The sequence below is a fragment of the Oryctolagus cuniculus genome, chromosome 15 (genome assembly GCF_051225735.1).
Source record: "Oryctolagus cuniculus isolate XC-2025 breed Fujian yellow rabbit chromosome 15, ASM5122573v1, whole genome shotgun sequence".
Classification (NCBI taxonomy): Eukaryota; Metazoa; Chordata; class Mammalia; order Lagomorpha; family Leporidae; genus Oryctolagus; species Oryctolagus cuniculus.
The window spans coordinates 19,974,450-20,262,807 of NC_142881.1; the positions used below are offsets into that span (position 1 = coordinate 19,974,450).

Here is a 288,358-nt window from a genome sequence, read left to right on the forward strand (position 1 = left end):
AAATCTTTGCCCACATCCTTAATTATTTCCTGAGGATACATTCCCAGAAGGGGATAGCTGGGTATATGCTAGCACATCTTAAAGTCATAGAAAGGTTTTGTCAGACGGTCCTCAGTTCATTTGGTCCCCTTGGCCATGAATGAAAATGCCCCTTTCCCTCCCCAGCCACCAGCACACACACAGGGTTTCCACTGTTTGGATGATGTTTGAATTTTCAAGGAGCTGACAATTGGTTCCTGAAGAGCTTGTAGTTACCGCTTAAGGTTTAGGCTTAACCTTAAGCTTACGTGTCCCATGGCAGTCTGTACTTTAGACATGGGTGCCTAAGAAGGTGGGTGTGGTGACCCCTTTAATGGGCCACTCCACTCAGATATCAGGGACTCAGATATTGGGTGCCCCTAATTACCACCACCATAGTGGAAGGCAGTGTGCAGGGAGCCCTCCACCGCCGGTGGCACTGGGCAAGGAGTAACCCTGAGTGGTACCAGCCCACCCAGCATCCCCTGGACAATTTCCAGTCTACTCCTCCGCGGAAGAGGCCTCACCTCACCATCTCCCATCTAACGGGGCCTTCCTGGGCCATACAGCAAGGGGGCTCTCAATCCACATCACGGGGTCTCTGGGTAGACTGCCTTGGAGCCACGTCTGGAGGAAAGGCACTGGTCCCAAAGCCAGACAGCTGAGGGCCTTGGAGCCCAGCGCTCCTACGGGAGCAGCAGAGGACAGGGAGCAGCACCTCTTTCTTCTCTGTTTATCTGTTTGGGCAGCAGGAAGAAGGGAAGTCTGTTCCGTATCTCTTCCAACGTAACAGGATTGAGAGATTGGCTGATGAGAGAGACAGCTTTGAGTCCTTGGCCATGCTTGTCTCGCATTGGTCATCACTGCTCCCGTGTGCCAAGTGCCAGCCACTCTGGGCTGGGCACTGGTCACTTAGTGGGCAGTACCTCAGTTAATCTGCACAGGGATTTTAGTAGCATCCCCATCTTACTGATGTAGATTAAGGCACATAAAAGTCATGAGATTGCTCAAGTCCCACGGCGGCTGCCTGGGGGAGCTGGGAATCGTGGCCTGTGGTCACACCCTCCAGCCCCTGTCCTGAGCCACTTACCCAGTGACGACTGCAGCCAGCAGTCACCAGGCAGGGAGCTGGTGCTGGGCATTGCACAGAGACTTTGAGAGGCTGAGTCCCACCTCCTGCTCTCCCACTAGTGGGGTGGAGACTGCAGTCCCTAGTTCACAGATGAGCAAACCAAAGTCCAGAGAGCCCTGACCATAATGGCTCACTGCTCGTCCAGCAGCCGGCCACGGCCCTGACGCCCGACTCAGCAGCTGCGCACAGGACCCCCGGCCAGCAACGCCCCTCCCTGCACTGCCTGGCTTATCTCCTAATGAAGCATTTTGCCAGGGCAAGTGGGTTTTTGTCCTCAAAAACAGAACTCCTCTTTCCTACAGAAGAAAGCAATTTCCTCCATGTCAAACTTGCCAATATCTTTTCATTGTTGTTTCCTGGAGCAGAGGCCTGGATGACACCATCAACAATGTGGTCTGTCGCAGCGCCCCTGGCTCTCCCACCCTCTCCAGCCTTCTGAGGGCTTCGGCCTTATCTTCAGGTACAGCATTCTCAGTTTTCAAAGCCATCAGACTTTCTTTATTTGCAGAGAAGGGAAGCTGTTAGGCCCTGGCTAGCTTTGGGCTGCCAGGGCCAAGCCAGGGGCTGGCACAAACGTCACCTTCCCCAGGACAGACTTTCAGGACCAGCAGTGGCCTTGGGGTCACAGGGTCCTCTTTTAATCTAAAAGAAAAAAAAACCTACATTTTTTTTGGTAAAAATACTTGCAATGATTTAGAAATAGAGTAAAAAGTATAATTTTTATTCATTGTATCACACACTTCCACTAGTTACTACAATCCTTCCAGATTTTTCTTCATGTGTTTGCATTCATTAGTGCAAACACAGACATATGGAATTTTGTAATGTATACTTTTCTTACACATACACACAAAATACTATATATATATACACACACATATGTATGTATGTAGTTGTTTGGCTTTTTTTCTACATAAAAATAGACCTTTACGCTCCTTCCATTCTTTTGAGCAGGTACAGGGCATTCAACAGAATCATATGCTTTGCCCCCTCTTGTTTTATTTATTAAAATGATTATTTTGCCTTGGAAAAGGGCACATACACACATGAAAAAATCTGGAGTGTGGGGGGTTAGTGTGTCTGTGTTGTCTAGTGATGCATTTCCGGTGTCTAAAACAGTGACTGTCACTGACCAACAGTGACTCAATAAGCAAAGGACAGCACCCTCCTGCTGCTGGAGTCCCACCACGTGGCCGCCTGCTTTCCTGTGTGCCTTTCCAGAGATCTTCTGTGCACACACATGCGTATCCATGGGGACTGTCTATGATTTAAATACAGCCCGGGGTTGGTACTGTGGCATAGCGGGTAAAGCCACTGCCTGCAGTGCCAGCATCCCATATGGGATGTTTGAGTCCTGGTTGTTCCACTTCTGATCCAGCTCTCTGCTATGGCCTGGGATAGCAGTAGAAGATGGCCTAAGTGCTCGGGCCCCTGCATCCACGTGGGTGACCCAGAGGAAGCTCCTAGATCCTGGCTTCAGATCAGCACAGCTCTGGCCATTGTGGCCATCTGGGGAGTAAACCAGCAGACAGAAGACTCCCTCCCCACCGCCCCGACCTCTGCCTCTCTGTAACTCTGCCTTTCAAATAAGTAAATAAATATTTAAAAATAAATAAGTAAACACAGCCCATCCCCATCTACCTCCTTTCTTCTTTCTTCCATCCTCAGGAAGTTTGCCAGGGGACTGAGATTTAAGGGAGCAGATAACAGCCCACGTGAGGTTCCTTCTGCTGGTCACCCCACAGCAGAGAGGACAGTGACCAGTGTGTAACCTGGGGACCTGTGTATACTGTGGGGGTACCAGCTGAGTCAGGAGGAGCTACAGACTTGTCTGAGGAGGCTGACACAACTGCCCAGGACTGGGAAGGAGGGTCTCAAGAGAGCAGGTGGATCGAGAGATGGAGGGACAAGCCGAATGGGGAGAAGACGTGGAGACCCCGAGGATGTGCTTTCTAGAAGTCTGGTGCAGAACAGAGAAGGAAGATGGCGTCGAAGAAAGCGTTTTCTTATTTGCTTGTTGGCTGATTTAGTTTTGTTTTATGCTGGTGAAGCTTATGTGCAGTCTTTGACTTGGGGACAGGTAGTGGATGGAGGGGAGTGTCTGAAGAATTCAAAGACTGAGCTGTACATGCAATTTGTCAATTCAGAAATGTGTGCCGGGGGCCCACAGCCAGAGAACCTTCCTTATTTCCTGTCATTTGCCCAAAACTTCCAACTCCACAAATCAAAATCTACCCGTGAGTATTTTGAAAGAATGGTCATCCAGCATCACTTTGATGGCAAATTTGTGCTATGACTTTGTATCTTTCTGTATTCCCTTCTTCAACAAGCGGGAGCTCTGGGTGCCTCTGGTTCTGTCTCAGCCTGATGACGGCGTTACTTTGGGAAACCACCTGTGACATCGTCCACCGCAGTGGGAGGTGCCCTGGAGCTGGACATGGAGAAGTAGGTTCAACACATGGTCACACGGTGTGACCTTGGGCAAGTCGCTTATTCTTGGAGCCTGGATTTCTCTACGGTGACACAGGAGCAAGTATAGTCCTGGGTGCTTACTTCATGGTGTCGTTAAGAGAGACTCAGCTGAGAGAGTATCCAGAAAGGGTTCTCTGATTGGCAAAGCACAGACAACTCTAGGGGCACTAGTATTAGTTTTTCATGCCCAGACACTGATTGTGTTATTTTTCCTGAGGACCACACTATGCCACCTGTAAGCGGGGGAGCGAGCTTCAGACAGGCAGGTCTGACCATGGAAGGAGTGGGGGGAGAAAGCCATGGCAGTTGATCCTCCTCCCTTCCCCAGAAGGCCCCTGACTGACCACCCTCTGCCTTCAGGGGGCTTATAGCCCAGTGCAGGAGAACAGAAGTACAATGACAACTGCCAGTGGTGTGGCAAGCACTGCAGGCATCAGCCCAGGGACAGGAGCGAGCAGCCCCCTCCCAAACCTGATGGTCAGGGCTGGTTTCTAGGGAGGTAACCACAAGGCCACGTTCACATGAGCCAACAAGTAGGTGGGCGAAGAAAGGGGAAAGCACACTCCGGGTGGCAGTAATAGCACATGCAGAGGCAGGGGGCGGTTTTTTAGTAGCATGGTAAGTTCAGGGGCCTTGGATGGACCACATGCACAAGACCGTGGCTAGTTCACACTTTTGTCTTAAGGGCTTTCCAAAGCTGGAGGCACAGCACCTCCATTTGTTCCTGTCCAGCCTAAGGTTGCATCCCTGCCTGGAGAATAGCTCCACACAGTGACGGAACCCAAGGAGCTCCAGCCCTTGGCTGGTCCAACTTGACTCTTTCTCCAGAAAAGGCGTGGGCTGCAGCTTCATCTCCTGGAACACATCTGCCTTGTGAACAGCCAGCCTGCCATGAAAGAGTAGCTCACTGAAGGCAATTTTGTTATTAAGGGGAAAAAGAGCCTCTGTCCCTCCTCCCCTCTCAACTCTCTGACATGAGTCCGTGTCATTAGTTGCGCGCTTCGGCAGTTTTATTATGGAAATGACATATTGAAATACAAATTGGGACGCGTACAGTGTAATTACCAATACTGCATATTCATTTCCTCCCTTTGTTACTGGTGAGCCCCCATCCAGCGCTCTCACCAGCCAGTCACGGGTGTGATCCTGTGAGCAGTTGCTTCTGTGTCTTTTCTTCTGAGGGCCAGGCGGGGCGGGGGGGGGGGGGGGAATGAAGCCAGAGGAAGTACCTGCCTTCCCCAGAAGGGCTATTTTTGTGACAATGCTGAGCTGACACGGCAGTCCTGGGTCCAAGGGCTTCCCAGTTCTTCCCAGACAAACAGCTCTCTGACCGAGCCAGACACGGGAAGTCCCAGCCAGGGGACCTTTCTGAAAAATTAAACGCAGCCAAACTAGCCTTTCCCGTGGCGTCCTTTCCCTCTGCCATCCTGCAGAGCCCCATCCGTTAGCACCTCCTCCCCTGCCAGAGGGGCGCAGGCAGCCATGCAGGTCTGTGTGCCCCATCTCCTCCTGCTCCAGAGCCACACTGCAGAAACATCTCACTGTGAGGCATGAGCAGCCAAGAGAGTGGGTCGTAGATTCTAATCTTGCCTCTGCCACCAAGCACTGTTGTCCCTTTGGGCATGTTGGCTTAACTAACCCCTCTGGACCTCAATATACCCATCTGCAAAGTGGAACTACGAGTGGTTTGGACCTCATAGAGGTGTTCTGAGGATTAAATGTATGCAGAAGAAAAATACTGTTCCTCTCTTTGGGCAGGAGTGACAGTGGCCAGTTCTGAACACAGGCCCTGAGAGAGCTTATCCACCTCTGCTCTCTCTTGGGCTACTGCTGGTACCAGGAGAACAAGCTTGGGCAGCCTGCTGAACAATAAGAGGCTCGGGCAGGCAGAACTGAGTCAGCCTTGTTGTCCCAGCTGAGGCCTAGACTTGTAAGAAAGCCCAGCCAAGATCAACAAGCCAACCCAGAGATGACCCACAGCTGACCACGGAAGGCTGTGTGAGGACCAGAAAGACCAACAAGTTCAACAAGTCATCCATGGACTTGGGAGCTAAATACACGTGTATTATTTTAAGCCACTGCCTTTTGGGGTGGTTTGTCACGCAGCAATAGCTAACTGACACACACAGTAAGCTGTTACTGTATTTCCTCCCTGCCATAGAACCTCCTATCTCTATCTCTACCCATTACTCAACCAGAGTCCCAGGGACAGAGTTCAAACACTCACAGAGGCATGGCTTCAGTAGTTTCTGTTTCATTACATGGGATTGATTATCTATCATGCAAGGTTGTAGTAAAGACTGAATGAAATCATGAATGGGGAAGAGTCTGGTGCCCAGCCAGAAATTCTCTTCTCTTTCCATAGAGAATGAGTGTCTTACCCATGACATTGCATTCCATATGTAATAATTGAAATAATGCTTCCGCATGTGACTAGGTTGACCTGTTAATCTCGGTCACCTGATGCTCTATAGAGAAGCCATTAAGTCATGGCTCCCATTCAAATGAGCAAAGGAAATGTTCTCTCATAGCCACCGATGATAACCCAAACACTAAGAGAGAACTCCCGGTATTTGCTTTGTATTTATGAAGCGCTTTCACAGTAACTGTGGAGTTCCAAAGTCTTAACATCGCTGCCCTGTATAGCCTCCAAGGAAATCACTGATGTCAAGTGGTTTGCCCTTTGATGTACAACTAGTGAGTGGGGGGAGGGGCTGGGGGCACTCCAGGTGCCCATGCTGCCTCCATTATACCACTGTTGTAGCACCGAGGTCCTGGAGGACCCCTATTAAGAGGGCATAAACTTCCCTGTATATTGAATGTATATAGTTTAAAATGAAATTTTCCCAATGTCCTGGAAACACAAGTCAGATCTGACCTTGGCTTAGTATCCAAGTCTTAGACTTTCTCAGTCCAGGAGCCTTTAGCCGGGAAGAGGAACCACCCTTGTCTTCCATGCTCACTCTAGGCAATATGAGGACCCACAATATCCTCCACGAGTACCAGCCACATCATGTGGGCAGCCAGCCTACTGCACAGAGGCACCTGCCCCAAACGTCCCAGATGGCGCATCCTGGTAGCCAAATCTCTGCAGGATTATTCCTGAGCAATGATCACCAATCCCTGTCTAGACAGACAGCTCCTACAATGTCAGCGCACACATGCGTAGAACCCTCATGGTGGGAAGAGCAGCGGGTGGAGGACTCTGTGAAGCTGCAGTGCAGTCCTTGCCTTCCAAGGGTTCAAAGTCCAAGTGGGAGTGCACGTTTGGTCTAGTGGCTAAGATGCCCGTGTCTCATATTGTCGTGCCTGGGTTCAAGTCTTGGCTTTGGTTCCTCATTCCAGCTTCCTGCTAATGTGGAGGTAGCAGGGATGGCTGAAGTACTTAGGTCCCTGCTACCCACGTGGGAGACCTGGATGAGTTCCTGACTACCTCTGGCTTTGGCCCCAGCCAGGGGTCACTGCAGGCATTTGGGGAGTGAACCAGTGGGTAGTAGCTCTCCGTCTGTCCATCCATTTCTCTCTCTCTCTCTCAAAATAAAAATAATAAAAAAAAATTTACTGGATCCCAGGAAATGCCCTTCTAGGGAAGCCATCCTGGGAAATTGGTCAAAAGTTGAAAACTGATTTGTCTAAAGATACAAAAAGCAACACTGATCCAATGTGATGAAAATCTAAATTGTTCAAATGCCCTACCAAAGACGATGGGTGAAGCACACTTCACTTTATCAAAGTGATGGAAGGGGCCTGGCGCTATGGCACAGCAGGTAAGGCCACCGCCTGCAGTGCTGGCATCCCATATGGGCGCTGGTTTGAGTCCCGGCTGCTCTACTTCTGATCCAGCTCTCTGCTATGGCCTGGGGAAGCAGAAGATGGCCCAAATCCTTGGGCCCCTACACCTGTGTGGGAGACTGGGCAGAGGCTCCTGGCTCCTGGCTTTGGATTGGCGCAGCTCCAGCCCATTTGGCCAACTGGTGAGCAAACCAGCAGATGGAAGACCTCTCTCTCTCTCTTTGCCTCTCCTTCTCTCTGTGTGTACCTCTGACTTTCAAATAAATAAATAAATCTTCTTAAAAAAAAAGTGATGGAATATTATTTTGCCATTAAGAAGGGTCATAATGAAGTTTAAGTAGATCCATGGAAAACTGCAGATGAAATAATTTGAGATAAATGAGAATTAAAACGGTTTCCAAGCCTTGATTAGACCTGTGTAAAATTTTATATGCACAGGGATAATGACTGTAGGTAGACACAATAACATAAAAACAGCTTTTGTTTTAAGGAATATAGCAATACTGTAATTTTCTTTTTTAAAGATTTACTTATTTATTTGAAAGTCGGAGTTACAGAGAAGCAGAGTCAGAAAGATAGAGAGGTCTTCCGTCCTCTGGTTCACTCCCCAGATGACTACCAGGGCCAGAACTGCGCCGATCCGAAGCCAGGAGCCCGGAGCTTCTTCCAGGTCTCTCACACAGGTGCAGGGGCCCAAGGACTTGGGCCATCTTCTACTGCTTTCCCAAGCCATAGCAGAGAGCTGGATTGGAAACGGAACAGCTGGGACTTGAACCGGCACCCATATGGGATGCCAGCATGACAGGCTGCGGCTTTACCTGCTGTGCCACACCACCAGCCCTGTATAATTTTCCGATGTTTGCTTAATATGCAGTGAAAAATCAAGGGGGCAACAAGAGACACACACACCATCTGGCTTTCAAAATAACTAAGCAAAACACCAAGAGTACAAATCAGAAGGTCAGCGTGCAGGGGTGGAATGGATCTGGAAAAGTTGTGATTATTCAAGAGCTGGCCTCCGAGAGGCTTGATGAGAGATCCACACTGAGCTGGAACTCCTGGGTCGTCTCTGGGGACCCCAGAAGCACAAAGCTACTCCAACAGAAAGCACATCAGCACCTACGATCAAACTTCAGACTGAGAACCAGCACGCTGGGGAGACCGTTAGGAGAGACCTCTGGAGCCTGCATCACAGCAGATCTAGGACGTTCAGCAACCACAGGATAAGACTGGTCCCCACACTGTGTTCACATTTTTTTTTCTTTGTTGTTTCACAATATAAACACCAAACACCATGAACCAGTGAGAAAGAACGAGGAGGAGCACTGAGAAGCTGAGCTGTGTATTAAACTCAATGTGCAGAAGCTAGGTTGCCGGCACTGTGGCTCAATAGGCTAATCCTCTGCCTGCGGCGCCGGCACACCGGGTTCTAGTCCCAGTCGGGGCGCCGGATTCTGTCCCAGTTGTCCCTCTTCCAGGCCAGCTCTCTGCTGTGGCCCGGGAGGGCAGTGGAGGATGGCCCAGGTCCTTGGGCCCTGCACCCACATGGGAGACCAGGAGGAAGCACCTGGCTCCTGGCTTCGGATCAGCATGGTGTGCCAGCCGCAGCAGCCGTTGGGGGTTGAACCAATGGCAAAGGAAGATCTTTCTCTCTGTCTCTCTCTCTCACTGTCCACTCTGCCTGTCAAAAATAAATAATAATAATAATAATAATAAAGAAGCCAGGTTGTAGTCTCAGGAAGCTTAGTGAGGGAGGCCAAGGGAGGCCCAAGGGAGGCCAGTGCACCTGTCTTATCTAAGCACCTTCTCTACCCAGTACTCCGGGTGTTAACCGCACAGGCTGGAACTCAACCTCTCTGTTCTCAAACCTGAGTGTGCACGTACTTTGAGTGTTTGATAAATATGCAGATATCAAGACTCCCCCCAACCCCCGCCTTGGTTCTTCCTCAGATGATGAACCACTTGTCAGGTAATTCCAGGGCCTGTGTCCTAGAACCGTACTTTGAGAAGCATTGAGATCAGAGTTTGATTTCTTTCAAAATGGGACCCCTAAGCCAGCCCCTCCTACTCCATGTGCCCCTTGATGGGGTCACTTTCACTTTTTTTTTTTTTTGAGAGGCAGAGAGATAAAGATAAAGACACACACACACAAAATTTCCCTTCCACCGGTTCACTCCCCGAGTGCCCACAATGCCAGAGCTGGGCCAGGTGGAGGCCAAGAGCCAGAAACTTAATCCACATCCACTGTGTGGGTGGTGGGAACCCAACTGCTTGAGCATTAACCTGCTGTCTCCCAATGTATATTAGGAGAAAACTGGAGTCAGGAGTGGAGCCGAGACTTGAACCCAGGCACCTGACATGGGATACTGAGGGTCTTAACCAGCTTCTTAACTACTCCACCAAGTGCCCGCCCCCACATTCACGTGTTGAAGGAGAAGCAGGAGCCAGGAGGGAGAGAATGGGCCTGGACACTGAGGAGGGGTGGGCAGAGCCCCTCCCATGTGAGAAAGCCAAGGACTTCCTACCTACCTTACAGAGAGCGTCACAAAAAAGTTAATAAAATAATGAAAAACGTGCGGGGCAGTAGCACCTCTTTTGTGGGAGCCAGGACAGAGCAGGGAGTGACTAACACCTAGGTCTGCGTGGGGGTGGGGGTGGGCGGGGCACACAGAGTGATTGGGGGGGCAGGCGATGACTTCATGCTCACAGCCGGTGGAGGCCCGGATCTCAGGATGGCTGGGCACGTCCCACGAGGCCATCTCACTTGGAAAGGACAGGTGGGGTTTCCGCCTCCCGGGTGCGGAAAGGTAGGATTCATGCTCTGTGACCTGGGGTGAGTCACCTCCTTTCTGGTTCCTCATCTATGGGAACAGGGCTGGGCTCCCATGGGACACTGCCGTCCTGCCAGGCTCAGAGCCTTGAGGAGGCTTCCAGAACCTCAGGCTGGAGTGGCTGGGTCAGAAAGGAAAGGCCAGACCTGCTCTCCCAGAGGGACCTTGGCCTTGCAAGGAGGAGGCAGAGCCAGGGCAGACCCGCCCCCCTGAGCGAGCTGCAATGACCCCACCCAGGAAGCGGACTGGCAGGAGGCTGCGATTTATTCCTGGCTTCGCCTTTGGAGTCCTGATCTCCCATCTCTGCTAGAAAGCTTACAGCTCCTCGGTGTGGGACACCGAAGTATTCTTTGTTAGCAGATTTAAAAAAAAAATGTTTTCAGCCACTGATGGCTCCAGCAGCCCACAGTGGTTACACAATAAATGGGCCGGGGAGGAAGGCAGGGAGGCAGGATCCTCTCCGGGAAGGCCTGGGAGGACCACACACCAGGCTGAATTTCCCGTAGCCCAGATGCAAACAGAAGGAAAATCCACCTTGGGCTGTTTCAAAGCCTGGCTCAAGGCTGTGACAGTTTCCAGGTCACCAGGAAACTACTTTTTTCTTTCTACTCCTTCTTTCTTCTCCTCCTCTTTTTTTCTTTTTAAAAACCTTTATTTATTTATTTGGAAGGCAGTTACAGAGAGAGAGAGAGAGAATTTTCATCTAGTGGCTCATTCCCCAAATAACCCTAATGGCCGGAGCTGGGCTGATCCGAAGGCAGGAGCCAGGAGCTTCTTCCAGGTCTCCCACATGGGTACAAGGGCCCAAGCACTTGGGCCATCCTCCATTGTTTTCCAAGGCGCATTAGCAGGGAGCTGGATTGGAAGTGGAGAAACGAACTCAAACCAGTGCTCACGTGGGATGCTGGCTTCGCAGGTGGCAGCTTTACCCACTATGCCACAGCGTCAGCCCCACCAGGAAGCTTCTTATTCCACAAGGCCACTGCCACTCCTGCCCCAAGCACAGGCTTGCATGTAGGCCCGAAGCATCCTACCACACGTCGGGAGAAAAGGACCATCTCTTTCCTGGGGTGGCAGCCATGGACAGAGCCTGGGGTCACAAAGGGGTCAAGGGCAGACCAGGGCCAGCACCAGGGCCATCCCTTCAACTGCATCCCACAAGCTGCTGCTCTGGGTTGGGGATGTGGCTGGCAGAGTGCAAGCCCTTGAGCCAGAATCGTTTTACCTGGCTCCATGGACAAGTAGCTGCTTCAGGGTCCCCAGCCAGCCCGTCGGCTCTCAGGAACCCCATGGGAGGCTTGGACACCCCGAATGGTAGAGGGAATATTTCACAGCGATGGAAACAGGAGGCTGCCTGTGGCTGGTGAGACCGCAGCAGAGCAGAACAAAAGAATCCTCCCAGCTGTGTGGTCCCCACACAACTCAAGTGGCCCGAGCAATTACTCTAAGTGACAGTGGCGGGCCTGCTGGACACTTCCATATGCATTATCTGAAGTCTTGGTCAAGGTGACCAGAGCAGGTGGGTACTGAGGTTACTCCTTTGTGGGCCAGCAGAGGCTCAGGAGGTGAAGAGGTTGAGGCAAGATGAGCACCACGAAGTGTGGCTGCAGGGCCTGACCTCAGCTGCTACATCAAGAGTCAGTTCTCAGAACTGCCACACCTGCCGTCTCCTCTATCCCAGTGTAGTTCCAGCCGCTGCAGCCACGTGGGGAGTGAACCGGCGGACAGATCTCTCTCTCTCCCTGTCTCTCTCTGCCTCTGCCTCTCTGTAACTCTGCCTTTCAAACAAAAAAATAAATCTTAAAAAAAAAAAAAAAAAACGTGGGGGGTGGGGCGAGCACCTGGCCCAGTAGTTAAGCAGATTCTACTTCAGGAAATCTGGGTTTAATTCCTGACAGCACAGGCCCCGGGAGGCTGCATAATGGCCCCAGTAAAATCAGGTCCCTGCCATCCATGTGGGAGACCTGGATTGAGGTCTGGGCTCCTGACTTTGGCCTGGCCCTGCCCTGGCTATTGCAGGCATTCAGGGGGTGAACATCTCAAATAAATAAAATTGTTAAAAAATGTGAAGTGCCAGGGGCTTGTGGCACCAGGGCAGTCTGAAGGAGAGAGCTCTGTCTCCTCCTCTTCCCGGGAGGTTGCTGCTCAGCCTCTAGGATTCTCACATTCGAGGGGAAGCAAAGGCCCCGTGGCGAGGGGGAAGTAAGTGAGGTGTAGCATTGGCCTCAGCCACTGGCAGCACGGTCCCAGAAAAGAGATTAGGAAGTGGGGCTCCCGGGGCAGAAAGAGGATCCACGGGTGCGGATGCCAGAGAGGCAGCTGTCAGCTCAGGACGAGAAAGGCTGTGGGTCCTTTCTGGTTCCGGTTGCTGTTATTCTCATGGGGGTCCTGCCCAAGCATTACACTGGGCATTTTCATCTACACTGGCTTAAGTCCACCTCCTGCCCACCTAGGAAGTAGATTCTCACCATTAATGACTGTCCCTGCGTCACAGCTGAGAATTAAGCCCCGTGCAGCCGAGTGATCAGGTGAATGTGGCCGAGCTAGCACCTGGGAGAGCTGAGGCGCCTACCCGCGTATGGGTGCGAAGCGCACACCCTGACCATTAACTCCATCTTTCTGCAACCCTGGGAGGCAGTGGTGAGTTCCCCATCCCCAGAGGTATTCAAGGGCTGCTGTGATTTCTCTGGCCATAGAGATCATCCAAGATGCTCCCTGGCATTTAGCGCCCTGGAACCATGGCCCCTGTCTGTTCACAGCAGGTGCCATGCGTGCCGGGAAGCCTGGCTTGCAGAAGTCCTGCTCTGAGAGGCAGCTGGGCCCCATGCTGCTTCAGGGCTCTCAGCTCGTGTGTGGCCTGAGATTTGGAGAATCTATTTTTAGGCAGGTCCTTCCTGAGCCACTGCGTCAGACTTTCTGGCACCTTCCAACGGCTCCAGGGCACCTGAGCTGTCTTTGGAGCCGCGCTGATGCCCCAGAGATACCTGGAGCAGCGCTGGGAGGAGCCAAGCCAGGTTTGAGAAGTGAAAGGGGAGAGGGGAGGGGGTGCTTTCCTTTCTAGCTCGGGGTGGGGAGTGGGTTTTGGTGAGTGTGTCCCTGAGCCGGCCCTTGGTGTGACCCTTCTTGGGGAGAGGTTAGCCCTTAGCAGAAAGTGTGGACGGAGGAAGGGAGGGTTCCAGGGATCATTTTCCTGCCTGCCTGGGACGGCTGTGGGAGATGTTACCGGAAGTCCCATCTCCTAGGAACCTGAGGACCAAAATCAAGCTACTGAGCCTTTTCTGGTGTTTGCTTTGTGCCAGAAACCATACTGAACACCCCAGATGCCTTTTTAACCTTCAGTTAAAAGGTTTGTGAACTGAGTACCACGATGAGTTAACAGGCTCAGGGAGAAGTCATTCTTGCCCAGCCCCACACGAACTGGCAGAGAATTTTTACTTGTCTATTTTATTTGACAGGTAGAGAGACAGATACTGACAGACAGACATCTCCCATCTGCTGGCTCACTCCCCAAATGCCCACAACAGCCAAGGCTGGGCCAGGCTGAAGCTGGGAGCTAGGAACTCGGTCTGGGTCTCTCATCTGGGTGGCAGGGACCCAGTGGCTGGAGCCATCACCTGCTGCCTCCCAGGATGTGCACTGGTGGGAAGCTGGAACTGGGAACAGAGTCAGAACTTGAACCCAGATGCTCCTATGTGGGATGCTGACCTCCTAAGCAGCATCCTAACCACTGTGCCAAATGCCTGCTCCTGGCAGAGCTCTCACTGGTGAAAATATAGGTGTCACTACCCCACCGTGCTGCCCCTCAGGTCCCAGGAAAATGTCAATGTTTCTTAACCTCCTTTTTGATTGCTGATTTTTGAAGATGTGTCAAAAGCCATAGTTAATGATCAGTATAATATTTAAAGTCCCAGGTGTTACCTGCACTGATTCATTTAAGGCCGGTAGCAACCATATAAGGTACGTATTTCTGTTATCTCCAGTTCACAGAGCCTCACAACAGTGGAGAAACTGTGTCGACGGCTGTACACTGGCATGGCCAGGCTTCAAACCTGGTGAATTTGACTCCACAGTCGACACCATTACCCACCATTATATACTGCCTTGTCTAGAGGGGGGTGGAGCTCACGTACGTGCAAACACACATATAACTGTGTGCACAACTACGCGTTCAACTTCAGGGTAAGTCTCCTTGTGTTTGGGGTAATTTAATTCCTCTTGGGAGGTCAGCTCTATGTTAACAACACTTACGGATTTTTTTTTTTTTTTTGACAGGCAGAGTGGACAGTGAGAGAGAGAGAGACAGAGAGAAAGGTCTTCCTTTACCGTTGGTTCACCCCCCAATGGCTGTGATCCGAAGCCAGGAGCCAAGTGCTTCTCCTGGTTTCCCATGCCGGTGCAGGGCCCAAGCACTTGGGCCATCCTCCACTGCCCTCCCGGGCCACAGCAGAGAGCTGGACTGGAAAAGGAGCAACAGGGACAGAATCTGCGCCCCAACCGGGACTAGAACCTGGGGAGCCGGCGCCGCAGGCGGAGGATTAGCCTAGTGAGCCGCGGTGCCCGGATTTTTTTTTTTTAAGTCAAACTCGAAGATTCGGCTTCTCATGTCCAGGAGACAAGGCACTCCAAGAGGAGAGACCTAAACCTGGGGCCTTTGGCCAGGCTTCTCCAGGGCCAACTTCCTCCTTCACCAGTTCCAGGTCCTGTGATCTATCCCAGGCTGGAGTGAGGGTCAGGTCTCAGCACGTCGACCTTTCACACACCTGACCCCTTTCCCAGAGACTGTGGGGCCCACAGCTGCTCCGCTGGGAGCTCACGAGCCAGGATGGGGCAGGTGAAGGGAGTTCTACAACTTGATCATGGCTTCTAAAATTTTGCTTCCCATCAGAGGCACCTGTTCCAAAGCAGATTCCTGGGCCCCACCCTCGGGGATTCTGAGTACACCTGAGGCGGAGCCTACGCACTGGTGTTTTGAAAAGGGTCACAGGAGTCCCCAGTAATGTGGCCCATTGACCAACGGGAGGTCAGAGTCCACGTGACCATCCTGCAGATGGTTGTACTAACTCTTGGGTTAGTTGTACTCCTTGTGTCAGGGCAATGGCACCGGGACAGAACCCCAGAGTGGAGGGAGCACCCCGGGTTTGAGTGTTGAGCAGGGAGGTGGGGAGGAGGCGTCTTTGGCCTCCCTGACTGAGCAGGCTGGCCAGCCTCTCTTGGACGGCGGCAGGTCCGCCCTCTCCTTCTAGCTGCTGGCCTCTCCGGAGCCTCTGCTCTGAGCCGTGAGAGCTGCTGACGGAGACAAGGCTGCATCTGCTAGGACGAGGCCCTGGCCTGGCCTCCGGGGACCCGCAGTCTAGCTGAGAAGGTGGACAAGTCAGCTGAGAGATGTCGGCGCAGCAGAGGCATTTGGAACCCGGGAATGAGGAAGCGAGGGCACAGCCCGGAGGTGGGAAGACGGAATACAGGGAGGGAGGACTGCAGGTGAGAGGCTGTGCCTCCCGCTGGGTGGGGCTCAGAGGCCCCGTAGGGGAAGTGGAAGTCGGGGGACTGGCCGACCTGGTTTCCTCTGGATGAAGGGGTTGCCCAGCGTGGGGCCCTCTCTGTGTAGGACAAAGTCCTGGGCAAACCCTGCAGGGAAGGCAGGTCAGGGTCACCTGCAGCAGGCCCCGTGCGCGCTCCCAGGGCACAGAAGGGCCCCCCCTAAAGACCTGACACTTAACCTCTCTCTACTGGGGGTGACAGAACACTGGCAAGTCTAGGCAGAGAGCCCTGGGCACCACCCTGAATTCGCAAAACTCAGCTCCCAGTCCCCGAAGGTCCCTTTGAAAGACACACACTGCTGGACCAGATCACCTCCAGGTCCAGAACGGACAAAGGGCGGATGTGTGGCAGCGGCTGAGTCGGGACTTGGGACCCACATCCTTTATCACAGTGCCCGGTTTGCGTTCCAGCTTTTCTGCCTCTGACACAGCCGAGGTACCCCTTCCCTCTGACCTTTCCTGCTCCTCAGTTTAGGAAACAGCACCGGGGAAACCCAACAAGGGCTTGAATGGCAGGGATTGACGTTGCAGGCATCTTGTCTACCATCGTGCCTTGGCGTGGTGTTAGTGCTGGCCCTACTCTCACCTAATTGGCACTTCACAAACTCTCTTCCCTAGATGACTTTTGTTCCAAGAGGTGTTTTCCTCCACAGGGCTTCTGTGGTCAAAGACAACTGGGAAGTGATCCGTGCCCTAACCACAGGCGACACGTTAAAGCACAGGGAACGTTTCCAGGGGTCTCCGAGGGTCTGCAGTGCAGGACCTGGTTAACTCGGTTGTTTGGTTTGGTTTGGTTTCATGGGGGGGACACAGAGCCACTTTTGGGAGAAAGCCACTCACTGCCTCCTAGGGATGCACGTGTTTGTTCCCAGTCTCTTCTGTGATCCTCACCCTGTCCCCTGCAGGCCGGGAAGGCGGGCCTTCCATGGGAGGACTGTCAGAACAGACCGTCCACCTGCTTGTCTGATCTCCCACATCAAACTGGGACCAGAGCCAGGCCTCCTGCCTCTCCATCAGGAGCCAGGGGGCAGCACCACAGCTCCGAAGAGCCCCCAACCTGTGGGGCTGAGGAAACACCTGCTTGGTGAGCCCAATTCAGGGATGATGGCAAGGCGCTGCGTGTCCCAGGAGTTCACAGCTCAGCCGCTCAGAAAGCAGCTGGGCCTTGTCATCCTCCTCCCTCCACGCCCGAGCACAGGTTCAGTGGTGCACACAGCGATTCTGCAGGGGAAGGATCTGCCACCTGCTTCCAGCTCCTGTTGAGGCTCAGGTCAAACTTGACCGTGGAACCCAAGTCCAGATTTGCGAAACAACTCTGCTGGTTCACTTTATTTTGGGGGGATATGCCACGTATTTCCCTGGATGCAAAAGAGAAACAGGTACAATAAAGCATTTCTCTCCTATCTCAGATGACAACACCCCCAATTCCTCCCTGGAGTAGTCCAATTGCATGAATTTCTAACATCTGTGTGTGTGCAAGGAAAGGTATGCATGTCCTCTGCACACACACGTGTGCGTGTGTACCCACATGTTGAGCACAAATGAACGTACTCTGCACACTGTCTGTACCTTACCGTCATTCAGTCATTTAATTTATTTGAGATACAGAGAGCCTTCTCACCTGCAATAGCCTGTCCTGGGTCGGGCTGAAGTCAGGAGCCTGGAACTTAATCAGGTCTCTCACCTGGATGGCAGGGACTCAAGTATTTGAGCCATCACCTTTTTCTTCCTAGGGTGCCCCTTGGCAGGAAGTGGAGCTGGGACTTGAACCAAGGCACTGATATTGGATGCGGGCGTCTCAACCATGGCGTCAAACACTTCTCCCTGCACCTTACTTTCTGATTTCAAACTGGCCCTTGTTAGCACTTCCTTAATTTGTTTCCACTCCTCGACATGTTATGACTGTTTATGGATGCTCCCCAGTGACGGACATGGATTGCTTCTAGTGCTTTCCTGTAGGAGTAGTGCTGCAGTGGAGAACCATGGTCCAGTCATTGTGCACAAACATGAATGTGCGTGTTGGATAAAGTCCTGGAAGTAGAATTGCTGAGTCAAGATACAGGCCCTTCTGCAGTTGGGAATGGGGCTCCAATCTAGCAGGATGGAATCCCGGGAAGACACAAGGGGTTTCCCTTTCTCATTGAGTGTTTCATTCCAGCCAGTTTCATACATCAACTCTGGACTCAGGAAACACGGGGTCCAGGTTTTCTCTGTTAAGTCAGCTGTGTGACCTTAGGTTAAGTCACAGGCCTCCGCTCTTTCACTTCCTGTATAAAATCAGTGTGCTGGAGCACACGACACAGAGGCCAGCTCCTTATTCTTTGTGACTCTGATGTGTGCTCTTGGTCAGTTTTCCAGCAGTGGGCAAGGGCACCTCTGAACGCCTCTTACTCCCTGTTTTGTCCCCATGCTGAAGACCTGTCTCACTGCTGAAAGGCTGGTCAGGATTAGGTCCCTGGGCTTGTTCTGCGGGGGCAGTCATCTGAGCTGTGTGGCTTGCCCCTATTATCTCCTTCTACAAAAACAGACTCTCCATGTGGGCTGGGATGTGCAGGTCTCCATTACTGCTGTACCTCAGTGTCCAGGGCAGCACTGTCCAATAAAAATAGAATGTCCTAAAGCAACAGTGAGATCCCTCAATGCAACTGTTAGAATGGCAAAAATCCAGAACATTTGCATGCTAGCCAGGACGTGAAGCCACAGGAACACTCTGTCGTGGCTGCTGGGAATGCAAAATGGTGTAGCCACTTTGGAAGACAGGCTGGCAGACTCTAAAGGAAGAAAACATTCCTTTGCCATATGATCTAGCAATAGCCTTTCTTGGTACTTGCCCAAATGCCTTGAAAGCTTATGTCCACACCAAAACCTGCATGTAGATATTTACAGCAGCTTTATTTGTATCATCTAGACATGGAAGCAATCAAGATGTCCTTTAGTAGGCGACTGGAAAAATAAACTAGAGTACATCCAGACAGTGGAGTAGTACTTGGCACTAAAAAGAAATGAGCTATCAAGTCATGAAAAGATAGAGAGCAGGGGCTGGCACTGTGGCGCAGGTTAACACCCTGGCCTGAAGCACCAACATCCCATATAGGCACGGGTTCGAGACCCAACTGCTCCACTTTTGATCCAACTCTCTGCTATGGCCTGGGAAAGCAGTAGAAGATGGCCCAAGTGCCTGGGCTCCTGCATCCATGTGGGAGACCCAGAAGAAGCTCCTGGCTCCTGGCTTCAGATTGGCGCAGCTCAGGCCGTTGTGGCCAGTTGGGGAGTGAACCAGCAGGTGGAAGACCTCTCTCTCTCTCTCTCTCTCTGACTTTCAAATAAATAAATAAATCTTAAAAAAAAAAAAAAGATAGGGAGGAATCTTCAATGCATATTATTAAGTGAAAGAAACCAATGTGAAAAGGTCACATGCTGTATGATTCCAATTGTGGAACGTTCTGGAAAAGACAAAAGTTTGGAGATAGTGAAAAGATCAATTGTTGCCAGATAAGGAGGTGTGAACAGGCAGAGCTTGGGAGATTTTTTTGAGGTGGTGATAGTCCAGTGGAGTACCCATGTCATCAACAGAGCGTGCACAACGCAGAGAGTGAGCCTTCGTCATCACGGGCACCAGCTGCAGCCAGTACACCACTCTGAGGGCGAAGGCGGCTGTGGAGAGTGGGGAGGCTGTGCACGTGTGGGGGCAGAGTGTGCAGAAACTCTGTGAGCCTAAAACTGCTCTAAAAGATAGTCCTTTTAAGAAACACAACTTAATAAATATGAGTCACCATTTTTTTCCAATAAAAATTGGGATATAAATATTGCATATACATTTTAAGTGTCTAATTCAATGTTCTTTTAGTATATTCCAAAGGTTATACAGCCATCACCATTACTTAATTATCTGACACATTCACTCCAAAAAGCAGCAGCTACCCATGCACAGAGTCACCTTCCATTCTCCCCTTGCCTCAGTGCTCCAGTGACTGCTAATCTACTTTCTGTCCTATAGCTTTGCCTCTTCCCAGCATTCCCTGCACTGTCATCTGTCAGTGTCCAAGGGGGTTGGTTCCAGGACCTGCTGAGGATACTCATGTCTGCAGATGCTCAAGTCCCTTACACGAAGTGGCATAGCGTTTGTGTACAGGCTATGCACAGTCTTCTGTATACATTAAGTCATCTCTAGACTACTTACAATACCTAGTACAACGTAAATGCTATGTAAGTAGCTGTTACACTGTATTGTTCAGGGAGTAATGACAAAAATCTACATGTTCACTACAAATTCAGTTTTCTTCTGAATATTTTAAGTATTCCTAAATATTTTATTCTTTTTGATACTATTGAAAGTGAAAATGTTCTCTAAATTTCATTTCTGGACTTTTCATTACAGAGGATTTTGTATGTATCTCTTGTTATTAGCTCTAATTATTAGTTCATTTATCAGCTCTAATATCCATTTTTGGGGGTCGAGTTCTTAGAATTTTCTTTGTAAAAGATTATTTGTTGGGGTGGCGCTGTGGCGCAGCAGGTTAAAGCCCTGATGTGCAGCACCGACATTCCATATGGGCACCAGTTCCTATCCTGGCTGCTCCGTTTCCAGTCCAGCTCCCTGCTAATGCACCTGGGAAAGCAGTGGCGGGTGGCCCAAGTCCTTGGGCCTCTGCACCCACGTGAGAGACCTGGAAGAAGCTCCTGGCTCCTGGCTTCAAATCAGCTCAGCTTCAGCTGTTGAGGCCATCTGGAGAGTGAACCAGCAGATGGAAAACCTCTCTCTCTCTGTGTCTCTACCTTTCTCTGTAACTGTCTTTCAAATAAATAAAATAAACCTTTTATTTTTTAAAAGATCGTCCATTAACAGAAATCGTTTTACTTTTTCCTTCCCAATCTGGATGTCTTTTATTTCATTCTCTTGCTTCCTTTCCCTGGACAGAAGCTCCAGCACGATGTTGACCAGTGAGACAGGAACAGGCAACCTTGTCTTGTTTGTGATCCTGGGGAAACTTTCAGTCTTTGCCCATTAGTTATGATGTTAGCTGTGCACTATGTAATTCTAAAATGTCTAGTAGCCACGTTAAAAAAGGGAAAAGACAAAATTACTATTAGCAACATTTCACATGGCCACATTTTAGTGTAATTATTATAAAAATTATTAATATTTTACTTTGCATATAAAACCTTTGAAACCTAGTGTGTTTGTTGTACTTTCAGCATATCTCAATTCAGAGTAGCTAAAACTTCAAGTGCTACTTGCAGCCACATTGGACAGCACAGATGTAGAATATGCCTGGCTCGAAGCAATAACTAATATTTACTGAACACTTACCATGAGCCAAGCACTCTTGTAAACTTTTTCATGTACAAGGGTACTTCAAAAAGTTCCTGGAAAATGTATGTGATGTATAAACTATGCATGGATTTAAAAAATATTTTTGTATCAAAGTAGACTTCTCTTTTAATTCCATTTTCTTGAAATACCTTTGTATTGATTGAAAGACCAATTAAGTAAAAGATCAGATCCTCTTTACCACACTGAATGAGGAAAGGAAGACACAGAAAAGTTGTATTACTTGTACAAAATTGCCCAGCAAGCAAACAGCAGAGCTGGGAGTCAGACTCCAGACCCTGAATTGTTTTTTTTTTTTTTAATAAACAGATTTATTGAGGTCTAAATCACATACTACACAATTCATCCAGTGAAGGTGTACGATTAGATAGTTTTTAGTATATTCGAAGAGTTTGGCAACCATAATCCCAATCAACATTTTATCATCCCATAAAAAAGTCCACACTCATTAACAGTCGATGCCCATTTCTCCTAACCTAATCCCTCAGCCCTGGGAATCACCCATCTACTTCCTGTTTCTGTAGATTTACCTGTTCTTCACATTTCACTTAAAAGTAGAATCATATATGTGGCCCTCTGTGCCAGCTTCTTTGTTTAGCACAATGTTTTCAAAATTCACGCGTGTTGTATTACATATCCACCCTTTATTTCCCTTCATTGCCAAATGATATTCCACTGTATGGTTAGACCACGTTTTGTTTATCCACTCAGCTGATGGCGATTTGCATTGTGTCCACTTCTGGGGTGTTATGAACGATGCTCCTCTGACTGTTCGTGAGCATGTTTTTGTGCGGATGTATGTTTTCATTTCTCTTGGGTGTAACCTAGGAGTGGCGCTGCTAGAGCCCACAGTCATCTATGGTTAATACTGTGAGGATGCAGTGGACCGTATTCCAAAGTGGCTGCACCATGTCGTGCTCCCACCAGCAGCCTACGGCAAGTCCAGTTTGCCCTTATCACTGGCAACACTTCATAATATCTATCTTTTTGTTTAGAGCCAACCTAGAGGGTGTGAACTGGCCCAGAGCTTCAACTTTGAACCCTTAAGATTGAATATTTTTGGAATGAATGAAAGTAAATCCGTCTTACCATTGTTAGTTTCATGTTTCGAAGAATGGAACAATGTGGTTCAAACCTTGCTAACAGGAAGCTTTTACAGAAATGAAGTGTTTTCCTCCAAAATAGTAAGCTCTTGGCTCTATCTGGGTCACCTGTTGAGTGTTTTTTGTTTGTTTGTTTTTAATTTTTATTTAATAAATATAAATTTCCAAAGTACAGCTTTTGGATTATAGCAGCTTCCCCCTCCCCCCATAACCTCCCTCCCACCCGCAACAATCCCATCTCCCACTCCTTCTCCCATCCCATTCACATCAAAATTCATTTTCAATTATCTTTATATACAGAAGATCAACTTGATATATACTAAGTAAAGATTTCAACAGTTCGCACCCACAAAGAAACACAAGGTGTAAAGTACTGTTTGAGTACTAGTTATACCGTTAATTCTCATAGTACAACACATTAAGAACAGAGATCCTACATGGGGTGCACAGTGACTCCTCTTGTTAATTTAACAATTGACAATCTTATTGATGACGTCAGTAATCACCCGGGGCGCTTGTCATGGCTGCCAAGGCTATGGATGCCTCTTGAGTTCGACAACTCTGATCTTATTTAGACAAGGTCATAGTCAAAGTGGAAGTTCTCTCCTCCCTTCAGAGAAAGGCACCTCTTTCTTTGATAACCCGTTCTTTCTGCTGGGATCTCACTTACAGAGATCTTTTATTCAGTTTTTTTTTTTTTTTTCCCCAGAGTGTCTTGGCTTTCCATGCCTGAAATACTCTCGTGGGCTCTTCATCCAGTTCCGAATGCCTTAAGTGCTGATTCTGAGGCCAGAGTGCTACTTAGGACATCTGCCATTCTATGAGTCTGCAGTGTATCCCGCTTTCCATGTTGGATTGTTCTCTCCTTTTTAATTCTATCAGTTAGTATTAGCAGACACTAGTCTTGTTTATTTGATCCCTTTGACTCTTAATCCTATCAGTATGATCAATTATGAACTGAAACTGATCACTTTGACTAGTGAGATGGCATTGGTACATGCTACCTTGATAGGATTGAATTGGAATCCCCTGGCACATTTCTAACTCCACCATTTGGGGCAAGTCTGATTGAGCATGTCCCAAATTGTACATCTCCTCCCTCTCTTATATTTAACAGGGATCACTTTTCAGTTAAATTTTTTTATTTTTATTTTTTATTTATTTATTTTTTTGACAGGCAGAGTGGACAGTGAGAGAGAGAGACAGAGAGAAAGGTCTTCCTTTGCCGTTGGTTCACCCTCCAATGGCCGCCGCGGCCGGTGTGCTGCAGCCAGCGCACCGCGCTGATCCGATGGCAGGAGCCAGGTACTTGTCCTGGTCTCCCATGGGGTGCAGGGCCCAAGTACTTGGGCCATCCTCCACTGCACTCCCTGGCCACAGCAGAGAGCTGGCCTGGAAGAGGGGCAACCAGGACAGAATCTGGCGCCCCAACTGGGACTAGAACCCAGTGTGCTGGGGCCGCAAGGTGGAGGATTAGCCTAGTGAGCCGCGCCGCCGGCCTCTTTTCAGTTAAATTTAAACACCTAAGAATAATTGTGTGTTAATTACAGAGTTCAACCAATAGTATTAAGTAGAACAAAAAAATACTTAAAGGAATAAAATAGTAAGTTGTTCCTCAACAGTCAGGACAAGGGCTGATCAAGTCACTGTTTCTCATAGTGTCCATTTCACTTCAATAGGTTCCCTTTTTGGTGCTCAGTTAGTTGTCACCAATCGGGGAGAACATATGATATTTGTCCCTTTGGGACTGGCTTAATTCACTCAGCATGATGTTTTCCAGATTCCTCCATTTTGTTGCAAATGATTGGATTTCTTTTTTTTTTCTTTTCTTTTCTTTTTTCTTTTTTTTTTTTTTTTTTTTTACTGCTGTATAGTATTCTATAGAGTACATATCCTATAATTTCTTTATCCTGTCTTCTGTTGATGGGCATTTAGGTTGATTCCAGGTCTTGGCTATTGTGAATTGAGCTGCAATAAACATTGAGGTGCAGATAGCTCTTTTATTTGCCAATTTAATTTCCTTTGGGTAAATTCCAAGGAGTGGGATGGCTGGGTTGTATGGTAGGGTTATATTCAGGTTTCTGAGGAATCTCCAAACTGACTTCCATAGTGGCTTTACCAGTTTGCATTCCCATCAGCAGTGGATTAGTGTGCCTTTTTCCCCACATCCTTGCCAGCATCTGTTGTTGGTAGATTTCTGTATGTGAGTCATTCTAACCCAGGTGAGGTGAAACCTCATTGTGATTTTGATTTGCATTTCCCTGATTGAGATCCTGAACAGTTTTTCATGTGTCTGTTGGCCATTTGGATTTTGCAAAATGTCTATTTAGGTCCTTGGCCCATCTCTTAAGTGGGTTGTTTGTTTTGTGGTCTGTTGAGTGTTTTAAAATGCAGATTCTGGGGGCAGGTGTTTGGCCAAACAGTTAGAAGGCCCTGTGCCATTTCAGAGCACTTGAGTTCTGTCCCTGATGCTGATTCCAGCTTCCTGCTAATGCAAACCCTGGGAGGCTACAGTGATGACTCGAGCGGTTGGGTTCCTGCCATCCGCGTGGATGAACACATGGATTGAATTCCTGGATCCTGGCTGAGTAGTGAACTAGTGGATGGATGCTGTGTCTCAAATAAATTGAAGAGCGAGCAAGCAAATCCTTACAAGATCAGATTTTAGAAAGACTGGTTTGTGGGGAGGGCAACAGCAAGATCTGGCTGAGTTTTGGGAGCCAGGGTGCTGCTCAGTGCTAGGATTCCTCGGGCCAGGGGAAAGAAGAAACTTAGCAAGCAAGGCTCATCCAGAGCCTGCTCCTACTGTTGTACTCCATTTTTGCAAGCAACATTTCAGTTTCCAAAATGCCATCCTATGAGAAAGGTCCTGTTAATTATCCCTTCTTTATAGATGAGAAAACAGTCTCAGAGGATTGCCTCCCCCAGGTCCTGTGGCTCAGCGGGATCGGGCTCCGCGCTCGGTCTCTGACTCTCCTGCGCTCTTGTCCCTTCTCGGCCATTGGCCGTTGTCTCCAGCTTGAGGCAGTCTCCATAGCAGGGGTGCAGGGCGCAGGTTCGAATGTTCGACAGGAGGCTGCAGCAGGCTGCTTGGCGGGGTGTGTGGAGTGGCGCTGGGTGACACGCCAGGGAGGCGGAGGCCAGGGGTCACCCGGAGGAAAGGGAAGTGCTTCTTGGTGGCAGGGACTTTGGGCCATTTCTAAGCCCGCATCTGGTTGCGCGGCTGCCTCCAGAGCCTCCTCTCACTTGGGCCACTCTGACAGCCTCGATGCTACCTCCCACGCGTGTCTTATTTCCCCCAGGGTGCTCGCCCTCCCTCGGAGAGACCAGAAACGGCAAATATTTCTTAGCCCTGAAGAAGGGGCTGCCAGGTGCTTCGCCTCATTCAGATGCATTTGCAGGCGACGAAACCGAGGTTCAGAGACACTGAGCAACTTGGCTAAGAGCCCACAGCACGGCACAAGGCTCTGAGAGGCAGTCTGGGTTTTGGTTTGAAGCCCGGCTCCCCTCGCCCTGGTGCTGGGAGGCGGAGCCTTCGACAGGTGACCAGGTCACGTGCGCAGAGCCCTCCCGCCCGGGATTCTGGAAGAGGCCCCGGGCGGGGCCAGCAAAATGGTGGCCTTCGCAAGCCGGCCGGGGCGTCCAGCGTCTGGAAGTGTGGGGAGTGAGCGTCTGCTGACAGGTCACCGGTGCGTGGTATTTTGCTGCTGCAGCAGGAATGGATTAGGACACTCCCAGACTGGTGCCTTTTCCTTAAACCAGCCAGTCTTTATTTTTAAGATTTATTTCAAGGGAAGACTTCGCACCCCCCCCACACACACACACATGCACACACACACACACACACACACAGCTTGATCTTCATCTGCTGGGCCACCTTCTGGAGCTTTCTGAGGCGCATGCTCACGGAGCTGGGTCAGCAGCAGGGCAGCCATGCCTGGAACCTGCCATGCGATGTCCGGGTGCAGGCAAGGCACGGGCGCCATCACCCTCCCTGTCCTGGTGCCCAGGAGCGTGCCCTGAGGTGCTGCGGGGAGCGAGCTGCCTGCCCCAGAGGCGGGTTGTGCTTTACCCACGGTCACGGTCGGCGGCCACACTCTCAGCCTCACAAGCCGCCTACAGGAGCTGGCCCATCACGGAGGCACACAAGCGGCCCGGAAACCATCAAAGGCTGTGGCTGGGAAACCCTGCTTCCTGCTTCGGGTCTCAATTCCACACCACCATCACCACCACGACCACTAAGAGTAAAACCCAGCCCAGCCCACGCCCGCCCTAAAGCCACCGTCCTCGTGGTTTGTCTCCCGGCTTCCCCTGAGTCTCCGGGGCGGCTCCACTCCGCAGGCTTCGCCGGGGTCGCGACCCCGAGAGCAGAGGGGAGGCCCCGTGTGGACAAGAAAGGCGCGGGGCTGGGCACCGAGGGACCCCGTCCTGCCTTGCCGCCGCACTTTGCTGGGGAGCTGGGGGGTTCCCAGCCGCCCGCGCCCCGCATTGTGGCTGCCCCTGTGAGCTCCTGTCCACACCCCGTGCAGGGGCTGCGGGCCCACGTGGACCACAGCCCGGGCTCCGGTTCTGACGAGGTGTCCTCTCTCCCCGGTGGCTGTGGGGTGTGGAAGGCACAGACTCCGGAACTACGCTGCCCGCTCCGGGGCTGGCCCGGCGCCCAGGGCACGGGGTCTCCGGGGAGGCGGATGTGGCATGCCCTTTGCCTTTCCCTGGTTATCTCCCGGGAATCAAAGGCCAAGGGTTCACTTCTCTGGTTCTGCCTCCTCTTGTTTCTGCCATCCCCACCCTCTCCAGGAGGTCTCCCCGGAGCCCCTAGGGAAGACGTAACCATGTCTGCATGGTCTTGGCTAGATTGCCACCGTGGAGGGGCAGGGTGAGCTCAGCACCCTGTTAGAGAGCTAACACACAACTAAGCCACGTTTCCTATGTGGGAACAACAGGAAATGCACCATCTCCCCATACTCCCCACAAGGAGAAAGCGTCTCTATGACGTCCCGGCTGGGACTTGTAACATGTTGGTGATCTTTTAATTTTCCTATTGGCACAGGTGTACACACAAGCACACACACACGCACAGAATGGGATCAAATATACTCTTTTTTTCCCTCTACTCAACAATCTTAAAACATTTTCAAATCAGTATTTTGCTGAAAATCAGGGCAGAGAATTCCACCTATTGTACCACATTTTTTTCAGTCTCCTATGATTGCACATTTAAACTACAATCAGTTTCTTTTAAAAAAAAAAACAGTTTTAGTGAGATATAATTCACATGCCCTACAATTCACCCTTTGAAACGGTCCCATTCAGTGGTTTTTAATAAATGCAGAGTTCTGAAACGTCTACTATGATCTAATTGTAGAACAAGTTCACTAACTCCAACAGAAACCCTACACAGGGCCGGTACCCCAGCCCTGGCAGCTTCTCATCACTGTTTATGGGTCTCTCCATGCGCTAATGCATGCCAGCCCTTCATTTCCTTGCTGGGGCTGAGTAATATTCCATGGCATGTGTGTGTCACGTTGTTTATACATTCATCGGCTGATGGACGCTTCTTGACTGTTATGAATACTTCAGCTATGAATATTTCCATGAGAATTTTTCTTTGGATATATGTCTTCATTTCTCTTGGGTGTACGTTAAGGAGTGGAACTGCTTTATCACACAGTAACTGTGTATAACTTTTTGAGGAACTGCCCCTTCCAAACTGGTTGAACCATCTTGCATTTCCATAGCAATGTATGAAGACAGAGTTCTCCCCATCCTTGTCAAGACTGGTTATAGTCCACCAATTAGTTTCTTTTTTTAAAAAAGATTTATTTATTTATTTATTTGAAAGAGTTACACAGAGAGAGGAGAGGCAGAGAGAGAGAGAGACAGAGAGAGACAGGGAGAGACAGAGAGAGAGAGGTCTTCCATCCACTGGTTCACTCCTCAATTGGCCACAATGGCTGGAGCTGCACCGACCTAAAGCCAGGAGCCAGGAGCTTCCTCCTGGACTCCCATGCAGATGCAGGGGCCCAAGGACTTGGGCCATCCTCCACTGCCTTCCCGGGCCACAGCAGAGAGCTGGATCAGAAGTAGAGCAGCCAGGACTCAAACTGGCACCCATATGGGATGCCAACACTCAGGCCAGGGCGTTAACCTGCTGTACCAAAGTGCCGCCCCCCCCCCCCAATCAGTTTCTAACTCCATTCAATGCCCAAACCCATCCCTTGAATACAGGAATTGCTGAGTCCATGTTTGTTGGACTGATCATACACTCACCCTAAACAGAAACTGTGTGTTCCTCTGAAATTCATTTCCAAACTCTGTCCTAGGAGAGGGGGAAGGCTTTCTGAAGGAGGCGGCTTGGGTGCAGGGCACGACTGCAGTGGAGGAGCATGATCAGTCTAGGTTTGAAATCTCACCCCTTGAGACTTGGTTTTATCATGTGTATCTGCTGCATGAGACTATGCATATAAAATGCTTAGCTTTCCATGCCTAAAATACTCTCATGGGCTCTTCAGCCATATCCGAATGCCTTAAGGGCTGATTCTGAGGCCAGAGTGCTATTTAGGACATCTGCCATTCTATGAGTCTACTGTGTATCCTGCTTCCCATGATGGATTGTTCTCTCCCTTTTTGATTCTATCAGCTAGTATTAGCAGACACTAGACTTGTTTGTGTGATCCCTTTGACTCTTATACCTATCAGTGTGATCAATTGTGAACTGAAATTGATCACTTGGACTAGTGAGATGGCAGTGGTACATGCCACCTTGATGGGATTGTATTGGGATCCCCTGGCATGATTCTAACTCCACCATTTGGGGCAAGTCCGATTGAGCATGTCCCAGATTGTACATTTCCTCCCTCTCTTATTCTCACTCTTATATTTAACAGGGATCACTTTTCAGTTAAAATTTAAACACCTAAGAATAATTGTGTGTTAATCACAGAGTTCAACCGATAGTACTAGAACAAAACAAAGAGAAAATACTAAAATGGATAAAAAAAAAGAAGACCTAAATGGAAGATCTCTGCGAGTGAGATCCCAGTGGAAAGAATGGGGCCATCAAAGAAGGAGGTACCTTTCTCTGAAGGGAGGAGAGAACTTCCACTTTGACTATGACCCTGTCGAATAAGATCGAAGTTGGCGAACTCAAAAGGCTTCCATAGCCTTGGCAACTCATGACTAGAGCCTAGGGAGATTACTGACACCATAAATAAGAGTGTCACATTGTTAAGTCAACAACAGGAGTCACTGTGTACTTACTTCTCATGTGGGATCTGTCCTTAGTGTGTTGTCCAATGTGAAGTAATGCTATAACTAGTACTGAAACAGTATTTTACACTTTGTGTTTCTGTGTGGGTGCAAACTGATGAAATCTTTACTTAATATATACTGAATTGATCTTCTGTATATAAAGATAATTGAAAATGAATCTTGATGTGAATGGAATGGGAGAGGGAGCGGGAGATGGGAGGGGTGTAAGTGGGAGGGAAATTATGGGGAGGGGGGGAAGCCATTGTAATCCATTAACTGTACTTTGAAAATTTATATTTACTAAATAAAAAATAAATAAAAATAAAATGCTTAGCACCAGGTGTCCCTCTGCTCCATGGGAGTGGGAGCTGGCTCTCTGAAGAGCTGGCTAAGGACATGTCAAGCTGAGCAAAGAGTACATGCCCCGGTGTGAAAGTGAGCAGCTGGAGTGAGGTGACCGGGAAAGCCCGGGGGCCCAAGGGACCAGATCACCAACGGAGCCTGCCTTGCAGAGGAAATGGGGTTTCATGTGTTATAAGTCATAGGCAACGAGGCAGGGAGTGACCAGACCAGGCTGGGCGTAGTGAAGAGCTCCCTCTCCAGCGACGTGAGGCTGGGCTGAAGGGGAGAGAGCAGTGAGGGGCAGTGAGTTCATTGTTCACATGAATTCAGGTGGCCTCGACGTGCTTAGACTCGGAAGGTTTCGGAGGTAGTACGCCTCCCTGAGCACCTGCCAGGAGGGAGGGCGGCCCCCAGCCCACCCCGTTACATCCTCATGTGAGGAAGGACCCCCTTTCCTAATCACAGATGGGAAAACAGATGCTGGAAGAAAGTGAACTGCCCCGAGTCAGAAACGGCAGCGGTGAGATTCGCAACTGCGCCTGCCTACCCTTCTCCGTCTCTCTGGGCCGGCCCTGCCCACACAGGGCAGCCTGGACAGGCGGAGCAGGCACAAGACGCTGCCTTTTCAGGGCGAGCAGCAGCTGGAACTCAGATGGGTCGGGCTGAGGCCCTGGAGGCCTCTGAAGAGCCAAGGCCGAGGGTGCAGGTGAGCGGATTTGTCCAGCGGAGCTGGGCTGGCTGTGGCCTTCTGTCTTTCTCAGGGTGCAGAAGCCTTGGGAGCAAAAATGAGTGAGTGGAGATCAACATCCAGCTGTCTCCTGTTGGGGGGTCTGGCAGCTCCCACCCTCCACCCGCGCTCTACTCCCTCCTGTGCTACAGGAGCTCAGTCCTGGGCAGGGGTGGCCTGCACTGCAGGGCTGGTGGCCCAGAGTGAGCTGGGGCCTCTCCCTGCACGCTGCCATCAACAGGGCCCTTGCAGGGAAAATGAGCCCTCAGTGTGGAGCTGTCCCAGGGCCCCCCTCATAGGAGCTGCGTGAGATGCTACAAGATCCCCTCGTCCCTGTGTTGGGAGCTTGGGACGCTCCTCCTGGGGCCAGAGGAGCTGGCCGCCATCTCCCCCAAGGCCCTTCCTCCCTTGGCCCCCTTCATGTGCACATTAGCCTTTGTGCACCAGGCCCAGCTCACTTGGCTCAAAGTAAGCAGAGGCCCAGATGGGGACATGGCAGGGAGCCATCTGGTCTTCTCCCAAGCCCCTCCACCCCCAGCCCGCCCGATGCCTCAGCCTGCCTTACCCCTACCAGCCCCCTTCTTCACTGCCCCAGGTCTTTATCCGTGTTTACTGTCAATTAAGTGGCCTCAATACCCTGTGCGCGCAGAAAGCCAGCCAGCCGAGTGCGGTAATCCCTCGCCCCCTCCCACGTCTCTTTTCCTCTGGGCTGGGGCAGTGGGATGAGGGAGAAGGGCAGTCTGCGGGCCCCCCTTCAGCTGAATGTGACCGTGACTGCCATAGCTGGGCACCTGCGCTGGAGATCGGGGGCGAGAGGGATGGGTTGAGCAGGTGTCTGTGAGTGAGAGGTGGGTGGGGAGGGCACAGGCCTGGGGTGTGGCTGTCACGGGACGCACGTTCTTGTCTGACCTGGGTAAGCTTTCCAGCTGGGAGTGTTCTAGGCCACCAGCAGGTGTGTCTCGGGACTCCTCCCTGAGTGAGCACGAGGCTCAGCCACGTGTCTCTGGCCACCTGGAGGCCTCTGGTGAGGTAGGAGGAAGAGGGAGAGGAAGAATGAAACTGGAAGAGAAAGGAGACAGAGAGTGCCCTGGTGGCGGGGACAGTGGGGGAGGGGCCCAGGAGGAGCCTCGGGCACCCTGCAGTGACAGTATCTGGAGGCCTGGGGCGGGCCAGCTCTGGTGCCCAGGCACGTGACCAATGCTTGCTTCCCCCTCAACATCGGCTCCACGAGGAAGACACACGCAGGCCTGCCCTATAGCCCAGCGTGCTGAGCTCCAGGAAGCACATCGCCTGCAGCCCCTCAGCTGGGCCACCGTGGCAGAGGCACAAAGTTCACCTGCTGTCTTCCGGCCACAAGGTCTCTGCCCCGCCACACTCCCATGCTCCGGAGTAGGAGGTGCCAGCCCCTACCAGGGTCAGAGTACCCCGAATCCAGCGCCTTCTCCTTGGGCTGGGCTCTGGCTTCGTGCAGGACCCACAGGGCCTGGTTTCCGGCACCCGATCTGTTCTGGAAAAGCCTGGCTCGCTGCAGGCGTCAATGTGCGCCACCTCCCCGTCGGCTTCCCAGAGCCCCGGCCCGGCCTCCGAACTCAGGAAGGGGGCAGGGCAGAGCAGAAGGGCCAAGGCTTGCGGGCCCGTTCTCGGGAGAGACAGAGTGGCCCCCAGGGCTCAGAGTCCGACCCGGCCTTTGAATCCTGAGCTCCACTTGCTAATTACTGGCTCGGGCAAATTGTGTAGCTTCCACGTGCACTCAGCTTCTCACTCATTACACTGCCTGGGTGGTCACGGCGCCTCCTCCTGGGACATGGAAGGGGCGTGACAGTCCGGGGAAGCTCCTGCTGCACCTGCCTTCATGTGCCGGGTGCACCTGAAGACTGGCAGAGCTGATCAGCCCACCATTAGGCTGGCCCCTGCCAGGGCCCACGCTGCACCCTCGTGGGGTCTTGGGGCCACATGGCCGCCAGGCAGTGGGGCATTAGGCAGGGCTTTTGTTTTTCATCTGTATGTGACATGGACTGGCACTGACTCGCAGCTGCCCTCCAGGCCAGATGTGGAGTCACTGTGCTTTGTTCATCCATGTTGGAGGTCCCGGAGCCTTCCAAGGGAGGGATTGGCGCCAGCTGACAAGGAAAGGGACCGTTCCACTCTAACTGGGGGCCTTAAAGCCCAAACGGAATTCTGAGGGGGATTTGGACAGACAGCAGTAGCTTCCGGGCTCACTCCCTCCCAGTTCCTCCCTCTGTCCCGTCGGCTGCTGTGATCCACCCCACACAGGCTCTGCTCAGAGGACAGTTGGCCCCACACACTCGCTGCTCCAGCCAAGGGGAGCCCGGGCCACGGTCCGTCTCCTCCAGTGACTGCTTGGTTCCCCTGCCTGCTGATAACCCCCTAGTACGGGTGATTCCTTCCCTCAGGGGGCTGCCCACATGGGGGAGGGGTGGAGGACCTAGCTGGGTGGGGTGGGAACCCCAGTAGGCTGCATGCACAAAGGCCACACCCAGCAAGGAGCGCTGCTGTTAACCAGATCTGCAATTTGGTGATCAGTTGATGCTCAAGGGCGCCATGGCTCCCCCACTTCAAATATTTCATCACCACAGACTTTCAACTGCGGCTGGGCCACTTCCTCAGCGGAATTCCTCTGCCCACCTATGTCGGGACGGTTGTCATGCCCTTGTAGAGGGGGCCTCGGTTCGCAGCTCAGTTGACCTGTGTCTCCCTTCAGCTCTGGCTCCAACGATAACACTAAATTCCTCCAGCCCAAGACAAAATTCTCTGTGCGGGGGAGTGTGCCCTGGTGGCTGAGACCACCAGTGGAGCAGAATTCCAGCGGTTCTTCGCGTGCCAGCTCTCAGCAGGAAGGACAGTGTTGACCAGAGTCTGCATCAGAACACCTTGTTTCCCGAGAGGGATGGACTGGCCAATGCTCAGAGGGGATGGGGGTCGGGAAGGTGCAACTCACACTTTTTCCACAGCCCCCGGCTGCTCAAACGGTCACCTGTGAGAGCCGGCGCTGCCCTTGATCAGGCTGTCTCCTAGAGGGGAGAAGCCAGGCCAGAGCTACCCACAGAGGAAAGCACGCAGGTGACGACCAACCTCAGGGAGAGCCACGTGGGGAGAAGTGTAGATCTGGAAGGGGACGGCAGCGTTGGGCGGGCGCGTGCTGGCCTTATCAGGCCTCCACAGTCCAGCATGGCACCAGGGCAGAGCCGTGTCCTATCTCCTCCCTGCTGGGCTTGGCCCAGTCCCCACACGACCGAGGGCCTTGCCCTCACACACCCCTGTGCTCAGTGTCACTCTACTCCATTGACCCCACTGGCCTCCCTGCCACAGCCATCTGTAATGGCAAGAGGGGCTGGCAGGCTGTCAAAAGCCGGGAGTAGGAGGAGGTGTGTGTGGCACCGCCCCGCCCAGCAAATACCCCTGGCAATGGTGGAAGGCAGGGGAGGCGTGGCTGAAGGAGGATTCATTGCTGTTGGTCCCAGCGCATTTAGGAACAAAGTAAACACCTCTGGCGGAATTCACTCAACTTCGGGGTATCGGTCGCATTTCTCCCTGGCAGCAAAAGGGCCAGGGCTTCAGTAGGTCAAGGAAGCAAACACCTGGGGATGCTCTCCTGTTTCCCCGGCGGAGGGCAGTGGCACAGCTGTGACCTCAGGCTGACATGTGCCTGACATTGTGACCTTGGGCAAGCTCCACCTCCTCTTACTGTCTCAGCTTCCTCGCCTGCAAAACCAGGCTCTTCGAGAGCTTGGGTCAGACGGTGCTCAGTAAATGCTCCGTCCTTCTAAGACCCACCTGCCCTGCCCAGCATCGCTCTTGTCTTTACCTTCTTGTCTGCCTGACTTGAGGTTAACTAATTCCGATGATTATTTATCATACCCCGTCGTGGTTCTAAATTATGACCTGACATTCCCCTCTTTGTGAGGTTGAACCCAATGTCCCTCCCCTTGAATAGTTTGAGTGACTTAATTTAAAAAAATTTTTTTATTTTGTTTATTTGAGAAGCAGAGTTACAGAGAGAGGGAGAGGGAGAGAGAAAGAGAGAGAGAGAAGTCTTCCATCTGCTGGTTCACTCCCCAAATGGCCACAACAGCCAGAGCTGAGCCAACTCTGAAGCCAGGAGCCAGGTGCTTCTTCCAAGTCTCCCACATGGGTGCAGGGGTCCAAGCACTTGGACCATCTTCCACTGGTTTCCCAGGCCATAGCAGAGAGCTGGATTGGAAGAGGAGCATCCAGGACTCGAACAGGTGCCCATATGGGATGCTGGAGGCGGAGGCAGAGGCGGAGGCTTAGCCCAAGCCCGCTACACCACAGCACTGGCCCCGTGACTCACTTCTAAGGAAGAGAATGAGGTGGAAGGGAAGTGTGGGATTCCTGAGGCGAGGTCGTAAGAGGCTCTGGGTTTCTACTTTGTCCTCAGCCTGCTTGCTCATCAGGACGCTGAGCAGCCTGCGGAGGGGCCCACGTGGGGAGCACCCGAGGTCTCCTGTCAGCGGCCAGCACCACCTTGCCAGTCACCCGTGAGGTCCTTCAGCCCGCAAGCCGCCCATGACTGTGGCCATGGCTGACGTCTGAACTGCAGCTCCCGCAGGGCTCCAAGTCAGAAGGCTCCGGAATTTCTGACCCAAAGAAGCTGTGAGCTATTTTAAGTGTACATTGTTGTCCTACGCGTCTATATTTTGGAGGGATTTGTTACACAGCGATCAATAACACCAAAACTTTTCAAACTGCATATGGGTGAAGCTATAACTAAGTGGGAAGATGATTTGGAGCAACATTGGAAAGATAAGAGTTGAGTAATGAAGTGGACATTGGGAAGAGACTAAAAAAAATCTGGCTGAAGGCCAAAGCTAGCCAGGGCAGATATGGAAACGGTGTGTCATGCTAAGGCCATCATTTTTGGGGTGTATGTGGGGACTCTGGGTGAGAATAGATGTTTGACATGTGGGCCTTTAGATAAATGGCACCACTCAGCTGGTGGCTGGCCACTGGCAGACGCTGTACCTCTGGTAGGTTATGATGAGCATGTATGAAATGTGCAGACAGCAGGTTTGTTTGTTTGTTTGTTTATTTATTTATTTATTTATTTTGACAGGCAGAGTGGACAGTGAGAGAGAGAGAGACAGAGAGAAAGGTCTTCCTTTTGCTGTTGGTTCACCCTCCAATGGCCGCTGCGGCTGGCGCACCATGCTGATCTGATGGCAGAAGCCAGGTACTTATCCTGGTCTCCCATGGGGTGCAGGGCCCAAGTACTGGGGCCATCCTCCACTGCACTCCTGGGCCACAGCAGAGAGCTGGCCTGGAAGAGGGGCAACCGGGACAGAATCCGGCGCCCCGACCGGGACTAGAACCCGGTGTGCCGGTGCCGCAGGCGGAGGATTAGCCTAGTGAGCCACGGCGCTGGCCAGACAGCAGGTTTATAATCATGTACCTCTGACCGCTTTCAGGGACTTTTGGGATCTAATATATAATATATATACACACACACAGATTTGTACACACAGACTGCATTTAAGCTTTTAAAATAGATTACAAACAAAAAATAAAAAAGGAGTCAGATAAAAGTAGCATATATACCAGGGTCACAGTGAAAAGTCTAGATGAAGACAAAACAGGTAGAAAGATTTTGGTGAAGTCTCCATCCCACCCACCTCAAATCGCCCCCTCCCCACACAGGCCAGGTCGCTGTCCTAGGGACAACCCCGTGTGACTGATTCTTCATTTAGACTTTCAGGGATATTACAAGCAAATAACAAACTGTCTTGCCCCCCTTTTGTTACGCAAAGGGCATGCGTTGTTATCCAGTGTTGGTTGTTATGAAATATCGATGTGACAGAAATGCTTCCCCTAATTATCACCATTTTTGTTTTTTCTGAGTTTCTAATATGTGATTGTTCAACATTAGGAAATTTGATTCAAGAAATAAAATAAAAACCATGTGTGCTGGTTCGAGTCCTGGCTGCTCCACTTCTGATCCAGCTCCCTGATAACAGCAGCAGAAGATGGCCCCAGTGTTTGGGCCCCTGGCAACCACGTAAGAGACCCGGATTGAGCCACAGTTGTTGCACCCATGGGGAGTGAACCAGTGGATGGAAGATTCTCTCTCTCGCTCCGTTTCAAATAAATAATTTTTTTTAAAAAAGAGTTTAACCTAAAAATATGTTTTAAAAAAGCATAAAAATAATTTTTAGTGGGGCTGGCACTGTGACACAGTGGGTTAACGCCCTGGCCTGAAGTGCTGGCATCCCATATGAGCACCGGTTTGAGACCCGGCTGCTCCACTTTCAATCTATCTCTCTGCTATGGCTTGGGAAAGCAGTAGAAGACGGCCCAAGTCCTTGGGCCCCTGCACCCATGTGGGAGACTCCAAAGAAGCTCCAGGCTCTTGGCTTCGGATCAATACAGCTCCAGCCATTGTGGCCAATTAGGGAGTAAACCATCGGATGGAAGACTCTCTCTTTCTCTTTCTCTCTCTCTCTCTCTCTCTCCTCTCTCTCTGCATCTCCTCTCTCTCTGTGCAACTCGGACTTTCAAATAAATAAATATATCTTAGAAATAATTTTTAGTAAAAAAAGTACTTAGTGCTTAGTAAATCTAGCTGTTATACACATCTTTTATCCATGGAATTATAACATGCCATCTGCTATGAGTGACAGCAGTCTTTAGTTAAATGAACAGTTGGTGAATTTATAATGAACAGTACATGAATTCAAAAATGTTACTGTTGATCACGATTTAGTAACCATATCACTGTTTTTAAAACTTTTTTTAAACTTATTTTCATTTTATTTGAAAGGGAGAGAAGACTTTTCCATCTTTTTTTTTTCTCCAAATGCCCACAGCAGCTGGGGCTGGGTCACACCACAGCCAGGAGAACTGGAACTGAACCCCCGTCTCTCCTGGGCGGCAAGGAGGCAAGCACTGGAGTCATCACCCGCTTGCCGCCATTCAGGGTGTGCGTTGGCAGGAAGTTGCAATCTGAAGTGGAGGTAGGCCTGAACCTCACTCTGCTATGGGATGCGGGCATCCCAAATAGTGTCTGCTTTTTTTTTTTTTAAGATGTATTTATTTATTTGCAAGGCGGAGTTACAGAGGCAGAGGCGGGAAAAGATAGAGACACAGAGAGAGACAGAGGTCTTCCATCCACTGGTTCACTCCCCAAATGGCTGCAATGGCCGGAGCTGCGCTGATCTGAAGCCAGGAGCCTGGAGCTTCTTCTGGGTCTCCCACGTGGGTGCAGGGCCCCAAGCACTTGGGTCATCTTCTACTGCTTTCCCAGGCCACAGGAGAGAGCTGGCTCGGAAGTGGAGCTCTGAGACTCGAACTGGCGCCCATATTGGATGTCGGCCCTGCAGGCGTTGGCTTTACCCGCTACACCACGGCGCTGTTTGCCCTCCACTCCGCCACCCCAAGTAGTGTCTTAAGCACTACACCAAATACTTGCCCCCATATCACTGGTTTTGCTAGCATCTCTGTAGTAGGGTTTGCAAGACCAGTGCCATCTCCTATCCTTTGTACATCCCCAAAGCTGTCCTTGGTTTCCTAACTGAAACTAATTTGTGTTTTTGCTCAGGAAATCCCTCTCTGCTGTGGATTAGTGAATACTGCTGGACTGCCCAGGCGATTCGCCTGAGAGTAAACTCTTCCTTATTCCTCACCTAGAAGTCCGTTGAGCTGTGACAGAGACGGGTTGGGGAAGGCTTTGCGAGAAGGCTGCATTCAGTAAATAATCTGGCACAGCAGTGAGAGCGCTGGAGTTCACATTCTGGATCTGTCACATGTTCTGGGTGGTGAAATGAGACATGATTTCTCTCAGTCTCTAAACCTGTTTCCCTTCGGTGGAAATCACCCTCTGGTGTAAGACTGCGGATTAAATGAGATAATATAACCACAATATGGAGTAGGCATTGCTTGCTCCATGTAGCATTTTCACCCCGAACCACTTCCTCACCTGCACTGTCTTCTCGCTGTGCACCTGATACCATCATACCATCATGTCATCCACATGCCCAGTGTCCGTGATGAGCAACAGAAGTGCAGAACCTCTTATTGGCCAATGTGGTGACGGACAAAGGGATGAAGGAGGTACAGTCCTTGCCGTTTCACAGCTCACAGTCCTGTAGGACAGACACAGCAACACAATCAATAAGAGCTTCAGACGAGCCAAGATCAGCGTGACTCGGGAGTGCTACGGGCGCTTGGTAAAGAAGTGTTTTGCGAAAGGCGACATCCTCCGTCAGTGGGGCCAGGCGGAGAAGGGGCCTGGAGAGCTGGGGAGGCAGCCTGCTGGGGAGTCAGGTTAGGGCGGGTGGTGTGAAAGAGGCCTTGCTCGCTGTGGGTAGGGCCAGGCCCTCTGTGGATGGCTGCAGGAGTGGAGGGGTGGATGACTCCCACAGCAACCTCCTGGGCCCTCCAGATGGTGCAGACAGACCCGAGCTCCTACAGGGACGGCCCCAAGGAAGCGCTTCTCTCACGTGGTTGGCTGCAGGGGTGAGCTGAGAGGTTCTTATCTGGACAAGTGTGGTGAGACAAATGAGAGGCCTCTGACAGCGACAAGAGGCTACTCCCCAAACCACAGGGTTACGGAGTTCAACCCACACGGAATCAAAGCTGTTCTGCTGGTCCAGAATCATAGCACATCTCTTGGAGGGGGAGGACACACGGACCACTCTGATTCTCCCCTACCCAGCAACAGTGACACCAGTAAGAGTCCACAGCTGTCACTGAAGGGAAACATTTCTATGGTGGAACTGTGCCTCCAAATATGGAAAGACAGTTCCCAAGGAGCACAGGGCCATCTGCACCGCTAGTGTTGGTAGCACCTGCCCTTGTTCATTAGTGTTTGCTGGTCCACCTAGGTAGGTTCTGGTGTGAATGGTCCACTCCTCGGCCGGCTGCACCCACGCACAGCTGTGTCTCGTTAGCACAGGAGGCTGCTTCCCTGGTGCGGAGCCAAGCCAGGCCCCTCCCTGGTCTCCACAGGGCTCCTCTGCAACAGCTGGGCCTCTTGACCGGCCCACCTGGCTGTCATCTGCACAGCCAGTCCCGACGAGGCAGGCGGAATCAGGAGGAACGGAGGGAGCTCCAGTGTCTGGCTCTGGAAGTCATTCAGCATCAAGCCCAGCCTGTCACTAGGCCAGCAGGGGCCTTGTCTTGGCTCTGAGCACTGCCTGGTTCCTGGGATCCGGGCATTATCAGATACCTCAGCTTTGGTGCCAGGATCCCCGCCTGTCATTTTCCGGACATCTGAGTTCCTGTCTTGAAGAAGTGCTAAGTGGACTTCTTAAGCCTCAGGTCCTGCCCTGATCTTGCCACTGCTCTTGAAGCTAGGCCGGTGGCTCAGACACCTCCTACATGCCTGTAGCACTCTGCTTTCCTGCTGCAGATTCCTGATGGAGACTTTGGCTTCCCTGGTGCAGGCCACTTACCAGACTGAGCTTTGGGTTGATTGCCACATCCTCCAGGTCCCACGTTTTATCTGCCGGGCTGGGCTTCCCAACTTCTTCAGCTCAAGCCTTCTCCTGAACACCTGACTTTGCTCAGTGAGTGGGAAGGATTCCAGAACTCGCCCCACCCAGTCTGCCCTGTTCTGCAGTTAATTGAGCCATGCTCAGCCTGACTCTGGCAAGTATATGTGCATGCTCTCTTGCTCAATATTAACCTAAAGATCAAAACAGAGACACAGGGCCATACCTACATACAAAATCATTTCATCTACCTGGTTGTAAAATATGTAACTATTTAAAAGATATTTCAAAAACAAGACATCTCACCACACAATATATATATATATATATATATTTTTTTTTTGGACCGGCAGAGTGGATAGTGAGAGAGAGAGAGAGAGACAGAGAGAAAGGTCTTCCTTTTGCCGTTGGTTCACCCTCCAATGGCCGCCGCAGCCGGCGCGCTGCTGCTGGCACATCGCGCTGATCCGAAGCTAGGAGCCAGGTGCTTTTTCCTGGTCTCCCATGCGGGTGCAGGGCCCAAGCACTTGGGCTATCCTCCACTGCACTCCCGGGCCACAGCAGAGAGCTGGCCTGGAAGAGGGGCAAGCGGGACTAGAACCCGGTGTGCCGGCGCCGCAAGTCAGAGGATTAGGCTTATTGAGCCACGGCGCTGGCCATACACAATATATTTTAAGCTAAGTAATTTAACAGGCTTCATATCCTAGGGTGCCCCAAGCCCTTGCCCTTCAAAAATATCACTAGATAATATCTGGGATACACTCTTGGGTGTCTTAGTTTCAAATGACTTTTATTTCAGTTGAAACAACTGAAGCCAACAGTTCCAAAACAGAAACCAGGTAGAAGTAATATTTAATCTTAACTCGTTAGTCCAGTAAACACCTTTGGAAGGGTTTGCCCGTGCCTGCCAACAAGTTGACTGTATCTACATGTTCTCTCATAAAACCAAGGAGGTCATCTGTCCCGAAGTGCCCAAGTCTATCGGAGCAGTCACCACTGAAACCCAACCCGTAAGGCATTACTCAACAGGAAAGGGGTGAGCTACCGAGTGCAGCTACTTCCTCCAGCGCTCCTGCTCGGTGAGAAGCCTCAGAACCTGCCGCTTTGGGAAAACAACTCTTAGACGAGAGCCTGTGCGCAGACCAAAATGCTTTCCCTTTAAGGACGGACAGAGAAGAGTCGCAAAGCATTACCGCAGCCCCAGGTCCATGATGCCATGATCACTACCTTAAAAAAAAAAAAAAAAAAAAAAAAAAAAACAGAAAGGATAATTTAAGTCAAGAGGTCAGAGGGAAATTCACCGAAAAGTTGACCTCTCCACTCCTGCAATGTATAATTGCACCACTTCCCCAGTCCCATCCCACTGTTAGGATATCTGTTACTGGTTTGTGAAAGTCAAGTGTTTTTTTTTTTTTTGTTGAAAATTTCAAGTCTAAAATATCAACCTGAAGGGACACGGGTGTAAGGAATCCAATTATTCAACTCCGAAGTGTTCTTCAGGGCTCACCTGTCTACTAGCTTTTTGAGAGGCAGAATCTAATGGAAATTGACAAACCTAAGGAAGAAACTTGTCTGTCAGCCCCTTTGTCTGGTGCCCCAGGTTTGCATCACACATGGATTCTTATTTGCCATTTCAAAATCACTTCAACAAATCTAGAGTGATTTCTCAGAAATTTAATACTCTTTAGTGCAATCTAAATGAGATTAATAAAATCTATGGTATTAATTTTAGGCATGGAGTTTGGCAAGGAACTAGCATTGTGCCTAGTGACAGGCATTATCTAGGACTGAGAACAAGGGATTTTCCTGCCATCACAAGCAAGGTCTAAAGTGACTCAGGAGAATGACAATACCTAAAAGTAGTTTGTGAGGAAATAAAATCTAGAAACAAAATCCAGCCTAATAATCTTCACAATAGCTTTTGTATTAAGACCGACCTGATCAGAAATTATGTAGGTCTCAAAGATAATTGTGGACTGGAGCTACATCCACCTATACTATTCTGCTAGATAAGATGAATATTTTTGCTACAGACAGAATATTCAACTGTGCCAGGGTGGGCACTGTGGTTCAGTGGGTTGGTCTGGCCATTTGGGACAATCACATCTCACATGTGAATGCTGGTCTGAGTCTCAGCTCCCCCCCTTCTAACCCAGCTTCCTATTAATGTGTCTGGGAGGCAGCAGATGATGGCCCAAGTACTTGGGTCCCTGCCAGTCACATGGGAGTCCTAGATGGAGTTCTTAGCTCTTGGCTTTGAGAAGTAAACCAGCAGATGGAAGATCTCCCTTCTTCTTTTTCCCTCTTTCAAATAAATAAATGCAATAAATCTTTAAATAAAATGTGCCAGTTTGTCATTTAAGGTACACATGCTATTTAAACTATTATAGGTTCTAACAGTAAGGCAATCAGCATCCTAACTTGGAAGTTAATACTCAAAACTCTCAGAGTATCTAACAACTTGAACTTTTAGGAAAAAAAGTATGATAAATAAATACAGGCTTGGTCTTGCAAAGTATTTTTCAACTAGTCCCAAAACAAACTTTGAAATATCAGTTTGCAGGAGACTTTAGCTGACTCTGTATTTTTCTGTTCCTGTTGTGATAGGTTTCCAAGGGTGACTGTTGTCTAGCAGAAAAGCATGAAATGCAGATTTTGAATACCTTTGCTCAAATCCTAGCTTAGCCCTCATGAGCTGTATGACATCAGACAAGCACAACCTTCCTCAATGACTGACTCTTTAAGTCAGAACAAGATAACTGGGCTGTAAGTAATGAATGAAATAATCTTGCATCTACGAACTTTTCTCAGCTTTACATGGGACCTAGGAATGCATAATCAGAATAAAGTTCTAAATCCAAGTTTGAAAATATTTTTAAGTTCCCTCAATTAACTAAAACTGAATTTGGACCCAGTATTGCCCCCTAATGGTCATCTCTTAGAAATGAAACTCTTAACAATACAGCTAAATTTGCAAACTTATTTTTCCTATTAAAAGTTCCCCAAAAGGCTTATTCTTGCTTTTATCTCTAGTAACTATACATTTGGTTTTTCTCAGAGACGATCTCCATATTTATTTAAATAAAACTGTAATTTCATGTAGTACACTTGCGGTCTTTAAAGCTACTTTCATGAGGACGGGCAGTGTGGTGTATGTAGGTTAGGCTGCCGCTTGGTTGGCCTGCAGTGCATAGTGGGGTCTTCTGCTTTTTTTTTTTTTTTTTTTTTTTTTGACAGGCAGAGTGGACAGTGAGAGAGAGAGAGAGAGAAAGAGAAAGGTCTTCCTTTGCCGTTGGTTCACCCCCCAGTGGCCGCTGCGGCCAACACACCGCGCTGATCTGAAGCCAGGAGCCAGGTGCTTCTCCGGGTCTCCCATGCGGGTGCAGGACCCAAGTACTTGGACCATCCTCCACTGCACTCCCGGGCCACAGCAGAGAGCTGGTCTGGAAGAGGAGCAACCGGGACAGAATCCGGCGCCCCGACTGGGACTAGAACCCGGTGTGCCGGCGCCTAGTGAACCTAGTTAGTCAAGGCGCCGGCCTCCTCTGCTTCCAATCCAGCTTCCTGTTAACGCCTCCTAGGGGGCAGCAGATGATACTTCAAGTGCTTGGGCCTCTGCCATCCCTGTGGGATGAAAGACCTGTCACTCTGGTTTTCCAGTAAATACACAAAACATTTAAAACAAAACTTGCCTTAGAATGTCTCTCCTGCTTCCAATATTGCAAATCAAAAAGAAACAAAGATAAAGGGTTTCTTTCCAAGTCTTTGGTACATCTTCAGCGAAGGTATCAATATCCTGGTTTTTCTCAAGGTTCAAGAACTTGTTCTTTCATCCTAAAAGATGCAATTCCCACAGGCCATCCTATCCACTTCTCAGGTATTTATCAATCTCTTCATTCCTTGGAGTTTTTGTTAGGGAAAAGGTCTTCCAAATCAAGTCAACAATTTATCAAAATTTACCTGTAACAAAATATGTGTTCATCATTGCTGGACTTGTCCAAACAAAGGGGATTGCCTCTCCCTGAAAAACCACAAAAATGTACACTAGAGCCACAGAGAGATCGGCACACAGATGGCATCAGTAATTTAGAAATCTGAGTCTCTAAGGGTGAAATAGGAACACCTCCTTTTCATCTTCTTTCAAGCCTTATTTTAACCATCTGCAAAATGGGGATAATATCAACTACTTTGTGGGATGCTGGAAGGCCCTGTCGAGTTAAATCAGCATCTCTTTGGCACATACAACATATATAAAAAATACAGGTATCATAAATTATTCCCTCAATGAAAAAGTTGCCAATTATTGAAATAAGCAATATAGTGTCACTTGTAGGCATGCAAACTCCTCTGACAGTCACTTTCTACCAGTTTCTTTTCAGTGGGTTTTGTGTAGACCTCACAGTTGTCATGGGTGACAATCTTTATTAGTGCAATGGGACCTGATAGAACACTACAGTTAAGAACAATCTGGTGAAGAGAATGGTAAACAAGGGAATGTCTTCTTTTCCAGGTTTTGGGTATTTCACAACAGACATGGTGTCTACAGACGCCATGAAAAAGGAAGCTGGGTGCAGGGACAGGAAATGTAGTGGATTGTTAGGTCTATTCCACCCTCTAGTGGCCAAAAAGAAGATTGTTCTTTTTAAAATCCCAGTTTGGCCAACACTGCAACTTAGATGTGTGATACATCATCCTTAAGTTTAAAAAATAACCAGATATATTTTCTGCCTATGCTAAAAACTAAAGGAAATCAGTGCTTTCAGAATTTAATGCATTTAGTTCTTGGTTCTCTATGCCCTGATGAATGAAAACACTTACTCAATAGAGGCAAAGCTTCTATTTTTCAAGCTATTATTTACTGTAGAGAGAGAACTGAGGATAATTGCCTTTGTTGCTTTATGGAAGGGAATTTTGAAATGAACATCTTTCTAAAACAGCCATATCTCACCACGCAGTTATTTACAAGCCAAGGTAATAATTAAATATGCCCAAAACTATAGATCTATTCTCTATCCAAGCCCCTCATTTTTCTAATGGGTAATTATAGTAAAGGCTTCGATTAACCAGAACCCTCAATTAACATGACTTTCCCTCTTGAACTCTACAAAGTGAAAAAAATTTCAAGAACTTATTTATGTGAGGGACTTAGTTTGAAAATCTATTATGAGTTATTCTTTATTAAGCAGAAAAATATCCCTGAATAAAAATTACATTCTCACCATGACTATCAAGATGTAGAAAATACACATATAATTGGACGAAGACTGGAAGGTAAATAAAAGTGTAAATGTGGTGAAACTGCAAGCTATTTTCTATTTTTTTTTACTGTAACACATTGTAATTTGTATAATAATTTAAAACATCAGAGGGAAGTAATGTACAAACTCAGTATAAAACTTGCAACATCTCTTCTTCTACCTGCATAGATTTGAATACAATTCAGATTATCAGAATCCTAACACCATCATACCTTTTTTTTGGACAGGCAGAGCTGGACAGTGAGAGAGACAGAAAGAGACAGAGAGAAAGGTCTTCCTTTTCCGTTGGTTCACCCCCCAAATGGCCACTACAGTTGCGGCCCGCGCACCACGCTGATCTGAAGCCAGGAGCCAGGTGCTTCCTCCTGGTCTCCCATGGGGTGTAGGGCCCAAGCACTTGGGCCATCCTCCACTGCACTCCCGGGCCACAGCAGAGAGCTGGCCTGGAAGAGGGGCAACTGGGACAGAATCTGGCGCCCCAACCGGGACTAGAACCCGGTGTGCCGGCGCCACAGGTGGAGGATTAGCCATATTGAGCCACGGCGCTGGCCAACACCATCATATCTTACCAAGACAAAAAATACACCTTAGGAAATACTTCCTCCAATATGAGTTGGTACAAGAAAGTTTGCACACATAGCATTAATTTTCATCTAATCTTTAAATATATTTCTCACGACATTCCTTATGCAGAAGCATCAATCTTACTTATTCAAAGTTTCACTGATGTGTAAAATTCAGCTAACATGCTAAGCAACGACTCCTGAAAGGAAACATCATGATCCCAAATCCATATATTTAAAATACTGTTTATTTGTGATTTAACATTAATTAGCATTACATCTAAGAGCAATATCAGATAACATTTATACATTTTTCCACAGGACACAGGTTCACTGGCTCATTCATTATGCCAAAGCAGTAAATAGAGGCATCAGCGAAAGGTGCAATAGTTTTACTGTTGTGTTTAAAAAATATTTATGCACATGGCATTCATTTAGATATATATATATTTAAAAAGTTATGGAAAAGCATAGTTCACAGGTTACTGTTTCTACATACATTGTAATACAACATAAATGATGTAGAACATTTTTAAAAAATTGCTCAGAGTTAAGCAACTGAAAGTTTCCACTAAGAGAACAAAACACTGATCCAGTAGTGAGTGAGATCCAGAAAGACACTTCCAGGCTCCATCTCAGCTCTGTGTCACTGTACACACACAGTCTGACAGAACCAGCCCCAGCACGCACTGCAATCAATGTAATCCTCTGCATGCCAACTCACCCTCCAAAACCGCTTTGGGTTATTTTTACCCACTGACCATTTTGGATCACTGATTTCACATTGATTTGTGACATCACTTGGGTGAGAGGGGGCAAAACTATATTAAGCTTAGGTTTAAGTTTGTATGTACATTAAGAAGTAAGTTAACCAAAAGACTAAAAATTTCTTAAAAAAATCAACTAGTGGTAGTTTTCTCACTGGTGGGATTAGACGTCTTCTAGTGCTTCCCTCTAGGGATACACAAGTTACAAGGCTCTGACCTTTTTACAACACAAATATTAACCCAGAAAGACATTGATTTTGGCAGAACAGCAGAATTTCAGAAATTTGAGACATGTTTCCAACAAATCACACTCTACGTCCTAGCAGAAATGTGAGTCATTATCAAGCTAACAGTTTTCCCGTGTCCCACTGTTTGTTCCCTTAATTTTTCACTTTCCCTTTCACTCTTTTCATTTGGCTATCATATGAGATTTTCTTTGTTCATTAGCAATACTAACAGAAAAATACATTATAAGGTTCAAATAAGAATCTAGATATATCTTTATATGCTCTAATCCCCTTCTGATACCAAGTCCCTGGATTCTTGAATTATATTTAAGTATGCTCAGTACCAAGCAGCCTCAAATATGCTCTACTATTAAATGATTGGCTATTATGCTTATGACACTTTTATACTGAATGGTATACAAACATTTCAACATATAAAAATTGTTTTTGCCAGAGTTAAACTAAATAATCCATGTTATGTGTACAAAATCCCCTTTGTTGAAAAATAAGGGGCTTTCTAAACTAATACAAAAGGAAGTTCTCAAAAATTAGTTTACTAAAATGACTTTTTTTTGGCAAACAAAGTTACTTCAGGTGAGGAAATTTTATACTATGAATAAAATTCCAAATGAATCTTTTCTTAAAACCTTAAAAAGAAATTATGTGCCAGTGTATACTAATGCTATATAGATTCTTGTCTTACAAGCTTTTAAAACATTCTGTTAATGCCCATTGAAACAATGGGAACCCAAAAGACATAGTCCACAATCATGATAAAAAAATTATAACCTGAATGCCAAGTGAGCAGGTGTTGAGAAAGAAAAATTCTCATTTGTTCACTGGCAATTTCCTTCTGACTCATACTATTGAGAAAGCCTGAAGTAATTCAGACAGATATCTGTGATGAACTGATAATACTTCATAAGGGCAGATCTAATTAAAACTACAATTGTTTAAAAATTCAAGGCCATTTTGGACATATAAAATGAGATGAATTTTAAAACTATTGTCATAATGTTTTTCTTTAAGTAAAATCTTTTTCCAGTTCATTAAGTCCAGTTTGCTACATACCCCCAGTCTGATCTACCACTGCATATTAATGATCAACTTAAACGTGGTATTTAAATGTGCAATGTCACATTGTAATAATAATAATAATTATAGAAAAACTCCACTCAGGCTTCGATTTTTTCCTTTTTTTTGTTCTTTTTCAGGAAAGAAGGAGTGCGGAATTTCTTCTTTTTCTTGGACGGTGACTTTGAAGGTGAGCCATCAGGTGAGAGGACTTCTTCAATTTTTTCTGGAGACTTAATGGTAATTTCGATGTTTTCTATGGTCGTGCTTGTAGTTAATCGGCTCACTTGCTGAGCAAGCTCGTCTTCAACTTCATGCACGTCATCCTTGCCATTTACTACCATGACCGGCACTTCCATGGACATGAAGCTCTTGGAAAATAGCTCATGGTTTTCTACAAAAGGGGAGGGTTACAGGTTATTTTATATAACTAACATTTCTGCTTCATTTTACAAAACTGGAATGTTTCAGCTATGTGTGAAGGCATTACTTTTATTTCAGTAAAGATAGATCATTACTTTAATGGACTATGGATTTATTAGCATGAAGCTAATTTTCTTATAAGATATAAAGAGGAAGGGAAAGAAGTCATTAAACCAAAAAGTGAAAACTTGATGATTCCAGGTTCATGACATATCATTGCAAATCAAGTCAGAATGAATGAGGAAGACAACGTGTACTTTTCTTTGGCTTTGGAGTTATTTAGCAATGAAAATGGAAAAGGATTTCATGTACTGATTGGAAAACATGACTAATCAATTTTAATTCCACAAATTCTTAGGAATTATGGGTTGCCAAAATCCACATTAAGGTATAGCAATATAAATGTTGAACAAATGTAGCACCTTATTTAAAGAATATAAAATTATTGACAGATTTCAGTAAAACCAATGGCAAACTTACTGCGATAGAACGTTCAATTTCCTTACATGAAAGTAAATGACAAGGGGGATGGGGGAGAGGGAGTGGAGAGCAGACTCTCAAAACTAACCCAGTGAATGCTTTGGGAAATCACAATGAATACCTTCTAATTTTTCAGGGACATTTTGCGGTGATTGAGTTTGAGACTGAATTTGTGAAACAGATGAAGCGTCATCTGAGAGTAAATCCTGCTCAGCATCTGTTGGATAAGAGTTTAGTTAAAAGCCATGCAAAACAAAACAAAGCAGCCTAAGATTTCAGGGAGATTAGTCCAAATATCAATTGCCTGCAAATGTAAAGATGAGAAATTCTTCCGCAATGAGCTGAGCATGCTACTAGTTATCCCTTTATTCATTAAGGGGATTAATGGGTTAACGTTTCTGGCTGCAAACAGTAATTTTACATACAGGGTTACAAAGGAAGCACAGCCACTGGCAGCCCAGGCAAATAATATAGACGCATTTAGCTTCTGCTAGTGTTGGAAAACCGAAATACACCAAGCAGCCAGATGAAAGGAACCATGAAGCTTTGCCAATGACGCTGCGTTAATGAGGCTGAATGCTTCACTGAATTGTTGACAATATTCAATTAGTGATTCCTGTCACAGCAGTATTAGTGAGCCAATTCAAAGGTCAAATGAATGTGGAAGAAACTATTTACAAAGTTATACGTCAAAGGCAATGGTACTAGAGTGCAATGCTTGTTACCTGGCATCTTTAGGCTTTCAAAAAATAAAGAGATTAAAGAGGGACATTTTACAAAATACAAAAGACACAAAAGCTTCCAACCTTATGTTAGAATAAACAATTCAATAATACCATTTAGAATGTTTAGTGTGACTATATTAATGAGTCCAGTTCATCCCTCTTGTGACAAAGGCACTACCACCCTGATAAAAACTCTTACTTGGATGATTGAAATGTTGTCAGTTCTTTCTGCATGATTTATGATATTTAATATGAACAAAAATTCTTTAACTTGTTGGCTTTAAGTAAAAAATCTCAATTCTGTGTTATGGATGCTCTTAATCTTTTGTGTCATACACTTTCTTTCTTTCTTTCTTTTTTTTTTTTTTTTGACAGGCAGAATGGACAGTGAGAGATAGAGCCAGAGAGAAAGGTCTTCCTTTTCCGTGGGTTCACCCTCCAATGGCCGCTGTGGCTGGTACACCACGCTGATCTGAAGCCAGGAGCTATGTGCTTCTCCTGTCTCCCATGCGGGTGCAGGGCCCAAGGACTTGGACCATCCTCCACTGTACTCCCGGGCCATAGCAGAGAGCTGGACTGGAAGAAGAGCAACCGGGACAGAATCTGGCACCCTGACCAGGACTAGAACCTGGGGTGCTGGCACCACAGGCGGAGGATTAGCCTATTGAGCTGTGGCGCTGGCCCATGTCATACACTTTCTATCTCCACCCTGAACCCCTCTTCCCCAAATGTGTATCATATACAATGAGAGATGTGTTTTCCAGGTGGCTCATGGATGATCTGAAGCTTTTCCAAGACTCAAGACTAAGAACCCTTGTTAAAAAGAAGAATCTCTAGAGAAGAAAGGAGCTAGTATTCAATTGGTTAGGATGCTTTCATCAGCAATTCTTAAATACAATCCCCCCAAATTACTAAGGTTCATAAATTTCATTACAGTATTTGTGTGCTTAAGGGAAGTCACATAAAAATTCTAGCATTTTATTTAAAACAAATTTATTTATTTGAAAGGCACACACAGATACACAAACACACACACAGATCTTCCATCTACTGGTTCACCCCCAAAAACATCTGCAATAGCCAGGCCTGGGTCAGGTCAGAGCCAGGAGTCTAGAACTCAATCTGGGTCTCCCACATGGGTATCAGTAACCCATATTCTTGCACCATTATCTGCTGCCTCTCAGACTGTGCATTGGCAGGAAGCCAAAATTGGGAACAAAGCCAGGACTCAAACCCAGGTATTCCAGGCATCCTAAGCAGCATCTCAACTGCTGTGCCAAATGCCCACCCCAGCAGTGTATTTTAAATTTCGATTTTGCAATGATAATATTGGTACCTTGAGACACCCAGAACAAGATTTTACAAAACAGTAAAACCACATACTCATGAATCTATAATTATTTCAAAACAGAAGGTTTGTAAAGTCATCTACTCTGAAATAGTTAAATCTATTAGTATATCTACATCTATTTGGGCTAGTAGTTTTTTCTCATCTAAGAACTTCACTTTATACCTTTTATTATAAAATAGCTAACATTCATTCTGATCTCTGAGGAAGAACAGCTTTCTCGCTATGTTAAGATACATGGTTGGCAGATATTTAGCCTAGTGCTTAAGCTACTGGTTGCTATGCTCACAGCCCACCTTGGAGTGCCTGTGTGTGATTCCCAGCTCTGGCTCTGGATTGAGTTCCTGGCTCCCAGTTTCATTCCCCAACCCTGCAACCACTGTAGGAACCTGGGGTGTAAAAAACGGGATGGGAACCTTCTTTCTGTCTGTGTCACTCTCTCAAATAAATAAATTTGTTTTTAAAAAATAAGAAACTTACTATACTTCTAAAAAAAACCAAAAGTATATGGCTTGTGGCAGTTCTATGCATTTTAGCCCTACCTATACTCAGTATAGAACTGACAGATGACCTAGAACAACGGAGCATGAAACAAATATTTAAAAAAAAAAAAAAAAAAAAAAAAAAACAGGCCAGCGCCGCGGCTCACTAGGCTAATCCTCCACCTTGCGGCACCGGCACACTGGGTTCTAGTCCCGGTCGGGGCACCGGATTCTGTCCCGGTTGCCCCTCTTCCAAGCCAGCTCTCTGCTGTGGCCAGGGAGTGCAGTGGAGGATGGCCCAAGTGCTTGGGTCCTGCACCTGCATGGGAGACCAGGATAAGTACCTGGCTCCTGCCTTCGAATCAGCGTGGTGCGCCGGCCGCGGCGGCCATTGGAGGGTGAACCAACAGCAAAGGAAGACCTTTCTCTCTGTCTCTCTCTCTCTCTCACTGTCCACTCTGCATGTCAAAAATAAATAAATTAATTAATTAATTAAAAAAAAAAAAAAAAAAAACAAAAACATTGACTGCCTGCTATCACCTCCCAAATGGCCACAGTGATGGAGGATGGGTGAAGTCGAAGCCCAGAGCTTGGAACTCCTACACAAAACTCTGCATCATTGTGGTTATCCTAGGCCTAATACAAAAATTCACTAACCTTCCAGGCCTTGTTGTTTACGTTCTACTGTCTTCTTATACTCTTCAAGTTCTCCTTCTGTGAGATGACTGAATGGGTTAGGAGGAGCTGGTGGGCCTTGATCATCATCTTCAAACTGCATGGTCTTGCAGTGAAAAAAACAATTCATTACTGTGAATTTGTATCCATCTACACACGCATATAACACATGCAAAAACCATACATAAGTATGATGACTGTGATTCTCTACAACAATCACAAGAAATGACAAGCTAGCATGGCTTGATGAAAATATTCTTACCAAATTATTTCAGCTGGACTGCAGATCCAATGGACTGAAACTACCAGTGATGTTTCCTTAATAAGCCCATTTAGGTGAACTTTAGTAATTTTTAAAAAATAAAACTAAATCAAGCTCTAATAAGCTTTACATAACTAAGAAATATCTTGAAAAACCAAGAATTGCATCATTTCAAAAACACTTTAAAAAAGACTTAGAAAATGAAACTGTATCTAAAGAACTTCTTTAAATGTTATGTTATGGAAACAGACTTGTAGCTATCTTCTCCATGGAAGAAATTCACCTAGAAGTTTGAATCCATGCATTTATTTCTGATCCCTTCCCAAACCCTACTAATGTAATAGTAAAGAAACAGAAAAAAAATTATATACTTTTAAGGACAAAAGAAGGGAGGAGACAGCAGAGGATAAGAAATGTTAACACATTTTTGGAAGCGGGAAAGCAGGTGGAAGAGTGGATGGCAGAGCTGACAATGGTGAAGACGTAGTCCTGCAAAGGATGCAGTTGGGAAGCACGCTCACTGCCTAATGGAAGTCTGGTAAGACTTGAAAATCACAGGCATCAGGCACCATCTAAGTGCTGGAGAGGAAGAGTTGAAAATGCAAAACGGAGGTAATTTTTAACTCTCTTAGTGATAAAGTAATGGCACTTCTTATAACCAATAACAGATTCAATAAAATAACTGTGGTCTAAAACTGATAAACTATAAAATAGTAGAATCTTTTTTTTTTTTTTAATTTTTGGACAGGCAGAGTGGACAGTGAGAGAGAGAGACAGAGAGAAAGGTCTTCCTTTTGCCGTTGGTTCACCCTCCAATGGCCGCCGCAGCTGGCGCGCTGCGGCCGGCGCACCACGCTGATCCGATGGCAGGAGCCAGGTACTTATCCTGGTCTCCCATGGGGTGCAGGACCCAAGTACTTGGGCCATCCTCCACTGCACTCCCTGGCCACAGCAGAGAGCTGGCCTGGAAGAGGGGCAACCGGGACAGAATCCGGTGCCCCGACCGGGACTAGAACCCGGTGTGCCGGCGCCGCAAGGTGGAGGATTAGCCTAGTGAGCCGCGGCACCGGCAAAATAGAATCTTTAGAAACACAAAAGTATGTGCTATAAGTGATGAAAGGAACAGAAAAGTTCTTACCCTTGGAAATTGAGAACTGAGGGTAGAGTATTTGACTCTTTAATTTGAGCTTATATTAACCTTAGTAAAAATACTCAAACTGAAAGAGCAAAGAAACTGATGTGATAGATTAGAAACAAATGTCATACTGCTTCAAACTTACAGAAGGAGGCTTATCCACAACAATTCCAGCAAGCAACTGAGACTGTGGTCCTGCTGTTTTCAAGTCATATCGGTTTTGTTCTCTGATCTGAATTGAAACACAGTAACAGTGATTCTTGGAGGCAACAACAGAGATGATCTTTGCTTTCTTTTTCTAAAAACTTACTATTTAGACCACTCCAGAGTAACAGTCTCTTCAATTCCCCCCTCTTTCATCCTCCTAAAGCTCACTTTAATCTCCTTTCTTCTTTGTCTTATATCGTTAGAGAACTGCATCCCCCCCCACCCCCCCACCCCGGAACACTTTAAGGAAGGTCTATGTTGAATACTTCTCCATGGAACCTGTGCACCAATAGCCAGCACAAGGGGAGAAACATCCAATATAAGCTAAAATGATAATGAATTATATGTCAAATTCTTCTGCATTCAAACTTTCAAGTCTGATATTAATCAGATTCAATTACAAGTGATTTAAACATAAAACAGAGTTAAAATGTTCTCCATGCCTAAAAGACCATGTCTTACCTTATTTCTCTTTTCTAGTACTTCATTTGGGTTTGTGTTTAAAGGAACAAACTGGTTTGGATCTTCGATTTTGATAGGAGTTCCACTACTAACTTTAGAGGAGTCCTCTGCTTTCATCCACTGAAAGGATACAAAATTTTCAGGAATGAAGCTTTGTATTAAGGAAGTATTAGTAGGTACTTGATAATTGTTTACACACTCAAGGAAGAATATACTGTCAATCTTTTAAAGACTTTCACTAAGCTGTATCTTAGTGGTCAATTAGTTTAGATTTCATACTAGTTAGAAAGTCTCACAATCAGCATTCACTTTTTAAAAAACACAAATGCTGTTACTATTCACTTGAATATTTGGTTATTCTGCTGGTTAAGCTTTCTCTTCTTGGCAATTGAAAATATGATGCTAAAACTATTTCAAGCACAGGCATAATGTATGATCTCACATTAACTCACATTCAGAGCTCTGTCTACAGCACTGAAGTTTCATGAGATGATGATATGGCCAAGAAATCACCAAAACCTCCTTCAAGGAATCTCTTAAGATTTAGTTTTCCAGATTCTGTTTTTTATTTTTGGCTAAGCCCTCAATCACTATTTTATAATAGGGATAATACAGTGGTACATAGCACAGTAGTATCCCAAGGTTGGAAAGACTTTATAACTTGTAATTATGATTTATCCCACATTATAATCCTTCAAGAAGGCTACTATTTATACTGAATTTATGATAGGATGAATGAACTTTGAGTACCTGGAGAACAAATTACCAAATTTGAAGCAAAATTCTGAAAAAGATAAAATAATCCAGTTCTCCACTTATATCTTGCCTAATGGCAGCCATATACACTAATTCATGCCATTTTGGCACAATTAAGTGTTGGAATTTTTATAGGTTTAATTAAATGGTGAAATGTATAAACTACAAATTTGGGATCATGTAGTGGGTAAGAACTAGACTTAAATTAGACTGTCTGCATTCAGATTCAGATTTCACCATTAAAAATGATTATGTTCACCAACAGAGAAAAATAGCACTCGTTTCATATTTGGAGAATTAAATCAGATAATTCATGTATGCATTCAGAACAGTGCCTTGCACAAAGTTAATATCTGTTAAATGATGGTGATATTTTTAACATTCTACCCTGCTAATAATTTTGATACAGAACATTTAATGCATGAGTAACTAGACAAAATATTTAGTAGAGACAAACTATGTAAAAGAGTGGCATACCGTGATTTTGGTCCTGGGACTGGTCTCCCCATTCCGAGACTCCTCAGGCACATTCACTTTCATGTAAGTATTTGGAGAGTTCAGCCATCTTGTTTTCTCACGCTGCTGTCTCTGTGCCATGTATTTGAGAGGAGAGAGTGGTACTGTATCATCTTCAAAGGAGAAAGCAGTCACAGTTGCTGGGATCTCCACATCACTCTTGTGCCTAGGCTTTTCTCGAACGAGAGGGTGTCTGTAAGCATAGCCTGTTCTGTACCCCTGAGGCAAGGAAAAAACTACAGTTGAAGCAATCAAAGATATACCAACACAGCATTTCAATTAAAATTCTTTAAACAATGATTCAAACAGGCTCCTCTGTTAAAAAACAAATAATGTGAAAACATCCTTTGAAACCCCATATTACCTCTAGTAATAAAGTGAAATTAAGCAAATATCATGATCTGGTTAAAACTGATTCCAGCTGACACTGCTATTTGCACTCACACAACTGTTCCCAACAAAGGTAATTTCTAAACTGTTTCTGCTGACCAGAAATATTTTCTGCCTATAAAATGGTTTTGGGGGAATCAAATCCCAGGGCTCACTTAAGACTCTGTTCCTGAGTCAGAAGGCAATCTGCCTTCTGACACCTTATGGAACATGATAAATATCTTAAGATGACATCTGATAAAGGGCTAATATTCAAAAATGTAAAAGGAGCTCAAACTGATAAATACCAAGAAAAGAAATAATCTGATTAAAAAAGAAGCAAAGGATCTCAATAGACATTTCATAAAAGACACACAGATGGTCAACAGGAACATGAAAAAATGCTCAGCATCACTCGTCAGAGAAATGCAAATTGACACCACAATGCGATACCACCTCACACCTGTTAGAATGTCTGTTAAAATGGTGAGTAATAAATATTGCAGAGGATGTGGAGAAAAGGGAATCCTTGTACACTGTTCATGGGAATGTAAATTAATACAGCCATTATGGGGAACAGATGAAGGTTCCTCAAAAAACTAAAAATACATCTACCATATGATCCAGCAACCCCACTACTAGGTATATATCCAAAGGAAGTGAAATCAGTATGTCAGAGAGATTATCCGTACTCCTGTGTTCACGGAAGTGTTAGTCAAAATGGCCAAGAAATGTAACCAACCTAAGTGTATTTCAATGGATGAATGGATAAGTAAAAAATGTGCTGCACATGTGCACTACACATGCACCATGGAATATTATTCAGCCTTAAAAAAGAAGAAAAACTGTCATGTTCAACAACATGGATGAACCTGGAAGACATACATGAAATAAACCAGGCAGAGAAAGACAAATACTTCATGATCTCACTCGTACGTGGGATCTAAAAAAGTTAACCTCATAGAGGCAGACAGTAAAACAGTTGTTAAGAGGGGCTCGGGGTGGGAGTGAGAAGATAATGGTCAAAGTATGCAAAATTTTAGTTGAATAGGAGGAGTAAGTTCAAGTGTTAGTAAAATAATAAGTACAATATAATGACTACGGTTATGGAACTGGAAGTAGTGGCTCAAACTGGAAGACAGACTCAATGTTCACTATCATGTTTACTTTGTCACGTACCAAGTTGTCCAGAGTCCTCATCAGCCCCTCAAACTCCACCTCGCCAACCTTCCACTTTTGATGGGAACCCATATTCACACCACCTCCTCCAGATGCTGCTACAGCGTAAGTGAAAGGTTTGTACTTCTGAAGATCCAGTACAAGGAGATTGTCTACTCCACCTGCCCCGGCTAATGCCTGCACCTGTAGTCAATGGTAAAATACACAGAGAGCCAAAACTATACAGACAGTAATGAGTATTTTACTTTCAAAAAGGTGCAATAATTCCATTTTGGCAAATATCCATAATACTTGTTCAGTTTATCAACTATGAACACAAGGCAACAGTGTTGTGCAGGTAGCAGCTGAATATCTTTTTATTTTTTTTTAAAGATTTATCTATCTTTTTTAGAGGCAGAGTTACAGACTGAGAGAGGGGGGCAGAGGGAGAGGGAGAGGGAGAGGGAGAGGGGAGGGGAGGGGAGGGGAGGGGAGGGGAGGGAAGGGAAGGGAAGAGGAGAGAGAGAGAGAGAGAGAGAGAGAAAGAAAGAGAGAGAATCTCCCATCCACTGGTTCACTCCCCAGATAGTCACAATGGCCAAAGCTGGGCTGATTCGAAGCCAGGAGCCCGGAGTTTCCTCCAGATCTCTAACACGGGTGCAGAGGACCAAGCACTTAGGTCATCTTCCACTGCTTTCCCAGGCCATCAGCAGGGAGCTGGATGGAAGTGGAGGAGCTGGGACACGATCTGGTGCCCAAATGGGATGCTGGCACCGCAGGCAGAGGCTTAACCTTCTATGCCACAGCGCCGGCCCCAGTATCTTTTCTATCTATCCGGAAAGGGTACTTTTAGGGGTTCTGTAGTTCCTTGATGGCAAACACATTTACAGTCATATATTTTAACATCCACCAAGCAGCTGAATTCTCTTGCCAAATTTAAAAATTATTTTCTTGAAGTTTTCCCATGATTATTCAGTTAATACTATGGCTGAAAATTATAACTTTAATGGATTACAGACACTATACTTTGGATTTTAGCATATTTATGCAGAGTTGTCAAGTCATTATCTCAAATTAATTGAGCTTTTCGTAGCTTAATTTGAGAAGAGAGAGGACCGTTAAAGGCTAAGACAAAGTCGAAAGAACATTTTTCCCCCTTTCTTGTAGCCTTTCTGATACATTAAGATATCATTTGCTTCAAGAGAATATGCTTGATTTTCTTTAATAGGAAAACTAGGGTCTTTGAATACATTCAACTTCTCTGAAGTAAAAAGTGGTTAATAAATAAACTATTGTGATAATTCTAATATGGAATCGTTGGAAACTGCATGAATTCATAAAATGTCTGGCCCTAGTCTTACAAAAGCAGCCACAACACATCTGATTCATGATGATTTGTGGCCACCTCTGTTTCTCAATTAGCATCACCATTAAAGGGTCAACACAGACAAGTGTACAGTGGTACTATCTTAAAATGTAGGTTTCAGACAGAAATCATGTTTATGAGATAGTTCAATTCTATGTGGGTGTGAATTTTAATTTCTTCTCTCCCTATTTTCATTTCGAGATTTTTTTTTAAAGATTTATTCATTTATTTCAAAGGCAGAGTTACAGAGAGGCAGAGGCAGAAGCAGAGGCAGAGAGAGAGAGAGAGAGAGAGAAAGAGAGAGAGAGGTCTTCCATCCGATGGTTCACTCCCTAATTGGCCACAATGACTGGAGCTGTGCTGATCTGAAGCCAGGAGTCAGGAGCTTCTTCTGGGTCTCCCAAGTGGGTGCAGGGGCCCAAGGACTTGGGCCATCTTCCACTGCTTTCCCAGGCCATAGCAGAGAGCTGGATCAGAAGTGGAGCAGCTGGGACTTGAACTGGTGCTCATATGGGGTGCCGGCAGTGCAGGTGGCAGCTTTATCCGCTACGCCACAGTGTCGGCCCAAGCTAAGTTGACAACCTTTTTTATACTTAAGTAGGGCAGGATTTCTCATAAAACAAAAAATCACTAACCAATAGGGCTTCAGAAATAAACACAAAATCCAACAAAACAAGCAAATAAGGAAACAATAGAAGGTGGGGGAGAATAATTTTCCTACCTGAATCTCACAGGCTATCTGTACATTAAAAATATAATGAAAAGCTTCTTCAACTGTTTCTCCAAGTGCTACCACACCATGATTTCTGAGTACCAGCACCTAAAATAGAATTCCCAGAGCAATCACTTTAAATAACTAGCATAGCTCACACTGTTTTCATCAACAGCAGCAGTAACAAAAATAGCTCCTTACATAGAAACTCTACTACAAACCTTACAACTTGGTCCCAGAACTTTCTGCAGTTGAATTCTCTCCTCTTGATCATCAAGTGACCCTTGGTAGTCGTAATAGGCAACATCTCCCAGGATAAGGGACTCTTGAGAAATTGGAAGGATCCCACACTTCATGGAGGATACCTATTTGGGTCCATACCAAGATCACATATTTAGTTACTAACTACATTTTCATAGGAACCTGATTCTTTAGGTCCATTTAGGTTTAGATCTGATTCAAGAAGTACTGGGCCTATTCACTATGTTTATACTTAACTCACTTCCTGCTTTAGTTATTTGCTTCTTCCAGAAAAGAAAAAAAAAAATAAAAAAGTTCTTAGGGATACAACTCAATTTAAATGCTGTGCCAAATATTATGTAAGAAGTGTTGTTTAAAAAAAAAGCAGCACTGTTTCTAAAAACTCAAAATGACACATTCATTAAACAGATTAGTTTTAAAGTCACTGTTGGCTTTGGCCCCTCCTTGACTTACAGCTGCTGTTGCAAGGGTATGGATGTGTATCACACACTTAACATCAGGACGTGTTGAATAGATTGCAGCATGGGGGCTGAATCCTGGATGGTCAATTTTCAAATTAGTACTTCCCTGGTCAACCACTTCTCCAATTATATTCACTTTTACCTGGAAAAATCGCAAAGACATTTAATGGGTAATGTGTCAGTTTCTCTGTTTCACAAGCTAAACAAGAGAGTGACAAACTTTTTTTTTTTTAAGTCAGAGTTACACAGGGAGAGGAGAGAGGGAGAGGAGAGAGGGAGAGGGAGAGGGAGAGGGAGAGGGGGAGGGGGAGGGGGGAGGGGGAGAGGGGGAGGGAGAGGGAGAGGAGGGAGAGGGAGAGGGAGGTCTTCCATCCGATGGTTCATTCCCCAACTGGCCGCAACACGGCTGAGCTGTGCCGAACCAAAGCCTGGAGCCAGGAGCCTCTTCCGGGTCTCCCACGTGGGTATAGGGGCCCAAGGACTTCTGCTTTCCCAGGCCATAGCAGAGAGCTGGATCAGAAGTGGAGCAGCCAGGTCTTGAATCGGCGCCCATATGGGATGCTGGCGCTTCAGGCCAGGGTGTTAACCCACTGTGCCACAGCACCAGCCTCAAGTGGCAAACTTTTTTATAAAGGTCAGATAGCAAATACTTTGGATTTTGCATTCTTCTGTTAAAACTATTTAACTGTCACTGCAGTGTGAAAGCTGCCATAAACAATTTGTGAGAGAAAGGGTTCTGTTCACATAAAACTTTATTCAACCCGGATGTCTATTGACTGATGACTAGATTAAAAAAAATGAATAGTACTCAGCCACAGAAAAGAATGAAATCCTGACATTTGCAACAAAATGGATTAGCAGGAGCTCATTATGCTAAGTGAAACAAGCCAGACCCAAGAAGACAAATATCACGTTTTCTATTTACTTGTTGTAGTTAATATATAGAGGATAAAAACTGTGTTGATGCCAGATCATTTGGCATATAGTTATAAATATTGCTTCAATGAATCATACTTTCATTTCCTATGTTAAAAAGAATAAACAGAGGAGGGAATAGTGAAGACTCTTGGGGTATTAGAAATGTTTTATTCTTAATTTCATGTGGATTATGAGAGTCATCAGATGACAAAAAACTCATTGATCTATACATGTAAGTGTATTTCTTGGTGTGTATACTGTATTTTAATAAAACGTTTTTAAAAAACTTTATTTATAAAACAGGTGTTGTGGTACCGTAGGTTAAGCCTCCTCCTGAAGCGCCAGTGTCCCCTTACAAAAGCCAGTTTGAGCACTTGGCTGCTCCACTTCTGATCCAACTCTTGGATAATGGCCTGGGAAAGCAGCCCAATTGCTTGGGCCTCTGCACCCATGTGGGAGACCTGTAAAAGCTCTGGGCTCCTGGAAGAAGCTCCAGCTCTGGCCACCATGGCCATTTGGGGAGTGAACCAATGGATGGAAGATCGACCTGTAAGAAGCTCTGGGCTCCTGGAAGAAGCTCCAGCTCTGGCCACCATGGCCATTTGGGGAGTGAACCAATGGATGGAAGATCTCTTGGTCTCTGTCTCTTCCCCTCTCTGTAACTCTACCTTTTGAAGAAAATAAATAAATCTTTTAAAGAATAATCAATAAAATGAAATAGTCCTCAACAAAACAATATTTAGCAAAAAGGACAATTTCCAAGAAACCAAGTAACTTAGGCTACTCACTGGAAGTTTGGACAAGTCTAGAAGAAAATTTCCATTTGCTAACACTGCAGTACCCAGTACCTGCTATTCTAAAGCTGATGGCAGTGGTTAAGAGTATAATCCTATATGGGTGCTGGTTTGAGTCCTGGCCACTCCAGTTCTGATCCAGCTCCCTGCTTAATGTGCCTGGGAAAGCAGCGGAGGCTGGCCAAGTTCTTGGGTCCCTGCACCCACGTCAGAGACCTGGAAAAGGCTCCTGGCTTCTTGTTTCGGTCTGACCCAGTCCTGGATATTTCAGCCATTTGGGGCTGTAAATCAGTGGACAGAAGACCTCTTTCTCTCTTGTCTCTCCCTCTCTGTCACTCTGCCTTTCAAAAAATTAAAATGGATCTTAAAAAAAAAAAAAAAGAGTACAATTGTGGAAAAAACAAAATGTCAGAGGGTCAGATCTTATACTAACACCAATTTTAGCAGATGTAAATCTAGCACCAAAAACATTTTTTTTCCTAAAAAGAAAAACCCAAATTTCAGAGTGTAAAGAGTAGGAAAAAATTAGAAAAATTCCCTTCAAAATAATAGGTTAACTGAAAGATCAATTAATTTAACAATTAATTTAACAACCTTTAACAATCTGATCTGATTTCATCATCATTTAAAAAATCATCTATTATTTTTCACTTTATGTTTGTGTGGGAGCAAACTGTTGAAATCTTTACTTAATGTATGTTAAACTGATCTTCTGTATATAAAGAGAATCGAAAATGAATCCTCATGTGAATGGAAGGGGAGAGGGAGTGGGAAAGGGGAGGGATGCGGGTGGGAGAGACGATATGGGGGGGAAGCCATTGTAATCCATAAGCCGTACTTTGGAAATTTATATTCATTAAATAAAAGTTAAAAAAAAAAGAATCCTAAAATATTAAAAAAATTACGCAATTTCTCAAACTCTTTACTGATCAACAGTAAATATTTCTCCATCTACAACTGTCCATGTCTGTGCTAAAAGTTAAAAACTGTTAAAAAAATAAATAAAAACCACAAAGAAGTTTAGAAAAAATAACATTAAGAATGAAAGTTATACCAAATTGGAGGCTGTGGCTTCAGAAAAAGATAGGCCTCTGGGAATTATTATAATGTGGTCTTGTTCCTTACTTATTCTTACCTGAAAAAAAGAAAAAACAATGGGGAGTTACCATGAAGTATTCATATTTTGTAGTATAAAAATAACTAGGTATTTATTTTCCATGAAAAGTTGTAAGAGATCTGGGGAAAAAAACCAACAAGGAAAGTGAAAGATCTGCAACATGAAATTCTCCCTCAGCCCTCAAGTACTTGCTAACGAATTCTGACCTTAGTTTCTCATTTACTGGACTTATCTAAAGTGTTACTCTGAGGTACTAAGGTGGCAGCACACTCATGAAAAACAAATGCCAACATTATTGCAACAGCCCAATGTAGTAATGATTATAACCTTAGTTTACAACATTCAAATTAAAGAAAAATGGGCAATGAGAAGAGAACAGAATCTCTTCCTATAAAGCAATTAAAAGTAGAGATGGAAGGCGAAACTGAGGAAAGGCCGGGGGAAAGGAAGACTACACCATCAACTATGCCATTTCCAACAAAGGATATTTTAATACTTTTTGCTGTCAAATATCATCTTTCTTCCAAGCATGGCAAAATGAAAACAAGTTGATGTGAACTGGAAAATACATTTAAATAACAGAAATGAGAGACGCAACTCTCCTGGCCCTATTTTCCTTGCCCCTGATGCTTAATTCTACAGATGTTCAGATCCGATTAACACAGAGGGACAATTCTGTCATAGAGTTTCTTTCTGGAGAGATTCTACAACTCTACTGAATTAGAGGAGCAAAACAGTTAATAAAATCAAAACAAAGTTGAGAGATTTATAGCCTCTCTCTTGGAGATAATTTAGTGTTGGATTATGATCTAGCATGCTAAATTCAGAGGATGAAATAGGAAAACTGGACTTCCAAATAAAGATGAGAAGAGACCAGATGGAACTGTTAAAAAGGAATTTAAAGCTAAACAACTCACAGAAATATAGGTGTTTGCCAGGTGTGCCCATCCAAACAAATCTGCAAGTCTATACAGGCTGGCAAGTTTACAACGAGTCAGTTTCTCTCCCTTCACATAGGAGGATGTATCTGCACCAGGAAGATCATTGATAGGTGTGACCATGCCAAGACCTAAAAAAGGAAAAAACGTAGAGAGAAATTCAGGTCAAGCAATCTCTTATCTGGAAACTTGTTGCCAGGAAGTAGCCTGTGCTGCATCTGGGAAAGTCCCAGCCTTGAAAAAAAATCATCTGAAAAATATCAGTACATACAATGTTTTATTACTGACTCTCTTTCAGAGAAGTCTACTGAGTGTGATTAAATGTTGAGGTTATTGCTAATGCTATGATGAAAAGATCTAAAGAGTAAGCTACTTTTCTAATAAATGTTTTTACCTTTAATCAAACACATAAAAAAATTTAAGATTTAAAAGAATGCATAAATATAATATGGCTTCTGCTCTCTGCCCTCTCGAAAGTCTCTAAGGACCCAGTTGCCAAGTTGAAATGTTACCAAGCTCAACTTCTACTTGGTCTTCACTCTCCTTGACTTCTTTATAGCTTGACATCATTTACCATCACCTCTTTCCTAGGATCCTTCTCCAGGCTCATGTAATACTATCCTGGATCTCTGGTTCCCTTTCCACCTGCTTTTCTCGTTCATCAAGTTTTCTTTTCCTTCCTTCCCCCAACTGAGGCTTTCCCAAAGCTCAGTCCTCCCTGATGTTCACTTGGTTTACTTTGTACCCCTGAAAATATCCTATACTCCCAGGCCTTCCCACCGCAATTTCTGTACAGATGACACTTCAGTTGTTATCGCTGACCAAGTCGTTCTCCCTCCCTTCAGCTCGCTATTTCTAACTGCTTGCAACACAATAAAAACTAAAAGGGTCTCAAAGTGATTTTCTCTCTTGAATTTTCTTTACCTTCTCTCTTCTCTTTATTCTTCTCCTAATATTGACGATACTTGCATTACAATTCCTGCAGGCTCAAACCCTAAGTAACATTTACCTCTTGACCTTTCCTGGTCCACCAAATGCTGTTTGTCACCATGTCCCATCACTCTTTTCTTCACAAGGTCATTTTGTACTTCAGTTCAAGCCTTAACTTCCATGTGGATCTCTTTTCCTTTTCTTTTTTTTAAAAGATTTTATTTATTTTATTTTATTTGAGAGGTAGAGTTATAGACAGTGAGAGGGAGAGACAGAGAGAAAGATCTTCCTTCTGTAAGTTCACTCTCCAAATGGCTGCAATGGCTGGAGCTGTGGCAATTCGAAGCTAGAAGCCAGGCACTTCTTCCCAGTCTTCCATGTGGGTGCAGGGGCCCAAGGACTTGGGCCATTTTCCATTGCTTTCCCTGGCCATAGCAGAGAGCTGGATTCGAAGTGGAGCAGCTGGGACTAGAACCAGTGCCCCTATGGGATGCCGGCACTGCAGGAAGAGGATTAACCTACTGTGCCATGGTGCCAGCCACTCTTCCTTCTTGCTCCTGCCTGTACCCTTCTCTTTGTAAATCCTTTCTGTATATAGCTATCAGACCAAGTTTCTGGAAGCACGGTTTTAAAAATGAGTCCAGTGTGAACATTCAAAGAGAAGCCCCAAATCAATATTTTAATGTGAGATCTTCTAATTTTGAAATGCTGTGTGGGGCTGGTGCTGTGGTATAGCAGGTAAAAGCTGCCACTTGCAGTGCTGGCATCCCATATGGGCGCCTGTTCGACTTGGGCCCCCGCACCCGCGTGGGAGACCCAGAAGAAGCTACCGGCTCCTGGCTTCGGATCAGCTCAGCTCTGGTCTTTGTGGCCATCTGGGGAGTGAACCAGTGGATGGAAGACCCCTTTCCTCTGTTTCCACCCCCCCGTCTGTAGCTCTGCCTTTCAAATAAATCTTTAAAAAAAAAAAATGCTGTGAACTAATTCAAAGACATTTTTAAAAAGAACCTTTTAACAATACATAAACCATACAAAATAGTACAATTTCTGACAAAGTTTTAGAGTCAGTCTTTAACTTGTTTCCTATTCTATCCCTATCCTTCCACTTTCCTTCCTTCCTTCCTTCCTTCCTTCATTCCTTCCTTCCTCTCTCTCTCTCTCGATTTATTTATTGTATTCCAAAGGAAGAGTTATAGAGAGGCAGAGAGAGAGAGAGAGAGAGAGAGAGAGAGAGAGAGAGAGAGAGAGGTCTTCCATCTGTTGGTTTACTCCCCAGATAGCTGCAAGGCCAATCTGAAGCCAGGAGCTGGGAGCCTTCTCCAGTCTCCCAAGTGGGTGCAGGGGCCCAAGACTTGGGCCATCCTCTGCTGCTTTCCCAGCCATAGCAGAGAGCTGGATTAGAAGTGGAGCATATGGGAATCAAACCGGTGCCATATGGGATGCGGCACTGCAGGCAGTGGCTCTACCTGCTGTGCCATAGCACCGGCCTCCAATTCTCACTTTTCAAAACACATTTTAAGACACCCCAGGCAAACTGGTCAATTTCTGCTTACTGACCTTTGAAAGCCAGGATGGCTTTTTTGCTGCCTCTCAGATAAATAATTAAAAAAGTATATTAAAAAAATAAAGAAACAGTGGTCTGAAACTTGGTTTTTGAGCAAACAAGTAGGAATCTGGTAGCTAAATCTCCAAATGACCACAACGGCTGAGGCTGAAGCTGGGAACTCAATCCAGGTCTCCCACAGGGAGGCAGGAACCCAATTACTTGAGCTATCACAGCTGCTCTGCATGGTCTGCAACAGTAGGAAGCTGAAGTCTGGAAGCTGAGCTGGGAATGGAACTATGCACCTGATGTTGGGATTCAGGTATTCTAACCAATGTCCTAGCCTACCTATTATCTTTATTTTTCTTTCCTGAAGAAACAAAACTCATTCTATCTTTACTTAATGTATACTAAACTGATCTTCTGTAAAAAAAAAAAAAAAAAGAAGAAGAAGAAGAAGAAGAAGAAATTATCAATTCCCAACTTGACTCTCACTGGGATTAAACATGACAATAGGTCTGATCTGATTTCATCATCATTTAAAAAAAAATCATCTATTATTTTTCACTTTATGTTTCTGTGTGGGAGCAAACTGTTGAAATACTTACTTAAGGTATGCTAAACTGATCTTCTGTATATAAAGAGAATCGAAAATGAATCCTCATGTGAATGGAAGGGGAGAGGGAGTGGGAAAGGGGAGGGTTGCGGGTGGGAGGGACGTTATGGGGGGGAAGCCATTGTAATCCATAAGCCGTACTTTGGAAATTTATATTCATTAAATAAAAGTTAAAAAAAATAAATTAAAAAAAAAACCACAAAAAACAAACAAACAAAAAAAACTCATTCTCCCCTTTTTTAGCTGGTACTTGTATCTGGCCCTTATTACCTCGATCTGAAATGCTTTCTCAGTATCTTCATACAGTCCACTTCCATTCAGATTTCAGTTTAAATGTCATCTTCTCAGAAGTTTTCTCTGATCACCTAACCTGAAGTAGCCACCTGGTCACTATCACATCATCATATTGTAAATCTTGCTATAGCATACCAAATTATCATTTTATTTATTTTTATCTCCATGACAAAAGGAATGTTTTCTGTCTTCTTTATCACTGTATCCTTGACTCTAAAAGGGTGCTTGTCCTGTAACAGATGCTCAGCAGTACAGTACAAGAGAACCAAAGGAGCTCACTCTTTGAATTTTTCTTCTGGTAAAATGTCTTCTCCCAAGTTAAAAAACTTTGATTTTGAAATTCATCCTCGGGACTGGCGCTGTGGCACAGTGGGTTAATTCTCTGCCTCTGGCGCCAGTAACCTGTATGGGCGCCGGTTCTAGTCCTGGCTGCTCCTCTTCCAATCCAGTTCTCTGCTGTGTCTTGGGAAAGCGGTGGAAGATGGCCCCCGTCCTTGGGCCCCTGTACCCACATGGGAGACCTGGAAGAGGCTCCTGGCTTTGGATTAACGCAGCTCTGGCCGTTGCGGCCATCTGGGGAGTGGACCGGTGGATGGAAGACCTTTTTCTCTGTCTCTGCCTCTCTCTGTAAATCTGACTTTTAAATAAATACATCTTTAAAAAAAAAGAAATTCATCCTTCTTTCTCTCTATAAACACATTGAAACTGTTACTAAGTCCCTCTACTCCTCCTTGGTTAAGTCTTTCTCACTGTCCTCTTCTTTTTTGTACCCATAACCACTACTCTAATTCAGGGACTTATACCTCATACTGGGAGTCGTCCAAAGATTCTTTAACTGATCTTTCTGACTTTAATTCTTTCTCCCTTTGGGACACTCACTGAAATTATCACTTATCAACACTTTCTTCACGGAGTTTTTTTCACTACCCATACTGATAAGCTCTCCTCTGTCTAACAGTGACGGCTCTCTTCATTTAGACCCAACTTCTCACCCTGGGTTCCTACCAAGATTCTCAACTAATGTGGTAATAAAATGATCCACCTGGAGTCTCTCAAACACACTCCCACCTTGTATACTTCCACGTTCATGTCTCTTCTTATGCTATTCCCTCTATTTGGAAAACACCTGAATTCACTGAAATCCTAATTATAAATCTCTAACAAATATATAAATAAATAAAAGTAGAGAATGAGGAAAGAAGGGACAACAAAAGAAATGAAAAACTGAATGGGTCCAGGGCTGTGGTACAGAGGGTTAAAGTCCCAGCATCCCAGCTCTCTGCTGTGGCCTGGGAAAGCAGTGGAGGACGGCCCAAGTGCTTGGGTCCCTGCACCTATGTGGGAGATTCGGAAGAAGTGCCTGGCTCCTGGCTTCGGATCGGCTCAGCTCTGGCCATAGCAGCCATCTGGGGAGTTAACCAGTGGATGGAAGACATCTCTCTGTGTGCCTCTCTATAACTCTGCTTTTCAAATAAATAAAATAAATCTTTAAAAAAAGAAAAACAGAGAACAAGTCCCTTACCTTACCCCTTCAGCCTGACCACAAGTAGTCCTGGTCAGTTTTCTCTGGCACTCTTATGCACCTGCCTTGCAGTGATTTCTGTATATATCTCACAACTGAGATATAAAGTACTGGAACTTAAGAACTTAGGATTCTTGGTATCCTCGCAGTGTTCAGCTCACAAACTGGTGCTATCACTAAAGAGATGTTAAATGAATAAAACATCTAACTCTTTCTCTTATACCAAGTTGTAATTGTTCTACCCTTTAAAGCCTGGTTAGTTCAGGACTTTCTTCTTCTTCAATAAAACCTTCTATTACAGCTAATAATCAGTTCCATATCAGAGCTCAAAGCAGGATGACTTCTAAAAGGACATTAGACAGTATTTTATGAGCTGCTTTGTAATTTCTCCCTCTTAAGTTGTAATATTAGTATTTTGTGCATCCCCAGTATGTCGTCAACTAACATACACATTTAACTAGGGTGGGGACCACATCTTACACTTCTTTGTAATCATTACAAAATCTAGGGAATGCCTGGTTGAAAAGAAAAATTAAGAAATTCTAATAATGTATTACTCTAAGTATTAAATGTTATAAACTTAAGGATTCAATTTGAGCATAATGTGTTTCTAAAGAGACACAGTGTTCCAAAGCAGAGATAGAACTATAACTTTAAAAATTCTCTGGAACTGACATACTGAGAGGAGGTGAAGAGAAGCCAGAGAGAGAGTTGGTCATGATGTAATCTGCAATCTGCTGTAATGCCAGTAATCCAGTTGGGTTGTGGCCTTTCTTCATCTGTTCTTGAATAAGGCATTCCAGATCTTCCCGAAAGGCCTGTAATACACAAAAATAACCACTGAGCATATCCACCTCATTTGGAACAGAATACCCAAATGTCACTCACCCTGATACAATCATCCTTTCCCACACCCTTCATTTGCATAGTTTTTATGTCCACTAGAGAGAGGTATTCCATCTGCTGGTTCATTCTCCAAATGGCAACGGACAGAGTGGTGCTGATCCAAAGCCAGGAGCTTCCTCCAGGTCTCCCACACAGGTGCAGGGGCTGAACGACTTGGGCCATTTTCCACTTCTTTCCCAGGTTATAGCAGAGAGCTAGACTGGAAGTGGAGCAGCTGGGACACAAACCAGCGCCTATATGGGATGCCAGCACTGCAGACTGGGGCTTTAACCCACTGCACCACAGTGCCAGCCCCTCTGTCCACTATTTAAAAGCAAATATAAAAGACAATAATAAAAGCACCAGAAGCAGCAGCAAGAAGCTTGCTTTTAGGGGAGAAAAAAATCATAAGTATAGTTATCTCAAAGCAAACGAGATATTACAATATCCACATTTGACAGGTAAAGATAAAACAACTCCGTCATTAACATGCCATGAGCATCACATGTGAACTACTTTAAAAAGAGAATCATATACTAAGCAGGGAGGGCCACGGGAGGGAGGGAGGTCGGGGGGAAGCCACAACAATACAAAAGATGCATTTTATATTCTACTTAAAACTATTGGTTGAACTCTGTAATTAATACACAATTACTCTTAGGTGTTTAATCAATGCTATAACTAGTACTCAAATAGTATTTTACACTTTGTGTTTCTGTGTGGGAGCAAAATGTGGAAATCTTTACTTAACATACGCTAAATTGATCTTCTGTATATAAAGATAATTGAACATTAATCGTGATGTGAAGGGGAAGGGAAGAGGGAGTGAGAGAGGGGAGCGTTGTGGATGGGAGGGAAGATACGGGGGGGAGGAGGCTATTGTGGTCCACAAGCTGTACTTTGGAAATTTATGCTCATTAAATAAAAAAAAAATAAAATAAAAAAAAAGAGAATCATTCCTTGTTTAACAGTCTCAACCCAGTATCAACTGAAGAATGGATAAAGAAATTATGGTATATGCACACTATTGAATACTACTTAGCAGTTAAAAAAAAAGAAATTCTGTCTTTTCCAACAAAATGGAAGCAACTGGAAACCATTATAGTTAGTGGAATAATCCAGTCCCCAAGACAGATACCAAGTTTCCCTGATCTGTGGTAACTAATAGAGTACTAAAATGTAATGTATTGGACTGAAATTGACATTCTGAGATTCAATAATTATTTATAGCCCTTGTTTCTACTGTTGAGGAGCAGTGTTGTTTTTGTTTTCCATACTATTTGTTGAACTCTTTACTTGGTGTGGGGTTGATCTTATGAGTATAAAGTAAACTGAAAATAGATGTTTGTAAAAATTAAGAGCGGGAACAGGAGGAGGAAGGGTGGGAGCATAGGCAAGTGGGAGGGAAGGGCGGAAACTATCATTATGCTCCTTTTTTTTTTTTTTTTTTGGACAGGCAGAGTGGACAGTGAGAGAGAGAGACAGAGAGAAAGATCTTCCTTTTGCTGTTGGTTTACCCTCCAATGACCGCTGCGGCCAGCACGCTGTGGCCGGCGCACCGCGCTGATCCGATGGCAGGAGCCAGGTACTTATCCTGGTCTCCCATGCAGGTGCAGGACCCAAGCACTTGGGCCATCCTCCACTGCACTCCCTGGCCACAGCAGAGAGCTGGCCTGGAAGGGGGGCAATCGGGACAGAATCCGGCGCCCCGACCGGGACTAGAACCTGGTGTGCCGGTGCCACAAGGCGGAGGATTAGCCTAGTGAGCTGCGGCGCTGGCTGCTAAATTTGTATATATGAAATACATGAAATTTATATACCTTAAATAAAACTTTAAAAAAAGAAAGAGATGGCTTTTTAAAAAAAGATTTATTTTATTTTTATTTATTTGAAAGAGTTACAGAGGGAGGTAGAGACGGAGAGAAGTCTTCTATCCACTGGTTTATTCCCCACATGGCTGCAACAGCCGGAGCTGAGCTGATTCAAAGCCAGAAGCTAGGAGCTTCTTCTGGATCCCCCACATAGGTGCAGGGGCCCAAGGATTTGGGCTACCCTCCACTGCTTTCCCAGGTGCATTAGCAGAGAGCTGGATCGGAAGTGGAACAGCTGGGATTCCCAACCAGCACCCACATGGGATGCCAGCACTGCAGGCCGAGGCTTTAACCCCCTGCAACACAGCGCTGGCCCTAGGAAATGGGTTCTAACAGCTGCAATTTTATGAGCTCAACCATGGGGCATCATGGGAAATTATGAGCCTGACACAGGAAGAGGATCATCTTCTCTCACATATCATCTGGGTCAACAATGAACCTGTAGCTCCTGTTAGACAGTGTTAAAACTGGTTTTCATCACTTCATGTGGCAGGGAAGTACAGAGGCAGTGGTGGGCTGAATAGACTTTAGGGTTTCTGTCTCACACATACAGGCACAGATACATGTACAGACACCACATCATGAATATGGAGGCCACTGATCAATTCTTTTGGACTGCATAAACCAGTAAAGTTCTTGGGATAATTCCTGGGAAAGCAGAAATTTCAAGAAGAAGATGCTACATTTTCTGCTAATAAGGCAGGTTAGTGAGTAAAAAACAAAAAAAACAAAACAAAACAACTGTGACCATAGTTGAATTGTGAGTTCTTGGCCCATTGCCATGTGTCCAGGAACATGCTATAGTTCATACAAAAATAAATGAGGATATCTGGAAGATTGTTTTTCTTTTCAGGCTTAAACATGGTGAAAAATACTCATGTTACTCATCGGTATTAAAGCATCCATCTGTCTTAAGTACAACTTACAACCATTTTGTATTCATAGGGTCTTGGATATTAATGGAATTTTCTGATAAATATAATATGTCTTTGTAGGGAATATTTTTTAGGATTTAATTATTTAATGAACTGATGTCAATGGAATTATATTTTTTTCAAATATTTTTAATTGTATTACTGATGTATATTTAACAAGCCTTAAATTTTAAAAGAAAAAAAAAAAAACATTGAACTTAGGTCAAAATAGTGTGGTACTCCAGGATCTTCATTATCTGCTACTGTGTAATCTTTTGGCTCCCTCCCTCCCCCCCCCCCCCCCCCGAAGTCACTGCCTCATAACTGCTCTGGCCTACCAGGTTCACCAGCAATCTTTGGTAACAACTTGTACTGCTTTGTCATTGCTCACTCCATTTCACCTAAGGGAAATAGTGGCTCCCACTGTTGTTCTTCCTAATGAATTCTTATCCTTTGCTTAACTCATCTTAAATACCACCTTTACTCTTTAGTCCCTTCTTGTTCCCCAGGAAAGAGGGATCTTCATGTTTCTTCTCTTCTGTACCCCACTTATTTGCCTACACTACACTTCAAATATCGATGATTGTGATTATTTATTTTTCCTACTATACTGCACCATAATTTATGATGGTTGTGAATTTCAATGTCTTTAGTTTTTTTCTTAGGTTTTTCCTTGCCTAATTAATAAAATAGTATGTTTCCTCTCATTTCCCTAAATATAAATAAAGAGCTGAACCTCAATCTTGACTGATTTAATGATTCTAAAGATCTATTTCTTAGGTTACTGGCTACAAGATAGTCTATTAGTTTATCATTGAATGAGAAATTCCTCATGTGTAATTATCCCTGTCCATCATCTATTGGGAGAAATGTTTTTAAAATAAGAAATTTACCTATTAAGTGTTACTTTTTTTTAAAAAAGTCATTTAATTGTCATTTAACTCTTAGAATCAAACAAAACCCTATTTAAAAATTTAGCTTGTTCTCACAGCATTATATTTTGGACAGCTCCCTCATCAAGCATCCAGAAAGTATGGTATGAAATTAGGTGAAAAAATGCTTGCTATAGAGAGGGTGCCTTTTTTTTTTTTTTTTTTTTTTTTTGGACAGGCAGAGTTGGACAGTGAGAGAGAGAGAGAGAGAGAGAGAGAGAGAAAGGTCTTCCTTTTCTGTTGGTTCACCCCTCAAATGGCTGCCACGGCCGGCAAGCTGCGCCGATCTGAAGGCAGGAGCCAGGTACTTCCTCCTGGTCTCCCACGCGAATGCAGGCACCCAAGCACTTGGGCCATCCTCCACTGCCTTCCCGGGCCACAGCAGAGAGCTGGACTGGGAGAGGAGCAACTGGGACAGAATCCGGCACCCCAACAGGGATTAGAACCTGGGGTGCCGGCCGCCGCAGGCGGAGAATTAGCCAAGTGAGCTGCAGCGCTGGCTGGAGAGGGTGTTTTAAAAGCCTTATCTGAACTTTGTACTCTTTTATTTTATATGTACCTTATCAATGTTACACGAGTGAGGCTATAAACTGAGTTCATGAGGTACAGACAAAAACTTTTAAAAACTTAGATTGAGACACCTGTGATTCATGTAGCCAAGAGTATGCTTTAGCACACACATATTCATGTACATCATAAACCAAAATAGAATTAACTTGGAATATCAGCTTAAGGTTTGTAACAGATCAGAACTTTCAAGTCAAAGTGCAACAGATGGAACATTTTTTTTAATCACAGAAAATACCAATTTGATAGAAGAAATGGACCTGATACAATCATTTTAGTTAATGCTAAAAATAAATCATTAGAGGCTGGCATTGTGGCATAGTACTTGCAACTACCACTTGTGATGCCAGCATCCCATATGGATTTGAGTGCCAGTTGCTCCACTTCCCATTCAGCTTCCTGCTAATTGCCTGGGAAAGCAGCAGAGGAAGGCCCAAGTGCTTGGGCTCCTGCCACCCATGTGGAAGATCCTAACCAAGCTCTTGGCTTTGAACTGGTCCAGTGCTGGCTGTTGTGGCCATTTGGATAGTGAACCACAGAATCAAAAATCTCTCCCATTTCCACTCTGTAACTCTGACTTCCAAAATAAATTAATCTTTTTAAAAATTAAATTTAAAAATCAGTAAACAATTTGCATAAGCTGATTTATCAGTAACATCTAACCTAGAAAACTCAGGAAACAGAATACTGATAAATATCAGAGAGATGAAATATTCACATCTGGATGTTCTGCCTAGTAATAATTACTAGGAAAAGAAAATAGTGGCAAAAAAGACAAAAAAAAAATCGCATAAAACACAAAAACACGATTACAGACTTGCAGCTCCCAAGGTACCCTGCAATTATGTTACTAGATCTCTTGTGAAGAGGGATTAGGAGCACAACAAACTTACTTAGAAATTCTCCATTAAGAAATGTATTCATTTGGAAATAGATTATCACTGGCCCTGTTGAAAGGAGAAAAAAACAAACCGAATTTTCTTCTGCATTATCTTTCTCCTGTATCTGAGTCTTAATATGAAGCTAAATTAGGTTAGAATGCTAGCTTTTTTTGAAGCTGACAATAAAAATGTTAACAAGTAAAGAATATTTGTATTTAAAAAAAAATTTATATGTTTATTTGAAGGACTGAGTTAAAGAGAGAGGGACAGACATGTTAAGCAATCAAGTTCAGTAGAAGCTTGTTGGATAACATTCAAGTGTTTAATGACTCAAAAGCCTATCCATGCATTCAGAATTTACTTGATATTATCAACTATGATCAATGTACTGGTTTTTCAACTTACATGATTCTCTAACTTTGAAGAAGCCATTGCTTGTGACATCGGCATCCAATATGGGCTCCGGATCCTGTCGTGGCTGCTCCACTTCTAATCTAGCTCCCTGCTAATGTGTCTGAGAAAGCAACAGAGAATGGCTCAAATCCTTGGGCCCCTACACCCATGTGGGAGACTTGGAAAAAGCTCCTGGTTTTGGCCTGGTCTAGAGCCTATTGTTGCAGTCATTCGGGGAGTGAACCAGCAGATGGAAGATGGATGTCTCCCTGTCTCTCTGTCCCTCTCTCTCTCTCTCTCTGTATGTGTGCCTCTCTCTGTTTTTGTAACTCTGCCTTTCAAATAAATAAATCAACCTTTTTAAAAAAAGACTGATTTACTTATTTGAAAGGGAGAGTTACAGAGAGAGGAGAGGCGGGGGAGGTGGGGAGGAGAGGTCTTTCATCCACTGGTTCACTCCCCAACTGGTCAAAAAGCCGGAGCTGTGCGAATCCAAAGCCAGGAGCCAGGAGCCAGGTGCTTCTTCTGGGTCTCTCACGTGGGTGCAGGGGCCCAAGGACTTGGACCATCTTCTACTGCTTTCCTAGGCCATAACAGAGAGCTAGATTGGAAGTGGAGCAGCCGGGACTTGAACTGGCACTCATATGGGATGCTGGCACTGCAGGTGGAGGCTTTACCTGCTATGCCACAGCACTGGCCCCATAAATAAAACCTCGTTGTTTTTTTTTTTTTTTCTTTTTTGACAGGCAGAGTGGACAGTGAGAGAGAGAGACAGGTCTTCCTTTCGCCGTTGGTTTACCCTCTAATGGCCGCCGCGGCTAGCACACTGTGGCCGGCGCACCGCGCTGATCCAATGGCAGGAGCCAGGTACTTATCCTGGTCTCCCATGGGGTGCAGGGCCCAAGGACTTGGGCCATCCTCCACTACACTCCCGGGCCACAGCAGAGAGCTGGCCTGGAAGAGGGGCAACCGGAACAGAATCCGGCGCCCCGACTGGGACTAGAACCCAGTGTGCCAGCGCCACAAGGCGGAGGATTAGCCTAGTGCTGGCCACCTCAATTGTTTTCTTAAATCAAGGCATAAGGAGCTATTTTTGACAGCCAATTTACATTTGCAACAAAATGTCTTGTGATTAGAAACCGTTCTTGAGTTGGGCTGAATTAACGTGAGCAACAGAATTTGAAGATGAATAAAGTAAAAAATATATGTATGGAATTTTTTGTTATTGGATGCTGTAACTAGTATAACTATTTATAGATTAAGTGTGCTTTAAATTGTGACCTCACCATTTAACTAAGCTGTAAAACCTACAGTAGGTTATTTAATATTTCTAAATTTCAGTTGATTCATGTGTAAATTAGAGAATTAATATTTCTTTGAGATGCTTTGAGGATTAATGATTTTCATAATATATAATTGGTAACTGGCACACAGTAAGAGCTTACAAAAAACTATTATGTTTTCTTTTTATTAGTTTCTCTCCTGATCTCCTTTCCTTTCCAAATGAACTGAGAATTTTAAATAGAAAACTTATAAATTTTGATCTACAAACAAGAATTAATAATATCTTTGATTCTGACTTTAACAGGTTGTAGATTTTATCTAACAGAGTTAGAAACAAGGTTTTACTTTGTCTCACAGGAGACCCACAAAAATGTTAAAAGAATTTTAGTAGCAGAAACACTGCAAGCTTGAACTAAAAGGAACACACACAGTATGGAGGGCAAAGAGGCCTAGGAGAGGTGGGGAAGGAAGTTTGGCACAGTGGTTAAAATGCTGCTTGGGACATCCATAGCCTGTATCATAGAGTGCCTGGGCTCGGATTCTGGTTCCACTTTTTTTTTTTTTTTTTTTTTTTTGGACAGGCAGAGTGGACAGTGAGAGAGAGAGACAGAGAGAAAGGTCTTCCTTTGCCGTTGGTTCACCCTCCAATGGCCGCTGCAGCCAGCGCACCGCGCTGATCCGAAGCCAGGAGCCAGGTACTTCTCCTGGTCTCCCATGGGGTGCAGGGCCCAAGTACTTGGGCCATCCTCCACTGCACTCCCTGGCCACAGCAGAGAGCTGGCTTGGAAGAGGGGCAACCGGGACAGAATCCGGCACCCCGACCGGGACTAGAACCCGGTGTGCCGGTGCCGCAAGGCGGAGGATTAGCCTAGTGAGCCACGGCGCCGGCCTCTGGTTCTACTTTTTCAAACTTCCTGCTAATGTACAACCTGGCAAGTAGCAAATGACCAGTCTTCCACCCAGGTGGAAGACCCAGAATGAGTTCCAGGCTGGCTTTGGCCTGTACCAGCTTTGGCTATTGTGTGCATTTTGGATGTGAACCAGCAAATGGAAGGTCACTGCCTGTCTCTCTCTGCCATAATTAAGTAATAATAAATAATTATATTTAAAATGGTCTTTGGGCCCCAAAAAGAAGGATCCAAAACACAGAGAAGCATAAGCAACCTTTAGGGAAAAGGAAAAGTGATTTAGACCTTGGAATGAAGAACGTAGAGTCAAGAGCCATAGGGACATACTCAAGCAATAGGACTGAGTAATCATTAAGGAACTTCCAAACATTAGGCCAGATTTCACAATTGCTTTGGATCAGTCACTCCTTTGAATTCTCCAATTTTTTGTTTTCAAATAGGAATGCCAGTAACATTTATATTTTGCCTGTCCCACAACGGGAAATTTGGGACAGAAAACTTGTCCCTTCAGTTCACAGTATATTGAGCGAAACTATATTTGAGGAGCTGGATTTAAGAAATGATACTCTGAGGAGGATTATTTGCATGTAGACAAAATCGAGATAGTGAGATTCTGGATATAAACTAATGTTGTAATAGATGAGACTTCTAAGGGCATGTTAGGAGAGGGTGAATGTATTTTGTTTATGGGAGTAATGTGGTACTTTTAAAATAAACTCAGACCAGAAAATGTATAATTTTCTTCTCAAAAGGTGGAGCCTGAGGCAGGTATTTGGTACAGCTGTTAAGATGACGCCTGGAGTCCTATGTTCTGTTTTGGAGATTCTGAGTTCAAGTCCTTGCTCCACTTCCCATTCTGGCTTCCTGATAATGCATACCCTGTGAGGCAGTGGGTAATGGCCCAGCTACTTGGATCCCTGCCACCCATACTGGAGACCCAATTAGAGTTCAGGCTCTGGGCTTCCACCTGGCCCAGTATGTGCTGTTGCGGACATTTGGAGAGTGAACCAGTGGATGAAAAATATCTCTCTCAAATAAACAGAAAAAATGTTTTAAAAGGGGAGATATCAATCCCTCTCTACAGACTGATTTAGTGACTGACTTCTAATAAGTCAGTGGTGTAAAGTCTGAGATTAGGTCATTAAAAACATTACAAGCTGCTCTCTCTGTGCCCAGGGAAACCGCACACTAGAAACCTTAGTGAAAGGCCCATGTGACAAGGAACTGTGGTCTTTTATCAACAGCCATGTGTGTTATCCATCTGAGGAGTGGATCCTAACTCCGGTTAAGCCTTCAGGTGATCAGCAACCCCAGTTGATATTCTGACTGCAAATTCAGGTGAGAACCTGAGCCAGAACATCCCAGTTATTAAGCTGTTTCTGAATTTCTGACCCAAAGAAAAGGTGAGATAATAAGTGCTTATTGTTTTAATCAGCTAAATTGTGGGGTAAGTGGTTATTTAGCAATAGATAATATAGGCCACCACGTATCACTTCCTTTGGTACAACGTTTCTTTTTGCGTTAAAAGACATGTGAGGGGCAGCGTTTGGTCTAGCAGTTAAGATGCCCATCTCTCATACTGAATACCTGGGTTTGGTTACCAACTCTGGCTGCTGATTCCAGCTTCCTGCTAAAGAGGACCTCAAGAGGCAGTAGTGCTGGCTTATGTACCCGGGCCCCTGATACCCATGTGGGAGGCCTGGACTGAGTTCCAGATTTTGGTCCAGCTCAGTCCCAGCCGCTATGGGCATCTGGGGAGTGAACAGGTAGGATCTCTCTCTGTCTCTCTAAAGTAAGTAAATACAAATAATTAAGAAGAAAGAGAAATGTGAAAATCACTGTCCTAAAATATGACAGGAAGATAACATTTAAACTTTTCCAAGTCTTTCACAAGCAAATATGTAAATTTGTTAGGCAAAGATATTAGCCATCTTCATCCCTCCCTGTGCAGAAATTGATCATGCTTGTAAACTGAATAGGGTAATGAAGATTCATATATCTGCCCTTTCCCATTATTTCACTAAGTCCTCCAAGGCATAAGTAAAATTGATACTTTTAAGCTAATTCACAAAAGAAAATACCTAGGTTTAAAAAAATAGAACAAAGTACTCAAAGTTATGCCATCTTTAGTTTAATGAGTAAACTAAAACACAAACATATTGATATGGAAATATAGTTTAGTATCTTTTATTCACCCAACCTTTAGTTAGAACTCAATGATCCCTTTTGGGGTACTTTCCAAAAAAAAAACTCAATATTTAACTACCTTGAACAAAATCTAAACTTCATCTCACTCTTTCTATTACACTGTTACTACAATCATTTGGTGAATAAATTAGTTCTTTTTCTTTCTTTAAAGATTTATTTATTTACTTGAAAGGCAGAGTTACAGAGAGGGAGAGAGAGAGTCAGAGAGGGAGGCAAACTGGGAGAGGGAGAGATCTTCTATCTGCTGGCTTACTCCCAAAATGGCTGCAAAGGATAGGGTTTGGCCAGGCCTAAGCCAGGAGCCTCTGGAACTCCAACCCAGGTTTCCCATGTGGGTGGTAGGGGCCCAAGCACTAAGGCCATCCCCCCCCACTTCCTTGCCAGGTGCATTAGCAGGGAGCTGGATTTGAAATGGAACAGCCAGGACACAACCAGTACCTGTATGGGATGCCAGTGTCACAGGTGGTGGTAAAACTTGTACCACAATGCTGGCCCCAGTTAGTTCTTAAAAATGGAGTTTCTTAAGAGAAGGAAATAAACTTATTTTTATCTAAATACGTAATACAGGGTGGCTTTAGCCCTAGCAGTTACGACACTCATGTTCTATATTAGAGTACCTGGGTTTGATACTTGGCTCTAGTTTGTGACTCCAGCTTCCTATAAATGCAGACTCTGAGAAGCAGTGGTGATGGTTCACATGGGTCTCTATCATCCACATGCAGAAACCTGGATTGAGTTTTTGACTTCCTGGGGCCAGCACTGTTGCTTAATAGGTTAAGCCTTCGCCTGCGGCGCCAGCATCCCCTATGGACACTGGTTCAAGTCCTGGCTGCTCCAGTTCCAATCCAGCTCTTTGCTAATGGCCTGGAAAGGCACTGGAAGATGGCCCAACTACTTGGGCCCCTGCAGAAGAAGCTCCTGGCTTCAGATGGGCCCAGCTCTGGCCACCTGGAGAGTGAACCAGTGGATGGAAGATCTCTCATCTTGTCTCTCCCTTTCTCTGTCTGTAACTCTGCCTCTAAAATAAATAAATACCTCTTAAAAAAAAAAAACAAAGTTCCTGATTCCCACCTTTAGCCTGACCAGCCCCAGTTGCTGTGAGCATTTGGGGAGTAAACCAGTAGGATGTGAACTCTGCTGACATCTTTGTCTCTCTGCCTTTCAAATAATAATTTTTTTTAAAACCCTATAAATAGTTAATGTAATTATAAACACAGAAACTCAGGTTTGCATAAATTAGGACACTGAACATTTTCTCCCTCATCATGGTTTCTGTGGTTAATTTCGTTTTCATTTGTAAAAGGTTTTTTAAGTTGGGTGCTGTATTTTTAAAATTCCTCAAAGCTTCCACTGCTAATATAACTTGTATTTTAACACTTTCATCAAGGCCACTGGTATGGGGAATTATTCAGAGTGGAATTTCCCTTCAGCTTTGGACTCAACCTCTTGGGCCACAACAAAATGACTTAGCAAGGCCATATCAGATGCTTCTATGTCTTGGTGCTTATTTTAGGGGTAACCTGACATAACCCTGCCTTCTGCCATATGTGTCTATGTGTGCAGAACTCTGACTTAAGGGGCCTATGGGCTTCATTATGCATAAAGTTATAAACCCATTTTTCATTTTAAATCAAGCTGTACTCTTTTTTTCATTAAAATTTTTTGGAAACTGTATATGCATTTATTGAATACTCTGTGATGTTTTGATACATGTAGACATTGTGTAATGTTTAATCAGAGTAAATTTATCTATTTCCTCAAACATGTAACATTTATGTTGGAAATATCCAAAATATTTTCTTCTAGTTTTTCCTTTTTAACAGAAAATTATACAGTTGTTCTCTCATTTTTTCACCACCTATGCATTACCTATACAATTCCATTAAGGTTTTTTTTTTTTTTTTTTTTTTAACTAACCAATAAATCACTTGAAAATGATTCACAGGATCTGGATATGGCTGTGTAGACAACATTTTCAGTTCAGGTTGAATTTATAATTTACTGTTAATCTAGTTAATTTGGTGGGTGCATGACAGCATGTAATAATAGTAGGCTACCAAATCACCGACCTTCTCAAAAACCTCAAGTTTTCCTATGCTACTCTGAATATAAAGGTACTCAAAAGAAGATGAAAATATGCACACGGGATATACCTAACTTATTTCTTTCCTCCTATGACTTGAGTTATTTCTTTATCTTCTTCACAGATATTCAATCTGAACTGGATGTCCTTGAGTTCAGTAAGATCTTTTGTACTCCTTTAATAAAGCATTAGACCCAGAAAACACACGAAGAAAATTTATAACCAAACACAATACTAGTTTGTTATTAAAGCTCTATAAATCAAATACATAAAATAGGTGCTTGTTTCTTCTTTGAAAGACCCCTCTGTAACATGAAGACAGTTTAAGATACCTTTTACCTCATTATATCAAGGTTTCCAAAAACGGAAGGACAGTATAGCCTTCTAATCATTTTGACTCACAGGACTTTGCAGGATCTGAGTAACGCGTTTCCTCTGCTCCATCATATTGAAGTCTTGTCGTAGATCGGGAGACATGTTCCTCTCTCGAATGTACTCTGGGTCATTTTCATTGATACGGTCAAAATATCTCTCTTTGTGAGGAACGCTGGGAGGAGGAGGAGTAGTGATCACGCCTTGGCTGACATCTGAACTCATGTTTAAAGTCTGTGGATTCCTCTTGTTACCTATATTAATAAACACAAACAAAAAAGGACATGCATGAAAAATCCATTAAATTTAAATTTTACATGAGCCAAACAAAACTTTTTTACTTTATCCCCAGAATAATAGTTCCAACTTTATTTTATAAATATTTATTTGTTTGTTTGAAAAGCAGAGTTACCTGAGAGAAAGAGAAGAAAAGGGAGAGATACAGAGAGAGAGACAGATCTTCTATCCACTGGTTCACTTTCCAAGTTCACTCCCTGGCTGTAATGGCCAGGGTTGGGCCAGGCTGAAGCCAGGAGCCTAGAACTCCATCCAGGGGTTCCATGTGAGTGGCTCCAACATGAGTTGAGCCTTCTTCAGCTGCCTTCCCAGGCACATTAGCAGAGAGCTGGATTGGAAGTGGAGCAGCCAGGACTTGAACCCGTGCTCATAAGGGATGCCGGCACTGTAGGCGGCAGCTTAACACATTGCCCCACAATTTCAGCCCTAACTGCAACTTTCTTAAAAAAATAGCTTTTAAAGGAAATATTAGAGCAATTTTTATTGTGGCAAAAGTATCTAAGATTATAATACTAAGTTAGAAATTATTGTTTTCAGAACTAATGGAAACTCATGATTCAATCACTGCCAACTGAACTTTTAAAAGGGAGTAACAAAACATCCAGAGGGAAAATATCACTTAGAGATGGCAAGTAAGTAGTGTCAGTCAGGGGAGGTTCTCTTTTCTCTCTAAATAGTGTTTTTTGTATTGGACTAAATGTTTCCTGTAGTTAATGATCATTATATTGTATAGCAAATGTAATTTACAAATATATGAAAGAAACAAAACTCTAAGCTTTTCAGATGATTCAACAATTTTCCAAGGAAAATGCAAGACTTGTTAAAATTGCCACACTATTTAACTTCGGTGGATCTTCAAGTTAGAAACAAGAAAAAGGTATTCAGAAATCACATGAAGTCATAATTCACTTCTGATTAGTACTGACACTAAGGATAATCTTTGCTTTTTTGGGTAGGGAAGCAAATTCACTCATGCTTTGCTAGAGCTGAGCACCTAACCAATTATATTTACTTCAGCAGGACAGTCATTTAACTTTTGTCATCCCTCAACTGAGATCCAACCTGCTACAAGTTGATGGAGTCATCTAGCTCAGTGCTTCTCAATTTATCTATGGTGAAAGACTTTTTTTCCAATCCACTGTCACCCAATATTTTTGGGAAACACAAAATAATATATTTAGATGTCATGGCAATATAAAACTGCGAGTAAAGCTTATGAACACTTACTGTTTTATTCTTTACTTGTCACAGACTGGTCATAGACAGTCTTCCTGGATCCTAGATCACCCTTTAAGCAGCACTGACCTAGGAGATAATAACAGCCTGCCAACTGAAGAAATGCTTCTTCCAAATTTTAGAAGTGACATGGGATTAGCCTTAATGTAGAGCAAGCAAGACTACTGATTGGTATCAGTATATCATTTAACCTAGTTGCTCTTTCAAGCTGGGTATAGAAAACACAAAAAAGGAATATGCAGCAAGGTGGAAAAAAAGAAAAGAAAAAACAGAAATTGCAAAGATGATTTTGCTGAAAAAAAGTTTTCCCACAGGTGTTAAGCTGTACTGGAAAATTCAATTGAAATGTAACCTATATAATGAATGGGAAACAGAAAATCATTTTAACTACACAAAGGTATTTATTCCACTGATTAGTTTCCCAGTGGGAATAAACATTTCAAAATAAGGGGAGGTAAATGCAGTCAAGACTTATTTTCCAGGGCTGGCACTGTGGCGTAGTGGGTAAAGCTGCTGCCTCTAGTGCAGGCATCCTATATGGGTGCTGGTTCAAGGCCTGGCTGCTCCACTTCCGATCCAGCTCTCTGCTATGGCCTGGGAAAGCAGTAGAAGAGGCCCAAGTCCTTGGGGCCCTGCACCCACGTAGGAGACCCAGAAGAAGCTCCTGGCTCCTGGTTCTTCGCTCCTAGCTTTGGATCAGCTCAGCTCCAGCTGTTCCGACCAACTGGGGAGTGAACCAGCAGCTGGAAGACCTCTCTCTCTTCTCTCTCTCCCTCTCTGCCTCTCCTCTCTGTGTGTAACTCTGACTTTCAAATAAATAAACAAATACTTTTAAAACTGTTTTATTCTACTTGCCAATATAAATCTCATATTCACCATTCTTTGAGTTACCTAAATTAATATACTATACAAATTCATGAAATATGATTTCAAACACACTGCCCTTTTATTTTAAGAAATTTTGGATTTGTGACTAGAAATCAATTAATCAGTGAAGGAAATGTGAAAAATAAACTTTTATATAATTGAGTCTTCCATACTCAGATTTGTTCAAGAGTTGGGAGAAGACACTCAACTAAAGAAGTCTGGTCATTATGTGTGTTCTTCACCAAATAAATGGCCAGGTTTGTTTGTTTGTTTGTTTGTTTTTTATAACATACATGCCTAATAGAAAAACCCTGGTCACTTAATAATCTTCAAAATTCAGCTTTTACCATACTGTTTTTAGCTTGGCTTACCAATCCGTCAAAAAACATAGCATCAACTTTAAGAAATTTTTCTGTTATCAGGTGTTTGGAGGTTTAACCAATCCTTAGAACCTAACTTTCTTAGAAGCCATTTATAATAAGCCTACCCAAACTGCTTAGAGCTGTTTATTACTAGCAGATAGCAATTTCAAGAATTAAGGTTCAAGCAAAAAACTCACATCTACTAGTGAATCTCATGCTAACTTTTAATGGCCAACTACAGTCTAAATGGGCACTTGATAATTCAGACATCACTTAAGAAATAAATCAACTCTATTTTAGTTTGCCAGAATAGGCCATTGGCTTAATTTTTTAAAATAATAATCTGTTAATGTGGTTTTCAACTGGATTTAACCTATTCCTTAACCACAAAAGCACTATTCAGCCTGAGTATGGAGAGTAGAGTTAAATAAATGTGTCTAATTGAATTGCTGATGCTTATAAAGTAATCATATAAAAGACAGTTAAAGAAAGGTAAGGAACTATGTTGGTGGAAACCAGGAATGGTTTAAGGAACTGACAAGGGAAGATGAGTAAGCAGAAGCTTACAGATTGAACTTTTCTTTTATGATGAAAAATCCATATATTTAGAATTAGCTAATTGGACTCAGTTCAGATGAATCTAATTTTGTTAGTAACACGCAAAGCTTCATAGTCAAGGGCCAGTCATACATACACCTTCTTCTCTCCATTAGGCCAGATCTGTGTTGAAATTGGTCACATTAGTGCTTAAGAGCTTCTTCACAAGCTGCTTGCCCTCATGCTTACTGACTTTTTTAAAAAGACTGATATATTTATTTGAAAGAGTTACATGGGGGTGGGGAGAGAGAGTGAGAGAGAGGGAGGTGGGGAGAGAGGGAGGGGGAGGGGGAGAGAGAGAGAGAGAGAGAGAAAATCTTCCATCTGCTGGTTCACTCCCCAGATGACTGCAAGGGTCAGGTCTGAGCCAAGCGGAGGCCGGGAGCTTCTTCCCGTCTCCCATGTGGATGGCAGGGGCCCAAGCATTTGGGCCATTCTCTTCTGCTTTACCCAGGCCATTAGTAGGGAGCAGGATCGCAAGTGGAGAAGCCAGGACTTGACCCGGTACACATATGGGATGCTAGTGTCACAGGTGGTGCTTAATCCCCTATGCCACTATACTGGCCCCGCTTACTGGCTTTGACATCCACAATGAACATAAGCATGTTGCTACTGTCTTTTTTTGTGGCCAACTCAGTGGACACTTGATGATGGCATAGTGGTTAAGACTGTTTCTCCTGGGGGAACTTTTCTGAGGATATCTGAGCTGTCTTGGGGGAATGGATGATGAGTGGATCTTCTCCCTCTTTTGGGGGAACTGTGGATGTCTTTAAGCAGACTGCCTTGGAGTTCAAGACCTTTGCTTTGGCTTCTGCTCTGGAAGGGCTAAAGACTTCCTCTTCACTTTTGGTGCTATCTTGTTAAAAAGGGCCCTGGAAGTAACTCCTGCGATGAACACATTTTTAGAAGAGTAAGAAGAAAATAAACCTAGCCATTCATTTTAATCACAACTTATTATGTCAATATTTCCTACTTTATGCCAAACTCTTAGACCTTTTTATCTTATATCTTTGAAACTAGAAAATGAGACAGAGACAGGCAAGCTGAAGGTCCACTGGATTAAATATCCTGCCAACAATCATACTGCTTAAGTCATAATATTCAAGGCTAAAATTCTGTTTCCTAGTCTACTTTGTAATGATATTTAAGATACTTCACCTATTATAAAATAAAGGAGGACTGAGAAATTTTGAGAATTTTAGCCTATATCCTATAGAAAAATTTCAAACTACTGCCTTTAGAATCTTCTACAAAATGAGGAAATGACCCTAAAAAGGGAAATAAAACAAAAAATGACTCAAAATATTCTTTTTTACAATTCCAAAAGCCTATTATTTAGCTACGCTTTTTAATGTAAGAAGCTTCAAATTTTGTGCTCTTGGACTAAGAATTGGGAGTTTATATGAAACATTTAGAAAAAATGAATGGAAACAGCAGCTTGTCTTGTAGGTGTTCTACACATAGATACTAAATATCAAGAGTTTTATATAGAATCTAAGCCAATGATAGCACAAGTGATTATTTGTAATTCTGCACACAGCTACCATAAACTGAACTATTTCAAGCCTTGAAAAAATTTAGCTTTCATGAGATCCTCTGAACATAAAAAGAATTCAGAAAAAAAAATATGAAAAAACAAAATGAATGAGACAAGTGTTTACAGTTATGCACTGGACTTCCATCACTAAATGCTTTTCTGGAAGATAATGCTACTAAATGGATTAAGCCAACAAATTTTTACTCAACCTGATAAATTAGCTTCTACCAAATAAGTGAGGAAATCCTTAAATCAGTCTGAAATATGATAAATGGATTACCATACAAAGCACTCACAGTCAGTGGGTATGTACTGAGCCTCCAACTGCATGTCAGACCTTGTTCTATAGGTACAGATGGAATGTTGAATCAAATCCTTCAGGAAGCTCTAGTTCAGAGGCTAAGTTCATGGCAATGTTTCTATCTTCCAGGAGAGACGTTTCCCAGAAGACACATATGTCCTCACTCTCAGGCAGGCACAGACCCAGGGAAGTGACAAAGTGCCAAGGAGCATAGTTAGGAAATATGTATCCACACTTATCATATAATGTAGAACCCATATTGCCTGTGGGGAGCAATCCGGACTAGACTAAGTTACTCGAATTAAGACTTATTCTATGCATCTGCTCTCCCACAATATGGCGCTGGGAGAGAAGTAAACAGCTTCCGCACAGCTGCCTCCAGTTCAACTAATAAACTGTAGGACTTGCTCCTGATTGGAGGAGAGCGGCGTGCTCGGCGTGTGGGCAGCCGAGTTAGGATTGGCGGAGGAGGACTATAAAGGAGGAGAGAGACGGCGTGCACCAGGAACATCTATGGGGAACATCTAAGGGAACCCGTGCAGCCCCCGAGAGAACCGGCCGGCGGTGTGCCGCTCCCCTGCGGAAGTGGGGAATGCGGCCAGGGGGAACTGCCCTTCCACGGAGGTGGAAGGGATAGTAGCCAACCCGGGAAGAACCAGCAGCAAACCCGGGGAGGGCCGAGCAGACGAAAGAACAGCGCAGGGTCCTGTGTCGTTCCTCCACGAAGAGGGGGAGCGACATAGTGGTGCCGTGACTCGGATAGGAAACTTAGGACGGATATGAAACTTAGGAGGGAAGAAACGGGAAGAATTGGGAAAATATCGGAGAGAGAGACTAGCAAACAGCCTAGGGAAAAGCCGGACGAAAAAGGAGCCGGAAGAAGCTATTGAAAGCCTAGGCATAGACTCAGATACGGACTACGGGGGGAAGCTGGGAGAAATCTCTAAGGTCGAAAGTGAAAGTGAACGCTAGAACAAACAGACTCGGACGCGGACTGTGGGGAGAGGCCAGGAGAAATGAGGGAGGAGTATTGTTGGAGGAAAGCTTGGGGAAACATACCGGGTAGAGAAAAATGTTAGGGAAATTGAAGCTGCGGGGGGCAGGCCGAGGCGGATACGAAAGCCACTTTGGGATTCTCAAGTTAGCCCGGGAATAGGGGGCGAAAAGTTGAAACTAGAAGCTGAAACGTGAGCCTGGTTGGGATCCGTCTGATTAGCCCGGGGAGCAAAGGACGGGAAGCCAAACCGTGGGGCGGAGACGTACGCTGGGTTGAATTCGCCAGGCTAGCCCGGGGAACTTAGATTGAATGCTAGTGGCGGACACGTAAGCTACGCTGTGTTACTCGCGGAAGCCGCCGCGTGCAGAGAGCACGGGGCGTGAATAGATAGGGAACGGGGCTGGCGCGAGGCTGTGGTTCAGACGCGAAAGGGTTAAGCGTGGAGACTGCGGAGCGCGCGAAGCCGAGCCGCGCAAAGCCGGGAAGCTGCGCAGATGAGAGAGGCGCGCGGGCTGAAGCGGCGCAGAGCCGGGAACCCGCCGGCGGGGCGAGGTGCCGGAAAGCCGCAGGGATAAGAGAAACAGAAGTTTAGAAGTAAAGTGAGAGAAATGGGAATGTTGGCAGACAGAAGTAAAATGGGAGAAATAGGAATGCCCGGAGATAGAGAAATAGAGAAATAGAAAGGCCTCCCTACAACACTGCAATGTGAGAGCTTGGATTCGGTCTGCCTGATTAAGTGAGGCGATGAGCACCTGGGCAGCTAGCAGCTTATGCGCCGCAGGTCACCGAAGACAGGCACGAATTAACATCAGTAAGGCTTCCCCACAATGTAACAATTAGAAGGCTTGGATTCGGTCTGCCTGATTTAAGGCGGTAAGCACCAGCAAGCAGCTCGACCAAAGCATGAGCTGCAGGTCACCGAAGATAGGCACAAACCAACACTAATAAGTCTCCCCCACAATACGGCAATGAGAAGGCTTGGATTCGGTTTGCCTGATAGGTTTTGTAAGCACCTGCAGGCAGTTCTAGCAGAGCAGAGCATGCGCTGCAGGGCACCGAACACAGGCACGCATCAGCGCCTAAAAACCTCCTCACAACATGGCGAAGAGAGGACCCGGATTCGGTTTGCCTGATAGGACTTGTAAGAGCCTGTGGCAACTCTAGCAAGTAGAGCAGAGTGTGTGCCGCGGGACACCGAAGACAGGCGCGTATCAACGCCAAAAATAAAAAGAAAGGGGGATCTGTGGGGAGCAATCCGGACTAGACTAAGTTACTCGAATTAAGACTTATTCTATGCATCTGCTCTCCCACAATATGGCGCTGGGAGAGAAGTAAACAGCTTCCGCACAGCTGCCTCCAGTTCAACTAATAAACTGTAGGACTTGCTCCTGATTGGAGGAGAGCGGCGTGCTCGGCGTGTGGGCAGCCGAGTTAGGATTGGCGGAGGAGGACTATAAAGGAGGAGAGAGACGGCGTGCACCAGGAACATCTATGGGGAACATCTAAGGGAACCCGTGCAGCCCCCGAGAGAACCGGCCGGCGGTGTGCCGCTCCCCTGCGGAAGTGGGGAATGCGGCCAGGGGGAACTGCCCTTCCACGGAGGTGGAAGGGATAGTAGCCAACCCGGGAAGAACCAGCAGCAAACCCGGGGAGGGCCGAGCAGACGAAAGAACAGCGCAGGGTCCTGTGTCGTTCCTCCACGAAGAGGGGGAGCGACAATTGCCTAAAAATTTGGTTTTAAAATTTTAAGCAGCCCTACTGGTGGTAACTTAAAACACTATAATAAATTTTCTTTGTAATTAAAATATCACACAAGTTTTAAAAAGAACAGGTGAACTCCATGCTTGCTTAGTAGGCAATGCAAACTTATTAATAAACCTATAAGGAGAGCAAAGCAGTTTCTTTTTAACATTTCTTAGCAGGTTGTAGCTATCAAGTGTTTGGAAAACTGAATTTCCAAAGTGAAATTTTAAAGAGGTATCAGTCATCATTATTTCTTAACTCATGTATTCTGTTGTCCTGCACTAAGAGTTTACTCAGAGATTTTCTCATAGTAGTACCTTGTGATGAGGCTCAACTGTTTCACAAAGACTAAGAAACCAAGCCCATGTTACCCGCTAATGTTAAAATAAGTATCTTCTTTTCTGGGAGACAAGAAAAAAGCTGACCAAGAAAAACAGCATTAACAATAGGATCCTAAAGCTAGCAGAGAAGGAGACTTACTTTTTTACTTATTTTATCTTCCATATGCTGTTTCATTGCCCCAATGCCCTCAACAACCATGGATGAGCCAGACTGAGGTCAAGAGCTCAGAACTCCATCTAGATCTCCCATGTGTACGGCAGAGGCTCAAATACTTGAGCCATCACCTGCTGCCTCCCAGGGTAGGAATAAAGAAGAAGCTGGATTTGAAGTGGAATGGCAGGGATTTGAAATCAGATATGGGATGTGAGCATCTCAGGAGGCAACTTAAGCCTCTATGTCACATGCCCATCCTTATTTAGACTTCTTAAAATTGTTTTTTCCTTAAGCTAGTTTCAGGACTAAAATCTTGGGTTTCTGACCTTCAAAAAATTCAACAAAAATTCAACAATTTATAATTAACTATGCAAATATGGCTCCAGTTTTCTTAATTGGAAATTGATTTTTTCCAAAGTTTCAAAATAAATTGCTTTTATTTATTCGAAAGGCAAAGAGATAGGCAATGAGACACAGAGAGATCTTTCATCTACTGGTTCACTCTCCAAATGCATGCCTTCAGCCACAGCTGCGCCAGGCTGAAGCCAGGAGTCAGGAATTCAATCCAGTTCTCTCACAAGGGTGGCAGGGACTCAGGTACTTGAGCTACTGTCTGCTGCTTCTAAGGATCCATTAGCAGAAAGCTGGAATGAGAAGTGGAGCCCAGACTCTAAGCCCAGGTGTTCCAACACCAGATACAGGCACCCCACATAGTGCCTTAACCACTCTTCCAAATGCCTGACCCCTATCTCTTCCTCTCACAAGCTGTTTTCCAAGATTCTGAGTTAACACTGAGCTCATTTAAAACATGTGAATATCTTGCTGCAGGATTCTTCGTATCCAGTCTTGCCCAAACCAGAGCCCATATTTTATCCTAACAAGGGTTATCATTCTTCAAATTCCATCTTTTAAAAGTTTGATCTGATATCTTTCTCTTTAAAATCTTAAATGTCTTCTCATCATCCATAGGATTAAAGCTCTTAATTGCTCACTCCTTTATCTTTCCATCACCAATCAGTCTTTCAGAGAATACAACTGCGATATTTATAAAAGGAACATGTAAGCCTAAACATTTTGTAATATAAAGAAAATCCAAGTAAAGCTTGTTAAATCTTCCGAAAATGCGCCATTACAATTTTTTTCTTTTCTTCAAACTTTTTGCATACATATAAAAAATCTTGTAATTCTGCAGGAGTACGAAAATACTCTTTAAATAAAATCACCGTTCTCACCCTTCCTGCATAACCTTTTCAAAAAATGGTACGAAGCAACTGTATATCCACAGACGAAGAGAAATAAAGAAAATTTTGACTTAAGTCCTGTATCTTATTTAAAAATTAATTAAGTTTTAGATATATAACCACATAGTTAAAAACAGGCAAACAAGGGGCCGGTGCTGTGGCTCACTTGGTTAATCCTCTGCCTGTGGCACCGGCGTCCCAGATGGGCACCGGGTTCTAGTCCTGGTTGCTCCTCTTCCAGTCCAGCTCTCTGCTGTGGCCAGGGAGGGCAGTGGAGGATGGCCCAAGTGTTTGGGCTCCTGCACCCGCATGGGAGACCAGGAGGAAGCACTTGGCTCCTGGCTTCAGATCGGCACAGCACTGGCTATGGTGGCCATTTGGGGAGTGAACCAATGGAAGGAAGACCTTTCTCTCTGTCTTTCTCTCTCACTGTCTATAACTCCATCTGTCAAATAAATTTTAAAAAAATTATTAAAAAACCCAGGCAAACAAAAACTTGTATATGAATGTTCATGGTAACACTATTCATAATAGTCAGAAGGTAGAAACCCAAATGACATTTACACTATAGAATACCATTCAGCATTAAAAGAAATGAAGTGGGGATACATGCTACGACATGAATGAACCTCAAGATCATAATGCTGGGTTGGGCCCTGTGGCACAGCAGCTTAAGCTGTTGCTTGGGATGCCTGCATTCCATATCAATGAGCTAGTTGGAATACTAGCTCCTCTGCTTCTGATCCAGCTTCTGGCTAAAGTGCCCTGGAAGGCAGCAGATAGATCATGGCTCAAATGCCTTGGTCCCCACCATTCACACTGGAAACTTGGATGGAGTGCCAGGCTCCCATTTTCAGCCTGACCTAGTCCTGTCTTTACAGGCATTTGGGGAGAGGAGTAAATCAGCAGATGGAAGATGTACCCCACCCCTTTCAAGTAATAAAGTAATGCTAACTGAAAGAAGTCAGATACAAAAGGCCCCCTATTGTATAATTTCATTTAAAATATTCAGAATAGGGAGATCCATGGAGAAGGCGAATTGCTGATTGTCAGGGACTGGGCTTGAGGGAAGAATAGGAATAGTATAATGGGTACTGGGTTTCTGCTTGAGGTGATGAAAAAGTTCTGAATCAAGATAGTGGTGATGGCTGTACAATACTGTGAATGCATTTAATGCCAGTGAATTGTACTCTTAAAAAAATGATTTAAATGGCAAACTTAAATGTATTTTATTAGAATTTATAAACACTCAAAATGGACCATGAACTTAAAACGTAAAACTTAAGACTTTCAGAAAAAACATCAGTGATCTTTGGGATCTATGACAAGGCAGAGTTTCTAAACAACACCAAAAACATGACCCATACAATAAAAACAACTTCACTAAAACTAAAAATGTTGATCTGCAAAAGGATGAAGAGACAAGCTGCAGACCAGGAGAAAATATCTGCAAATAATATATCCAATAAAGACCTACTATATGGAATGTATAATGAATTCTCCAAACTCAACAGTAGGAGCTGGAACTGTGGTGCGATAGGTTAAAATCCCAGCCTGCAGCACCAGCATCCCATACGGGTGCTGGTTAGAGGATGACCCAAGTCCTTGGGCCCCTGTACTCATATGTGGGAGACCTAGAAGAAGCTCCTGGCTCCTGGTTTCAGATTGTTTCAGCTCCAGCCATTGCAGCTATTTGGGGAGTGAAACAGCAGATGGAAGACCTATCTTTCTCTCTCACTGTCTCTACTTCTCTCCGTAATTGTCTTTCAAATAAATAAAATAAAATAAATCTTCAAAAAAAAAAAAAAACCCTCAATAGTAAAAAAAAAAAAAAAACAAGTAATTCAATTTGAAATGGGCAAAAGACATGAGTAGATATTTCATCACAGAGAATATACACATACCAAAAAAAAAAAAAAAAGGAAAAGATGTTCAACAACTTTAGTAATTAGACAAATTAGACAAAACAAAACCACAATGAGATAGTGGGGTAAAGAAAGTTTTCTTTAAAAAAAAAAAAAGAAAACTCCACTATATAACTACTGTATGACCAGCAATTATACTCTTGGTCATTTAACACAGAGAAAAGGAAAACTTATATCCACATAAAATCAGTATATAAAACTTTATAGTACTTTTATTCATAACAACCAAAGAATAGAAACAAACCAGATGTTCAACAGGTGAATCATTGAATTGTGGTGCATCCATAATGTGGAATATTATTTGGTGATAAAAAGGGATGAATTACTGGTACACACAGCAGCCTGAATAAACCTACAGGGAATTATATAAGGCATAAATAGCTAATCCAAAAGGTTACATAATATATGATTCAATTTATTTAATATTCTTCAAATGACAACAATTATAGAAGTGGAGAACAGATTAGTGGTTGCTAGGGCTTAGGGAGTGATGGGTTTGAGAGTAAAGAGAGATGAATTCAGGATGGAGAGAGTTAAGTTTGGCTATAAAAGGATAAAACTAAGGATACTTCTAGTGATAGAATTACTCTACCCTTGACTGTAAAGGTGGATCTATAGGCATACGCATGTGATAAAGTCCCACAGAACGAAATATACACATATAAATGAATAATGGCAAAACTAGGAAAACTGAGTAAGATTAGTGTATGGTATCAATGTCAATATCCTAATTGTGATACTACAGTAAACTTTCACAGGCTGTTGCCAGTAAGGGAAATTGGGTGAAGGGTATACAGAGAAAAGCACATATGAATCTGTAATTACATAAAGACAATTTTTTCTTATTTGACAGGTAGAGTTATAGACAGTGTGAGAGAGAGAGAGACAGAGACAGAAAGGTCTTCTTTCTGTTGATTCACTACCCAAATGGCCACAACGGCCAGCGCTGCACCGATCCGAAGCCAGGAGCCAGGTGCTTCTTCCTGGTCTCCCATGCAGGTGCAGGGGCCCAAGCACTTGGGCCATCCTCCACTGCCCTCCCGGGCCACAGCAGAGAGCTGTGGAAGAGGAGCAGCCGGGACTAGAACCTGGTGCCCACATGGGACGCCGGTGCTGCAGGCGGAGGATCAACCAAGTGAGCCACGGCGCCGGCCCTAAAAACAATTTTTTTAAATGTTATAAAAGGCCCCTTTTTAAGAATGGAAAAAGCAAAACTGCTAGTTTCCCTTTGATATGAGTATGTGATCAGCTCTGTAGTTAGGTAAAGCTTATATTGTAATTATCTTTAGATATTTACAGACAGTATTTCAAAGCAGTTCATTCAATACAACTAAGCATGGATCCTGTTAGCATCAACTGGCATTTGTAAAATATTTCTCAGTCCAGGGTAGCTTTGGAAAATGTGATTGTGTAACCACTCAAATTAAACATAATTAAAATATGAAGTCCCTGGGAGAGAAAATAAAAATACAGTATTTTAATAAAGCATTTACTGGACATAGTTTAACTTTCAGAACTAGTCTTTATAAGCCAGAAGATACAGCAAACAGAAATATTAACTCAATTCTTGGCTCTGTTAAAGAACTTTAAAAAAAATCTTGCTGTGGGCAAGGTCCTTTTAAATATGACTGTTCTCCATGGGATAATTTCATTTAGTTACATACAGTTTGATTATTACCCTAAAATACTTTTAAATATATTGTAAAAATGTCAATCTATGTAATTTTTTAAACCAGAAAGCAGCATGGTACAGAGTGGGGATAAAGAGACTAGGACTCAAGCTGTTGTACTGACACCAATTGCTGTGTAGGACAGCAATGGAACATTCATTCACTAAGTGTTTGAGTACCTACTATAGACGTATTAGTGACCTCTGACCTAAATCCATAATAGGTACATAAGGAATCTGGATTTAGCCTACTATTCATAAGTGCTAGAGACTTTTCTAACAATAACAAGCTTTCTTGAGTAGTGGGGTCTAAAAACAACTATCCATTACATTAGGTCATTTACCTTCATAATCCTAGGAGGTAAGTATTATCTCCATTTTACAGATGAGGAAATAGTAATTGGGCAATACCTTGTCAGGCCAAATACCTAGCAACGGGTGGGCAGGGATACAAATCTAAATTTGCTGAGCTCAAAAGCCCATGATCTTAATCACAACCCACACCCAAGGGTGGCTAGTAAGTTTCTTGTCAAATGCCAATTTCAGCTCCAAAAAGATACTTGAACCGATTAAGTTCCAGGGTGCCCTCTCTTTAAAACTGACCAACCCTATTATTTCTAGTTAATCATTCATTCACTCATTTTAATGTAGTTCATAGATACAATTCCTAAGAATATAATAATACTTCTTTCTTCTTTATCTCTCTGCCTTCCTTCCTGGGTCCCTTCCTTCCCTTCTTAATGTTTGAGATAACATATTTTTAATTTACTTTATAGTCAAATCTTAATGCTCCATTAAAAGAGTTAAAAAAGTAAAAAGATCATAGTTTAGTAGTAATATAAGCAATGGCTATAAATAATAATTGAAAAGATGTCAATTTCACTCATGTATAATACCATAAATACACAGAAGTGCTTTCTAGTACTTCAGAGCTAAACAAACTAGTGCAAACCAATATGAACTCCATAAGGTAGACACTCATCTTTGAAATGAAGTGTTATAAGGAACAAAATTTTTAAAAAGTAGTGTTATAAAACTTGTTGTCAGCACTATGGGTTTTCCTTTGATGTAGTGTTTGACCATGTTGATTAGAAACAAGATATGAAACACAAACACATTTCTAGCTTTAAAAATCTTATCTAAATATTTATGTAGCAACAACCCAACACATATGTTTAAAGAACATTAGGTTTAAGACACAAATAGAAAAACCACTGTAAAACAGTGTCACTCAAACTATTTAAAAACAGCAATCCACAGTAATAAATATATTTTATATAGCAGTCATATACAAATGCATGAGGTATATAACTGAAATAAAATCTTAATAGTATACTTTCCCTCATTCTGTGGTATATTCTGGTATTTTCTACATTATTTATTTATTTTGACAGGCAGAGTTAGAGAGAGAGAGAGAGAGAGAGAGAGACAGAAAGGTCTTCCTTCTGTTGGTTCACTCCCCAAATGGCTGCTACGACTGGTGCGCTGTGCCAATCTGAAGCCAGGAGCCAGGTGCTTCCTCCTGGTCTCCTATGCAGGTGCAGGGCCCAAGAACTTGGGCCATCCTCCACTGCCTTCCCGGGCCACAGCAGAGAGCTGGAATGGAAGAGGAGCAATTGGGACTGAATCCAGCGCATTCTACATTATTTCATTAAAAACACACACATACACATTGGTTAGGGAAGGTGTTTGATGCACTGGCTTACGTCACTGCTTGGGATGCCTACATGTCATACTGAAGTGCCTGGTTTGAGTGCTGGTTGCTCTGCTTCCAATTCATCTGTTTGATACTGCACATTATAGGAGGCAGCTGATGATGATTCAAATGCTTGGGTGCCTACTACCCATGTGGAAGACCTGTATGGGTCATGGCTCTTGGATTCTGCTTGCCCCAACCCTGGCTGTTGTGGGCATTTGGGGAGTGAATCAAATCCAGAAGACAGAAGATCTCTGTCTTTCAAATAAAATGAAAATAAATAAAAATTTTTTAAGAAGTATTGGTGAAATTAATAAATGATCCACATACAGGTTATGATCCACAGTATGAAAACTCAAAGTTATGGTCCAATGGAAAACAAAAAGGAAGAAGATACATATGTGAGTACGTGTGGGTATTGTGTGTGTGCGTGTGTGTGAAGACACGAAGTACTGGAAGAAATGCTTACTGCAGGATATTACATATTTCTGCGATGTTTTCAAAACAAAGGGTTTAGTTCAGCAAATTATGAAGGAGAAAAGGCATACGTAAACTGAGACCAAAAGGACTCTGAGAAAAAAAAAAGTTTTGTGTGTGAGGCGCAAATAGTTTACAATTTGCAATGAGAAATATGAGTGTTATGAGAACTTTAAGTAGCCAGATCTAGATAAAATGTTACAACTATCTGCTTACTTTACACAGAAGGATTTACTGATAGCACCATGTCTGCTCATATCATACATGTCGATGGTCTGCACTGGCAAAGATGAAAGATTTTTCAAGTTCTCTGAGGGTATTATGAAATGCTGTTTATGATTCTACAAATTACATCTGAAAGCAGTTTTTAGAGTCTGAGTTTAAATAATACCTATAATACATACACTCTAAATATAAAGCCACTTAAAGATACTGCCAGCAATTATATTTTTATTTAGTCTCTCAGTCATCCAGCCTCTAGGTTTGCTATTCACAGATAAGAGTCATATTTTTGCAATGTTTTAGCATATTCCACCATATAAAAATAGTACTAGAAAGTTCTATTCCTTCGAATTAACTGCCCCAAACTGAGGATCATTCTACAAAATAGCAGGCCAGTACTCTTCAATAATGTCAAGATCATGAAAGATACAGCCTGAGAAATTTTTCCAGATTAAAGATCAAGAAGGGATGACAACTAAATGCAACATGCAATCTTTTGATTGATTCCTGCACCAGGCAAAGGACCTTAAGAGCCAACTGGTGAAATCTGAATAAAACTGGTAAATCTGATGATAATTACTTATATCAATGTTAATTTCCTGATACATATAATTACAATGACTTTACGTAAGATATCATGTAAAAGACTATTCTGGATGAAGGACAGAGAGAATTCATTTATCATTTTTGCAACTCTTTTGGAGTCTGAAATAATTACAAGATAAAAGTAAAAAAAGAAATACCCTTGTCTTATGAATTCTTTCTAAGTACTTACAGGTTACAAAGTACCATATAATTTGAAGTGATTCACCTTCAGTGAGTAGTAAACAATTCCATATCTCAGGAATCACATCCTTGTTGCTTTGTGGCTTCCTGTAATCTCAGTCTGGCAACCAGAGTAAAATATTTCTTTTTGCCTTCTGAGCTCACCAACAACTGCTAGTGCCATCTTGCCTATCCTGTGATCTGGTTTGCCTGTACTGATTCCGTTTGTTGACTAGAACCTTTTCCATCAATACTGTTCCATTAATGGCCTCTAAATAAGTTGGATCCCTGATATGGTGCTCAGTGGTAGACTGTTTTTAAAGATGGCCATAAGAATTCCTCCCATGCTCCTTTACGATGCAACATTGCTACTTATTCCATTAAGAAGTAGAGACTACCTTCCCTTGTGAATTGCTGTGACTAACAGAATGCTTCAGATGTGGGGCTATATAACTTTCAAAGTTTGGCCCTTCTGCATCTTGGAACTGCCACACCATGATGAAGCCCATCATGAAAAGTCACGAGAAGTAAGAGGCCCGGCAGTCCCAAGTAAGCCCAGATTCTGACAGACTCTACCAGTTAAATACAGCAAAGTGAATGGAGGCACAGGCAAAAGCAGGATAAGTAACTCCCAGCCAACATAGAGAAACATGAAAAATAATCATAAACTGCTTAACAAAGTTTTTTAAATTTTTTTTTGTTTTTGGTTTAAACATAGCGAATAGATGAAATCAAAGTTGGTGCCCAGAAGTGGGGTGGTACACTAACAAAAACTGAAAATATGTGGCATCATCTTTTCAGTAGGAAGGCTGACACAGCAGTGAGCAGACTCCCACTGCAGGCTGGAGAAATGGCTACATTATGTAGTGACAAGCTGCTAAGTATGCATTGACATGAAAACTAGAAAACAGTTAAGAAACAGGGATCCGGTTAAGGCAATTTCTATGCAGGGTGTTGAAAGAGCCAACTAAAGGTTTTAAAATGTATTTTGATATAATTGCATCTAAGAAATAATACAGCATTTCTTCTGCCCTTTATTTGGTCTCTTCTTTACAACAGTAACACTTTGTAAAACTGTATCACAGGGTCCAGCACTGTGGCATATTGGAGATAGGCCACCACCAGTGATGCTGGTATCCCATGTAGGTGGCAGTTTGTGTCTCAGCTGCTCCACTTCCGATCTAGCTCCCTGCCTATGGCCTGGGAAAAGAAGAAGATGGCCCAAGTGTTTGGCCCCTGCCACCCACATATGAGACTCAGAAGAAGCCCTGGCTCCTAGCTTTAGTGTGGTCTAGCCCTGGCCATTGTGGCCACCTGGGGAGTAAACCAGTGACTAGGAGATCGATCTCTCTCTCTTACACTCTCTATAATTCTTTCAAATAAATAAACAAATCTTAAAAAAAAAATAAAACTGTATCACAACCAGGACATTGGCAGCAAGAGTCAAGATAACTGTAAGTCCTCCTCATGCTGCCCTTTAACAGCAATGCACACTTCCATTCCATCTTTATTAGCAGCAACCACTATCTGTTCTTTATTTCTATAATTTTTGTTATTTAAACAATGTTATACACATGAAAACATGAGTTTAAAACCTTGCCATGTTTTTACTTAGCAAAATTCACTGGAGGCTACTGCATCAGTTCATTCATTTAAAAAAAAAATATTTATTTAGGGCCCGGTGCTGTGGTGTAGCAGGTAAGGCTGCCGCCTGCAGCGCCAATGCCAATCCCATGTGGGTGCCAGTTCGGGTCCTGGCTGCTCCACTTCCGATTCAGCTCTTTGTTACAGCCTGGGAAGGCGGTAAAGGGTGGCCCAAGTCCTTGGACCCCTGCAACCACGTGGGAGACCCGGAATTAGCTCCTGGTTTCTGGCTTTGGATTACCCCAGCTCTGGTCTTTGCTGCCATCTGGGAAGTGAACCAGCAGATGGAAGCCTCTCTCTCTCTCTCTGCCTCTCTGTAACTCTGCCTTTATTTATTTGAAAGGCAGTTACAGATAGAGAGGGAGAGGTGGAGGGGGAGGGGAGGAAGAGATCTTCCATCCACTGGTTCACTCCCCAGATGGCTGTTTTGGCTGGGGTTGGACCCAGCTGAAGCCAGGGGGTTCATCTGGGTCACCTCCATGGGTGCAGGGGCCCAAGAACTTGGGCCATCTATTGCTGCTTTCCCAGGCACAAGAGCAGGAAGCTGGATCGAATGTGGAGAAGCTGGGACTTGAACCAGTGCTTACATGGGATGCTGGCCCTGCAGGCAGTGGTTTAACCCACCGTGCCACAGTGCCAGCCCCAGTTCATTCATTTTTATTACTGAGTATTCCTCCATGGTATGGCTGTATCCACCCACTGAAGTAGACCTGGGTTATTTCCAGTCTTCAGATATTACTGTAACATGTTTCATATTACCAAACAAACAAACATACGTAAACAATCCAAAACATCAACTGATGAATGTATAAACATAATATGGTATACCTATATAATGGAATATTATATGGAAATAACAAGAAATGAAATACTGACACATGTAACAACATGGATGCGCCCTGAAATATTATGATAAGTGAAACAAGTCAGTAATCAAGGGCACTGTATTGGGTGCTTCCATGTATAAGAAACGGAACAGGCAAAAAATCTATAGGCAGAAAATAGATCACTGGCTGCCTAGGACTGAAGGAAAATGAGGAGTGGCCACTAATGAGGTTTCTTTTTGGAATTTGGATGACGAAAATGATCGACAATGATTGCAACAGTAGCTGTACAACTCTGAGTATATTTTTAAAAACCACTGAATTGCATTCTTTAAATGGCAAATTATAAGATACACAAAATACATCTCCATAAAGCTATTAAAAAAATACAACCTGAGAGGCTACTGACCACCATGTAAACTTGGAGATGGGACCATGTTTGTAGTTCCCATAATGGCAGAGTACTCCATATATGGGGGCCGAATTGGATTATTTTACTGTATCATAACTCTTTTCAAATCAATCTGGTTTGTATTATTTCTAGGCTGGGAATGGTAAAACAATCTTTTGGAACGTTATTACTTATAAGAAGTCTTTCCAAACTTATAATTTTTGGCTGCTTTAACAGCTTTCTCTAGAATAAGCAAAGGGATGGTTGTACTTTCAAGTACCAGGCTCATTGTTCCATACTTAAAACAATCATCAAAGATATGCTAAGACTTCAAAGCAGCTTAGTTGGTTAAAAACAACAACAAATGCTAGTTTATTGAGTTACGCGTTTCCTTGATGAAAGTAACTATAAAATTGAGAAGATATTTAAAGTTCTAAAAAACAACTTAGGCCCTGCACAAATAATGACAAGTCACATCCTCAGATCAACCACTGAAATTTTACTCAACTTCTAAAGATCAGGGGCTACTTTCAACTGTTAGCCAAAATTTTATATACAACTGACATAGAAATCAACAGTTTTGGAAAACTGAATTAGAAATAGATAAAAGTCTAGAAGAATCACTAACAAAACATCCTGGCACTGAGTAATACAGATGGCATTTTCTAATTGAAGGAAGATTTAGTTAATTCACAAATTTTTAGTATCTTATTGTTGTTTATAATGGGCATTGACCCTATGCTAGCTCTCTTGGGATATTTCAGGGTAGATTGAATAATCACATTTTACAGAAGAGACAAAACTGCACCCAGAGGTACTGAGTGACTTTTCTTTTTTAAAAAGATTTATTTATTTATTTATTTGAAAGGCAGAGTCACAGAGAGAGAGAGAGAGGTCAGTCTTCCATCTGCTGGTTCACTCCTCAGATGGCCACAACAGCCAGAGCCATGCTGATCTGAAGCCAGGACCCAGGAGCTTCTTATGGGTCTCCCAAGCAGGTACGGGGCCCAAGGATTTGGGCCATCTTCTACTGTGATCCAAGGCTAAAGCGGAGAGCTGGATCAAAAGTGGAGCAGCCGGGACTCGAATCAGCACTCACACAGGATGCCGGAACTGCAGGCAGTGGCTTTACCCACTACGCCACAGCGCCAATCCAACTGAGTGACTTTTCTAAAGTCACAATGCTTATTACCATATCATTCTCAAAATGTCCCATGGTCAAAATTTACTTCTTTAATGAAATATAGAAGAATTGCTGTATAGAAGGCTTGCCATTCTAGAGCTTGTAAATGGACTTGATGGTCAGTCTACTATGTATAGAATAGAGTATGAGTGAGGTAGTTGTATAATGGCAGCCTGCCTTCCATAAATACTGAAGTAACATGTTTTCTTAAGTAACCAAATTATAAAACATTAAGAAGTGGCTCCCACTAATTTTACCAATATGTCAAGGGTATGCCTTTTCATCGACATTTTAAAAGACTGTGAAGCAAAAATGAACTGGAAAACTAGTTCAGCTCACAGAAGCCTGAAACTAGCTCAATCCACCTTAAAAGACAACTACAGGGGCACCAATAGTATTTTAGAAGTTTCAAATGTTAACTTGACAGTGTCAACTGTTAAATCAATAACAGGTGTCACTGTGCACTTACTCCCCATGTAGGATCTCTGTCCTTAATGTGTTGTACTATGCGAATTAACAGTAAAACTAGTATTTAAACAGTACTTTATAATTTGTGTGTTTGTGTGGGTGCAATCTGTTGAAATCTTTACTTAGTATATACTATGTTGATCTTCTGTATATAAAGATAATTAAAATGAATCTTAATGAAGAATGGATGAGAGAGGGAGTAGGAGATGGGATGGTTTGCAGGTGGGAGGTTGTTTATAGGGGAAAAAATGCTATAATCCAAAAGATGTGCTTTCAAAATTTATATTTATTAAATAAAAGTTTTCTAAAAAGTTTAAAAATTAAATCTCAAAAAAAAAAAAAAACCTGTTAACCTGACAGATGACACTATCAACAAAATGATATTAATTGTGCCTGGGTAATAACAAAGTATGTTCAAGTTTCACTTTCATCTCTACAGCTAATTTAGCATCATTTTGAAAGAGGTGAGTACTTTTAATTATTTATCAAACCTTGGGAAAAGATTATGTTGGGATCTCAAAAGTTATGGTAAGTACAATATACCAACTCAAGGAGTGGTGATAGAAATTGGTCTAAGATAGGTACAAAATATAAAAATGTGTGTATACACGTATATTTCTAAACATATCAGTAATTTAATATAATGTTTTCACCAATCACAAAAGCATAATTATTATGAACTAGATAGACTTTTTTTTTTTTAAGATTTATTTATTTATTTGAAAGAGTTACACACAGAGAGAGAAGGAGAGACAGAGAGGTCTTCCATCTGCTGGTTCACTCCCCAATTGGCCGCAATGACAGGAGCTGTGCTGATCTGAAGCCAGGAGTCAGGAGCTTCCTCTGGGTCTCCCATGTAGGTGCAGGGGCTTGGACCATCTTCCACTGCTTTCCCAGGCCACAGCAGAGAGTTGGACTGGAAGTGGAGCAGCTGGGTTTCGAACTGGTGCCCATATGGGATGCCAGCACTGCAGGCGGCAGCTTAACCCACTAAGCCACAGTGCCAGCCCCTAGATAGACTGTCTAATTTACCATTTCTCTTGAAGATACCAGTATGCTATTCAGTGGAAAAAAAAAAAAAAAAACCTGAGATTTCATAATTTACCTCAGATTACCAATGTTCTTCACCAAATGAGGAATCATCCACAATTATGAATCTTAACAGGAGTGGAAGGATTAGCTAAAAAAGATAGTATGGCTCATAGACTGTCACTTCCTAAAGGTATATTCAGCATTACACCTGGATTACTGCCTTTCTTTATTGGTAGAAACTGGAAACACAGGGTCAGGATATTTAGCATCAAAATAGAAATTGATATATATTCTCAAAGCAGCAACAAAATTTGAACTTTTTTTTTAAGATTTACTTATTTATTTGAAAGGCAGATTACAGAGAGAGGGGGAGACTGAGAGAGAAAGAAGACATCTTCCACCCACTGTATCACTCCCCAAATGGCTGTATTGGTCGGGGCTGGGCTAGGCCAAGGCCAAGAGCCAGGAGCTTCTTCTAGGTCTCCCACATAGATAACAGGGGCCCAAACATTTGGATCATCTTCCACTGCTTTCTCAGACACATCAGCAGGGAGTTGGATCAGACATAGAGCAGCTGGGACACGAACCGGTGATCAAATGGGATGCTGGCATTGCAGGTGGTTGTTTAACACACTGTGCCACAGAGCCAGCCCCTGTACAATGTCTTGTAGGCCATCAAACTGGCATAAGTGTGGAAACTGAAGAAGAGACAAAACAATGAAAATACCTTATATTTTCATGGATTAGAAAAATTAATATTATCAAACTATCTGCATTATTCAAGGTGATCTGTAGAATCAATTCAGTCAATCAAAATACCAATGACACTACTCACAAAATTAAAAAAAAAAACTATCCTAATGTTCATGTGGAAATACAAAAGCCAAAACAATCTTGAATAATAAGAACAAAGCCAGAGGTATCACAAACACCAGATTTCAAGGTATACTCAGGGCTATTATAATCAAAACAGCATGGTACTGGCATAAAAATATACACATAGACCAATGGAACAGAAAAGAAACTCCATAAATAAATTCACATACCTACAAACAACCTATCTTTGGAAAAGGTAGTATAAACACTCCCTGGAAAAAGGACAGCCTCTCCAATAAACGGTATTGGGAAACTGGATTTCCACATGCAGAAGTTTGAAACAAGACTCTTACCTTACAACCTATACACAAATCAACTCAAAATGGATCAGAGATCTAAATGCAAGACCTGTAACTATGACTCTATTAAAGGAAAACACAGTGGGAACACTGTTAAGACATTGACATAGGAAAGGATTTTTTGGATAAGACTTCAAAAGCACAGGCAACAAAAGCAAAAATAGACAAATGAGATTATATCAAAGAAGCAGCTTCTGCACAAAGGGAACAATCAATAGAAATAATCAACAGAATGGGACAAAATATTTGCAAACCATGCATGTGATAGATTAATATCCAGAATACAGAACTCAAGAAATTCAAAAACAAAACAAATAATATAGTTAAGAAAAAGCCAAGGGATCTGAGTAGACATTTTTCAAAATATGAAATACAAATGGCCAAGAAACACCTGAAAAAATACTCAGTAACACTAGCAATCAGGGAAAGGCAATAAAACCACAATGAAGTATCATCACATTCCACTTAGAATGGCTATTATCAAAAAGTCAAAACATGAATGCTGGTGAGGTTGTGGAGAAGAGAAAATTAGTACAGCCATTATGCAAAACAGAATGGAGATTCTTCAAAAGCTAAAAACAGATTTACCATATGACTCAGCTACCCCACTTCTGGAAATACATCCAAGGGAAATGAAGTCAGCATATGAAAGGGGCACTTGTACTCTTATGCTTATTGCAGATCTTTTCACAATTGCAAAAATGCAGAATTAACCTGAATATCTATCAGTGGAAGACTGGATAAATAAAATGTAGCGTATATACATGATGGAATACTACTTAATCATAAAAAGAATGAAATCCTGACATTTGCAACCAAAAGGATGGAAATGGAGATTATGCTAAGTGAAATAAGCCAGACACAAATCCATGTTTTCTCTCAACTGTGGAAGATATAGCTAAAATGTGTAGATGCCATATTCTTTGGTATATACATATTTATAAATGTTGTCTTCACTGAATTATACCCCTTATATAATATATCCTTCTCTCCTCATTTTATGATTTGTTTTCATGAATTTCACATTTGTGATATCAATATATCTACCCTTGCTTTAGAAAAATAGTGTTTATGTTCATATAAATATTTTAACATATGAAGTAAAAATAGTAAAATATAAAGAACTGTTAAATCTATGCATGTTCATTGAACTCTTCTTTATTTTTTTTTGTGTTTGAAATATTTTAAAAGAAAAAGACAAATATTTTTTAAAATATAGAGACTTAACTTTGGTCTATTACCAGAATCTTCACATTGATCCAAATCATTCTTAAATTTTTGACAACTCTCCCTGCCCTGTTTTTAAATTTGGGAGGCAAAGAGCAGGAGAGAGAGGGAGACAGAGAGAGAGGGAGAGGGAAGAGGGGAAAAGAAAGGGGAGAGGGGAGTAAAGAGGGAAGCAGAGGGGAGGGGAAGGGATGGGAAAGGATTTCTCTCCACCACAACTACTAGTTTACTCCTCAAAGGCCCTGATCAACCGAGGTTACACTGGAGCCATAGATGGAACTGAGAATGCAATTCTGGTCTCCCACATTGGTGGCAAGAACTCAATTACTTGAGCCACTGTTGTTGCCTCCCAGGATCTGCGGTAGCAAAAAGGTGGAGCCAGGAGTTTTACTGGGAATTAAAACTAGGTATTCAGATATGGGACATGGGCTTAACCACTAGCAAAAATGTCTGCTTCTAAATCCCTTTTTTGTCTTTTTAAAATGACTTCAGTTGAGTATACTAAATTCTCAACTTTAATATAAAGTCTAGGAAACAAAGAATCTACAGTTGTTCAGTAAAAAGTACCATCAGTTTGATCCTTCTAAAGTCAAGGGGGGAAAAAACCTCCAGTACAATAACAAAATAAACTAGTAACAGTAATAGCAACCCATCATGCTACTAAGTGCCCTGTACTTAATGAGAAGCTGGCAGCTGGCTAAACATTCAACTAAACAAAGAAAAGATAAAAGAAAACTGTCAACTGACAGGCATAACTATGAGAGTGTTTCAAATTTTGTTTTATAAATAAAAATTCTAATTAAGATAAACTATTTTAGCAAACACACTGGGTATCTACAACAAATTAAAGTATAATACACATTATTCAAAACAATAAGTACAAAAATGTCAAGTGGGTACTTGCTAGCTCAATATATCCATTGATTCAAAAGGGTGATCCAAAGAAGAAAAATATTCACAGTTGGACAATGCAGAATTTAACCACTTTCTCACTAACATACCAATACTTGATACAGAATATTTTATTAGTGAGCCACTCAGACTTCTATATTTGAAGACGGAAATAACATACACTGGTAACTTGAAAAACATCTTTATTATAATTAGTTTAAATTTCTAATCATAATGGCCATGAAAGATATTATTAAAGCATGTACCAAAAGTTCAGAGAATTATCTTTCTTAATGTCAAAACTTAATTATTTTCTAGTGTTAGTTCAAATTGTTCCTAATATAAATTACTCAGAAAAGTATCAAACAAATTGTGTGTGCATGAATATGTATTTCTCATATAAACAAAATTATATGTAATATCAAATTTATACATATAAAATCTATAGTATATTTGTAAAGATGAGTAAAACAATCAACCAAAGACATGCAGTCACTCAAGTTCCTTACTGAATCCAAAACCACATGGCACTGGTGCCTTTACTCTCTTTCTTACATAATATAATGCACATTCTATGTATATTCTCCCAGTCACCATTTTTTAAAGATTTTATTTATTTATTTAAGAGGTAGAGTTACAGACAGTGAAAGGGAGAAACAGAGAGAAAGGTCTTCGGTCCACTGGTTCACTCCTCAGCGGCCACAACGATCAGAGCTGCGCCAATCTGAAGCCAGGAGCCAGGTGCTTCTTCCCGGTCTCCCACAGAGGCCCAAGGACTTGGCCATCTTCTGCTGCTTTCCCAGGCCATAGCAGAGAGCTGGATTGGAAGAGGAGCAGCCAGGACTAGAACCAGCTCCCATATGGGATGCCGGCGCCATAGGCAGAGGATTAACCTACTGTGCCACAGCGCTGGCCCCATTGCCGTTTGTTTTTTAACACTGAGTTTTTGGAAATGGTTGAGAAAAAGCAAAAGGAGATTGCCCTACCCTCACCAAGAGAACAGTTCACAGAGACAATAGGACTGATTACTTGAATGTGCCTCTCAGATACTTCGTTTCTGTTACTGAGTCTCCTGATATCAGTGAAATTTTTAAGACTGAGATCCAGGAAACTATCCAACACTTGACAGCACATGATAAACTAGAGTTTTTAAAAGAGGATCACTGGAGATTATGATTTTCAAAGAAAGATTCATTGCTTTAAATTTCTAGAGATATCTTTTATCTCTGGCTCTTTATTCTTGGTAGTCCTGGGCAAAAACCTTTTTTTCTTTAAACATCAAATCTCACATACTTCATGAACTAAAGTCTATTTAACTACTTGTGCAGCAATGAGTTTGAAAAATTTCAAGTCCTTACTTCTGACATTTTCTTGAGTCATATTTGAGGTCAAATTTACTTTGACCTATCACTGCATGCCTACTCTACAAATTCAATAAACTTTTTTCAAAGTGAATATCACAATGCAAGTAATGGAGAATATTTAATCTCTCTAAATTCCAACCTCACATCTATTTTTCCAGTCAAAATTGAATTTTTAACTGAGCAAATTCTACTCCTTCAACATGAGGAAATGGAACAATCCTACAAAACTCATTATTAAGAAATGAGTTGAGTCCTCAAAAAAATTTTTTTATCTAAAGGTTAATCTTGAAAATCAGTTTTTTTTTAAAACCATGGACTACATTTCTATGACCCATTTCCAATGTGATTACTGTGAAAAGTAGTAGTGAGGGAGGGCTAGAAGGACATCAAAACATGAAAAAAAGGTCCTTATTTGAAAAATTGGAGGAAAGTATACAAAAATATTAAAGGACATAGGCCATCAGTAAGTTTGTGTGTGTGTGTGTGTGTGTGTGTGTGTGTGTGATGTGTGAATCTTTTTTTTTAAGATTCTATTTATTTATTTGAAAAGCAGAGTTACAGAGAAGCAGAGGCAGAGAGAGAGAGGTCTTCCACCTGCTGGTTCATTCCCCAGATGGCTGCAACTGCTGGAGCTGAACTAATCGAAAGCCAGGAGCCAGGAGCTTCTCCTGGGTCTTCCACATGGGCACAGGGGCCCAAGGACTTGGGCCATCTTCTACTGCTTTCTAACAGACAGCAGGATCGGAAGTGCAGCAGCAGGGACTCAAACCAGCACCCATATGGGATACCAGCACTGCAGGTGGTGGCTTTTACTCGCCATGCCAAAGCGCCAGCCCCCATCAGTAAATTTTAAGGGTTCTTTTTCATTCTGGTATATTATTTCACATATTTGAACTATAAACATTTGGCTTTTATGGCTTTAACTTACAAAATAAAGCTGTAGAAGTCAAATCAAAAGCTGTAAGTAACTCAACATATTGTTAATGGGAAGAAGTCTGATTTGAAAAGAGGTTCTACCTTCAGATTTTGCCTGGTAAGGCGGATTTCAAGACTATTACAGTTTCATCTGCATTCTTTATGAAAAGCCCAACATCAAGCCATATTGAGTACGGGATATGGTACTTGAAAATTACCATCAGATACTTTTTGGTCATGACCTGCCATTTAGAAATCTAATAATGCTTTTAAATAGAAGTCCACAGAAACAAATGTTTCTGTACCTTAGAAATCTGTTTCACAAACTGATTTTTTTCAAGCATCATCTTTTGCAAATGAATCATCCTTTAAGTTCAGTATTACATACTGTAAAGATGGTCCTAACTTAAAATAATTCAACATGACTTTTTCATTTTATGATGGTGCAAAAATGATATACATTTAGCAGAAACTGTCTTTTTAATTTTGAATTTGGATATTTTTCCTAATATAGTGATATGCAGTACAATATTCTTTAGTGATGTTAGGCAGTGGTAGAATCACTACTCCCAGCTGGCTACATAAACTATGAGAGGGAAACAATGAATACCCTATAGTATACCGTGGTGCTAAGCTGTGATGCTCAGTAGATTAGGTGTATTAAATTCATTTTCAAGTTAAGATGAATTTTCTAGCAAGTAATTTTGTTGGAAGTTGAGGGGCATTTGTAGTGAGTTGGATTGAATAGTGTCTCTCCAAAAAATTTCATGTACCCATAATTTATGAACTTATTTATTTATTTATTTGAAAGACAGAGTTACACAGAGAGGCAGAGATAGAGAGAAAGGTCTTTCATCTGATGATTCACTCCCCAAATGGCTAATCACGTCCACAGCTGGGCTGATTCGAAGCCAGGAGCTTCTTCTGGGTCCCTCAAGTGGATACAGGGGCCCAAGTACTTGGGCCATCCTCTGCTGCTTTCCCAAGCACATTAGCAGGGAGCTGGATGGGAAATGGGGCAGCTGGGACTTGAACCAGCGCCCATATAGGATGCCAGTGCCACAGGCTGGGGCATTAACAATGCTGAGCCACAGCACCAGCCCCTGACCTTATTTAAAAATAGGTTATTTGCAGACCAAAATAAGATGAGGTCATACTGGATTAGAGTGGGCCCTAAATTCAATGACTGGTATCTTTATAAGGAGAGATCTGGACAAAGAGGAGACTCACAGGAGAAAAGCCCATGTGATCATTGACGCAGCAACAGAGCCAACGCAACTGCAAGTCTAGAAACACTACAGACTGCAGGCAACTACAAAAAGCTAGGAAAGAAACACAGGGCAAATTTTCCCTCAGAGTCTTCAGAAGGAAATCAACCTTGTGATTACTCTGATTTTGGACTTCTGGCCTCTAGAACCATAGGAGAATAGATTTCTATTGTTTTCAGCCACCCAGTTGTGGTACTTTGTTATAGCAGCCCCATGAAACTATACTGTTTCAATGGAATTTCCATGCAAATAATAACCTACTTTAGGAAGCATTTTATCATCATTTTGTGTGGAGAGCTATCTTTGCAGAATTCCAGTCAGGTCTTTAGACGTAACAGAAATCATTAAAATACTAATCAGAACAAGTCATTTGATCTACATGAGGAAAAGGAACAAACCTGTTTTCCACAGTGGCAAGACCTTTGCCAACTACAGTGTTAGACTAAGAATTCACTTTCTAAGGAAAGCTGAAGAAAGTATGAATGTTTTCATCATGTCAGATTCTATGAAAGTTCACAATAAATGCCAACTGCAAATGAAAACTGGTAGGCTCTACTGTTTGCATCATAGCTGAAACAATGTTAAAGCAACTACAAAATATAAAATACCACAGTCTGATGCAATATCTTTTCATTTAAGTAAGGGTAGATATAAAAGGCCACTTGCTTACATTGGTGGGTTTCTTGCCATGTACCTATAAATGCTGCATTTCTTGTCCTCTTCTCCATATAAGGGACCCCTTAACCCATACCCGCAGGTCCAACATATCACACCAGGCTCCGGGGCCCCTCAGATTCTGAGAAACCCTAAAAACTTAGCAGCTCAGCATCAAGTCATTCTTGCTGCTGCTTCCACTCTGATGTTTGAATTTCACTTGAGCAACATTTTTGTCTACTTCTTCACAATTAAGTTGCTCATTTCTGACTTCCTCCAATCCAAAGGAGCCTAAATCCCTTTGTTGTTTCTCTATCAATAACTCTAAACACTTTCACAATTAAATGTCTATGTCTGAACCCTATTTCTCAGGTCTCAGTCTTAGAAGTTTCTATCCATAGCCACTATTTCCTGAGGTTATCTGATAGCTCAAATGTGGGCTAAAGGAAAAAAAAAAAAACCAGGGTGGGCTTCAGCTTATGGAAATACATCTCTGATTACATGCACATATCCCTGGTATTGAGTCTCCATCTACACTTTAATCAGTTAATACCCTTTGCTAAACAGGTCCTGTCCCTAAGCTCTACCTATATGCCAGGGTTTAACATCTACTGTTGAATTTCCCTCATACAGATTGTTCACATACCTGGGCTCTTTCCTATCACCTGGTCCTGGGAATCAGCCCTCCTCTCAACAATTTACTTAGATTCTAAATATTTGTCAGCTTGTTTAGCCACTCCAAATCCACTGCAGATACCATCCTTAATATTCTAGCTTGTATTGTCTCATTAAACTACATGAGATCACATTTTTATGCAGACAGGAGGAAATCACCAGTGAAGCATCCAAAATTTCTTGAGCACTTGTTATTGTCTAACAGTGTCTTAAGAATGTAGCATGTTTTAACTCATTTAATCCTCACACCCCTGCAAGGGGTGGGTGCTACTATCTCCATTCTATAGATGAGGAAAGAAGCACAGAGAAATAACTTGTCCAAGGTCACACAAAAATTGCGTGGATCTGAGCTACAAATTCAAGTAGACAAGGCTCCAGAAATGCACTCTTTAACCAAGCACTATATTATACATCTAGACTCCTCCCCTGATGATTATTTCCGATTTTGAGTCCTTTCGAACATAAACCTGTTAAGATGTTTTGGTAAATCTTTCCAACCCTTCCCCTACCCTAGTTTCAAATAAACTTATCGCTGCTAATGTGAACATTTTGGAAAAACACAAATTTTCTTTGACTGGATTTTCTTAACATGAAGTTTACCTGAACACAATAGCATAAAGCCTAAGTCTAGCACTTAAGAATTTCATTATCAAATCAATGGTAATAGTAAGTCCCCTGGTTATCCACTAAACTCAATCTTCCACTAAGTGTAACAGAAAGTACAATTTTAATTGTGCTTTAGAAAGAGGAAGAGCCTCTCTACAACCTCATAAGTAGATTTTATGTGCCCATTTATTTCATCTAGAACTTTACTGGACATTAGTTGCCATACAAGCTGCAGATTCATTCAAACAGGTCCAGGTTATGTCCTGATAAAGAAAATAGTTTATAGCCTTGAAAAGTAGAACCTAGTTCACGTGAATAAAAAGTTCAAAAATGTATGCATAAATTTTGATATTGTATAGCATCTGATTAATTCATATAAGAGAACAGAGATTGAGAGAATCTGTGAAATGAAGATACAGTGAGGAGACTGTAGACAATAAATAGGAAGACAACAGACAACAACCCAAATCTCCAATTCTTGACTGAAAATTAAACTCTTAATAAAAAGTGAGGGGGCCAGCATCCCATATGGGTACCGGTTCTAGTCCCGGTTGCTCCTCTTCCAGTCCAGCTCTTTGCTGTGGCCCGGGAAGGCAGTGGAGGATGGCCCAAGTGCTTGGGCTCCTGCACCCGCATGAGAGGCCAGGAAGAGGCACCTGGCTCCTGGCTTTGGATTGGCGTAGTTCTGGCCGTTGTGGCCATTTGGGGAGTGAACCAACTGAAGGAAAACCTTTCTCTCTGTCTCTCTCACTGTCTGTAACTCTGTCAAATAAATAAAGAAATAAATCTTAAAAAAATAATAAAAAGTGAGAAAATCTGAAAGACCTAAAATGTCTAATAACAAATTCAGGGAAAAAGAAAAGGCATTAGGAGCAGGCATTTAGCCTAATGGTTAAGATATCCACATGCCACATTGGAGTAGCTAGGTTCAATACCAGGCTTGGGCTTCTGACCAGCTTCCTGCTATGGCAGACCCTGAGAATCAGTGATGATGCTCAAGTAATTGGATTCCTTTCATCCATGTGGAAGACCTGGATTGCAATCTCTGCTCCTGGCTCTGCCCTAGCCAGGCTGCTGCAAGAATCTGGGGAATCAACCAGCAGATGGGAGTTCTCCATCTCTCCCAAATAAATGAATAAAAAGAGAGGTAGGCCGGCGCCGCGGCTCACTAGGCTAATCCTCCGCCTAGCGGCGCCGGCACACCGGGTTCTAGTCCCGGTCGGGGCGCCGGATTCTGTCCCGGTTGCCCCTCTTCCAGGCCAGCCCTCTGCTGTGGCCAGGGAGTGCAGTGGAGGATGGCCCAGGTGCTTGGGCCCTGCACCCCATGGGAGACCAGGAAAAGCACCTGGCTCCTGGTTCCTGCCATCGGATCAGCGCGGTGCGCCGGCCGCAGCGCGCCGGCCACGGCGGCCATTGGAGGGTGAACCAACGGCAAAGGAAGACCTTTCTCTCTGTCTCTCTCTCTCACTGTCCACTCTGCCTGTCAAAAAAAAAATAAATAAATAAAAATAAAAAAAAATAAAAAAAAAGAGAGGTAAATTAACCATTTAATTTATGCAAGAAGATTTATCAAAAACAGAAATGCAAATTTTAAAAGGATAAAAAATAACTTTCATTTCTTTGTAAGAATACAGAAAATATTAACTTATGAATCCAAATACCAATCCTTCCTGTTATTTCCTAATCAGAACCAACAGGGGAATAGCACACTTAGAATTTAAAGGTATTAGAGTTAAAAGGATGTACTATTAAATCTTATCCTATTCTCTCTCATTTTTTCCACATAAAGAAACACATGTCCTACAAGAAAATGTGACTTGCCCAAGTCTCTCAATTTACCTTATTTGGTACCTTTCACATTAGATTAGAATATAATATATAGACTACAGACTATAAGATCTGTCGAAGTACAAAAAGATCTAAAATATGAACTGCAGTAACAAAACTCCTGTAACTCCAGGTTTTAGAAGCTTAGCTTCTTTGGAAAAAAAATGCGTCAAGTTCTAATTTCTTGATTTTTTAAAAGATATGTAAAAAGAGTGTAGTAAAAAAAAAAAAGATTTTATTTATTGGGAAGGCAGAGTTAGAGAGAGAGACAGCAAAACAAAGAGAGATCTTCCAACTACTGGTTTATTCCCCCAAATGGCTACAATGGCAAGAGCTGGGCCAGACCAAAGGCCAGGAGCTTTTTTTGGTCTTCCACATGGGTGTAGGGGCTCAAGGACTTGGGTCATCCTCTGCTGCTTTTCAGGCACAATAGCAGGGAGCTGGATAAAAAGTGGAGCAGCCAGGATTCGAACAGGTGCCCATATGGGATGTCTGCGCTGCAAGGTGGCAGTTTTACCCATGACACCACAATGCCAGCTCCCCAATTTCTTGATTTGAAGAGGTTTTTAAGTACATGTTCAGTTAACAACACGGGAAACAGATTTTTTTGAGGGGGTTGTAAGAGTTTAAAGCAATGTATACTATTTTTTATAATGAAAATGCCTTTCTTTGAAGCTTTCATGATAATTCACTAGAGTAAATTTTATGACTCAGCTTTTTGTGCCCACTCACACATGCCTGAAGGATCCACTTAAATTGCTTGCTATATTTTAAATTCAGGCTTGAAGTAGGATTCTTGTTTTTCTAAAGCTCACAAAGACTAGACTCACAGCTTAGTTCTATAGTGCCTATTTAGCTGGACTTAATGCCTCCACCAAGTACTTTATTGTCAAATAAAAAGCTATCTTCATGGAGTTTAGTAAGTTAAGTAGCTCTTCAGAGTTTGGTAAATATTTTGTGACTACTTTTGATCTCTATTGTCAGGGAAAGGTTCTACAGAGTTGTAAAGTGATAGAAAGTGTTATTTTAAACATCTAAAAAAGTAGGAGTACTATAATCCTTGGGGTTCTTTGTTACAACTGAGAAGCACAAAACCACCAACCCTATTTCCACACATCATTTCCTTAGTCCCCTTCCTCTTCTTAAGATCTCAAGTCTCATGCTTTGAAATCAACCTGGAGGCTTCTAAAAAGAGGGCCCTGAAAAAAGGGTGAAAGGACTTAAAAACCACCTTCAAACAATTTAGAAGGAAACGACCATCCCAAACAAAAGCTGTCCCCTTGATGGTTGCTTTGTTCGCCATATTTCAAACACACAGGGACTATTTTCCCTCTGATCTCCACCCACCAAAATAGTAATCCACAACGGGAGATCTTATCTGTAATTCAGCTCCTTCCATGATGACTTCCCTAACCTCCTCCTTCAGAATTAATCTCCTCCTCCCCTTTACAGCTCCTAAAGCACTTGTTATAGGCTGTATTGCTTTTAAATTAAATTCGAGTATGTCTGACCCCTCTCAGCAACTGGATCAACCTCTTTCTCCTTTACTATCTACTTATGGTTATTCAAGAAGGGCTTATCAATTTAGTGAGGCTAAGAGGGCTACTGCCTCATAATGTCCCACTATCTTCTTAGGAAGAAAAAAAAAAAACAGGTTAGAGATTCTAAAGTAAATTTTGAAAACTGAGTTATATGTGGATTGATCAGATTTGCCAGGTACCCAAGATGGTTAAGGATTAGTCATAAATATTCTGACTTGTATACTGTGACTTTTCTTAAGCTGACTGAATAAAAATAACCACAAAAAATGTGTGAAGGTATAAAAATTGCAAGTTTTATAAACCTATATAGATCCTTAATGCTATGCTTTGTTTTCAGACCAGAGACAAAAAAAATCCTACAAAAATTTTATCTTCAAACAATAAAATTAAAACCTAACAGGGCCAGTACCTCGGCTCAATGGGCTGATCCTCCACCTAGCAGCGCCAGCACCCCGGGTTCTAGTCCCGGTCGGGGCACCGGATTCTGTCCCGGTTGCCCCTCTTCCAGGCCAGCTCTCTGCTGTGGCCTGGGAAGGCAGTGGAGGATGGCCCAAGTGCTTGGGCCCTGCACCTCATGGGAGACCAGGAGAACCACCCGGCTCCTGCCTTCGGATCAGTGCCAGCCGCGGTGGCCATTGGAGGGTGAACCAACGGCAAACTTTCTGTCTCTCTCTCTCACTGTCCACTCTGCCTGTCAAAAAACAAACAAACAAACAAAAAACCAGAACTACTACTGGCCCAATCAATCAGCAAACACTAATTCAGCTATTAGGCAAAGAGTAAATAAATATAGGGTGGGGCTGGCACTGTGGTGCAGCGGGTTAAAGCTCTAGTCTGCAGTGCCAGTATACCACATGGGTGCCGGTTTGAGTCCCAGCTGCTACTCTTCCGATTTGGCTCTCTGCTATGATATGGGAAAACGTCAGGTGATGACCCAAGTCAGTGGGTTCCTGCACCTGCGTGGCAGACTTAAAGCAGCTCTGGCTCCTAGCTTCATATCAGCTCAGCTCTAGCTGTTGCGGTCACTTGGGGAATGAACGAACGGAATGGAAGACGTCTCTCTCTCTGGCTCCACCTCTCTCTGTAACTCTGTCTTTCAAATAAAATAATCCTTGGGGAAAAAAAAAAAAGAAATATTGGGCACAGGTCTATTTTTAGTTATGGACTTTCCAATTTAAGTATGGAGAGGACTAAAGCTTGTTCATATAGAAATATAACTGATGATGGGACTGGCACTGTGGCATAGAGGGTAAAATTGCCACCTGTAGTGCTGGCATCCCGTATGGGCGCTGGTTTGAGTCCCGGCTGCTCCACTTCCCATCCAGCTCTCTGCTATGCCTGGGAAAGCAGTAGAAGATGGTCCAGGTCCTTGGGCCCCTGCATCCGCGTGGGAGACTGGGAAGAAGCTCCTAGCTCCTGGCTTCGGATTGGCACAGCTCCAGCCATTACGGCCCGTTGGGGAGTGAACCAGCAGATGGAAGACCTCTCTCTCTCTCTTTAGGCCTCTCCTCTCTCTGTGTAACTCTGACTTTCAGATAAATAAATAAATCTTAAAAAAAAGAAGTAAACTTTAAATTCTGTCATATGTAAAATGAGAAGGTTGACCAGATGATCTCTAGGCTCTCTTCTAGCTTACATTTTATTGTACGTTTATCACATAATTATAACTGTGATTGATATTAACTGACCACCCATTTGAATGGAACTTTCTTCTTCATTCTCCGATGAAAATAACAGCTTTTTAACAAGCTGCCTGTCCCAAATAAGCAGTTTCACCAAATATATACACACACACACACACACATATTTTTTTAAGATTTATTCATTTATTTGAAAGGCAGAGAGAGAGAGAGACAGACAGACATCTTCTATCCCAAAGGTTCTCTTCCCAAATGGCCACAACAGCCAGATCAGGGCCGATCTGAAGCCAGTAGCTTCTTCCAGGTCTCCCATGTGGATACAGGGGCACAAGCACCTGGGCCATTATCCACTGCTTTCCCAAGTGCATTAGCAAAGAACTGGATTTGAAGTGGAGCAGCCGAAACTCAAACTGGTGCCCATATGGGATGCAGGCGCTGCAGGCGGAGGCTTTACTTGCTACGCCATAGCACCAGCCCCACCAAACATCTTACACAAAATGTCTAAAACTAAACATGACATCTTGTACGAGGGCTCAATATGTCATATAACGTAAGTTTGAGGCTTTTGTTACTTATTGCCAGTTCTATATTAAGGCTTCCAAAATTCAGAATAGAGGCCGGCGCCGCGGCTCACTAGGCTAATCCTCCGCCTAGCGGCGCCGGCACACCGGGTTCTAGTCCCGGTCGGGGCGCCGGATTCTGTCCCGGTTGCCCCTCTTCCAGGCCAGCCCTCTGCTGTGGCCAGGGAGTGCAGTGGAGGATGGCCCAGGTGCTTGGGCCCTGCACCCCATGGGAGACCAGGAAAAGCACCTGGCTCCTGGTTCCTGCCATCGGATCAGCGCGGTGCGCCGGCCACAGCGCGCCGGCCGCGGCGGCCATTGGAGGGTGAACCAACGGCAAAGGAAGACCTTTCTCTCTGTCTCTCTCTCTCACTGTCCACTCTGCCTGTCAAAAAAAAAAAAAAAAAAAAAAAAAAAAAAAAAAAAAAAAAAATTCAGAATAGGTTTTTTGAATTTATATTTTTCATACCCAAAAGATGTATTTGAAATCATTTACTTTATTCTTGTCTCTCTCTATGGACAGGAAGTACATATAGTAAATCTGCAAAAGTTCGTCATTAAGTTGAAAGCATTTTTCCTTGTTCTTTTAAAAACTGTTATGAGTTTTACGTCCAGCAGTTACTGATGGACAAATGTATTCTGAAGCTCAGCCAAAGCATTTTTTTAGAGTAACTCTCAAAACAAAGCAAATATTGGCATAGTTATGACACTTGTTGTTCTAAAACCTTAATAGCCTATTGTTCACTGTGGTTGTCTCAACAAGATAATACATTGAAAATCAGCATTTCCTGATAGGAAGTGAATTCCCACTATGTGTCAAAGGACTCTAGCCAAACGCTGGGCTCCAAAGGAGAAATAGCAGCTCTTCTGAGAATGTATAACAGAGTAAGGATGAAACTTTCTTCTCTAGTTTAAAATGACTTTCTGTTTTTGCTCAAACTGCAATCCACTTGACTGATTTTGCTATCATAAGACAGTTTTCCTAAAATGGCTTTGAATATTTTAGACAAACTTTGCTCAACATCCTGTAGACAACAGTCTCCTGTATATTCTTAGCTATGGAGAATTTCCTTAGTTTTAAATACCACAATGGATAGGTAATTTCACAGAGAAGCTACTGGGATGTGTTATCAAGATTTGAGTATGACCACTTTCAAGTTTAGTTTCATACAATCAATTTGTCTAAAAGTCACATATGAAGTACAATAATCATAACAGGCTTTCTATCTCAGATATATTTTAGTAGGAAAAAATTGAGGCTCAATTAATTAGTCCAAGCACCACAGCATTATTTCATTTGGAATTCAATTAGGAAAAAATTGTCACCAGCAGACTTATAAATAAAAAATGGTAATTGGCAATGCCCTAAAAAGGCATTATGATCCTATTTTTTTAAACAAGGCATTATGATCCTCTTTTTGTGTGTGTGTGTGTGTGTGTGTGTGTGAAGATTTATTTATTTATTTATTTATCTGAAAGAGTTACACAGAGAGGGAGGGAGAGAGAGAGGGAGGGATTGAGGGAGGGAGAGAGGAAGAGAGGAAGAGAGTGTCTTCCACCCAATGGTTCACTCCCCAACTGGCCGCAATGGCCAGAGCTGAAACCAGGAACCAGGAGCTTCTTCCGGGTCTCCCACATGGGTGCAGGGGCCCAAAGACTTGGGCCATCTTCTACAGCTTTCCCAGGACACAGCAGAAAGCTGGATGGGAAATGGAGCAGCCTGGTCTCGAACCAGTGCCCATATGGGATGCCGGCGCTTCAGTCAGGGTGTTAACCTGCTGCGCCACAGCGCCGGCCCCATGATCCTTTTTAAAGACTGAAAATACAGTTTGTTTTCACCTATTTTCATAGACTAAAAAAACTTTATCATCAGTGGATATCAGAAAACTCCAACAATGGGAGAATAAAAACAGCTGTTGTTTCAGTAGACTACTGTGAGACTGTCTCAGTCAGCTGTGTTCTGTGTCCTCCTCCTCCTCAAGGCAGTGCTTTGCTCCCGGGAGAACAGGACTACATTTTTGTTAAATGGAATCATATCTCAAACAACTTATGGCAAAATTAACATGAAATACAAGCAAAATAATTATCTAGCATTACTTGGATAATAAGTCATATCTCATATTTTTGAAAAGTATACTTATTTAAGGTATATCAAGCCTTCTGCCAAGAAGCTAGGGAAACTAGCACACATTTCCCTGACTTGAGGCCAAGAAAAATGTCTTTTATCTTCCAGTTATAATTACACAAATCAAACAGTAAAGTTCTTACACCATTTTGTTTTTAGAACAGCTGACATTTGATTGAATTGGAACTAAACTTGTGAAATGGGCAATGCTAAACATTCTACCTGCGATACAGCAAAAATTCCTGCTTCTGTTACTTTATAACTTTGCTGTGTAACTTTATAACTTTGCTGGCAAAATAACAGCATACAGTTCACCTCTAAGGCTGCTTCCTCAGCACCAAATCAGAAAACCTGAGTTACAGAAAGCAAGTAACATCAATTTCTACATTCAATGAAACAAGCAGATGAATTAGAGGGCTAGAATGTGAAAACAATTTAAACCAAAAGCCTTAACTCAAGCCTTAGGATTAATCCTGAATGTCTGGACTCATTGAAAATTATAAGGATCCATTTTTAAAAACAAACATCGTGTCACAATATTTCCCTTTAAGTATTAAAACTTTATAAAAGGGTTTGCTTTTACTTCTGGAATGGATTTTAATTTTTAAAATTGACTTTTTAGAAAAGGATGGTTTACACAAAAGAAGAATATTTTGCTTTTTTTTACATTCTTAAACTTTCAAATAACTTATGCCATATGGCAGGTCAAATAAATTACAGACCACACAATATATACAAATGATGTTTTTAATTTAACAGAAACTTCATATGATTTGGGTTAGACAGCTTATATCAATATTCCAACAAAAACACTATGTAAATATTAAAGCTGGAAAGGACATTAAAATTCATCTATTTCAAGCCCTCATTTTATAGACAGTAAAACTGAGGATGGAGATTAGGTAACTTGCCTACAATTCCATAACCTCTCACTCAAGATAGTAGACTTTGCAACCAACATTCTTTTAATCTTCTGCTGGTAAATATCTCTCTTACAGGGCAATTCTTATACACTTTGAACTTCTGGGAGTGGGGCCTATCCTTTATGCCCCAATCAGATAAGGAGAACTGAGTCAAGCATTTCTTCATTCCCACATAGCACTATCATCCCTTTCCTATAAGCACTTGGGTTCTGGGTTCTATCATATAGTAGAAATCGGAGAAAAGACTGATAGTTTAAGTACATTTGATGGAGGGGAGATGGGAATATCACAGATACCCATTAAAGAGGAATGATAAAGTTACAGTATTCCATCCATACACTGAAGTACTCGTTAAAAAGAATGAGGTAGGGGGCCAGTGCTGTGGCGTAGTGGGTAAAGCCGCTGCCTGAACCGCCGGCATCCCATATGGGTGCCGGTTCGAGTCCTGGCTGCTCCACTTCCGATCCAGCTCTCTGCTATGGCCTGGGAAAGCAGAAGAGGATGGCCCAAGTCCTTGGGCCTCTGTACCCGTGTGGGAGACCAGGAAGAAGCACCTGGCTTCGGATTGGTGAGGCTCCAGCTGTTGCAGCCATCTGGGGAGTGAACCAGCGGATAGAAGACCTCTTTCTCTCTCTGCCTCTCCTTCTCTCTATGTCTAAAATACATACACACATGAAGATTCATAGAAATTTTCCGGAAAAATAGGAATCTCTCCTCTAGTGATTAAGGCTGCAGAAATCAAGATGAGAAAGACGTTTGTCATGTGTCCTTTTATATTGTTTCATGTTTTTACCTCAAGCATTTTTAGCATTATATAATTAATATTTTCAAAAGTATGTTAAAGCACAGAAAGGAACTTCTACAGAGTCCTGGGAGACAACTCTCTGGGGAAGAAGATAAAGAAGGTTCTGTGGTATTTTTTTTTCTCAATTTTTATGTAGTTTATTTATTTGAAAGGCAGAGTTAGAGAGAGAAGGAGAGGGAGAGGGGGAGGGTGAAAGAGAGAGAGATCTTATATCCAAGATTTGGGTTTACTCCTCAAATGGCCACAATGGTCAGGGCTGGGCCAGGACAAAGCCAGGAGCCTGTAACTCTACCCAGGTCTCCCATATGGATGGCAGGGGCCCAAGTGCTTGGACCATTCTCTGCTGCTTTTCCAGGCACATTAGTACACAGCTGGATCAGAAGTAGAACAGCCAGGACTTGAACCAATGCTCATGTGGGATGCTCGCATCGTACGCAGCCGTTTAACCCACTGCACCACAAAACAGGCACAACACATTTATCAACTTGACACTCTGGATATATTACATCTAATCCTCTAAAGAAGACTTCCCAACTCTTTCACGTCATGACTATTAGTTATTACTAACAAGATACGCATAAATTAGATAAAATTTATATAGCATATGGGAGTAAACAAGAGAAGACTTGGTAAAAACTATGCACTCCCTTTTCTCTACTTTATGCAATTATTACAAGAAAGAAAGAGTATTGCTGGAAATACTACCTGTTCATATTTAATGCAAACTGGTTGGACTGCTTTGCTCTGGCACACAGTTAAGCCCAAATGTGTTCTTGTAGTTCTAAGAGTTCAAGGGGACAGTAGAGATCATCTAGCTCAGTGGACTGAAACTAACATTTTTAAAAACAAAACAGAATAGAAAGTAGGGTATTTCCTGTGTTGTAAGAAAAATGTATTTCAGAGATTAAGTGGCTTGTATGTACTGCCCAGTGTTGCAAGACATACTGAAACAAAGTTTGAAAGCCACTTACCCAATCCTAGATCTAACAATTGTACACTGAATATAGGCAATGTTTACCGAAGGTCTCAACAACAGTTGTGCCAAGAGGTTGGTCTAGTTTCAACCTGAAAATTTATTTTCTTGGTGTGGAGATGATTTATGTGTCTAGCTCCACTACTCAGATAAAAACATTTCCAAAATTCCTGACACAAAGTTTAAAGTATAGCTTTGGTATTCATGTCATTTTTAAGAATGAATGTGGGTTCTAATAGGGAACGTGAGCTGGGATTAGACTGTTGTGAGACAGGTTAGTTTTACCCTACTGCTGATGTGTTATTGCCATGGTAAACCTGCTCAGTACGAGAGGAAATGCAGGTTCAGACATTTGGTATATGTGCTTGGTTGAGGAGCCGATGTGATAAAAATAAAAATTAAAAAAAAAAAAAAAGAATGAATGTAGGTTAATATTTCAACATTTTTTAGTCAATTCCAATACATTATCTTCAACATTTCTGGAACAAGGATGTGTTCTCACAAAGAAAATTAGGGTATTCTAGGCTGGAAAGATCTTAGAGGGCTTACAAAAATTCCCAATTTTATAGGTGAAGAAACTGATGTCCAAAGAAGGAAAACAGCCTCTTAATTCCCAGGTTAGTATGTTTCTATGATACCAGGGTTTTAACTTACTATTACACCCTTGTGAAGTTAGAACATACAGTTAAATACATTTACTACTGAGTTCCATAGAGGAAGGTTAGGCAGGAGATGCTAGGAAGTCTGTGTTCGAAAAGGATGACACAATATCACACCTACAAGCTTGACAGAAATCTGCCATTTTCAACATTCAGCTTTGATTTTAAATGACAGAGATTATTCAACTTGCTTGCACCGAATGGCTGTGTCTAGCCTGAAACAGTATACAACGAACACACACCAGAGGAAGGCAACAGTCAGTACAGACATCACCAAGCACAGCCTCTCTTCTAAATGTCCACTTTGGCCAGTGCATAATTAAACACTTCAAAGGCATTTAAAACTTAATCACAAACAAAACTCAGTATGTGACAGGGAAGGGAAAAAGAAAACAGGTCAGACAGATCCCATTTGCACAGAAAAAAACTGCTGAACATGGACCTCACTAACAATAATTCTCCTATAGTTCAACTTACTGTTCATGTCATAAACTCTAGAAAGAACACAGAAGTATAGAAATGACAAGGCATGGAACAGTACTTTGGGCTGGAGCCTGCCCCAACTCTTCTGACAAATACCCAACAGCAACAGGACAAAGCATCATTATGATAGAAATAAAAGGCTCTTTAGATGCTGCCTTTTTTTAATTCAATGAACCCACTCTTACACACAAAGTTCATGCCACGATGTCTCGAAATGCAGAATTACCAGATTATGGAATTAATCAGTCCAATAATTTTAGTATAAAACACTACTTAAAATATTTTATATTAAATAATTCACATATTTGGGAGACTGGCATTATTTTACTTTGCTTAATAATTAATGTCATCCCTCAAACACTTAAAAACAGTAACTATTAAGTAAATTATTTAAGAAAGAAAAATAAAGTAGGCAAGCAAACCAAAAGAAAAATTACTTGAGTGATAAAGCCACAGGATTCTCCTCCCCAAAATAAGAATACTACACATTACTATCAGCTGGCACAAAAATTAACCATCTATCTTATCTATGCTTCCCCTAAGCTGTAAGCCATCAGTCTTACAATAGACAATCCATTACTTACAAAAAAATGAAGCTGCTGTACATTTCTTAAGCTGGTTTTTGTGTGGCAATTCTGATGCAATGCTGCCCTAAAAATGAACTTTGTTTTAAACACTAAGATATCCACACTCTGTGCGGTTAGAGCAAGGGTGGAGCCCACTCTAGGGGAAACAACACACCCAAGCAGACTGCAGTGAGAGCAAACTGCACATTAATATTGCGGCAACAATTTTCAGGGCCTCAGCTTCAAAATTAACTGGCTAATCCTCCATAAACCAAACAGGGGAAAGTTTGTTTGCACATCAGCTTTCCTGCTTTTAAGTGAACTATATGGACTCTTTTCTGTGAAGAAAGCAAAGATAAAAGGTAAGATAAATCACGCAGTTCAACCAACAGAATGTTAGGTGGAAGTAGACTACTATAAAGGAAGTCCAACTTCGCCAACTTCTAAGTTTAGCAATAGTAGCTTTTACATATCTCAAGGTGTCAGAAACACCACTTATTCTAGATTACTTCAGTCTGTTTTCAGGGGACCTGAACATGAAGACAAATTACTTACTTCCTGTCCTCTTTAATGCTTTCCTACTAGAACACAATACTAGGGAAGAGTTGCCTTGAAAAATAGGAATATGATTTTTGAACTTGCTTTGGAAAGATTGAATGTAAAAGTGAAAATTTAAAAGTTTCTATGACGTTTTTCCCAAGTACAGTATTCCATAGGATATAAGAGTATACATAAATACTATCAAAAAAACTTTAATAGCATCTAAAATAGTTTGCCAGTAATAAATACTATTAAACATCTGATTATTATTCAAAGTGGTTTTAACTAATTTGTGTATATGCATAACCAGAAACAAGTTATTTCTCATTGGATTCTTATAATCATGAAATAAAAAATAAGTTTAAGTAAAATATCTAAGCATGTGAAGATCCAAAGTATATAACTGCTTACATAGAATTTAAAACTATGGAAAAAAGCTTTGAGAAAAAACCAGGAAAATATGTTTTATTAAGTACTGTTCTATAATAATATTTTAAAAAATATTTATTTATTTATTTGAAAGTTAGAATTACAGAGAAAGAGGGAGAGACAGAATGAGACATCACCCATCTACAAGTTCACTCCCCTAATGGCCGCAACAGCAAGGGTTGGGCCAGGCCAAAGCCAGGAGCTTCCTTAGGGTCTCCTACGTGGGTGCAGGGACCCAGGAACATTATCAGGGAGCTAGATCGGAACAGGAACGCTCATGTGGGATACCGACACTGCAGATGGCGGCTTAACCCACTGAGCCACAGAGCTGGTCCACAGGAAAATATTTTTAATGATGCATATTGTCACATTAACCTTGCCAACTACTGCTCCCTCATATTGAGACAATAAGTCAGTTCGAAGTATTGGATATTTCCATAGTCTGAGAGATGGCTCTGTATACCCTCTTTCAGGATCTTTGGGAGGGGGTACTGGATAATCTAGCCTTTGCTGAATTATGAAGTTACTCTCACCATATGATAAAGTAACAATTCCAAAACACCCTTTTCTTAGTCCAAGTGCCTGATTTGATTATTTTTCAGAATATATATATATACATATATATATATATATATATATCTGTTGCCATCTTTTGCTCTTCCTCATCTCACTCTCAAACTGAACAACACAAAGATTCCAGTTGGATATTATATTAGAAGAATCCCATCTCGATATATTTTGGATTTGCACTGCTGGAAATGTCTGTTTTCAAGTCAAACTTCACTTTCACAGCTGCAAAGGAAATGACAAAGAGAACAAAAACAGAGCCAATATATATCAGCAATTAATTCCATCCACAACTGCCCAGCTGTTTGTGCATGGAAGAATCAGTCTATTTCCTTTTGGGGCTTTCACCACTGAAAATTGATACCGCACATTCAGAGACACAAGCTGTTTGTAACATGTCAGGAATGTGCACAAGATCACACAGAGTTGAAGAGACAAAATGAAATCCAGATCCAGTTTTCTTGGGATTTGCCAGTATTATTTCATAGCTTAACACATACATACACACACATACACACATACACACACACACACACACACACCCCAATCATGGAGAGAGCAAAATGAATGGGGGAAAAAAACATCCCTCCCTTCTGAATATCACCCTTCTAAAAAAGAAGAAAATCTGCCAGTAACATCAGATTTAATATCAAGAATAGACACACTGATTTATTGGCATGGACAAGGTGTGACATTCTTAGGAATCCACACAACCCGAATATGTTAAATTCAGCCAATAAGTATTTTAATATTTTTACAATACGTATTTTACTACATGGCTGCTTCTCCGATGCATAATCTCTTTTAAAAAATCTTTTTTTTTTTTTTTTTTTTTTTTGACAGGCAGAGTGGACAGTGAGAGAGAGAGACAGAGAGAGAAAGGTCTTCCTTTGCCGCTGGTTCACCCTCCAATGGCCGCCGCTGCAGCCGGCGCACCGCGCTGATCCTGGCAGGAGCCAGGAGCCAGGTGCTTTTCCTGGTCTCCCATGGGGTGCAGGGCCCAAGCACCTGGGCCATCCTCCACTGCACTCCCTGGCCATAGCAGAGAGCTGGCCTGGAAGAGGGGCAACCGGGACAGAATCCGGCACCCCAACCGGGACTAGAACCCGGTGTGCCGGCGCCGTAAGGTGGAGGATTAGCCTATTGAGCCACGGCGCCGGCTCTAAAAAATCTTTATAAATGTGAAAGGTGTTGGGAACCAATATGCTCACCACAGTTAAGCAGAAAATCAAGTTTTTCTTGGTTAGTCCAGACATTATTTGGCCCTCACATGCACCTACCTGTTTCAGGGATTAAAGTAAATTTACAGATCCAATCTCCTATGGTAACTTTCAAGCAATCAAATTTCTTCTTCCCTCTCCTCCTAAGTTTTCAGATTTTAAATAAAACTATTTTCTACTGAGTATCAGAGGGTTTAATAACTATACTATGGGTTCACACGCAACTCAAGAAGTGTTCCATTCCCTTCCTCCCTTTCTTCTAACTCCAATCTTATTTCAAATATTTGTTTCATTTAAATTTGGTAAAATGTCATATTATATTGTACTTTCTGTATGTTATATGATCTGTATTTTTACTACATAAAATGATGTGTGATTATTCTTATAAAAGTTATAAAAAAGGGATAGATGGTGTTTTTAGAGCAAAAAATTCAAAATATATTTCAGCTTTTTTTTTTGTTGAAACAGGAAACTAGGTATCCCCATCACTGAATTCACTGTCCTAAAAACCTTTCTCTTCCCCTTTTGCCCACCAATCAACACCAGCTGCACAAGAGATCATGTACTCCTAATGTCCAGCCATTATCTAACACAACACAGGCAGGACACTCACTCTAGGCTCCACAAAGGTCTGGTGCTTAGCCACTAAGAAAAGATTCTTAACCACGAGGAGAAGACAAACTGTTTATTCGATGCAAGAGACAGTCATTTCCATAAGCTTTTTTTTGTTTTTGTTTTTGACAGGCAGAGTAGACAGGGAAAGAGAGACAGAGAGAAAGGTCTTCCTTTGCCGTTGGTTTACCCTCCAATGGCCGCCGCGGCCAGCACGCTGCGGCCGGCGCACTGTGCTGATCCAAAGGCAGGAGCCAGGTGCTTCTCCTGGTCTCCCATAGGGTGCAGGGCCCAAGCACTTGGACCATCCTCTTCTGCACTCCCTGGCCACAGCAGAGAGCTGGCCTGGAAGAGGAACGACTGGGACAGAATCGGCGCCCCGACCAGGACTAGAACCCGGGGTGCTGGCACTGCAGGCGGAGGATTAGCCGAGTGAGCCACGGCGCCGGCCTCCATAAGCTTCTGAATGAAGATACTCTCAAGTGCCAGAACAGAAACCAACACAATGATTATCTCCAATTAAGTGCTATGAATCCTGAAAGCATGATCTGTTATAAAGAAATAACAAGGTACTTCATGTGACAGATTAGAAACAAAGCATAAAACAATACAAACCAAAAAGAGTGCTTTTTCCTTTCCAACACACATATTCTGGTCAAGGATATATCTGGGGTGGGAGGGAGAAGGAAAGATAAATTTGATTTTTCACTAATGGCGTCATTAATTTCTAGAAATATGGTATAACTATTAGCAACTAAAATAGCCATAAGGATGAGCATACCCTGGCAAGCTTTAGCTCTGTGGGACATTCAGTCTAGCTTGAAATGTCTAAGGAAAGGAACTTCCCACACATAAAAGGCTGGCTAGGAAAAAAAATGGGGGGACTGCCTAAGCTGTTTATTTACTTTTTAAAGCTTTATATATTTATTTGAAAGGCAGCATTACAAAGAGGCAGAGCGGAGGCAGAGACAGAGACAGAGAAAGAGAGAGATCTTCCATCTGCTGGTTCACTTCCAAAATGGCCACAACGGCCAGAAATGTTCGAAACCAGGAGACAGGAACCTCTTCCAGGTCTCTGACATGGGTGCAGGGGCCCAAGGACTTGAGCCATCTTCTACTGCTTTCCCAGGCCATAGCAGAGAGCTGGTTTGGAAGTGAGTTTCCAGGCTGGCATTGTGGCATAAGCAAGTTAAGCCTCTGCCTGTAATGCCCACATCCTATTATGGGCACCGGTTGGAGACTCAGCTGCTCCACTTCCATTCCAGCTCTCTGTTGGTGCCTTTGGAAAGCAGCAGCAGATGGCCCAAGTGCTTGGCCTCCTGCACCTATGTGGGACAATGGCAAGAAGCTCTGGGCTCCTGGCTTTGGCTTGGCTCAGCCCTGGCTGTTGTGGCCATTAGGGGAGTGAACCAGCAGATGGAAAATAACTCTCTCTCCCCTCCTGTCTCTGTAACTCTGCCTTTCAAATAAATAAAAAATAAATCTTTTTTAAAAAGTGACTTTCTCCAATAGTTTATTATAAATAACATTTTTAATATTTATTATTTTATAGAAATTTCAATCATACAGAAAACTGGATTTTTCTAAGAACCATAAACACCACCAGGTTCTACTGAAACATTGCATTAAACTTGCTCTGTCACATATCTCTGCATCTATTCATTCCTCTATTAATCTGCTTTCAGTGTCTTCTAAGGTAAATACAATCAGCACACTTTAACATGCATATTATTAGCTAGAACTTTTCTTTTGATACAAAATTTACATACAATGAGATAAACAACTTATGTGTACACTCCTATTAAGACTGAATATTGCCGGCGCCGCGGCTCAGTAGGCTAATCCTCTGCCTTGCGGCGCCAGCACACCGGGTTCTAGTCCTGGTCGGGGCACCGGATTCTGTCCCGGTTGCCCCTTTTCCAGGCCAGCTCTCTGCTGTGGCCAGGGAGTGCAGTGGAGAATGGCCCAAGTCCTTGGGCCCTGCACCCCATGGGAGACCAGGAGAAGCACCTGGCTCCTGCCTTCGGATAGGCGTGGTGCGCCAGCCGCAGCGCGCTGGCCACGGTGGCCATTGGAGGGTGAAACCAACGGCAAAGGAAGACCTTTCTCTCTGTCTCTCTCTCTCACTGTCCACTCTGCCTGTCAAAAAAAAAAAAAAAAAAAAAAAGACTGAATATTATCTTTTTTGGGGCCAGCAGCACTGTGGTGTAGCGGGTAAAGCCGCTACCTGCAGTGCTGGCATCCCATATGGGCACTGGTTCGAGTCCTGGCTGCTCCACTTCCAATCCAGCTCTCTGCTGAGGCCTGGGAAAGCAGGAGAAGATGGCCCAAGTCCTTGGGGCCCTGCACTCACGTTGGAGAGCCGGAAGAAGCTCCTGGCGCAGCTCTGGCTGACTGCGGCCAATTGGGGAGTGAACCAGTTGATGGAAACTCTTTCTCTTTCTCTGCTTCTCCTTCTCTCTCTGTGTAACTCTTTCAAATAAATAAATAACTTTTTTAGAAAAAATTATCCTTTTTTTCTTTATTTGAAAGACGGAGTTACAGAGAGAGGTAGAGACAGAAGGAGAGAGGTCTTCCATCTGCTGGTGCACTCCCCAAATGACCACAATGGCTAGAACTGAGACGATCCAAAGCCAGGAGACAGGAGTTTCTTCCAGGTCTCCCATTTGAGTGAATGGGCCCAAGGACTTGGGCCATCCTCTGCTGCTTTCCCAGGCACATTAACAGGGAGCTGGCTGGAGCATAGGGAGATTACTGATGCCATAAACAGGAGTATCAATTTGTAAAGTCAACAACAGGAGTCACTGCGCACTTACTCCTCATGTAGGATCTCTGTCCTTAATGTGCTGTATATTGTGATTTAATGCTATAACGAGTACTCAAACAGTATTTTTCACTTTGTGTTTCTATGTGGGTGCAAACTGTTGAAACCTTTACTTAATGTATACTAAACTGATCTTCTGTATATAAAGAGAATTAAAAATGAATCTTGATATGAATGGAAGGGGAGAGAGAGCGGGAAAGGGGAGGGTTGCGGGTGGGAGGGAAGTTATGGGGGAGAAAGCCATTGTAATCCATTAGCTGTACTTTGGAAATTTATATTCACTAAGTTAAAACAAAAAACAAAAAAACAAAACAAAACAAAACAAAAAAAACAGGGAGCTGGATGGGAGGTGGAGCAGCCAGGACTCAAACCAGTGCGCTTTAACCCATTGCACCACAGCACCGGCCCCTGAACACTATCTTTTTTTTTGACAGGCAGAGTTAGTAAGAGAGAGAGAGAGAGACAGAGAAAAAGGTCTTCCTTCCGTTGGTTCACTACCCAAATGGCTGCTACAGCCGGCGCACTGTGCCGATCCGAAGCCAGGAGCCAGTTGCTTCCTCCTGGTCTCCCATGCGGGTGCAGGGCCCAAGCACTTGGGCCATGCTCCACTGCCTTCCCGGACCACAGCAGAGAGCTGGACTGGAAGAGGAGCAACCAGGACAGAATCGGGTGCCCCAACTGGGACTAGAACCCAGGGTGCCGGTGCTACAGGCGGAGGATTAGCCTAGTGAGCCGCAGCGCCGGCCTGAACACTATCTTTAACCCAAAAAGTTCCCTCATGCCTCTTCCCAGGCAATCCCAATCCCCCTTCCACAGGGTTAATCATGATTTATATTTAACATCTCCACATATTTATGCCTTTGCAATCTCTGCATTAGAATATGCTCTACCATATCCTATTATCTTATACTTGGTCATATACAGAATGAAAATTGGCATACATGAACACAACAGATGGGAGGAACCAAAGAAGAGATCACAACTAAAAGGAAGTACATACCCATCTACTTCAATTACCCAATTTCTCAGGTGAAGGAAACAAAATGTACAAAGTTTTGGGTGCCCATCTAACGTCACCAGACTGATCATTTATTGGTAGGGTGTAATCTAAGACTCTTGAGCAGATGAGTGGAGCAAACATTTTGGTGATAAGCTGGCTCAGAGGAAGAGATCTCCCAAGTACTGGCTGTGTATCTTAAGTTTTTGGTTGTGAGTTTTTAAAAACTCCTTTTAAGTCAGTTTTCTCAATTGTAAAACAAGGAATATCTTAACTCATAAAGCTGTAGGGTTTAAGCAAAATTTTATGAAGTGTCTGGCATGTAGTAAGGTGATTAAATGAAAGAAACAGGAAGTAGAGGGGCAAAAAAGATGGTTCTAGAACTGGCACATTCACACAGCAGTTAAGACACTGCTTAGGACACTTGTATCCCATATTGATGTGCCTGGGTTTGAGTCCTGGCTCTATTTCCGGTTACAGCTTCCTGCTAATGCACACCCTGTGAGGTGGTAGTAATAGCTCAAGTACTTTGGGTCTCTGCCATCTATGTGGGAGACTTGGATTGACTTTCAGTCTCCTGGCTTTGCCTTGGACCAGCCTTGGCTGTTTTGGGCATTTGGGGAGCGAGAAATGGATGAAGGAGCTCTATGTGTCTGTCTCTGCCTTTCACATAAATAAATAAGAATTAGCATGTTCACATCTCTCTAAACTTTTGTGCTACCCCCCACTTTGGGTTCCTGTTTAACATATGCAAAGCAAATGACAAGAAATAAAGTAATATTCATTTTTAAGCAATAAGTAGTGAAATAATACTTGGGAAAAAAAGAGGCTGCTTGTTTTCTTTTTGCCTATTTATATAATCACAGAAGTGGAATACTGGGAGGGATGAAGCACAGACTTTTTGTGTGTAAGGGCTACTTACACCTTATGTACTTTTACCTTTACCTAGCTTTGTATGAACAGCTCCGTTGTCTTTCATGCTCTTCTTTTTATTTGTCAAGCAAGAATTCAAAGTTCATCTACCCAGAAGATCATCTCTGCCTCTCCTCTGTTTAACTCTGACTTTCAAAGAAATAAATAAATCTTAAAAAAAAAAAAAAAAGAAAATTATAGGAACAACCAATCTGTACAAGAGATTGAGCTGAGGGAGCAAAACTCAAGGCTGGGGGTGGGGAGACTAGACAAAAAGTAAACCAAAGCCAAGACATTAAGAGCTATGTGAGTTCTATGTAGGAGTTTGCTTCATAGAAGAGTCTGCCATCCTCAAGTTACAAAGCCTAACTCAGAGATGCTCCTGAACTACAGGAGGTCTCACGAGCAGCTTTTACTTTCTCATGACATTTGATCCCCAAACTAACTGTTTTCAGAAATGATGATACAACATGCATAACTCCTTGATAAAAGTGCTGATCATGGTGTTCATGCTTTGGAAGATAACAAGGGCCTTTCCAAGATGGTGAAATGCAACTCTAATCTATAGGAATCTCTGGCTACAATCTGTCATTTCTCATGTTTGGAATGTCCTGGCTTTGCCTCCTTGCAAAGACAAATTTGTGAAGAAAAGCCTCTTATGAGCCTCCACCCTGAAGTTGAAAGCCTCAAGTCCCACAATCCTCTGACTTATTGCTACCACAGCACTGCTTACACCGACTTTTGCTAGTCTGTTTACCACTACACCTGTCACACGTGTGGTGAGCCACTTCAAGGCAGGGCCTTGCAAAACCTAGGCAAAGGGCCTGGCACAGGAGGAGTTCAACAATATTGTTAATGAAGTTAATAATGTCCTTTGCCTATTAAATATCTGACAGATTTTTGTTTTTGTTAAAAGAGGTAACCCTGGGTCCAGTGCTGTGGCATAGTAGGCCAAGCCTCCACCTGTGGTGCTGGCATCCCATATGGGCACCAGTTCATGTCCCAGCTGCCCTTCTTCCAATCCAACTCTTTGCTAATGGCCTAGGAAAACAGTTGAAGATGGCCCAAGTGTTTGGGTCCCTGCACCCACAGCGAAGACCAGAAGAAGCTTCTGGCTCCTCCCTTCAGATGAACCCAGCTCCGGCTGTGGTGGCCATCTGGGGAGTGAACCAGGGGATGGAAGACCTCTCTCTCCGTCTCTCCCTCTGTCTGTCTGTAGCTCTGCCCCTCAAATAAATATCTTTTTTAAAAAAAGAGACAACCATGCATTTAAAGAGGGAACAATTATAGAAAAGGTAAAGCTGAGGTAAGTGAAATATGATTAATATCCAAAAATATTTTTCCTGGATAAAAGTGCATATAATATAACCTACAATGATTAACAAGTTAAGCCTATTAAAACTAGGATAAAATTCAGTAAACCATAAATTCTAAAGATTAGGTAAATCTGCATTTAAAACAGAAATTGGGGGCTGGCACTGTGGCGCAGCAGGTGAAAAGCCCTGGCCTGAAACGCAGGCATCCTAAATGGACACCAGTTCTAGTCCTGTCTGCTCCTCTTCCAATACAGCTCTCTGCTGTGGCCTGGGAAAGCAGGAGAAGATGGCCCAAGTCCTTGGGCCCCTGAACCCGCGTGGGAGAGCCGGAAGAGGCTCCTGGCTCCTGGCTTCTGACTGGCACAGCTCCAGCTGTTGCATTTAGGGAGAACCAACGGATGGAAGACCTCTCTCTCTGTCTCTGCCTCTCTCTGTAACTCTTTCAAATAAATAAAATCAATAAAAAAAAAAAAAACAGAAATTGAACAACTTGATGAAATTGTTTTGTATCTTCGAGGTTGCCAAATTTGAGGTGGAAAAACAAATTGACTTTGAGTCATGGTACCAAGGCATAATACTTCTGAAAGCAATGTACCTTCTCTTAGATGAAAAAAAAAAAAAAAAAAAAAAAAAAAAAAAAAAAAAAAAAAAAAAAAAAAAAAACCATATTAACAAGAAAACAGAATAAAAATATAAGAATAAACATATGTGACATTTAAATATTTGGAATCATGAATAATTTCTGCTGCTTTGATGAAATATCCAAAATGGAATAGAAAATAAGTAAAAAATAAAACAACCTAATAACAACATATAAAACAATCATGACACACAATTTCTTATTTTACTTTCTAAATCTTTACCAAGGAATATTATTTTGAGATCTCTCCTCTTCAATTTTTTTTTTTTTTTTTTTTTTTTGGACAGGCAGAGTGGACAGTGAGAGAGAGAGAGAGAGACAGAGAGAAAGGTCTTCCTTTGCCGTTGGTTCACCCTCCAATGGCCGCCGTGGCCGGCGCACCGCACTGATCCGATGGCAGGAGCCAGGAGCCAGGTGCTTTTCCTGGTCTCCCATGGGGTGCAGGGCCCAAGCACTTGGGCCATCCTCCACTGCACTCCCGGGCCACAGCAGAGAGCTGGCCTGGAAGAGGGGCAACCGGGACAGAATCCGGCTCCCCAACCGGGACTAGAACCCGGTGTGCCGGCGCCGCTAGGCGGAGGATTAGCCTAGTAAGCCGCGGCGCCGGCCTCAATTTTTTTTTTAAGACTGTATTTTATTTATTTGAAAGACAGAGGGGGCGGGCGCTGTGGTGCAGCGGGCTAATGCCCTGGCCTGAAGCGCCGGCATCCCATATGGACGCTGGTTTGAGACCCTGCTGCTCCACTTCCCATCCAGCTCTCTGCTGTGGCCTGGGAAAGTGGTGGAGGATGGCTCAGGTTCTTGGGTCCCTACATCCACGAGGGAGACCTGGAGGAGGTTCCTGGCTCCTGATCGGCGCAGCTCCGGCTGTTGTGGCCATCGGATGGAGGACCTCCCTCTCTCTCTCACTCTCTCCCCCTCTCCTCTCATTGTAACTGACTTTCAAATAAAAATAAATCTTAAAAAAAAAAAAAGAAAGAAAAAGAAAAAGAAAGAGCCACAGAGAGAGGCAGAGACAGAGAAAGAGGTCATCTATTGGTACACTTCCATCGATTGGTACACTTCCTAAATGGCTGCAATGGCCGGAGCTGAGCTGATCCGAAGTCAGAAGCCAGGAGCTTCTTCTGGGTCTCCCAAGTGGGGGAAGGGGCCCCAAAGACTTGGAACATCTTCTACTGCCTTCCCAGGCCATAGCAGAGAGCCAGATCAGAAGTGGAGTAGCCAGGACTAGACCTAGCACCCATCTGGGATGCTGGCGCTGCAGGCTGGGTCTTTAACCTGCAGTACCACAGCACCATCCCCTCCTCTCTTCAATTTGTAAGTGTACAATATATTATTGCTGATCACAGGTCTCTGTGCCCCACAATGTTTTGTTATAAATAGTACCTTTGCTGGGTCTGGCACCGTGACTCACTTGGTTAATCCTCCGCCTGTGGTGCTGGCATCCCATATGGGTACCGGGTTCTGGTCCCAGTTGCTCCTCTTCCAGTCCAGCTCTCTGCTGTGGCCCGGGAGGGCAGTGGAGGATGGCCCAAGTGCTTGGGCCCCTGTACCCGCAAGGGAGACCAGGAAGAAGCACCTGGCTCCTGGCTTCGGATCGGCGCAGTGCTGGCAGTTGTGGCCATTTGGGGAGTGAATCAACGGAAGGAAGACCTTTCTCTCTGTCTTTCTCTCTCACTGTCTATAACTCTACCTTTCAAATAAAAAAAAATAGTACCTTTACTTTAATCTGCTCCATCTAAGGGTATGCGACGACACAGGCATTTTAAAATTGCTGTTTTTTCTCTTGTTGAGACAAAAGAAAATCTCTTTAATCGGAAAGCTGAGCTTTATAGTTCAAGTATTTTGCACAATAAAAGCCATATCAAAAAACACTTAAGGGGCAGTTATGGTGAAGCAATGAAAAATGCCATTTGTAGGCCCAGCTTTGAGTACTTGCTCTACTTCCAATGCTAGTTTCCTACTCATGGGCACCTTGGGAGGCATCATGTGATGGCTCAAGTAGTTGGGGGTCCTTGCCATACATGTGGGAGACCTGCATTGAATTCCCAGCTCCTGGTTTGACCTGGTCCTGTCCCAACTGTGGATGGCATATGGGAGTGTGAATCAGCATATGGGAGATCGCTCCATATCTCTTTCTCTCATTATCTCTATATATCTCTGCCCTTCAAGGAAATAAAAACAATTAAAAATTATTTTCTTAATCTTGGGGAATTAAGTCCTATTTATAAATGATATTTCTAAAGGTTCTCCTCCAAATTAAATTCAAACAGTCTCAAACATTGCTATCAGATAGCAAGTTACCTATTCATGACAAAAGCAACATTCCATCCTCTAAAACTAATGCTCTGGGGCCTGCATTGGAGCGTAGCGGAGCCTATGGGCACCAATTTGAGACCTAGCTGCTCTACTTCTGATCCAGCACCACACTAAGACTTGCAGGAAATCAGTGCCAGACCACATGGGAGACAGGAAAGAAGCTTTGGGCTCCTGGCCTCGGCATGAGACAGCAGATCCCTGGCTGTTGCAGCCATTTGGGAAGTGAACCAGTAATGGAAGATCTCCCTCTGTCTCTACCTCTAACTCTAAATAAAAAATATATCTTGGGGCCGGCACTGTGGCATAGTGGGTAAAGCCACCACCTGCAGTGCCAGCATCCCATATGGGTACTGGTTCGAGTCCCGGCTACTCCACTTCCAATCTAGCTCTCTGCTGTGGCCTGGGAAAGCAATAGAAGACGGCCCAGGTTCTTGGGCCCCTGCACCCACGTGGGAGACCTGGAGAAGGCTCTTGGCTCCTGGCTTCAGATTGGCACAGCTCCAGCCGTTGTGGCCAACTGGGGAGTGAACCAGCGGATGGAAGACCTCTCTCTCTCTCTCTCTGCTGCTCCTTCTCTCTGTGTGTTACTCTGACTTTCAGGTAAATAAATAAATCTTTAATATATATATTTATTTATATATACATACATATATCTTTAAAAAGAAAAAAGGAAAATAAATAAAAAAATAAAACTAATGTCCTAAATTCTATCAAGCCTTTCCCATGACAGGGCAAAAGATAGGTTTAGATATTTCTCTCTTCCATCTCCAGTTCCATTCCTCAATCTGTGCACAGCTCTGTCTGCTTTCAAGGAATGTTATCTTAATATGTTTTTCCATTTCATGCTTGGTAGAATGGCATTTACTCAGAAAACTGGTAGCATGACATGTAGTTTAATTAAAACAAACATAAAATGGGTCTGTAAATATATCTCCTCTTTCTATTTTAGAGGCACTTCCATTTGCTGTCCCCATGTATTTATTACTAAAGTTGAAAAGTGTCAACTTGTTTTTTACTAAGTCTATACTAGTACTGATCATGTATTATACTCTGATTTTAGATAAAAATTTATATTTAAAGTTGGTAAATCAATCCATCAACAAATAATTTTATTTTTGTCTTAGATTTATTCTACCAACAATAACTTTGTTATGCCTATAACATGCTAAAATTAAGCAGGTGGTATGGTGGATAATATAAGAAATGCAAAAGACATTGTCCTTGGCCCCCTAAAATACTAGTAATTTTATGGGTTAGAGGACAAGAGATAGAGATAGCTTCTTAAGCAATTATGGCAAGGTATGTTATTGTGCTGTGATAGACATATTACAGATTCAGAGAAAAGTACCCATTCAAAGGGTTTCAGGGAAGCTACTCTGGAGCTTGGTCTAAAAAAAAAATGAGTAGGTATAGTGTGGGAAAGGAAGATATGCAAAGATATTATACTTCTTAATAAAACTGTATTTTAACGCATGGCTTTATTTTAAATAAAAGTATCAGAGATTACAACCAATAGAAAAAGGAAACTCAAATTGGCCCATGTTGACAGCTTACATAGGTTTGTATAATTTAAGCCTACAAACTATTAGTGAACCACACAATTTTGTGTCATGTCCCTTTGCTTTCACTATAATCTTTAGGCTTGCATGCTAAGAAAAGAAACTCAAAAGTCATTTATACCCCGTCTTGAAACAATGCTTGTCCTCACACTGCACTAAGCAATGACTTAGAAATAATTAAGACCAATTATCTTGAAAGTCAGTCAACCAGTAATCTGCTACTGCATCATTACTCAAAGAGGCATAAGAATGTTCTAGGTTAACACCAAGGTCAGAAAACGAAGACATGCTCAATGTGGCACAAATGTGCAACATGCTATGGGCTTAATTTCTTCAAGGTATCAAGTATGAGATTTAGTAAGAGAAGATGGGAAGAAAAAAGAAAACCCCAAAAGATCACAAGCACTGTTTCATATGGTGCTCAATTTCACTGGCCAAAAAAAAGGTTGATATCAGAAAAGGTTACTTTCATGCATTGGAAAAAGGGGTTACAGTGATGAATTACACGTCAAGTTGCTGAGATCACCCATCGTGATATACTGATGGGAATATGTCATGATGTTAACATTTCAGATATACTGAACACACACATATACTAAATCTCCCCCTTTTTTTTCCCCAAGAATATGGAGATTGAGGCAAGTGTTGTGCAGCAGGTTAAGCGTTTCTTGTGATGCCAGCATCCCATACTGGAGTGCCAGTTTGAGACCCAGCTGCTCCACTTGTGATCCAGCTTCCTGCTAATGCACCTGGGAAGGCAGATGATGGCCCAAGTATGTGGATGTCTACCAACCGTGTGGAAGACCCAGATAGAGTTCCTGGTACTTGACTTGATCTTGACCCAGACCAGGCCACTGGGACCATTTAGGGAATAAACCAGTAGGTGGAAGATACATCCATCTCTCCCTCTCCCTCCCCCCTCTCTGCCTTTAACATTCATAAACATAAATCTTTAAAAAGAAATAGATATTTATAGCACATACCATTATGACAACCTAAGAGGAAAAAAGCCTTCTAAAATGAGAAAGGTAGGGTTGCTTTTGTGAATTCTTTAAAGATTCTTTCTTTAAAAAGTAACCCCTGCATTTAACTACATTGTATTAGGAAAGAGCTAACTTGTTAGGAGCATGCATTTAACATAAAGCAAGGTCCATTTGCATTTCATATTCATAAATTCATACCTATAATATCTAAGCTCTCAAAAAAGAAAACCCTCTTGCCTTCTATATGTTCATACTGAGTTTTATCCTGAATTAGGAATTCCTCAGTGAAATACGTATCTTTCAACAGTAAATTCTTAAGAATATTTAGAGAAAAAAAAAGAAAAAAACTTCACATGAACTGCTTCTTGAGTCTTTGAGAAAGGGGTGACAACTGCAATACAAAACCTTGCAGAAGAGGGGAAAGGAGTTAAGAAAGCAAATGAGACATTGTAAAGAGCCAAGGGTGACATGAGATAAGATCAAGTAACTGGTAGCAGTGCCAGGCCCAGCCACACCCATGGGGAGCTATGTGGCTTATTTTAAGGGGGTGGAACACTGAGCAAGTGAACAATTTTGGTTTTGTTTAACTGAAAGATCGCACAATCTTACCAACAGGGGAAGTAAAAGAAGCGGTGTTCTTCTAATACAGAAAAAGTTAGCATATGTTAAATGGCTATCACCTTAAAATATTAAGCAAAATAAGAGATGTAATAATGAAATTGTAGGAATATAATAAAGGGAGTCAAAGCAAAAATACATTGGTACTGTTAGTATTTTATAAAGGTAATATGTACACACTATACATGAAAATTAAAAACTGAGAACTTTGAAAAAACTAATATAAACTCCAAACACAATTTATTGACATCATGATAAAGTTTTTTTAAAATTTTTTATTTATTAATTTTGAGAAATAGAGTTACAGACAGAGAGGGGGGAGATAGAGAGGTCTTCCACCCACTGGTTCATTCCCCAAATGGCCACAGTGGCCGGAGCTGGGCTGATCGAAGCCAGGAACCCAGAGCTTCTTCCGGGTCTCTGAAGTAGGTGCAGGGGCCCAAGGACTTGGGTCATCTTCTACTGCTTTCCCAGTCCATAGCAGAGAGCTGGATGGGAAGTGGAGCAGCCAGGACTCAAACCAGTGCCCATGAGATGCTGGCGCCACAGGCAGAGTAAACTTTAGCCTACTACACCACAGCTCCAGCCCATGATAAATCCTGTTGTCTATGCCACTCTACAAATTGCAAGATGCTATAAGGTTTATAAAAGTTTTAGGGGTCGGAGTTGAGGAGTAGTGAGTAAAGCTGCCACCTTCAGTGCCGACATTCCATATAGGTGCCAGTTTGAGTACATATTGCTATACTTTCCATACAGCTCTCTGCTATGGCCTGAGAGCAGTAGAAGATGGCCCAAGTCCTTGGGCCCCTGCACCCATGTGGGAGACCCAGAAGAAGCTCCAGGTTCCTGGCTTTGGATCAATCCAGCTCCAGTTGTTGCTGCCATCTGGGGAGAGAACCAAAGGACGGAAGACCTCTCTCTCTCTACCTCTTTGAAACTCTGCCTTTCAAATAAATAAATCAATCTTAAACAAACAAGCAAAAAAATAATTTTGGGGTCTATGAATTAGTGTAAAGTTTTTTCTTTGTTTCAACCATGAATCTGACACTTTATAGAAACAATTCTCAATGCCTGAGTTTTTAACAATTACTCCAAGAAAAGCAGGACTGTGGGCGCTTTTTGAATTGCCAAGTCATCAATCTGAAACAGCTTTCAACCCCTTTAAACTGATTCCTGCTCATCCAATATAAAAAATGATATGATGTGGGGCCGGTGCTGTGGTGTAGTGGGTAAGGCCACCGCCTGCGGTGCCGGCATCCCATATGGGTGCTGGTTCAGGTCCTGGCTGCTCCACTTCTGATCTGTCCTGTGGCCTGGAAAGCAGTGAAGGATGACCCAAGTCCTTGGGCCCCTGCATCCGTGTGGGAGACCAGGAGGAGGCTCCTGGCTCCTGATCAGCACAGCTCCAGCTCCAGCTGTTGCGGCCAACTGGGGAGTGAACCAGCAGATGGAAGATCTCTCTCTCTCTCTTTCTCTCTCTGCCTCTCCTTCCCTCTCTGTGTAACTCTGACTTTCAAATAAATAAATAAATCTTTTAAAAAAAAAGATATGATGTTTTACATTAAAAAGGATGTGGGGAGAATGAAGGCCCAGCAAGAACCTTTGCAGCTACTTCTAAGTTTTTTAAAAACTGCAAATAGAAAGTAGTAAGTAAGAGTATATACTTAGCCGGCGCCGCGGCTCACTAGGCTAATCCTCCGCCTAGCGGCGCCGGCACACCGGGTTCTAGTCCCAGTCGGGGCGCCGTATTCTGTCCCGGTTGCCCCTCTTCCAGGCCAGCCCTCTGCTGTGGCCAGGGAGTGCAGTGGAGGATGGCCCAGGTGCTTGGGCCCTGCACCCCATGGGAGACCAGGAAAAGCACCTGGATCCTGGCTCCTGCCATCGGATCAGCGCGGTGCACCGGCCGCAGCGCGCCGGCCGCGGCGGCCATTGGAGGGTGAACCAACAGCAAAGGAAGACCTTTCTCTCTCTCTCTCTCTCTCTCACTGTCCACTCTGCCTGTCAAAAAAAAAAAAAAAAAAAAAAAAAAAAAAAAAAAAAAAGAGTATATACTTACAACTACATTTTTCAATCTTGTGGCTAGAATCCACAGAAAAGATCCTGGAAGACTTGCTAGAAGCAAATTACTTTCTTCAATTTTGAGTTTAACAGTTACTACTCTGCTACACTCTCAGAAATGAAATTGAAAGAAGGTGAAATACTTCAAGTTTTGTGTAGATGATTTAGTGCATTATCAAATCTGTTTGTTCTTTCACTTGTTAATGCCTTTCTATAGAAACTGGAAAAATGACATCATGCATTCAATAAGTGTTTGCTTTTGCCATGATACAAAAGTCAAGATGTACCTGATAAATCAAAGTAACCAGTGCATCATGTACAATGTTTTTAATAATGACAGAACAGAGTAACCAGCTGTAGAGCTTTAACAATTTGGTTGGTCAGATTACAAACATAAATTTGTAGTAAACATGCACACCTTTTTCAATACAAAATCATTATACAGATCATACCATCAGTAAAATACTTTTAGAAAATATTCTTATTTTAGTAATTTCTAAAGATTCTAGACTCTTTGCTATGAAAGTAATTAAAAAAATTCATAAAAAAATGGAATTACGTTTGCTCTGGTGCAAAAAATTTTTGAAATTCACGCATAGCTTTTTATTTTCTATGACCCTCTGAAGAAACTCTCAGACATTTCAAAGCACTGCTTAAAACTTTCAGAGGAATTTCTGAATCACAGCTATAGTCAATAAACAGAAGTAAATTTTTTAGGAAAGAGGGTTCTTTCTATAAGGTGGGGAGTTATTAGAGAAATCCACACACAAAGCCAGGATCTTGAAAGGTCACATCTTAAGTTAAAAGGCAGAGAAGAAAAAGAAGAAAGGAAGAAGGAAGGAGAAGGGAAGAAGAGGAAGAAGAAGAAAAACAAAGGAAAGAAAGGAAACCTGCTCACTAACAGGGAATTTTTTTTCTAAGATTTATTTATGGGGCCAGCACTGTGGCATAGTGGGTAAAGCCGCCACCTGTAGTGCTGGCATCCCATATGGGTGCCAGTTTGAATCCCTGCTGCTTTACTTTCTATCCAGCTCCTTGCTAATGTGCCTAGGAAAGCAGCAGAAGATGGCCCAAATGCTTGGACCCCTGACACACGAGAGAGACCCAGAGAAAGCTCCTGGCTCCTGGCTTCAGATTGGCCCAGTTCTGGCTGTTGTGGCCATTTGGGCAGTGAACCAGATGAATGAAGATATCTCTCTCGCTCTCCCTCCCTCCCTCTCTGTAACTCATATTCATTTATCTTGAACACAATCTTTTACTTATTTATCTAGAAGGCAGACTTGAATGTGAGGGAGAAAGAGAGAGAGATCTTCCATCTGGTGGTTCACTCCCCAGTTTACTCCAGAATGCTGAATGGAAAAAAAAGTTTGTCCTGGGAATCTATATCAACAGGTCTCACAAGGATTTGTGATTTGAATTTACATGCCGGCATCATCCAGAAAACCCCAAGGCAGGAGCCAGTGTTATGGCGTAGTGGGTAAAGCTACCAGCTGCAACACTGGCATCCAATATGGGCACTGGTTCAGGTTCCACTTGCTCCACTTCAGACCTAGTTCCCTAATGTGCCAAAGAAAACAGTGGAAGATGATCCAAGTCCTTGGATCCCTGCCACCCACATGGGAGACTCACCCAGATGTTCCTGGCTCCTGGTTTTAGACTGGCTCAGCCATGGCCATTGCAGCCATCTGGGGAGTGAACTAGTGGATGGAAGAACTCTCTCTCAAACTCTTTCAAATAAATAATTCATTCTACAAAGAAAAGAATAAAAAAAAAGGCAAAAGACAAATACCAAATGGTCTTTTTTTTTTTTTTGGACAGGCAGAGTGGACAGTGAGAGAGAGAGAAAGGTCTTCCTTTTGCCGTTGGTTCACCCTCCAATGGCCGCCGCGGCCGGCGCGCTGCGGCCGGCGCACCGCACTTGCTGATCCGAAGCCAGGAGCCAGGTGCTTCTCCTGGTCTCCGATGCGGGTACAGGGCCCAAGCACTTGGGCCATCCTCCACTGCACTCCCGGGCCATAGCAGAGAGCTGGCCTGGAAGAGGGGCAACCAGGACAGAATCCGGTGCCCCCACCGGGACTAGAACCCGGGGTGCCAGCGCCGCAGGCGGAGGATTAGCCTAGTGAGCCGCGGCGCCGGCCAAAATGGTCTTAAGTTGGCAGAAACCCAAGACACCTGATAAAAAGGAAACATACACCCTATCTGGAGTAGGGTGCCCTCGAAACAGACTGCCTAAGGACTACCACAGACAAAATAAGGCTAACTTCAAAATTCAGAATTACAAAGCATATGAGGAAACAAACCACCTTAAATAAAGTTGCAACTTAAATAAGAAAAATAGAACAGAATTTGACATCGCCCCAACTCCCACTAAAGCACAGCAAACAATGGCATAATTAAACACACAACATAAAATAAGTATTTTTACACTTATCTTTAAAGATAGAATCATGTGACAAAGAGATGCCATAAAGACAAGTACATTTGAGAAAAACTACAAATGACTGAAAAAACTTGATGCATGGATTAAACAGCAGACAAGGCTCAACTGAAAAAATAAATAAATAAAGGGGAAAACAGATTTGAAAAAACTAGCCAGACTGAAGCATAGAGACAAAGTGAAATATGCAAAAGAAAGACTAATGACAGTAAGTTCAACACACTAGAATTCTTGAAGAGAGAAATAAGACAGGGGAGAGGTCATACTCAAGGACATCCTGGCTAGAGACTTTCCAAAGCTGTCCAGAAACAAGAGACCAACAAAGCACTCACAATTAAAGTAGACTTCAAAAGAAAAATAAATAAAAGCAGTAAAACGCAGAAATATTTTCAAAGTGCTGGGAGAAGACAGCCTAGAATTGTTTTTCCTTTTTGTATTGTTTTTTTTTTTCCTCTAGAAACCTTTATTTAAGGTATACAAACTTCACACATTTCAGAAATACAACTGAAGGAACACAGTGATTCTTTCCACCCTGCCTGCCCTCCCATCTGCACTCCTACCCTACTTCCTCCTCCTTTTCCTAACTCATTCTTATTTTTTACTAAGATGTATTTTTTTTTTTTTTGCTTTTAAGATTTATTTACTTATTTGAAAGGCAGAGTTATTAGAGAGAGGCAGAGTTGGGGGTCGGAGAGAGAATCTTCCATCCTCTGGTTCACTCCTGAAATGGCCTCAAAGGCTGGAACCAGAAGCCAGGAGCTTCTTCCAGAGAGAGAGAGGTCTTCCATCTGCTGGTTCACTCCCAAGATGGCCTCAATGGCCGGAGCTGCGCCGATCTGAAGCCAGGAGCCAGGAGCTTCTTCTGGGTCTCCCACGCAGCTGCAGGGGCCCAAGGACCTGGGCCATCTTCTGCTGCTTCCCCAGGCCATAGCAGAGAGCTGGATTGGAAGTGGAGCAACCAGAACTCGAACTGGTGCCCATATGGGATGCCAGCACTGCAGGTGGTGGCTTTACCCACTAAGCCACAGCGCTGGCCCCAAGATCTATTTTCAATTAAGTTTATTCACATAAGATTAACTATACTGAATAAAGAGTTCAACAAACAGAATTAAAAAAAAAAACTTTCACAACGTCAGCCTACAATGGCATATCTAACAAAATTCTCAAGAGTAAAATAAAATGTCTAACTAAAAGAGTTTTGTGAACTCACTAAAGGAACTTTTAAAGGATAAATTCTACAAAGAAAGATAAAACAGGATGTAAAAGCTAAGATAGATAAAAGAGAGTGAACAAACTAGTAAACAAATAATTTAAAATACTATATAAATATATAGTATATAAATCCTAGTCAGCAATCTCATACAAAATAAGAATGCAAAATAGAAGTTAAAGAGTTTAGCCGGCGCCGTGGCTCAATAGGCTAATCCTCCACCTTGCGGCGCCCACACACCGGGTTCTAGTCCCGGTCGGGGCGCCGGATTCTGTCCCGGTTGCCCCTCTTCCAGGCCAGCTCTCTGCTGTGGCCAGGGAGTGCAGTGGAGGATGGCCCAAGTGCTTGGGCCCTGCACCCCATGGGAGACCAGGATAAGTACCTGGCTCCTGCCATCGGATCAGCGCGGTGTGTCAGTTGCAGCGCGCTGGCCACGGCGGCCATTGTGGGGTGAACCAACGGCAAAGGAAGACCTTTCTCTCTGTCTCTCTCTCTCACTGTCCACTCTGTCAAAAAAAAAAAAAAAAGTTTAAAGATCTTTGCATCATTCAGAAGAAGGGAAGGGAAAACTGTTAACTATGAACTTTAAACATGGATTTTAACAATATAAGGCTAATTATACATGATTATTCAAAATATATATTTTAAAACTACAAAATCAATAATAAGATAACCTAATATATTTTTTTTTTTGACAGGCAGAGTGGACAGTGAGAGAGAGAGACAGAGAGAAAGGTCTTCCTTTGCCATTGGTTCACCCTCCAATGGCCACCGCGGCCAGCGCGCTGCGGCCGGCGCACCGCGCTGATCCGATGGCAGGAGCCAGGTGCCTCCTCCTGGTCTCCCATGGGGTGCAGGGCCCAAGCACTTGGACCATCCTCCACTGCACTCCCTGGCCACAGCAGAGGGCTGGCCTGGAAGAGGGGCAACTGGGACAGAATCCGGCGCCCCGACTGGGACTAGAACCCGGTGTGCCGGCGCCACAGGCGGAGGATTAGCCTAGTGAGCCGCAGCGCCAGCCCCTAATATTTTCTATTAGTAAAAGATCTGAATAGGCACTTTGGAAAAGACTACCCACTTTGTGTTTCTGTGTGGGTGCAAATTGATGAAATCTTTACTTAATATATACTGCATCGATCTTCTGTATATAAAGATAATTGAAAATCAATCTTGATGTGAATGGAATGGGAGAGGGAGCAGGAGATAGGAGGGGTGTGAGTTGGAGGGAAATTATGAATTTATGGGGGGGAAGCCAATGTAATCCATAAACTGTACTTTGGCAATTTATATTTACTAAATAAAAAAAATTTCAATCACTGTAGCCAACAGCAATGTTGAAGTATTAATACATTCCATTGTCTTATACCTTCTTCTAAAATCATTATGCTATTTTTAGTGATTACCACATTTAGTGACTAAAATATTTCCAATGCATTCCTAAAATATTTAAATCAAATTAAATATCAAAGTTATTTTTTTAAAGATTTACTTATTTATTTGAAAGGTGGAGTCACATAGAGGCAGGGTCAGGGGTGGTGGAGAGAGAGAGGTCTTCCATGTGCTGGTTCACTCCCCAAATGGCCACAACAGCCAGAGCTGCACCAATCTGAAGCCAGGAGCTTCTGGGTCTCCCACACTGGTGGGCCACCTTCTTCTACTTTCACAGGCACATCAGCAGGGAGCTGGATTGGAAGTGGAGCAGCCAGGACTCGAACCAGTGCCCAGACTGGATGCTGGCACTGTAGGCAATGGCTTTAAATTATTACCCATATGTCCCAATGCCAGTCCCTCTAAGTCATTTTTAAAAACTAAGACACAAAAGATGGCCGAAGTGCTTGGGCCCCTGCACTCGTGTGGGAAACATGGAGAAGGATCCTGGCTCCTGTTCAAAACTAAACTATGTGAAATAAAAACAAACACCTGAATTTAACCACCAATCCATAACAAATAATTAGGAATTTTTTTTCCCCTATGCCACATTTTCTCTGCTGGGTTGATTCTGAAATTTCTGTTCAAAACAAATACATTTCAGTGTTACACAACTGTGCTCTGTCAAAGTGAATTTTCAGGGCTGGTGCAGTGGCAAGATGATAAAGCTGCCATCTGCACTGCCGGCATCCCAAATGGGCACTGGTTTGAGTCCTGTCTGCTCCACTTCCCATCCAGCTCTGTTATGGCCTGGGAAAGCAGCAGAAGATGGTCCAAGTCCTTTGGCCTCTGCACTCATGTGGGAGACCCAGAAGAAACTCCTGGCTTCAGATCAGCTTAGGTCCCGCCGTTGCAGACATTTGGGAGTAAACCAGCAGATGGAAGACCTCTCTTTTTTCCTTTCTGCCTCTGCTCTCTGTAATCCTGACTTTCAAATAAATTTTTTTTTTTAATGAGAAAAAAGTGGATTTCCTGGGCTCTCACTCTAATAGAAACTTTATGTTCAAGTTATCCTACTTTGCCTAACACTCTTTCATATCATAGTCCAAGAACTTGGCAGAGAATACCATACAGAAATATAGCTGCTGGCCTGGCAGAATGCTACTTTCTGATATGCTATGGAAGAGCAAATGTTGAAATATTTCTGGAAAAGAATAACAGACTATCTCATTCACTAACTCTGGTGACTACATTGCATACTTTCAAACATAAAAGATAGGTTTGTGTTCTTTTATTAAAAAAAAAGGATTTATTTATTTGAAATGCAGAATTACAGAGGGAGAAAAATGAGAGGGTGAGGGAGGAGAGAGGGAGAGAAGGAAAGAGACAGAGAGACAGAGAGAGCACTTCCATCAGCTGATTTACTCCCTAAATGGCTGCAACAGCCAGGGCTAGGCCAAGTCGAAACCAGGAGCCTGAAACTCCACCGGGCTCTCCCACATAGGTGGCTGGGGCCCAAGTACTTGGGCTGTCATCTACTGCTTTTCTAGGCACATTTGCAGCGAGCTGGATCTAAACTGTACATCCTGGATTCAAACTGCTTCTCATTTGGGATGCAGGTGTTACAGGCAGCAGTTTAACCCACTGCACCACAACACAGGCCCCAGGTTTGTGTTCTTAACAGTAGACCTTAGGGGCCAGCGCTGTGGCCAAGCGGCTTAAGCTGCAGCTTGCAGTGCCAGCATCCCATATGGGCGCCAGTTCGAGTCCTGGCTGCCCCACTTCCAATCCAGCTCTCTGCTATGGCCTGGGAAAGCAGCAGAAGAGGGCCCAAGTCCTTGGGCTCTTGCACCTGCATGGGAGACCCAGAAGAAGCTTCTGGCTCCTGGCTTCGGATTGGCGTGGCTCCGGCCGTTGTGACCAATTGGGGAGTGAACCAGTAGATGGAATCTCTCTCTCTCTCTGTCTGTCTCTCTCTCTCTGCCTCTCTCTCTGTAACTCTGACTTTCAAATAAATAAATAGCTCTTTAAAAAAAAAAAAAAAAAGTAAAAATTTAGGAGTGAGCAGACCCAGGTTCTGGTTCCAGTTCTGACTGACTCTAACTCATACCATGCTTTCGGCTAAGTTATTGGGTCTCTCAGGGCCTTGTTTCTCAACTGAAAATAAGAAGACTGCATTGGATATCCTTGAAGATTTCAAACAATGTTCATACTGTGTAACAGTCTAGAAAAGAAGGTATTTCAAATTAGAAATCTACATGGATGATTATACAATACAGATAAACATAGCAACACAAACAGAAAAGACAAATATTTAATTTTTCATCACCTTTCCATTTGTTGAAGGGGGTGTCTATGCAAATGGATATTCAAAGTTCCTCTACACTAAGCACCTGGATTTTTGGATTTCATGGATATATTTCAGCATTTATGTACACTGTAGGAAGAGTTTACCATGTATAATGTACAAGAATGTGTGATATATCCAGTATCTATTTACTTTACTTTTTTTAAGAAGATTTCTTTATTCATTTGTAAGGCAGTTAGAGAGAGGGAGACAGGGAGACACGAAGAGAGGGAGAGAGAGAGAGGAAAAGAAGGAGAGAGGGAGAGAGGAAAAGATCTCCCATCCACTGGTTCAGTCCCCAAATGGCCACAACGGCCAGAGCTGAGCTGATCTGAAGCCAAGAACCAGGAGCTTCTTCCAGGTCTTCCATGTGGGTGGAGGGGCCCAAGCATTTGGGCCATTTTCTGTTTCTTTCCCAGGCACATTAGCAGGCAGCTGGATTGGAAGTGGAGCAGCTGGGACTCGAACTGGTGCACATATGGGATACCAGCTCAGCAGATGGAGGCTTACTCCACTATACCGGACCCTTTGCTTTACCTCGTATAAAAGTACTTCTTGAACATGCTTTCCTTATATGAAAAAGGAAAGTTAATACCAGTGAATCCTCTATCACTTAGACCTCCCAAGATCAACCAGCAGGAAGGAAAAAAAAAAAAAACAACAGTCTTTTCTAGACTGCATTCTACCCATATGAGTTTCATTGAATAATTCAATCCCTAAGGCCCTGTCAGGAGACCATCAGCACTACCTGCATCTACTTTGGCTACAGTTAGTGGCTCTGTCAGCTGAGCTTTACCATCTGGAACACTGCAGCTTCATCCTTCAAAATCAAACAGCATAACTGGCTTACCTCCTTTTCACCTTTCATAGTATACAGAGGGTCTTTGGGAGAATGAGCACCAAAGAAACAACTACATTTTATTCTAGTTCAGTGAATGTCAAATATAGTTGAACGGACCTTAAAGGCCCAATCCAGAAGTAAGAATTCAGAGGTGCCCAAAGTTACACAGAATGTATATGCCCTGACTTCAGGTCAGTACTCTTCATTAAAATTCAAGTTGTCTCTCAGAAAAGAATGTTCAGATTTGAATCTGCCTTCCTACAGAATACGTTAATTGTCATTCCTCTATATCACCAATGAAATATTCCACATAACTGAGCTGAGATATGGAAAAAACATTTTCAAGTTCTCTGAGTCATTCCAAATGTCAAGAAATGAATTTGTACTGACATGAACAATTTAGGCCTAAACAGACAACAGAGAATAAAATCCCACAGAAGGAGTATTAATGACGTTCCAATGGCAATCAAAAATTTTAAGATGTGAGATGAGAGAAATATTCTGAAGCTGGTCTAAAGCTCTGAGACAATGAAATGGTATACAGATAAGAATACAGAGCAAGCATTTGATTCTTTATAAAGGAACTGTGTCATTTGTACAAGAAATGGGACAACTGCTTTAATTAACACAGTAAACTAAAACATCCAAGTGACTTGGGGATCTTTTAAAAATTTATTAGGAGGGTTTTCTCCATGTCATTCAGTTTTTACAGCATACATAACCCATATTTACTTCCACTGCCTACAACCTAGTATTTAGTCATCGTTCACATTCTCATCTGGGCACACATCCAACCTCTTGCTCCACGAAACATTGGAAAAAAAACCCTTTAATATATTAGGAAATTATAAAAAACTAAATGAACAGGAGAAAAAGCAAATAAATTTTCACACAAAGTACAGGATACAGCTGTGATCTCTCAAGTCACGGAGTATCTCTTTAGCTGACAGCAAACTTGCAGGACTATCTTCTCAGCTGAACAGGAAGTAGCAATCTAAAAAACATAAATGTTCCCAAGCCCCGACTCTATTCCTTTCACTTCACATTTCCAGTATGCATTCATTCCAGCATGCATACAGGTCTGAGTAATACACCCACCAAGCTGCCTAGATGAGGCATCAGCAAGTCTATAGATGACAGGTATTTAGAAAGTCCACAGAATAACCATTAATCATGATATCCCCAAATAAAAAATCCTGTGAGACTAATGTGTTGGTTGTACTCTTCTGAACGGATTGTAGCAAAAAACGACAAACCAGCTTTGGCTCTTAGAAAATACACACCTGTTAGTTTCCCATTTCTGAAAGTTGTTTCCATGGCACCAAAATATAACTAAAAAAAAATACCGCAAGTTCAGAATTTCCTTTTCTATCCTAGATAGGACACTAAGCAAGCTCACAATAAGGAATCTAACTCAGGCTTAAGGCAATGGAGGTGGAAAGGAAACACTTATAACAGAGTAAACATATAACTCATACATGATTTATAAATATAACTTATAAACTAAAATTTAAAATGACAGGGTCGAGCAAACAAGCAACAAGAAAGTGTTGTAGGCACTGGGAACAACGTGCAAAAGCCAAGTATATCTTGGGACCAGTGATAATTTAACAGTAGTATGGCAAACCCTTCCTACAGCTCCACTTTAGAATGGACTTGTGATACTGAAAATAATCGATCAGCTGGTTACACAGATGTTGATTAGAGGTGCCCAGGTGCATCAGCAACAAATCATAGTTATGCATACATAAATGAGAGGCTCAAAACAAAGAAAATAGAAAAAAATGTTCAAATGAGTATATAGAAAAAGAAAGTGGTAAACATTTTAACCAAGAAAATGCTACAGAATTACCTCCAAAATACCTCTTTCAATGTCTTCTCTTTTCCCAGCTTACCATTTAAACCAGCTGTGGGCACAGCAGTGTTGCCCCAGTCAGTCCTCTCAACCACGGATCCAAAATACAAAAATAGACCTAATTTTCAAACAGGAAGTCACCATATTTTCAGCTAGATGGCATACATTAGAATGAAAAGATCAGTATGGAAAAAAGCAATAAAAGAACACATGGAAGAGAGAAGGAACTCAGGGTTCCTGAGATTTTGCCCTCTCCCACAGCAGGCTCCACAATTTATGAACAGCTGGGAAATTTCCTTTTCACAGGAAGAGGATGACTTCTTAGTTCAAATTAAAGTGGAAACGACAAAAATTGACTGCATCACACAGAAAAAAAGGTGTTTCCTGAAGGAAGGAGACAGAACACTGCATTTATTTATTTATTTATTTATTTGAAAGGCAGAGTTACAGAGAGGCAGAGACAGAGGCAGAAAGAGAGAGGTCTTCCATCAGCTGGTTCACTCCCTAGATGGCTGCAACGGCCAGAGTTGCGCCAATCTGAGGCCGGGAGCTTCTTCTAGGTCTCCCACACTGGTGCAGGGGCCCATAGATTTGGGCCATCTTCTACTGTTTTCCCAGGCCATAGCAGAAAGCTGGATTGGAAGTGGAGCAGCTGGGGCTTGAACCAGCACCCATATGGGATGCTGGCACTATAGGTGGCTGCTTTACCTGTTACACCCCAGCATCGGGCCCAGAACACTGCCTTTATTTAAAACAAAACAAAACAAAGCAGCAAAAATAACAATCATATGGAAAGTAGAAAAAAATCTTTTTTAGAGAAAAAGAGGGCAATAACCAAATCAAAGAAATGTTTCACAGCAGGAATTAACCTCTATGAGATAATCATTTTGTCCCAGTGGGTTATCTCTAGTGCAAATATGCTGGGGCGGGGGGGGGACAATATATTTTGACTTTATATTCATGCAGGGGTTTCTATATATAGATTTTTGAAAATTGATTATTTGCCTTCAAGCTGCTCTCTCTTTCTCTCACACACACAATCCACATTTTATTACTAATTTGTCACTTGCCCTTACAGTTAAAATTATTTCAAAGAAGGGATGCTTATTCTTTAAATAACACTGATTCTTAGCATGTTTATTCCTTCATTTAACAAAAAGTATTAAGTGCCTAAAATGTACTATTCAATGAGTTGGAGACACAGTGAATAACAAGCTCTTTGCCCTCATAGAGATGTACCTAGTTGAACAGCGCTGACTAGAGCAGAGGTTTCCAAATTTAATTGCAAATTGGAATCAAATGAGACACTTAAAAAAAATCTCAATACCCAGGCTGAACCCCACATCATTTAAATCAAAATCTTGGGAGTGAGATCCAGATGTTACAAAATTTTAAGATTCCCAGGTGTCTGAAAAAAAAAAAAAAAACTACATTATAGACATGACTTCCCAAATATGAGTCTTCAAAGGAACAGAGAATAAAAAACACCTAGAAAGATTCCTTTCTTTCTCTAAATCCCACCAACCAAATGAAAGAAGGTTCACTGGGCATACATGACCATTTTCTTAGTGGTTTTTCATTTTCCACAACAGCATCTCCCCATTTACTGCCCTAATTCGAAGAATAAAACCTGAGAAGGGGTTCTCAAACTTGCCAGTTCTGCTTCCTGTTTTTGCATCTTAAGCACACAAAGCAAAAGCAGAACAGTTATCATGGGATATGCTGGCACACGTGAAGCAGAGTGTGCTTTTACAATAAAATCAAAGCATAACAACATTTATAATTTAAAAAAAAATTATTTTATTTTACTTGAAAGGCAGAGAGGATAGTGATTTTCCATCTGCTGGTTCAAACTCCAAATGCCCAAAACAGCCAGGGATGGGGCCAGGCAGAAGCCAGGAGTACAGAATTCAATTTGGGTCTTCTATGTGGGTAGCAATAATCCAAGTACCTGAGCCATCATCTGATGACTTCCAGGATGTGCATTAGCAGAAAGCTGGATGGCAAGTGGAGGAGCCAGGACTTAACCAAGTACCCCAATATGGAATCACAGATATCCCAAGCAGATCTTAACTGCTACCCCAGTGCATGCCCCAGAATGATTTTAAATTTTTGTTTACTATACTGCTATTTTAGCTTTAAAATCAAAAAAGTCATACTGTTGTCCAAATTAACAAAAAAGGGCTAGGCATCATTACTCAAATATATGCTTATGAAAAAGAAAATAATCCCATATGAAAAGTTTAAGTTTTAGTGGAAAAAAAGCAGGCAAAATCATTAGGAACTGTACCAATCCCAATAGGTATTATTCATAATGCAGTTGAATTAAAGGGGACAGGGGCCAGCACTGTGGTGCAGCAGGTTAAAGCCCCGACCTGCAGCGCCAGCATCCCATATAGGCATCAGTTTGAGTCCCAGTTGATCCACTTCTGATCCAGCTTCCTGCTAATGTGCCTGGGAAAGCAGCTGAGGATGCTTCTCCTGGTCTCCCATGCGGGTGCAGGGCCCAAGCACTTGGGCCATCCTCCACTGCACTCCCGGGACATAGCAGAGAGCTGGCCTGGAAGAGGGGCAACTGGGACAGAATCCAGTGCCCTGACTGGAACTAGAACCCGGTGTGCCGGAGCCACAGGCGGAGGATTAGCCTATTGAGCCGTGGCGCCGGCCATAAAAATAAATCTTAAAAAAAAAAATAATTAAAGGAGACAGAAGCCAAAAAAAAATTATTTTACAAAGCAGGATTATAGTCCCTTTAAATTCTGTATTTCCATGGAGGAGGTTATTTAAAAGGCAGTTTCAATCAACCAGTAAGAACAAAATAGAACAATGAATTTTCCCTCTGCATTTAAATATCTCATTAAAAATAAAAAGTTGACTATTATAATTCTGAAGAGCTCCTATTCCAGACCTGCATCATCTTTCTAGAGAGCATGCCTAAAGATACGGTACAAGTTGCAGATACAAGTCTGCCATTCCTACTTTATGAACCTTTGTGCTCATCTGGTTCACTATACCCTAAGATTTATTACCAAATCCTTCAAGCATGTCACTGATCCCTTTCTGGTTGTTCTCACCTCTCACCAACCATTTCTCAATATTTATACCATGTGTTTTAACACCCACTACCATTCAGGTTTTACAAGATATTTTCCTTTTCAAAGTGAATATTTTAAATGTTTTAAGTATATTTCATTAGTGTGTCCCAAGACTGCTCGGTAACAGCGTGATTTTAAAAACAACCTAACGGAGGCCGGCGCCGCAGCTCACTAGGCTAATCCTCCGCCTTGTGGCACCGGCACACCAGGTTCTAGTCCCGGTTGCCCCTCTTCCAGGCCAGCTCTCTGCTGTGGCCTGGGAGGGCAGTGGAGGATGGTCTAAGTCCTTGGGCCCTGCACCCCATGGGAGACCAGGAGAATACCTGGCTCCTGCCATCGGATCAGCACGGTGCGCCGGCTGCAGCGCGCTGGCCACGGCGGCCATTGGGGGGTGAACCAACGGCAAAGGAAGACCTTTCTCTCTGTCTCTCTCACTGTCCACTCTGCCTGTCAAAACAAAACAAACAAACAAAAAACAACCTAATGGAACAGTAACATCATGCAAGAGAAATCACATGCTTAAGATGCAGAGCCTTCTTTATGGTATACTGCCTGCTAATTAAATAACACATTAAATGTCTTGATCATGCATTGTTTATTTTTTTAAGATTTATTTATTTATTTGAAAGTCAGAGTTGGGGCGGGGAGAGGCAGAGAGAGAGAGTGAGAAAGGTCTTCCATCTGCTGGTTCATTCCCCAACTGGCCGCAAAGGCCAGAGCTGTGCCAATCTAAAGCCAGGTGCCAGGAGCTTCTTCTAGGTCTCCCACACAGGGGCAGGGGCCCAAGGACTTGGGACATCTTCTATTGCTTTCCCAGGCCATAGCAGAGAGCTGGATCAGAAGCAGAGGAGCCAGGACTTGAACCGGTGTCCATATGGGATGCAAGCACTGCAGGCGGGGCCTTACCCACTACATCATAGCGCCAGCCCTGAACATGCATTGTTTATTAAACACAATTCAACCCATGCTACAAAGAAGACCTTCTAAGTTTTTAGTGTATCTTACTAAAAATATGAACAGAATGGGCCGGCACTGTGGCTCAATAGGCTAATCCTCCGCCTGCAGCGCCAGCACACCGGGTTCTAGTCTCGGTCGGGGTGCCGGATTCTGTCCTGGTTGCCCCCCTTCCAGGCCAGCTCTCTGCTGTGGCCCAGGAATGCAGTGGAGGATGGCCCAAGTATCTGGGTCCTGCACCTCATGGGAGATCAGGATAAGCACCTGGCTCCTGCCTTCGGATCAGCGTGGTGCGCTGGCCGCAGCACGCCGGCCGCAGCAGCCATTGGAGGTGAACCAACGGCAAAAGGAAGACCTTTTTCTCTGTCTCTCTCTCTCACTGTCCACTCTGTGAACAGAATGATAGAAGATGTGTTGGCAAAAAAACTAAACCCCATTCTTGGTTAGTAAAAATGTTTTCAAAGAAAGAGAAACTGGAGAAACTATTAGGGAATCATTACTGGCAATCACTTTTGGATAAGTAATAACAATGTAATCATACATTTAACAAAGTCACTTGCCACATAATAACCAAGTAGAAAAGCATAGAGAAAAGTGGAGAAGGCATTGAGAAAGAGAAAATTGAGGATATGAAGGAAGAATACCTGAATATCACTGTTTTCACAAGAAATGAGCTGAGAGTAACTACTTCCACTCTACGTCTTATCTACAAAAGCATCAAAAGATTATGCAACCAAAGGAACTCTTGAGGAAATCATTGGAAACTGCTAATAACCTAGTGTTTCCTTGTACCACTGACCACAGGAATCCAAGCAACCTTCTAATAAAGACATGGGTCTGACAGGACTCAAAAATAACCTACTTATAATCCTGTCTTCCCACTAATATGGCCACTGCCCAAGAAAACAGTCCCTGTGGAGGCTGAGGACCACCTTTTGTTGTAGATGTTTGGTGAGGATACTCCTGAGGAAGGTGGACTACAAAGAAACTTCATTAAGCACTCGGGAGAGACGGGGGAGGGATCCTGGAATTTAAATTTGTGCTAGTGGTTTCAAATTCAACACTTTCATTAATCTATTCAATACTAACTAGAAAAAAAATTTGATTTATCCATCCCCTATTTCATTCTGTTAGCTCTTGGTCAGAATGAATTAAAACTCTAAACAAAATTTTTCACTTTCTACTCAAAATCCTGGAATTTCAGGATTTTGCAAAAAAATTCTTCACCAACAAAAAGGAAAGATATTCTCCTACTTCCAAAAACTATGTCTTCTTTTGTAATGGAGAGGTGAACTCTCATTTCATCAAGGCAGTCATCTTCAAAACTGTTCTAATTTCCAACATAAAGGGAGACCTAGACTAAATATTCTGGGACCAGTGTTGTGGTGAACCAGGTTAGACTGCTGTCTGTGGTGCCAGAATCCCTTATGGGCACCAGTTCAATTCTCAGCTGCTCCACTTCCGATCCAACTCCCTGCAAATGTGCTTGGGAGCTGAGGAAGACTGTCAGGGATGCAGCCTGTCACCTCATTAATAACACTTGGGAGGTTGGCACTGTGGCATAGTCACTGCCTGCTGTGCCAATATCATATATGGGCACCTGTTTGAATCCTAGCTGCCCCACTTCCAATACAGCACCCTGCTAATGCGTTTGGGAAAGCAAGAGAAGACGGTCCAAGTGCTTGGGCCCCTGCATCCACGTGGGAGACCCAGAGAGTTCCTGGCTCCTGGCTTCGGCCTGGCCCAGCCTCAGTCGTTGTGACCGTTTGGGGAGTGGACCAGAGTATGGAAGATATCTCTCTCTTTCTGTCTCCATTAACTCTGCCTTTTAAAATAAATTCAAAATTTTTAAAAATAAGAACACTTGGAATTGTGGCATGATTTTGTATTACTGTCTTTTCTGACTTAAAAAATCTGTTTGCAATTCAACAGTTGTCAGGAAATAAACTCATGTATAAACTACCATAGACACTATGTTGGTCTGCATGTTTAGTTAGACCAAAAGATTTCATAGTGGTTAGCATGGATTTACAATAAATGTTATTTTACTATTACTGTCTCATTGCTTTAAGAAAATTGGCATGACGGGCTTTTATGTCATCTAATAAAATAAAACATACTGTGCAAAGAAAATCCAAATTAGAAAAAGATTACATGGCTCTTTTTATCCACATAATGCCTCCCAGTTTACAATACATGCTATTCAGTTACACTTCTAGTTTATTTGTATTTTTAAACTTTTGTCTGTTTTATAAAATTTTATTTTATTTCCATTTTATTCCAAAGGCAGAGAGACAACAAAGAAATTTTCCATTTGCCTACAACACTTAGAACTGGACAAGGTCAAAGCCAGGAGACTAGAATTCAATTAGGGTGACTAGGACTCAAGCACTCAAGCCATCACCTGCTGCCTGCCAAGGTATGCATTACAGGAAGTTGGACTGGAAGCAGAAGAGCCAAAACTCAAACCAGGCATTTTGACACGGAATAAGGGTGTCAAATTGCCCACCTGTTTGTTTTTTTTTTTATCTGTACTTTTCTTTGATTTATAATATGAAAAATAGTAAGTCATTAGCATTATAAAATTCATCAGACTTTAATCCTTAGATAACACCATCTAGTGATAAGAAGCTGAGTGGTTTATGTATAGACATTGATTTAGCACTAATTTTCTATGTTCACACAATACAAAATTAATTCAGAACTCCTGGGCAAGATGGTCACCAGTTCAATCAAATGTTGTTAATACATCTGCCTGGATGCTTTATCATCATAGTTTATCCTTTTTCTTGTTCTGGTATTTTTTTCCAGTTTGACACCTTGTCAATCAAGAAAGAGTTCAGCAGCATTATATTAACTGTTAATATTGCTGGGTGTTTACTAGATGCTAAACACTTTACATGGATTTATGAATTAAATAGTCATGCCCCATTCCAGGTTTGTTTTTTATCATTATTAATTCTGCAGAAACAAACATTTTGGCATATATAATTTTGCAACTTTTCTGGAATTAAAGCATAAAGTAAATTCCTAGAAATGTACCTGATGAATCAAGAGGTAGACACACTTAACCTCTGATAAACATTGACAAATTGTCTTCCAAGAAAGTAAAACTGATTAATATAGACATCACCAGTCTGCGTGTTTGAATTAAAGCTTCATTTCAAATTTCTATTCTAGGGGTATTTCACTCGCTTTTATTTTTGCCTTCTGTTGAGAACAAGAATCCCTCAAGGAAAATGAATCATTCTATTAATTTGCCAGCAAAGATTAGACTACTGATAGTGAAGGTTCAAATTACAAAACATTTTTAAGTTAAAAATCAAAAATAAAAATACAGAAACAAATAATAATGCAAGTACAATCTGTGATATGAAGTTCACTATTTACTATTTTAAATTTATGCATAGAAAAATAGTCTTGGGTATTACAATATATGCACTAGATTCTAAAAGAGTATTTCTAGAAATGCAGACTTAAAATTTAAAACACATAAATTTTAAAATATAAAACAGACCTTATAGAATTCAGATAGACAACTTCTAAAAGTAATAATCAGAAGGATGAGGCTGGTGCTGCGGCTCACTAGACTAATCCTCCACCTGTGGCACTGGCACCCGGGGTTCTAGTCCTGGTTGGGGTACCGGATTCTGTCCCAGTTGCTCCTCTACCAGTCCTGGTCTCTGCTGTGGCCCAGGAGTGCAGTGGAGGATGGCCCAAGTGCCTGGGCCCTGCACCCGCATGGGAGACCAGAAGGAAGCACCTGGCTCCTGATCGGTGCAGCGCGCTGGCCATAGTGGCCATTTGGGGGGTGAACCAATGGAAGGAAGACCTTTCTCTCTGTCTCTCTCTCTCACTGTCTAACTCTGCCTGTCAAAAAATAAAAAATAAAAAAAAAGGATGGCATATTGAAAAATACTAATTGAAGAGTGAGAAAGCTCTTAAATTTCCTATTATCATTTGCAGCAAAAAAAGAAAAAATTCACATTATACCTAGCAGAAACTGGCATTACTGAAACTCATCTATTTAAAAGTGAATCTAAGAGCATCTTTTTAATTACTAGTACAGTAAACGTGAAAATGTAGGAAGATCACCATGTTAAGTTTATTTCCCCCCTTCTGTTATGTTCTCAGCCATCTGTCTTGTATTTATTTACTAATAAAAGTAAAAGCTCTATTTTTCCTATTGTGTTTGCACTTATTCCCATGTGCTTTTTTCATTTTCTAAACAACGTATTTTGCATACCTAGGAACAGATTATTGAAGGTCTCATTATCATTAAACCTGAACTCAACTGAACATGGTATTTATACTTCCTTAAAATCTGGCTGTTTCCGCACTCTATTTGAACAATGGTTTCTTTAAGCTCTAAGAAAATTTCCCTTTCTACTCCAACTTCTCCAACAATCCTGTCTCTGAATTGGCCTTAGATATTTTCTTTACTATCAAATGCACACACATGAGGACTTCAAAAAATTGATAGGAGTGGAATTAAAAGATAATTTTGATGCAAAAAAAAAAAAAAACCTTAAAATCCATGTAGAGCTTTTTTATAATATGCATTTTCCATGAACTTTTTGGAGAACCTTTATATATATAAACTCTGTAGTGGTTTTCATGTTTAGAAAGAAAACTAGTCATGTATTCATTTATTTTTGTTTTTGATATAAACTATTTATCAAAATAATTGTGGCATGTTCACACATGGAGGGGCCTGCACTTTATGGAAGATTATCTGCTGAGCAGCCATTCTTAGGTGTTTTCTCAAGAGGGATGGACCCCACCTCTAACCCACCAAAGACTCTGCTATCAAAGCACATTATTGGTGTATTTAGAAATTTTTCTCAGTATAAAATAATATTTACATAAAGTAAAAATTCAGGTACAAAAAGTCAACATGTACAAAGTCTGCACAATAAAGATATCTTCCTCCCCCACCCACCCTGAACTCCATTCTGAAAGAATTTTTGCCACTTGGGATTCTTTCCCACCTGTTTTACAAAAACTGTAAAATGTGCAGCTCTTTACATCTTGCTTTATTCCTTTTTTTTTTTTTTGACAGGCAGAGTGGACAGTGAGAGAGAGAGACAGAGAGAAAGGTCTTCCTTTGCCGTTGGTTCACCCTCCAATGGCCACCGCGGCTGGCCAGATGCGGCTGGGGCGATGTGGCCGGCACGATGCGGCCGGCGCACCGCGCTGATCCGATGGCAGGAGCCAGGTACTTCTCCTGGTCTCCCATGGGGTGCAGGGCCCAAGCACTTGGGCCATGCTCCACTGCACTCCCTGGCCACAGCAGAGAGCTGGCCTGGAAGAGGGGCAACCGGGACAGAATCCGGCGCCCCAACCGGGACTAGAACCCGGTGTGCCGGCGCCGCAAGGCGAAGGATTAGCCTACTGAGCTGCAGCGCTGGCTGCTTTATTCCTCTTAATATATACTTTCATTTCAGGACTTTCAAAAAGTCACATAATATTCCACTGTGTGGATGTATTATTTTTTTTTTATTTTTTATTTTTTTGACAGGCAGAGTGGATAGTGAGAGAGAGAGACAGAGAGAAAGGTCTTCCTTTTGCCGTTGGTTTACCCTCCAATGGCCGCCGTGGCCGGCGCACCGCGCTGATCCGATGGCAGGAGCCAGGAGCCAGGTGCTTTTCCTGGTCTCCCACGGGGTGCAGGGCCGAAGCACCTGGGCCATCCTCCACTGCACTCCCTGGCCACAGCAGAGAGCTGGCCTGGAAGAGGGGCAACCGGGACAGAATCTGGCGCCCCAACCGGGACTAGAACCCGGTGTGTCGGCGCTGCAGGCGGAGGATTAGCCTAGTGAGCCGCAGCGCCGGCCTGTATTATTATTTTTTTAATATTTATTTTATATATTTGAAAGAGTTATAGAGAGAGGTAGAGATAGAGGGAGAGTGAGAGGTCTTCCATCCACTGGTTTACTCCCCAAATGGCCACCACACCTGGAGCTCAGCTGATCTGAAGCCAGGAGCTTCTTCCAAGTCTCTCGCATGGATGCACGGGCCCAAGACTTGAGCCATCCTCTGCTGCTTTCCCAGGTACATTAGCAGAGAACTGGATTGGAAATGGAGCAGCTAGGACTCGAACTGGAGCCTATATGAAATGCCAGCCCAGCAGGCCAGGCCTTTGACCTGCTGCGCTGCAGTGTCCCAGTATTTCAGTTACAATGCTGCGTTTGCATGTACTTCTTTGAACATATTTGTAGAAAGTTGGACTATGCTTAACTTTTTGAGAAATTACAACAGTTTTCCACAGCAGCTCCACCACTTCACACTTCCACCAGCAATTTCCAGCTTCTCCACAAGCTTACCAATACTTTTCATTTCCTATTTTTTGGATAACAGCCATCTTAGGTGTGAAGTGGTATCTCACTGTGGTTCTGATTTGCATTACCCTAATACTAGTGAAGTTGAGCTTCTTTTTATGTGTTTATTGGCCATTCAGACAGATGCTTTGAAGAAATGCCTATTTGAATCCTTTAATCATTTTTGAACTAGGTTGTTTTTGTTGAATTCTACAAGCTCTTTACATTCTGGATACAAATTCTCCAATAGATATATAATTTTCAATTATTTTATCCCATTCTATAACTAATTAATTCTCTTGATAGTGTTCTGTGATGCATATATATATTTTTTATTGTGGTAACGTCCAAAAGTCCAAATTATCTATTTTTCCTTTTTTTGTCTGTGTTTTTGGTGCCTCATCCAAGAAAACATCCCAGATACAACTTCATGCAGATTTTCCTCTACATTTTATTCAAGAGTCATAGTTTTAGGTCTTTAATTAGGTCTCTGGTTAAATTAATTCTATGTATTGTATAAGGGTCCTATTTAAGTTTATTTTGGGGTTGATGTTTTGTGTAAGGACATCTAGTTCTATCAGCTTCATTTGTTGAAAAAAATCTATCCTCTCTGCATTAAATGGTGTTTAACATTCTTGTCAAAACTTAATTGGCTGGGGACACCATTGTGCCATAGGGGATAAAGCTGCCATCTGTAACACCCAGCATCCCATATGGGCACCAGCTCATGTCCCAGCTGCTCTGCTTCTGATCCAGCTCCCTGCTGCTGATGGCCTGCGAAAAGTAGAAGATGGCCCAAGTGTTTGGGCCCCTGCCACCAGAAGGGAGACCTGGGAGAAGCTCCCAACTCCCGGCTTCAGCCTGGCCCAGCCCCAGCCTTTGCAGCCATACGGAGAGTGAAATAGTGGATGGAAGATCTGTCTTCCCTCTCTCTCTGTAACTATGACTTTCAAATAAATAAATAAATCTTTAAAACAAAACCTCAACTGACTGTACATAAAGGAGTTAATTTCTGGGACAATATTAATTTTAGTACTGCCAAATTGCCTTCCAAAGAAAGTTATCAACTTATAGTCCCACTTACATATGAGGACCTATTTTCTAAATCAAACACCATTTTCGAGAGAAATACAGCTAGAGACAAGACACATTTCATTTTAGATATATAAACCTTTTTAAAGTACAGTAATGCTGGGACTGGCACCGTAGTGTAGTGGGTAAAGCCAATGCCTACAGCATTAGCACACCATATAGGTGCCTGTTCGAGTTCTAGCTCCCTGCTAAAATGGTGGAAGATAGCCCAAATGCTTGGGCCCCTGCATCCACGTGGGAGACCCAGATGAAACTCTAGCTTCAGACTGGCCCAACCCTGGTCATTGTGGCCATTTGGGGAGTGAACCAGCAGGTGGAAGATCTCTTTCTCTCTTTGCCTCTGTCACTCCCTCTCTGTAACTCTTCCAAATAAAATTAATGAATCTTAAAAAAAAAAAAAAAAAAAAAAAAAGTATAGTAATACTTGTTTCTATGGGACAGTGGTTCTTATTAGTTGTGTTTGATTTTAAAACATACTTATTTTTACCTTATGAACCCCCAAAACTCAAGATATTGGAGAAAAATGTGAAATAATTTTTTTCTGTGAGAAATCAATGGAATTTTAGAAAAAGATATATTTATTTTTATTTTGGAGGCACAGTACAGAGACAGAGAGAGATCTTCCATCCACTGGTTCACTCCCAAAATGGCCTCAAGGCCAGGAAAGGCCAGGCCAAAATCACCAGCCAGGAGTTTCATCTGGGTCTCCCAGATGGGTGGGGGCCCAAGCACTTGGGCCACCTTCTATTGATTTCCCAGAGGCATCAGCAGAGACCTGGATCAGAAGCAGAGCAGCTGGGACAAAATCTGGTGCCCATAAGGGATGCCAGCATTGCAGGTGGTGGCTTGACCCACTGTGCTACAATGGTGGTCCTGAAATCACTGGAATTCATAGTTTTTCATTTCTACTTTTTTTTTTCTTTTTTTGACAGGCAGAGTTAGACAGTGAGAGAGAGAAAGGTCTTCCTTTTTTCCGTTGGTTCACCCCCCAAATGGCTGCTACAGGTGGCGCGCTGCGCTGATCCAAAGCCAGGAGCCAGGTGCCTCCTCCTGGTCTCCCATGCAGGTGCAGGGCCCAAGCACTTGGGCCATCCTCCACTGCACTCCTGGGCCAAAGCAGAGAGCCGGACTGGAAGAGGGGCAACCAGGACAGAATCCAGTACCCCAACCGGGACTAGAATCCGGGGTGCCGGCGCCACAGGCAGGGGATTAGCCAAGTGAGCCGCGGTGCCAGCCCATTTCTACTTCTAAGAAACTATTTCACTTCTCATTTTTCAACCGACTTTCCCTTTGGCTATTTTCTTATTTTCCTGAAAGAACTATAAGTAACAACTGGTCCCAAAATACATCTAAGAGTCAAAAACTATTACAGGATAGGGTTTACACAATTTTTCACTTCTAAAATGGGTATTAACTGGAGATGCATATAAAAATCATCTAGGTCTCAACCTATAAAGATTCTGATTTAGAAGACCTGGAACAGGACCCAAATAAATATATATATTTATATTTATATATATATTATTGGGAAATGCTAGGCATCTGATTTTAATCCATTTTTTGGCTTAAGAACCACTGGAACTCATTTCACCATCATGACAACCCACATAATAACAATTCTGTGTTACAGAATGTATTTATAGATGAGCAATCTGATGCTAAGACTAACATTATTCATATGGTTGCTAAAAGTGTGCTAATTTGGTAAATCTACTTCATAAATTTTAAGTTATTTATATCATTCAATTTTAAACACACAAAGGATCTATTAATAGCAAGGCTCTTTTAACTGCCCTAAAGGCAAGTACAAATCACAAATAACATCTATTTAGCTATTTTGAACTGGCTATCATCATTATTCAGGGCACAGTTGAAAAGCATAGTCTTTAAAACACATATTACAAAAAGTAACCTGGTGAAAATTCTATTCTGCTGTCTTTAGGGTAGCAAGTACTTCATCTCAATAGTTAGCATTTGTGACCTACTTGACAAACCTGATGGTTTATTGTAGACATCACTTCAGAATCACACTGGACCTCAGCACGGCTTCAATATAAACTCCACAAAATAAATTTAAAAAGGAAGAAAATTATCCTGGATTATGATAGTATTACCCTTTTTCAACTGCCAACCAAGTATTTTCAAACTAGTACTTCACGTCTCATTAACAACTATTATTTTTTAAATGTTCACTTAGTTTTCTATTTTTTTTTTTCACCTACTTGAATAGTGGAGCAAGAGAGTCAGATACAGACAGAGAGATCTTCTATCTGCTGGTTCACTCCCCAAATGCCCAAAATAGCCAGGGATGTGCCAGGCAAAAGCTAGAGCCTGGAACTTCATCTGAGTCTACCACATGGGTAGCAGGGGCTCAAGCACTTAAGCCATTATCATTACCTCCCAATGCATTAGCAGGAAGCTGAAATGGAAGTCAAGTAGCTAGGACTCCAACTGACTCTCCCATATGGGATGCAGGCACCCCAACTTGCAGCTTAACCTCCTGCACCTCACCACCTGCTCCACAGCTACTTTTTATTTATTTATTTATTTATTTTTTATTTTTGACAGGCAGAGTGGACAGTAAGAGAGAGAGACAGAGAGAAAGGTCTTCCTTTGCCGTTGGTTCACCCTCCAATGGCCGCCGCTGCAGCCGGCGCACCGCGCTGATCTGATGGCAGGAGCCAGGATCCAGGTGCTTTTCCTGGTCTCCCATGGGGTGCAGGGCCCAAGCACCTGGGCCATCCTCCACTGCACTCCCTGGCCACAGCAGAGAGCTGGCCTGGAAGAGGGGCAACCGGGACAGAATCCGGTGCCCTGACCGGGACTAGAACCCGGTGTGCCGGCGCCGCAAGGTGGAGGATTAGCCTATTGAGCCACGGCGCCGGCCTCCACAGCTACTTTTTAAATAACTTATTATGTAAAGAACTATACCGAGTGATTTACATACATATTTTATTGAATGTTCATCACTTAAATGGGCACTTTCATCTTTTTTTTTTTTTTGGACAGGTAGAGTTATAGACAGTGACAGAGACAGAGAGAAAGGTCTTCCTTCTGTTGGTTCATTCCCCAAATGGCTGCCACGGCCGGCACTGTGCCAATCCGAAGCCAGGAGCTAGGTGCTTCTTCCTGGTCTCCCACGCAGATACAGGAGCCCAAACACTTGGGCCATTCTCTACTGCCCTCTTGGGCCACAGCAGAGAGCTGGACTGGAAGAGTAGCAACCGGGACTAGAACCAGGTGCCCATATGGGATGCTGGCGCCACAGGCGGAGGATTAACCAAGTGAGCCACGGCACTGGCCCAATCACTTCCATCTTGTAGATGAGAAAAACAAGGCTCTGATATGTTTAGCAACTTCTCCAAAATTATAATATTAAATAGGATTTGAAAACCATGCTTTTGCATTCATTGGTTCCAAGAAATCTAAACTTATATATGCTATATAAATTTTTCTCTTTAGATGAGGATTGCACAAATTTTCATTTTATCATTCTAAAGTGGTTTCCAACTAGCACATCCTTTAAAACCCTATTTTTTCTAATCATTAAGATAAGTTCAGGGAAAAGCAACTCAGGTGGATTTAAAGGTCAAGACAACCTCACACAGAATTATACTACAGAGAAAAAAGGGAAGAATAGAAGGAAGAGGATTCCACCTGCTAAGAGAAAAGTAGTCCAACTGAAAACTAGACTAGTCCAACAACCACACACACCAACTCTAGCACTTAATTACAATAAACAAAATTACTAAGTCCTCCTTAGGCTATTTCACAGCCTGGAAATAAGTTTTTGAGTTAACATTCTTGCTCACTGGGCCAGGATTAATCATTACTGGTCTAGTGCATGCAAATTTTCTAAAAAGCTGAAATATATGCTTCATTAAAAATGTGACCCATAGTGTAAACTGTGGAAATCTTTACTTAATATATGCTAAATTGATCTTCTGTATATAAAGATATTTGTAAATTAATCTTGATGTGAATGGAAGGGGAGAGGGAGTGGGAGAGGGGAGTGTTGTGGGTGGGAGGGAAGTTATGGGGGGGGAGCTACTGTAATCCATAAGCTGTACTTTGGAAATTTATGTTCATTAAATAAAATAAAATAAAAAAATTCTATTTCCTATTCATTGTGATGGATGTTACTCTGCAAATAAAATCCAATGACCAATGGTTTGTTAAAAAAAAAAAAAAAGTGACCCATAAAAACCCTGAAGTAGAAAAACAGGCAACTTCTCCTCAAAGTTTTAGTAACTAGCTTAGAATAAAACTGATTTAAATTTCTCTGGTATTGTATAATTTTAGACAAAGAACAAAATCAAATTGACTTACCACTAGTGGAATCTTTCTCTTGAAATAACTATGTGGAGAATGGTTTAAGTAGTATTTATTCACAATCATCAGAAGACTTTGGATGAAAAGAGTACCAGACAGAATCCAGTTGTCAGTAAGACTGTTATTAATACTTTATTTTTTTCAAGTTAACACCAAAATCCATACTCCATGTTACTACAGACCACTTAATTAAAAAATAGCATTAGTATAATTGAAATCTATTTTTTAAACATGTTATTTTATTTTCATATAAAGATTTAAAAATTACTTCTTGGGGCCTGTGTATGGTGTAGCGCGCCTGCATCCCATATGGGTGCCAGTTTGAGTCCTGGCTGCTCCACTTTTGATCCAGCTCTCTGCTATGGCCTGGGAAAGTAGTAGAAGATGGCCCAAGTCCTTGGGCCCCTGTACCCTCGTGGGAGACCCAGAGGAAGCTCCTGGCTCCTGGCTTCAGATCAGCACAACTCTGGCAGTTGCGGCTACCTGGGGAGTGAACCAGTGGATGGAAGATCTCTCTCTCTCTCTTTCTCTCTAACTCTGCCTTTCAAATAAATAAATAAATCTTTAAAAAATCATTTCTCTATTTACCTAAAATATAAATATTTCCAAGTCACTTGGACAAGACTGACAAATATGAACAGGCAAAACTTGTTGCACAAGCTGTATTGCCCGACTGTCTGAACTCTTTGCCATCTTCTCATTGCCTTACTACCTCTGTCCTTATTGCTGTCCCTCCCAAGAAGATAGAACAGAATGTTGTTTTAAAACATCTAGTGCCTATTTTAATACGGATGTACTTAAAAATTTATTGGTTTTCTTAATGTGGCTGTGGTCTGCCCACATAATAGGCAGGTATCTTATCTTCTAATTATGGGAAGCTCTGACATCAATCCTAATAAGGCCTTAAAGAGAAAGCACAATTTAATTTTAAAGCTACATAGAATTCCTTACCTACAATATTCTAATCACATCACAAAGTATATTTCTGAAGAATGAGGCCTACTTTTGTAATAAATAAAGTCATAAAATCTTCAGGAAGGGAATTTATCTTAGAAAAGGAATTTCTTTCTTTTTTTTTTTTAAGATTTATTTTTTTGAGAGGCAGAGTTACAGAGGGAGGGATACGAAGAGAAAGAGAGATCATCCATCTGCTAGTTCATTCCCAGATGGTTGCAACACCGGAGCTGGGTCAATTCAAGACCACGAGCTTCTGACAGGTCTCCCACATGGGTGTAGGGGCCCAGGCACTTGGGCCATCTTCTACTGCCTTCCCAGGACATCTGCAGAGAACTGGATTGGAAGAGAAGCTGGCGCCGCGGCTCAGTAGGCTAATCCTTCACCTTGCGGCGCCGGCACACCGGGTTCTAGTCCCGGTCGGGGCACCGGATTCTGTCCCGGTTGCCCCTCTTCCAGGCCAGCTCTCTGCTGTGGCCAGGGAGTGCAGTGGAGGATGACCCAAGTGCTTGGGCCCTGCACCCCATGGGAGACCAGGAGGAGGCACCTGGCTCCTGCCATCGGATCAGCGCGGTGCGCCGGCCACAGCGCGCTGGCCACGGTGGCCATTGGAGGGTGAACCAACGGCAAAGGAAGACCTTTCTCTCTGTCTCTCTCTCTCTCTCACTGTCCACTCTGCCTGTCAAAAAAAAAAAAGGAAGAGAAGCAGCCAGGATACAAACTGGTGCCCATATGGGATGCTGGTGCCACAAGTGGAGGCTTAACCTACTAAGCCATAGTGCAAGCCCAGAAAATGAGTTTCTTAATATAAGGTCCATGGATATTAAGAGATTCCAAAGGGCGAGATATAAGATGTCTGAAAAGCAAAAAAAAAAAAAAAAAAACACCACGCTGATTGATTCTGACCACAGCAACATAAAAGAAGAAAAGTGGAAGAACTGCAGTCCCAGGGGGACAGTTGGAGAGAAGGTTGTAGTGGAAATTCTACAAAAAGAAGAGAGATACCATGGAACAACAGGGACAATACAATCACACAGCAGCAAGCAGGACACTATCAGTGACTCCGACTGCACAGTGGCTGGAGGAGATGCCATCTTCCTGGAATAAGGCATCTGGCAACCAGCACAAAGGAAACATCGTATTAATAAGTCAAGTCGAAGCTGCTATAATCCACGTGCAGCTGGGGAATTTTATCAGAGGGATAAATCTGCAGTCTCCACTGACTTTGAGTCTAGCCTGGAGGTACGGTTGTGGGGAGGGCAGTGCAGGGCATTCACTTAAGCCATGAAGCACTTTCCTCACCTCACTCCATTAAGGCACCAGGACTCAACTTCCAGGGCAGAAGACCAACAAATCCCTGTGGATTAGGCAGCTGGATCTGGGAATGCCACAGCTCTTTCTGTAGACATGGGAGTCTCGTGGGGTTGAGAATGGATTCCTTGCTGCCTGTGACTGTGGAGATACTAGGAGTATACAATAGTGCACGGCTGGGACTTTGGGCAATCATGATATCCGGCTCCAGAGGCTCAGGGTTCCATGCTCACAATGAGGAGCACACAGATCCTTTGTGCACTTCATGCACCTGCGTAGATGAGTGCCTAGATGCTGTGGGTTCATCTAGGGTGATCGGTTCACCCAGAGAGGGGTCGACACCGTGATCACACCAGCCAATGTGATCATATACTTTTCCCTGAAGGCAGAGATCTTACCATGCCCTACTTGGGTGTCACCCTGGAAACTTGCCCGATACGTGAGCATTGGCCAGAGCTGCCAGGTCCTACTCAGCATACTTCTCTGGATATCCACTGAAGGAGCAGACACTCTACTAATCCACAGAGGCATTTCAAAGATAAAAGCCCTCAGAGGAAAAAAACCAACAGATGTCTCCACAAACGCCTAAAAATAAACATAGAAATACAAGAAACATGAATGAGTAAGATAATATGACTCCCAAAAATAACACAACACTTCAATATTAGAATGTAAAGATGAAGAAATTGATGAAATGACTGAAAAGAAATTCAAAAGAATGATCATTAGATTACTCAAAACACAGAGAAGCAAATACATGAGTTAAAGAAATCCATACGGGGCTGGTTTGGTGGCATAGTAGGCTAAGCCTCCACCTGTGGCGTGGGCATCCCATATGGGCACTAGTTCATGTCCTGGTTGCTCCTCTTCCAATCCAGCTCTCTGTTAATGGTCTGGGAAAGTAGCAGAAGAGAGCCAAATGCTCGGGCCCTGGCACCCATGTGGGAGAAGAAGCACCTGGCTTCAGATTGGCACAGCTCTGGCCACTGCGGCCATTTGGGGAGTGAACCAGCAGATGGAAAATCTCTCTCTCTCCCTCCTCCCTCTCTCCCTGTAACTCTTCCTCTTAGCTAAATAGCCAAATTAAAAAAAAAAAAAAAAAAAAGAACCCCATACATGGCATGGATAAAAAATTGTGCTGAGAAACAGAAATATTTAAATCAAACTGAAATATTAGAAATGAAGAATTCAATATCTCAAATAAAAAAGTACAGTGGAAAGCCTTAACAACAGACTTGGTGAAGCAGAACAAAGAATGCCCAAGCTAGAAGACAAATCTTCGGAAATATCTGATAGATACACATACACATACATAAGAAAAAATAGGAAAAAAAGGATTTGAGATTTATAGGATACTGTGAAACAGAGAGGAGTTCTTGAAGGTGTGGAAACAGAGAATGGACTAGACAACCTATTCAGTGAAATAATAGCAGAAAATTTATCTAATTTGGAGAAAGATAGGGACATCCAAGTACAGGAATTACACAGAACTCCTAATAGACATGATCAGGAAAGATCTTCAACACATTCTAGTCCATCTTTCAACAATAAAACATAAAAAAAAAAAATCTAAAATGTACACAAGAGAAATGCCAGATTACCTTCAAAGGATCTCCAGTTAAGACTGACAGCTGATTTCTCATCAGAAACCCTACAGGCTATGAGAATAGAGAGACACAGTCCCAATTCTAAAAGAAAAAAAAATGTAAACCAGAATACTGCATAAGCAAAATTCTCATTTACAAATTAAGGTGAAATAAACATCTTCCAAAACAAATATAAACTGAAATAATTTGTCATCACTAGTTCAGCCTTAAAAATTATATTTAAGGATGTGCTACACATAGAAACAGAGAAATACTCATCATCATAAAAGAGTATGAAGTCAGAAAATCTCCTAGTAAAAGTACAAAGGAAACCCAACACAAACAACATATTTATGGAAAAACAGCAGGACCCAGCCATTACTAATCAGTAATAATCTCCAGAGGCGGCAGTGCTATGGCATAGCGGGTAAAGCCACTGCCACCTGTAGTGCCGGCATCCCATATGGGCACCGGTTTGAGTCCTGGTTGCTCCACTTTTGATCTTTTGATCCAGCTCTCTGCTATGGCCTAGGAAAGCAGCAGAAAGTGGTGCAAGTCCTTGGGCCCCTGCACCTGCATGGGAGACCAGGAAGAAGCATCTGGCTCCTGGCTTCGGATCGGCGCAGCACCAGCCATCGAGGCCATTTGGGGAGTGAACCAACAGAAAGAAGACCTTTCTCTCTGTCTCTCTCACTGTCTGTAACTCTACCTATTAAAAAAAAAAAAAAGAGTAGCTAGAGAGGCTACATTGCACATCTGTTTAAAAATAACAATTAATGAAAGTTTGAAGAGCTGCATAATATTCCAGTAAAAATGACCAGAGAAAAAGTTAAGCAAAAGTTTTACCTTAATAAAATAGGATACGAAATTGTTTCTACACTACTAAATCAGGTTTAGGCTTTAGTTCTTAACAGTTAGCATGATTTCTCTAAGTTGTATCTTCTACTTACTGGATAGTTGCAAAAGATCCAAGATCCAGTACAGGATCTGAAGGCCCTGGGGGATGGGAGCCATTGGATGGATGAACCTGGGCTGAAAAGCAAACTCTTTCCTACTTCCACCCAAATTCACCCTGAACTGCACATAAATGAAAAATAAATCACCACATTAAGTCACCATCTAGCAAATTATAAAGTCTTTGTAGGCACAGATAGCCTACACTAATAACAGGCTATGTCTGGGTGGTGGTTTACTTCTGACTTTTGTTTACTAACTTGTTTCTGTATTTTCTAAATATTTTGAGTGCTATTTTTAGTCGGAAACAAACATTTTAAAAATAGTGCTGATGTACACAGTATGTTATACAACAGTGCTGTCTTTGGATTTATGTAAATTTTAAAATACTGTATGTAACTGTATAAGAAGGTGAAGCATGTGGCTAATCACTACCTGATTGTGCCAAAAATCTCCCTTCACACCAGTGTCAAAGAGAAGCAGAAGCTTTGACGTAAGACTGAAACAGTGGCCAAGTGAATTACGACTAAAAGACCTTGGGCAAGAGGCTGGCGTGGTGGTGTAGAGGGTTAAAGCCACCTATGACAACGGTATCCCATATGGGAGATGGTTTCATGTCTTAGCTGCTCCACTTCTGATCCAGCTCCCTGAAAATGGCTTGGAAAAAGCAGTGGAAGATGAACCAAGTGTTAGGACCCTGCAATCCATGTGGGAGGACCAGATGAAGCACCTGGCTCCTGGCTTCAGCCTGGCCCAGTGCTGGCTGTTACCGCTATCTGGGGAAGTGATGGAACAGCAGATGGAACAGCTCTCTCTCGCTCGCTCTCTCTCTCTCTCTCTTTCAAGTGACTTTCAAGTGACTACCTCCCAGAAAATCTTCCTGCTCATCCTCAGAACTTAGAATCTGACTCTTTATGGGGAGCAATCAACTTTGCCAGGCTAACCATTCACCAAGTAGGGACTCAGGTAACAACAACAAAAAAAGCTGTATTGTTTGTAAGTGAAATGAAGAGGAACTATTCTCATCTAATTTCTGGTTCCAGGAGGCTAGTCTTAACAGTTTCTATAGCTGGGGAATGCAGATCTTCTCACCTCTCATGAAATGCTCTATCCTCACAACTTAAAAGCCATTATGAATTTGGAAGATCACATATATGACAGTACTTCAGAGAGTGAAAGCACCTATTTAAAAGTTGAAACATGGGAGTGCCTGTTCAAGTCCTGGCAACTCCACTTCCCACACGGCTATTGCTAATGCACATCCTGGAAGGTAGCAGATAATGGCTAAAGTACTTAGGTCTCCTGCCATCCACGTGGGAGATCTAGACAGAGTTCCAGGCTCTTGGCTTCAGTTTCATCAGACCTAGACAGAACTTCCACCCTGGTTGTTGTGGGCATTAGGGAAGTGAACCAGTAGATGGAAGATGTCTGTCCATGTCTCTCTGCCTTTCAAATAAAATGAAATTTGTTTTTATTTTTAAAAATGTAGATTGTACTAAACTATGAAAGGCCATGTTCACATGGGAGTATAAAATTTATACAGAGAATACAAAAATTTCCATGGGGCCAGTATAAAAATTTCCATGGCGTAGTAGGCTAAGCCTCCGCCTGCATCCTATATAGGTGCTGGTTTGAGACCCAGCTCTTCCTCTTCCGATCCAGCTCTCTGCTAATGGCCTGGGAAAGCAGTGGAGGATGGCCCAAGTTCTTGGGCCCCTGAACCCACACGGGAGACCCAGAAGAACCTCCTGGCTCCTGGTTTTGGATTGGCTCAGCTCTGGCCGCTGAGGACATTTGGGGAGTGAACCAATAGATGGAAGACCTCTCTCTCTCTCTCTGCCTCTCTATAACTCCGCCTTTCAAATAAATAAATAAAATAAATAAATAAATACATGTCCTATACAGGCAAAGCTAACAAGAGAGCTTCTGGCAGAGTCTGTAACTGAGGATGATAGGTTTTGATGGAGACGGTGGTGCCATGAAGGACAGAAAAGATCAGAGAAGATTCAGAAAGATTTCTTGGTCTAAAAAGACAGCACATCTCAAAATTGGTCTCAGACCAGCAGCATCACTTGGAAACTTATTAGAATGTAAATTATTTGGCCTTACTCCACACTTAAAGAATCACAAAGTGTGGAAATATGGCCAAGAAAACTGTTTCAACAAGCACTCCAGATGTTTCTACCACAAGCAAAAGTCTGAGAACCACTGGTCTACGTGGTTTCATGCTATCAGTGGTAACAGAAAAGAGAAAGGGTCAAATCACAGAGAGCCACCAGGGCAGCTTCTGTTTCATTAACTACTCTAGGCTAGGTTTAAAGCTTTTCATCCCACTGCTGTTGCTGGGCCATTCCTTCTATTGGAATTCCCATTCTAATCTGCAGGCTTCCTCACCAAACAAAATTCTTCACAGCAAAAATTGTTTTTAGTGAGTCTACTCCCTATTACCTGTAAACCTTTAAAACTAGGGATGCTGATGGGTGGGGGTTTGAGATGAAGGTGGAAGGGGACTTTCAATGAAGAGATAACAGCAAAAAAGCACTGAGTGGATGGATGACTGAAGAAATAGTATGGATGAAATAATTACTTTCAGGACTATCTAACATAACACTGGGTAGGGGAATATTTATTTTGTATTTCAGTTTGAAATAATCTCTACCTTAAATTTCATTTGATGTTTTCATCAGCCATAAATACTAGCTAATATTAAAGATGCCATTTTTAGTTACTTAGCAAATGGTAAGGCAAAGCTAACACACATGGTATTCCAAATAAAACAGAAAATAAAATACTGCCTCATGATTCGGTTTGGCATTAATGGCAAGAGAACTATTTATTTTCTGATAGAAGGTTAAATTTATATACTGCATGTTCCAAAACCTGAAACACAGCTGGTTAACATTTTTGGTTTAATTTACTTAATTTATGCTCTGACTTACTCTTTAAAGCTTGTCTATACTTAGCAATTTCAATCGCTCATAAAATGACACAATTCTCAATTTTCCAACCTGTGGATGATTCAGGACTCATGCTTAGCTATAACATTTGAAAAAAAAATTCTCAGATGTCATTTTTAAGCAATTTGTAGAAAGCAAAGAAATGACTAAAATCATTCATGTATATTTAGGTTAGAGAATATAAATAGTAAGTTTTGGTATAGAGAAGTCATTTGCTGACCTCAGAGTATCATGATCTAGCTGACATCTCAAAATCTCAATTACATGGCAGTATCCTGGATTACTGAAATCTTTGGTTTTCCTTTCAGTTCAAACGAAAACAATTAATAGACTAGCTTAAGTATCAACAAAACATTTTTAACAGTTAAAAAATATGACCTTTGTAATGGTTTTAATAGAACTTAATGTAAGTTCTATTTAAAATACTACTTAAAATATGTAAATACATATCATTTTATTCTTAAGAAATATGTAATTTAATTATACAATAACTTTTTTTAACTTTTATTTAGCAAATATAAATTTCCGAAGTACAGCTTATGGATTACAATGGATTTCTCCCCCCCATAACATCCCTCCCACACGCAATCCTCCCCTTTCCCACTCCCTCTCCCATTCCATTCACATCAAGATTCATTTTCAATTATCTTTATACACAGATGATCAATTTAGTATATATTAAGTAAACATTTCAACAGTTTGCACCCACACAGAACATAAAGTGTAAAATACTGTTTGAGTACTAGATATAGCATTAATTCACATTGGACAACACATTAAGGACAGAGATCCTACATGAGGAGTAAGTGCACAGTGACTCCTGTTGTTGACTTAACAAATTGACACTCTTGTTTACGGCATCAGTAATCTCCCTAGGCTCTTTATACAATAACTTTCTTTTTTTTTTTTTTTTAAACTTTTATTTAATGCATATAAATTTCCAAAGTACGACTTATGGATTACAATGGCTTCCCCCCATACCGTCCCTCCCACCCACAACCCTCCCCTTTCCCACTCCCTCTCCCCTTCCATTCACATCAAGATTCATTTTCGATTATCTTAATATACAGAAGATCAGCTTAGTATACATTAAGTAAGGATTTCAACAGTTTGCTCCCACACAGAAACATAAAGTGAAAAATAATAGATGATTTTTTTAAATGATGATGAAATCAGAGCAGACCTATTGTCATGTTTAATCCCAGTGAGAGTCAAGTTGGGAATTGATAATTTCTTTTTTTTTTTTTTTTTTTTACAGAGGATCAGTTTAGTATGCATTAAGTAAGGATTTCAACAGTTTGCACCCCCATAGAAACACAAAGTGAAATATATTGTTTGAGTACTCGTTATAGCATTAAATCTCAATGTACAGCACATTAAGGATAGAGATCCTACATGAGGAGTAAGTGCACAGTGACTCCTGTTGTTGACTTTACCAATTGACACTCCTGTCTATGGCATCAGTAATCTCCCTATGCTCCAGTCATGAGTTTCCAAGGCTATGGAAGCCCTCTGAGTTCTCCGACTCTTATCTTGTTTAGACAAGGTCATAGTCAAAGTGGAGGTTCTCTCCTCCCTTCAGAGAAAGGTACCTCCTTCTTTGATGACCTGTTCTTTCCACTGGCATCTCACTCGCAGAGATCTTTTGCCAGAGTGTCTTGGCTTTCCATGCCTGAAATACTCTCATGAGCTTTTCAGCCAGCTCCGAATGCCTTTAGGGCTGATTCTGAGGCCAGAGTGCTATTTAGGACATCTGCCATTCTATGAGTCTGCTGAGTATCTCACTTCCCATGTTGGATCACTCTCCCCTTTATTTACTCCATCAGTTAGCGTTAGCAGGTACTAGACTTGTCTATGTGCTCCCTTTGACTCCCAGTCCCTTCACCATGACCAACTGTGAACTGAAACTGATCACCTGGAACAGTGAGATGGCATTGGTACATGCCACCTCGATGGGATTGAATTGGAATCCCCTGGTATGCTTCCAACTCCACCACTTGGGGCAAGTCAGCCTGAGCATGTCCCAAATTATACATCTCTTCCCTCTCCCATTCCCACCACCATGTTCAACAGGGATCACATTTCAGTTAATTTTCAACACTTAAGAATAACTGTGCATCAATTACAGATCTAAACCAGTCATATTAAGTAGAACAGATAAAAAAACTACTAAGAGGGATAATGTATTTAGTTGTTCATTAACAGTCAGGGCTATGCTGATCAAGCCACCATTTCCCATAGTGTCCACCTCACTCCAACAGGTTTCCCTCTTGGTGTTCAGTCAGTCGTCACCGATCAGGGAGAACATATGGTATTTGTCCCTTTGGGACTGGCTTATTTCACTCAGCATGATGTGTTCCAGATTCCTCCATTTTGTTGCAAATGACTGGATTTCGTTGTTTCTTACTGCGGTATAGTATTCTAAAGAGTACATATCCCATAATTTCTTTATCCAGTCTACCGTTGATGGGCATTTAGGTTGGTTCCAGGTCTTAGCTATTGTGAATTGAGCTGCAATAAACATTAGGGTGCAGACCTCTTTTTTGTTTGCCAATTTAAATTCCTTTGGGTAAATTCCAAGGAGTGGGATGGCTGGGTCGAACGGTAGGGTTATCTTCAGGTTTCTGAGGAATCTCCAGACTGACTTCCATAGTGGCTTGACCAGTTTGCATTCCCACCAACAGTGGGTTAGTGTCCCTTTTTCCCCACATCCTCGCCAGCATCTGTTGTTGGTAGATTTCTGCATGTGAGCCATTCTGACCGGGGTGAGGTGAAACCTCATTGTGGTTTTGATTTGCATTTCCCTGATTGCTAATGACCTTGAACATTTTTTCATGTGCCTGTTGGCCATTCCTCATTCCTGTTGTCATTAACTTTTTTTTTTTTTTAAGATTTATTTATTTGAGAGGCAGATTTACAGACACAGAGAGGGAGAGACAAAGAGAGGTCTTCTGTTTGCTGGTTCTCTCCCCAAATGGCCACAACAGCCGGAGCAGGGCTCTATCCAAAGCCAGGAGCCAGGAGCTTTTTCGGGTCTCCCATGTGGATGCAGGGTCCCAAGCACTTGGGCCATCTTCCACTGCTTTCCCAGGCCATTAGCAGAGGGCTGAGTAAGTAGAGGAGAAGCCAGGACAGGAACCAATGCACATATGGGATACTGGCACCAAAGGCAGAAGCTTAACCTACTAAGCCACAGAGTCAGCCCCAACTATTGATTTTTAAAGCACAAATTCTAAATACAAGCATTATTTTCCCCACACCAAGGTATTTGTAACTATTAAACTTAATTTTGATTATTTTTAAAGAGTAATTATAGGCCGGCGCCGCGGCTCACTAGGCTAATCCTCCGCCTAGCGGCGCCGGCACACCGGGTTCTAGTCCCGGTCGGGGCGCCGGATTCTGTCCCGGTGCCCCTCTTCCAGGCCAGCCCTCTGCTGTGGCCAGGGAGTGCAGTGGAGGATGGCCCAGGTGCTTGGGCCCTGCACCCCATGGGAGACCAGGAAAAGCACCTGGCTCCTGGCTCCTGCCATCGGATCAGCGCGGTGCGCCGGCCGCAGCGCGCCGGCCGCGGCGGCCATTGGAGGGTGAACCAACGGCAAAGGAAGACCTTTCTCTCTGTCTCTCTCTCTCACTGTCCACTCTGCCTGTCAAAAAATAAAATAAAATAAAATAAAAAAGAAAAAAAAGAAAAAAAATAAAGAGTAATTATAAAAATAAAGACCTGGTAATTCATAACTTTAAGCATTGTTTCTCCTGTGTTCTAAACAACAGAAGTTTTAAGAAATGAAAATATGGAGACTTATTTTACTAAGAGAGATTGGATTCTGTGATCTAGCAACATATTTAAATAGAGATACACTGAGTTTTAACATAAAAGGTAAACCCAGCACTTAACAGGAGTCCTTCTCAGTCTTTGCTATGCTAAGGTACATACATATGAACCTTCAAGAAAGAGTACTGAAAGCAGTTTCCAAAATGCATCTGGAAATCCTCTTCCTGGGAAATATCTTAGAACTAAAGATCTACAGAACATACAATAGGAAGTGCTACTCTGGTGCATGAAATTTCTTCATGTGGGTATAACAATGTATTACACTTACATAGCATTGATCCTGAAGTTTAAAAAAGACCCTTAATTCTTTAGGTCTAATCTTTATCTACTGATTCTTTTCATTTGTGCTAAGTGGTCACTGAATTGGGCAATCGACCTGCTTACTTTTAACACAGTATTGGTTTACGGTTTTTTCTACACAGAAAGCTAATTGCCTGCAGTGTTTATTAGGTTTAACCCAGCTGCATTTCAGTATCATCCTCATTCACAGACATCAATGCAGGAGGCAAGTTACGATCCAGGATATCAAAATAGAAATTAAAGGGGCCAGCGCTGTGGTGTAGAAGGCTAAGCCTCTGGCTGTGCCACCAGCATCCCCCATGGGCACTGGTTTGTAACCTGGCTGCTCCTTTTCTGATCTAGCTCCATACTAATGGCCCTGGATAGCAGTGGAAGATGGCCCAAGTCCTTGGGTCCTTGCACCCATGTGGGAGACCCAGAAGAAGCTCCTGGCTCCTGGCTTCTAATAGAGCCCTGCTTCAGCTGTTGCAGCCATTTGGGGAGTGAACCAGCAGATAGAAGTCCTCTCTCTCTCTCCCTCTCTCTGTAACTCTGCCTCTCAAATAAATAAATAAATCAAAAAAAAAAAAAAAAGAAGAAGAAGAAATTAAAGGAAGTGAGTATACTACAATGAATTTGTTCCCGCTATTATTATTTCATGGAGTATTTGCAATATAAACATAATGTTTGTCCTATATACAGTTTCATGTAGCACTTGAGAATTTTAAAATCCAAAGTTAACCATTTTTTAAAATAACTACACATCAAGAACATTGCTCCTGCTATGAAATCCCATTCCTCAGAATTGGGCCCATCTGATTAAATACAACTGGTCTGCCAACTGGACGGATCCCAAGTTTCAAACCAGCACTTGGCAAAATATCCCTGTACCCAGCATTTTACATGGAACAAAACTTAAAGATGTATTGTGGCACTGCCCTGAGAGCCGAACAATTGTACAATAACATGAATGTACTCAACTTAACCTCTTTATATTAAATTTGCTAGATGAGCAGTTTAAATAATACTTCCAATGTGTGCTTGAATTCTGTATCCATCTGTTATTAGTCTGTTGGCATCTAACACTGAATTAGGAAAGACTGCCATCTGGTAGTTATAGCAACCCTTCACTAACTTGGTAGGAAGTGGAAGACCATGAAGCTCAAGGAAATATAAACTAAGTTTATTACTATGAATATGTAAAAATCTTTTTTAAAAAATCATTAAGCAGGCCTTTTCACTCAGAGAAACACTATGCATCCAGGCATTATATAACTGACCTAAAAAAGCCATGTTTTAAAGGGGTTAAAGGGATGAATGATTAAATTAAATAAGTAATTAGGTCCACATCCCCTTCACCCACAAAGCTTACACTGTTTCTTTTATAAAGCCCAGGAATGAGAGCCAAATTGGCCCTATTTAAGTTGGCCATTTAACTCTCGCTTCTCTTAATCATAATGCGGGTGTTCCTGGATACATATTTTCTCCTAAGTTTTGGGTAGGCAATATTTCAGATGCAGAGTAAACAATTAAAAGTATTAAAAATTTTATAATGTAGTACTTAGATAGCATATGAGCATACACAAACTGTTTTCAGACTTACCATGTTCTTATTTGATCATGAAGGAAGTCCAGAGAAGTAGAGAGACTGATTATCTTAGATTCTATAATTTCCTAATTACAGAGTCAGGATAATGGTAAAGTTAGGAAAACCAAATCTACATCATCTAGTTAGAAATTTTATTTTCTGGGGCCAGTGTTGTGGTATACCAATTAAGCCACCACCTGCAATGCTGGCATCCCATATGGGCAAAAGTTCAAGTCCTGGCTGCTCCTCTTCCAATCCAGCTCCCTACTAATTGGCCAAGGAAAAGCAGAGGAACATGGCCCAAACGCTTGGGCCCCTGCACCCATGTGGGAGACCTGGAAGAAGCTTCTGGCTCCTGGTTTCAGTCTAGCCCAGCCCCAGTTGTTGCAGCCTTTTAGGGAGATGATTCTCTCTCTCTCTCTCTCTCTCTCTCTCTCTCTCTAACTCTGCCTTTAAAATAAATAAAACACATCTCTAAAAAAGAGAAATTTTATTTTCCTTCTAGCATATCAATTTCTATCCTGAAAGAGTAGTATTTTACAGCTCCTATAGTTCTTAGTATTAATATAACGTACATATACATGTATGAAACTGTTCTGCACTTTGAACTTACCCATACCTTCCTGCTACTAATCTCCACAGTCCAATTTTACTTTTGAATCTACTTTTTCTTTTCTTTTCTCATCTTTCCAAAGTCACTGCCACTTGCTTGAGCTAAGTAAAAGCAGCAGTGGGTGAGTGAATGAAGCATCCAGCCTTCTATAGCACTCACAAAGTATAATGACATTTCTAGTATGCAAACACTGACACTATTCCTCTTTGCTCTCATTCTTAATATAACAATGTCAATGACATGGCCATTAAGAGATGACCTAGGATTAGACAAGACTTATCCAGCTCAATAATGTTTATTCTATCCCATTATTTTCCTTCAAGCCTCTTTGTCTATAAAAAGCCCCCTCCTTATATGGCCAGTCTCTGAAGTCTCAGATTTGATATTCCTGGCATTCAGATAAGAAGATTCTTCTCCTATCTCTTCCTAAGGGCATCTGAAACCTTTTCTGTTGATGGATTTTTAAGGTGGGAAAGATGCTCTTTCACAGCCTTTAGATCTGTCAAATAAGTTTGTCTCTCCTGAAAATTGCAAAGCAAATTTTAAGTGTTCTGAGCACAAAAAATAACTATGCAAAGTACACTACATGTTAATTAGCTCAATGTAGCCATTCCACAATGCATACATCTTTCAAAACATTATATTATACATGAGATATACAAAGCTTAGCTGTCAACTCAAAATTATTTTTTTAAGAACAAGCTTAAGTTTCTTCATTAACATCCAGACCACTCACTAGGTTCCAGATAGGAGAGGAGGGGCACCACAGTAATCCACCAAGATGAATGAAAATTCAAAGAGCCTACATCAACACCATGAGGTGAGAGGTCCCTTTATATATAGCACTCTGCTCCATGCTGAAGGACATGTGCTGGAAAAACACTGGTTATAGAACCAGGCAGATTGGAGCTGGCGCTGTGGCGCAATGGGTTAAAGCCCCAGCCTGCAGCACCAGCATCCCATATGGGCGCCAGTTCGCGTCCTTGCCTGCTCATCTTCTGATCCAGCTCTCTGCTATGGCCTGGGAAAGCAGTGGAAGATGATCCAAGTCCTTGGGCCCCTGTACCCAAGTGGGAGACCTGGAGGAAGCTCCTGGCTCCTGGCTTCAGATCGGCTTAGCTCCAGCCATTGCGGTCATTTGGGGAATGAACCAAGAGATGGACAATCTCTCTCTCTCTGTAACTCTGCCTTTAAAATAAATAAAATACATCTTTAAAAAAGAGATTCTGCCACTGACATAGCTGACACAAGGCAAAGACACAATGTGTCTCAATATGTTTCTTCACCTTATAAAAATTTTTTTAAAGATTTATTAATTTAGGGGCCAGCACTATTGCACAGTGAGTTAAAGCCCCATCCTGCAACGCCAGCATCCCATATGGGTGCTAGTTCCAGTTCTGGTTGCTCCATGTCTGATCCAGCTCTCTGCTAATGCGCCTAGGAAAGCAGCAGAGGATGTCCTAAGTGTTTGGACCCCTGTACCCACCACCTCTGCTCCAGAAGAATCTCCTAGCTCCTGGCTTCACATCGGCTCAATTCCAGCCACTGCACCATTTAGGGAGTGAACCAGTGGATGGAAGACCTTTCTCTGTGTCTCTACCTCTCTAACTCTTTCAAATAAAAAAAGATTTATTTTATTTATTTGAAAGAGAGAGAGCAAGCAAGCGAGCAAGCAATGCCAACTGCTGGTTCATTTCCCAGGGGGCTGCAACAGCAAGGGCTGAGCCAGGTCAAAGCCAGGAGCTTCATCTGGGTTTCCCATGTGGGTGGCAGGGCCCAAAGACTTGGGCCATGTACCACCGCTTTTCTCAGGCCAATAGCAGCTCCATTTCCAATCCAGGAGCTGGATTGGAAATGGAGCTGGAGGAACATGAACAGGCACCCATATGGGATGCCGATGTCAGTAGCTTTACCTGCCTCCACACAAGCTCAGCCCCTTACCCTGATATTAAGCTTCTAGAACTGATATGAGGATTCAAGATTTTATGTAAAGTACCAGGCACAGTAGCTGGTATATGGCAGATACACAATAAACAATAGCTATAAATTTATTTATTGCTGTATTCAAGAAGCAGATGATCAGGAGTTAACAATCATAATGACAGTGGGTAGAGCAATTTTTAAAAATTTCATCAGTTGGGAAAGTTAAAGGAAGAGAAGTAGTGGTTGCTTGTAGACAACAGCTCTCCTCACAGCACTGTCATACAAATTGGCCCAGTCAAGTCAGCTGGAGTAGCTGCAGCTAAGACATCTTGGGGTAGTATTTACCTGAGCTTCTGCAAGCTCCCAAAAGAAAGAATACAACATAAATTTTCTTTTCTTTGTAATAGCATTAGCCAACAGAAATATATGTAAGCTAGAAATGCAAACCATAAGTAGTAGTCACATTTTAAAAGTAAAAAAAGGTGAAATTAATGTTAATATATTTTATTTAGTAAAATATATCAAAATATTTCAGGTAAGTAACTTTTTTTTTTTTTTTTTTTGACAGGCAGAGTGGACAGTGAGAGAGAGAGACAGAGAGAAAGGTCTTCCTTTGCCGTTGGTTCACCCTCCAATGGCCGCCGCGGCCGGCGCGCTGCGGCCGGCGCACCGCACCGATCCGATGGCAGGAGCCAGGAGCCAGGTGCTTTTCCTGGTCTCCCATGGGGTGCAGGGCCCAAGCACCTGGGCCATCCTCCACTGCACTCCCGGGCCACAGCAGAGGGCTGGCCTGGAAGAGGGGCAACCGGGACAGAATCCGGCGCCCCGACCGGGACTAGAACCCGGTGTGCCGGCGCCGCTAGGCGGAGGATTAGCCTAGTGAGCCGCGGTGCCGGCCCAGGTAAGTAACATTTTTAAAAAAACTGAGTCATTTTACACTCTTTTTCTTATACTAAGTCTGCTGTATGTTTTACAATTATGGCATATCTTAATTAAGACTAGCCACATATCAAGTGATCAATAGCCACAAGAAGCTAATAGCTACTGCAATGGACAGTACAACGCTGTAATTCTAGCACCAATCCTGACCCCAGAACAAAAAGTCCACAATACCTAATGCTTGTTTCACAGGTTAGCCTATATTCATGCCACTTAACAGCATCTCACCAATCTCCAAGTTGCCAAAACAATCTAGTTGCCTAATTACCATAAAGAGACACTTGGATATTCAAATACTCACACAATCAGCTATGACATATATACAAGTATACAACAAGTAACAGCTGTCAGGAACTGTAACAAATTGGTGGAGGAATGCCAATCACATCAATCAATACTATTTCTTGACTACTCACTGACAAGAGTTTATTCCAATCAGGTCAGTACCTTCAAAATTCCACAAGGAGCTTTTAGAAAGTAAGATCTCCTCAAGGGGGCCACTGAAATAATGTAAACATTTGATAATTTTTAAAAGCTGGTAACTAAGAATCATTTTTCTTTGAAGTGAGATGATACTACATGCCTTTGGATAGTTTTGCATTTAGTTTTAAGTTTATTCAAACAAACTGTAAACCATTTTGAATCAGGTAAGAAAAGCCTATGTCATATGGTTTGCTTTTCTACAATTTAAAAAATACTTTCAAAGCATGTAAAGTGCAACCAGATGCTGTTGGCTAAGAACTAGATTTTCAAATATGACTGATTTCCAAACATTAGCAGAAATGAGGTCTACACATTGGTGAGCATAAAGCTTTGAAAAGCTCATACCTAATCTAATCATCTAATCGGAATCCTCCATGCTTTCCCACATTTCATTTCAAATTTTCAAAAAAATAAATTTCTCAAAATGCATACCAAATCAGAAATATATATGATTGAAACTTCTCACTCCTACACTGATTCAAAACAGGTCATACAACTAATGTGCCATTCTGGGACCAGCACTGTTTTGAGTAAAGAAACCAACTGCAGCGCTGCATCTCATATGGGTGCAGGTTCCAGTCCTAGCTGCTGCACTTCCAATCCAGCTCCCTGGGAATGCACCTGGAAAGGCTGCAAGTGTCTGGGCCACTGCCACTCATGTGGGAGACCAGATGAAGCGCCTGGCTTTGGCCTGGTCCAGCCCTGGCCATTATAGCCATTTGGGGAATAAACCACCAAATGGAAGATATCTATCTCTCCCTTTCTTTTTAATTCTGACCTTCAAATAAATAAATAAATCTAAAAAAGGGGGGGGGAGTCTCAATTCCACCTAAAAATGCAAATCAAATAGATTTGAGTGTCTATAAAGGAACACTATTCCATCTGCATTATAATGTGAAGCTTAGTCACCAAGTGTCTGTTCTTGCTCCATTTAGCAAAGTTTACCTTCGTTCTAATTATGACACAAGTCTGTAACCATCAGAATAACCTTAATTTTCCAATGTAAATGTAAAAACCTAAATTTATGAAAAATTTTTTAAAGAAATAGAAAATAATGTACTTGTATCATATCTAAGAAAATATAAAACATTTGACAATGTTTTTTGTCTTAAATAACTGAAATGAACTTAGGTGTGGGGAGCAGGGCCCGGCTCCCACAACATGGCGCTGAGAGGGAGTAAACAAGTTCTACACAGCGGCTTCCGCTGCTTCATCAATTTGACTAATAAGTTGCAGGAGCTGACCCAACCCCTGATTGGAAGAAAGTGGCATGCATGCTCAGCACGCGGGCAGCACGAAGCACGGATTGGTGGAAGAGGACTATAAAAGAGGACTCAACAGCACTTTCTGGAACAACTACTGTCTCCGGGCTGGTGGGAAGTTCGCTGGGGAGCTCGTTATTTCGGTCTTCTCCGCGAGCAGAGGAGCGACACTTAGGTACGTTTACAGATGGTAATTAAAAGAATGGGTACAGGGGGCAGTGCTGTGGTGTAGCAGGTAAGGACACCACCTGCAGTGCCAGCATCCCATATGGGAACTGGTTTGAGTTCCGGCTGCTCCACTTCCTATCCAGCTCTCTACTATGGCCTGGGAAAGCAGTGGAGGATGGCCCAGCTCCTTGGGCCCCTGCACCCGCGTAGGAGATCAGGAAGAAGCTCCTGGCTTCAGATCGGCACAGCTCCGGCCACTGCAGCCAATTGGGGAGTGAACCAGTGGATGGAAGACCTCTCTCTCTCTCTCTCTCCCCTTCTCTTTCTGTGCAACTCTTTCAAGTAAAATAAATAAATCTTTTAAAAAAATGATTACACAAAATAAAATTAGCAAAATTCATATTTTACTAATAATGTAGAGTATCAATGATTCCACATAATTTCTTTCTAAACCTTGCAGATAATACTTGTAGTCTTGAATTAAAACCTCAACCATAGTAATTAGAGATTACTTTGCTCCAAATACTGAATTCCAGCCAATGAATGGGCTAAGTTTCTTTAATATATTCCTACATTCATTTCAGGCTCACCTCCTTATTCCTTTCTCAGAAGCAGGAATGGAGGTCAGGGACATAAGCAGCCAGCAAACATTTATTCAGTATGTATTTACAGAGTACCTGCTATGTAGCAGATACTAAACATATGACATTTAAAAAATGTCATCTCATCATCGTAATAGCAACTAAAACAGATATTTTTATCCCAACTCTACATATTTAGAAAATAAAAACACCAGAGAAGGTAACTGACTTGCTCAAGGCTAGGCTAGCAAAATTCTGTTAGATCTGTCTGATGTCAAAACCTGTCCCTTTATACCACCCAATACAAACTCTTGCCTTTCCAATCTGGGTCTCCCCACTTAAGGATAAACAACCAAACCTGCCCTCTGAAGTTTTCATTCAATAACAATTTCATTTATTTAGCAGTACTAGTTTTTGGTTACTATAAAGGAAAAAGCAATTAAAACTAACACAATGAAGAATCATCTTGTGTATGTTTTCTTTCTCTCTCTGAAGTGGTTCATTTTCTCTTCAATTATGAAGTATACAAAGAAACGACAGGACTCTAGTCCACAAAAATAACACTGAGATGAGACAAAAGAGAAAGATGCTTGAGGGTAGTGCTATTCAATTTGACAGCCGCCAGTCACGTGTGACTACTGACTACTTAAATATGGCCAGTGTGAATTAAGATGTGGCAAGTATTCATTCTGAACACTGCCTGTAAGTATATCAGACTGCAGACATTATAGGAGTCAATGTGTGCTAACTTTAGGACCCACCTACAAGTTACTGCTTCCACATATATCACTGAAATCCAACCGTATCCACAATCATTTTGCTCTCTTTCATTCAAGTGAAAGAATTTCTGGTAACTGAAGTTACTGCTTAATGAACATTTATCCTCAACAAACAAAGGTTTCAGAAAAAGGCATCAGCAGAAGCTTTTTAAAAAAAATCAGTAACTTAAAAGAAATAACATGGTTTTCCTAAAAACTGACCTATAAGTTGACTTTTTTTAAAAAAGATTTATTTATTTGAAAGTCAGAGATGCACAGAGAGAGAGGTCTTCCATCAGCTGGTTCACTCCCCAAATGCCCACAACTGCTGGAGCTGGGCTGACCTGAAGCCAGGAGCCAGGAGCTTCCTCCGGGTCTCCCACGCAAGTGTAGGGAACAAGGACCCGGGCCATCTTCTCCTGCTTTCCCAGGCCACAGCAGAGACCTGGATCGGAAGCAGAGCAGCTGAGACTTGAACCAGAACCCATATGGAATGCCAACGTTGGCTTTACCCATTACGCCATAGCATCGGCCCATAAGCTGACTTTTAACATGAAAAAAAAAAAAAACCAGCCAGTCTCCAACCAGGTTAAACACTGAATTCAAAGTTCTCAAGCAGTACCTTGACCTTACATGTGAATGGAAAGACCCTGTACTCACAGTAAAATGAAAAGCAATTATATTTTATTGTCATAGAGCAAACCATAGGGAAAAACGTAAATATGGCAGATCTCGGCCAGCGCCACAGCTCACTAGGCTAATCCTCCGCCTGCGGCGCCGGCACCCCGGGTTCCAGTCCCGGTTGGGGCACCGGATTCTGTCCCAGTTGCTCCTCTTCCAGTCCCGCTCTCTGCTGTGGCCCGGGAAGGCAGTGGAGGATGGCCCAAGTGCTTGGGCCCTGCATCCACATGGAGACCAGAAGGAAGCATGTGGCTCTTGGCTTCAGATCGGCCCAGCGCACTGGCCGTAGCAGCCATTTGGGGGGTGAACCAACGGAAAAGGAAGACCTTTCTGTGTGTCTCTCTCTCTCACTAATTCTGCCTGTCCAAAAAAAAAAAAAAAGATTTCATTCAATGTCCTTGATGACTAAACATATAGATCTGATTTATCATAAAAACAAATTAAAATACTAACTTTTCTAACATGACAAATTTCCTCCTTTACTGTGCCTTATGTAATGACCCACTTGTTTGAAAGCGATGGAAAATTGGGGTCATAATGTCTATAATCTATTTCACCCACACAAATAACCTAAAACTTTTCCTTTTCATTGGAATGGTGAACTGTTTCTCATTTAAATATGTTCCTTTCCAACGGGAAAAAAATAAGTCAAGGCAGCCAAATATATGCAGTTTGAATTTTCAATATAATGTTCCGAAACATGTCAGAAACATTTACCATATACATGACTTGCTTCAGTGGTGAGCGTGCTAAAATTGGAACATACTGAAGATCAGCATAGCTTTTTGTCAGGAAAATAAGAAAGTTCATGACACAATCCAGGTTTCTTTTTCAGACTTCACAAACCTTCCCTAATTCAATAACAGATTAAAAAAAAATAAAAAGAAAGAAAAAAACAGGTACTCATTATTTCTTGAAAAGAAGTCTCAAATCCATTAACAGATTGGATGTCACCCTACTTTGGGGAAGGTCAAGTGGAATTCTGGCAAAACCTCTCACGCCAAAATTACATAAGTAAGGTTAAAAGGCTGGTAATCTGACAAAGAGAAAAGGCACTGGACTGAGTCACGAATCTCAGCTCTGAGTCTAGATCTATCACAAATAACATATCTCCTTGAAGATGTGTCACTTACACTCAAACAGACCAGGCCCTTGGTTCAGAAATGCAGTACAGGTTCTAAAACTATAAATCCAGAATCTAGATTTCATCCCCCTCTTCACTCCTATATGCCACTACAAATTTAAAAGTTTACAGAGATTCTTGCTTCCACCCATTTAACAGAAAGCCTAAATGATTCACACAAAGGCCTAATTTTAATATCCGAAGAAACTCACAGGCCTGAGGAGCCCCTGCTTCTATGAGTGGAGCAATTGCTGACTGATTGTGCCATGGAGGCAAAGGTTAACTACTACAGTTTTGAAGATTACTACCTCTGGGGCAAATGTTTGACACAAGATTTCAGTTGTTGCCTGGGATGCCCACATTGCATATTGGAGACCCTGCCCATGAATTCTGACTGCTACCTGTTAATGCACACCCTGGCAGGCAGCAGGTGATGCAACTACTTGGTTCCCTGCCACCTAAATAAGAGGCGTGGATTGAGTTCCAGGTTCCTGCCTTCAGCTTGACCAAACTCCAGCTGTCTGGGATATTTGAGGGGTGATCTGATAGACTACAGCTTTCTACCTTTCAAAAAAAAAAAAAAAAAAAAACTATTCCCATCACACCTATAATTACCAAACTCCTCTCCCCTCTTTCACCACTATAGAACTTGTATAGTTTGGGGACAGAGTGCCCTCTAATTATAATAAGACTACAGTCCTGGGCCGGCGCTGCGGCTCACTAGGCTAATCCTCCACCTTGCGGCGCCAGCACACCAGGTTCTAGTCCCAGTCGGGGCACCAGATTCTGTCCCGGTTGCCCCTCTTCCAGGCCAGCTCTCTGCTGTGGCCAGGGAGTGCAGTGGACGATGGCCCAAGTGTTTGGGCCCTGCACCCCATGGGAGACCAGGATAAGTACCTGGCTCCTGCCATCGGATCAGCACGGTGTGCCGGCCGCAGCGCACCGGCCGAGGCGGCCATTGGAGGATGAACCAACGGCAAAGGAAGACCTTTCTCTCTGTCTCTCTCTCTCACTGTCCACTCTGCCTGTCAAAAAAAAAAAAAAAAAAAAGACTACAGTCCTTCACTTTAAAATATGGGTCGGGGGCCGGCACTGTGGCACAGCAGGTTAAAGCCCTGGCCTGAAGCACCAGCATCTCATATGGGTGCCGGTTCTAGTCCTGGCTGCTCCTCTTCCAATCCAGCTCTCTGCTGTGGCCTGAGATAGCAGTGGAAGATGACCCAAGTCCTTGGGCCCCTGCACCTGCATGGGAGACCCGGAAGAGGCTCCTGGCTCCTGGCTTCAGATCAGCACAGCTCCAGCCGTTGTGGGCATTTGGGGAGTGAACCAGCAGATGGAAGACTCTCTATGTCTCTACCTCTCTCTCTCTCTCTTTCAAATAAATAAAATAAATCTTTAAAAATATATATGGGTCAAAGTTTACTGGTTCTAGGTCCTTTGTCTCAACTCCAGGGGTTTGATTTTTTTTTAATTGTATTTATTTATTTATTTGAGAGGTAGAGTTACAGACAATGAGAGGGAGAGATAAAGAGAAAGGTCTTCGTTCCGTTGGTTCACTCCCCAACTGGCCACAATGGCCAGAGCTTCACTGATCCGAAGCCAGGAGCCAGGAGCTTCTTCCTGGTCTCCCACGCAGGTGCAGGAGCCCAAGTACTTGGGCCATCTTATACTGCTTTCCCAGGCCAGAGCAGAGAGCTGGACTGGAAGAGCAGCAGCCAGGACTAGAACCAGCGCCCATATGGGATGCCAGTGCCACAGGCGGAGGATTAACCTACTGCGCCATGGCATCGGCCCCAGGGGTTTTAATTTTATACAGCTAACTTTTGTGGGTCAAATACCCACCTGTAAAAGAGCTGCAAATTTGACTAGGTATAGAAATAAATTTTTTTTTCACCTAAAATCATCTTAAAACAATTTCTGGATCAAAAATATAGGAGCATTATTTATAAGTGAAAGATGATTACAACTACCTCCTCCCTCTTGCCATATATCTGCCTTAAGGAGAAGGGAAGCTAGGAAAGGAAACTTATTCAAATAAAAAAGAGACAATGGATCAGAGAACCACATAGCTGGCTGTTTCCTCAGGCTAGTTTCAGCCTTAAGTTATATTTCTTATGCAGCAATTCATGCACCAGCCATAGGCAGGCAAAATCTCTAAACAGGAATTTAAAAATAAACAATGAAAAACATTTCTGGAATAATGTACAAGACGGGAGACCTGAGGGGTTTGGGGGTAGGATGAAAATTTACTTTTCACTGTAACACTCTTGTACCCTATGTACTTATATTCCTTACTCTTAAATATTTAAAAATGCAATTGATTTTATAAAAATCTGATTCTAACAATTAAATTTAATTTAGAAGTCAAGTTAATAAAATCATTCCTGGTTTTGAAAAACTCAGTGAGAGGAGCTGATGTTGTGATGCAGCTAGTTAAGCCAACACTTGCAACATTAGCAACCCATAGCAGAGTGCTGGTTTGAGTCCTAAATGCTCTGCTTCTGATCCAGCTCCCTGCTAATGCACCTGGGAAGGCAGTAAAGGATGACCCAAGTGTTTGGGCCCATGCTACCCATGTGGGAGAGCAGGATGGAGTTCCAGGCTCCTGGCTTCAGTATGGCCCAGACATGGCTACTGTGGCCATTTGGGGAGTGAACCAGCAGATGGAAAATTCTCTCCTCCCCACAACCTCCACTCTGTTGTTCTACTTTTCAAGTAACTAAAATAAATCTTAAAACAACAACAATAACAAAAGAGCATCTGGTGAGCATCTGGTATAGCAGTTAAGACACTGCTTGGTTGGGCTGGCGCTGTGGTGCAATAGGTTAATCCTCCACCTGTGGTGCCTGCATCCATATGGGCACTGGTTCTAGTCCTGTCTGCTCCTCTTAAGATCCAGCTCTCTACTATGGCCTGGGAAAGCAATAGAAGATGGTCCAAGCGCTTGGGCCCCTGTACTCGCGTGGGAGACGTGGAAAAAGCTCCTGGCTTCAGATCTGCTTAGCTCCGGCCGTTGCAGGGCAAACCAGTAGATGGAAGACTTTCCTCTCTGTCTCTCCCTCTCATTGTCTGTAACTCTACCTCTCAAATTAAAAAAAAAAAAAAAAAAATCATTAGGAAAATGGGAAAAAAAAAAAAAAAAAGACACTGCTTGGGATGCCTGTATTCAACAAGTAGCTGGGCTGCTGGCACCCATGTGGGTGATCCACATTGAGTTCATGGCTTCCACCTCATCCAGGCCCAGCTACAGGCATTTGGGGGAGTGAATCAATGCAAGGGAGATCTGTCTCTGTCTGCCTTTCAAATAAACTAACTAAATAAAAAATTTAAAACACAGCAGAGGAGCCAACTCTCATATTACTTGCTTCACCAGAATTGGATTCTCCACTAAATTTGCATAGCCAAAAAATAATTTTGCATGTTATTTTTTTCAGACACTTCTAATAACTTTAAGTGCTTATCATATGCTTACTTACAAAGTTCCAAGATAAACCATTAAATGCTATTAAGGGGACACTTCAAAATGGTACAATGGGCTGGCATCGCGGCTCACTAGCCAATCCTCTGCCTTGAGGCACCGGCACACCGGGTTCTAGTCCCGGTCAGGGCACCGGATTCTGTCCCGCTTGCCCCTCTTCCAGGCCAGCTCTCTGCTGTGGCCAGGGAGTGCAGTGGAGGATGGCCCAAGTACTTGGGCCCTGCACCCCATGGGAGACCAGGAGAACCACCTGGCTCCTGCCATCGGATCAGCGTGGTGCGCCGGCCGCGGCGGCCATTGGAGGGTGAACCAACGGCAAAAGGAAGACCTTTCTCTCTGTCTCTCTCTCTCTCACTGTCCACTCTGTCAAAAAAAAAAAAAAAAAAAAAAAAAGGTACAATGACTTCATGTAATGACAGCATGTATTATTTGATATTGCAATGCCCAATGCTTTCAATTAGTTCTTTTTGTTGTTGATGTTCCACTGCACAAAAATTTAAAATGAAACACAAAATCAGCATAGCGAAGCAGTTTCACTTGGAAACAAAAAGACTATTCTTTAGCCAAAATGATGACTATTCAACCATTTCCAAATATACAAATGTAAACAAATCCTAAGACTGGACAACCGGGTAAGAGTTGACAAGCAATAAAACAGATTAAGAAAGAGTCGAAGTGTCTAAAATCTTTTCATACAGAAAGGAAAAGACACCTCCAACAACTGCTGAGTCTGCCTAATTTATGATAATAAAAATTGAGTAAAATGCAAAATTTAAATGTTCTTAAGATTTTCGTATTTGAAAGAGAGAGAGAGTGAAATTTTCTATCCATGGGTTCACTTCCAGAGATGGCCACGAACAGCCCGTGCCCAGGAGCTTCATTCGGGTCTCCCATGTGGGTGGCAGGGGCCCAAACACTTGATTCATCTTCCATTGCTTTTCCCAGTGGAGCAGCTGGGACATGACTTGGCCCCCTTATGGGATGCCAGCGTCGCAGGCAGTGGCTTTACCCGCTGTACCACAACACCAGCCCCCAACATTTAAATCTCTACCCCTAGTGAAAAACTCTCCACTGTTCAGCAAGATTTATGGATTTTCCTCCAAAATGTCTCATTCCTCCCCATCTTAGTCCATTCAGCATAGTGTAACATAATACCATAAACAGATGGCTTAAAAACATTTATTTCTCACACTTCTGGAAGATGAGATGTCCAAGATCAAGACTATAGTGATTCAGTGTCTGGTGAGGGCTATCTTCCTTGTTCATAGATGATCATCTTCTTGATGTGTCCTTTCAAGGAAAATGGGGTTGGGAGCTCCCTGGGGTCTCTTTATAAATCATCAATACTATTTCAAAGGGCTCTGTCCCTATGATAACAACTTCCCAAAGATCTACTTCCAAAACCCATCACATTGGGAAATCAGTTTCAACATACGAATTTTGGAGGAGGAAATAAACACCCAATCAACCTAAAACATTCCCTAATATCAAAAGTCTTAGCTTATTTGCATCTCTAAATTCCTCCTCACTGGTGTTTTTGTTTTATTTTGTTTTGTTTTGTTGCCAACAATCTCCATCAGGACATTCTTCACACTACCAAATTACAGACAAATTTGATTATACCTCTCATCAATTAAAGTAGGAGTCACAGAATAAAATCTAAATGTCTTAATATACCCAAGGTTTGCATGATATGCTGCTCTTTTTTTTTTTTTTAAGATTTATTTATGTATTTGAAAGGCAGAGTTAGAGAAAGGCAGAGGCAAAGAGAGAGAGAATCTTCATCTACTGGTTCCCACCCCAAATGGCCATACCATTTCTGAACGCTTAGCTCCTACGTTGGTGTTAGACACAGTTACATAATATCTTCCCTACCATACTTCTTGCCTGGTTCACACATGCTTTTTCTTAAAATGCTGAAAACAGATCAAGCTATGCACATGTCAGTCATTCAAATAATATGAACCTCTGTTTCCTAGATGTTTTCATTCTAATAAATGAAAAACTATATATACCTGTACTTTCCCAAAATAAAATTGGGGGTAAGTTTTATGTGAATTATAATCTCTCTCTTTTTTTAAAGATTTATTTATTTTTTTGAAAGTCAGAGTTACAGAGGAAGAGGGAGAGGCAGAGAGAGAGAGAGAGAGAGACAGAAAGTCTTCCATCTACTGGTTCACTCCCCAGATGGCCACAACAGCCAGAGCTGCGCCGATCCAAAGCCAGGAGCTAGGAGCTTCTTCTGAGTCTCCCATGCAGGTTCAGGGTCCCAAGACTTGGGCAATCTACTGCTTTTCCAGGCCATAACAGAGAGCTGGATTGGAAGTGGAGCAGCTGGGACTCAAACCGGCTATACCACAGCACTGGCCCTGTGACTTATATCTCAGTAATGAACAAGGAGCAGACATGTTGCCTAGTAGTTAATATGTTTGCATCCAATGTGTATGGGCTCAACAACTAGCTCTATCCCTGACTGCAAATTCTTGATAATGCACATCCTGAGCAACAGTAATGATGGTTCATGCAATTGGGTTCCTGTCACCCCTGTGGGAGACCTGGACTGAATTCCAGCTCCCAGCTTCAGCCTCAGCACAGCCCTGGCAGTTGGCAGTATTTAAGGAGTGAACCAGTTGATGGGATCTTTCTCCCTGTCTTACAAATTAGAAATACTAGGTTAAGTGTTATATGAAAGGTAAACATAATCCTTCCATGTACTTCTTAAACAGATAAATCTGCGATGATAATTTTTTAAAAAGATTTATTTATTTACTTGAAAGTCAGAGTCAACACAGCGAGAGGAGAGGCAGAGGTCTTCCAACCGCTTGTTCACTTCTCAACTGACTGCAACTGCCAGAGATGTGCGGATCCAAAGCCAGGAGCCAGGAGCTCCCTCTGGGTCTCCCACTTAGGTGCAGGTGCCCAAGGACTTGGGCCACCTTCTGTTTTCCCAGGCCATAGCAGAGAGCTGGATTAGAAGTGGAGCAGCTGGGACTCAAAATGGCACCCAAATGGGATGCCAGCACCGCAGGTGGTGGCTTTATGCCACAGCACCGGCTCCAGTGACATTTTTAAGAAAGTAAATTTCATCTTTTGATTGGTTAAAAAAATTATTTGGAATAGAGTGTTCCATATTTTTAATTATAGGTACGGGGAAGATGGGAAGATCATTTTTATTAAGTCCTTGCAAACATTTATAAGCTGGTTCTTGCTCTCTGAAATCCATATAAATGCTTTTTGTTGTTTTGCTGTTTATTTGCTTTCGCTTACCCAGATCATCCCCATGAAACTGGGTAATTTGACTTTAAGATTTATTTATTTGGACCTGCGCCGCGGCTCAATAGGCTAATCCTCCACCTAGCGGCGCCGGCACACCAGGTTCTAGTCCCAGTCGGGGCGCCGGATTCTGTCCCGGTTGCCCCTCTTCCAGGCCAGCTCTCTGCTACGGCCAGGGAGTGCAGTGGAGGATGGCCCAAGTGCTTGGGCCCTGCACCCCATGGGAGACCAGGAGAACCACCTGGCTCCTGCCTTCGGATCAGCGCGGTGTGCCGGCTGCAGCACGCCAGCCCCGGCGGCCGTCGGAGGGTGAACCAACGGCAAAAGGAAGACCTTTCTCTCTCTGTCTCTCTCTCTCTCACTGTCCACTCTGTCAAAAAAAAAGAAAAATATTTATTTATTTGGAAGGCAGAGTTATAGAGAGGCAGCAGCAAAGAGAGAGGTCTTCTATCTGATGGTTCACTCCCCAAGTGGCTGCAAAGGCAGGAGCTGGGCCAATCTAAAGCCAGGAGCCAGGAGATTCTTCCAGGTCTCCCATATGGGTGCAGGGGCCCAAGCACTTGGGCCATCTCCTACTGCTTTCTGGGGCTGCAGCAGAGAGCTGGATTGGAATTGGAGCAGCCAGGATTCATATCGGTACCCATATGGAATGTAGGCACTGCAGGTAGCGGCTTTACCCACTACAACACAGTACAGGCCTCAGGTAATTCGTATTAAACACACACACACACACATTCACCAATGATTTAACAAGCATAGGATAACAAAAACTACCTCCTGATTTCAATCTCAACCAGGTTGGGTGTGGTAATTCTTGCTTCATTTAACTTCCTATTTAGAAAGCAATTTTGTTTAAGAAATAAGTTCTACATATGTTGTTTTAGTTGTTCTTGTGTCTATATGATCATATGCATATACACACACCCTTTTCCTGGTATTTTTTAAAATTGAGAAGTAATCTATATACCATAAAATTTACTCATTTACAATGTACATTTTTGTGGTTTTTAGTATATTCACGGTGTTGTGTAACCATCACCACTATCAGTCTCGAACTTTTTCTTCATCCTGAAAGGAAACCCAATACCCATTAAGCCATCACTCCCTATTTTCATCCTCCTCTACCTTCTGGTAGGCACTAATCTCCTGTCTTTGTAGATTTGCCTATTCTGGACATTTCATATAAATGGAATCATAAAATATGTGGTCTTTTGCATCTGACTTCTTGCATTTAGCATGTTTAGAATGTATCAGTATTTCATTCCTTTTATGACTGAATAACATTCTACTGTATGGATAGATAGCATTTATTTATCAGTTTCTAGACATATAGGCTGTTTCTATTTTCGGCTATTTTGAATAATGCTGCTATGAATACTAATGTGTAAGAGTTCAATTCTCTTATGTATACACACAGGAATAAAACGCCTGTGTCACAATGCTAGCTGTTTTAAATCATGTTTACTCTGCTCCAGTCTGTTCTATTTACATATAGTCACACACATTTTAAGGGCAGTAACACTTTTTTTAATCTTCACATTTTAATTAAAAGAAAACTGTTTTTGGGCCAGCACTGTGGCAAAATGAGTTAAGCTGCTGACTGTGATGCCAGCATCCCATATCATAGTGCCAGTTCAAGTTCCAGCTGCTCCACTTCCAACCGAGCTCACTGTTCATGCACCTGGGAAGGCAATGGAAAATGGCCCAGCACTTGGCCTCTGCCACCCACATGAGACACATGTTTGTGGCTCCAGGCTTCGGCACAGTCTGGTCTGAGCATTGCAGCCATTTTGGGAGTGAACTAGAGGATGGAAGACCTCTCTTTCTCTCTCTCACTCTCACTCTTGCTCTTTCTGTCATGCCACCTTTCAAATAAATACATAAATATTTTTTAAAAAATGCTAATTGTGAGGCCAGTGCTGTGGCACAGCAGGTTAAAGCCCCAGCTGCTCCACTTCTGATCCACTTTCCTGATAATGTGCCTGGGAAAGCAGCTGAGGATGGCTCAAGTCCTTGAGCCCCTGCACTCACGTGGGAGACCTGGAAGAAGCTCCTGGCTCCTGGCTTCAGATTGGCTCAGCTCCAGCCACTGTGGCCATTGGGGAGTGAATCTCAGCAGACTGAAGACCTCTCTCTCTGTCTCAACCTCTCTCTGTAAATCTGTCTTGCAAATGAATAAAATAAATATTTTAAAACATAAAAATTATTTTATCCCTGAAGAAAATACATCCTTTGGGACCAAGTGTTCTTTTTCTTTTTTCTTCTTCTTCTTAAAAAGTTGTGTTTGTGAGCTGGTGTTGTGGCATAGTGGGTAAAGCCACTACCTCCTGCAGTGCCAGCATCCCAGATGGGCGACAGTTCAAGTCCCAGCTGCTCCACTTCTGATCCAGCTCATTGCTAACATGCCTGGGAAAGTGGCAGAAGATGGCTCAAGTGCTTGGGCCATGTGGGATACCTGGAAGAAGCTTGTGATTCCTGGCTTTGGATCAGTCTAGTTCGGGCCATTGCGGCCATTTAGGGAGTGAACCAAATGACTACACAGTGAAAGATTTTCTGTCTCTCCCTCTCTCTGTCTGTAACTATTCTTCTCAAATAAGTAAATAAATCTTTTTAAAAAAGTTATATTTATTTATTTACTTATTTGAAAGACACAGTGACAAAGAGAGCAGGAGACATTAGCAGAAGGTTGGATTGGAAGGAAAGGCAGGACTTGATCCTAGGCATTCCAGTATGGATGCAGGCAAGTAGTAGCTTACCCTACTGTGCCACACACTTAGCCCAAGAACAGGCAGTAATTCAAGATTTTACAAGACAAAAAACACCTTCAATGAATAAAGATAAATAGAAGTACTTTAAATTCTCACCAAAGTAAGGTTTATTCTAGTGAACAAAAGGATTAAATGTGTACCTATTTAACAAAAAGAAGAAAATAACAACAACTCTCAAATTTATAGTCAGTCTGTTAACTATGCACTGATCTCAACTCGAAGCAACTTCCAAACAGATATCTAAATGACATGTGAGGGACCGGTGTTGTGGCACAGTCGGATTAAGCTGCCCCCTGCAAAGTCAGCATCCCATGTGAGTGCTACTCCATCACTACTCCTGGTTATTCCACTTGCAATCCAGCTCCCTGCTAAGGTGCCTGGAAAAGCAGCAAAAGCTGGCCCAAAGGCTTGGGCCCCTGGTTTTGGCCCCTGACTGCCACTGCAGCCATTTGGGGAGTGAACCAGTGAATGGAAGATCAATCAATCTCCCTGTCTCTTTCTCTCTCTCTCTCTAACTTTGCCCTTCAAGTAAATAAAAATATTAACAAAATAAAAATTTTAAATAAAATACATGTGAAACTCAGTATGTCTCAAACTAAACTCCTATTCACTCCAAACTTCTCCTCCTGCAGACTTTGGCCTAGGCCCCAAACTTGATGTCAAATTTCATTCCTCTCACATATACCTCGACCACAGTTAGAAAATACCATTGGCACATTAAGGACAGAGATCCTACATGAGGAATAAGTCCTTAATGTGCTGTACATTGTGATTTAATGCTATAACTAGTACTCAAGCAGTATTTTTCACTTTGTGTTTCTATGTGGGTGCAAACTGTTGAAATCTTTACTTAATATATGCTAAACTGATCTTCTGTATATAAAGAAGTGAAAATGAATCTTGATGTGAATAGAAGGGGGGAGGGAGAGGGAAAGGGGAGGGTTGCGGGTGGGAGGGAAGTTATGGGGGGGAGCCATTGTAATCCATAAGCTGTACTTTGGAAATTTATATTCATTAAATAAAAGTTAAAAAAAAAAAAAAGAAAATACCATTGGCTCCATCTTAAAACTATATCCATAAACCAATCAAATCTCACCACCTCTACCCACATCATCTCTCACTGAGATCATTGCAGTGAGATCACTGCAGATAAGCAATCTCCCTGCATCCACACTTGCCCACCGTTGGTGTAGTATCAAAACACAAAGTAATCATCTTAAAATATATGCCAAATTATGTCACATCTCTGCACTAAGTATAGGGCCTTGCAAATAAATGCTCAATAAATATTTGTTAATGAATAAATGAATCAATAAAGAACAAAGTTGCTCAAAAAAAGAGGGCTAAGCAGAGGTTAGAGAAATATGTATGAGGAACTAACATTAGCAAACATAATAAAGTCATGATAGGAATGGAAAGTACCAATTCTGGAAAAATACACCACACAATGTTTCTACAGCTTGCTTTAGGAAAACTCGCGATACACCTCTTCCCATTGTGGTTGAAAGGGATCTGTCCATTGCCAAGAGCCCTGAGCTTCTGAGGAACTGAACCTTTGGGAGTTGACAAATTCTGAAAGTGATTATGTCCTTTTTTCTTTCTGTTTTTTTTTTTTTTAAGATTTTATTTATTTGAAAGAGTTACACAGAGGCCGGTGCCGCGGCTCACTAGGCTAATCCTCTGCCTTGCGGCTCCAGCACACCGGGTTCTAGTCCCGGTCAGGGCACTGGATTCTGTCCCGCTTGCCCCTCTTCCAGGCCAGCTCTCTGCTATGGCCCAAGAGTGCAGTGGAGGATGGCCCAAGTACTTGGGCCCTGCACCCCATGGGAGACCAGGAGAACCACCTGGCTCCTGCCTTCGGATCAGCGTGGTGCGCCGGCCGCAGCATGCTGGCCGCGGCGGCCATTGGAGAATGAACCAACGGCAAAAGGAAGACCTTTCTCTCTCTCTCTCTCTCTCACTGTCCACTCTGCCTGTTACAAAAAAAAAAAAAAAAAAAAAAAAAAAAGTTACACAGAGATAAAAGGAGAGGCAGAGAGAGAGAGAGAGAAAGAAAGAGAGAGAGAATTGTTCCATCTGATGGTTCATGCCCCAGTTGGCTGCAACGGCTGGAGCTGTGCCAATCCAAAGCCAGAAGATTTTTACTGGTCTCCCATGTGGCTGCAGGGGCCCAAGGACTTGGGCCATCCTCCACTGCTTTCCCAGGCCATAGCAGAGAGCTGGATCGGAAGTGGAACAGCCGGGTCTTAAACAAGCGGCCACATGGGATGTCAGCACTGCAGGTGGCGGCTTTACCGGCTACATCACAGCGCTGGCTCCAAAGTCCTTTTTTCAATTACACATGGTCACAGAGCCAAGGACTTTCATGGTCTTTACCTTCTATGAGACTCATTCCAAGTGTCTTCCCACAATACAATCATAGGTGTCTCGGCCAACTTCCAACTAAAAATTTTTGTTCTCTGAACATACAAACATAGTATCTTCTAGCTGAAATGAATCGTGATTTATCCCAATTCTCTTTTTGTATATAAAATCTTAAAAATAAAAATCACTCAAGGTCGGCGCCGTGGCTCACTAGGCTAATCCTCCACCTAGCGGCACCGGCACACCAGGTTCTAGTCCCGGTCAGGGAGCCGGATTCTTCCCAGTTGCCCCTCTTCCAGGCCAGCTCTCTGCTGTGGCCTGGGAAGGCAGTGGAGGATGGCCCAAGTGCTTGGGCCCTGCACCCCATGGGAGACCAGGAGAACCACCTGGCTCCTGCCATCGGATCAGTGCGGTGCGCCAGCCGCAGCGTGCCAGCCGTGGTGGCCATTGGAGGGTGAACCAACGGCAAAGGAAGACCTTTCTCTCTCTCTCTCTGTCCACTCTGCCTGTCAAAAAATAAAAAAAAAAGTCACTCAAAATGTCTTGAATAGTCACACTACTTTTCAAAGCGCAAATGATAATTCACTTCCAAAAAACCCTCTAAAATCTGAACACAATGTTAAGTAAAAGTGATTATATCCTATAATATTCTTCACCCAGTAATCCACATATCAGATTTAGAAATTACAACAGAAGTGGCCGGCGCTGTGGCTCACTAGGCTAATCCCCTGCCTGCGGCACCGGCACCCTGGGTTCTAGTCCCGGTTGGGGTGCCAGATTCTGTCCTGGTTGCTCCTCTTCCAGTCCAGCTCTCTGCTGTGGCCCAGGAGTGCAGTGGAGCATGGCCCAAGTCCTTGGGCCCTACACCTGCATAGGAGACCAGAAGGAAGCACCTGGCCCCTGGCTTCAGGTTCTGCGTGGTGCACCAGCCGCAGCACGCCAGCTGTAGTGGCCACTTGGGGGGTAAACCAACGTTAAAAGGAAGCCCTTTCTCTCTGTCTCTCTTTCTCTCTCTCTCACTGTCTAACTCTGTCTGAGAGAGAGAGAGAGAGAAAGAAAGAAAGAAAGAAAGTTACAACAGAAGTATCAACAGAACTATAACATTCAGCAAAGTAAATGATTGACAAATACACATTAAAAATATATACTTCTTCCCAAAAGGAGACTTTCCTTGGCCAGTTTTGGGAATGACAAGGATTCTTAAGTTCTTTTTGATAAATTCACTTTCCTAAGCATTACTAGCTTCAAAAGAACATTATAGTGATGGTCCTGTGAACCAACAATTTTCATGTGAGGTTCAGAGGGAACACTGTTAAAGTACATGCTCTTGACCACCACTACCTTTCCCTGCCCCCACATCCCCCACCACAGTATTCTAATATACTTCCTATATACCTCCTATGCTCCCTAACATACCTCCTCTTGAGTCCTTGACACTGTTAAGAATAAGTGTATGTTATAGCATTCAAGTGCCTTACACTGGGAAAAGACTGAACCACTGTTACAAACTCTCTTTAATCATACTTCAGAAAAAAATGTAATTTTAAGACAGTAATTTCTGGCCAAAATATTTTCCATCCTCTCTACTTAATGAAACCCCAACCTACCCTTTAAGGCCAGCTTTATTCCTCTTTCCTGGGGGCCTTTTCTGACCACTCCATCTATGGTGTTATTTTCCTGACCAGTACCATAGCATTTGTTTCCTGTTACCTGGCATTTGGCATTTATCACACATAGGCAAGTAACATCTTTATACAGTGATCTTGCTTGTTGCTGACCTTTCCTATGTTTGACAGTAAATGGGAGTCAAAATTCCAAGGAGCTGTGTATTTCATACCCTATGGGGGTTTTATGGAAGGTTTAAGGTAAAGTATAATTCATTTATAATGGAAGGAAAAAAGCCAAGAAGCCCAAAAAGGATGAATGGGTTTAGAATACACAACTTAACCAAGATTCTACTGAGATAGTAGGAGTTTTTTGTTATACCAAAACAATTCCCAACCTTTCAAGCTAATCTAAAGACCTTTTCCTTTTAAGTTAATAAGGATGTCTTCTGAGATCAAAATATGTTTAAAAACAAACAAGAATACAACTCATAATAGGAGCCAGGTATTAAATATCTCTTCATTGAAAGGACACATTCAATAAAGTATCAATACATATATATGAGGTATGGTGCCCATCTGATGGTCAGAACATGCTTCACATGCACAGAAAGCTGGGTTTCTCCCAGGACCTCAGACCGGCACATTATTACATTTTATTGGACTGTGGACATGGAATATTACTACCATATTGAAAAGAACAACCACTTAAAATATTTAGGAGCAAGCAAAATACAGAAAAGTAATTAACAAATCCCCAACCTCCTGCCCTCACAAAAAAAATAAACCTGGGGATGAGTTTCAGCCTGGTCATTAGGGTACTCTCATTTTGTATCTGGTGCTAGAGTTCAATGCCCGGCTCCAGTTTCCTGCTGAAGCAAACCCTGGGAGGCTCAAGTGGATGGGTTCCTGCCACCCATGTAGGAGTCTTAGATTTGGTTTCTGGCTCCTGGCTCTGGCCTAGCCCAGCCCCTGCCTGTTGTGAACATTTGTAGGGGTGGAATTTGAGCTCTCTCCCTGTCTCTGTCATTCTTTTTGCCTCTCAAATAAAAAAAAGAAAAAATGTAATAATAAAATAAATAAACCCAGCAGAAAACCCAACCCAAGTAAGCAGCGTATTTTAAGCACATGCCCCAAATGTGAAACAATTCACTCCACATTTCAATAATAAGCAAAACAGCAAAAGAACAAAAAATTAACACCATAGGAAAATCCAATAGAAAATATTTGGGGCCGGCGCCGTGGCTCACTAGGCTAATCCTCTGCCTTGCGGCGCCGGCACACCAAGTTCTAGTCCCGGTTGGGACGCCGGATTCTGTCCTGGTTGCCCCTCTTCCAGGCCAGCTCTCTGCTGTGGCCAGGGAGTGCAGTGGAGGATGGCCCAAGTGCTTGGGCCCTGCACCCCATGGGAGACCAGGAGAACCACCTGGCTCCTGCCATCGGATCAGCGTGGTGCGCCGGCCGTGGCGGCCATTGGAGGGTGAATCAACGGCAAAGGAAGACCTTTCTCTCTGTCTCCCTCTCTCACTGTCCACTCTGCCTGTAAAAAAAAAATATATATATATGTGTATATATATATATATATATTTAAAAGTCCTTCTCATGGATATTTCCCGATTCTAGTAAAATCTCAATTTTATTAACCCATTTCAGTGCTTTTTAAAAACTTTAACTTCTTTTCATTTTATTTGCAAGGTATATATATATACACACACAACAATAAATTAAAAAAAAAAAAAAAAGGAGACAGAGAGACCTTCTATCACTGGTTCACTCTTCAAATGCCTGTAACAGCCAAAGCTTGGCCAGACAGCATCCAGAAGCCGAGAACTCATCCTGGGTCTCTGTTGCGTGCAGCAGGAGTACTTGAGCATCACCTGCTACCTTTTAAAACGTACATCAGCAGGAAGGTGGATGGGAAGTGAAGGGAGGATGCCTACTGGCACTCTGACTTGGGATGCAAGCGTCCCAAGTGGTAACTACTGTGACCAAACACCTGCCCCCTCCTTTCTTTTTCCAAACAAAAACAGTACTTGTATTTTCCAGCAGAGGCAAAAATACTGTCCTAATTCTACTTGAAATCTTCTATGCAGTCAAAAACAATAATAAGCTTAAATAAATCAGCAGTATCGCACAGTGTTTAAAGGAATTAATTCTGAGCTCAAATCTTGTCTCTAACATTTATTAATTGTATGATATTCGACAAGTTACTTCACTAAACTTCAGATAATTTATGTAAAGTACTTAACATGATCCTTGGGGGGGTTAGTGGAGTATAAAATATGGTTACTAATGAAATAAGTATATATAATAGACATAACAGTCTGGCATATTTTATATTAATAATTTCATAACTTTCTTTCAATTCATATTGTCAAAGTACCTTCTTGTCTGCCTCTGGCAGGCCTATTTCAAGTAATTTATTTTTTTTCTTTTATATTTTATTTTATTTAATGAACATAAATTTCCAAAGTACAGCTTATGGATTACAATAGCTCCCCCCCCCATAACTTCCCTCCCACCCACAACACTCCCCTCTCCCACTCTCCCTCCCCTTCCATTCACATCAAGATTAATTTTCAATTATCTTTATATACAGAAGATCAATTTAGCATATATTAAGTAAAGATTTCCACAGTTTACACCCACACAGAAACACAAAGTGTAAAATTCTATTTGAGTACTAATTATAGCATTAATTAAACACTTGAGTAATTGTGTATTAATTACAGAGTTCAACCAATAGTTTTAAGTAGAACATAAAAAATACCAAAGGGGTAAAGTATTAAGTTCTTTTTGGTTTTGTTTGTTATATAGGTTTTTTTTATTTAATAAATGTGAATTTACAAAGTGCAACTTGTGTATTGTTGTGGCTTCCCCCCTCAAACCTCCCTCCGTCCCATGGCCCTCCCCTCTCCCATTCCTTCTCCATCCTGCCCTTCATCGAGTTTCATTTTCAATTACCTTCATATACTGAAGATCAACTTAGTATATACTAAGCAAGGATTTCAACAGGCTGCACTCACACAACCGCACAAGGTATAGGGTATTGTTCGACTAGTAGTGTTGTTTTTAAGTTTCATAGTAAAACACATTAAGGACAGAGATCCTACGTGGGGAGCATGTACCCAGTGACTCCCGTTGTTGATTAACAATTGGCACTCTTATTTATGACGTCAGCAATCACCCGAGACTCTTGCTATGAGCTGTCTAGGCTATGGAAGCCCCTTGAGTTTACTGACTCTGAACTTGTTTAGTCAAGGCCATATCACAGTGGAGGTTCCTTCCTCCCTTCAGAGAAAGGCGCCTCTCTCCTTGATGGCCTGTTCCTTCTGCTGGGGTCTTGTTCACCAGGATCTTTCATTTAGATTGTTTTTTGCCACCGTGTCATGGCTTTTCATGCCTGTGAGACTCTCATGGACCTTTTACCCAGATCCGAATGTCCTAAGGGTTGATTCTGAGGCAGGAGTGCTGCCATTCTATGAGTCTGCTGTGTGTCCTGTTTTCCCCGCAGGATCATTCTCTCCCTTTTATTTCTATCCTTCATTATTTGCTTACACTGGTCTTATTTGTGAAATCTCATCGACATATACCCTATCTTTTCGATCGGTTGTGTATTTATACTTATCACTTTACCAAGTGCACTGGCTTTGGTACCTGCCTCCTTGGTAAGATTGAGGCTCTACTGAGGTTTAAAGTGGTTCTACTATCTCCAGTTCCTCCCACAGCTACTACCAGACAGTTTCTTAACAACAAAACGGGAGACCACTTGCACAGACCAGACCAGAACAACAAAACCCACTCTGAAAGAGTGACTTCAATCAAATAGGTATCACTGCCTTAGAAACTGAGACAGTTATCAAAATACTCAAGTTCTCTTAAAACATCAATTTTAAACAAATGATTTGTTTCCTGATTTTCAGCTGAGTATATCTTGAGATCTTTGTGTGCAAGGAGCCAGACTTAAGATGTCTCATTAAAACAATTTTCTTTATCATTGAATTTAAAAATGATTTCACCACTGCTAGACTCTTTTCAATAACTTCTGAAGGCCTCACCTTTCCCATGCATTCCAACAAGTGCTAAATTAGTTCTTCATCATGTGTTTAGGCCTCATGCTGAGAAACATAATTAAACTTGAGCAGGCAACAATTCCCCTTGGTACTAAGATCCTGTCAAATCCTCCAAATGAGTCTGGGCCTGGATTCTCCAGGAACTGGCTGATAGCTCTGCAAGGAAAACTTAGGAGCTGCTCAACTTGATGCTGGCTATTCAGTAGATGGCACTCCTCCCTTTGAGCCCAAATTAAATGAAGTCCAGAAGTATCTTCTATGGCATTCGGGTGTGGTACAAAGCAGGGAATTCTTTGTTCAAAGCACTTAACTGATAGTCACAATCTCTCTGGAAACACATGCATCAAAAGCAGATTGGTCAAGCCAGCCACTTTAAAAGAGCCCAAGGAGATTTTGTTGATTTTTTTGTTTGTTTGCTTATTATTTATTTGAAAGTCACAGTCGGAGAGAGAGATCTTTCATCTGCTGGTTCCCTCCCCAAATGGCCACATGGGCCAGGGCTGGGCCAGGTTGAAGACAAGAGGAGCCAGGAGCTTCTTGCAGGTCTCCCGCATGGGTGCAGGGGCTCAAGGGTGCAGGGGCTCATTAGCATTAGCAAGGAGCACAGTTGCAAGGACTAGAACCGGCACCCATGAGAGGCTGGCACTATACATGGCAGCTTAATGTGCTGTGCCACAGCAGGGAGGGGACCCAAGATTTTGGTTTTAAGGCATCAAACACCAGGGACAGCGCTGTGGCATAGTTGGTAAAGCCACCGCCTGCAGTGCCGGCATCCCTTATGGGCACCAGTTCGAGTACCAGCTGCTCCACTTCTGATCCAGTTCTTTGCTATGGCCTGGAAAAGCAGTGGAATATGGCCCAAGTCCTTGGGCCCCTGCACCCGTGTGGGAGACCAGGAGGAGGCGCAGCTCCGGCCGTTGCGGCCAGTTGGGGAGTGAACCAGAGGACGGAAGACCTCTCTCTCTCTCTCTCTCTGCCTCTCCTGCTCTATGTAACTCTGACTTTCAAGTAAATAAATAAATCTTTTAAAAAAAGACAACAAACATAATATAAATCACCTAACTCAGGTGATTACCAAGTAATCAGCTTCTCAGAGCCTTCACTATGTCAAGCAAATTCACTCTTGTCATTCAGGCATAATAGGTCCCTTCCCTATTCCATTCTGTGATAGTGGTGCCAGACTCTCAGCAGTTAGTGACCAAGTTCTTGTCTATCACACATTTCATTAGGGTATCTAACAATAATGAAGTATTCATAGAATTATGATTTTTATCATTATCCACATTCACCAAGGCGGAAAATGAGAGGTATTACTTTCAACATTTCTGAGACCCACTAAAAAGAATCAAACATTCTAATACAAAAATCACTGCAAAGCTAGCTTTGGGGAAAAAAAGACTAAAAATTGTTTAATGCTGCATAAATTTCTGATCCACTGATAAGATTTATTTTACAAATACATAATGGCTCCCAACTATCAAGTGATAAAGTTTCTCACATCTGTTTCAGAGATATTTATTTGAAATTCAAAAGGCAGACAGTGTGGAGAGAAAAGAAAATTCTTTCTAGCACAATCTCCAACTGCAAGCCTAATTTTTAAGCAACCAGATAGACATCACCTTAAAAATTCCACCTCTCGGGGGCCAGTGTTGTGGCGTAGTGGGTAAACCACTGCGTGCAGTGCTGGCATCCCAGTTGGGCACTGGTTCACGTCCCGGATGCTCCACTTCTGATCCAGCTCTCTGCTATGGCCTGGGAAGGCAGTACAAGATGGCCTAAGTGCTTGGGCCCCTGTACCCATGTGGGAGACCTGAAAGAAATTCCTGGCTCCTGGCTTCTGATCAGCCCAGCTCTGGCCTTTGAGGCCATTTGGAGAGTGAACCAGTGAATGGAAGACTCTCTCTATCTCTCCCTCTCTGCCTCTTCATAACTCTTTCAAATAAGTAAATCTTAAAAAAAAAAAAAAAAATCCACCTTTCTCTTGGAGAGAGAGACCTCAGCCTTCACAGTAAGTCAAAAGAGAAAAGCAAGGTAAGAGGAACAGAGCCTTAAAGGTTTTTTTTTCTTTTTTTAAAGGATTAGGAGTGGGAAGAAAGAATAAAAACAATGTATCAACCTAAATGCCTATCTCTTTCCCCTTTCCACCTCTTACATGACACTCAAGCAGAGCAGCAAGGAAGCATTCTACTCATCTGAAGCACTTACCTCCATTCACAACTCTACTTGAGAGCTAATCAACGCCCTTCCTAAACCACTTTCTCAGATATTAAAAGGTTAACTTTATAGAATCTTTTTCTCATGTTCTAAGAAGATAAATGAGAAGAGAAATGACAATGCAACTAATAGTTGCTGGCTCTAACTTCTGAAGGATTAAAAAGTACAATGGCTTTAAGAGTCCCTTGGGAGGCCTTAAGCCCTAAAATATACTTCTTCAGATATACCAAGTAAGTCTAATTATCTCTATCATGAGGACTCTGAATCAACCCATCTCTCTGCTACAGTGTTTAGTCATTCCAGCAGATCAAAAGATGGCAGGATGAGAAGACTGTATGGAAAAGGAAATGTTGTCCTTGCCCAGGATGAGCTGAGTCACTGAGTAAGAACTTCACAGAAATACTGCTACTCGTGACAAATTAAAGACATACACCAATCTCCAAGATAGTAACAACTCAGCACTTCTCCAACCTGCTTATCTCCTTTGTTTGTTTAAGATTTATTTATTTATTTATTTGAAAGGCAGAGTTAGAGGCAGAGGCAAAGAAAGAAAATCTTCCATTCACTGGTTCGCTCTCCAAAAGGCCACAAGGGCCGGAGCTGGGCTGATCCAAAGCCAGCAGCCAGGAGTTTCTTCCGGGTCTCCCATGTGGGTGCAGGGGCCCAAGGACTTGGACCATGTTCTGCTGCTTTCCCAGGTGCATTAGCAGGAGCAGAGAAGTGGACAAGCGAGGACTTGAACTGGTGCCCATATGGGATGTCAGCACTGCAGGCGGCAGCTTTACTGGCCCCCTGCTTGTCTTCTATATTGTTGGAACTGTAGCTCCTCTAGTAGGCAACCAATAAACAACCACGGGGGGCTAAGTTATACAGGCAGAGTGACTCACACCTATACTGTTCTGTCCTTTCTCCTTCAATCCAAGAAGGGGAGCATTTCCTTGGTAGGGGAGAGGCAGAGTAAGAAAGTACAAGAATAAGCCAACAGGGGCATGAGAAAAAGTGAAAATAATAGCAATTTCATGTGTCACTTGGAGTTAGGTTATGGTCTTGCCTAATCCACTGTTTGCCTTAATGTATAATAAGAGCATTAAAATGATTTTGTTTCACTAACATACACAGTATAGTTCCTGAGACATTCATTTTAAGAACATTATGTTACTACCTTTAAATTTCTCAGAAATAGGAGCAAGCTTCAGGCTGGGAACACTGCACCTCCCACTGGAGTGCCTGGTTTTGACTCATGGCTCCAGGTCCTGAATCCAGCTTCTTTCCAATGCAGAGCCCAGGAGGCAGTGACGATGGCTCAAAAATTTGGCTCCTGCCCCCACGTGGGAAACACAGATGGCATTCTAAGCCCCTGGTCTGGCCTAGTCCAGCTCCCAGCCCTTGGAGGTATTTGGGGGAGTGAACCAGTGGATGGGAGCTAATTCTCACACTTTCTCTCTCTCTCTCAATAAATTAAAAAAAAAAAATATTACAGAAGTGGTTTCATCCTCTAGTTGGCTGCGGGAAATTTTTACCTTTTGGAAATCATGTATGCCCACTGCAGAAAAAATTTTCATAACCCTAGATTCAAATTGCAGCCTTATTTGAGGAGGCAGCAGTCTTAAAGGCTGGTTAATGTACTGCCTACACATAGTATCTTCAGGCCTAGTTTCAAGGAATTTGAAACAAGGAGGTTTCAAAGTTCATCCTGCATCAGCAAGACCTACCATCTCCAACTAAGATCTAAATAAAGCCAACTTTTTAAAAAATGTAAGTGTAATGTATATGGTGGCACAACATCAGGTAAAGGCTCAATTTAGATCTGGCCTCATTCCAAAGACATAAACATATGCTGTAGCCTACACGTCATGTACAAAACAGCTCTGCTTTTAGCATAGTTAAAACTAGTCTACACTATCTTCTCAAGAAACAATTTTAGAGATTTAAGTCCTGGCTCTGCTTCTGGATTTCCTGCTAACATGGACCCAGGGGACAGCAGTGATAGCTCAGGTAGCTGGATTCCATGCCAGCCATATGTGGGACCTGGATTGAGTTCCTGATTCCTGGCTCTGGCCTGGATAGGCATTTGGGGACTTAAGAAGCAGATGTGCTCTTACTCTCTGCCTCTCAAATAAACAAACATTTAAACACACATACATACAAAAATTAGAAGCAAACTTATACGAATGATAAGTTTTTTAAAACCAAGAGTTGGGGCCGGTGCTGTGGCATAGAAGGTAAAGCCGCCACCTGCAGTGCTGGCATCCCATGTGGGTGCTGGTTCGAGACCTGGGTGCTCCACTTCCTGTCTGGCTCTCTGCTGTGGACTGGGAAAGCAATGGAAGATGCCCCAAGTCCTTGGGCCTCTGCACCCAGGTGGGAGACCTGGAAGAAGCTCCTGGCTCCTGGCTTTAGATCAGCACGGCTCCAGCCATTGTGGCCAGTTGCGGAGTGGACCAGCGGTTGGAAAACTTCTCTCCCTCTCTCTGTCTTCCTCTCCTTCTCTGTCTCTCTGTTTAACTCTGACTTTCAAGTAAATAAATAAATCTTAAAAAAAAAGAAAAAAAACAAGGGTTAGTTTCATACTTTTTATACCTTTTGGTACTCATGCTACTATTAGGATTATGCTGGATACTGGACAACTCTGTAAACCACATTCATTCTTTGAGGTTTCTAGGATATTTTTCATTAAACCGCTCCTTCAAATGTAGTAAGTCATGTCCTAGAAGCCTGAAAGAAATTAATAGAGCTTTCTCAAAGATATTCAACCAAAAATAATTTAAGGAAACCAGAGATTGATTATCTATGCATCCTAAGGCTTTAGGACAAGTAAAGCCATTTTTTTTACAATTAATTTGATTTTTAATCTTATTTTGAGATTTATCCAGATATAAAGAGATGCATTATTAAAGTCAAACATGCTATAAAATAAACAATAAGTCCACAAACCTCTTTTTACCCAATTTTCAGATAAAGTCATTGCTCTATGAATACTGTTGATACTCAACAATTATTTACTTAATAAAAGCCATGTGAATTACTTTTAACTTTCCCTGAAAGAAACTCTTCCCAGTGTGTGTCCATAATTAGCTACTGCTAGAAGAAAAATAATTATCCTTTTTCTGTGGCCCCCACAACTGCAGGAGATATGTTCCAAAACCCCTCATGGATGACTGAAACCATGGATAATATCAAACCACATAATATGCTGTTTTTTCTATAAATAGATACCTATGCTAAGGAGTAATTTATAAAATAGGCACAATAAAAGATTATAATAATAAAAAAGAACAATTACAACAATACACTGTAATAAGTTATTCAAAAATTATGAACTGTTTCTGGAACTTTCCATTTAATACTTTAATTTTTTTAAAGAAAAGAGTTACACAGAGAGAGAGGGAGAGCCATAGAGAGATTTTCAATCTGCTGGTTCACTCCCAAGATGTGTTCACTCCCACAATGGCCAGGGTTGGACCATACCAAAGTCAGGAGCCAGGAGGTTCTTCCATGTCTCCCACATGAGTGCAGGGGCCCAAATATCTGGGCCATCCTCTGCTGCTTTCCCAGGCACGTTGGCAGGGAGTTCAATTGGAAGTAGAGCAGTCAGGACTCGAACCGGCACCTATATGGGATGCTGGTGTCACAGGCTTTACCCACTACACCACAATGCTGGCCCCTACATTTAATATTTTTAGACCACAGTTGACTCAGTAACTGAAACCACAGAAAACAAAACCTTGGGTGGCGGGGGGGACTACCATAAATTCACCTAACAGATAACAGACATTTTTTCCCCAAGTCTTAGAGAAAGGCTTCTAATTTGTACAAATACTTTAGAGAATACCCTTGATATATACAACTCATTGCATTTGAGTTGTATATATTACATTACTGGCTTTTGGCCAGTAGAATTTAATCTCTGGCAGAACCCAAAGGATCTCATACAATCTCACCTATAAATACTGTGGTGTGGGTCCTAAGTTCAAATGATGAGCATTAACACAGAAGATATGAAATAAAGTATTCAGGCATTCACTTTGAATCTCAATGCCATGCCAGCCTATAACCAATGAATTTCAAATTTGGTTTGAATAGTTTCAAATTGGTCTGTGTTTAAAAGGAAGAACATCACTCTTTGCTAAAGTTTTTTTCTATTCAAACTCTACATTAATATCTCAGAGAAACCTGAAAGAATACTAAATATTAATTATGGTTAAAAAAAAAAGAGGTGTGGGGCCAGTGTCACAGCACATTAGTTAAGCTGCCACCTGCAATGCTGGTATCCCATATTAGTGCCAATTTGAGACCTGACTGCTCTGCTTCTGATGCAGCTCCTGTTAATGCACCTGGAAAGGCAGTGGAAGATGGCCCAGGTGCTTGGGTCCCTGCCACCCAAGTGGGATACTCAGTGAAGTTCCAGGCTTCTGTGGCTATTTGGGGACTGAACCAGAGAATGGAATCTCTCTCTCTCTCTGTCAGTCAGTCTGTCTTTCTAACTCTGCCTTTCAAATAAATAAAATAAAATTTTAAAAATAAAGAAGTGTTAATTTAGTGTGAGAAGCAGGTTAGCAACCGTGTCTTCAATATACTTGTGCTTTCTTAATTCAACATACCTATATTCAAACTTTTTTCTAATAGTAACATTTCACTAAATCATCAAAAGACATGTCAGCTATCTACAATAATTCTAAGCACTATTTAAAAACTCCTAATTTAGATTATAATTAATTTCTTGACATATCAACTAAAACAGTGAAGCAGCAACACACAGCTCCTTAAGGAATGAGACAAAGTATAAGGTACAAGTTATATCTTTTCATTTAATTTAGAAGAAACTTAATTTAGAAGGAAAGTTAATTTAGAATAAATTTAAGCTAAATCCATCTCAGTTTAATGTGGTACCCAAAAGGAAGATCAAGCCTACAGATTTCTGGCAGAACCAGAATTTCCTATGGGCATTAGTACCCCCCTGGGCCACTTGGAACTCTACTCAACTGACAAGCTTAAAATGAAAAAAACTTTAATCTTCACTAATTAAACAGATAACATACTCTGGTATCTTAGTAAAACATATGTTGTGTGTATCAAAAAACAATCTTCTTTCTTCCAAAGTCAAAAGGTGACTACTTAATACAGATTAAACACAAACCTTCTGATGTAAACACATTCAGTGGTATTAATACAAGAGGGTGTGGCTAAATGCTATGTGCATCTGGTTGTCTTCAGAATATTACAAACACCTTTCATTGATTTGTAAAGATTACCATGAGTGAAACAGTTCCAAATTCCAGTGGTGACACAGGCCCTGACTCTGGGTTTGGAAACAGCAAGATACTTAGCCTGCCCATGCCTCTGTTAAATCACTGGGTTGTTCAGAGGATTAAGTAAATTAAATCATATAAGGCTCTTAGAATATTGCCTGGCACAGAGGTAAAGCAAGTAAACAATGGCTGTTACAAATATTTGCTGAGTCTTCATGCACTGAGCAGCATGATAAAACTAATTGCCTTCAAAACACATGTCATTTTATATACTGATGATAAACAAAAAAGCACTTACTGGATACAGACTCTATGTCAAGCACTTTACATACCATAACGTGGTTAAGCTACAGTTCTGACAGGATCATTGCTCTTCTTTCTATGAACTCAGTTGTTCAGAGTTGGGTTTCTATGTTTTCATGTCATTTCTTCCCTCCACTGAAATACTTCTCATTCCCTCATCATATATGTACATGCTGCCACCAAGGACTACTCATCAACTAATTTGAGATGTGGGAGATTAACCAGCTAACCAGCTGTAAGCTTACCTGTGACAAAAGCACTCGGTCATGATAAGTCTACTTCAGGAAACCTTACAAACCTCCTAAGTTGGACACTACCTTGTATTTAGGCTTTAGGATTGTGTGAGTGGTGAACTGTGTTAGTATTATGTCCTCTAAGTTTCAAAACACATTCTGGTTTTACAAAAACCAAATCCAGATCATTGAGCAGAACTCACATTTATTCCAGTATAACATTATTGAAAAATGGGGTTGGAAATAGCAAAGTGTACAATATAATTTTCTCATTTTCAGTCAACATTATGAAAATATAATCCTCTTACCATGCAAAATACAGATTTCCTAAGTGCAACATGATCACCTACATCATGTCAAACGTTTGCCAAACATTTCCTGATATCACACATGTCAAAAGCTGCCATCTATGGAAAGTCTCAGACTTACCTCAAAAACTCCTTCAGTTACATTTAACATTCAAAATAGAAACATGGCTGTTTTTCTTTAAAAGCAACTATTACCAACATGCCAGCAATTTAGGTCAACTTTAAGAGTTAGCATAGACTGAGCTCTTTAGACGCATGAAGAGTTAAATACAGCAAAAAGTGGCCATTTTTTTCCCTGGTCCTCCCTCTGCAAAATTACTCTGCTGGCTTTTAGCAAAAGAAAATGAGTTTCTGTGCAAGCAGAATGAAATGGAGACAGATTTAAAACCTTTCTATGAATACTCCAAAAGTAACTTAACCCTACAAACGAGTCAGTCCCAGATCATCACTACAAACCTTAATGGTCAAGCACATTAATTTAAAAACGACAAATTACAATGTACTCTTACTTTAATTCCCTTTAATAACAGTCCCACTAGAAGTCTTCCAAAACCAAAGGATGTACCTGGCACCAGGTACATGGAATACGTTCAAAGAAAGCAACCATTTCCTACAGCTCAATCTAAGAAGTCGCATAATTCAACGTAAAAATGCACACACGATTACGTAGCTGGTCCCATCCCTCAGAATCTTATCAATTCCTCCTTCAACCTTGCAAGTAATCCTCACTCCAAGCCTCTCGGTGGAGTTAAATCCCATACCACTCTAGTAGGTCAACTCCAGCAGGACATGTGCCAGGGATATTAGTGGTTTTTCCTTACGCTCTCCATGTTCAAGGGGCACCTACTGGCCATTAAAGTCTCCACAACGACAAAACAGTGCATCTGAGGCCATTCGTGGCTTTTCATTAGAGGCCCAGCTGCTTCTACCTGTCTGCGGTCTGGCCTCAGCTCTGGCAGCATTCCTCCGAAGCGGCTGGACCTGCCCCAACCACCCGCGAAACAGATCCGCGGCCAACTCTGTTTGTCACTCCGCGCAGGAAGCGCAACCTAACGTGTGTACGTTTGGAGGGTGGTGCGTGTGTGTGTGTGTGTGTGTGCGTGTTTGTGTGTGTGTATGTGTGCGCGCGCGCCGGGGGGATGGGGGCGCAGATTGGGGGGGGGTCAACACTTCCACCCTGTAACACAAGTTTTCTTAAAGGAGGAAGAGAGAAACGGAACAAGCCACCCCTCCCTCCCTTTCTCCTCCACCTTGTCCAAGCGCGGGAACCTCCCACCCTCTGGGAGCGCACCTTCGGGGCTGAAGGACCCCCGGGTGCCCCAAGCTGCAGCCGGGTCTTACACAGCTCCCGGCCCTCGCAGGGGAAAGCAGCAGCCGCCCGAGAGCGGCCGGCCCACGCCGCGCGCGCCCCGGAGCCAGCCCGCAGGTACGCGCCCCTCACCTGAGGCGCGGGAACGGCCAACGCCAAGTCCCCACCCCCGCGCGACCCCCGGGGAGGAGCCCCCGCAGCCAGCCCCGGTGCGGGCGCCGCGTCCCGGCCGAGAGCAGGGGCGGAACGCCGGCGCCTCCCGTCCCCTCAGGATTACCTCGCAGCGCGCAGCCGGCTTTGTGCTTCCCTCCCTCTTCCTCCGCAGCCGCCGGGGCTGCAGCGGTCGCCCGATCCGCCGCAGCCGCCTCTTAAGCGCCGCACCGCTCCAAAGGGGAGGGGAGAGCCAGGGGAGGGGGCGTGAGGGGGGAGGGACCTGGACGCCGAGCCTCGTGCAGCAGGAAGCTGCGACACCTGGGTCACCGACGCCTCTCGCTTTCGCTCTGCTGTGGAAATATATAATTTAAACCCCACTCCTTCCCCTCCCGCCCCTCGCCCTGGCGACCGTTACGGGTTGGCGGCTCACGCTCTGGCGGGACTGGCCGAGCTTCCCCTGAGCGTCCCTTGGCCCCGCCCTAGCCTCGCCCCCAAACCCCGCCCCAAGCCCCCAGGCGCCTGGCCCCGCCCCCTCTAGGCCCGCCCCTCGCAGCCCCCGAGCGCCCCCCGAGCGTCGCGGCACCGCCTCCTTGTGGTTCCGCCTCTCACAGCCCCTCGCGCGCCTTGGCCCCGCCCCTCGCGCCCTCGCGCACCCCGGCCCCGCCCCCTGGGCCCCCTACTCGACCGCAGCCTCTCCACCGGTGAAGCCCAGGCGTGGGGGCCTACGGACCCCGGCCGCCGGGAGGGCCTGTTGTGGGGCGGCTGCCTGGCGCCTCTTCAACGTCCTCCTCCGGCTATGCGGCTCGGATCTGTGGCGTCCCCTGAGGGCCGGAGGGGGAAACTACCCCGACGGAAACCCAACCGCGAGGGGGAGGGGGCCGCCTCGGAAACGTCTGCCTCCCTAACCAGATCGAATCCCGGGCCCCGCCACCAAGCTGGAGGCTGGGGTCGCGGCTTCAGATTTAGCCTCCACCGCCCACACGGGCTGCCGGATCTTCTGAGGGGGAGGCCACTGCCAAGATTCCACACACTGCGCACGCCCCTCGCATTGGAGGGGCCTGGGTTTCCCTCTCGGCATGGCTGCTTTGGGGGGCGCCCCCTCTCAGCTCCCCTCCACCGAGGAGCTGGGCAGGGGCGCCCTCAGTTCTGCCCGCTTTGGACCCGTCGGAAACCTTCGCTCGCGCTCTGGCCCCTCGCACCTCGTAACCTTCTGAGAACTGACCTCAGGCAGGCGAAGGGACCGGGCGCCGACCACAGCGGCCTTCGAGACGAATCCCGGGCCGAGCAAACTTTGCAACTCACGCCTGCGGGGCTGTGGTGGAGGGTGCATCCACAGGTGACACCGGGCCGCCCACCCGCCGCCGCCCGGGTGCGCTTCCCACCCCAACCTGTTCTCGAAATAGCCCTCCCGGCGGCGCGCGCCTTTGGCCGCCACCCACGGCTTGCACAGCCCTCCCGCACGCACGTCCTCCGCGGGCACGAAGGCGCCCGCTGCACACCCCCTCCGAGCGCCATTCCAGTGATTCACGCCCCTTGGGTCGACCCCACCCTAACACACACAGCAAACTTCGCTCCCCACCCTTATCTCTCGTGGCTCCCAAGGCACTGGCGACCGTCGACTTCATTTCCTTCCTCACCCCCTCGAATACCTCTCGCCGTCCCCCTCATCCTCATCCCCTGTCTCCTCCCGAAAAAAATGCGCTAATTAAAATGTAGTTTCCTCTTCCCACATAGGAAGTGTGGAAAATGAATCTCATTTTGGCACGAGCTGTGATTCCTTTTATCCTCGCTTTCTCTCTCCCCCGGACTGGGGCTGCACAGATTTTTAGTCTACCATCATCTCCCCGTTTGCTCAAAATCTAACCATGCCTTCATATTTTGAAATACTCCTTAAGAATGGTAGGGATACGGCTTCCCGGCTTTGGGAAGAAAACAATATTTTTTAAATGCTCAGCCTGTCATTTTATTTGGCGTTTTAAAATATCTGCAGTATTTGAGGGAGAGATTGGGAGTGGCTGGATGTTTTCTTGCATTTAAAAGCCAAAAAAAAAAAAAAAAAGAAAGAAAGAAAGAAAGAAAGCTTTGCATGCATTAAGGTTGATCTTTATGAATTTCAAAAAAAAAGTATGCTAAAGGCACACATCAGATAATAGTCAGCAGTGTACAGGGCATTTGCCGGTCACAAATCTAGACACCCCCCCCCCACCTCCAGGAAGGCAGATTCACATAATTCATTTTAAGCATGTCTGGCGAACCGCGTTTCCACGATCGTCCCCTCTCCCACAGCTTCTGGACAAAATGGATACAGAATCTGCTCACCCGCTGAAGAGCCAAGGCTTCCTGGAGTCCAGGGTGGTGGACGTGCCTGCGTCTCGGTTGTCGAGGTGTGCAGTCTGCAGTGCTGCACAGGAACCCGCTGCAGCCCCACACAGCGGCGGCGCGGCTTCTCCCGGGGCGCAGTAGTAAAGTGTGTGACTTCGTGGAGACTCCACGATTACCCTTGGGCGCTTGCTGGGGAGAGGAGGCGGAATCTTTCTTAAAGGAATGGGTTTTGTTTTTCCTCTCCACTGTTGCTTCGCGAGAAGCAGAAAGGGTGGAATCAGGGAGTTGGTTTTTTTTTTTTTTTTTTTTTGGACTGTGTAGAAGCAGTACAGCTGTGGGAGGTCAAGGTTAAAATTAATTGGGTGATCGAGGGACTGAAGCTCTGGTTTTTAGTGTGAGTCAATGAGATGCTAGAAGCAACAATTTTAAAGAGCCCCAACCTCAATGGCAAAAATAAAATCGCGTGTCTTGAAACTGATTAGTAATACGTGACAATATTTAATGTCCAACCTTTGAACTAAAATGATAAGTTTATAAAGAAAGATTTTTAATATTTAATACAGGAGTGAAAAGAATAAGAAAGTAAAATTTATGTCACTGAGACCAATCAATTTGAGTCCTACTAAAACCTTTAAGAGTTCCCAGAACTTCCGTGAATGCCAGTATTAGAACACATGTACTCATATGTTATAAAAATCACAATATCATTTATCAAGAGAGAAAAAAGAGCTAAAGAAACTATAAAATGATAGCAGAGTACAGTGCTATTTCAGTGGCAATTCAATGACCAGCAAAATTAAGAAACTCAAGTGGATTAACAATTAAATGCATATGAATCTATGAAGTAGACTATTAAAAATGTGATATGTTCACATGACACATTATGACCTTAAATTTTATTTTTAACATTCTTTGATTTAAGTACTGAATGACTATGAGTTTTTGTTCATAGGTGTGGTCTTGAAATATTAATAGGGAAAACTGTGGAAAATATTCTGGCATTAATTTACTTTGTACAGACTTTGTTAATTACCTTTGTGATCTTGAGCAAGTAACTAACTGTATTTGGCCCTTAGTTCCCTATTTTGTAAAATGAGGAAGTTGAATTAAAATTTCCTAATTCTGTGATTTTATGACATTCACATGTTTATATTTGTTATATAATGCAAACATGTCCCACACTAAATTTGTTTCTTAAAATGTGGATTAAAAGCAAGTATTTTATTTTAAAAACATTACCAAAGTATATTATTTCCACTATTCTGAAATTGTTTTGCAAATCAGAGATACTAAGTGATTGATGTGCTACAATATGTGTTAAATAATAACTAAAACATCTTTGAACATTGGAACATCAGATGGTAGAGTTGAAACCAGTTTTAGATCTCGTCTACTCCAGCCTATCATTTTTGTAAGATTTATTTATTTATTTGAAAGGCAGAGTTCCAGGGGTGGTTGTGGGAGGAGAGAGAGGGAGAGAGAGGAGGGGAGGGAGAGAGAGAAGAGGGCTCTTCTATCTACTGGTTCGCTCACCAAATGGCTGCAATGGCCAAAGCTGAGCCAATCCTGGAGCTAGGAGCTTCCTCTGTGTCTCCTACATGAGTGGCAGGGGTCCGAAGACTTGGGCCATCTTCCACAGCTTTCCCATGCACACCAGCAGGGAACCAGATCAGCAGCCGAACAGCCAGGATTGGAACCAATGCCCATATGGGTTGCCAGCATCATAGGTGTCAGCTTTACCCACCACAACACAATGCTGGCCCCAGTCCTATAACTTTTACAAGTGGAAAACATGAAAACCCAGAGAAGTAAAATGGGAACAGTGTTATGGACAGAGCTGGGGTTAAGTTGAGTCTCCAGTATTTACATACATACATACACACACACAGACAACTGAATCTATGAACATACACATTGTTTCACATACCCACTCTGGGGACTGAGCCCAACCTGTCACAACATAAAAAGTGTAGTTTCACTCAATGACATTATCTGTGTACATATAATATAAAGAAACATCAATTCAGCACTTAAAATATGTGTAAGTATTAAGACAAAATTTGCCCACAGGTTTAAAGGTGTTTGTGCTAGAAAGTAAAGAAATTTGGGGCCAGCGCTGTTGCACAGTGGGTAAAGCCTCCGCCTACAGTGCCAGCATCCCATATGGGCGCAGGTTCAAGAACCGGCTGCTCCACTTCTTATCTAGCTCTCTGCTATGGCCTGGGAAAGCAATGGAAGATGGCCCAAGCCCTTGGGCCTCTGCACCGGCTGGGGAGAACCAGAGGAAGCTCCTGGCTCCTGGCTTCAGATCAGCGCAGCTCTGGCCATTGTGGCCAGTTGGGGAGTGAACCAGTGGATGGAAGACCTCTCTCTCTCTCTCTCTCTGCCTCTCCTTCTCTCTCTCTGTAACTCTGACTTTCAAATAAATAATCTTTAAAAAAAGAAAGTGAAGAAATTTGCCCAGGGAAATTTTTAAAGATTAATTTATTTATTGGAAGAGGAGAGTGACAAAGGCAGAGAAACGGAAAGCTTGAGATCTTCCATCCACTGGTTCACTCCCCAAATGGTCGCAACTGGTACAGGCCAAAACCAAGAGCCTGGAGCTTCATCTGGATCTCTCATGTGATCCAAGCACTTGGGCCATCTGCTGCTGCCCTCCCAGATGCATCAGCAGGGAGCTGGATCATAAGTGGAGCAGCTGGAACTCAATCAATGCTCCGAGGTGGGATGCTGGTGTTTGTTGCAAGTGGCAGCTTAGGTTGCTGTACCACAACACCAGCCACCAGGGAAATGTTTAACAGGAGCGCGACTTCCAAAACACCTCAACACCCATCAGCAAACTCTTGATTATCCTCTACCCAAATGACAAAACCTTTACCTACTCTGTTGACCGCTTGCTTCCATTGTTGCCTCTGTTTACTTTTGTCTGCACCCTGAGTGTGCTTTCCAAGAGGTAAAATTCATGTTGAAGCCAGTCAGGGAAAGAATTGTTGAGACTTCTTTCTAGCTTTCAGAGCTGCTTTTTGGATGTTGGAACCTTTGGGCTAGATGCTAACATGTTCCTTAAACCCAGTATTCCTGAGGGATCCTGACGTTAAACTTAAGCCCAGCGTCCCTGGTCTCAAGGAAGCTTTAGGGTTAAAATCTGCATTGGATTAGGTGACACAGCAAACTTCGTGTATATTGTGTACCTGGCAGGACAATTTATCACCTTGATTAAAAAAAAAAAAAAAAGCCTCCTACAGGGAGAGAATTGAAGGAAATTAGTTGCCCAGGTTCCTTCATCTGTTTTTGTTTATCTTGCTTCTCTGCAAGAAAGGCTTTTCATTTCTTCTACCAGGTGGTAATAAACAGTGAATAAAATGGTGATTATCTGTATAATTCAAAGCAACCCCCTCCAAAAAAAAATTAAATGCATTTCTTTGTATCTTCCCAAAGTGCTGAGCAGTCTCTTAATAGATACTATTAAGGCACTTAATGGATACTTTTGAAAAATGAATACAGGGTTTGATGAAAGCATTACCCCCAAAATATCCAGAAACCGATTACAAAGTGTTTTTTGTTTGTTTTTAATTTGCATTGTCCAAAACAAGTGACTCCTTTCTCTACCTCCGGTTTCTAACAGTCGGGATCTCAAGGAAACAATCTTTCGGCGGGGCTCTTTGGCCGTGCCTGATTTGAATTCTCCAATTAGATTATAGCCACAAATCTCCACATGAACTCTAGGTAGATCAAGCGGCGGCAGAGACACTTTCTGCCAAAGAAATGCAGGCTTATGGTTCAAAATTCTGGCGTTCTAATTCTAGTGGTGACAGTCCCTGGTTCTGTGGCCTGAAACAAGTTTCTTGACATGCTTGTTGTGCCTCGGTTGAGCCATCTTTTAAGTGGTGCTGGATTATAATACCTGCTGTGCCTATTTCATTGGATTGTTGTGAAGTTCAAATAAGACAATAAATAAGAAAATACTTTGAACTTTTCAAAGCACAATGTAAACATAAGGTACTATTAGAGGCAGATGTATTTTTTAATCAGTTATCTGGTTCAAGGGACTTTATCCTAAACAACCTGTTTTACTACTTATTGATTCAGAAAGCAAACATGTTTCTCTCTGTCTCTACATACACACACACACACACACACACACACACACACAGGTGCTCCCAGTTTAACAACTTCTCAGCTTTGAGGGTTCCTGGTCTGAGAAATCAGCATCTGCAGTTTAATCCAGAGACACAAGAATTCTCACAACTTCTCTTTCCCTAACGCACTCCCCAAAATGCACCTTTTTAAAGCTCTCAGACAGAAAAGTAAACTTAATGAAGCACAACACCCTTTTCATGCTATGTCATGGCATGTATTTAATCAGTGAGGGTAGATGAGCCGTTCACTGAAACTTGGCCATGCTGTGTACATTCTGATCACCCTTTTATGCCAAGCCTGTCTGGAAAGCACTTGGGGAACAAGGCAGGGAGAACTGACATGGAACTCATGCTAATGAGTTCTCCATTTCCCAGGGAAATATAATCAGGGCAATACTCAAAGATTCATCAACATATTTTATTAGCACTGTGTGACCTATATGGTTTCTTTTAAAGGATTTACCTCCGCTGAATACCTGCTAGATCTTAATACAACTGTTTAAGTAATCAGGTATCATAAATTTTGTAACTTTAATGAAATATCACCCTCAGGATATTCCTTTCTTTTTTTTTTAAAGTATTTATCCTCATTTATTCATTTTCTATATGGTGACAAATCATCATAACTAAATAAGCAAACAATTGCTTCATTATTTCATAGATACGACAGAAAAACTAATAGGAACTCAATTCAAGAGTCGTCAGTTTATATGTAAACTGTGAAATGAATGCAAAGGATGTAACTTTTATAAAACCTAAAATACAGCAGGTGAATATAAAATGGGTCTTCAAAAAGTTTATGGGAATGGGTATTATGAAAAAACTCTGCATGGAATTCAAAAGTTTTGGTACCCCAAAATTCTTCTAATTCTACAAATTTGCTGAAGCAAACTTGTATATCTTTTCATTGTGGGGAGCAAACCGGACTAGACTGAGTTGCTGGAATTAAGACTTGTTCTGTGCATCTGCTCTCCCACAATATGGCGCTGGGAGAGAAGTAAACAGCTTCTGCACAGCTGCCTCCAGTTCAACCAATAAACTGTGGGGCTTGCTCCTGATTGGAGGAGAGCAGCATACTCGGCGTGTGGGCAGCCGAGTTAGGATTGGCGGAGGAGGACTATAAAGGAGGAGAGAGACGGCATGCACCAGGAACATCTACGAGGAACATCTACGGGGAACATCTGAAGGAACGCCTGTGCAGCCCCCCAGAGAGCCGGCCGGCGGTGTGCCGCTCCCCTGCGGAAGTGGGGAATGTGGCCAGGGGGAACTGCCCTTCCACGGAGGTGGAAGGGATAGTAGCCAACCCGGGAAGAACCAGCAGCAAACCCGGGGAGGGCCGAGCAGACGAAAGAACAGCGCAGGGTCCTGTGTCGTTCCTCCACGAAGAGGGGGAGCGACATAATGGTGCCATGACTCGGATATGAAGCCTAGGCAGGGTTTAGTGTCGTTCCTCCACGAAGAGGGGGAGCGACATTTCATCACATGGTTATTTGTCTTAATACTTGAGCTGCAAATATTGAATATATATGACATAATCTTAAATGAGGTATTTTAAACCTTCTATTTGTAGAATGTCACCAGGGACCATTTGCAGCAGAATCACTTAGAGTATTTCTAAAATGCTGATTCCTGGACTCTACCCCAAATTCACTGAACTAGAATCTTTTGGGAGAGAAGTCTGGATTGATGGATTTTTTAAGCACCCCAAGTGATTTTTACCAGTTTGAGCACTGCTATCCTTGGAAACCATGCAAAGTATGTAGAATCTCAGAGACATGGTGTGTGAAATACAGGTGGCTCAGCTGCACCTTTTCTACTGTATAAACTTGGGCAAGATGCTTAGCTCGAGTCCTGCCATTCTCATCTCTGATAACATCTGCTTGACAGTATTGTGGAGATGAAATGGCGTAACATATAGAGAGCATCAGTCCTAATGCCTCACATATAACAAAACTTAAGTGTATGTTCAATACTTCACTCCTTGTTCAAAAATAGGTTTCCAGGTGCATTCTTGTTCAGTGTTCTTAGTATTCTAGAATAGCATGAACTAGTAATTTAATGACGGCTAATATTTTGAGTTCTTAAAACACACCAACACTGAAAGTTTTGTGCGCATTATTTTGTTTCATACCTGCCTGAGTACTAGTTTCATTTCACAGATGAAGGCATGGAGCTTACTGAAAGCAGGTGCCTTGCCCAGGATCTCAATACAAAGAGTTAGCAGAGCTGGAATTCAAACCCAGGCTTTCTGACTCCAAATCCCAACTGCTCTTTAAGCAGTAGGTCTGTATATTTTCTTAGTGCTTAGATTCCAATGTATGAGCTAGTCTCTAGAGGAATAAGTAACTTGGGAAATGGAGCTTCCAAACATGCCAGGAACATTGACAGAAGCCTTTACTAGTTGCCCATAACAGAAAGTGGCACATAGTAGGTGCTCCAAAGCATTTGCTGGAGGAATGGAAGGCAAAGCTTGTGGCAGCACACTAAGTAGCTGACATATCTAACCCCTAACTTTTTTTTTTTTAATTTTTGACAGGCAGAGTGGACAGTGAGAGAGAGAGACAGAGAGAAAGGTCACCCCACAATGGCCGCCACGGCCGGCGCGCTGCGGCCGGTGCACCGCACTTGCTGATCCGAAGCCAGGAGCCAGGTGCTTCTCCTGGTCTCCCATGCAGGTGCAGGGCCCAAGCACTTGGGCCATCCTCCACTGCACTCCTGGGCCATAGCAAAGAGCTGGCCTGGAAGAGGGCAACCGGGACAGAATCCGGCGCCCCAACCGGGACTAGAACCCGGTGTGCCGGTGCCGCAAGGCGGAGGATTAGCCTATTGAGCCACAGCGCCGGCCTAACCCCTAACTTTTACACAAAAATTGCAGACTAGATTCATCTGATTTTCCAGATAAGCTTATGTTCTGACATAATACAAGTCACTAAATCTCAGAGCTACCACTAATCATATTATTTGTGACAAATACTTCTTGAGCATTTGTTGCAAAAAACACATTAGTCTGGCACTGGAAGGATTATTTAAAAACCTTTAAAACATAGCCTATGTACTAAACATCTAGCTGGGAAATAAAATGAAAGCATGCAGCAGTTAGACTGCAAAATCACCACATGCAAGATAAATATAAAGTTACCAGCAAAAGGGAAACATTCAATAAATAATGACCTTATATACATAATATTATTTTCCATGTTAATAATCATTAAGACATAATTATAATTTTATTGGCATTCTAAAGAAATAGCAATAGTTATAGCTACCATTCAATGAATAATAATGTACCAAGCACTTTGCTTGGAGTTTTATACTTATGGTTTTTTCAAAAAGTTTATGGAAATTGCATATTAGGAAAAACTATGCATGGATTTCAAAAAATGTTTTCACCAATATAAACTTGTCTTTTAATTCCATTTTCCACACACTTTTTGAGGTCTCCTCATATATTACAAATTTAGTCACAATATCAATCCTGCTAAATCAGTAACATTAATTTTATTTTTTAAACAAATAGCACATACTTCCCTGGCAGGGGAGACACCATGATCACCCAGGTGGTTCTCCCAAGGCGAGGCTCACCCATTGCACTGCAGGTGTGCTGACCCCTGCGATTTCCACGCGTGCGGGAAATTTCATAATTTGTGGTAGTGGAGACTGTGTTAAGACTCTCCCCTAATTAAAAAAAATTCCATTTTCTTTCTCTCTTTTTAAAGATGTATTCATTTATTTGAAAGGCAGAGTTTCACAGAGGCAGAGAGAGAGAGAGAGGTCTTCCATCTGCTGATTCACTCTCCAAAGGGCCATGACAGCCATAGCTGGGTTGATCTGAAGCCAGAAGCCAGGAGTTTCCTCCAGGTCTCCCATGTGGGTGCAGGGGCCTAAGGACTTGGGCCATCTGCTTTCCCAGGTCATAGCAGAGAGCTGGATCTAAGTAGAGCAGCTGGGACTCTAACTGTCACCATAATAGAATGCTGGCACTGCAGGCAGTGGCTTTAGCTGCTAAACTACAGTATAGGCCCCTCTGTTGTTTTTTTTTTTTTTTTTTGAACTTTATTTTTATTTATTTAAAAGGCAGAGGGGAGAGAGAGAGAGAGAGAGAGAGAGAGAGAGAGAGAGTCTTCTATCTGTTTATTCATTCCCCAAATGCCCCCAACAGCCAGAGCTGGGCCAGACAGAAGTTTGGAGCCAGGAACTCCACTCAGGTATTCAAGTTCTTGAGCCGTCATCTGCTGCCTTTACAGCGGGTACATCAGAAGGATCTGGTAAGGAAGCAGAGACCGGACTCCATGGCCAGAAGCTCCGAAATGGGAATGGGTGTCCTGAGTGGTGGCCTAACCTGAGCCACAACACCTGCTCCAATCCTAGTTTTCACAGGCCATGCCTACTGAAGAACACAGGGACAGTGTCCATGAGCAGGAAGAGCAGAATTTGAATAGGAGAAAGAGAAAGGCCTTTTGATGATGCAGGGATAAGGATATGCCTGTGAGTTTCCTAAATCCCACAGAAATCTGCTCAGATCCACGCTCATAGTGAACGCACAACTTAGGTGTCTTCCTTGGACAGTATGAGATGTGTTGGTAGAACACCAGGGAAACCTGTTTGAGTTTATGTAGGGCAAAGTTAGAATTTATATAGCCCTCAAACCCATAGTCCTGAGACATTCAGTCTTCATTTACTGAGAGTCTATTGAAACAGCCCCACTTCCAGTTACTTTCTGTTAATTCAGTCATTTATTTTCACTTACTGAGGCAACAATATTGATTGAATTGCTGCTATGTGCCATTCACTTTTCTGGATGCCATGGATGGAATAGCAAACAAAACAGACAAAAATCCCTGCACTCCTGAAGTTTTTATTGTACTGGGAAAACACAGATGTCAAAGTGTAAACAAACTGATAAATAAGGTCATTTGAGATTCTAAGGGCTACACAGAAAAGAAAACAGACCATTAACAATGACTGGGGTGGGGGTGGGGACGACTTTTGTTAGGATAGGTGGAGACCGTCTCTTTGAAGAGGTGACATTTGAGCTGAAATCTGGAATGATCTGCCATTGGCAGTTGCAGAGGCAAGTTCAGAGGTCATGAGGCAGAGCAAGCTGGATGTGTCTGAAGGACTGAGGGAAAGGTGTGGTGGTTGAGCCCTGGGATAGAGGAGAGAGGGGCTCCTCCAGATGAATCTAGAGCTGGCTGGGGGCTGGATCATGCAGGTCTGGTAGGTGAGGGTGAGATTTTAATCCCAGGGGGGATATAATCCCATTTACATTCTTGAAATTTATTCTGGCTGCAGTATGGAGAATGAATCTAGAGAAACATGATTAGAGGCTAGGAAACCTTAAGAAGTGCTTGAAAGCCAGGTTCACAGGGGGAAATGGGTCTTTGTTGTAAGGGCACCAGTGGATGAGAAGTCAATGGGCTAGGGGTATGTTTTGGAGGTGGGGCTACCATGATTTACTAATATAGTGCATGGGTGAGGGAAAAGAGAGATAGAAAGGATCCAAGTTATCCCAGTGATCCCCAAGTCTTTGACCTGAGCGTTTGGGAGGATGGTGGCAGGTGGCACCATTATCTGAGTCAGAAAAGACTTGAGAAGAAATAGTGTGACAGATGAAAGCGAACACTTCTGTTAAGCTTGAGAGTAGCCTCTCTTTTTCCTTTAGAGTGCTTATTCAACTCCATAATTATCTCATTAAGTATTTTTTGCACATATTTATCATTAATTTCCTTCCCTGTAAGATTCTTTAAAAGAGTAAGAACCTTGCTTTATCCTATCTATTATTGAACCTATTATTGTATCCCTAGAGTCTAGAAAACTGCCTGGCACAGAGCATGTGTGTATGCTCAATACCTCCAAACTCTGCTTACAGGAGGTGTAGAGTTGCATTCAGAAAACTGTATTCCCCCAGCACTGCAGACAGGCAATAGACTACAAGCCACAGCAGTGCTTTAGATATGCATGTCCACACAAACATTTTCCTTAGAAACCACATTTCACTGACATATCAAAAGACCATAAATTATGGCTTTAAGAATTTAGGGGTGGGCACTGTGGTGCAGCAGGTAAAGCTACCGCCTATAATGCCAGCATCCCATATGGATGCTGCTATCCACGTGGCATACCTGGAAGAAGCTCCTGGCTACTGGCTTTGGCCTGGCTCAGCCTGGGCCATTGCAGCTATCTTGGGGAGTGAACCAGCAGATGGAAGCTCACTTGCTCTCTCTCTCTCTGTCTCTCCCTCTCTTTAACTCTGAGTTTCAAATAAATAAATAAATCTTAAATTAAAAAAGAATTCAGTTGTATTTTCAAATACAATCAAGTGTGAATTAAAAGCTTTTGAGAGGGGCTGGGACTGTGGTTTAATAGGCTAAGCCTCTACCTGCAGCACCAGCATCCCATATGGGCACCATTGTGTTCAAGTCCCAGCTGCTCCTCTTCTGATCCAGCTCTCTGCTATGGCCTGGGAAAGCAGTAGAAGATGGCCCAAGTCCTTGGGCTCCTGCGCCCGCTTGGGAGACTCAGAAGAAGTTCCTGGCTGCTGGCTTTGGATCAGCCCAGCTTCTATTGTTGGGACCATGTAGGGAGTAAACCAGTAGATAGAAGACCCTTCTCTTTGTCTTTCCCTCTCAAATAAATAAATAAAATATTTAAGAAAAAAAAGAAAGCTTTTGAGAGAAAACCAGTGAAAGAATCTAGGAGTCCCTTCAATCTCATTTGACTTATGTGCTGTCATTGGAGACCAGGAAAATGTCTGTCAGGTGAAAAAAAAATGGCTTCCAAGGAGCTGAGATTTCCGTCTCTCTTAAAGTATAGTTCTCCTTTATTGGTTGATTGATTTTAATTCATTTTTAAAAAAGTATTTGAAAGGCAGAGAGAGAGTGAACTCCCATCATCTGGTTTACTCCCCAAATACCTGTAACAACCAGGGTTGGGCAGGCCAAAGTCAGAAACCTGGAACTCAGTCTTGGTTTCACACCTGGGTGGGACTGACCCAAATACTTGAGCCACCACCTGCTGTCTTCCAGGGTGCACATTAAGGGGAAGCTGGATTGTAACTGGGACTCAAACCCGGCTACTCTGATGTGGGGTGAAGGCATCCCAAGCAGCAACTTAATTACAGCGTCAAATGCTCATCCTTCAGTGCTAAGATTTCAAGGGCACCAAGAGAATCCTCCTCCTTTATCATATCTCCAAAGTGTCCTATTTACACATGTGCGAAATTCCTTTAGTTGCTGATTGTAGAAAAATGTATGTCTTTGCACAGCATCATTCTCTTTCCAACAAGAATGCCCCACTATTCCTTTGTGGAGTTGTTTTTCATCCCATTGCTGCAATTTTGGCACCTGCTCTCCCCTAGACAGGGTTTAGCCTCAAGCTGGACCAGCCAGATGCTCTTTCCCCAGCTTTTGAATCTTGAGTAGGGCAACACAAAGACTTAAGATCAGAGTCTGCCCAGGCAGGGCCTCTGAAGAGAATGTGATTAGATACTACTTCAAAGATCTCACAGAACTGGTATGGCTTTTGTCCTTTCCAAGACCTGATTCTTCAGCTTTTCCATGAATTCCATGATCTATGAGCCTTATTTTTTCAGTAACTTCCTGTTTTTCTTAAGTCAACATGGGCTCGGTTGCTTGCAATATAATCTATGACACAGTGATAAAAACCTTGCAACCTACAATTGGAGATGCAAAGCTTGTAAAACAAATCCTTCTTGGGAGCAGTAGCACATTGACCCACATTTTAAACAAAATTCAAGTGTCTGACAGCAGAGCCTGGACAGCTGGCGTCATCAGACAGAGTGAAGGACCCCTTGTCTTGACATCAGTCTCACCAGTGAGGTAGGCAGGAGAAAGATGGCTAGGGAATGACACTTAAATCCCACTTCACAAATTTGCCCTCTGCTTACCATGAAATAAATACCTTGAAGGAAACTCTCAACACATCTATTTCACAGATTCTGCTCAGCCTTCCCAGCTACTGAATTTCTACCTTCAGACTAAACTTCCAGGGTAAGCCTTCCCAAAGCAGGGCACAATTACTAGGACACATAAACCTAAGACATCAATTTATGAGCATGAGAACTCATAACATTAAATTTAGTTCTCATTTCCTCCAGTCGCCCCCATGGGAAAAAAAGGAACATCCTGTCCCTTTAATCATTTGGGTTAAATTCTAGTCATTTGCTGACCTCCCTCCTCCCCTCTTCCCCATTAAAAAAAAACTTACAACTTTTAAGACTCTAAGAAATTAATAATTTAACTCATGTCTTATGAACAATATCTTCTGGACAAGTTTCTCACAATCATTTGCAGTGACTCTTGAAATTAAATAACAGATAGGATGCTGAACAAAGCCAACAACATTCTGAGGGTGGACCACACCCAGGGAGAGATAATGAGCACGTTACAGTTTAACCAGAGTAATAAAAATGAAATCTAATCACTCACAGGTTATATGCAATATAGAGACTAAATGTGAAACACAGGCTGTTCAATTTTTTCATTTTTGCCAGTGGTTGCTATTTGTGAAAACTAAACAGAACATCACAATCTGGTTATAAAACTATATTGATTTTGTGTGGCTGGTCATTTTCATTTCAGATGGGTTGGAATCACCATCCTTATCATTAAAACATGTAATAATATGACTAACATTTGTTTAGCACTTGCTATGTGCCACACACTATTCTAACTGCTTTTTAATGGAGGTTATTTCATTTAATCCTTACAACTCTGTGGTACTACCTTACTATGTCTATTTAGAAACAAGGAAACTGACGTACTGAGAATTTAAATGATTTTTTCAAGATCAAAAATCTGGTAAATGGCAGAGGTTGGCTTTTGAACACAGGCAACAAATGGCTCTAGAATCTGGGATTTCAGTCTCTTCATTTTACTGTGTTCCAATATTGCTGGGCCAATTGGTGAAACAGTACCTGACTGTTCCTTCTGCCTGTACCTGAGACCCTTCTAACCCTCACTTGAATGTTCAAAACTACTTTTTGAAAACTACCTGAGCCAAGTAATCAAAATAGACTTTCCAGGAGTCAAATTGCTTGGATGTTAATTGTTAACTCAACAGTAAGCTTTTTTAGCAGCCTTCACTGAAATGCTCTTACCCAGATTTGACATTAAGTAGTAATAGTTTGAGAATCTAATCTCGGGCAAGTCTCCAAAGGCATGAGTAAAGCCCTCCATTTTCAAATTCAGTTCTTCCTTTGTTATATTGAATTTAGGATGAGGGGGTGGAGTGGAAATGTCTCCCAGAAAAGCAGGTTCTTTTTATGAGAGGTGGTTTCACTTCTGTGAGATGCCAACCAGAACTTGTACCTGGGAGTGACATGGATATGGAGTGAAGGTAACACATAATTCAAAAGCCTTCCTTCCCTCCAACACGCAGGGGCACTTCAAATACAGCATGGATTTTCCCAGGCCATCTCCCCGAGGCCTGGCCATGACACACTAAGCCTCAGCCCAGAAAGCGGTGGTTCTTAAAGACCCCTCTTAGTCTCGTTTCTTTTTTGTTTTCCAAGAAATCAGATAATAGAATTGAAACACTCCTGATTGCCTTTAAAAAGATGGCCAGTTTTTACAGGATGCCTCTGAGGTTGGGCTGGGCTTTTATATTTTCTGGAAGTATTCCAACCCCCTTTCCCCAGTACCAGTGTTTTTTGTATACAGTGTCAATACTTTTATTATTGGATTGGGAATTCAAAGTACTAAAAATATATGTAAGTTGATATCAAATGGTCTTCTGCCAGACCGCCCCTTGTCCCTGTTCTCTTGGAAGAGGTAGGAGGGTACTCTGTTTCTGATCACATAATTGTTGGAGAATATCAAAGTAGAACCTGGGTTAGCAAAAGTCTCAAATTAATAAAGGGATTCCAGATCATGTAAACAAGATATTAGAAATGTACAGATTTGGCAGCAAGTGTCTTTTAGTGGAAATGTCAGTTTAAGAGTCACCACAAAGCTTGGATTCTGTGCTAGTGAGCTGTGGACTTGAGAAAATCAATTATTCTGAAGTTCTCCTTCTGTGTATATAATATGGGTGTGGAAGTAAGATTATACATTTGTAAAGGCCGGCGCCGTGGCTCAATAGGCTAATCCTCCACCTTGCGGCGCCGGCACACCGGGTTCTAGTCCCGGTCAGGGCACCGGATTCTGTCCCGGTTGTCCCTCTTCCAGGCCAGCTCTCTGCTATGGCCAGGGAGTGCAGTGGAGGATGGCCCAGGTGCTTGGGCCCTGCACCCCATGGGAGACCAGGAAAAGCACCTGGATCCTGGCTCCTGCCATCGGATCAGCGCCGCGGTGCGCCGGCTGCAGCGGCGGCCATTGGAGGGTGAACCAACGGCAAAAGGAAGACCTTTCTCTCTCTGTCTCTCTATCTCACTGTCCACTCTGCCTGTCAAAAATAAAAAAAAATAAAAATAAAAAAAAATAAAATAAAATAAAATAAAAAAGATTATACATTTGTAGACATGGAAGAGGACGCGGAGCTGATCTGATCCACCACAGCAATTTCTTCTACAGCAATGCTGACAGATAAGCAATCAGCCAGCCTCCCATCAAAGGGCACACATTTCCTTACGCTGTTCATGCTGAGCCAAGTTTGCGATCTCAATGCTTCTATTCCTTGGTTCTGACTCTTTGCATGGAGTTCTGAGTCATCAAGTCATATGAAAAGTCAGACAATGCTACTGCATTGTACAGTAGAAAGAAAATCAGATGATTTGGGGGCCAGTACTGTGGTGTAGCGGGTAAGGCCACCACCTGCAGTGCCTGCATCTCATATGGGTGCTGGTTCATGACCCAGCTGCTCCACGTACGATCTAGCTCTCTGTTACGGCCTGGGAAAGCAGTAGAAGATGACCCAAGTCTTTGGGCCCCTGCACCCACGTGGGAGACCCGGAAGAAGCTCCTGGCTGCTGACTTCGGATCGGCGCAGCTCCAGCCATTGCTGCCATCCGGGGAGTGAACCAGCAGATGGAAGACCTCTCTCTCTCTCTCTCTCTCTCTCTCTCTCTCTCTGCCTCTGCCTCTCTGTAACTCTGCCTTTCAAATAAATAAATAAATCTAAAAAAAAAAGAAAAGGAGAAGTCATCTTGAACATGGATTTAATGAAGTTGTAGGTATGTATGCGCTGACTAGTTAGGAATAAAAAACTTGCAGTGGAGGTGGAGTTTAACCTTTTCTTAGAAGCATGAGAGGATTCCGAATCTTGCTGCAGCTAAATCATTCGCTTCTTGAAATACAGCGTAGTTTGAGTGGAGCTAAAATATGCCCTGGGAGGATAGATTATAACAACACAGAAAACGTGTTCACTTTACTGGAGTAAAAGGAATTCTGTGAGATAATCCAGAGGTGTGGATCTCACAAGCCACTGAAACCTCATAAAAAGTTTCTTTAGGAGCAGAAGTTTCAAAATGTCTCCTCTCTTGTTTATCCACAGCCATCAAAAATCAGACCATGTGACTCTTTGACTAGATAAAGCCATGCCATGGGTTCCTGCCACCCATGTGGAAGACCTGGATTGAGTTCCTCGTTCCCAACTTTGACCCCATCTCAGCTCCAGCGTCCACACCAATATGGCCATGTGGCAGTGAACCAGCATACAGGGGCTCTTGTGTGCTCTCTACCTCTCTCCACCTCCCACAAAATAAGTAAAAAAATAAAAATCAAAGTATTCTAAAGGAGTACATGCATGTATTACATGCATGAGGATGCTTATAAAAGCTCGATTCATTAAATTAAAGAAAGTGAAAACAGACTAAATGTCCACCAATTGGAGAATGAATAAATCAACAGTGGTATAGTCATACAATGAAATACTCAGAGATGCGAATGAATAAACAATCACTACATTCAGCAACACGGATGAATCTCAAAACCTAAGGTTGAGCAAAAGAAACCAGACACAGCAGGGAACATGCCATGTGAGTCAATGTATACTACATTTGCAAATGGACTGAAGCCATAATAGTTTACTGTTGTGTGGGGTGGCAACTGGAAGGACTCTGGTAGGCTTTTTTTTTTTTTTAAGATTTATTTATTTATTTGAAAGTCAGGGTTACACAGAGAAGAAGGAGAGGCAGTGAGAGACAAAGGGAGAGAAAGAGAGAAACAGAGAAAAATAGAGGTCTTCCATCCATTGGTTCACTCCCCAGATGGCAACAATGGCCGGAGCTGCGCCAATCTGAAGCCAGGAGCCAGCAGCATCCTCCTGGTCCCCCACATGGGTGCAGGGGCCCAAGGACAGGGGCTCAAAATCCGCTGCTTTTCCAGGCCATAGCAGAGAGCTGGATTGGAAGTGTAGCAGCCAGAGCCAGAGCCCATAAAGGATAGTAGCACTGCAGCTGGTGGCTTTACCCACTACACCACAGTGCCGGCTCCTGGTAAGCTTTAAGATGTCTTATTTATTGATCCAGATGCTTGATGCCAAATGAATGCATTCACTTTGTGCAAAATTCACTAAGTCATACATCCATGATTTGTTCACTTACAGTTGTTCTTCATTAAAAATGTTTCTTTTAAAAGGTGATCCAGTAGTCTTCACCAATTTTCCAACGGAGCTTATGGCACAGAAATGATTAAGAGCATCTGGTCATGTGGGGATACTAATCTGGAGAAGTAACTGTTCAGTAATACAATGTCCATCTCCAGCATGGATTTTCTGGAACATTCCAAATTCCAGCTTTCTATCCTATTGCCCCATAAGGATAACTCATACCTTTTCAGACCAGTATATCCTATTTTTTTAAATGTGGAAAATACAGTCACTCCTGCTATAAACAAGGAATTACAAAGTATTGTGGAAGTGCAGAGAATGGGACCACTAGTTTTGCAGTGGGTGGTCAGGAAGAAGTCTCACAGATGAGGCGCTATTGGGAGTGGGGGTGGTCCCAAAAGATGTCAACTTTCCACTGAAGGACTTGATGCCAAAGTGAGCCACGTCAAGGAAAACTGGGAAGTGTGCCATGTTTGAAGAATATCAAGCCAACCAGCGTACCCAGTTCATAGGGTAGATGATTGGTGGGAAGGCAGGTGGACTGTGTGTGAATAACTATGTGTCAGGCTAAGCGAAGTAGCCAATATTTTTGCTTGTTTTTAAATTTTGCTGAAGAAATAGACATGAGGAGAATGCCCAGGAAATGTAAGTGTGCAGCTACCCATTTTCTGGTACCCAGATCAAGAAACTGGACATTAAAAACCTATCAAATTCCCCTTGCCAGTCTCTTGTTCTCCCCACTTCTGTCAAGTGTTGCCACTACCCTGACTTCTATCCCCATTGATTAACTTTGCACTTTATTTAACATGGGTATTGGTTTCTTTTCACTTGTGTTTATAAGTGAAACCTAATGTCCTTGCATTTAGTTTTGGATTGTTACCATCTAAGTTTTAAATAGGGGAGAGGCATGGACTGCCTTCTGTGCTGGAAAAACCACTCTAGCAGCTTTGAGGAGGGTGGAGTAGAAAGACAAAGAGATTCATGGAGGGAAGGAGAGAAATAATCTAAGCAACGGAGAATGAGGGCCTGGCTCGGAGTTCAAGCAGTGGGGATGGAGACAAGGCAGACTGATCAGGGCCCTGGAGAAGCAATTGGAAACATATGTTCCATTTGCAGCGTCATTCAAACACAGAGAAGAACACAGAACTAAGTGCTCGGAACCCAAGCAACAATTAATTGACCATGGCATTCGTTTGGGTGCTTTTCAAGACTTAAATAAAACAAGCTACATCCTTCTAAGAGTCTATTGTCACAGATGACAAGGATGAGACAGGCCAAGGGGCCAGTGCCATGTAGATAAATGAACGGTGTCCCATGAGACTCTCATGACCTCAACGTTATTGGAAGAGTTTTGCAGTTTAGTTATTTTTCTTAAGTATTTTAAACGGTGGAATTTCAACATCAAATTTACTTAGGAAAAAAATCCCTCAGGATTGAGGAGATAAGAGGGGTCAGGAAAAGTTTTAGCAGAAAGTGAGGTGGGTGTGTAGAAGAGACAGAAGGGGAGGTGGCTGGTGAAGCAGGAAGTGAGGGCTCATTCAGTATTTCTCTTCATCTCTCTGTTCTTACATTTCTCAAAGTTGGATATGCACATCTCTGAAAGCATGCCGGGAAGACCTTGAGCCAGTCTTTAAAAACAGTGCATCACTGTGGAGTATACATTGCGCCTTAGGATTGGGAGAAATCTGCCGTTTATATGGAAGAAAGCAACATATCACAGACTAGAATGCAAATTTTTATGGGCAGTTTCAAGAGAAAACACAAGACTTCAAATGTATGTGTAGTCAAGTGTATTACAGCCTGGAACCCTGCTGTTTCCCTTGCCAGTAGGTGAAATTCAGAGAAATTTTCTGAAGCCTCATCTCCATCACTCTGACTCCATGTTCTACTCTGCTGCCAGGACCTCCACTGAGTTCTATCCCAGCCTGTGGTGTTACTCACTCAACAACATTCCTTCCTTTCTTTACCCATTCATTCCAACAATGCTAAGTAAGGGCCTACTGTATACTAGGACCTGGAAGGTGTTTTTCTTCCTTCCTCCCTTCTTCCTCCCTTCCTCCCTTCCTCCCTTCCTTCCTTCCTTCCTTCCTTCCTTCCTTCCTTCCTTCCTTCCTTCCTTCCTTCCTTCCTTCTTCCCCAAAGATTTATTTATTTATTTGAAAGTCAGTGTTACAGAGAAGCAGAGGCAAAGAGAAAGAGAGAGAAAGAGACAGAGAGAGATCTTCCATCCATTTGGTTCATGGCCCAAATGACTGCAACGGCCCTGGCTGAGCCAGGCTGAACCCAGGAGCCAGGAGTTTCCTCTGGATCTCCCACGTGGGTTCAAGCACTTGGGCCATCTTCTGCTGCTTTCCCAGGCACATTAGCAGGGAGCTGGATCCACAGTGAAGCATCCAGCTTGAACTGTTGTTCATATGGGATGCTGGCGCGGCAGGCGGCAGCTTTACCTGCTGTGCCACAGCTCAGGCCCCAATATTTTTCTCCTGTACAATAATGCAAGCTCCTAAAAGGACTGGGCCTTTAAAAAAATTAGAGTCCCTTCAACATTTGTGAAACCTTGCATTTACTAGATGTTCTAATAAAAATTTGTTGACATGAAATGATATGAGATCTTTGCCAAATCTTTGCAAATCAGGAGGAGTTAGAAGAGAGACAATAAAGAGAGAGAGAGGAGAAAGAATGAGCCTCTGTGACCTGCTAATCTTTATGAACTAAACATACTGTTTAGTTCAGGTAGGGAGGAATGAACAACTCCAAGCTAGACTTCAAATGATATCCATTTTACTAGCCTAGGAAACCGAGGCAGATACTGAACGAAGTAACTTGTATGAGCAACATAGCTAGTAAGTGGCAGAGTATACAACCCCAGCGTTGTCTGAGTTCATCGAAAATATCTATATAAATGTAAAATTAATGTGCCCTTTGACCAAATAATTCTAGACACTTAATTAGATATAGTGCAATGAGTGCTCAGATACAAATGCAGGATGTTCATGTCCATGCTGATTGCAATATCAGTAAACTGGAAACTATCCTAATGTCTTTATTGATGAGTTGGCTAAATAAATTAAGGAGCATCCATAAGGAAAGAGATATACTTATGGATACTGATATGGAAAGCTCGCTCTTCAGGATAGAACATTAATTGATGGAAAATAAGTTGCAGAACAGCATGCATTATTAGATTACAGTTATCTTCTTAAAACAAATGCATCAATCACATGCATGCATGTGTGGCACCAAGCACTCTGGAAGCTATGAATCTTTTCTAACATATTACCTCTCTGGAGCTGCCTTGAGACTGGTCAGGTAGGGAGGAAGAAAGTAGTTTTTTTCTTTTCATTATTTCCTTTATGAATTGTGTGAAAACAAAAAGAAATTTTTTTTAAATTTTATTTATTTGAAGGACAGAGTTACAGAGAGAAGTAGAGACAGAGAGGTCTTCCATCTGCTGGTTCACTCCCCAAATGCCCGCAATGGCTGGAGCTGTGCTGATCTGAAGCCAGGAGCCAGGAGCCTACTCCAGGTCTCCCACGAGGGTGCAGGGGCCCAAGGATCCGGGCCACCCTCTACTGCCATCCCAGGCCAAAGCAGAGAGCTGGATCAGAAGAGGAGCAGCCAGGACCAGAACCAGCATCCACACAGGATGCTCATGCTTTCAGGCCAGGGCTTTAACCCACCGCGCCACAGCGCTGCCCCCCCCCCCCCAAAAAAAAAGAAAATTTTTAAGAATTATTTATTTATTTGCCAGGAACTCCATCCTAGTCTCCCATGTGGATGTCAGGGGTCCAAGCACTTGGACTATCCTCCATTGCTTTTCCAGGTTCATTAGCAGGGAGTTAAAGTGGAGCAGGCAGAACTTGAACCTACACTCATATGGGAGGCTGGTGTTGCCGGTGGTGGCTTTACCCCTGCACCACAAGGCCAGCCCCCTACCAGATGTCTTAACCTGCAGGCCAAATACCTGTCGTTCTCTTAATTTTTTTTAAATAAAAAGAAATTTCAACTGTGGTTAAAACACCCGTAGCGTAAAATTTATCATCGTAACTGTTTTTAAGCATAGAGCTCAGTAGCATTAAGTATACCTGCATTGCTGTGCAACCAATTTTTAGGAATTTTTTTGTCTTGCAAGTCTGAAGCTCGATATCCTCTAAATAACTCCTCATTCCTTGTCCCCTCAGGCACTGGCAACAACCATTAGTACTTTCTGTTTCTGTGAATTTGGCTACTCAGGTACTTCATATAAGTGGCATCATGCGGTATTTGTTCTTTTGTGACTAATTGGTTTATCTTCATTTTGTTTCTATATCACATATACATATATGTGTGTATCATATTTTGTTTATCCTTCCTTTGACAGACATCTTAATTGCTTTCACCTTCTGGCTACAACAAACAATGCTGCTCTGAACATGGTTGTTCAAATATGTCTTGGAGACCCTGCCTTCAGCCCTTTGGGATGTATAGCCAGAAGTGGAATTGTTGCATCATGCAGTAATTCTTTTTTAATTTTTGAGGAGCCACCAAACTATCCTAAAGCATTTACATTGTTATCAGTTAGAAAGAGAGAAAGCAAGAAGGTGGATGTTTCTCAATATATCAATTACACAAAATCCAGGAGAGTAGCCTTGTCAACAGTGGAATCAAGAGGCTTTGGAAGAACTCAACTCTTGTGGCATCTAAAGCAAATGAGGAGTATGCTTGGGACTGTTTTCCTGAGAAGTGGAGAAGGAAAAAAATTGCTGACTAAGCTGCACAAGGAGCTAAGTGTTTTCTACTGGGAAATGTTTATCTGGTGGAGCTGCAAGTTCTGGGAGGATCCTCATTAGAAAACAGCTGATGATTCCAGGAAAACTTGAAAGAATCACCATGGTGATAAAGAGTGACCCATTTAAAGTGTAAGGCCTATTGTGAAGTGAACTTTAAAAGATGCCTGCATAGAAGCTCCTCTTTCATTTTTCACTGGGTGTGAAATATGAAATAAAGTAGCATTGTTATTATTATCTCAGTTCTTCCTGCAGCCTGATGTACTGTGGAGGACCCTAAGAAGCCTCCAGAGCCTGGTCCTGGCTGAGCTACTCCTCAGTGCAAAGCGTGAACAGACCTCTCCAGCACGTGGGCTGACTCAAAGAATCTCTAAAATTTCTTTAGTAAGTGTATTTACTTCTATGGATGGGTATAGTTGTTTCAGCTTCTCCTCATTTATTACTCCTTTGCTATGGAACTTGGCTGTCTCCACAAGTGGAGACAGGGAATAAGACAAAAGATGCTAACAGACAACACAATATCAAAGTCCGTGTGTTAAAGCTCCTTCTCCTTATGACTTGGAACTCAGGTAGTTACTCATACTCATTGTTCACACATCCTTCCATCATTAATCTGAGTAACAGCTTTCTCTGTTTAATCTTGATATATTACTTTCTTCTCCTTCATCTCCTGTTACTTTTGTCATTCCCAGGTTCTGTGCTTAATAATATAAGTGGTCTATTTTATTTAATTCTAATGACAACACTATGAAGTAGACAATAGTGTTATTTCCTTTTTACATATAGAAAATATGTAGACATTTACATATGTAAAAATATGTAGACAGTTAGATCCAGAATCTACACTTCTAAGCACTACATAACTAATCAAGAAACATTGTTTAAAATACAATCTATCTTTCTAAGTCACTCTGAATTGTCTGTAAGATACCACAGCCTCCATGTTATTCAAAGGAAATGTTAGCAAATCTATTTTGAGGCATTTTGCTTTTCCTCATTCATCTTGAGTGGGACTTTATCTCTAGAGACAGTTTTGAAAACCTGGGATCATTGTCTCTTTGGATTTCCTTTTCCTCTGTTGTATTTCTCTTGAAGACATAGAGCTATAATTGTCATTTTTGTGCCTTGGCTATATTGCTGGACATCATCAGAATGATAAAAAAAAAAAAAAAAAAAACAGCATTTCCCTTCCTGAAACAGAGCACCTTTCCACTCACATTATGCTCTTTCTGCGTCTCATTTATAATAAGATGATTGTTGATGGGCAGAATATGCTCCTTAAGTCATGTTTCTCCCCTGGATGGATGAATAATGCAGTCATTTTTAATAGCATGGAGTGTGTGCCACATTAAAGGTAAATCCACACAGTTGATGGTTAGCAAAAGTGATGGCCAATCTTGGCAGTCTTAGCACAATTCTAGTATGTGATGAAATAGGATTACTGGCAGGCGCCATGGCTCACTAGGCTAATCCTCCGCCTTGCGGCACCGGCACACCGGGTTCTAGTCCCGGTCGGGGTGCCGGATTCTGTCCCAGTTGCCCCTCTTCCAGGCCAGCTCTCTGCTGTGGCCAGGGAGTGCAGTGGAGGATGGCCCAAGTGCTTGGGCCCTGCACCCCATGGGAGACCAGGAGAAGCACCTGGCTCCTGGCTTCGGATCAGTGTGATGCGCCGGCCGCAGCGCGCCGGCCGTGGCGGCCATTGGAGGGTGAACCAACGGCAAAAAGGAAGACCTTTCTCTCTGTCTCTCTCTCTCTCACTGTTCACTCTGCGTGTCAAAAAAAAAAAAAAAAAAAAAAAAAAGAAATAGGATTACTAGCTTTGAGTATGTTTTTAACCCAGGTGGGAAAGTGGGACAATCCTCAAGGAAGACACAGGGAGAGGAAAGGATAATGGTTGATAGACTAGGGAGGTTCTTTCCATGGGGCTCTGAGGATGTATTACCACCCTGGGAGGGTCAGATCATAGTGAGAGGGGCCAACTTGGAAATTAATAATAATGTTGTTATTGATGATGGCCATCATAATAAGAATAATGTCAGTCGCTAGTGAGGGTTTACTAAATGTCAGATACTGGGTTTATTATTTCATGTGCATTATCTTGTTTAGTCTTCTCAACAATGTTAGATAGGTCTATTATGGTATTATCAATTGTGGCATTATCTATTTTCAGAAATATACTATAATAGTATCTGAAATAAATACTATTATCTCTATTTTATAGTGATGAAATGAAAGCTTAGAGAGCCGAAGGAACTGACTCAAGATCACATAGCCAGCAAGGACTCACTAATCCATGTTTCTAACACCACACTCATACAGCCAGCCAATGAGTTTGGTATCCAAGGAGTTAAGGAAGGATAGAAGAGGAAAATGAAAGGGATGATAGAGACGGCCCACAGTGGGTTTATGTAAAGGGCCCTGGTTGAGAGGTTCAGGATTTTACCCAAATGGAAAGAACAAACCAAGTGAGAGGGTTAGGGGAGAAACTGCTTGACAAAGGCCAAACCCTGGCCTTCTGGTCATCTTCTCGCTATCTTTCTCCTAATTTTAAGACCATGCTGTTGTATAATTTTGATACAACAGGCAGAGGTAATTTTCTGCTTTGAACAATTAGTCATGTTTTCGGTTAGCTAGGTTTCACTGAGTAAAAGACTTCTTTCTCCAAGAGAGTAGAAAGAGCTGGCAGAGACATTATTGTAAGCAATGGAATCGAACCCTTTCCTGAAGAGAGGGATTCCTAAGCTTTACCAGGTTTTGCACCCCAGCACTAAATTCGTTTATTGTCCCACAAGAGCATTCTAATGCAATTTTATGAAATGTCTTTTATTTTGTACTTGCTTCCTCTAACAAATGAGTCATTGATTTTCAAAAAATTTTAAATGTATCCAGAACTTTTTTTTTCCAGTTTTTGTTTTGAGCAGACACTCAGAAGCCAAAACCAGTAACCCTAAGCTCTCCCGGCTGCTTTGCTGTAGATAGCGTTCCTCTGTATTGATCACAGTGGTTCCTTTGACAAGAAAGAACAACTCAGCCAGCCAGCCAAATTGCTGACCCACATGAAAGGAGTACCTCACAAGTCTTTCTAGAATGTTCCCCAGCAATTATTTTTTAACATTTGTGTGCTGTGTTCTAGGAAGGCCTGAAAGTAACAGCAACAAAAAAGGAAATTTAGGGACAATCCCGGTTCTCTGTGATTTATGAGGCGTTCTAATCCAGAGTTCCTTTGGAAGCCTTTTCATGTGAGTTTAAGTAGGGAAGCCCACCGGAGTCTCACCATAAAACTGTGGTTGGGTACAATAAACCCTCGAGAACTAGTCAAAGACAAATTCACTCAATGCCAAATTCTTTTCTATCATCCAAGAGTGGCCAACGAGACAAGAGTAGGAGTGAGAATTCACCAGGGTTTTCAACAAAGCATTCCAATAAATTACAAAACAAACAACCTTTGTAAGAATGAAGAAAACCTGCTGGCTAGTTAGAGCGCCCTCATGTGTCTCAGCATGGTAGTATCACATTAGGGCTTTCCAAGGGCATAAAATGCTCTTGTAATCATTGTGCCAGTATCATTTATTGGCATTCTCTCTCTTTGTATTTGTTTATAGGGCCTAATGAAGCTCTTTCTTCTTTAGGTGTGTTTATAATTATTATCAGAAGCTGAAAACAAATGCCACCTTATGTCCAAAGTGTACTACATGCTCAATAAATGCTTGCAAACTTAATGCTCATTTAAATTTTAATTCCTGCCAAAAAGTGGATATAACCCAAATGCTCATCACTGGTGAATCAGTAAACAAATTCAGCACATCAGTACAATGGAATGCTATTTAGTAATAAAAAGGAAATAACTGACATACATAGCAACAAAAGGCTGCATATCACAACATTGTATTTTTTTAAAAAAATTTGTTTGTTTATTTGAAAGGCAGAGCAATGGGGCGAGGAGGAGAGGGGAGAGATATCTTCCTTCCACTGGTTCACTCTCCAAATGGCCACAAAGGCCAGGGCTGGGCCAGACCAAAGCCAGGAGCCCAGAGTTTCTCACATGGGTACAGTCTCTCACATGGGTACAGGGGCCCAGGGACTTGGGCCATCCTCTATTGCTTTCCCAGGTGCATTAGCAGGGAGCTGGGTCAGAAGTGGAGCAGCTGGGTCTCAAACTGGTAACTACTGCTTAACCCGCTCTGCCACAATGCCAGCCCCTCAATAGTCTATTTACATGGCATTCTAGAACAGAGATATCATGTTGGCAGTAGCCAATGGCTTAGGGAAGAGGATGAGATTGGTTACAAAGGCTTATGAGGGAAGTTTTTAAGGTAATGGGAACGTTCTATTCATATTTGATGTTAGTAACCTTACTGTATTCAAAAAGTTCATAGAATAAAAGATAAGGTTAAGAGCAGATATTTAGCCTACTGGTGAAGGCATCTGCTTCCCATGTCGGAGTATCCTTGGCTCCTGACTCCTCCAGTTTCTTATTATCGCAGATTCTGGGAGGCAGCAGTGCTGGCTCATGTAATTGGGTTCCTACCACCCACATGGGTGACCTGGGTTGTGTTCCTGACTCCTGGCCATTGCAATCATTTGGGGTGTGAACCAGCAGATGGGAGTTCTGTCTGTCTTTCCGACTTTCAAATAAATAATTTTTTTGAAAATTTTAAAGATTAAGTTTATTTTGGTGAAAAAAAAAGTTTTTGAAGCCATAGGTTTTTTTATAATATGCCTTTTCTATGGAACTTTTGAAATGTCCTTTTGCATTAGTCAAAACTCATCAAGCATGCATTAGTGCTATTATGGTGAATACAGCTGTCTTCCAAAACCCATCAAAGTATACACCCAGAAAGAGTGAAATTCTGCATGTAAGTTGTAAGTCTCCATTAAGAAATTTTTCAATTTCTTAAAAAACCATCATGAATTTCCAAAATACAAAGCCCCTCCCCCTCTTGGCCAGCTTCTTGGCCCTTTTTCTTTGTCCATCTGAAAGAGACACCATGATGAACGCTTCTGAGAGTACACAAGTTCCAGCCCAACTCTAAGTCCTAATGGGGCCAGACCACATTCCAAAAGTCGTCTCCTGGCCTCTGCTATTGTGCTGGAGACTGAGTGTGCAGTGACACAGAGCCTGCGTGGCATCTGGATAGTGAAGAGGAAAACACCAGCGTTCCATGCCAGTGCCTGTCCAGCCACCAGCAAGCTCAGGAAACCCCTTGAAGGGGAATGAGATCTGGACCCTGAAGGCAGGCCCATACTGTCCTGCCTCCCCTTGCTAGGATACAACAGCTAGTTAGTTATTCCTGGACAGAAGCTGTGCTCTGCACAGTCATTAGGCACTTGACTGAATATTCTGCCCCAGGCATTGCCCAATATTTGATTTCTGGAACACAGCTTTGATTCCTGCAGCTCTCAAGATGTTTTACCCATGCTCATTCTCAACAATGGTGACCTACAAATGTTGATCCAGGCCAGTGGTTCTTAAACTTCACCAAGCTCAAGAATTTTCTAAATGTCAATTCCTATACTCCACTGGCATGCACCCTGAGATTCTAGTGTCATGGGTCTGGCAGTGGTTCCTGCGACTTGCAGTTTTAAGAATCTTATGTGAGGCCGGCCCCGCGGCTCACTAGGCTAATCCTCCACCTTGCGGCGCCAGCACACCGGGTTCTAGTCCCGGTTGGGGCGCCGGATTCTGTCCCAGTTGCCCCTCTTCCAGGCCAGCTCTCTGCTGTGGCCAGGGAGTGCAGTGGAGGATGGCCCAGGTTCTTGGGCCCTGCACCCCATGGGAGACCAGGAAAAGCACCTGGCTCCTGGCTCCTGCCATCAGATCAGCGCGGTGCGCCGGCCGCGGCGGCCATTGGAGGGTGAACCAACGGCAAAAGGAAGACCTTTCTCTCTGTCTCTCTCTCTCACTGTCCACTCTGTCAAAAAAAAAAAAAAAAAAAAAAAAAGAATCTTGTGTGAAAACTTAGTAAAAACGCGTATGTATATAGGCTTTTGTTTTTATATGAAGTAGACAAATAATTTATTCATTGGAAACATCTGATCCATTGAGTGGTTGAGTAGCACTGTGGTTAAAAGTGGGGCTCTGAGGTCAGGTGCTGGGATGTGAAGCTTACCTCTACCTCAGAATCCATGAGGTCTTGGGCAGGTTACTCAATCTCTCCACAGCATGTGTAGGAGGAGGTAGATCGAATGAACTAACACTCGCAAAGCACTTGGAATTTGTGCCAGTAAGCATTAGACAAGTATCATTATCCTTCTGTCCAGATCAATAAAGACTGAAGGGAATATTGCAAACCATGAACAAAGAAAGTGACTTCAAAGAGCTTTTCATTTAAAGCTTGGATATCTCCAAACACTTCAAATGGTAGAGGGAAATGTAACCGCTTTATATATGCCAAGTTTCCTACATCTCACAATTCTTTGCCCTGTTTTCAATATTAAATATATAGGCTGAAAAAAATACAAGCTGATTTTAGCAGTACCCTTCTTCTTTGATTAAGGAGCTTATGACAATTCATAAGTATTAGCCTGTTCATCTTTACAAGTTATCCATAATATTTGGTGATTCTTAAAGATGCAAACCAGAATCATGTGTATAGCTTTTGAAAAGGACAGATTTTGACTCATAGAGATTGGAGTGGGGCCCAGGGTATCTGAGTTTCTTAAAACATCGCACCATGATTTGGCTGTGCATTCCATGTACAGAGTATTTTTCCAGGTGAAAGCCAGGATAATCTGCCTTGCTATAAAACTTAATAAACAGACCAAGCACATTAACTAATTTGCTAAGGTCATTCAGCAAATCATTTTCAGAGGCCAGAGTTATATTTTTGTCTGTACAGTTGACCTGTATCTGTAGGTTCCACATTGTGGATTCAACCAAAAATGGGTCAAAAATATTTGGAAAGAAAATTGTATCTGTATTGAATTTACACAGAACTTTTTTCTTGTCATCACTCCCTAAACAATACAGCAAAACAACCATTTACACAGCATTTATATTGTATTAGATATTATAAGTAATCTAGAAATGATTTAAAGTGGACAGGAGGCTGTGTTTAGGTTATGTGCAAACACCATGCCATTTTATGTAAGCTGGCTGAGCATCCTCAGGTTTTGGTGTCCTTGGAGGTCTCCCCTAAGGATACCAAAAGATGGCTGTAATTCTAAGACCAATTTACTTTCCATTATAGCTTATACTGTGTAAGCTACTTATGCAGGATAAGATAAACACAGTAAATTTTCATTCCCATGGTTGCCTATGCAGTAACACTTGGATCTGAGTTTACAGAAACTTTAAATTAGAACCATTGAAATGGGTTTCTGAATTCCTTCCAAATTCTACCTTTTACCCACATAACTCCATTTACTGATTATCCCCATTAAATCCCTGGATGTGCAAAGCAGAGATGGCTCATGTGGAGCCTGGGTCAGTCCCTGTGGAAATATGATCATGTACTCGAGGGCTTGTTCTTTTCCATTCCTAGAGCATAAGAACCCCCAGGGACTACAGTTTTATCATGAACTAATCCAAGATAAACTGGTATATAAACCAGGAAAGTGAGGATCCCATAAGACCATGAACCTAAGAATATTATCCTGTAAATCACTGGGACTTGAATCCCGTGAATATCCAAAAGCCCATTTTAGTAATTGTAGGCAGTGACATTTTGGTGGTCTCTATTTTGGGTTCAGATTTCTGGGGATTCCCTTCTCATCTTGGGAAATGTATGTAACTTATGTAGTCCCTCAGAAACCATTTTCCTTAATGCATTATCAGAGAAGAAAATCTGTCAAATTAAAGTCTGCTGTGGGGAGCAGGGTAGCCACCAATCAGAAGAAATCTTTCAGCTGAACTTGAGCCAAGGAACCAAAATGGGACAGTATCATTTCACAGACAAAATGGCCCAGCAGGCTGGAATCCCTGCCTGTAGACCTTCACACATCACAACCTCTTGCTAATAAAACAGACCCCATTATTTAGTTACTTTTTGGCATCTACTGGCTGCTTTCCTTTCAGATTTTCTGCTGCCCATATTTCAAAATCCCATCTTTGCATTCTCCTGCTCTTGTTAAAATACTGTTTCTTGTTTTAAAAAGATCTCTTTTAATCAGATAGCCCCTGCTGGCATGAGCTGTCAAAAGTATTCATTTCAGTGGACTCTGGCCTTATGCTACATTACCTTGGCAACAAGATTTAGAAGCAAAGCCCCAGCCTTGAACTTGTCAGAGTCTCCAACCATGTGAACTCATCACATATTACTCTCTAGCATATCAAGTTGTCATGCCAACCACGAATAATAAAACCCGTCGTTCTCTTCTAGGGTTTTAATTCAATAACTTTTCAAATTGGTTCCTTCTGTAATTCAATTGGTCTGGAAATGTAATATGTGAATATGTGTGTGTGCGTGTGCACACATATGCATGTGTTTAACCAGTCACTAATGGCCTTCCACTCAGTGACTGAAGATTAGAAATGCAATTTGGGTCAAAAGTTCATCAAAAAGCAAAGAAAATTCAGTACTGGATCTAACAAAAGGAGTTTGAAATTTTGGAAATCTTAACAAAGAGGTAATCAAAGTTTCAGGAGTTGACTTCTGCCATCAGATACAGTATGCACACGTGACTTATGTAGGCACAGCTGCATAGCACATTTGGCACCCAGAGTAGATAATTCCCCCACACATGTAAAACTCTTTTAGTTCGTTTTGAATACACAACCGCCTGTGTGTGTGTGTGTGTGTGTGTGTGTGTTTCAAAGCACTCCTCTTTTGATGCTTACTTTTCATTTCCCCTTAAACCAGAAAGCTCTGCAGGAACCTGTTCCCTTAGACACTCTTGAAATCCTCTGAGGACATCAAGACAGGGATTGCATGGAGTCTAGGGGCTAGAGCTAACTAACTGTCAGGGGTTCTTAAACTCACCGGTTTCAATACTTCCTTATCCTTGCTCCAACTGTACAGTTTTTGGCCTATTGTTTTTCTCTTTTAATTGACTTATTCCAATAAAATTAAAAGGGAAATTTTATGTCATAGGTTTGATAGTGTGCTCTTGTAGACTCTCTGGCACTGGGGGCATGGTTCTGTCTTAGTTTTCAATAAGTAACACACCCCGTGTTGATGATGTGCTAGGTGAAGACCATCAAAAACAGTTTTCATGTACTAACTCATTTAATCTTCACCCCCACCCCACCAGTCCTTTGAGGCAGGAAATTATTTTTCTCATCCCAGTTTCACAGAGGGGTCAACAGAGATACAGAGACGTTAGGCAGCACATCCACAGTCTTACAGCTATGAGCACAGACTCAGTTCCACACCTGCTCACCTGATTCCAGGGTCTCAACTCCAAATATTGTTTCCTTGGATGCTGGCTTCTGTTTGAGCTTGTCTCCTAAATTCTCGGTAGGGGATTACCTAAAATCATGACTTTTGTGAATGCTTCAGTCTCTTCTTGGTACCCAGTTGAGTGCTTTTCACATAATAATTGCTCGGAAATATAGTTGGCTCCTTAAAGAGTGTGTTGGGAGAATCTTAGAATACCATGTGACAAAGGGGCTATTCTTATCCTCAAGATACACTTTGTAGGTCCTCCAGCAAGTAAAAGCCGTGCTTTATGGTGTGCCCTCTGCACTGGTCCTGCTAGAGACCCTTATTACCCTTCCCTGCTGGCTCCCTGCCCCGGGCACCTGACCTTTGTAGACAGCACCAACTTGTACGTCTTGTCCTCTCACTGCATGGGGGTGACAGATACATCCTGAAGAGTGAGAGAAACATTAGGGTATCGACCCCCCTAGCTTACTCCTTGCCAAGGCACTGTTTGGTAATGGCTACTTCCTCCCACCCAAGGCCATTGGTTCCATTGCACAGCTCTCTCCCACTGCTACAGCTCTTGCTGGGATGGTAACATTTCTGGCTAGTATTCATTCTGAGTAGCTTTGCTACTTCTTATTGGTGTCCTCCCAAAATTACGGCTGGACTTTTATTAATAGTCTTCAATAAATGTATCATCTATCTCCTGGCAGGATCTTGGCTCTTACCCCATCATCTGGTACAGGGTTTCTCCAACACTGGTGTGCATGAAAATCACCTGTGCATCTTGTTAACACACAGATTGTAATTCAGGGGACTCTAAGGGGGTCTGAATTCTACCTCTGTAACAAGCTCCCAGGTAAATGGGTGCTCCATTGGACTTATTTTCAGTAGCAGAAATCTAATAATGGTCTAGAGTTGTCACTTGATCAGTATTTTCACTTGATGAAAATTTTCATCAGTTAAATTTCAGTTAAATGAGTGAATTGGATATAACACTGCATTCAACACTGGTGAAGGAAGCCACGCCCTCACCATACCTGTCCTGTATTAACTTAGCCTGCTGTCTCAGCAGAGCTGCGGTTGACCGCCTGCTCACATCATGAAGCTCATGGTTGTCTGAACACCTTCATCTCTGTCTTTCTCATTGCCACAGCCACCCTGGTGATTCTCATCATCTCTGGTTAATACTGTTTATTAAAAACAGCAACCACCACAGCTAACTTCCCAGAAACTGAATTTGCACACATGAATATTTTTTCTTCAGAGATGAAAGTAAAACTGATTTATTTTCATCATCAGAATCAATTCCCCCTAAGGGACAATCCTGGCTGAGTGAAAGATGATAGAGAAATTTGTAGTTTGCCAAATAGTGAGTCTTATTTGCTCAAAATCTGAATAGCCTTGTACAAATAGGTTCTATGTGCAAAGGCAAAGTTAAGCTCCAAGAGATCATTCAAAACAACACCCAGTTCATGGCAAGCTACACCTAACTGCTCACCAGCAAATGAAGACGTCAGGAGATCTGAATTCTCTTTTGCATTCAGCTGGGCAACACACATTTTTTGAGCACCTACCAAGTGTATGTCTTGTGGGACAAGTTTACATACAAAGTAAAATCTTATTAATTTCAAATACAAATAAATTGGAAATAATGATAATTCAGGCAAATACTAATCTTATAAAGGGTCTTCAAAAAGTTCATAGAAATGCATATTATGAAAGAATTATGAATGGGTTTCAAATTTTTTTGCACCAAAATAAATTTATCTTTTAATTCATTTCCCATGAACTTTGAAGTGCTTTGTATTTTGACTATTTCACTATTCAGGCATAAAGGATTTGCTATGCCAATGAATTGGCCAACAAATTTGTAAAATAGCAATTTAGGAGAATAAATGGTTTTTCAAGATCCCTTGACAATGGGAGACAGTAACTGATTGATTAATAATGTTGACTTTGGTGCTAAGTAAAAATATTCTTCTAAGTGCACTATAATATCCTAGATTGTATGTTGGAACAAGAATTGAAATCTTTATAAAATGTCAAGGTTAGGTCATAGAAATGTATCAAAGTTGTCTTTTAGTTTTTGGCAAATGTGCCATGGTAATGCTAACATTTAAAAAACTGAAAAAAAAAAAAAAGAACCTTGAGGTGGGGATACATGGAAACTCTTTGGAATATCTGCAAAAATTCCAAAGATGTAAAATTATTTCACAATTTAAAAGTTTACTAAAAAAATTCTTGGGAAAGGCATTTGACCCAGTGGATAAGCTGCCTGCATCCCATATCAGAATGTCTGGGTTCAATACCTGTCTCCAGTTCCTGGCTCTAGCTTTTTGTTAATGCTGACCCTGGAAGGCAGGAGTGGTGGCTCAAGCACTTGGAGTTTTGGCCCCCATGTAAAAGACCTGGATTGAGTTCCTGGCTCCTGGGTTTAGCCTCAGCCCAGCCCTAGTCATTGTGGACATTTGGGAAGTGAACCAGTGACCAGAGCTCGAGCACTTCCTCTGCCTAAGAGAGAAAGAAAAGAAAAGAAAGAAAATTTGAAAAAAAATTCTTGCACATTTGGAAAGTTCAGTTCTCCAAGAACCCTCAGTAATGACAAAAGAAGCTATTTATTGTACAGTACTCTGGTTGGCACAAGGCCCTAGACATATGGTCACAACAACTTTGTGAAGTAGGTGTGGTTATCTTTATTTTACAGATACAGAAACTGTGGCTCAAAGGGATTAAGCAACTTGTCAATAGTCACATAAATGATAGCTGATAAAGGCCAGACCTGTCTAATGCCCAGGACTGGACTCAGCAATTTCACAGCTGCATTGTTTCGCCTCTCCAAGCTTGAGTTTCTCTCCGTAAAGGAGTCACTTTCTCAGAATGGCACACATCTTTCATCTGAATCGGTGCCACATGTGAACCCAGTCATTTGCATGGTACGTTTAAGTAAAGGACAGCAGTATTTGGAAAGCAACCAAGCTAAATAGAAGGTCAAACCTTCCTCATTTCTGCTTGGTTAAATTGGGCCCTAGTTTTCCTGAGGCAGGGGGTGGGGAGCAGGGATTGGGAGAGGCCTCCCTTCCAAGGAGCTTGGAATGCTTTCAGAGCTAAAAAATTCGCCCTTCCCCTTGGCTCCTGTCTTCTCTTACCCATCATGTGCTCACCTTGCCCTGTTGGGCACGCTGCCCAGGGTTCTCCCAGCACTTCCAGCTGGGCTTTGGCTGTAAATGACTTACTCAGAAATGGAAAAAAGGGAGTGTGGTACAGCATGGGGCATGGTCCAGGGTCAAGAAAACCAGTTCTATATGCACAAAGAGCACCAGCTCCCTTAACTGGAAATATTCTAGAATACCTTCTGTCCCCCCAAATGTCACTCCTACTGGCCTAGTAAGTTGTCCGTGACCACCTAATCTGTGCTAAACGCTGAGTTTCATTTCTCACGGGCACATACTGTGCTCAGATCGCCGCATGGCTTTGCTCAGGTATATCCCCTGGCACATTCCAGGGGTCTCTGCAGCCCAGCTAAGGTTTGCCTTGGTTTAATCCATCACTCGCTCATTTGGAAAGGGATTAGAAACTACTGCCCTACAGAATTCCTATCCCGTTCCCCTCTCTGAACAGCCCAACAAGATTGTGTATTTGTGAATTGATTTTGCCCTCTGAGAAGGATTCTGTCATTGCCAGACAGAATGGTTCTTCAGGCTTTCTTGAGACACAGTCAGAGGGAAAGTAGAGAAGGCAGGAAGAGGTGCATGAAGTACTGAGGAAGAGTTTTTGGAGAAAATAGAAGAGGATAGTTTTAGTGAGAGATACACAAGACCAGCATCAGAACTCGAGCAGAGTACAGTTATTGCCCTTGATCGGCGGTTTTGATTTCTTCGGCTGGTTGACTGTTGCCTGAATGGAAAATCCCAGAAATCACCAAGTCGTAGGTTTGAAATTGAAGTTCTGAGCAGCAGGATGAAATCTCTCACGATCCCACTCTGTCCTCCCTGGGACATAAATCATTCTGTTGCCCACTATATACACATTATATACGCTACCTGCCCCCTGGCAGGTGAGACGGAGCACATTCACATAGCTTCTACTGTAGTAAATGGTTGTAATTATTCTATTTCATTATTAATTATTATTGTTAATCTCTTTCTGTGCCTTATTGATAAATTTAACTTTGTTATGTATAGGAAAAAACATGGTATATATATATGTGTGTGTGTGTGTATGTGTGTGTAAATATGTGTGTGTGTGTGTGTGTGTGTGTGTGTGTGTGTGTATGTGTGTGTAAATATGTGTGTGTGTGTGTGTGTGTGTATATATAAATAGGATTCACTACTATACATCCATGGTTCCAGGCATCCAGTGGGGATCTTGGACTATATGCCCCATGGATAATTGAGTATTACTGTAAATAAGAAAGAAACAGCTTTTAAAGAAATACCCCCCAACACTGTCTGAGTATAGCCTTTCATGATGTTCAGAAAATGCAGATGGGGCTGGCATTTTGGCATAGCAGATGAGGCAGCTGCCTGCGACAGTGGCATCCCACATAGTCGCCGGTTCATGTCCTGGCCACTCTACTTACCATCCAGCTCTCTGCTAATGGCCTGGGAAAAGAAGTGGAGGATGGCGCAAGTGCTTGGGCCCCTGCGTCCATGTGGGAGACCTGGAAGAAGCTCCTGGCTCCTGGCTTTGGTCTGGCCCAGCCCCGGCCCTTGTGGCCATCTGGGAAGTGAAGCAGCAGATGGGAGATCTCTCTCTCTGTCTCTCTCCCTGTCACTATTTCAAATAAATCTTAAAAAAAAAAAAAAGAAGAAAAAGAAAATGCAGATAAAAGACCAAAAAGCATCTTCTTTTTGGTTGCCAGATAGTGTTTCTTTGACTAAGAATGCCCTTGCCCACTCTAAGACTGGCCCACTTTGTGTACAGCTGCGACAAAGATGCTCAAATTCAACACCAGCCTCCTTCTCGCCTCCCCAGCTGCCAGGCCATCCCTACTGCCAGCTCTGATTTTGGCCCATAACACTCCCCTGAGCCCTGCGGCTGAATCTTCATCGATCTTCCAACTCCAAAGTCAATGAACACTTCCAGGCCTTATCTTATGTAACCTCTCTGCAGCACTGTCTGTTGCCAACTCTCTATAGCCACGGCCCACATACTGATAATCCTTCAGGTTCAAGGTTCCAGGTGCTTTCTATTAATTATTTATTCAATCCTCACAACTTCTGGAGGGAGGCTTTATTTCCCACCACACTTTCAGTTTTGATAAATAAGGAAACTGACTCAGAGAAGTCAGTAATCTAACTCAGCTCTTAGAGTTAGGCAACAGAACTAAAATTTAAGCCCAGACCTATTTGATTCTGAAACTTTGTTATTAAATAAATCATTATTTTTTTAAAAAGATTTATTTTATTTGTTTGAAAGTCACAGAAAGAAAGAGAGAGAAATCTTCCACCTCTCGGTTCACTCCCCAATTTGGATACAGCCAGGGCTGGGCCAGGCCAAAATCAAGATCCCGGAATTCCATCCGAGTCTCCCACATGAGTGGCAAGGACCCAAGTACTCAGGCCATCTCCTCCTGCTTTCCCAGGTGCTTAGTAAGGAGCTGGGTCACTCTGATATGATGTATATCTTGCAGGCGGCTTAACCCACTGCACCACAGTGCTGGCCTTAATAAGTCATTATTATTTATCATACAATATATTATAATTATTAAATTGATTTTTTTACTATTATGCTAGTGTTCTCAGCTTTCAGATTTCAAAGAATGGAAAAAATTTTTAAATTTTAAAAAATTTTAGAAAGCCCAGTATAAGTATAGGACTACCTAATGTGTGTCTGTATGTGTATGTAGTCTTTAGGGCATTTTAAAAAATGTTCAACTACAATATATCATCAATATCATTTATTTTAAAAAATTCCCTAAGTCTGCTGATATGGAAGTATCTCCACAATATTAATGTTAAACAAGGTGCTACCTGCTGTACTCAAAATGAGGTTTTACAAATGTATCTGCTTGTATATGCAGAGAGCATTTCTTAAAGTATAAGAAGAGTTAAGTCACAGTTTTGAGTTTGGGAATCAGAACTCTGGGGTGGGAGAGAACCGCCCCCCCCCCCCAACGTAGATGATGTAGGAACCTTTTGTACATTCTGAATTTTGTGCAAGAAAAAGCATGTATTAACTATTCAATTAATAAATATATTGAAAATAAATCTGTGAAAGAAAAGATATTTGAACACCTCTAGGAAGATACGGCTAACATAATCACAAAATAATTCAATAAACTTAACTTCACCCTTATTATCTCTTTCTGACATGTCTTAGTGAGAGGTTGGTCAGGTTGTGAGAGTAACCTTAAGGCTGAGCCCTGTATACAGCAGGCACTGACTAACCACACCTCCAGGAATATGTGGAGTGGGCGTCCTAATGTATTCCTGTAGTGATAAGCTGGGACCTCTATCTCTTTTGGTGGCCCCTTCGAGGTGCCCAAAATTCAAAACAATTTTCCCAACGTTGGAACATGAATAGCTGAGCTGGGCCTTCCTGGAGTGAGTGGCCTAATGTTAGGAGCTGAGATTTGAGCAGTTCTCACCCTGTTGCAAGCTCTTGAACTTGGCTGTACTTCAGAACTACCTGGGTCGTTTGTCAGAACAGCACTTTCCCAGAAGATGTCAAAATCTGCATTTTGAAACAAATGTCCTGGGAGTTCTGCTGAGCCAGGGTCTGCTGTTTGAGAAACACGAACAGCTCAGATGATATATCCTTATGGCCTGAGGATCTTGACTAAGTTTGAGTACTGATCCCAGCCTCTCCTAAAACAAGAAGCGGAGACCCTCAGATCTGGGACAGTCAAAAGTCAAACAGAACTGTTCCCCTCCCCCGCCACAGCCGAGGTCAAACAGGATGTGTCGCAGATGGAGTCCGCTAATGCAAACAGGATCTGGGGGAAAAATAGCAATTTTTCCTTTTCACTCTGAACCTCAATGCGACCAGTTCCGGAAACAGTCTTGATTACAGCGTAATTGATTTGGACTGGCCAGCAGCGCAGCCAGACCCACTCGCCACCTTCCCGTGCGGAGAAGCTGTGCAGTATCTTCTGACTCTTTACTGGATTAAAAACAATCTGATATGACATGTGCTGGGCTGCTAACAACATTTGCAAACTAAGGAAGACTGTGTGGTCAATGACTGGGCCAATCACATTTCAGAAAAACTGCAGGGCATTATCACCCACCCCCAATGGCAGCAAACACACTTGAGGCATTGTGGTTACATAAAGACCAATTCCTGGGTCTTGCGGGATTCGAGCTCTTTTGCTGGTCAGGAACCAAGATCATGTATTTGTCTTAAAGCTGAATCAGTTATTCGGGTGTAACAAGGATTCTAAACAGTTGGCTTTTTTGGTTTTTTTCCATAGCACACACCATCAAGTGAGTATGATTCAAATTTATCAGGGATCCAAAAAACAAACCAAATCAACAAAACAAAACAAACTCCAGCGTGCCAGAAGGCAGGGAGGAAATGAACTGAGTCAGGGAATTCCAGCAGGGCCTTCTGGTGAGTGTGTGTAGATTCCTTACTTTCAAGTAGTTTCCTCTTCTTGCCCCAGTCTGTGTCAAGACCCCACTGAACGGCAAACGGGCCGCTGGCCAGCCAAGGCATAGCTGTTACTTTGCAGTGCCTCTTAGATCCATGCCATAGATTCTGGGTGTGGGATTTGTTTCCCGAGATTAGGTCCATGCAATCCAGTTATCCAGAGAAATGAGAATACTGTACATTATTATCTGTTCATTTATACGACAACTTAGAAAATCTGTCATGAAATACTCAACTGTAGAAGATGCTTACTCCTTAGCTCCAAACCACTCAGTTTGGCTTGTTTTCTGTTTCATTGTGTTCCATACAGACCCGCATGAATTATCTTTCATGCTTTTATATAAAATGCATTATTAAAAAATGTAATTTTGGGGCCGTTGTTGTGCCTTAGTGAGTAGCTTGCCTGCGATGGGCACCAGATCATGTCCTGGCTGCTCCACTTTTTTTTTTTTTAATTAATTAATTTATTTGAAAGTCAGAGTTACACAGAGAGAGAGAGAAGCAAAGAGAGAGAGTCTTCCATCTGCTGGTTCGCTCCGCAATTGGCTGCAACAGCTGGAGCTCCTGCCAGGAGCCAGGTGTAGGGGCCTAAGGACTTGGACCATCTTCCACTGCTTTCCCAGGCCATAGCAGAGAGTGGGATCCAGCACCCATATGGGATGTCGGCACTGCAGGCGGTGGCTTTACCTGCTACACCACAGCACCGGCCCCTGCTCCACTTCTAATCCAGCTCTCTGCTAATGTGCCTGGAAAACCAGCAGATGATGGCCCAGGTGTTTGGCCCCTGCCACCCATGTGAGAGACCCAGAAGAAGCTCCTGGATCCTGGCTTCTGTCTGGCGCAGCCTCGGCCATTGCAGTCATCTGGAGAGTGAATCAGCAGATGGAAGACCTCTCTCTCTCTCTGTAATTTGACTTTCTAATAAATAAATAAATAAATATATTTTTAAAATTGTATTCTTGGGGCTAGTGTTTGGTGCAGTGGTTTGGACATCTCTTGTACCTTTGTAAAGTCTAGGCTCTGCTTCTGATTCAGCTTCCTGCTAATGCTCGCTCTAGGAGGAGAAGGTGATCGCTCAAGTATTTCGGTCCCTGCCACTCAGATGGGAGACCCAGATTGAATTTTTGGCTACTGGCTTTGACCTAGCCCAGCCCTGGTTAATATAGGTATTTGAAGAGTAAACCAACGGCCGGCGCCGCGGCTCACTAGGCTAATCCTCCGCCTAGCGGCGCCGGCACACCGGGTTCTAGTCCCGGTCGGGGCGCCGGATTCTGTCCTGGTTGCCCCTCTTCCAGGCCAGCTCTCTGCTGTGGCCAGGGAGTGCAGTGGAGGATGGCCCAGGTGCTTGGGCCCTGCACCCCATGGGAGACCAGGAAAAGCACCTGGCTCCTGGCTCCTGCCATCGGATCAGCGCGGTGCGCCGGCCATTGGAGGGTGAACCAACGGCAAAAGGAAGACCTTTCTCTCTGTCTCTCTCTCTCTCACTGTCCACTCTGCCTGTCAAAAAAAAAAAAAAAAAAAAAAAAAAAGAGTAAACCAGCAGATGGGGGATCTTTCCATCTGTCTCCCTCTGTCTTTCCAATAAAATGAAAATAACTAAAAATTAGGAAAACTGCAGACAAAAACTCCCAGGTACTCTGTTAGGTCCTGATTTGAATTTTTCTTAAGACACAAAATAATTGTATCTTTGACAACTTCTGTTTAAACATTTGTAACATGGAAAATTTCAAACAGAATAATGTAATACTCTCCAAACTTCAACAACTGAATTTATGGTTATTCACTAGGAAATCTACAATGTCCTATCATTTCTTCTGTAAATATTAAATACATAGCTCTATGCGATAAAGATTCCTTCACAAATATAAACCCAATGCTATCATCATTCTTTAAAAATGACCAAAACTTTAATGTCAGTTAGTACCTAGTCATTTATGGATTTTTCAGCAGAAATCATGAAGAAAGGCATGATGATAAAAATCTAACAATTTCTGCAATGGTATACGAACTGTGTGATCCCCGCTCCCAACCCTCTTCAAAGGCAGGGATGCTTAAAAAGCAGATGCACAAAAGTTCTTTCAAGGACTTGGGACTGAACTCGTGTGTCAGAACCTCCCCGGCCGCGGAGACGGGGCTGGATTCTCCGGCACTGTTGACTTTGGTCTGGTTGTTTATCCATTCATTTTTCAGACCTCCAGTCGCTTGTTTATCTTGGCCATCCCTTCCCAGCCCGAGACTTCCCACACCCTGCCATCTGGCACCCTCTCTGGTTTCATTCCCACAGCCCGAGCTCTAAGCAGAAACCTCAGATCCAGCAAAATGTCCAAAGAACTGGACCCATGCTTCTGGACCCGTGTTCTCCTGTGGGGGAGAAGGGAGCAAAACGAATTTTTGGACAAGCTCCTCAGGATTCATTAGCAGAGTCCTGCTCTCTTGGTTATCAGTCACTAGGTTTATAATCAGTATCTCAGTGCCTTGATGATAAGTGTAGAAATAAAATGCATGTCAGGTATCAAGTGTCACAAACATACCTGGTATGTCTTTCTTCCTTTTTTTTTTTTAAGTCTTGTCACTGATTATTCAAGTTGTGTCCTTAGAACTACAAGTCATTGTAGTCAAGACAGTTCATTTGTTAGTTATGAGGACTTAAAAGTTTATTTAGATGTTGATGCTTAAGGAGGTTTTGAATGAATCCCATGCAAACTGAAGCTGCTAGGTAAGGCAATTCATGATGTCCTAAAGATGCCTGTCACTGTCTTGCTGTGCTGGGGACTTCCTCTGACTTGTCAAACTGATCAGTCTTTGAAGTCTGTACTGACCCACTCAGACCATCGAGCTCCTCTCCCTCAGTTCCCACCCAGGCGACACAATCTCCACCACCACCAACATAACGTTTACCATTTCCTGAGGACTCACTATGTGCCAAGCACCATGCTGTACAATCTCATTTAATTTTTACTGTAGTTCCAGGAGGAAAGAGAGATTAGCATTATCATTTTTGTAAATGGAGGCAATAAGAAGAGATTAGGTAAATACCCAGATCACAGAGACAGTGATATAGATACAACAGATTATGTCTCCATAAAACTCAGACAGCTATATATATATATATTTTTTTTAAGATTTTTTATTATTTATTTGAAAGGAAGAGTTACAACAAGGCAGAGACAGAGAGAGAGGTCTTCTATCCACTCGCTCACTCCGCAAATGGCTGCATTGGCCGGGCTGGTCCAAAGTCAGGAGCCTGGAGTTTCTTCCAGGTCTCCCATGTGGGAACAGGAGCCCAAGCACTTGGGCCATCCTCCACTGCCTTCCCAGGCTACAGCAGAGAGCTGGACTGGAAGAGGAGCATCCGAGGCTGGACTAGGCACCCATATGGGATGCCGTCACTGCAGGTGACAGCTTTACTCGCTATACCACAGTGCCGGCCCCTCAGACAGCTATTTAAGCTCTGATGTCTTAAAGTTAATGGTTGATTGATGAAGGGTGCAGATTTGGTCTAGTGAGATGGGGCTGTGGGAGATCTTTGAGTCACTGAGGGTAAGCCCTTGGAGGGTGGTTCTTGTTAAATTTTGATTTATTTTACTTAAGGTTCAGCCTAGGTTCTTTCTCTCTCCTTTCCTGCCTCATCATGTAACCTATGCCTTCATACCTACCGTGAGCAGTCTCCACCTGATGCTGCACTACGAAGCCACTGAATCCTGTAACCTCCAAGTGTCAGCTGAAATAAACCTTTTCTTTCCCAAAAGAGATTTTCTCAAGGATTTTAGTTAAAATGATATGGCATAAGTTAGATAGTTTAAGTCCATGAGCTGGAAGCCACACCCCCCTTGCTCTGTGTTATCCTATCCACCTACCTGTCAATCAGATGACCCTTTCCCCAGGAAGTACTTCCCCTTACCTGCAACGTGGGGATGGTACCATGTGAACACTTCCATTTTATAAGCTCATACGATGTCGGATGAAGCAAAAGCGGGGGCTCTCTCTCCTCACGGACCCACAGCGAGCAGGGTATGAAGTCCCCTTCACCTTTCACTTTGTAAAGAAATACTGTTGCATTGCACATCGTGTTTGTTGACTGTATTTAGAATTCCTCTCTAAGTAAAAGGCAAAAGTCTGGAATAGAAATTTAGACCCAACCTAGCCCACAACAAAAGTAATGAAAAGTAGACTAATAGAGACAATACATGATGGTACTGGGCCATGTGGTTCTGAGTATCTGCCTTCATCCTTTATCTACATTGACTTATAAAAGTCATATTCTAGCGGTAAGTGTGTTCAGATGCTGGCTGAGGGGTCAGCGCTGTGATGCAGTGGGTTAAAAGCGACAGCCTGCACCAGCGGTCCAAATCCTGGCCGCTCCGCTTATGATCCAGCTTTCCACTAATGGCTTAGGAAAACAGTGGAAAGTGGAAACTGCTTGGACCCCTGCACTCACATGGGAGACCTGGGCTTCAGCCTGGCCCAGCCTCGGCTGCTGCAGCCATCTGGGGAGTGAACCAGTGGCTGGAAAATCTTTTTCTTCTCTCTCTGTAACTGACCTTCAAATAAATAAATAAATCTTTTTTTTTTTCTTTTTACAGGCAGAGTGGATAGTGAGAGAGAGAGACAGAGAGAAAGGTCTTCCTTTGCCGTTGGTTCACCCTCCAATGGCCGCCGCGGCCGGCTCACTGCGGCCGGCGCACCGCGCTGATCCGATGGCAGGAGCCAGGTGCTTCTCCTGGTCTCCCATGGGGTGCAGGGCCCAAGTACTTGGGCCATCCTCCACTGCACTCCCGGGCCACAGCAGAGAGCTGGCCTGGAAGAGGGGCAACCGGGACAGAATTCGGCGCCTCGACCGGGATTAGAACCCGGTGTGCCGGCGCCGCAAGTTGGAGGATTAGCTTAGTGAGCCGTGGCGCCAGCTAAATAAATAAATAAATCTTAAAACAACAACAACAGCGAAAACAAAGACACGGGTTTAGACACCCATGTGCCATATTGAGGTACCTGGATTCAGTTCCCTGCTCTGGTTCCCGACTCCAGCTTCCAGGCAGGGGATGGTGATGGTTCAAATTGTTGGATTTCTGTCACCCACATGGTGGATATGGATTAGGTCCTTGATTTCTGGTGTCAGCCTGGCCCAGTCCTGGTTGTTGTAGGCATCTGGGGAGTGAACTAGTAGATGGAAGCTCTCTATCTCTCTTCCTCTCAAAGAAATTTTTAAAAGTTTAAATCATGTTCTACTTTGCATGACCAATGACATATTTTGGTGTATCTTTCAGTGTCTTCTCCTTGACATAGTTGATATAAAGTATTTATTACAGTATCTTGCAGATGTGCTTAGTGCTTGATAAATGTTAGCCATTATATTGCTGTTTTTATCAGGAATTGTTTCTGGTATGGCCCAGATCAGTCTCACCACCATGCTGAGCTCTGGTGCAGGTGCAGAAGCATGAGTGTCTGGCCTTACTGCTTCCAGGGTTAGCAAATAAAAATAAGAGAAGTGATACTTGAGACACACTTACACTAAGAAGTTATTTGTTGCTTATCTGAAATTCAAATGTAACCGGGCATCCTGTGTTTTATCTGGCAGCCCTAGTCAAGGACTTAACAGTAATCAAGAGAGATGAGCATACTACCACGGAGCAAGAGCAGTGCTCCCTGCTAAGCCATATGGTGTTGATTAGCAGTGTTGCAGGAGCTCTGAAAGGGGAGGCACAAAGGGTGCTGGACAACCAGAGAGGGCTTTTCAGAGGAGGTGGGGTTTCCCAGTCTGGCAGAATGAGGATTTTAAAGGCTTCTAGGCTATAGAAAGGACTAATAGAAGCAGTATTTGACTACGTGGCTTCTAAAATGTGTTTATTATGGAAATAAATTCGTAGGAGCAGGGCTGGAAGAAAGAGATGATACCACTTTAAGTTGATTTTGAAAGTGCACAGACAATAAGCTGCCCATGACTTCAACCTAGATTGGCCCAAGCAGCACAATTCCTCCAGAGCTGGAGGCTTCCGCATTCCTTCTGTTAGGGGAGGTGGAATGAGCACAGATCCAACTTCTGAGGCCCACTAGGCCCCAGAGGGAAGCAGTGGAGGTGTGCTGAAGAACAGGGTAAGTCTGAGTTTGTTGGAGAAGAGGGAGCGTAACTGCTGTCTCGGGAGATGCTGTTCCTGTGCAGACATGGTCACAGACTGGGTGGCTCTATAAACACACAGCACAAGTTAATCCTCCTGATATTCCCGTTTTATATCCGAGTTACAAAAGAGGAAGCAGAGGTTCAGACTGCCCAGGTCAGTCACTGAAGGCCACCCACTAGCAAATGGCAGGGCCAGGATTCAAATTCATGCTTCCAGATTTCAGATCCTGGCCCCTTTTTCCTCCACCACCCTGATGTGAGTTTTCTGCCAGTTATTTATTTATTGAGAAGCAGAGAGACAGCCAGAGTACCCCTCTGTTGGTTCGTTCCCTAAATACCTGCAGTTGCCATGACTGGGCCAGGCAGAAGCCAGGAGCCAGGAGCTCAATCTAGGTTTCCCACCTGGCGGGCAGGGACCTAGCAACTGGAGCTGTCACCTGTTGCTACTCAGGATCTGCATCAGCAAGATGCTGGAATTGGGAGCAGAGCTGGGACTTGAACCCAGGCGCCCACTGATACAGGGTGTAGGGCATCCCAAGGGGTGTCTAAACCACCAGGGCAAACACCTACCCACTGCCAGTCATTTTTCAGAACACACTTAGGGGACAGTGACTATGTTCTCACCCCCATGATGGATGTCTTCCGGCTCAGACTGATACCCAGAATTCTCCTGGGAACAAAGTCCTTGTCTTCCAGCATTAGAGTGTGTTGTTGGGACTTCATGGCCATTTTCATGTCCTTGGAGGGCTGATTCTCCCCTGGGCTCTCAGGGAGTCTTTGTGGGAGTGCTAGAGAATATTCAGCCCTACTCAAGCCCAGGAGAGGCTTCAGTCCGGGTTAGTGACTCCAGAAACCCCAATCTCTCTCAGGCCCTCTACATTTCGTGTGTCCACGAAAAATAATAATAAAAAAAAGTAAAATGGAGAGAATACATAGGTGCATGTAATGAAAGAAACTTTCCAGGGGCAGGGAACAAAATCCAGGCAGATTCCAGGGCAGGGCAGGCTAGTAGTGACAGCTTTTGCAGAAGTCTAGATAGGAGTCCATTTAGGATCTAGAGGAGGGAAAAGCACTTTAAACTGTAAAGAGCTAAGCGTTGAAGTTGAAGGGCTATGAAAACAATCTATCTACTTTATTGGAACATGTTTTTCTAGCAGCTTTGGGTTAGAACTGTGATTGCCTCCTGCAGGGATTGGTGACCTCATCTTTCTCCCCCCACCCTTCCCGACTGTAACTGTAGGGTTTTCCCTTTAAAACCTAACATATGGTTTGCAGCAGGAAGTACGAAATCCCAGGAATGAGAAGTGGCTCAGGTTTCAGACTCTAGAGAGACTCAGGTGAGCTACAAGGAATAGCCTTTGTTTCATATAAAAACAGAGCTGAAAAGAGAGTATTTAGTGACCCCTCGGTTTGGAATGAGGTCATTAATTCTCCAGAAACCTCCACCAGTTTCCTGGGCAACAAAATCAATGGGTTGTTGATAGGAAAACCAGGAATAATAAATTGAGTCAATTTACAGAATTTCTTTTCTTATGAAAATAGGAATTTCTGCCTTACCAACTATACAACAGAACAAAACAATTCCAAACACCACACACTCTCACACACGTACTGCACATAAACACGAAAGCTAACTCTCCCTCTTCGCTCTTGAAATCACTCTCATTCTTTTTAAAAATTTTAAGTTTAGTACTGTGTGAATGTTATTAGGCTTGAGACGATAAGAAAGGAGAAAGGTGGATGAAATCCCGTGAGGAATTGTATAAGAACAAGAACATTTTCTGAACTGTTTTCAGGCCAAATAGTCTCACTCTGAGTGGGCTGATGGTAGGGTTTTCAAATCAGAATTCCTGGCGGTGTCAGAGGGATGGAATCAGTATTGAATTTTTTACCAAAAATATTGAGGATTAAAAAATTTAAAAAGATAAAGAAACCTCCTTAAGCTGCCTTAGCTTTTTTTTTTTTTATTTCAAACGTGGCTGAGTAAAATGTTATTTTTTTTAAGATTTATTTAGTTGAAACGCAGAATTACAGAGAGGTAGAGATGGAGGGTGAGAGATCTTTCATCTTCTGGTTCATGGTTCATTCCCCAAATGGTTGCAACTGCCAGAGTGTGGCTAGGCCAAAGCCAGGATCTTGGAACTCCATCTGGGTCTCCCACATGGGTGCAGGGGCCCAAGCACTTGGGCCGTTTTCTGCTGCTTTCCCAGGTGCATTAACAGGGAGCTGGATCAGAATTGGAATGGCAGGGATTTGAACCAGCACTCACATGAGATGTCAGCAGCATAGTTTTTTGTTTGTTTTAAAGATTCATTTTATTAATTTGAAAGACAGAGTTACAGAGACAGAGACAGAGAGAGAGAGAGGTCTTCCATCCACTGGGTTCACTCCCCAAATGGCCGCAATGGCCAGAGCTGAGCTGATCTGAAGCCAGGAGCCAGGAGCTTCTTCCAGGTCTCCCACACAGGGGCAGGGGCCCAAGGATTTGGCCCATCTCCCACCGCTTTCCCAGGAGCATTAGCAGGGAGCTGGATGGGAAGTGGAGCAGCTGGGACTGCACCCATCTGGGATGACGGCACTGCAGGTGGCAGCTTTACCCACTGTGCCACAGCACCGGCCCCACCAGCACAGTCTTAATTACTAATTTAAATATTAGGGAAGTAGTGAGGTCTTCTCGGAAATTCTACTCATCAATAGCAATTTCTGAGCTCCTCTCACCACCCTCCACCCCCTACCCCCCGAAATCAAAGCCTAGTTTTTCCTCCCTTTCCTACTGTGGCACCTGGGAATCTCTCATTGCATGGTCTGAGAATGCAGATTCCAGGGCCAAACTGCCCCATTTTACCTAAATTAAAAATAGTTGCCAATTCAAACATGACACCATGCTATCCATTGTAAGACCCATTCTTTTTTTTCAAGGTGTTAAAATGTGACAAAAATTTATATTAGAATCATGAGCTATGGTATTTGTTGTTGAAATTTAGTTTCTCTGTGTTTCATCTTGCTTTTAAAAAAAGCGTGATTAGTAGTGTACCTACCTCATACGATTGTCATGAGGAGTCCAAGAGTTAGTTCATGTGAAATACTCAGAATATTCCTTGGCACACAGTTAGTGATCAAGTAGGCATTGTTACTCTCCACTGTGTACCACTCAAGTCGACAAATATGTGCTCAATTGAAGTGTGGAGGTGTTCCTGGTTGTCAGTCTGCAAGGGATGAAAAGCAGCACAGTGGTAACTCCCACACATTTCAAGTCAGGATTTTAAAGAAATCGAAGTAGGCCAAGTGGGGAGGAATGAGAATGGGTCGTTTCTTTTTGCTTTGGTCTCGGGCAGTTTCTTCAAGTATACCTTGGTTCCCATAGAAAAGCGCCTGGTAATTGTTCTGTTGTGGGAAGAGTTTTTGAATTCATGATGCTCTTGTGGATAGATTCTTTTTGCCAAGCTTTTTGTTGCTCTAAGCATTTCCTGGAGCCACCCCAGCCTTAGGAGGGTTCTGACCTTGGGGAGGGGGGGATGCCAGGCGGAGTCTAAGGCACAAAATCCTTGCTATGCCTGGGGCAGATGGTTCCACACAGCAAACACTTCATTCATAAAAAAGCCAGAAACAAGTGGATTTCACCATGTAAGGCCTAACAAAAAGAAAAGTGAGCAGCCCTGTTTGAAATACAGTCCCGTCTTACTGCTACTCAATTTTGCAAATAGTAGAATGTAGGCGCAAATGAGAATTCCCAAAGTAATTACTGGGTAGATGTGGAGGGCTGAGCAATAAAACCCACAAGGGCCAGGCTCAAAGACCACATGTGTTTTCCAGTCTCTTGGAAGCTCTTGCATTTTGTTGTTGTCCTTAGCTTTCTGTTATCCCCAACTTCCTCCTGAAGTTATTGAAGAAATAGATATTTGTATGATTAGAATGAGGTCTAGCTAGCACTCATTTAAAGGCACATGGCTGTTTTTACACCCTACCAAGATTGATCAAAGAGGAAACTCTGTGGCACTTGGCACACAGGGGCTGAGAATATCTAGATCTGGAGTTGCAGAAGGCACTGGTCTGAGGGAACAAGAGACCTAAGTCTTAGTCTCTTTTGGGTGATTCAAGTGTCACTTTTCACCAATGTCTGATTCTTGGATTCCTCATCTCTAGGGTATCTCCAGGCTCTAGATCTAGGAATAGGCCATGTAGGAAACATCTGATTCTGTTGGGCATCTTTAAATACCACATCATGGCTAATTTTATGTATCAAGTTGGCTAGGCTATGTGCTCAATTATTTGACCAGACTTGTCTAGATGTTGCTGTGAAGGTATTTTGTAGATGTGGCTAATACTTAACAATCAGTTGACATTAAGGAAAACAGATTTCCCTCCATGATGTGGTGGGCATAGTCCAATCAGTTGAAGACCTTAGGAGCGAAGACTAAGGTTTACCGCAGGAGAAATTTTCTGCTCCAGACAGAATTTGCCTGAGTTGAAATCCTGTTCATCTGCTCTGATCTTTTACATGCAAACCTGCAACACTAGCTCCTGTTTGAATTTCTAGTCTGCTAGCCTGCCCTATGGATCTCAGACTAGCCAGTTCTCATCATCACGTGAGCCAGCTTTAAAAAATAAATCAATCTCTCTCTCTCTCTCTTTTTATTGCCTTTGCTGGAGCTATTTGCCTTGACTCACCTTACACTTGACCTCCTTACCTGACCGTCTCAGCTTCTGGCTTATCTGTACTTGCCACACCTTTCAGCTCTCCATTTCTAGTTCCGACCTGTAATTTTTCTCCTAGATGACAATGACTGAAACTTTCTTTTTGGCCCTGGCTCCTGTTTAAGTCCCCAAATAAAACTTCCTCTGATTTGTCTCCAAGGCTGAGACCTCACAGATAGATCCAGAAGGACCTGGATAGGTTTGCCTGAGCTCAGGTAGGTACAAGCACTGCTGTTTACTTGCTCAGGGCCTCCAGGGCTTCTGCCTTTTTGTGCTTCAGTGGCTGAAAGCAGTCTCGCTCGGCATGCTTCTGCCTAGAAACCGCATTATTTACACAGCGTTCCCGTGCTTTTATAAGGGGTTAAGAAACAGTTGGGCTCATTTCCATCTCCCGAGTGTTGTATTTCTTATTCATGTCTCAGGAGACATGTGGTTACAGGAGGACATGTTTGTTCATTCAAAGGAAGTGTGCCTAATCACCTTTTACTTATGCACAAGGGTGATTTTTGAAAGTAAGTATAGCACGCATGCATGTATGTGCGTGTGTGTGAAGTTATTGCACAGAAAATGTTTACAAAGCTCTTGAAAAATCCATGGAAGGAGGTTGCTTGGTCACTACCAAGAATTAGTAGATACACTGGCCTTGCTATTGTTGGCCCTTCTCTAGAAATCTCTTATAACAAGTGTTTGTCTTTATAAGGGCACCTATCAGGAAGTCTAGGAAATTTTAAAACTTCAATGCATTGCCTGTCTCTCAAAGTCTACAGGGTGTTATATATGGGCTCTCAGTCTGCAGTATGTTTAAGACATTTAGACATTTTCCTCTCCCCTGCACTCCAGTGGAATCAGGCCGAGCTTGTGTTATATAACACCACCGTCTCGCTCCATAATGAGCAACTTCTAAGGAGGAGGCAGCAGGGGGAACAAAGCTACCTGGCCTTTGCCAACCTCTCTGTGCTCTGCCAGTGCACCTGCAGAGAGCTTTGAGGGCTCGGCTGGGAAGAGAGACTGCTTATTATGTTTCATTGTGGGAGATGACACAGTGCCTTTCCAGGACAGGCTGAACTGAAAAAATCTTTGCCTTTGTCTCCTGGCCAGGTTTTATCCACGGTTTCCCAGGGCTTAGGGACCATCAAGCAGCTGCCTCCTAGAACCCCCGTCTTTCACTCTCAGCTCACATACTTCAAGAAATTTGATCAACTCAGATAGAGAAGTGAAATATTTGTTGGAAGCTCCCAGCCATCCGTGTATTGCAGGGTTACGTTCGGGAACCGTCACATGTTGGTTTTACGCCTCAGTAGCACTTGTCCATGGTCCATGTCTGATCCGTTGCTGTGCTAAATGAAATTAAAGTTTCATCACCTTGTCTTGTTAGAGAGAAAATATCACTTTCTCTCCCACTGCCTGCTATGGCTAGAGTGGGAGAGGTTACTACTTGGAGTCCTATCTGTTGAGACAGAAAACCCAATTCAGATGGGTTGAAGTGAGGAAGAAATGTATTGGAGCGGCTAACTAAGAAGCCCAAGGCTAGGCTGGCTCCAGGAGTAGCTGGCTTCCTGGCTCTGATGAGGTCATCAGGACTTGGTTTCTCTCCAGCCCGAGGCGTGCCTTCTGTTGGGTTGGCTTCACTTTCAGCCTCCAGGTGATGGGCCAACTCTTCCAGACTCCCTTTGTGGTGGAAAGATGGCTACAGCAGTTCCAGCCTCCACAGAAGAAATAAAGCAGGGGCAGCACATTTTGGTTTTTCCCCCATAAAGGTGCCAGATGAGAATCATTTTAGTCTTTGTGGACCACATGGCTTCTGTTACAACTATTACCTTTACTATTGTAGTGCAAAAGCCCCTATACTTGATACATAAATGAATGAGCAAAGCCATGTTTCAAAAAAACTTTATTTACAAAAATAGGTGATGGGCTAGATTTGTTGCAGGCTGTAGTTTGCTGACCTCTGGAACTATCAAGTTGTTTGGAAAATGGCTGCTGAGCCAGGCTCTCATTTTCTGCACATATGACTGAGTTCTCCTGACTACTCACAGTCGTCTATGTTCTATGGTTCAAAGTTTTTAATGAGCAAGTAGACCCCTTCATATTCTCTTCACCTTCTGCGCTGGATGTTGATGGCATTGGAGTTCTAGTAATGACAGAGTCACTGCATTTCTAGAAATCTGACTCCTGAATCTGTGTGGAGGGGAGCCACCCAAGGGCCAGGAGCACCTGCTTCAGACTGTTATGCAGGTAGGAAGTAAATTCCCATCGTGTCTGAATCATTGTACATTTTCATTCTATTTGCCACAACTGCTTGTCTACCTTAAGTGGCACAGAAATTGGTGTTGGAAAAAGGAGTGTGGGGCCAGCGTTGTGACGTAGCAGGTAAAGTCACTGCCTGCAACACTGGCATCTCACATGGGTACCAGTTCAAGTCCCTGCTGCCCTACTTCTGATCCAGGCTCAGCCAGGCTCAACCCTGGCTGTTGCAGCCACTTGGGGAGTGAACCAGCCTATGGAAGATCTCTCTTTGTCTCTCCCTCTCTCTTTGTAACACTCTGACTCTCAGATAAATAAATAAACCTAAAAAAAAAAAAAAAAGGAAAGGAAAGAAAAGGAGTATGAATATATGAAATGCCCCAAATATGTGGCCTTAAGTGGCTATGGAAGGGGAGACAAGAAAACAGAGTAGGCTACAAAAATGATGACTCATCTTAGGCAGTGGCAAAATATTTCTTGAGACTATTGTCCACGATCATTCTGAAGTCTGAGCAAGTATCTGCTAAGCCTGTGGCTGTCAGGGAAGCCATGATAAAGAGACAGAAGTTAGCATGCGTTTGAGTTGAGTTCCCTGCTACCTACCACAAGTCTCTATTAGACAAAGTTTGATCCCTGGCAATAATTGACCAGTTTATAAGCAAAAATGAAAGGGAGCAGGAAGAGTTCCCAAATCTGAACAAGCCTGTTGATTATGGATCCCAAACTGGAGAGAAAATTTAGAAAAAAACCCATATAGAATTAGGGAGAAAATCCCGCTAACTGTTCTTAGATACGTAGCTCAACCCTTCCAGCTAACGCCAGTTACCAGCAGATAGAAGACCTTTCTGTCTCTCCCTTTTTCTCTGTTGCTAACTCTGCCTCTCAGGTAAATAGATTAATTTAATAACAAAAGAATGCAGCCTTTCCATTCAAACCTATTGTTAAGATAGCTTCTGGAGTAAAACTATGGAGACAAAGAAGCCCTCAGGATTAAGGGCTGGAATCTCTTTGAGGGGGGAATGATGTAGGCAGGCAGATAAGATAAATTCAATTAGATTTGTGAGCTGGAAGACCATGCCTTCACCACGCCCCTTTGTGATCTCACACCCCTACCTGACCCCACCTGTATGCCCACCTGCCAATCAGGCTATGTAACCACTTCCCTTTGGAAGTGTATAAAAGGCCTGGAGCACAGTGGGCCCCTCCCTTTTTTGTTGCCCTTGCTGCCCATGCCTTCAGGGCACGTGGCCTTCAGGCTTCCTGCTCCCTGTTTTCCTGCCCGCATGCTTGCTGTAGTGCTTGCTCCTGGCCTGCTCTCTGCTTGGTATGGACCCAACTTCCCAACTTAATTTCTAGACTCTTTTTTCTCCCCTACATAAAGCCCTCACTCTCCTATGCATTTCTGTCACCGAATAAAATAGTTAAAACTTAAAAAAAAAAAAGGTAAACAATTTAGGCTTTGGAACTAGATCTAGGAAGAACTTTGGGTGTGGTCACTAGCACCCATCATTTATAGGAAGCAAATGAATGGGAGTCTTACTGTTTTTGAGAAAATTGTGTTACCAAAAAAAAAAAAAATCACGAACTTGGATGAAATAACCTTTAATTTCTTAAACCTTATCCTTTGGTCCTAAATTTGCGTGATTAGGAAGTGAATGGGCTATAAAGTCTGTACAGTCTATTTCAGGAGAGCACTCTTGAAGTGATGAAAAAGCAACAAGGACAAGGAGGGTAAGTAGGAATCTTAAAGGCAAATAGGCAAGGAATTTCTTCCAGAGAGCAGATTAATGGACTAAGCAAGGAACTAAAACTTTCGCACATTGCCTACCCAGCAGGATTCCATCATACTATTCACTAAGGACTGTGTTTTTCCCATTCTTCCTTTTTTTTTTTCTTTCTGAATGAGAGTTGACTGCAGTTTTCAAACTCCTGTTCCACCATGGTAGAGTGGATGCATGTTAGAAAAAAAAAAGAGACAATGTAATGCATGTTCTTTCTTTCTTTCTTTCTTTCTTTCTTTCTTTCTTTCTTTCTTTCTGACAGTGAGAGAGACAGAGAGAAAGGTCTTCCTTTTTCTGTTGGTTCACCCTCCAATGGCCACCGCGGCCGGCTCACTGCGGCCGGCACACCGCACTGATCCGAAGGCAGGAGCCAGGTACTTCTCCTGGTCTCCCATGGGGTGCAGGGCCCAAGCACTTGGGCCATCCTCCACTGCACTCCCTGGCCACAGCAGAGAGCTGGCCTGGAAGAGGGGCCAGAATCCGGCATCCCGACCAGGACTAGAACCCGGTGTGCCAGCGCCGCAAGGCAGAGGATTAGCCTAGTGAGCCGCGGCGCCAGCCAATAGTTTCTTATTAAAAATCCAGTTCCTCTTCTTCCGGAACACCTGGTTGGACTGTGGTACAGGCAGTTACATGAGTGAGTACTTGCAACAGACTGCGAGGGAGGGGATGTGGGCTACTTCCAGGCAGAAGCTGCTTTGTCTCCTCCTCGCTCTCATTTTTCTGCTGTTGGGCGGGTCTGGATAATGATGAGGCCCCAGATCCTGGGGGATGGGGTAGCCCCACGCCGCCGGGAGCCTGGACTCTGAATCATGCAGTGGAGGAGAGCTGTCTTCAGACTGTTTATTGGGTGAGCAAAAAATAAACTTCTATTGTTTTTAATCAATTAGAAATTTTGTGTCCTTGTTCCCACAGCAGCATCTTCTTAATTAATTCAAGAACAACTTGGTTTCTCTGTGTGACTACTTAACCCTTTCTCTCTCTGTAGGCCGGCTTTCATTGCTCTTCTGCATGTAACCCAGATGTTAGCTGGAGCTTCCGTTTTCCTAGAGCTCTGTCCTGTGGAAACTCAAGCCTCTCCCAAGATGTCTCTGAATTTCCAACAAAGCTTTTTCTTTTTCTTTTCTTTCTTTCTTTCTTTCTTTTTTTTTTTTTTTTTTTTTTTGACAGGCAGAGTGGACGGTGAGAGAGAGACAGAGAGAAAGGTCTTCCTTTGCCGTTGGTTCACCCTCCAATGGCCGCCACGGCTGGCGTGCTGCGGTCGGCGCACCGGCTGATCCGATGGTAGGAGCCAGGTGCTTCTCCTGGTCTCCCATGGGGTGCAGGGCCCAAGCACTTGGGCCATCCTCCACTGCACTCCCTGGCCACAGCAGAGAGCTGGCCTGGAAGAGGGGCAACTGGGACAGAATCCGGCGCCCTGACTGGGACTAGAACCTGGTGTGCCGGCGCCGCAAGGCGGAGGATTAGCCTACTGAGCCACGGCGCTGGCCCAGCAGAGCTTTTTCTAAGAATTCTCTCCCCTTGGGCCGGCGCCGTGGCTCACTAGGCTAATCCTCCGCCTTGCGGCGCCGGCACACCGGGTTCTAGTCCCGGTAGGGGCGCCGGATTCTATCCCGGTTGCCCTTCTTCCAGGCCAGCTCTCTGCTGTGGCCAGGGAGTGCAGTGGAGGATGGCCCAAGTGCTTGGGCCCTGCACCCCATGGGAGACCAGGAGAAGTACCTGGCTCCTGCCATCGGATCAGCAAGTGCGGTGCACCGGCCGCAGTGCGCCAGCCGCGGCGGCCATTGGAGAGTGAACCAACGGCACAGGAAGACCTTTCTCTCTGTCTCTCTCTCTCACTGTCCACTCTGCCTGTCAAAAAAAAAAAAAAAGAATTCTCTCCCCTTGACGTCTTCAACTTACATTGTCTCTGTTATTTGCCACAAAGACTAAACATGAAACTCAGTCCCCCCCCCCTTTTTTTGAGTTACACATGCACTTCTCATTCACTCAAATTATTCATGAAAATCAGAGATTATACTGAAAAATTGGTGAGAAAGAAATGAAGAGCTTATAACCACAGTAACATACACCTCAAATAAAACAGTAGATGTCACCAATCTTAAATCACTCATTACTGGTGAGTGTCTCTGGCCCTTCACGTCACTTAGTCCTTCTTGTTTCCTCAATTTTCACTTCTCTCCCTCTCCCTCTCCCATCTCTACCATTTTTCTTTTCCCTTTAACTTGTACCAAGAGGTAGACAAAAGCCTTGGATATTACGGACAGATTAATAAGTTGGTGCCCTGAGATGACTTATAATCTGCCTTCCAAGGAAGGAAGGTGGAATCCTGCAGTGGGGTGTATGGGGGAAAAATAAAGGTGGAAAACCATACTCAGCCTTTACTCCATCATCCTGAGCAATTCATCCCGGACCCCAGATATGTACACCTTACCTAGTAAAACAGAAGAACTGTGCTGGGGTCTGACGCCGCACTAGAGATGCCTCTTGTGACACCAGCATCTCATTTCAGAGTGCCTGGGTTCAAGTCCCAGCCTCACTCCCAATTCAAGTTTCCTACTAATGTGCACCCTGGGAGGCAGCAGATGTCAGCTAAGTACTTGGGTTCCTGCCAGCCACATGGCAGACCCCAGCTGAGTTACCAGTTCTTGGCTTTGGCCTGGCCCAATCCTAGCTGTTGCAGGCATTTGGAGAATAAATTAGTGGACAGGAGATCTCTCTCTCTCTCTCTCTCTCTCTCTCTCTCTCTATGCTTGCCTCCTCTATCTTTGTGTCTTTGTGCCTTTCAAGTGAAATGAAACAAAACAAAGCTGTGTTGATCTCAATTCATCCTCCTTATAAGTTGTTTAAAATCAATTATTTGTTTTTATGCAGCCATGTCTCTGAAGACTCACCCCAACCCCGTGTGGCTTATCAAAGTATCACAAATGCATCCTTAATTTTCTGAGTTCTGGTAACTTCAAATTTCCCTTTTTTCAGTGACATTTTTATTACTCTAATGTGGATTCACTATTTCTTGTAGCCTGGCATTCCAGATACTGGCATATCAACTTCCTCTAAAATAATATTACGCAAATCTCCCTCTCTTTCCATTTTAGGAGAAAAGACAAGAAAATTTTTCCTTGTCTCAAGCAGAGTACCTTCCCTTCCCCTCTGAGGTCTTGGTACGAACTTAACGTTTGTTATTGAAGAATTGCCTGAGCAGATTATCAAGGCACTTTCTCATACAAAGGTAATTCTTTGTTTAAAATGAATCTGGTTCCAGCTGGTAATAGCATTAGAACTTTCTGAAACCTTGTTTTACATGCATATGACAGCATAAGATCAATTTAGCCCTGAAGTAAGTTGACTCCAGCTCCCGCAGAGTTGTTATGTACGGTTGTACAATAAACAACTTTAGGAGGCACATTTTAAGTTATAGTCTATGTGATTGGTAATCCCTGAAGTTGTGTAGACCACAACCTGTATGTTCTGGATTCAGTAGAACTTGCCTCCCCAAACACATGCAGACATTTACACCCCAAAGCCTTATGTTAATGATTGATGGAGTAATGCTAATGGTTGATGGATTAGGGTGGAGATTTGATCTAATTATGGAAGCCAGGAAGAGAGACTGGTAGGAGACTATTAGGTCACTGGGGCTTTGCCCCTAGAACGTAGTGCTTGCCACAGTGTCAGTCATTTAAGCTGAGTTTGGTCAGGCTCCTCTCTGCTTCCTGGATCATTGTGTGACTGTTCCTTCACACTTGCTGTGCCATTGCCAGCTTCCACCAGATGTCAGACTAATGGGACCACCCGATCTTGGACTGTGAACCTCCAAACTGTAAGCCAAAATAAACACTTTCCTTCCCAAGAAGCTCTTCTCAGGTATTTTGATGTAACAAGAAGTAGACTAACGCCCTGTGCAACCATGTTATGGCTCTGTCTCAAGGACCATCCACCATCCAACTATCATCTCAAGGGTCTAATTCCACACTCTTAGGAGAAAACATTTGGTTATTCAAAAAAAATTTGAATCTGGTGTTCACACTCCTATCCAATCAGATATGCTCAGATTGGAAACATCATGTTCTAGACACATGAATCCAGAGGCTCACTCTTTTTGGGGAGTTCATCTGGGGGGAGTAGGAAATAGTTTTCAGAGAAGTGGTTGTCCAGGAAGGGTGGACATCTCAAAATAAAACACTGTTAAGAGCCAGTGATGGAAAAAACTCATAAACAAAAGAAGTATAGAATATAATCTAAGCCAATGTTTTTCAAACTGTGAGCTATGACTCATTAATGGGCTATAAAATCAATTTAATGAGTCATGCTTTTAAAAAACATAAAAATGAAATGAAAGAGATTAGGAATTAACAGCATACAAACCACCTGGTATAATTGTGTTTTAATTATTTATGTGTTCTTGCGGGTTTGGTATATAAAGTGTGGATTGTGATACAAAAAGATAAAAAACCAAAGCAAGGCCCAAATCAAACAGCACTCCTCGCTCCTATCTGTGGCTCACAGGTTTGATGCAGGCACCCTGGGACCATTTGTCTGGGAGAGGCTCTTTATATCTCCACTTTCTCCCCTGTAAAATGACTGATGTTACCAACCGTGAGAGTTGCTGTGAGGCTTATAATAGCTGAAGCAGAGCCAGCTAAATGCTGTGGTGCCAGCTAAACAGTGACTTGGGACACTCTCATTCCATACCAGGGTATTGCTTTAAGTCTAGGTTACTTCAACTTCTGAATCAGCCCCCTGCTAATGTGCCTGGGAAAGTAGTGGATGATAGCCCAAGTGCTTGGGTCTCTGCCACCCATGTGACACTCTATCACTCTGCCTTTCAAATAAATAAATTAATATTTAAAAAAAGCAGTTGTGTGAAAGCTTATAACTGATATGAAAGCACCAATTGCATCTGAGTATAAGCATATTACATTTTGTATATGTACTGCACTTTATAAAATTTCACATACAAATGTACTTCAAAATGTTCATGGAAAGTAGAATTAAAACATAATTTATTTTGATGTGAAAAGTTGTAATCCATGTATCTTTTTTCTTTTTTTGTAAAAAAAAATAAAGGTTTATTTGTTTGAAAGGCAGAGTTACAGGGAGGCAGAGGCAAAGAGAGAAAGAGAGGTCTTCCATTCGCTGGTTCACTCCCCAGATGGCTACAATGGCCAGGACTGCACCAATCTGAAGGCAGGAACCAAGAGCTTCTTCTGGGTTTCCCATGTGAGTGCAGGGGCCCAAGGACTTGGGCCATCTTCTACTGCTTTTCCAGGTCATAGCAGAGAACTGGATCAGAAGTGGAGCAGCCAGGACTTGAACCAGCAGCTACATGGGATGCCAGTACTACAGGTGGTAGCTTTACCACTATGCCACAGTGCCAGCCCCTCATTTTTTCATAATTCATATTTTTGATGAACTTTTCAGATATCTACTTTATAAATGGATTTCACATTTTTGGCACCAAAGCAACTAATTTGTTACAAGACTTACTAATTCAATTGAAAGAGTGACAGAGAGACAGAGAGATAGATTGATGTATCGATCAGAGAGAGAGAGAGAGAGACCTGCCATCGCTGGTTCACTCCCCAAATGGCCACAATGGACAGGGCTGGGCCAGGCTGAGGAAAAGAGGTAACCAGTCCATGTGGTCTCCCATATGGGTGGCAGGGTCCAAGTACCTGAGCCATCATCCACTCCCTTCCCAGGTGCTTTAGCAGGGAGCTGGATCAGAAGTGGAGCAGCTGGGACTCAAATGGGCATGCGTATGGGACATCACAGGGCAGTGGCTCAACCTGCTGAGTCACAATGCCAGCCCCAATAACTATCTTTCAATTCCGTTTTCCATGAACATTTTGAAGTACTCTTGTAAGTAGAAAACAAGCAAATCTTACAATGCAAGACTTCCCCTGGCAAAGGAAGGCAACCATTTGTGTTGGCCAGCTGGCAAGAGAATAGTGAAGTTTATAGTTAGCTGGGCTTTCAAGTGGAAAATTTTGCAATTTGGGACAAATTTTTAATTTTAGAGTTGCTTGCATGACCTTCAAAATTTTTCAGAAAATGAGTCTTCATTATTTTTTTCTATTAAACTCTTTGAAATACTTGTATACTCAAATCAAATTTGCTTAAAATGCCCTGGGACTGAACTCCATGGTTTGAGAGAGAAGAAAATGAGAAACGTACTCTGTGATGCAAAATGGGTGATTTTTAAAATGATTCTGTACAGCTGCATGTTCCAGCTTCGCATTAGCCTCTGGATCTGCTCAGCATTCACTCTGGAATTTTTAAAATGTCCTAACAGTGTGCTTTCAAAATAATATGTTCATGTGCCCCCATCCCCCACGTGTGTAATATTGTCAGGATGTTTTATCTGCTGCCATAGATCTTGCACATGACGAATCCATTTCCCCAAACAAACCATCACATATGTCCACACTGTCTATAAATTGTGAAGCTTGACACCTAAGCGGTTACCCCGCGCCTTTCGGATTGGCCTGGCTGGGCATAATTGGAGGGTGATGTTTTGAAAGAATGAAGCGGATGTCACTCTTTCCTTCCTGATGGGTGTCCTCTGGAGAGAGTGATGTCAGGAACGTGGAAGACGTACCCCTGCTGGAGTTGGCCCGGATACTTTCCCCAGGGCACGGGAGACGAGGCAGGCCTGATCTGCAAGCATCTGCGTCTCCAGGGGTGATAACAAGGTCACCCTGTACTTAGGTTTGGCTTTGCAATAATACATCTGGCATCTATAGACTTTCTTTCTTTCCAGAGTGTTTTCCTATTTATGATCTCATTTTGCCCTCATAGGAGGAGGAAAGGGAACTGGTTAGGACAAGCAAACCTGGGTTTCCTTTCCTCTGTGGCTGGCCACATCACAGCTACTTTCTGCAGGCTCAGTTTCTTCATCTGTAAAATGGTATAACAATTGCTGTTGGCTTCTCAGGGTTGTTTGTAAAGGCGCAAATGTGCCTGTGTGTTGGGGAAGCACCTTGGGGACTATAAAAACTACAGAAGGAAATGTGCTTTGGTGATAAAAGCCGTTGACACACTCTGGAAGTTGTAGAGCTGGAAGCAGTTTAAGAAATAGCACGATAAAGAGATTTTTTATTTATTTATTTATTTTTTTTGACAGGCAGAGCGGCCGGCACACCGCGCTGATCCGATGGCAGGAGCCAGGAGCCAGGTGCTTTCCTGGTCTCCCATGGGGTGCAGGGCCCAAGCACCTGGGCCATCCTCCACTGCACTCCCTGGCCACAGCAGAGAGCTGGCCTGGAAGAGGGGCAACTGGGACAGAATCCGGCGCCCCAACCGGGACTAGAACCCGGTGTGCTGACGCCGCTAGGCGGAGGATTAGCCTAGTGAGCCGCGGCGCCGGCCCAATTTTTTTTAACCTTTATTTGTGAAGACTACAGATGAATCATGAGCAAGAACAGGACACATTACTTTGGTAGACTCTGACTTTTAAAAAAATATTGATTTATTTGAAAGGCAGGGTTACAGAGAGAGAGAGAAATCTTCATCCACTGGTTCACTCCCCAAATGGCTGCAATGGCCAGGACTAGGCCAGGCTGAAGTTAGGAGCCAGGAGCGTCTTCTGGGTCTCCCACACAGGTGCAAGGGCCCAAGGGCTTGGGCCATCCTCTTCTGCTTTCCCAGGCACATAGTAGAGAGCTGGGTAGAAGTGGTACAGCTGGGACTCGAATTGGCACCCATATGGCATAGCTGGTGCTGCAGGCCATGGCTTTAATCTGCTGCGCCACAGTGCCAGTCCCAGACTCTTTTTTTTTTTTTTTGACAGGCAGAGTGGACAGTGAGAGAGAGAGACAGAGAGAAAGGTCTTCCTGTGCCGTTGGTTCACCCCACAATGGCCATCGTGGCCGGCGCGCTGTGGCCGGCACACCGCGCTGATCCGATGGCAGGAGCCAGGTACTTCTCCTGGTCTCCCATGGGGTTCAGGGCCCAAGCACTTGGGCCATCCTCCACTGCACTCCCTGGCCACAGCAGAGAGCTGGCCTGGAAGAGGGGCAACCGGGACAGAATCCAGCGCCCCGACTGGTACTAGAACCCGGTGTGCCGGCGCCGCAAGGCGGAGGATTAGCCTAGTGAGCCGCGGCGCCGGCCACTGACTTTTTTTATCTCTCATTTCAAGAGACACCTAAATGGTAGCTCAAATGATACTGTGGCATGGGCTTTTTCTCTATCTGACTTACTCAAGAAAATTATATCAGAATGCAAATAAGAGAGATATTATTTGAAGGGTTATAATGGTAACCTTAATTTCACTCTAATTTATTTTCCAAAAATGAAAACTTGGGATTCTCATATGTGAACAAAACCATGACCTAAATTGACTTAGACAAAAGATTAAGTCTATTGATTTGTGAAATAACTATTCAGGAGTGGATGCTTCAGTCGTGGGTCAGACGGCTTCACCGGGACCTGGACTAGTGCTCCGTCTGTACTTTCTGCTTTGCTTTGTGTGGGCTCTTCCTGAGCATCGACGCTGCCGACCCTCTTAGGCTCTTATCCTCAAACATTAGCCTTCTCCGTGAAAAGAGCTTTCTTTTCTCAATAGCTTCAGTGTAATTCTAGAATTAAGACTCACTGGACTAACTTGGAATCACTGCCCCTTGTCCCTGGGTCAGCCACTACATTAAGAGCAGTGGGATATTCTGATGGGCCATGGACTCTCTCTCTCTCTCTCCACTCCCCCTTCCTTCTCTCACTTTCTCAGCGTAGGGGATAGAGGTAGGATGAGCCACATGTGAACCATCTGCATTAAGATGGCTGTTTGTTATTTCCCAAAGGGAAACTGAGGGGCTCTTACTAGAAAATAGATGAATGAAGCTGAATGGGATAATACCAACAGACAGATAGATGTTCATCGTAGTAAACCTGATACTTCAACAGTTACTAGTGAGCAATTACTTATAACATCATGTCCCCAACGCGTTGTGATTTACCACTGTGTTAGAACTGTGTGTTTGAAAACCTCTGATCTAGCTCAAACCTCTCATTTCAAAGATGTTAGTGTTTGATAAGTTTGTTGGGGGCTTAATGAGTTGAAGTTTTGCTTGTGATTTTGACACCTCATTAAAGATTTTCTCAGTGTAAGAAACCAACTGAAGGGTGCTTCTCACAGTCCCCAGGGAGCAAGTGACCCTCCAAAGGTAAGGGACTTCCTTTACATATATGGCATTTGTACTTCTTGCTGAAAAAAAAAAAAAAACCTTATAGAACTTAACACCTTTGATTTCCCAACTTTTTCACTGATCCAGAGGTCTAGAAGGAAGAGTAAGTTTTAGCACGTAAGTTTAGAGGCAAGGAAACTGAAATAAAGAATCAAGCTAAGGAGGCTGGCAGCATGGCCAGCTACCTCCTTGGTGAGATTTGAGGTACTTCATGAGGGCTACTATTACTTTAAACCTCTACAACTGGCAGTCTCGGGGCTGGCGTGGTGGCCTAGTGGATAAAGGGGTAAAGCAGCCGCCTGCAACACCAGCATCCCATATGGGTGCTGTTTTGTGTCCCAGCTGCTCCACTTCCGGTCCAGTTCCCTGCTGATGGTCTGGAAAGGCAAGGAGGATGGTTCAAGTGTCTGGGCCCCTGCTACCCACGTGGGAGACCTGGAGGAACTCCTGGCTTCAGCCTGGTTCAGTCCTGGCTGTTGTGGCCATCTGGGAGATGAACCAGTGAATAAAAGATCTCTCTCTCTCTCTCTCCCTTCCTCTCTCTCTAATTCTGACTTTCAAACAAATAAATAGATCTTTGCAAACAAAGCAAAACAAAAAGTCTTTGCCATGGAAGTGGTATCTTAATAAAATGAGTGAGCTTAACTGGATCAAAGCATCACTTTAATTGGAGGTCAACATGTAATTAATGCATTTTTAGGAGTCAGTTCCATACAACAAATAGTTATTGAGGACATAACTTTAGCTGTATTATCTAGGGTGCTTTTTGTGGCAAGTAATAGCAAACCTGGTTCCAAAAGTCTTGATATATAAAAGGAGTTTGTTGACAATCCCAGCAGTGTGGCATTCAGGTGAGGCTTGATTCAGAAGTCCAACGTTGCCACCAGAGACCCAGTTATTATTTACTTTTTCTTTCTTCCTCCTCTTCCAGGGTGTCCGCTTCATCACAAGATTTGTCGTCTCATGATCCCAGGGTAGCTGCCAGAATGTTCTGAGAGCTACACGCTTCCTTATTTATATACAGAATGAGAAAGCAGCTGTGCAAGGAGTTTATGAGCATGAAGTAGTTCTTTACCAGGGAGCATTTCCTCACATCCCCTTAGTCCAAACTGTGCCACGTACTACTTATTCCTAACGAAACTTGGTGGCTAGGAGCGGGGGTGGGGGGGTGTAGGCTGATAACCAAGGACCATGCCTGCTACCCACTTCCTCAGAGGCAAATGGGCTGTAGGTGGGGGGAGGGGTGGTCTTGCCTGAATGTATATCCACACACTGTGAAAAGGAAGAAAGGGAGTAAATGCACAAATGCATTCATTAGGAGCTGGGCTTTTGTTATTGAATAAGGCGGCACTCAATATTTATAAATACAAGAGAATCAGTCCCAAGGTGAGAAGATAGAATCATTTTCACTTTGGTCATATTGAATCTGAAGTATTTGCAAAATATTTGGGCAAGGCTGTTGAGGGGAAAGTCAAAAATAATGACTCTGGTTTCAGAAATCCAGGCTTGGACTGGAGACACACATCCGGTAGCTAAAACAATGACAGAGGAGGTGAGAAGGTGCATGGTGAGCACTCTCCCCACCCCGGGTGGGGGCGTGGATAGTGCAAGGCAAGTGAGAAGGAGCCTTGACCTCTACAAAGGTGAGCAACAGAGGGGGACAAGGGGCTCAGAAAAGGGAAGAGAACACTGCGTCATGGAGACCAGGGGAGGAGAGGGGTCCTGCAGGAGAGAGGAGTTGTCTCAGAGGCGTCCCTGTGTTCAGTTTGGCAACTGAGGGGTCACTGGTGGCCAGTGAGGAGAGCAGGAAGCGATGGCCCCGCAGTGACAGGGAACCACATCCTGCAGCGCCCTATCTCTCAAGGCCAAGGGACAAGGAGGAGAGGGCAGGACTCAGAGAAGAAAAGGAAGGCTAACTTTTTCCCCAAAGGGCTCCAAGGAGGCTAAGTCCTCTTTGTCCTAGACCATTTAACCTGATGATGCTCCTCTCCCTGGATGGGGCAGGGGCTGGTGTGGGCATGGGAGGTGCTGGCTATGACCTATTACTCATGTGGAGCACAGCATCAAGGTACCAGATACTTCTTCCTAGACAGGGTAAGGTGGATACGATTGCACAGTGTGCATCTGTAATGTGAACAGGTACGCAGGCACCTTCCTGCTCTGCCTTTCTGCCCTGAGCCAGCCAGGGGCATCTGGCAGCAGCATCTTGGGCCTTCTAGGTGATAGTAGCTGTCTCCATTACTCTGCACCTCCCACCTCAGCTTGCAGGAAGATACTAGGGCCCATTCAAACTCCATATAAGGAACTCCCAGACTGCCCAATGTGTGGACTACTTGGCACACTTGGCACAGTATTCGGGCTCTCCAAGGCCTCTCCCTTTCACTCCTATTTTCATCTTGCAGCGTGACTTTCATCTGTTCCAGAATCCATATTACACTTGTGTGAAGACCTGGATCTTAAACATTCTTTATTAGGCCTTAGCCCCTTTGTTTTCTTGTCTCAAGGGACCCATGAGCTTTCTCCTTTCTCTCTGTTGCTGACAGTGCCCCTACTGACCCCTTCCCTTACTGCCTGTCCCCATGGAAAACACCCTAGCCTGGTGGGCAGAGGCTGAGGAGGACAGGTATGACAGGGCCCATGTCGAAGGTGCCCCTCAGCCTGGATTCTTCTCTTTCACCCTGTGCTGTTGAGTCATTTCTTCAGAGTTCCAGGGAGGGCGTTTCTGCAGCATGGTCTGGGACAGCGAGAGTTCAGGGGTCCTCAGGACTGTTACAGTGAACCCCTCCACTGAGCCCCCCAGACCCCTGCTCCCTGAGGCCTGCTGCAGGGTTGGCATTTCTGCACTCCCTCTCAGGCCTCTACTCTGGGGCTCTGGACCATTTCTGACACATCGGAGGATTCCCGGGAATGGCTGGAAGGCCTCAGAGGAGTGTAAGTAATTGGCCAGGACTAAAGTCTGCCCTCATCCCAGCCCCAGGTGATGACTTCTGCAACAGGGGAGTTCTTAGCTTCTTCCTTGGAATCTGACTCCACCCCATACTTGGATGGCGAACATGAGTTACTTAAGGCTTCAAGGGCTCCAGGCTTTGTTTTCTCCCTCTGCCTATTTTGAGTCTGTAAATGATTTTAGCAGGAATTCATTGAGACAGGGCTTCTCCGTGCTCAGCATTGTGTACTGGTAGTGGGGCCTAGAGCCATACAAGTAGATTTTTTCCTATCTTTAAATCCCTTCTTCTCTTATGCTAATGGTGCAGCTCCAAAGACAAGACTAATGCATGTAGAATAATTAGAGAACCAATCAATTTTGAATTCAATTCTTGAAGGAAAAAGATCAAGGCAATATAAGGAATCAGGATAGTCTAAAATGGTGCAGATACCAGCCATATGCAGCTATTTAGATGTAAATTAAGTACAACTGCATGAAAGTAAAAATTCACTTGCTCAGTTGTACTAGGCATATTAGGTGATCGGTAGCCATGTGAGGCTAGGGACCACCCTATTGGACAGTATGAAATTAGCATTCACCCTATGAAAAAGTCCTGCTGGACAGTGTTGACCTAGAGTAACGAAGGCCAACTTCAAGGTATAGGTGTGGCTCCAGCTGGGACTGAAAGGATACTAGAATTACATAAAAGAGGGGAAGGGATTTCTAGGTGGGAAAAGCAGTGCTCAGTGGTTGGAATGAACATTGCATGTTCAGCCAACACCCAGGGGAGGGCTAGCTGGAGCAGAGCATTCTTTTTGAGGAAATGTGAGAGCCCTCATCACTCCAGTAGTGACAGGTAGAGAGAGTGGGGTGAAGAAGCCCACCCTCCTCCTCTCAGTTCTCAATGCCATGATACCAATTTTCACACTTACTTTATCCCATTGGGAGGAGAAATTTCTGGTTGCTCTTGGGGTAGTAGCAGGTTGGCATCCTAACTCTAGTTATCTATTCTCTCTGCAAACACTGCTAGGGATCTGCTCCTGTGACCGGTTAACCTTCCCCTGTCCCCAGGCTGGCCTTTGAACCTCCTTTGCTAACTGGGGAATGATGCAAAGCTCAGAAATCAGACCAGCCTGAGTACAAGCACTGGTTCTTCTAATCACCTGTCAAGTGCCCTCAGGTAAGCATTTTAACTCTTCCAAATCTCAGTTTACCCGTCTTCAAAACAGGGATAATAACAGTGCTGACCTCACATGGTAGTTATAAGGTTTTGATTAAGAAGAGTTGCCATAGTTCATGGCCAAATGACTATAAACTGTTCGCAATGCTGTTCCTTATTATCCTTAAGCTGTTTGCAGGCTCACTGTTGGTATTGTTCCTGCTTCCCTCTCATCTTAAAAAAAAATCTTCTGTTTTTTTTTTTTTTCTGTAATTGATTTAATCAACTTTGTGTTTGTTTTATGTTAAAAAAAAAAAGTTCCCTTCCCCATGATCTTAGAGAGAGTGTACTGTCTGTGCTTTCTTCTAAAAGCGTTTGAGTAAATTTTTTTAAAGTATTAACACAGAAAAATGCACAAGGTATGTGTACAACTCCCTGAATTTTCACTGTCAAGAAACATCTATGTAACCTGCCCCCAATCAAGAACGAATGTCTGGAAAGTCCCCCTGGAGTCTCCATTACTCACAACTTCCCTGGCCAGGGTGACCCCTACCTGACTCCCAGTGTCACATATTAGTCTATTGGTTTTGAACTTTATAAAGGTGGATTCAGCCAGCATATGCTCTTAGGGTGCTGTTTCTAAGATTCATTCAAGTTGTGCCTGAATTATCGTGTGTTGTTCATTCTCATGGCTTTATACTATTCAGTTGCATGAATATACCCCAATTTATTTATCCACTCTACTGTTTTTGGACATTTCGGTAATTTCCAATTTTTGACTACATAACAGTGCTACAATTGTAGGTGCCTTTTGGGGAATATTTGCGTGCTTCTGTTGGGTGTGTAGGCCTAGGAGAGGAAGAACTAGGAGAGGAAGTCATCAAATGTTACAGCAGGAAGAAAGGTGGGTACATCTGTCTACTCTAGTGCAGATAAGGGGTTATGGCCCTGTGTGGGCAAGGGCCTGAGGTCACCCAGCTCACATGTGGCAGAATCAGGTCTCCTGGGGGCCAGGAGTGTCTTACTACACCTCTGAGGGTGTGTCAGTTGTCAAACTCCATGGCAACCCCCCTCCCCCTCTCATCCCCCATCTGGAGCGCAGCTGCTGTTTTCAGGCATCTGCAGCCTCTTACTTACATTTATTTACTTATCTGAATTTTCTTAAACTTTTAAATTAGTCTTTTTTAAAAATTTTTTAATTTATTTATTTTTGACAGGCAGAGTTAGAAAGGTCTTCCTTCCATTGGTTCACCGCCCAAATGCCACTGTGGCCAGGAGCCAGGTGCTTCTTCTGGTCTCCCATGTGGGTCAGGGCCCAAGCACTTGGGCCATCCACCACTGCACTCCTGGGCCATAGCAGAGAGTTGGACAGGAAGAGGAGCAACCGGGACAGAATCCGGCGCCCCAACCGGGACTAGAACCTTGGGTGCTGGCACTGCAGGTGGAGGATTAGTCAAGTGAGCTGTGGCGCCAGCCTTTAACTAGTCTTTAACAGATTCCATATAGTTCATAGGTAGCAATTCTAAGAATATAATGGTATTCCCTGCCTCTATCCCTCCCTCCCTCCTTCCTCCTCCCATCCTTCCTCTCCCTTTCTTTCTTTTTTTAGTTTTTGAGACAACATATTTTAAACTTACATTACAGTGAAAAGCTTAATGCTTCACCAAACAAGAAAAAAAGAAGATGTTTAACAAGTAAGAAGCAAAAAGACCCAGTTTAGTGGGAATATAGAAAATGGATATAAACAATAATTGAGTGCAAAAATGACCATTTCATCCATACACAGTAAATTTTAAAGTAATCACAGATTATTAAAACTATAGTAGTCTAACATTCTTAACCACTGGTTTGACAAAGATATAAAACAAAGTTTAACAAAACTATATTTGCAACAATACTGATACACACAGGCATTTCTTATTTTTTTAATTTTAGCTCCTGCATATAAGGGAGAATGTATGGTATTTGTCTTTCCTTGTTCAGCTTATTTCACTCAACTTGATGTACTTCAGTTGCATCTGTTTTGATGCAAATGGTAGAATTTTGTTCTCCTTTATAGATGAATAATATTCCATTGTGTATATACACCACATTTCTTTATCCATACATCTGATGATGTGTTGAGGTGGATTCGTTCTGAGAGGAGGAGTGTGGTGGGGGCAAGAGGTGCAGAGTCACCACACAGACCCTGGGAGTCGGGTGAAAGCAGGCCAGAGGCGAGCAGTTTGCAGACTCATTTATATCAGTTGGTACAGCAGCTTATATAGCTAAGGCAGCCAATGTGGTCAAGGGGTGGTCTATGCCTTAACCAATCACAGCCTGTTGCCAGGCAATTTCTGAAG

The 288,358-nt window shown here is 43.1% G+C and overlaps 1 protein-coding gene, 1 long non-coding RNA gene and 1 other non-coding gene across 21 annotated transcripts in view; 2 read left to right on the top strand and 1 right to left on the bottom strand.

The window, feature by feature from the left end:
- Positions 1-46,055: 46,055 nt before the first annotated feature.
- On the bottom strand, positions 46,056-219,959 carry ADD3 (adducin 3). 18 transcript variants are annotated; one of them, XM_070057238.2, is made up of 17 exons: positions 219,593-219,839; positions 171,819-171,905; positions 170,616-170,802; positions 81,692-81,915; positions 69,043-69,181; positions 63,438-63,589; positions 62,458-62,538; positions 59,684-59,833; positions 59,191-59,334; positions 58,979-59,077; positions 56,913-57,095; positions 55,326-55,583; positions 54,093-54,212; positions 53,569-53,655; positions 52,009-52,132; positions 48,918-49,013; positions 46,056-48,287 (listed from the first exon to the last, which is right to left on the bottom strand). In XM_070057238.2, exons 2-17 carry the CDS (start codon positions 171,858-171,860, stop codon positions 47,995-47,997), a joined length of 2,379 nt encoding a protein of 792 aa, XP_069913339.1. In that variant the 5' UTR covers positions 171,861-171,905; positions 219,593-219,839; the 3' UTR covers positions 46,056-47,994. The 18 variants fall into 18 exon arrangements, with proteins under 18 accessions (XP_069913339.1, XP_069913338.1, XP_051680132.1 ...); XM_070057237.2 differs by having other exon boundaries at positions 48,885-49,013; XM_051824172.3 differs by lacking the exons at positions 170,616-170,802; positions 171,819-171,905 and adding an exon at positions 83,186-83,263 and having other exon boundaries at positions 48,885-49,013; positions 219,593-219,847.
- Positions 219,960-227,254: 7,295 nt separating this feature from the next.
- Positions 227,255-227,413, top strand: LOC127484293 (U1 spliceosomal RNA). Its single transcript, XR_007911174.3, has one exon. It is a non-coding gene; the product is annotated as a U1 spliceosomal RNA (small nuclear RNA).
- A 46,064-nt stretch (positions 227,414-273,477) lies between these two features.
- The window catches only part of LOC127484244 (uncharacterized), a 25,024-nt gene continuing 10,143 nt past the window's right edge, over positions 273,478-288,358 (top strand). For both annotated transcript variants that reach the window (XR_011382285.2, XR_016221579.1), the window contains exons 1-3: positions 273,478-273,593; positions 275,842-275,975; positions 285,929-286,037. This is a non-coding gene — a long non-coding RNA (uncharacterized LOC127484244). The remainder of the gene's footprint in view (positions 273,594-275,841; positions 275,976-285,928; positions 286,038-288,358) is intronic.

Excerpts from the sequence above, each read along its gene's own strand:
- ADD3 (XM_070057237.2), bottom strand. The coding sequence starts at position 171,860 with ATGAGAAATCAGCTGTCAGTCTTAACTGGAGATCCTTTGAAG. Across the intron at positions 81,916-170,615 it reads TGACACCCAAGTAGGGCATG|GTAACAAGAGGAATCCACAG; the intron begins GTAAGATCTCTG and ends TTATTAATATAG. Across the intron at positions 52,133-53,568 it reads TTGTGGATAAGCCTCCTTCT|ACCATGCAGTTTGAAGATGA; the intron begins GTAAGTTTGAAG and ends TTTCACTGCAAG.